Source organism: Cibotium barometz, chromosome 44, assembly GCF_041138505.1.
Source record: "Cibotium barometz isolate CiBa-2024 chromosome 44, ASM4113850v1, whole genome shotgun sequence".
Classification (NCBI taxonomy): domain Eukaryota; kingdom Viridiplantae; phylum Streptophyta; class Polypodiopsida; order Cyatheales; family Cibotiaceae; genus Cibotium; species Cibotium barometz.
The window spans coordinates 1,905,334-2,193,691 of record NC_141089.1 but is presented as its reverse complement, the minus strand read 5'-3'; the positions used below and the strand labels follow the sequence as shown (position 1 = coordinate 2,193,691).

Below are 288,358 nucleotides of genomic sequence, written 5' to 3'. Positions count from 1 at the left end.
TTTCCTCTCTCTAGGCTAAAACAAGGGAAAACAATATTTTCTTGCATTCTGAAATGGGGGATGATTACAGTGATTGAGATTAAAGATTATACATCATTTAGGTATGAGGAGAAATCTTACAATTGGTAGCTTGCACTTAGTAGAGCATGTATATGTGTTCAAATAAATATTTTGATCACCTAAGGCCTTTGGAATCAGCATCCAAAAGTAGCCGGTTTCGCAACCACATAGTGGTGTAGGAGACACAAAACTTGTCCAAATGAGATGCACCTTACACATAAGTCTTAGCAAGGTATCCGGCTATGCAAGTAATGAGCCTCAGCTAACTTGGATTTTACAAAACCGGATTCTTCTAGAAAGTGTTCTCGTGCTTGAGAAGTGGCACCATAGCATCAAAACTTGTCCAAATGAGATGCACCTTACACACAAGCCCCAACAAGGTTCCCCCACAAACTGTGCAAGTATGAGCCTCAGCTGACTTGGATTTTGTAGAAACGGCTTCTCCTAGAAAGTGTTCTCGTGCTTCAGAAGTGGCACCAGAGTTGCAAATGCCAGTTCCATAGCTTTTCCAAGTGATTTGGATAGCTTTTGTTATGGAATCAACCAAAATGCATGATAATTCTTCTTCCTCAATTACTCTATTTCCCAATCAATTCCTATTCAACTTAAGTCTTGGATTTTCATCCACAAGCTACTATTCCCTTAAGCATGCATTAACCCACCATTATTTAAATGCTAAGAGGAAAAATTCTATCCCACAAGCATTGACTACTCCTACCCACACTCGTGAGAGATTCAAGCACACATTCAACTTCCCACATGCAAGAAAACACAAGATTAAGGCAAGTAAACCATCTAATGATTCCCTCATATACCCACAATCCATATTAAAACTCAAGCATGCACAAGACGGAGAGAAGATGTTGGAATAAAATAGCTAGCAAGCTAATCTGATTCACCAATAGATGTAATGATAGCTTGTGACAACACTAAGTTATACATCAACACTAAGTTATACATCAACACATGACTAAGTTAAAGAACACGTCATGTAGCTACCTAACACATAAAAATTAACGAGTACTCAATAGGAAGACAAAATGGTGACAAAAGACAAAGTTCACAAAGTAACACTAAGCTTGGAATAGACACAAAGTGCATACAAGAATGCTAGAGCTCACACACAAGAGAAGGTGTAGAGACCATACTTTTATAGGCTCACACACAAGAGAAGGTGTAGAGACCATACTTTTATAGGCTTTGAGGAGGAGGGTGCCTTTCCCACTTGCCGCTCTCATGCCAACTAGAGGAGGTGCCTTGAATGCTGGTCAATGAGACCATGGGTTACAAGCTAACCATGGGTTAACAAGCTAACCCATGGTTAACACCTTAGCCAATACTCTAAGCATAAATGTATCTAATCCATGGATACACACTAAGTAATGGACGTAGATCAACCTATTCTCAACACTCTCTCTTGATCTACATATGTACTACGCATGGTGTGTAGATCAAGGAATCACAAAGGCACTTAGTACCACAAAGAAAATACTTTAACAAAGAAACTAAAAGGCCCAATCTGAATCAACAAGATTAGCCTCCTCCTCAGATTGGACTTTGACTTTTCCTTTGTCTTTGTCTTTATCTTTGTCGGTGTTGGTGGAGTTTTCTTTCTCTTCATCTCTCTTCTTTTTCCTGCAATCTTTGATCATATGCCCCTTTTTTCTATAGTAGTAGTAGATTCTTGGAGCCTTCTTTTTATCTTTCTCTGTAATCAAAGCTTGTTAGCCCAATAATTGAGGTGCAGTTGAAGATGATGAACTTTCCTCTGTTCTTGTTTCCTCTAAGATTAAAGAAGATACTGCTGAGACAAGTGTGAGGTTAGGTTGATTTGAAATACTGAAACAGATTATTCAAAAAGTTGGAGGCCTACTACATAGAAGCCCAAAAATAGCTTCTTCTTCTCAGATTGTTATTAAAAGACTAAGGTCATATAAAAGGGTAGGAGAAGGGTGTGTGTGTGAATGGACTTATGGTCCACTAGCTCACCTATTTAAAGGCAAAGCTAGATAGCATTATGTAGAGTGTAAAGGCCATCTAATCACTAAGAGTGTTCTTAAACACTCTTAGTGTTTCTAAGCACTAAGACTAATGGTGCATCTAATCACCAATGCAAGTGTCATTTGACACTAAAAAATGTGGTCTTAAGCACTAATAGTGTTGCTAAACACTAATGGTGATCATAATCACCAAAGAAAGCGTTTCTTTAACACTAATAAAACTCATCTCCATCAGAATTTGTGGTTGGGCACACACCCTAAGTGCTAAACCATAAGTTTCATCAACTTAATCTCCTTTTATGCAACATCCTTGGCTTGATTGCACTCTTATAGGCCACTCTCTTTCTACTTAAGCCAAAAACATCACAAATTTTTTGGTTTTCTTCTTCATAAATCAGCCCATTAACACTCTTGTAATCTCCCTTCGATACCCAATGTCAAAGGAAAACACCCAAATTAAGAAGTTCTCATGAGAGGGCTTCCACACTTGGCAAGTTCTTGTCAAGTATAAGATGATGTCCAAAGGTTTTTGGCCATTCATTTTCGGCACTAAGGTTATTGATCGAACTAAGGCTGAAGATATTGAAGATGATGAGAGGGCACAAGCCATCACCATGCTCCATCTTGATGAGGCTCTTATTCATCATGTGGACCAGCTTCCGACTGCAAAAGAGAAATGGGATGAGCTTGACAAGCCATTAGGAATTTTTTGAGGTCATTTTTGGGCCTTGTAAGGAAGTTTGACCAGAATATTCCCTCCAAAAAGGGGCACCGGATAATTGTTTTGCAAACGAACTCCAAATTTGTCAGACCTCACATATTTAGATTCTACTCTTCAAAAGCTATCCATTGATATATAACACAATAGGGTTCGGAGAAGGGACAAGATAGATACCTAGAAGATTCCTTTTTGCTTGGGGAAGATTCACATTACGTGAATCTTCCCCAAGCAAAAAGGAATCTTCTAGGTATCTATAACACGATAGGGTTCGGAGAAGGGACAAGATAGATACCTAGAAGATTCCTTTTTTCCTAGGGAAGATTCACGTTACCTAGAAGATTCCTTTTTGCTTGGGGAAGATTCACGTTACAACGTGAATCTTCCCCAGGCAAAAAGGAATCTTCTAGGTATCTATCTTGTCCCTTCTCCGAACCCTATCGTGTTATATATCAATGGATAGCTTTTGAAGAGTAGAATCTAAATATGTGAGGTCCGACAAATTTGGAGTTCGTTTGCAAAAAATTTATCCGATGCCCGTTTTTGGAGAGAATATTCTGGTCAAACTTCCTTACAAGGCCCAAAAATGACCTCAAAAAATTCCTAATGTCTATGGAGCTCGTTTTGTAAGAATTCCAAGATCTCACTTAAAATTGAATTTTTCAACTTAGAGCTCAAAGAGGGAGGAGCCTTTATCTCTCATTTGAAGAGCCTTATGGCTCAACTTGCATCAGGAATGCGAGAATGGATGAAGGTGATGCAGTGGCTATTCTAGTAAAAGCAGTCAAGAAGGTGTACCCCACCTTAGTCACCACCCTGAGGAACATACCTAATCCCACCCTTGAAGGAGTCATTCAATCTTGTCTTGATGAAGAAAAGAGGCCAAAGGGAGGAACTGAATCTTCAAGTGCAACAACTTCATCGAATATCGAACAAGCTTTGTCACATCAAGTGATCAAAGTAAGGTGTGTCCATTCCAAAAAGGTAGGACATTTGGCAAATAATTGTTGGATCAAATATCCCAACAAGATGAAATATAACAAGTGTAAACAAATGGGACATATCACTTCTAAATGTCCTAACAAAGAGTCAGAGGCTAACTTTGTATCAGCTTCTAACTCCACTGAGCACTTGTTTTAAATCTCAATGTAACAACACCTATATTCCTAACCTTGTACAATTAATGTTATAAACGCAACCTATGTCTAATACCAACTATTCCAATTCTTTCTTGAGGGGGGGTATTAAAAGACTAAGTTCATGTAAAAGGGTAGGAGAAGGGTGTGTGTGTGTGAACGGACTTATGGTCCACTAGCTCACCTATTTAAAGGCAAAGCTAGAAGGCATTATGTAGAGTGTAAAGGCCAAGTTGTATGCATAAGCAATTTAATAAACAAGATTTGTTCTTGTATTTTTGGGTCTCTCTCCCCTCCGCTCATCTTGATCTAGCATAAGCACCACGTTCTCTCAACAATTTTAACTCCTACTCTCCAGAGAGACTGATCGATGAGACAGTTAAGATCAGTCATATGCATGGCAATGGATGTCTATTTAGCTTTTTCTAGCCTATACAGACGCTTTGTGAGAAACAATCTTGCTATGCTACATTGGTCTGCTGACCAAAAATAGCTTTTAGTTGAAGCCAACCTTCATGAGCACAAAATGCTGAGCTAACCTAATGTATTTGATTATCGCCAAGACCACTTATGATGAATGATAAGGCTTTTGCATCACTTTCTTCCCATTTTTGTACTGCCTCCGGATTTCTTGGTTGTGGGTTTTACTTTCAGTCCCACTTTGCAAGAGCTCATAGATCTTTATCTATTAACGCCATTTGCATTTTGATGGCCCACGTGTGATATTTGGTGCCATCAAAACGGTCATTCCAATCAAAGAACTAACCTTGGTGACTTGACATTTTGCCACAAAGTCCCTCTGGGAAAAAATACCCTTTATAGTTGGAGGGTTATTACAAATATGCTGCTTTCACCCTCACCAAGCACCTTCCCCATACAAGTGCATATTTTCACATAAAAATGTGAAAATATGCACTTGTATGGGGAAGGTGCTTGGTGAAGTTGGGTGAAAGCAGCATATTTGTTTTATGTGAAAATATGCACTTGTATGGGTAAGGTGCTTGGTGAAGTTGGGTGATTTAGCAGCATATTTGTAATAACCCTCCAACTATAAAGGGTAGTTTTTCCAGAGAGGGATTTTTTGGTAAAATGTCAGGTCACCACAGTGTCGGTTCTTTGATAGGAATGACCATTTTTATGGCACCAATTATCACATGTGGGCCATCGCAAATGGTCTTAATAGATAAAGATTTATGGGGCCTTGCAGAGGTGGGACTGAAAGGAAACCCACAGCAAGAAATCCAAAGGCAGTCCAAAAATGGGAAGAAAGTGATGAAAAAGCCTTATCATTCATCCATAAGTGGTCTTAGATAATCAAATAAATCAGGTTAGCTCAGCATCTAGTGCTCATGAAGGTTGGCTTCGACTAAAAGCTATTTTTGGTCTAACTAGTGCAGCAAACAAAACTGTTTCTCAGCAAGCGAATCTATAGGTTAGAATAAGCTGAAAAGATATCCATTGCCATGCATATGAATGATCTTAGGTGTCTCATCGATCAGCTCTCTTGAGTAGGAGTTACAATCTGAGAAGAAGAAACTATTTTTGTACCTCTATGGAGTATGCCTCCAACTTTTGAACAATGTGTTTCAGTCATTTCCAATCAACCTAACCTCAGCAACATCTTCTTCAAGAATGGAGGCAAGTACATCATCTTGAACTGCACCTCAACTATTGGGCGAATAGGCTTTGATTACAGATCAAGATAAAAAGAAGGCTCCAAGAATCTGCTACTGTTGTAGAAAAAAGGGGCATATGATCAAAGATTGCAGGAAAAAAAAGAGAGATGAAGAGAAAGAAAACTCCACCAACACTGACAAAGACAAAGACAAATACAAAGGCAAAATCAAAGTCAAATCTAAGGATGAGGCTAATCTTGTTGATTTAGATTGGGTCTTTTAGTTTCTTTGTTAAAGTATTTTCTTTGTGGTACTAAGTGCCTATATGATTCCTTGATCTACACACCCTGCGTGGTATGTATGTAGATCAAGAGAGCATTTTGAGAATAGGTTGATCTACATCCATTACACACACATTAGCATACAAATAATGAAGTTAATACACCTTCAATAATGAGAATAGGTTGATCTACATCCATTACTTTTAGTGTGTATCCATAGAAGATTCATTGCCCACACACACATTAGCATACAAATAATGAAGTTAATACACCTTCAATAATGCTTAAGGAAAGCAAAGACTTCAACAAGAATACGAAAAATGGGAGCTTTCATTACATTAAGGGCTTCAAACATAATATAGTTTGAGCCAAAAGAAGTGGAATGGTGAAGGAGGAGATGGGAGATTAGCTATGGATCTCTAGAGTGCTCTTTGCCACGAAATCTCAATAGGTAACTTACATAAGCTCTCAAATTAACAAGATCTAAGCTTCAAGCTAACCCTCTCTCTTTGCATAAGCTGCTTTTATAGAATTTTTACAAAACTAGCCACACTAGGCTGCCCAGACACTTGATACAATTAGAGGGTTAATTTACAAATTGGAACTCAATTTGAGCCCACAAAAATAGAAAATGTATTACAAAAGGATTTTATGTACATTGGGCTTCCATTGCAGAGATTTAAACTTCAAAAAATAACCCGTCGATGCTCCCATAGCATATTTCCCACTCTTCATCCCATTGACTCTTTGCCAAAACACTCCAATAGCTCCCAACAACCCCTAAAAGGGTTTTCATTGTTGAGGTTTACTTTCTTGTACCTGCAAAGCATAGTTTGTAAGAGACCCTTGTCAAGCTGTTGGTCTTCATGAAGTGCCCTCCCTGAATTGATTTGGTGCATTAGCTTTGACTTGCTATAGACTTTGACATGTTTGTCATGTTTTTCATCCTCTATGAAGCTTTGGTAGATTTATTCGCCAATTATGAATTAGCATGTGTATGTACTTATTGTACAATGTAAGGGTGAACTAGCAAAGAGTGCCTAATGCATAATGTCCAAATGTGGGACGTCCTAGTAAGCATTGCATAGATCAATGCATTTCAAATGATATGTTGTGTGAAATACATCTATGGGTACTTGAGCAATGAGTTGTATCAACTTCTTTAATACTTAATAGCATCAAAGAAGTTGCCCACAATCAGTTAAATGAGAGGATATCACAATTTTCACCTGACAATGGATTGTGCTCTATGTAAATTCACCTGACAATGGATTGTGCTCTATGTAAATTCCTATCTCCATCAATTCATAAATAGACTTTAACTTTGACTCTTATACTTACCTCATCCAACATGCAGCGTGATGACACACACACTTAGTTCAACTCTCTAACTTCAGCACTAACCTAGTAGTTACAACTCGTAAATCACAAAGTCAATTAGACTTGAAGCACTAGGATGTCTGACTCTTGACTCATATGCCCCCAACACTTTTTCATTGGTGGCAAATTGAACTCTTTGGTTTGCATCTTGGAGTACACAAATATAGAAAATTTTATACATTGTTCAGGACACCTACTTGATATAGAGATTTGTCACATTGGACTCCCCTTTTTATATTGAGGTTGTTAGTTGCAATTGGCATTACGATTTTCTCTTTAGTAACTCTTTTTGTTCTTGCCTAAAATTCAATAGATGCCCCAACTAGAAAAGTATTTCATCCACCTCTTGATCCATATGTAGAATTTTGTGTAGCTCAAAAATTGGATTAATAATCTTGAAGAATTGTGAAGGCACTATTTGTAGTGGCTCATCCTCTTTGGCTATATTCTTGTGATTGGTGCATGTAAAACATTTATTGGGTACCCATTGTCGGTTCTTTTTAGATTTTGCTTTGAAGAGGTTTTGGTTTCTTTAGCACAAAATTTATCTAGGTCCCACTTTTGTTCTTGTCTGATTGATAAAGATTGATGAGAAAGAGGGTTTATGCATTTTCTTGAAGTATCTTTTATTGGCCTCCATTCCATCTTAGGCTTTAACTATTGGGGCTTATAAGACCGTATTAGGTATTATGGGAAAAATCCCGCATTATGGGAAATTGAGAGGTTTCATGTATTATGGGAATTTCCCACTTAATGTGGGAAAAGTAATTGTGGAATTTCTTAATATAGAACGGAGGAAGGTCTAAGTGTTGATAAAATCACCATTCGAACCAAAAAAGTGGTATTAGTATTTGTGCATAAACATATTTGAAAGGAGTTTGATAATCATGTAGGAAGGTGGTGTTGATAAACACCATTAATAAGAAAGTGGTATTTGTTTCTTTGCAAGGACCTGCACCAATTGAGTTGTACATTGCACAAAATTTATGAAACAATTGAACAAATAAGATAGAAGCATTATTATATCAAAAAAATGTAGGAGGCACAAAGAAAAATTTCATTCAATAAGTGAAAATAAAAAATAAAGAAGAGTGAGCCAATTGTCAGATGGCCATAAACCATTCAAAATAAAGTGTCCATAATGACCTTCTGCATGTCCATGAGTGATCATACCAATCAATGCAATTGGTAAATTATATCCCGAATCCACACCCTTGGTGGGAAGGACCACCAGTAGTCTGGGAATGGCTGTTTTCTTTTGATCCATCTTGTCATGGATGATGCATACATACTTTTTGGTTGGGTTTCTGAAAATATGCGCCATGCATAGTATAAGCTCCTGCAACTTTGTTGTTGTTGCATGTGAATATCTCTTTCACTAAGGAGCCTTGCTCTTTCTTCTAGACTAGGTTTGGCTTCTAGTTTTGCCTTGAGACCACTACACAAGGTGCACTTGGAGAACTCACTTAGGGACACTTGTGGGTACTCTTTATTTCAAATTCTACTAAACGATGGCTTTGATAGCCTCTTCTCATGTCCCAATTGCTCAAGTGTTGCGTTGATTTTATTTAAAATGTCAACTTGCTTGAATATTGATGGAATCGATAACCTGGTTTCCCTTGAGCCATCTAGCATTGTTCTACTTTTGTGTGGCACAGGCTCGGAGTTCATGTTCACAAATTCATCAAGTAGTGCTCTTGCCTCACTAGCATGTTGTAGGCCTCTCCTCAATACCCCTGTGTTTCCATGCAGATATTGACATACACCGGACTCAAACTTTTCCCTGTAACGGTAAAAGGATGTCTTTGGTATACCATGCATCTCATACCATGCTCTGCAACAAACAATCACCCCATTTAACCTAAATTAATATTTAATTTTTTGAGCTGAATCATGATGCCAAGCTGTAGAAGCACATCATATACATAATTTGTACGAGCCTGAGATTGTCCCCAAAAGTCTTGTCGTATCCTCATTAGTACATCATGAAACTGACAACATTTTTTTGCACAACAATCAATGGATGAAATCCTTTGAACTGATTCACATGACATATATAAGGCAGAAACTGGTTGTGGTCTCTGCTTTGGAATCCTGTTTATGAAAGTGTAGCATCTTTTTGCAGAGGTTTGGGCAACAATAACCTCATTAGTTACATCTCCATCATTATCCTCATTACATACATCAGCATGTTCAACATGCATGCCATTAAGCGGAACATAGCTTTACAATGGGCTCCCATTCAACATTGTCAGTTGTTTAATAGGCCATTTAACTAGGGTGATACTATCCACTTGCAGCATAGTTTGAAATTCATTTGCACTTTCAATAGCCACACCCACACAATCATCACCAAGTTGTTGAAAGTTGACACATTCAAATGGAAACACATATAAGATAGTCCCTTGATTGATAGTTTGCATCATGCTCTCATCCTTTAGAAGAACCATCTCATTCTTCCAAGATTGTCGGATTTGCATATGTCAAGTTTTGGAGATGTTATCGGTATTGCATCTATAATTGGAGGTTCCACAGGCTCTTCTTGATCTGCATCACTGCATCTTTCACTCCCCTCTCCAAATTCCAGCTCCCTTGTGAAAGGCCTTAAAAGCATTTTTGGCCAACGAACATTACTCCATAATGCATTTTTTAGATAAATGGTATCCATTGTAGGGAATGGTAGTTCCACATCCTTCGAGCATTCCTCCACAAGTAATGATACATTTCCTTGACCAATCTTTGTTCCACTACAAGTGGAATTTGGATCAATTCTACACACGCAGCCAATACCAAAACAGAATCATTGTTCAACATCATGTAGACCCTCCCTCCAAATTGGAAATCCATCCTGCACATAATCATGTTGGACTTGTTAAACTAGTAATCAAATCAAATTTTTTTAGATTGGAACCTACATCAGACTCTACCATGAAGTATAGCTCTACCATGTGGCTGAGCTAGAACTAGAGCTAGAACTAGCTCTATCATATGGTAGAGATAGAACCCATTGAAGACTATCTCTACTATGTGGTGGAGTTAGACTTCAAAGCATTCTAGCGATACCATGGTGTCTAGATAGATTATTTTGATATAGCTCTACCACATGGTAGAGCTAGATCAATGAACTCTAGCTCCGTTACATGATATAGTTACATTAATGCATTCTAGCTCCACCACATGATATAGTTACCAGATAGTAGAGCTAGTTCAATGTATTCTAGCTCCACCACATGGTAGAGCTAGACCTCTAGGCATTCTAGGTCTACAACGTGGTTTATGGTACAGCTAGATTGATGCATTCTAACTCCACCACATGGTAGAGCTAAACCTTAAAGTTCTACGATGTGGTCTAGGTAGAATACAGCTCTACCACGTGGTAGAGCTAGATCAAATACTTTGAGGTCTATCTCTACCATGTGGTGGAGCTAGAATGCATCGATCTAACTGTGTACCATGCAAATCAACAAAACCAATTACTCCAAGAAGAGACCTACTGAATCACATGACAAGAACCAACGAGCTAGAATTGCATTTGATCTTGCTCTACCACGTGGTAGAGCTGTATTCTACCTAGACCACATCGTAGAGCTGGAATTATTTGAGGTCTAGCTCTACCATGTGGCAGAGCTAATGCAGATCAATAAAACTAATTACTCCAAGAAGAGACCTACTTCACATGATGAGAACCCAAGGATCTAGAAAAAAGGTCAGACTCCATTAGTCCTAAAAATCTATATAAACTTGACAATGTAGTATCTCATTCAATGCAATAGAAGTGTTTATGTAATCATGGTTTGTGTGTGAATTGATCTTCCCTAGTCCTTGATACCTAACAATCTATGGTAGGAATCAATGTTTCAAATTTAGGGCTTGTTATAGGAATTGCATCTGTAATTGGAGGATCAGAATGATCCCCTTCTTCATCACTGCTATAGCTTTCGTTTGATCAAATTAAGTTGCCATTCATGATAGTAGATTGCAAAATAATTTATGGCCATCAAACAGCACTCCATAATAAGTCTTGGAGAGATGAAGTATCCATTGTAGGAAAAGGTAGGAGTCCGACCACATCTTTCAAACATTCCTCCACTAGTATGGATACATTTCCTTGCCCTATCTTTGTACCAAAATCCCCTTGAATTTATACATATACTTTAACCTATAATAAAAGCTATAATCAAACTTATAGGCTTACAGTTATATTTATTAAATAAGCTATAATATAGTAGCATTAAAATAAGCTTTTATTAACTATAAGTTACTATAATAAGCTATATGGTTATAAATATTAATATAATTTAAGTTACTATAAGTTATATAGTTATAGTTATAGGTTAATGTATATAATTTAAGTCACTATACTAGGTTATTTATAAACTTTAAATTATATTATAACAGGTTTATATATAAATAGGTTTGATTTATATAGCTATAGAAAGTTTATAAATAATATATATAAAGTATAATTATAAACAATAAATAGACTTTAAGTTACTATAGTGAACTTATTAAACCTATAAGCCAATTTATATATCTCTTTAAGTCTATTTATATAATCAAACCTATAGCTAATATAGTTAATCTATTAAACCTATAAGCCTATTTATATATCTTTAAGTTACTATGGTTAACCTATTAAACATATAAGCCTATTTATATATATCTTTAAGCCTATTTATATAAACAAACCTATAAGCCTATTAATTATAAACTTTAAGCCTATATATATATAATTATAAAAGCTATATTTTTATAATCAAACCTTTAAGCCTATCGATTATAACTTTATATTACCTATTTATAAAGGTTTATTTATAAACTATAGGTTATTTATAAACTTAAATTATATGGGTTTATATATAAATAGGTTTGATTTATATAGCTATATAAAGTCTATAAATAAGTAAAGTATAATTGTAAACTATAAACATGCTTTAAGTTACTATAGTTAACCTACATATTTAAATATAGCTTTAATCCTATTTAAATAATCACTTCACGACCCATCGCTTCAGCCCATCGCTCGCCTCTCTCTCCCATCCGGGTGGCTGCGAGCTGGGCCAGCCATGCCCACTGCTCACCTCTCTCTCCCTCGCGATTCTACCCCCGTGCGCACACATGGCAATCTCTCCCTCTCTGCTCCATCTTCCACCGCCATAGCTAGGCTCCTTCATTCAAATTTCAAATTTGAATTTCCCTCCCTCCAGTCAAGGGGCCATTCCCACATGCCACACAAACACTAGGGTCTTTTCACATTACAATTAAAAAAAGACCTAACGAGGCTTGAAAAAGGTAAGTTGAAGAAGTTATAAATATCTATACCAAATAATGATCAAAACTAGTTCTAGATTTACAAGGTGAGATGGGGCCACTTATCAACTTGACCCATGCCCAACACATGACCTCAAAAACATCATATTCGACACAAGCCTCACCTTATTGTTATAATTATTCCTATGCTTTACAAGGGTTATCACAACCCTTTTTTGCAACCCGTGAGTTGGAATAAGTGCCTATAGGCACGGTGAGTTGGAATAAGTGCCTACAAGCATAAATCCCAAAAAAAAAAACTTAACCCTCGCCTTCTTAAACTTATCTAGTTTCAATCGGAGCTCCAGGTTCACTAAATGAATTATAGAAATCTTATATGCCCCCAGATACACTTGTAGTGTAAGCATAATTGTGTTTGCTAGGTCACCCATGACAAACAATCGAGCACCCTTAATGCAACCACATGAGACATGGTAATTTTCCACCCATATATAACACCTCTCGGGGATTACACTGAAGGTATGCTTCAAATATTAAACCCGTAGGAAGGGGTTGGACATGTAGGTAGTCCACACAATTAGAAACCCACATGCAAAACTAACACATATTGCCACATTCATGAACAAATTTGATGGTACAAGAAACAAATTTCAACATTTAGAGTTGTGATAACTTTTAGAAGAAGAGTTGTTTGATAACTCTTAAAAAGAAGAAGTGGGGGGGGAGGGGGTTGGTAAACAAACACTCAATAGTGGACCATGATTTGTATCAAATGAAGACCCTGTAGCATACCCATTCATATAATGAAATTGATCAGAAATAAAAATTGACTAGATTGGATATTGTATTGCCTCAATCGGTACATTCATGTATAATTCTGCTGATAGATGTCTGATAGGTGAGCAAGGTGTAACCGAGAAGTGAAATCTAATTAGATTCCATTACTAAACAAGTATCTATTCTTTCTAGATCAATGGAATATGTTCCTCTTTTTTGACTCAAAAAAGAAAAATAAGAAATGCTCGAGGATGTAATAAAGTAAGAGATTCCGATGCATAATCAAAGGATACGTTTCTGCCCTAGTATGAAGTTTCATTTTTAAACTTTAACAAAATTAAAGTTTCAATTTTAAACTTTCACGCTGCAACCTTATCCCGGTGCAACCCCGGTGCAACCTTATCCCTCTCTCTCTCTCTGCAGGTTCTGTGGGGCGTAGGTTCGTGGTGGGCGGCTGTGGGGTGCACGTTCGTGGGCGGCTGCTGGCTTCAGCTGCTCTCTTCGCAGAGCAGGCAAAGAGCACCCTCTCTCAGGCTTGCTTTTCTTTAAGCGTCCTCTCCTACGCAGCATATACAAGACATTGCCGACCACATCTTCTACAGCACTGCAAACAGAGCAGCCAGCATAAACTTGTCTACGCAGGCCCACTTTGTTGATTTTCTTCCTACGTAGCATATACTCATTGCATATTGCCGGCCACTATTTCTATAGCACTGCAGACAGAGCATCGTTTCTACAACCCACGTAAACTTGGGTATCAGTCTCTCACCTTATCGTTGTTTTGTTCAGCCTTTCCGGAGCTTACCCTAATTTTTTTTAGCTGTTCCTTAAAAACCTAATTTTTAGCTTCTGGAAATCCTAATTTCGAGTGTTTTTTTTCTTTTTCTTTGCACCTCTTGTACTAGCTTTTCACTACCCAATCTTCTCCCTCGTACCAGTTTCAACATCACCATTCAATTTGCTAAGAAGTGCAACCCAAATTTGTATCAGGTTTTTTCTCTTCAACCTTTCCTGATTTTTTGAATTCTTGCATGCTTTTATTTTCTACTCTATGTCAATGTGTATGATCTGAATTTTAATTGACATGTTCAAAACTTTAAATCTAATCATAGATAATGATTTAATATGAGACAAAAATATGTGTACCTTGTTGTATCGTTGAATTTGATAATGGATGCGGTGATGTCCAAGTGCTAGTTGTCAATGATAAGATGGGAAAGTAGGTTTGTATTACATAAGCGACATGGACATCAAGGAAAATTTGAAAAAGACCAAGAGCATTTTAAATTCTTAAAGGGCGAGATAATTTGAATTTAAAATTGGGCGAGATAATTTGAATGCTCTACCACATGCTAGAGCTGGAGAAATGCATTCTAGCTCTACCACATGGTAGAGCTCGAGTTGAAATGACTTAAACTAGTGCAAGATTACTTGAAATGAAAAACCATCCATCTAGTATCGTACCTCTATTCATAGCATAGTTTCTCCTCTCTCTCCTTGCTTGAAATTGTACTTTCCTGCTCTTACACTCTAAGCATGAGATCTATGCAAGAGAGCTCTCATAATAATGCAAGATGTAGCTCCTAATGCAAGACCTAGCTCTATACATGAGAACTCTTTCACTTTTTACATGAGATAACTATCCATGGGAGCTCTTATAATAATGCAAGATATAGCTCTATGTATGAGAGCTCTTAATGCAAGACTTAGCTCTATGCATGAGAGCTCTTTCACTCTTTACATGAGATCTATCCATGGGAGCTCTTATAATAATGCAAGATATAGCTCTACGCATGAGATGTATGTAAGAGAGCTCTCATAATAATGCAAGATCTAACTCTATGCATGTGAGATCTATGTATGAGAGATTTGAATGCAAGACCTAGCTCTATGCATGAGAGCTCTTTCACTCTATACATGAGATTTATCCATGGGAACTCTTTCTTTCACTCTATACATGAGATCTATCCATGGGAACTCTTATAATAATGCAAGATATAGCTCTATGCATGCAAGCTCTATGTATGAGAGATCTTAATGTAAGACCTAGCTCTATGAATGAGCGCTCTAATGCAAGACCAAGCTCTATGCATGGGAGCTCTTTGTATGAGAGCTCTTAATGTAAGACCTAGCTCAGCTCTAGTGCAAGACCAAAATCTCTATAGCTCTCATGCATGATATGAGAGATCTATGCATACGAGAGCTATTAATGCATGAGAGATATTACAATGCAAGAGGGATCTCATGCATGAGACCTCTTAGAATAGAAGAGAGCTCCATGCATAAGATCTCATGTATGATAACTCTATATGCATGAGAGCTCATCGATATGCATAAGAGCTCTCATGAATGAGATATATATGCATGACAGCCCTCTATGCAAAAGAGCTCATCGATATGCATAAGAGCTCATCGATATGCATGAGATATATATGCATGACAGCCCTCTATGCATAGGAGCTCTCACACTTGATAATAGCTGATCTATATCCATGAGAGCTCTCTATGCATGAGATTTGCGATCTATATGCATGGGAGCTCTCACAATGAATCACACACAATGATAGCTCTCACAATGACTCGCACTTGATAATAGCTGATCTATATGCATGAGAGCTCTCTATGCATGAGATTTGCGATCTATATGCATGGGAGCTCTCACAATGAATCACACACAATGATAGCTCTATATTTAATGCGAGTCCCCAAATCGCATCTGAACACAATAAGAAAGATCCGAGTTGGTTGCCACACATTTTTCCATGCATGATTCGAGTTTCATGCCTCTTCGGTGCCGTTTGGGCCACGGTGGAAAATTTCTACCATTTGGCACGCTCGTGCATCTTTTTCGAGAACCCGGATTCGGACAGTTAGAAGTTGAGGATCTGGGATCCCATCAGAGAACGGACCACACGAACTTGTGCTGGGGAAGTCGCTCTATGTTTACATCACTCCGTGCATGGATTTGGGCATCGTAATCAGTTCTCCCAGCGCGTCAAAGTTGGGTCCTGGCAAAGATAGTGCAAATCGCCATAACAGAGTTTCGGATTCGAAATGAGTCCAAATCGCATCTGAACACAACAAGAAAGATCCGGGTTTCTTGCCACACATTTGTCCATGTATGATTCAATTTTCATGCCTCTTCCCGATGTCGTTTGGGCCACGGTGGTTGGAAATTTCTGCCATTTGGCATGCTAGTGCATCTTTTTCGAGAACCCAGATTCGGACAGTTAGAAGTTGAGGATCTGGGACCCCATCAGAGAACGGACCACACAGACTTGTGCTAGGGAAGTTGCTCTATGTCCACATCACTCCGTGCATAGATTTGGGCATCGTAATCAATTCTCCCAATGTGTCAAAGTTGGGTTCTCACGAAGATAGTGCAAAATTGCCCATAATAGAGTTTCGGATCCGAAGTGAGTCTGAATCGCATCTGAACACAACAAGAAAGATCCGGGTTGCTTGCCACACATTTGTCCATGCATGATTCAAATTTGAGGCCTCTTCGGCACCGGTTGGGCCACTGTTGGAAATTTTTGCCATTTGGCATGCTCGTGCATCTTCTTCGAGAACCCGGATTCAGACAGTTAGAAGTTGAGGATCCGGGACCCCATCAGAGAACGGACCACACGACTTGTGTTAGGGAAGTTGCTCTATGTTCACATCACTCCATGCATGGATTTGGGTATCGCAATCAGTTCTCCCAGCACGTCAAAGTTGGGTCCCGGCCCATTGGGTCCCGGCCAAGATAGTGCAAAATCGCCATAATAGAGTTTCGGATCCGAAGTGAGTCTGAATCGCATCTGAACACAACAAGAAAGATCCGGGTTGCTTGCCACACATTTGTCCATGCATGATTCAATTTTCATGCCTCTTCGGTGCCGTTTGGGTCCCTGTTGGAAATTTCTGCCATTTGGCACGCTCGTGCATCTTTTTCGAGAACCCAGATTCGGACAATTAGAAGTTGAGGATCCGGGAACCTGTTGCATGACAAATGAAGATCAATACAAGGATGCAACAAAAAAGACACTTAGGGCTCTTGAAAAGAGTTCCAAGTTGTAGATGAATGTGGGAGTGGGCTTGACAATAATCCCACATGGGAACTTTTGGGAGTCCTAGAATTTTTTGTATAAAAAGTGGCTCATTTGAGAGCTTATGGACACATTGGGCAAACTCATGTTTGAGCTCTCTTGAGATTAGCTCTCCCTCTTCTTCCATAGAGGTGCAAGCTCTTCTCTCTCCCCATCTACATTATTGTAAGTTCTATTGTTGTTAATTCAATGCAATGAGTGATGTTTGTCTCTCTTCTCATGTCTATTCTCTAGTATGCATGTTTCTTTGTTGATAGCTTCAAGGTTTGTGTGCATGCTAGGGAGTAAGAGCTTGAGAATGAAGGATGCTTTGAGCTTGTGTATGCAACAGCTTAGCTTTCTTCTTGTTTGGATGCATGAATGAGTGGGATGATGAGTGAGTGAGTATGGCAAGATTGAGCTTGAGTGTGTGATAAGTCTATGTCAATAGTAGTAGTATTCCTAGCATTCTCTCCATCAAATGGATAAGCTTTTGTGCACCGGTACGGGTTGAATCCCTAGCTCCGAAAGGGATGCAAATCCCATTGGATTGAGCTAAGTGTGGATCATACTACTCTTGCTACAAGTGAGAGAGTTTTTCGTCTCTCCATTGGCACCGCTGCCGGGGAGAAGACTCAAATCCGGTTGAGAGTGTGTGGAAACCACCACTATTCCCTCTTTTGGTTGCAAAACCATTGAGTGATTAGGTTAAGTTTGGGTGTGCGATCCCAGTGTGAGTGCATAAGATTAGGATAAGAAAAAAAAAACCATTGAGCGGTTGAGGTTTCTCCCGCATTGTTTTTTATGTTTTATTGCTTTTATTCCTTTTCAAGTACCGTAATTATCCTTACATTCATTGTTTTTTTTTGCCATTTCATGCTTTCATGCTTTTTGCTAACATGTGATTAGTAAATAAAAAATAAAAAAAAGAAAAGAGGTGCGTTGCTAAACTCTTCCATAGCTTATGCAAGCTCCATAGACTCCCAAGCGTGAGGCCCACTTAAGGAAGAGAGGAGAGAGGGAAAGAGAAGGGAGAAAAGAAAAGAAAAAAAGCATGGAGAGAGTTGCTAAGCGATGGGCATTCAGTCTTTCCTTTTCCACGTAGGCACCGACCTTTGCATTTTAAAAGTGCGTAGTATATTAAGGTTGCTAGGCTTGTGTTCATGGTCTTATATAGTATATAGAGGCCTTTTATAAAAATAAAAAAAAATAAAAACTTTTTTACTCTCCAAAATATGCTTTAGTGTGATGTACGCTTGATTTTTTAACTTAGAAATATTCTGATGTTTTACATACTATAATATAAGGTAGATCAATATTGTTCATTACCAAGTAGCAAAACCACTAGTAATACAACCAAGGGGCGGTGAGGCGCAGCCAAAAAACAAAAAACCTAAAAAAAAACCCCAAAAAAAGAAAAAAAAAGAAAAAAAACGCTGAAGGCGTTGCAGTGGCCGGCTGCAGAAGGAAGCAGTGGTGGCTGCGGGCAGGCAGTGAAGGCGGGCAATGGAAGAAGTAGTCGAAGTGGAGCCTGCGTGGAGCCTGCGTGGAGGAGGTGAGTAGTTGGAGGCGGACTGTGGGAGGTAGAAGGCGGCTGCAAGCAAGGCGAGGAGGTGTAGGCGTTGACGGGGTTGGCTGTCTCTACCCCACCCACAGCAAAGAAGGCGAGGAGGCGGTGAAGACGATGCGGAGAGTGAAGGGGGGCGCAAAGCGCTTGGCTGTGTGAACGTGGCTGAACCAACGTCAGGCTCAAGGCGGTGAAGAAACAGAAGGGCCGTGTAGGAGGCGAAGCTGACGTGGCCAGCGTTGGTGCAGCGTCAGCAAAAAAGAAGGCGAGTTGACTGGCACAGCGGGCTAAAGAGCAGGCGAAAAGGCAGTTGGAGCGGAGGAGCAAACGGCGGCAGCTGTAGCGAGTGTGACGGCTATGACGGCTGCTCTGCAAGAAAAAAAAAGGGTGAAGGAAGGCAGTAAGAAGGCGAGGTGTCTGTGTACAAGATCCCGCCTAGGAGCACGAGCGGGGGTTACAAGTGCGGGGAGTGGCTGCAGTCGGACAAAATCTGGATCGGCAGGCCGCCCACCTCTTGCTCTCTGTGCTCTCCAGATCAAAGCAAAGCAGTGGGGCTGTGGCTGCAGAAGAGCGAAGGAAGAGAGTGAAAGGCGGCTGAAGTGGTGGCCGGCAAGAAGAAGTTGGCAGGGCTGCAGCTAAGGGTCGCGTGGAAAGAGAGCGAAGCAAAGCAGTGGCTGTGGGGTGGCTGCTGCGAAGGTTGCGGAGAAAGGAGTGTGAAGGCGTGAAGAAGGTGCGCAGCCGGCGGTGGAAGCATGGAGGATAAGGTTGCCAGTGAGCGAACCCAAAGCGCACGATCCGGAACTGATAAGGTTAGTGGAATTTTTAATTTTTTTAATTTTTTTTAATATCTTTGTTAATTTCTTTGTTAATTGAAGAAAAAAAAACCATAAAATATTAAATTTCAAAAAAAACATTAAATTAAAAAAGAAAAAAAGAAAAAGAGATAGATTAAAAAAAGAAAAAGAGAAAATAAAATTAAAAAAATATATTAAATTAAAAAAAAAGAAAGAAAAAAAGAAAAAGAAAAAGAAGAAAAAACAATTTTTATTTTTTTATCCATTGTTCATTATTTAAATTTCTGTAAAAATTTTGTATAATTAAAGTAGCTTGCATTTTTATTTTTTTTAGAATTTTTGTAAATTGTGTGCATAATTAGTAATTTTTTCAGCGTAATTTATATTTTTGTAATTAGAAAAAAAAAATTAAAAAAAAGGACAAAAAAAAACAAACAAACAAAGAAAACACATAAAAAAGATAAGAAAACAAAAGAAAAGAAATAGAAATTTAAAAAAACAAAACAAAACAAAACAAAAGAAAATTAAAATTTTTTTAATTAAGTGTTTTTTAGGAGTCTATTTTTTTGCATATTTTGTAATTCTTCATTTTTTTAAATAATTATAACCTGCATTTTTTATTTTTGTAACTTTGTGCATAATTAGTATTTTTTTAGTGTGATTCATAATTTTTGTGTAAATTAAAAGAAAAAAAAAGTAAAAATCATAAAATCATAAAATCAATAAAAAATAAATAAATAAATAAACATTTAAAAAACAAATAATAAAAAAATAGTTTAGATAGTACACCACACATACTCATTTTTAGTTGCCTTTAGTGGTTAGGTAGGGAAAAATATATATATATATATATATTTATCAACAAAAAAAAACCAAAACAAAAACAAAACAAAAACACATAAAAAACCAAAAAAAAATTGACCTTATGCACTTGCGGTCGAGACGTCTTATAGATTCTGCCATAGGGCCTAGGGCACCTTCTAGAGTACCTACGCAAGAAAGTGGGACCCAATCGGTAGGCAATTTGGCAGATATTGCTGAAACCCTTTCTGATTCCCAATCCGATACCCTTTCCTCCAGAACAACTAGTTCATTGTCCATGGACAATCTAGGGCCGACAAATAGTCATCCCGTAGCCCCAAATAGAACACTCACAAGATCCTTTAATCCATTTGAAGCCGACACCATGGGGTTAACACTTAATGTGAGATTCCAATATGTCTACACAAATGCTCAAGGAGCTGAGATCTTTAGGGATCCACAACAACGGTATCTTGTAAAGATCGCAGACATATTCTCAGAACTTGATAGAGCACCTCTAGTCAACGACCAGGGTAACATGTACATGGGTGGAGATGGTGTTCGCTACGAAGTCACCTACCATCCAGAAAATGTAGACAAATTAGGGGAGCTCTCTAAAACCGAGTTTTTAGACTTATCAAAACTTTCCACAGGAAGGGAGTCTAGAGATGATTGGCTCATCGAGCCGGACATGCCTGGACCCTCCAATGCCCAGTCCTCAAAGCCATCCATAGATGATTTACTTCTTGTAGATCTCAATTTGGAAAGGGATAGGAAAGGCAAGTGTAAATGGATCAGGGGGCTGAGAACCAATGGGAGTTTGTACAACAAATTCCAGTGACAAAGGTCTTACAGGATGACCCACTTCAACAAGAGGTCTATAAGGATTCGTTAGTGGGCGAGAAGATCTATGGATGTGTGGAGCCTCATGTAGGGATTTCAACACAGAGAGACTTAAGGGTAATCGAAGTGTATCAGACGAGGCATACATTCCACAACCCTTCCCTGAGCATTTAATTGATCCACTAGAATGGAGTCATGTCCTTGCAACATTATCGACATGTGCTTTACCAAAGCCAATTCAATTTTGTGACTCTGATGGATATGACATTATTCCTATACGAATGGTACAACCATGTAACCTTCGAGATGATTTGTACTATAGGAATGCATCCACAACAGCACTGCATGTAGAGGAAGTCTCTGCTACTCCACGAGCTTTATCGTGTCAAAAGGGTAATGTTTCTACCTTACCCAACCCACAATCAAAATCTGCTCATGAAGCTCCAAAACAAATGATGTGGATAAATGATGAGTACTCAAGTGAGGGCCATGGCTGGCATGTTCCAACTACTCTAGTTGCTGCTCAAAGAAGGCCAGGCAAGAAGGAATTATCAATGTGGCTACCAAAAGATGCGTACAAACTTGTACCATCTAGTCCAGTTGCTAAGCCTCTTAACAAGCACATCATTTTCAAGCCTAAACCTCGGTTACTCGTTGGGTCCCAAAACAGGTTCTTAAAGCACAAGGCTATTATGAGGGTGCAACAGCAATTTGGCTTCCAAAATGCCATGGATTGCTAAAGTTAAAAGAGTGTTTCAGAAAGGTTCCAAGAGCCACCCTTGATTTTCCATATCAGTGGGTGCAAAAGAAATCAACACAAACTCTTCAAGAAAGGAAAGGTGGCTGTGATAGCACCTACAAATCTACTTGTGTTGATCTTCCTAAAACATGTAATGAAACATTGGTTGTCCCGATTTCTCCTTGTTACACAATTCAACCATCAACTGGTGTACCTAAGACAAGTCCAAAGGAGTCTCATTTGAGCATAGATTCTGGTACTTCAATGCCTAAATCCTCTTATCTTGCTCACATTCCTCGACAATTGATAAAATTCCCACCCAAGAAGGACATACCTAAAACCAAAGATAAGGCATTAACACTACAAATGAAGGTCTTTGGTAGATCAATGTTTGAATAGTGTGGTTCCTTATGCCTTTAAAGGATTATGTTCTTTTGGGATAATCTCCTCCACCAGCGCAAGGGTAAGCACAACGACTCCACAATAAGATCGACAAGCCAAGGCACTTTTCTCCCATTGGGTTTTTTCCCCTCGGCTATATTTGGTGATTGGCACCACTAACAAATTTTATTCTTTTGTTTTCTTTCCTTGTTTGTTAATAAAAAATTTTGCAGAGATCTCAGCTTAAAAAAAAGCATCAAACACGCCCCTACAGTCCACCTATCGTGCACACAAATTAGGAAGGGGGGAGACATGCTACGCCTACAAAGACCAAGGAGGAGCAATCTGCACAAAATCAGCAATTAATCAAGGCAAACGAACAACATCAACAGGGCACTACAACAGGTGTAAAGTCAATATTAGGTAATTTGGGAAAAATCTTACATTTTGGGAATCAATTACTCCATATAGTTTTGGACATATCTTAAACATACTAACTCCAAATTTGTCGTAGATCATAGATTTAGATTCTACTCTTCAAGATCTTTCCGATGATATGTCACATGAGGGGGTTTTGACAAACTTTTGGACAAGTTCACCATGCTCCCATTTTTCAAATGGGAATGGGATTTTTTCCAAATTATTTAATATGGTGTTTGTATGAAAATCTTAATCTTTATTTCTTTAAGTGCTTTTATCTTTCGAATATATGGTTTGCATGCTCACACAATATTGGCTGGTTTAAGTTTTTGATTAGTAGTTAAAATATGGTGAGTGAATTCTAGAGTCTTAGAAGACTTAGTAAAAGATATTTCTATCTAAAGACAGTGTAGGATATATACCAAGGGAGTATGCCAAGTACTTATGTCTTCAAGGTATATTAGTTATCCCTAGTAGTAGCTACCTCTTAGATATGAGCTAGGTGCTAGGAGTAATAAAAATTTATGAAAATATACCCTAAAAAATATATATATATATGAAGTGAATTGAGACATGAAGTGTCTACCGCCATGCGAAGTGCTTGGTAGGACTTGGGGATGTCTCAGCACCTTGGGGCCGATGCCTTGGTTTCCATGGGGTGAACACTGATGTCTAGAAGCTTCACAAGAAGACCTTTGCGGAATCTATCGCCTTGATAGATGTTGGTAGGACTCGGGGGTACACTATGGGCCCTCAAGACCGATGCTTTCATCTTCATGGGGTACTCCTTCGGTCATAAAAGAAAGAAAAAGGGTCTATCGCCCTTGAGATACTTAGCGGTCTTTAGATTCTCTTGGCGGAGGTCTCTTGGCCATTGCTTGGGTCTCTTTGGGATAGAACCTTAATCTTTATCACCTTCTACACACATATCACAAAAAAAGAAAAAAAAAAAAAGAAAAAAAGAGAGAGTTCCAATCACCTTTGCTCATATTTAGGAGTAGGTTTGCCACTTAGGAGTAACTTACATACTGGTAGAACATTGAGACTGCGGTCATAACCGGCGGTGTACAAAGCACACTTGCCTTTGCATAGCACTATCTACCACTTAAGTCTCACTTTGACTAGTCTTTACTCACCCATTTTAGTACTCATTACAACTTTAATCAGCCCTGCACTTGTATGCTCACGTGTGTAATTATCATTGCTGGTTTTTCTTTTCTTTTCTTTTCTTTTTCAATAAAGGACTTTACTTGTCTCCATTGTTTTTTTGTTGCAGCTCTTGCTACTACCGCGCTCGAGGACGTGCGCAAAATAGGAAGGGGGGAGTGTTGCATGACAAATGAAGATCAATACAAGGATGCAACAAAAAAGACACTTAGGGCTCTTGAAAAGAGTTCCAAGTTGTAGATGAATGTGGGAGTGGGCTTGACAATAATCCCACATGGGAACTTTTGGGAGTCCGAGAATTTTTTGTATAAAAAGTGGCTCATTTGAGAGCTTATGGACACATTGGGCAAACTCATGTTTGAGCTCTCTTGAGACTAGCTCTCCCTCTTCTTCCATAGAGGTGCAAGCTCTTCTCTCTCCCCATCTACATTATTGTAAGTTCTATTGTTGTTAATTCAATGCAATGAGTGATGTTTGTCTCTCTTCTCATGTCTATTCTCTAGTATGCATGTTTCTTTGTTGATAGCTTCAAGGTTTGTGTGCATGCTAGGGAGTAAGAGCTTGAGAATGAAGGATGCTTTGAGCTTGTGTATACAACAGCTTAGCTTTCTTCTTGTTTGGATGCATGAATGAGTGGGATGATGAGTGAGTGAGTATGGCAAGATTGAGCTTGAGTGTGTGATAAGTCTATGTCAATAGTAGTAGTATTCCTAGCATTCTCTCCATCAAATGGATAAGCTTTTGTGCACCGGTACGGGTTGAATCCCTAGCTCCGAAAGGGATGCAAATCCCATTGGATTGAGCTAAGTGTGGATCATACTACTCTTGCTACAAGTGAGAGAGTTTTCCGTCTCTCTAGAACCCATCAGAGAACGGACCACACAGACTTATGCTAGGGAAGTTGCTCTATGTCCACATCACTCCGTGCACGGATTTAAGTATCGCAATCACTTCTCCCAGGGCGTCAAAGTTGGGTCCCGATGAAGATAGTGCAAAATCACCGTAACAGAGTTTCGGATCTGAAATGAGTCCGAATCGCATCTGAACACATCAAGAAAGATCCGAGTTAGTTGCCACACATTTTTCCATTCATGATTCGATTTTCATGCCTCTTCGGCGTCGTTTGGGTGACGGTTGGAAATTTTCGCCATTTGGCACGCTCGTGCATCTTTTTCGAGAACCCGGATTCGGACAGTTAGAAGTTGAGGATTTGGGATCCCATGAGAGAACAGACCACACGGACTTGTGCTAGGGAAGTTGCTCTATGTCCACATCACTCCGTGTATGGATTTGGGAATCGCAATCAGTTCTCCCAACGCATCAAAATTGGGTCCCGGGCAAAGATAGTACAAAATCACCATAACAGAGTTTCGGATCCGAAATGAGTCCGAATCGCATCTGAACACAACAAGAAAGACCTGGGTTGCTTGCCACATATTTTTCCATACATGACTCGATTTTCATGCCTCTTTGGTGTGGTTTGGGCCGCGATTGGAAATTTTTGCCATTTACAATGCTTGTGCATCTTTTTCGAGAACCCGGATTCGAACAGTTTGAAGTTGAGGATTTGGGATCCCATCAGAGAACGGACCACACTGACTTATACTAGGGAAGTTGCTCTATGTCCACATCACTCCGTGCATGGATTTGGGCATCGCAAATTAGTTCTCCCTACGCGTCAAAGTTGGGTCCCGGTAAAGACAGTGCAAAATTGCCATAATAGAGTTTCGGGTCCAAAATGAGTCCGAATCGCATCTAAACACAACAAGAAAGATCCAGGTTGCTTGTCACACATTTGTCCATGCATGATTCGAATTTCATGCCTCTTTGGCGCCGTTTGGGCCACGGTTGGAAATTTCTGCCATTTGCCATGCTCGTGCATCTATTTTGAGAACCCGGATTCGGACAGTTAGAAGTTGAGGATCCGGGACCCCATCAGAGAGAACGGACCACACGGACTTGTGCTAGGAAGTTGCTCTATGTCCACATCACTCCATGCATGCCTTTGGAGATCGCAATCACTTCTCCCAGCGCATCAAAGTTGGGTCCCGGCGGCGGCGAAGACAGTGCAAAATCACCATAACAGAGTTTCGGATCCGAAATGAGTCCGAATTGCATCTCAACACAACAAGAAAGATCCGGGTTGGTTGCCATACATTTGTCCATGCATGATTCGATTTTCATGCCTCTTCGGTGCCGTTTGGGCCACGGTTGGAAATTTCTACCATTTGGCACGCTCGTGCATCTTTTTCAAGAACCCGGATTCGGACAGTTAGAAGTTGAGGATTTGGGACCCCATGAGAGAACGGACCACACAGACTTGTGCTAGGGAAGTTGCTCTATGTCCACATCACTCTGTACATGGATTTCAGCATCGCAATCAGTTCTCCCAGCGCGTCAAAATTGGGTCTCGGGGCGAAGATAGTGCAAAATCACCATAACAGAGTTTCGGGTCCGAAATGAGTCCGAATCGCATCTGAAGACAACAAGAAAGATTGGGGTTGCTTGCCACAAATTTGTCCATGCATGATTTGATTTTCATGTCTCTTCGGCGTCGTTTGAGCACCTGTTGGAAATTTCTGCCATTTGGCACGCTCATGCATCTTTTTCGAGAACCCGGATTCGGACCAAAGTAATTGGTGGCCACTCTTGCTTAAAACAAGAGTAGAACCCTCAATCCCTCAAGACAAAGGAAAGCTTACAACTCCATGTAAGCTAAATTTTTCTTACTAGCTAGACCTCGAATGCAATTCTATCTCCACCACATGCTATAGCTAGACCTTAAAGCATTCTATCTCTACAGTGTGGTTTAGGTAGAATACAGCTCTACCACAGTTACATTCAACCTTATCTAGTTACATTCGTTGAAGTCTAGCTCTACCACATGGTAGAGCTAGAAGAATGCAATTCTAGCTCCACCACATGGTAGAGCTGGACCTCAAAGCATTCTAGCTCTATGATGTGGTCTAGGTAGAATACAGCTCTACCACGTGGTAGAGCTAGATCAAATGCAATTCTAACTCCTTGGATATTGTCATGTGAAGTAGGTCTCTTCTTGGAGTAATTGGTTTTGTTAATGTGTATGGAACACAGCTAGATCGATGCATTCTTGCTCTACCACATGGTAGAGCTAGACCTCAAAGCTTTCTACCTCTACGACTCTAGCTCCACCACATGGTAGAGCTAGACCTCAAAGCATTCTATCTCTACAATGTGGTTTAGGTAGAATACGGCTCTACCACAGTTACATTGAACCTCAACCGGTTACATTTATTGAAGTCTAGCTCTACCACATGGTAGAGCTAGAAGAATGCATTCTAGCTCCACCACATGGTAGAGCTAGATTTCAAAGCATTCTAGTCAATACATTTATTAATCTTGCTCTGCCACCTAGTAGAGATAATATCCATTGAAAAACTAGCACTAGAATACTTTGAAGTCCAACTAGAATGCATTTATCTAGCTCTACCATGTGGTAGAGCAAGACTAGTAAATGTATTGAGAGCTCCAAGATGGAGTAACTAAGATAGAATGCTTTGAGGTCTAGCACTACCATGTGGTGGAGCTATGTAAGATTCCTCCCCCAACCCCTTTTTGATGTCTAGTATATTCCCCTGTAATCAATTCCTTTTCTAAAATATAAGAGATCTTGTTTGTGGCTGTTTTAACCTAGAGAGAGAAAATATTCTAGAGAGAGAATATTCAAATTATGAATATTTTTGGATAGAAAAATAACTCATCTTATTAAAATAAGTTCCCCTGAAACAAAAATTCAAAAAGAATTTTCCAATGTGCAATTGGAGTTAATTGGAAATAGGTATAAAGAACCTTAGTCTAAAGGGTTTAGATTTTCAAAAAAATTTTTTTGATTATGGTCCAATTAAGGTTCCTATGGGCCAATAGCATCAATCCATGTGTAGGGAGGAGATAAACCCAAATTGTAAAAGAAGATACCCAAAATTGAGTAAATGTTCACATAAGATGAAGAGTTGAAAATGTACAAGGTTTATTAGTAAATAAACACATATGTAAGGAAGGGGAATTCTTTAAAGGAGGTGCATATTTCACATAAGATGAAGAGTTGAAAATGTACAAGATTTATTAGTAAATAAACACATATGTAAGGAAGGGGAATTCTTTAAAGGAGGTGCATATTTCACATAAGATGAAGAGTTGAAAATGTACAAGGTTTATTAGTAAATAAACACATATGTAAGGAAGAGAAGTTCAATAAAGGAGGTGCATATTTCACATAAGATGAAGAGTTGAAAATGTACAAGGTTTATTAGTAAAAAACTATGAGCAATATTAAAATGATTCCATTATGACACATATGTAAGGAAGGGGAGTTTTTTTAAAAGAAGGTGCATATTTCACATAAGATGAAGAGTTGAAAATGTACAAGGTTTATTAATAAAAAACTATGAGCAATATTAAAATGATTCCATTATGACACATATGTAAGGAAGGGGAGTTCTTTAAAGGAGGTGCATATTTCACATGCTTGAATGAGTTTTAAACTCATAAAAATTGAGATATTTTATCTCTCCTCTCTCCTAATTCAAGTCTAGTTCCAAAAAGTTAACTTAACTGACCTAAAAATGGTCAAAAAGTGACCAAACTGACTTGGAAAATTCTAGAATCAATTTGTTTGGTTAGGAGCTCAAATTTTCCTATAAATAGAAGCCTCCCCTTGTTGAAAAAAAACATAGTCTCTTATGCTTTGTTACTCTACTCCACCTAAGCTAAAATATATAGTGTCTTATGCCTTGTTACTCTACTCCTCCTAAGCCAAAATAGATAGTGTCTTATGCTTTGTTACTCTACTCCTCCTAAGCCAAAATAGATAGTGTCTTATGCTTTGTTACTCTACTCCTCCTAAGCCAAAATAGATAGTATCTTATGCTTTGTTATTCTACTCCTCCTAAGCCAAAATAGATAGTGTCTTATGCTTTGTTACTCTACTCCATCTAAGCCAAAATATATAGTGTCTTATGCTATGTTACTCCACCTAAGCCAAGAACTGTGAATTCTTTAATAATTCACTAGTTTTTGACACTTCTCTCTTTCTTCAATCCCCATTGGTGGCTCCATCAACATACTAAACCAATTGATTGGTTGGGGGCCTCTACCGTGAATAAAGAATCAAGCAAATTATAAGGTAAGTATATTGAATTTTGATCTTTCTATAATTACTCAATGATTCTCTCTTCTCAACCCCTCTCAAGCTTGAGAAGTTTAATTGGTATGGTTTTTTTTTAAATGCTATTGAAGTTAATTGGTGAATAGTAGAGAAGAGTTACATAATTTAATAAATGCTATAGAAGTTAATTTCCATTTATATTTAAATTCTAATGGTTTTTATGTAATTTCTCTCTCTCACTCAAGAAATGATCATTCTCATGACCCATTCTCAATCCAAATGAAGCTTTTCATAAAGCCTTTCCTTAATCCAAGATTAAGCTATGCTTGAGGCCAAATTAATGGCTTTTTGCTATGCTTTTAGTTTATGCACATTGATGATTCAATCCATTATGGATTGATGATCCAATTAGAGACCATTCTAATTGTTTTCTTAATGATCCAATTAGAGACCATTATGGATTGATGATCCAATTAGAGACCATTCTAATTATTTCTTTAATAATGAGCTTTATCCCTTAGAAAAAAAATTGAGATTTATCAGTCATAGTAGCGGAGCTATGGCAAAATTTTTATAGAAATTACGCATAAAATAAATTCATTCAAAGCATAAAAAGAGGACTTCCTACCATATTCTAGGAACTATCATCCTAGATTAATTAAAATAATATTATTATGCATGGAGATATGGATGTTTGCATGTAGATGTAGAGGTATGGATGTGAGTGTGAATGTGGAGGTGGATGTATGCATGGAGATGTGGATGTATGCATGTAGATGTAGGTGTATAGATGTAGATGTGGATGTGGAGGTGGATGGATGCATGTAGATGTAGATGAATAGATGTAGATACGAATGGAGATGTGGATGTATACATGTAGATGTAGATGTATAGATGTAGATGTGGAAGTGGAGGTGGATGGATGCATGTAGATGTAGATGTATAGATGTAGATGTGAATGGAGATGTGGATGTATACATGTAGATGTAGATGTATAGATGTAGATGTGAATGGAGATGTGGATGTATACATGTAGATGTAGATGTATAGATGTAGATGTGGAAGTGGAGGTGGAGGTGGATGGATGCATGTAGATGTAGATGTATAGATGTAGATGTAGATACGAATGGAGATGTGGATGTATGCATGTAGATGTAGGTGTATAGATGTAGATGTGGATGTAGAGGTGGATGTATGCATGTAGATGTATGCATGTAGATGTAGATGTATAGATGTGGATGTGAATGTGGAGGTAGATGTATGCATATAGATGTAGATGTATGGAGGTGAATGTGAATGTGGATGTAGATGTATGCATAGAGATGTAGATGTATGCATGTAGATGTGAATGTACGCATATAGATGTAGATGTATGGATGTGAATATACGATATGTGATGTGAGGGAATCTGAAGTGATGAGATAGAAATGATGTGATGGGATGAGTATACATATAAATGGAATATGGAATAAGTAATGTAGATTGATGAGGGATAATGTGGAAAAATGAAAGTTAAAATAGAAATTGTATTGTAAACTGTTTGTAAATGCTGTTTGTAAATGCTGTTTGTAAATGATTGTTTTATGTCAAGAATGCTGGGGGGAGCATTTTGACCGTCTTGTGATTAAAGTCGTGATGGTAAAGTTGCAACTGCTGACGGGGAGTCAATGAAGGACGTCTCGCGTAGCAAGGTCGGCCGAGGTCTTGACCAGCCTCGGTGCGATTAAAATGGTGAGCTTCCGGTACGGTGGATGAGGGGCCAAGGAAGCGGCCTATGCGTGAAGCGCTAGGTTACCTGCGAAGGATCCTAGAGGGTGCTGACCATACGGTGCTCGGGCTCTGGGTCGCCTAGGATACCCACGCGTGCGTGAAGCGCTAGGTTACCTGCGAAGGATCCTAGAGGGTGCTGACCATACGGTGCTCGGGCTCTGGGTCGCCTAGGATACCCACGCGTGCATCGAGGAAGATATTGGAACAGAGTTGGAGTTGTTTTCTGAAATCGAGCATGGATCTGGTTGATTGACCTTGCTGGTCTTCAATGGATGAGTCCATGGCTCCTTATATGGATCTGTTGGTTGATCTTGCTGATCTTCAACGAGAGTCCATCTTGTTAAGTGATTATATTGCCAAGTATTATGGGCTAGGAACTATCGAAACGGCTCCTGAGCGTTCTAGTTGCCAATGATGCCATAGATACTCTGATGAAGGAATGATGGGAAATTAAGAATCAATTGGATAAATTGGAAGATGGTGATCAATGATACTATGGTTTTATTAAAGGATTGTTTTAATCTGGTTGAATCTGGTTGAAAAAGGCAATTTCATATTGGGTGTGTGAGTGGTGTGACTAGTTTTATTTTGCATGAACATCCGGCTAGGGGGCCTTGGAACTCTTTTCCTTGGTACCCGAGACAAAACCTAACCAAATTTTTAATTGGATCCCATCACTACAGTGGTTGGGCGGTTGGCTAACCCATGGGATTGGATGGGGTTAGGCTGGACTGATGGATCCGTAAATCGAGACTCAAACTTTTGTTTTTTTTAGTTATCCTCTACCTTGCGAGATGAGGACATCTCGCACTTTTTTAAGTGGGGTAGAATGTAAAATTTCTCCCCAGTTATTGAAGTATTCAAAAATAAGAATCTCCCTTCTGATCTTATAACTATTCTCTCTCTAATATATAAATTTTGACAGAATCATGAGACGAGGAAACCGTAGCCGTCAGCAGCTAGACCTTGTCTCTGAAGATAACGAACTTGACCCTGATGTTCGCAAGGCTCTTCATAGGACTCAGCCAGGACCCTTCAAAGGAGAAGGGGAGAACCTGGGTGAGGCTGTGGAGAAATGGGTGGAAGCCATGGAAGAGTATTTTGACGTCACAGGTTATAATGAGTTGAGCAAAATGGCTCTTGGCCGGTTGAAAATAGTGGAAACAGCCAGGGTAGCATGGAGGAACCATTGTGACACCAATCGTCTGGACAGAAATACTCAATCCTGGAATGATCTAAAAACCTATCTAAGAAAGAGATTTTGCCCTCCTGGATTTTTAGAAACCAAAATGAACGAATTCCTAGAACTAAAGCAGGAGAGCAAATCCATCGAGGAATATCACCAGGCCTTTGCTCTTCTACTCAAATACTCACCACCTCTAGACGAAGAACAGCTCATGGCCAGGTTCATTCGGGGAATGAACGAACCCTTAGACACATTGGTCAAAAATGCCAAACCAGTGTCCATGGCTGAAGCAGTAAAAATGGCAAAGGATTTTGCCAAGGCCTTTGTAGTAAAGGTCCCGCCAAAGCCTGCACCCTCTAACTTTAAAAGATTCCAAGCCCAGGAAGGTACTTCAAACTTTCCACCCCCAAAGAGGCAGCAAGGACCAATTCAGAATCAAGATGCAGGAAGATTCCAAAGTGAAGGAAGATCCTTCCCCCAGAATACTTTCTCAGGAGGACCATCTATTTTAAGGATGCAGAACAATGAGACCAGAAGTGAGAACCGGTGTTTTGGATGCCAAGGTTTTGGTCATCAGTTAAAAGACTGCCCAACTCCTGCCATGTCAAGGGGACAGGGAAGTCTAGGACCCCGAATTCAGAGACCAATTCCTTCATACCAGTCTAATCAGGGTCCGTCTCGCCCAAGCCAGGATAACCCCAGAAGAACTCCAAATCAACCATCTGGCTCTACCCAGAGTAACCTCAGAACTCCTTTCCAGTATAGGGGCAACCAAAGAGAAATAATTCCACCTCAGACTCAGCAGCCAGAGCAGTCACAATTGCAGAAGAAGTAGAAGAGGAAAGAAGGGCAGATCCTTACTGCAATTGAAAAAAAAAAAAAACCAAGGGCTTAACCGACAATTCTCAAGTCATCCATAATCCAGCAGAATACCAGGGAAAAATCGACCGTCCACTTCCAAGGCGTAACGTTGAATGTGATTGAAGAAGAAAAAGATGATGAAAGAGAGCATACTCCACCTGCGAGATGAGGACATCTCGCGTTTTTTAAGTGGGGTAGAATGTAAGATTCCTCCCCCAACCCCTTTTTGATGTCTAGTATATTCCCCTGTAATCAATTCCTTTTCTAAAATATAAGAGATCTTGTTTGTGGCTGTTTTAACCTAGAGAGAGAAAATATTCTAGAGAGAGAATATTCAGATTATGAATATTTTTGGATAGAAAAATAACTCATCTTATTAAAATAAGTTCCCCTGAAACAAAAATTCAAAAAGAATTTTCCAATGTGCAATTGGAGTTAATTGGAAATAGGTATAAAGAACCTTAGTCTAAAGGGTTTAGATTTTCAAAAAAAAAATTTGATTATGGTCCAATTAAGGTTCCTATGGGCCAATAGCATCAATCCATGTGTAGGGAGGAGATAAACCCAAATTGTAAAAGAAGATACCCAAAATTGAGTAAATGTTCACATAAGATGAAGAGTTGAAAATGTACAAGGTTTATTAGTAAATAAACACATATGTAAGGAAGGGGAATTCTTTAAAGGAGGTGCATATTTCACATAAGATGAAGAGTTGAAAATGTACAAGGTTTATTAGTAAATAAACACATATGTAAGGAAGGGGAATTCTTTAAAGGAGGTGCATATTTCACATAAGATGAAGAGTTGAAAATGTACAAGGTTTATTAGTAAATAAACACATATGTAAGGAAGAGAAGTTCTTTAAAGAAGGTGCATATTTCACATAAGATGAAGAGTTGAAAATGTACAAGGTTTATTAGTAAAAAACTATGAGCAATATTAAAATGATTCCATTATGACACATATGTAAGGAAGGGGAGTTTTTTTAAAAGAAGGTGCATATTTCACATAAGATGAAGAGTTGAAAATGTACAAGGTTTATTAATAAAAAACTATGAGCAATATTAAAATGATTCCATTATGACACATATGTAAGGAAGGGGAGTTCTTTAAAGGAGGTGCATATTTCACATGCTTGAATGAGTTTTAAACTCATAAAAATTGAGATATTTTATCTCTCCTCTCTCCTAATTCAAGTCTAGTTCCAAAAAGTTAACTTAACTGACCTAAAAATGGTCAAAAAGTGACCAAACTGACTTGGAAAATTCTAGAATCAGTTTGTTTGGTTAGGAGCTCAAATTTTCCTATAAATAGAAGCCTCCCCTTGTTGAAAAAAAACATAGTCTCTTATGCTTTGTTACTCTACTCCACCTAAGCTAAAATATATAGTGTCTTATGCCTTGTTACTCTACTCCTCCTAAGCCAAAATAGATAGTGTCTTATGCTTTGTTACTCTACTCCTCCTAAGCCAAAATAGATAGTGTCTTATGCTTTGTTACTCTACTCCTCCTAAGCCAAAATAGATAGTATCTTATGCTTTGTTATTCTACTCCTCCTAAGCCAAAATAGATAGTGTCTTATGCTTTGTTACTCTACTCCATCTAAGCCAAAATATATAGTGTCTTATGCTATGTTACTCCACCTAAGCCAAGAACTGTGAATTCTTTAATAATTCACTAGTTTTTGACACTTCTCTCTTTCTTCAATCCCCATTGGTGGCTCCATCAACATACTAAACCAATTGATTGGTTGGGGGCCTCTACCGTGAATAAAGAATCAAGCAAATTATAAGGTAAGTATATTGAATTTTGATCTTTCTATAATTACTCAATGATTCTCTCTTCTCAACCCCTCTCAAGCTTGAGAAGTTTAATTGGTATGGTTTTTTTTTAAATGCTATTGAAGTTAATTGGTGAATAGTAGAGAAGAGTTACATACTTTAATAAATGCTATAGAAGTTAATTTCCATTTATATTTAAATTCTAATGGTTTTTATGTAATTTCTCTCTCTCACTCAAGAAATGATCATTCTCATGACCCATTCTCAATCCAAATGAAGCTTTTCATAAAGCCTTTCCTTAATCCAAGATTAAGCTATGCTTGAGGCCAAATTAATGGCTTTTTGCTATGCTTTTAGTTTATGCACATTGATGATTCAATCCATTATGGATTGATGATCCAATTAGAGACCATTCTAATTGTTTTCTTAATGATCCAATTAGAGACCATTATGGATTGATGATCCAATTAGAGACCATTCTAATTATTTCTTTAATAATGAGCTTTATCCCTTAGAAAAAAAATTGAGATTTATCAGTCATAGTAGCGGAGCTATGGCAAAATTTTTATAGAAATTACGCATAAAATAAATTCATTCAAAGCATAAAAAGAGGACTTCCTACCATATTCTAGGAACTATCATCCTAGATTAATTAAAAGAATATTATTATGCATGGAGATATGGATGTTTGCATGTAGATGTAGAGGTATGGATGTGAGTGTGAATGTGGAGGTGGATGTATGCATGGAGATGTGGATGTATGCATGTAGATGTAGGTGTATAGATGTAGATGTGGATGTAGAGATGGATGTATACATGTAGATGTAGATGTATAGATGTAGATGTGGATGTGGGGTGGATGGATGCATATAGATGTAGATGAATAGATGTAGATACGAATGGAGATGTGGATGTATACATGTAGATGTAGATGTATAGATGTAGATGTGGAAGTGGAGGTGGATGGATGCATGTAGATGTAGATGTATAGATGTAGATGTGAATGGAGATGTGGATGTATACATGTAGATGTAGATGTATAGATGTAGATGTGGAAGTGGAGGTGGATGGATGCATGTAGATGTAGATGTATAGATGTAGATGTAGATACGAATGGAGATGTGGATGTATGCATGTAGATGTAGGTGTATAGATGTAGATGTGGATGTAGAGGTGGATGTATGCATGTAGATGTATGCATGTAGATGTAGATGTATAGATGTGGATGTGAATGTGGAGGTAGATGTATGCATATAGATGTAGATGTATGGAGGTGAATGTGAATGTGGATGTAGATGTATGCATAGAGATGTAGATGTATGCATGTAGATGTGAATGTACGCATATAGATGTAGATGTATGGATGTGAATATACGATATGTGATGTGAGGGAATCTGAAGTGATGAGATAGAAATGATGTGATGAGATGAGTATACATATAAATGGAATATGGAATAAGTAATGTAGATTGATGAGGGATAATGTGGAAAAATGAAAGTTAAAATAGAAATTGTATTGTAAACTATTTGTAAATGCTGTTTGTAAATGCTGTTTGTAAATGATTGTTTTATGTCAAGAATGCTGGGGGGAGCATTTTGACCGTCTTGTGATTAAAGTCGTGATGGTAAAGTTGCAACTGCTGACGGGGAGTCAATGAAGGACGTCTCGCGTAGCAAGGTCGGCCGAGGTCTTGACCAGCCTCGGTGCGATTAAAATGGTGAGCTTCCGGTACGGTGGATGAGGGGCCAAGGAAGCGGCCTATGCGTGAAGCGCTAGGTTACCTGCGAAGGATCCTAGAGGGTGCTGACCATACGGTGCTCGGGCTCTGGGTCGCCTAGGATACCCACGCGTGCGTCGAGGAAGATATTGGAACAGAGTTGGAGTTGTTTTCTGAAATCGAGCATGGATCTGGTTGATTGACCTTGCTGGTCTTCAATGGATGAGTCCATGGCTCCTTATATGGATCTGTTGGTTGATCTTGCTGATCTTCAACGAGAGTCCATCTTGTTAAGTGATTATATTGCCAAGTATTATGGGCTAGGAACTATCGAAACGGCTCCTGAGCGTTCTAGTTGCCAATGATGCCATAGATACTCTGATGAAGGAATGATGGGAAATTAAGAATCAATTGGATAAATTGGAAGATGGTGATCAATGATACTATGGTTTTATTAAAGGATTGTTTTAATCTGGTTGAATCTGGTTGAAAAAGGCAATTTCATATTGGGTGTGTGAGTGGTGTGACTAGTTTTATTTTGCATGAACATCCGGCTAGGGGGCCTTGGAACTCTTTTCCTTGGTACCCGGGACAAAACCTAACCAAATTTTTAATTGGATCCCATCACTACAGTGGTTGGGCGGTTGGCTAACCCATGGGATTGGATGGGGTTAGGCTGGACTGATGGATCCGTAAATCGAGACTCAAACTTTTGTTTTTTTTAGTTATCCTCTACCTTGCGAGATGAGGACATCTCGCACTTTTTTAAGTGGGGTAGAATGTAAAATTTCTCCCCAGTTATTGAAGTATTCAAAAATAAGAATCTCCCTTCTGATCTTATAACTATTCTCTCTCTAATATATAAATTTTGACAGAATCATGAGACGAGGAAACCGTAGCCGTCAGCAGCTAGACCTTGTCTCTGAAGATAACGAACTTGACCCTGATGTTCGCAAGGCTCTTCATAGGACTCAGCCAGGACCCTTCAAAGGAGAAGGGGAGAACCTGGGTGAGGCTGTGGAGAAATGGGTGGAAGCCATGGAAGAGTATTTTGACGTCACAGGTTATAATGAGTTGAGCAAAATGGCTCTTGGCCGGTTGAAAATAGTGGAAACAGCCAGGGTAGCATGGAGGAACCATTGTGACACCAATCGTCTGGACAGAAATACTCAATCCTGGAATGATCTAAAAACCTATCTAAGAAAGAGATTTTGCCCTCCTGGATTTTTAGAAACCAAAATGAACGAATTCCTAGAACTAAAGCAGGAGAGCAAATCCATCGAGGAATATCACCAGGCCTTTGCTCTTCTACTCAAATACTCACCACCTCTAGACGAAGAACAGCTCATGGCCAGGTTCATTCGGGGAATGAACGAACCCTTAGACACATTGGTCAAAAATGCCAAACCAGTGTCCATGGCTGAAGCAGTAAAAATGGCAAAGGATTTTGCCAAGGCCTTTGTAGTAAAGGTCCCGCCAAAGCCTGCACCCTCTAACTTTAAAAGATTCCAAGCCCAGGAAGGTACTTCAAACTTTCCACCCCCAAAGAGGCAGCAAGGACCAATTCAGAATCAAGATGCAGGAAGATTCCAAAGTGAAGGAAGATCCTTCCCCCAGAATACTTTCTCAGGAGGACCATCTATTTTAAGGATGCAGAACAATGAGACCAGAAGTGAGAACCGGTGTTTTGGATGCCAAGGTTTTGGTCATCAGTTAAAAGACTGCCCAACTCCTGCCATGTCAAGGGGACAGGGAAGTCTAGGACCCCGAATTCAGAGACCAATTCCTTCATACCAGTCTAATCAGGGTCCGTCTCGCCCAAGCCAGGATAACCCCAGAAGAACTCCAAATCAACCATCTGGCTCTACCCAGAGTAACCTCAGAACTCCTTTCCAGAATAGGGGCAACCAAAGAGAAAGAATTCCACCTCAGACTCAGCAGCCAGAGCAGTCACAATTGCAGAAGAAGTAGAAGAGGAAAGAAGGGCAGATCCTTACTGCAATTGAAAAAAAAAAAAAAACCAAGGGCTTAACCGACAATTCTCAAGTCATCCATAATCCAGCAGAATACCAGGGAAAAATCGACCGTCCACTTCCAAGGCGTAACGTTGAATGTGATTGAAGAAGAAAAAGATGATGAAAGAGAGCATACTCCACCTGCGAGATGAGGACATCTCGCGTTTTTTAAGTGGGGTAGAATGTAAGATTCCTCCCCCAACCCCTTTTTGATGTCTAGTATATTCCCCTGTAATCAATTCCTTTTCTAAAATATAAGAGATCTTGTTTGTGGCTGTTTTAACCTAGAGAGAGAAAATATTCTAGAGAGAGAATATTCAGATTATGAATATTTTTGGATAGAAAAATAACTCATCTTATTAAAATAAGTTCCCCTGAAACAAAAATTCAAAAAGAATTTTCCAATGTGCAATTGGAGTTAATTGGAAATAGGTATAAAGAACCTTAGTCTAAAGGGTTTAGATTTTCAAAAAAAAAAATTTGATTATGGTCCAATTAAGGTTCCTATGGGCCAATAGCATCAATCCATGTGTAGGGAGGAGATAAACCCAAATTGTAAAAGAAGATACCCAAAATTGAGTAAATGTTCACATAAGATGAAGAGTTGAAAATGTACAAGGTTTATTAGTAAATAAACACATATGTAAGGAAGGGGAATTCTTTAAAGGAGGTGCATATTTCACATAAGATGAAGAGTTGAAAATGTACAAGGTTTATTAGTAAATAAACACATATGTAAGGAAGGGGAATTCTTTAAAGGAGGTGCATATTTCACATAAGATGAAGAGTTGAAAATGTACAAGGTTTATTAGTAAATAAACACATATGTAAGGAAGAGAAGTTCTTTAAAGAAGGTGCATATTTCACATAAGATGAAGAGTTGAAAATGTACAAGGTTTATTAGTAAAAAACTATGAGCAATATTAAAATGATTCCATTATGACACATATGTAAGGAAGGGGAGTTTTTTTAAAAGAAGGTGCATATTTCACATAAGATGAAGAGTTGAAAATGTACAAGGTTTATTAATAAAAAACTATGAGCAATATTAAAATGATTCCATTATGACACATATGTAAGGAAGGGGAGTTCTTTAAAGGAGGTGCATATTTCACATGCTTGAATGAGTTTTAAACTCATAAAAATTGAGATATTTTATCTCTCCTCTCTCCTAATTCAAGTCTAGTTCCAAAAAGTTAACTTAACTGACCTAAAAATGGTCAAAAAGTGACCAAACTGACTTGGAAAATTCTAGAATCAGTTTGTTTGGTTAGGAGCTCAAATTTTCCTATAAATAGAAGCCTCCCCTTGTTGAAAAAAAACATAGTCTCTTATGCTTTGTTACTCTACTCCACCTAAGCTAAAATATATAGTGTCTTATGCCTTGTTACTCTACTCCTCCTAAGCCAAAATAGATAGTGTCTTATGCTTTGTTACTCTACTCCTCCTAAGCCAAAATAGATAGTGTCTTATGCTTTGTTACTCTACTCCTCCTAAGCCAAAATAGATAGTATCTTATGCTTTGTTATTCTACTCCTCCTAAGCCAAAATAGATAGTGTCTTATGCTTTGTTACTCTACTCCATCTAAGCCAAAATATATAGTGTCTTATGCTATGTTACTCCACCTAAGCCAAGAACTGTGAATTCTTTAATAATTCACTAGTTTTTGACACTTCTCTCTTTCTTCAATCCCCATTGGTGGCTCCATCAACATACTAAACCAATTGATTGGTTGGGGGCCTCTACCGTGAATAAAGAATCAAGCAAATTATAAGGTAAGTATATTGAATTTTGATCTTTCTATAATTACTCAATGATTCTCTCTTCTCAACCCCTCTCAAGCTTGAGAAGTTTAATTGGTATGGTTTTTTTTTAAATGCTATTGAAGTTAATTGGTGAATAGTAGAGAAGAGTTACATACTTTAATAAATGCTATAGAAGTTAATTTCCATTTATATTTAAATTCTAATGGTTTTTATGTAATTTCTCTCTCTCACTCAAGAAATGATCATTCTCATGACCCATTCTCAATCCAAATGAAGCTTTTCATAAAGCCTTTCCTTAATCCAAGATTAAGCTATGCTTGAGGCCAAATTAATGGCTTTTTGCTATGCTTTTAGTTTATGCACATTGATGATTCAATCCATTATGGATTGATGATCCAATTAGAGACCATTCTAATTGTTTTCTTAATGATCCAATTAGAGACCATTCTAATTATTTCTTTAATAATGAGCTTTATCCCTTAGAAAAAAAATTGAGATTTATCAGTCATAGTAGCGGAGCTATGGCAAAATTTTTATAGAAATTACGCATAAAATAAATTCATTCAAAGCATAAAAAGAGGACTTCCTACCATATTCTAGGAACTATCATCCTAGATTAATTAAAAGAATATTATTATGCATGGAGATATGGATGTTTGCATGTAGATGTAGAGGTATGGATGTGAGTGTGAATGTGGAGGTGGATGTATGCATGGAGATGTGGATGTATGCATGTAGATGTAGGTGTATAGATGTAGATGTGGATGTAGAGATGGATGTATACATGTAGATGTAGATGTATAGATGTAGATGTGGATGTGGAGGTGGATGGATGCATGTAGATGTAGATGAATAGATGTAGATACGAATGGAGATGTGGATGTATACATGTAGATGTAGATGTATAGATGTAGATGTGGAAGTGGAGGTGGATGGATGCATGTAGATGTAGATGTATAGATGTAGATGTGAATGGAGATGTGGATGTATACATGTAGATGTAGATGTATAGATGTAGATGTGGAAGTGGAGGTGGATGGATGCATGTAGATGTAGATGTATAGATGTAGATGTAGATACGAATGGAGATGTGGATGTATGCATGTAGATGTAGGTGTATAGATGTAGATGTGGATGTAGAGGTGGATGTATGCATGTAGATGTATGCATGTAGATGTAGATGTATAGATGTGGATGTGAATGTGGAGGTAGATGTATGCATATAGATGTAGATGTATGGAGGTGAATGTGAATGTGGATGTAGATGTATGCATAGAGATGTAGATGTATGCATGTAGATGTGAATGTACGCATATAGATGTAGATGTATGGATGTGAATATACGATATGTGATGTGAGGGAATCTGAAGTGATGAGATAGAAATGATGTGATGGGATGAGTATACATATAAATGGAATATGGAATAAGTAATGTAGATTGATGAGGGATAATGTGGAAAAATGAAAGTTAAAATAGAAATTGTATTGTAAACTGTTTGTAAATGCTGTTTGTAAATGCTGTTTGTAAATGATTGTTTTATGTCAAGAATGCTGGGGGGAGCATTTTGACCGTCTTGTGATTAAAGTCGTGATGGTAAAGTTGCAACTGCTGACGGGGAGTCAATGAAGGACGTCTCGCGTAGCAAGGTCGGCCGAGGTCTTGACCAGCCTCGGTGCGATTAAAATGGTGAGCTTCCGGTACGGTGGATGAGGGGCCAAGGAAGCGGCCTATGCGTGAAGCGCTAGGTTACCTGCGAAGGATCCTAGAGGGTGCTGACCATACGGTGCTCGGGCTCTGGGTCGCCTAGGATACCCACGCGTGCGTCGAGGAAGATATTGGAACAGAGTTGGAGTTGTTTTCTGAAATCGAGCATGGATCTGGTTGATTGACCTTGCTGGTCTTCAATGGATGAGTCCATGGCTCCTTATATGGATCTGTTGGTTGATCTTGCTGATCTTCAACGAGAGTCCATCTTGTTAAGTGATTATATTGCCAAGTATTATGGGCTAGGGACTATCGAAACGGCTCCTGAGCGTTCTAGTTGCCAATGATGCCATAGATACTCTGATGAAGGAATGATGGGAAATTAAGAATCAATTGGATAAATTGGAAGATGGTGATCAATGATACTATGGTTTTATTAAAGGATTGTTTTAATCTGGTTGAATCTGGTTGAAAAAGGCAATTTCATATTGGGTGTGTGAGTGGTGTGACTAGTTTTATTTTGCATGAACATCCGGCTAGGGGGCCTTGGAACTCTTTTCCTTGGTACCCGGGACAAAACCTAACCAAATTTTTAATTGGATCCCATCACTACAGTGGTTGGGCGGTTGGCTAACCCATGGGATTGGATGGGGTTAGGCTGGACTGATGGATCCGTAAATCGAGACTCAAACTTTTGTTTTTTTTACGATAGAAAAAAAAATTCCCGGACAGTAACTGTTCTATGGATAGGAATCAACGGCTGTGCCTCTTGAATGGGAAAAAAAGCGTTGATCCCAATGATCCAAGTGCAAGTTTCTTCCTTGAACTGACTAAGTATCTTATAGATGTAATTGGATCATCTCGATCAGAAATGAACTTGACTACGTTAGAGTAAAAAGTTATCCTGGTGGAATCGCCCGTGCTTCCGGTTACGAAAGTTTTTCCGGGTTCGGTTTTGGAACAACCGACGGATTAGTCTCTTATCCGGATATCCATGGGCGAGGCCCCGAATGTGGGACCCCTGTCTCGCGCGAGAAGCACTACTTCCGCTGCCAGTACCCCGAATCCGTTGCTCGGTGGGAACAGGGATCTTACAAGCTAGAATTGCATTTGAGGTCTAGCTCTACCATGTGGTGGAGCTAGAATCGTAGAGGTAGAAAGCTTTGAGTTCTAGCTCTACCACAGTTACATTTCTTCTAGCCGGTTACATTTATTGAAGTCTAGCTCTACCACATGGTAGAGCTAGAAGAATGCATTCTAGCTCCACCACATGGTAGAGCTGGACATCAAAGCATTCTAGCTCTACGATGTAGTCTAGATAGAATACAGCTCTACCACATGGTAGAGCTAGACCTCAAATGCAATTCTAGCTCCACCACATGGTAGAGCTAGACCTCAAAGCCTTCTAGCTCTACGATCTGGTCTAGGTAGAATATAGCTCTACCACAGTCGGTTACATTCATTAAAGTCTAGCTCTACTACACATGGTAGAGCTAGAAGAATGCATTCTAGCTCCACCACATGGTGGAGCTGGACCTCAAAGCATTCTAGCTCTACGATGTGGTCTAGGTAGAATACAACTCTACCATGTGGTAGAGCTAGATCAAATGCAATTCTAGCTCCTTGGTTCTTGTCATGTGAAGTAGGTCTCTTCTTGGAGTAATTGGTTTTGTTGATGTGTATGGAACACAGCTAGATTGATGCATTCTTGCTCTACCACATGGTAGAGCTAGACCTCAAATGCAATTCTAGCTCCACCACATGGTAGAGCTAGACTTTAAAGCATTCTATCTCTATAATGTGGTAGAATACAGCTCTACCACAGTTACATTGAACCTCAACCGATTACATTCGTTGAAGTATAGCTCTACCACATGGTAGAGCTAGAAGAATGCATTCTAGCTCCACCACATGGTGTGGACCTCAAAGCATTCTAGCTCTACGATGTGGTCTAGGTAGAATACAGCTCTACTAGTGGTAGATCTAGATCAAATGCAATTCTAGCTCCTTGGTTCTTGTAATGTGAAGTAGGTCTTTTCTTGGAGTAATTGGTTTTGTTGATGTGTATGGAACACTGCTAGATGGATGCATTATTGCTTTGCCACATGGTAGAGCTAGACCTCAAAGCTTTAGACCTCAAATGCAATACTAGCTCCACCACATGGTAGAGCTAGACCTCAAATGCAATTCTACCTCCACCACATGGTAGAGTTAGACCTCAAAGCATTCTATCTCTACAATGTGGTTTAGGTAGAATACAGCTCTACCACATGGTACAGCTAGACCTCAAATGCAATTCTAGCTCCACCACATGGTAGAGCTGGACCTCAAAGCATTCTCGCTCTACGATGTGGCCTAGGTAGAATACAGCTCTACCTCGTGGTAGAGCTAGATCAAATGCAATTCTAGCTCCTTCGATCTTGTCATGTGAAGTAGGTCTCTTCTTGGAGTAATTGGTTTTGTGAAGTATCTCCTTCAAGAAATGGAAAAAGATGGTCGTGCTCAAGACCTGATACAAGTGTATAAAAAAAGAAAGGCTCGAATTGTTGTAGATCCAAAGCCACAAGTTGCGACGGCCATATCTGCTATAGCTAATGAAGAGGCCCAATCATTATATGTCAAACAACCATACTATGATGTCTTGCAGCACTTGAAGAGTCAGTGGATCTTCAATAATTCTCCGTCAAGGCCAGCATCTGGAGTAACAGAGGGCTCATCATCTCGTGTAGACTGGGATGTATGTCCATACCTTGCTCTCTTATAATTATATGTCCAGCATCTGGAGTAACAGAGGGCTCATCATCTCGTGTAGACTAGGATGTATGTCCATACCTTGCTCTCTTATAATTATATGTTTTGAAAAAAATACTTGATATTGTTATTTTTTTTTTCTTTAATTTCTTTGCAAAAATTTTTGCGAATGGCTAGAATTACGGTGGGAGCATCCTTCATTTCAAAGCAGTCTCACATGGTTATTTACTCTGATGAAGTTTTCAAAGGTTGGCTTGAAATCATGGAGAAGCAAAACAAGAAACCAACTACCACAGTTTTCAGATATCTTACTGGGCTAGATGGTCTGGAAAAATTGTTCTTTCAAAGGGTACTAAGGATGTAGATGTAATTGACATGCCAGAGCGTATCAAGTAGCTCAAGCAAGATAAAATTATTCAAGATGCATTGCTTGTAGAGTTCAACACTCTGAAGAAGGACAAACAATGTCAAGAAGATTGGTCAGAATTGACTATCACCTATAGCATCAATGAGGTTGTATACTCAGTTCTTTTGAAGTTATGTGATGTGTATATAAAGTCAAAGCTACAGGTTGGATCAAAGAAGATTGATTTTCCAGTAGAAGCAAGGTAATATGTGGAATGGAATATTAGCCTTAGCAAAGAAAGTTCAACCTTGTCCTTGGATCTTCCTTGGTGTATTTATGCTGAGTCTTCCATTCGACGAGAGTTACTACTTGAAGCGCCACCTCAACAATCCAATTTCCATTGGGTTATGTGTTCTTGATAACATTGAAGATTTGGGAAGAAATATGAATTGGGATGTGAAATCATTTTGCAATCTTTTGAACAGCATTATGATCATTACAGCAGCTAGTAGATCTTTGCCATCCCAATATGTGTTGCTTACCTTTCTAAATATTACAAATTTTATTCACTTGCAAAATGCTTTAAAAAATTTGAGTGGCATAGCAGAGGAACAGTATAATGGGGCATTGCATTTTTGATGTGACAATCGATGCATTGGTGCAATAGAGTTCTTCACATCCTTAGTGTTTTTCAGCAAGGGAGATGCCTTTCAAGGACTAGCACATGTTCCTGATCTAGGTACACAAGCAACAATATTGGATACTAGACTTCTTGATATAGATAATGAAGATGTTAAAACTATCCCAAAAATTGAGTTTCTAAGAATCAAGAAGAATCTTTTGATCAAACAATGTATTGAAAAGTATTACAGAGAAGGCTGCAAGCTTGTTGATCTTTTCAGTAATGGCTATATCGTCGGGCTAGGGCTAGCACTAAATAAGGAAGTGATTTGCCTAGTGGAGAGTATTGAAGATCAAAGAAAGATGGGAACAAGGCTTCTTGACTTTGCAAAGTCAAGAAATGAGCAACCAGTTCCGCCTATTACTAACAATCCAAGGAATACCACGGAAAGATCGAGACATGTTGAAGTTCGTTCAGCTCGAGATTTTTTGGATTTTGAAGACAGTATGTAACTTCTTAATGGGCTTTCCTTGTATCTTCAATACTTTGATTTGGTGATGTTTTGACTTGTTATATCCTTGGTTCATTTTTTAGTAGTATTTAGTTCTTTTGATTTTATACAATGCTTTAATTATTTTTGTAGCTATCTCCAAATTGGGCTTTGGAATCTAGAATCACCAAGTTATGGATCCTAACATGTTCATTGACAAATTCACTTTTTACATAACCAATTGGTGAATTTGGAAAGCCTACTTAGTGGTCGCACAATGGCCAGCTGGTGAATCTGAAAATCTTGCTTTTCAATCTAAGATGATAGAGCTAGAGATCCTCTCATTTACTTCAATCCTACCCTGTGGTAGATCTAGATTTCAATAGGTCTACATTTTGGTGGAGCTAGCTACCTCTTCAAAGTGGTGGACTAAGAATCCATTAAAGTCTACCTACCTCTTCAAAGTGGTGGAGCTAGGCCAATGCACCCCCCCAAAGACAATTTTTGTTGAGCATCCATTTAAGTCAAGCTCTACCATATGGTAGAGCTAGGCCAATGCATTTCTAGCTCCACCACATGGTAGAGCTAGTTCAAATGCAATTCTAGCTCCTTGGTTCTTGTCACGTGCGATGAGCTAGAACCCATTGAAGTCTAGACCTAGAACCTATGGTGGCTCCATCCATAAAGAAGCTATCTTGATCCCCAACTCAACCACGTGGTAAAGCAAGACTTATAAATTCATGCTCTACCATATGGAAAATCTAAAACATCTAAAATTTTAGCTTTACCATATAGTTGAGTGGTTGTGTGTTTCTCACCTCCACCTACCCTTGGAGCTCAAGGGTGGATCTCAAGGCCTATTTCCAACAACAAGATCTCCCTTGCAAACTGGCTCTACCAAACGATAGAGCTAGAATAATGGGTGTATTTGGAAATCCATTTTAAACCCTCCAATTCTAGAGTGAGCAAGTAGAATTGATAATTGGTAGCCAAACATGATTTCTTTTTAGATTACACCAATAAACATGTGTTAAGAGTGAGTGTTACAATTGTAGATTCTTTTAGTTTGAAAGATTGTTGAGTCAATGTTACTTTTTTTTCTTTTAGATCCCGAAATTGAGATAGTAGCACCAAGTGAAGTAGCTACGGAATGCCACAATCAAACTGTGGATGAGAGCTTCTCCCACACATTCAATGATGTCCATCCAGAAGGTTTAAAGATAAATGCTGACAATGAAATTGGGGTACCTAAATCTCCAACAAATGAAGCAATAGGTGAGAGTTTCCAGCCCGAAGAAGAAGTACCAAGAAGTACCGACACTGCTATCTCCAAGAAAGCAGTGTTGACAATTGTGTTGGACCTGAATGGTCTACTATTGAAACGTTGTCAACAACAACCATCTTCAATACATGAAACTATTCAAATGGATTCAAAATGATATATTGTACTAAGGCCCCAGGATGTATCCAATTCTTGGAGATAGTGCAAAATCACTATAACAGAGTTTCGGGTCCAAAATGAGTCCGAATCGCATCTGAACACAACAAGAAAGATCGAGGTTGCTTGCAACACATTTGTCCATGCATGATTCAATTTTCATGCCTCTTCGGCGTCGTTTGAGCACCTGTTGGAAATTTCTGCCATTTGGCACGCTCATGCATCTTTTTCAAGAACCCGAATTCGGACCAAAGTAATTGGTGGCCACTCTTGCTTAAAACAAGAGTAGAACCCTCAATCCCTCAAGACAAAGGAAAGCTTACAACTCCATGTAAGCTAAATTTTTCTTACTAGCTAGACCTCAAATGCAATTCTAGCTCCACCACATGGTATAGCTAGACCTCAAAGCATTCTATCTCTACAGTGTGGTTTAGGTAGAATACAGCTCTACCACAGTTACATTCAACCTCATCCAGTTACATTCGTTGAAGTCTAGCTCTACCACATGGTAGAGCTAGAAGAATGCAATTCTAGCTCCACCACATGGTAGAGCTGGACCTCAAAGCATTCTAGCTCTACGATGTGGTCTAGGTAGAATACAGCTCTACCACGTGAGCTCTACCACATGGTAGAGCTAGATCAAATGCAATTCTAGCTCCTTGGATATTGTCATGTGAAGTAGGTCTCTTCTTAGAGTAATTGGTTTGGTTGATGTGTATGGAACATAGCTAGATCGATGCATTCTTGCTCTACCACATGGTAGAGCTAGGCCTCAAAGCTTTCTACCTCTACGACTCTAGCTCCACCACATGGTAGAGCTAGACCTGAAATGCAATTCTAGCTCCACCACATGGTAGAGCTAGACCTCAAAGCATTCTATCTCTACAATGTGGTTTAGGTAGAATACAGCTAGAAGAATGCATTCTAGCTCCACCACATGGTAGAGCTAGAAGAATTCATTCTAGCTCCACCACATGGTAGAGCTAGATTTCAAAGCATTCTGGTCAATACATTTATTAATCTTGCTCTGCCATCTGGTAGAGATAATATCCATTGAGAAACCAGCACTAGAATACTTTGAAGTCTAACTAGAATGCATTTATCTAGCTCTACCATGTGGTAGAGCAAGACTAATAACTGTATTGAGAGCTCCAAGATGGAGTAACTAAGATAGAATGCTTTGAGGTTTAGCTCTACCATGTGGTGGAGCTAGAATTGCATTTGAGGTCTAGCTCTACCATGTGGTGGAGCTAGAATCGTAGAGGTAAAAAGCTTTGAGTTCTAGCTCTACCACAGTTACATTCATTCCAGCCGGTTACATTTATTGAAGTCTAGCTCTACCACATGGTAGAGCTAATTTGTAGTTGTTAAGGTCAAAGATTGTAGATATTGTGTTGATGCGGTTGGTTCCACCTTGGACTTTCCTTTGTCTCATGATAGGGACTTGCACTTGTGGTAGGCTTCTTTGGGATTATTTTGATTGAAGTAGAACTTGCTAAGTTGCATTATATGTGTTGTATAATGGTTTCTACATGTATAATTTGCTAATATACATGAATATTTTTTATATTACGAATAAATATATTACGTATATTATGATCGAAACATATACTTTTATATTTAGTTGAAAATTATCTCTTTTAGTGTAATTTTTTGATCAAAACATTCTTGACCTACTTTACTACTATTTCCACTATTTTCACTGTAGGTCCTCCCAGCCTAGCTAGCTACATAGGTAATCATTGAAAATTTAAGAAATATAAAAAAAGAAAAATTTTCAAAAACATTAAGTCTTTGTGTGTTTAATCTCCGAAACCGCTCCCTATCGCCAATTGCGTTAGACGAGTAGGTTCATAAAGTATTTTTTATACATACCAAGAAAGAATATTCATCGTGCACAAGATTTGCAAACACATCCTCCTTTGTTGTAGGTGTAGAAGAAGAATCTGCAAAACAATCACACTTGACTCCTTCTTCTTCACTTTAGCCAACCACTTTGGACACTCAGCAAGATAATGAAGACAATAATGGCACTTACCCTTCTTCTTTGTCTTCTACAAGTCTAAACTTTGTTTGTGTGATGACTGCCCAAAATTAACTTTATGTTGATAGCCACCACTAACTTTTCCCTTGCCTAAATTTTGTACAACAAGAGCCTAACCACTACCCTCCACATGCATAGACTTGTTCGTTCAGACTGCTCCTCTCTTGGAGTAACAATCCCACAATTTATTCAAACCTAAGAGGTACTTTATTTGCTCGCATAGACAATGTAAGCGACATGTGGAAATTCAATTACAAAGGTGGTAATGATGTGGGTGTTTTGGAAATGAGCTCCTCATCTGGAATCACCTCATCAATGTTTTGGAGATGATCTACAGTTCTCTCTCCCTCACCCATATCCAGCAAGCTACTGCTTCAAATATGCAATTCTAGCTTCAATATTAGATTGATACATAGTTTTCAAGACTTCCCATACATGCTTGGATTTCTTACAAGACCTAATGTGTGGTTTAATTGAGTGCTCAATGGTTAACGTAATTACTGACATAGTTTGTGCATCATTAGTATCTCACCTTTTCTATTTTGGAGTAGGTGTTGATGATCCTACAGGTGCTACAATAGGTTGTACTTGTGCACTTGCCCTTCTGCATGGGAAGGTGTAGTGGAAGCAACCTTCATAGGATGTATCTCATCCCTAAAACGTAATCCCACAATCCTTTTCCAAACAAGTATGTTCTTCACCACATGAAACTCCACAAAAGCACTCCAAAGATATCCTTGTTTGATTGAGCCAGCTCAAATATGCACACTATGCGAATCACACAACAAAAGATTTGTAATTGTAAGATAACACCCTGTACCCTTATCAAGTACAGAGGGAGTATCCCTATTGATAGTTTACCACCCTGTGATCTCCCTCGGCGGTCCTTGGCCGCTCAAGACATGAGGATGTACAAAATGACCCCCAATTGTAGGATTCTACCTAAGAGAGTCTCTCGTTAATAGACAAAGAAAAGCACCCAACTGATCGGGTCCACTCGGCCACCCGCTTTCCTTAGATAAAGATACGTGATGCTTGTTATCTAACAACTACCACATGGTGGAACGGATGCATGGGTACAACACAAAGTTCCGGCCCTTAATGATAGTGTAACACCTTTAAAAAAAGTGTACTTTTATCGCACATCAGATAACAACAACAAAAAAAGTACTTAGAATTTAGCTTGAAAAATTACAACATCATCCCTCTGAAAAGATGCAGGGGGGAAGAGAGCTTGAGCTCTTGCAAGCACACACACACACTCACAAAACCCTAATAGAGAACACACAAGGTGAGAGGCTGAAAATCTTCTTCTTCTCTTCACTCAACACTCAACACACCATATACAAGAATAAGAGTACACACAATATGAAAGGTACTCAACCAATACATACACGGGTTCTCTATAATGTGAACCCGACTAAATGAGCTGGCGCTATAACTATGCCAGTCTCTAGAATGGCTGTCACACAGCCTATCATCCCACTGGCTACATATCACCCAAGATCTCACCAACCATGCCAGTGGCGTAAGTGTGGGGCCTATCCCCCTCAGTGGCCACCGCCTCACTAGACGAGCTCGATATCTCAACACTCCCCCTCGAGCTCAACTCCAACTCATGTACACCAAGCGAAGCCCTAAATCTGCGGAGCTTCTCTGTACCCAATGCTTTGGTGAAGATGTCAGCTACCTGATCCTCTATGCTGACATAAACAAGGTCAAGGTCTCCTACCAAGACCTTCTCTTTGATGAAGTGGTAGTGGACCTCTATATGCTTCGTACGAGCATGAAAGACTAGGTTCCTGGCCAACTGTATACTGTTAATGTTGTCACAAAAAATGACAACTTGTCTATCCACTGATAGACCCAAATCTACAAGTAGCTTTCTCAACCAAGCTACCTCACATGCTGCCATAGTAGCTCCTCTGTACTCGGCCTCTGTACTCGATAGAGCAACCGTAGGCTGCTTCTTGCTGCTCCAAGTCACAGCAGCACTCCCCAAAGAAAACATGAAGCCACTGGTAGATCTTCTATCTGAGATACTACCAGCCCAATCAGCATCTGTGTACCCATGTACACATATCTCTGTCCCAGTCTCATAGAATAGTCCACAATGCAAAGTAGACCTCACATACCTCAGTATGCGTCTCACTGCATCCAAATGCGGTTTCCATGGAACCTGCATAAACTGACTCACCAACCCAACAGCATAGCTCAAATCTGGTCTGGTGATCGTCATGTAGATCAAACTTCCTACTATGCATCTGTACATAGTAGGATCCTCCAAGATCTCTCCTGAATCTGCACTCAACTTGCCATTCTGATCCAATGGCACAGAAATAGGCTTACATCCTGTCATACCATACTTGGACAACATGTCCAAGCCATACTGTCTCTGCAGTAATCCAATACCATGTGGTGACCTAATCACCTCAATGCCCAAGAAATATCTGAGCTCCCCCAGATCCTTCATCTCAAACTTCTATCTAAGCAAGATCTTTACATCAAAGATCTCTGCATCATGGTCCCCCGTAATGATCAAGTCATCCACATAGATGACAACAAGCACAACTCCTCTATCACCATGTCTCACATACAGCGAGAAATTTGCATTGGCTACATGAAAGCCAATAGTGACAAGATATTCAGAAATCTTGTCAGACCATGCTCTTGGTGTTTGCTTTAAGCCATAAAAGGCTTTCTTCAACCTGCAAACATGCTCGGGGTGACCCACATCCTCATATCCGGGTGGCTGCAACATATACACCTCTTCTTGCAAATCCCCATGCAAGAATGCATTCTTTACATCCATCTGATATAAAGACCATTGCTTTGACACAGCCACTGCTATCACAACTCTCACCGTTGCCATCTTGGCAACTGGGCTGAAAGTTTCCTCATAATCAATCCCATATGTCTGCGCATATCCTTTGGCTACCAATCTAGCCTTGTACCTGTTTATGCTCCCATCACTGTTATGTTTGACTTTGTACACCCACTTGCATCCAATGGCTTTCTTGCCTTTAGGCAATTGCACTAAATCCCAAGTTTCATTTCCATATAGTGCATCCATCTCCTCATCCATAGCTTTCTCCCAATTCACATTTCCAACAGCCTCATCAATGCATGTGGGCTCTACAACCTGCACAACCTTTGCCATATATGCATAGTGATGTGCCACATAACCATCATAGGTAAATCTCTGCACAGGATTTTTCACTCTACCAGATCTTCGCAGCTTTTCATTCATGGCTTCCATAGCCTTCTTTACACCAGGTGTTCTCATAGCTGGGATCCCAAGCTCCTCATCAAGGCTCATATCTGAGCCACTAGACTCTCCATCAACATGAGAATGCCCTGTAAAAATGTCAGGCATACCAAGGGGCTCAACCACTTTCTCTTTTCCTTTACGTGATGTACTAATCACATTTGCAGGACTGGTATTATGACGCAGCCTGCCACTCCATGGTCTATCAACAGACCCACTATAGATGAGGACTCTCTTGGTCCACTCAAAGACTGTGATTGCTGACCTGCATTCTGTGCAACCACACTTCCACTCACATCAGCCCCAATAGCTTCTTTTTCAGCAGCATACCAGCTGCTCATCTCATCAAAGACAACATCCCTGCTTACCCTCAACTCACGTGTAGCAGGGTTATAACACCTATATCCCTTTTGCTCAAGGGAATATCCAATAAACACACATTTTTCTGCTTTTGGATCCAGCTTAGTTCTCAGCTTATCTGGCACATGCACATATGCAATGCATCCAAAGACTTTCAGATGAGACAAATCTGGTTTTCTGCCAGTAAACCTCTCCTCTGGAGTTACATCATGTATGGCTGCAGTTGGAGTCCTGTTCATGATGTATAGAAACAGCCTCGGCCCAATAGCAATGCGGCATATTCTTCTCTTCCATCAATGCTCGCGCAATCTCAGCAATGTGCCTGTTTTTTTGCTCAGCAACTCCATTTTACTGTGGAGTATATATGCATGTAAACTGTCTCCGAATACCATTCTTCTTCAAAAATTCAGAGAACTCATTGGAGAAGTACTCTCCCCCTCCATCTGACCTTAGGCACTTTATATATTTTCCTGTTTGCTTTTCAACCAAGAACCTGAAATTCTGAAAGTGAGTGAACACCTCACTCTTCTCTTTCATGAAATATACCCACACTTTTCTCGTGTGGTCATCAATGAAAGTCACATAATACCTACAGCCTCCCATAGATATGGTCTTCGTAGGACCCCATACATCTGAATGCACAATATCTAGTGCATTTTTGCTCACATATCTATTACGTGGAAACACATGCTTTGTTTGCTTCCCAAATTGGCATGCTTCACATATTTTCTACATACCTTCCACTTTAAATTTTGGCAGCCCTGTCACTATTCCTTTTGCCTGCATAGACTTCAATCGCTGCACATTCACATGTCCGATTCTTTTATGCCATATGTTTGTGTCTGCAACAATTCCTGAACCATTTGCAAACATCGCAGCACTCATTTCAGGCATATCTACATTCAATGTAAACATTCTGTCCACTCTGTTGCCTTTTGCAACCAACCTGCACTTGTCTTTGAAATCTTCAACATAACACCCATCAGGGTTAAACCGAACCTGCAAACCCTGCTCAATCATCTGGCTAACTGAAACCACATTCTTTGTTATGTTTGGTACATGAAGTACATCTGCAAGGTACTTCACTTTACCATCCTGCATAGACAATGGCACATCTCCAACATGGGCAATTGGATGAGCAGTGTCATCCCCTGTTTCCACAAAACCTGGTCTTTCCGAGTTTTTCATCTCCTTGAACCACTCCCCATGACTTGTCATGTGGTTCGAAGCGCCTGAATCCACATACCATACATTTTCTTTTTGTACTGCATCAACATTTTCAGACATGGCATTCACGACATGCTGCATAACAAACAACCTTTCATTATCCTCATTATTTCTGCTTGAGGATGCATAGTTGTTTTGCTGCACTTTCCCATTTTGCATGTCAGCCTGCTTCTTATAGCATTTTGCCTGCACATGTCCAAGCTTACCACAATAATAGCATTCACGTGCATCATTATATTGCCTTTGCCAATTTCCACGGCCTCTTTGACTTCCCCTGCCTCTGAATTTGCCTCTTCCACCTGCGTGTTGTTGTTGTTGTTGTTGATTCTGGGACTATTGTTGTTGCTGCTGCTGCTGACCATAATTTTGATTACCTGTTCGACCACCTCCTTGACCACGTCCACGGCCTCCTCTACCTCGTCCCCTTCCTGAACTCGGGTAGAAGGCCTGTTGCTCTGAACTGTTTTTGCTTTGTGAAGACTGTTAGTCTTCACCCAAGCTCTTCTCTTCGATAATCAGCATAGACACCAAATTTGTAAAGTTGGGAATGTTTTCCCGAGTTTGAATAGACGTCTTGAACGCCTTGTATTGTGGCCCGAGACCACGTAGACAAACTTCCACTTTATCATCATCATCTACTGACACACCAATAGATGCAAGGGATTCCACAATACCCTTTATCTTCAGCGCATAGTCATTCATAGACATGCTCTTTTTCTCCACAGTATGAAGTTCATTCTTCAACTGTATCTTACGTGCCTTGGTATTTGTTTCATAGAGCTTTACCAAGGTGTCCCACGCCTCCTTGGGGGACTTGGCATCCTAAATGTGCCCAATCATGGTGTCCTGTATACTAATGGAGAGCCAATACATGACTTTCCTCGCTCCTTGGTTCTAGTCTTTAAACTCTTTCACATCTACAGCAGTCGGATTTATATCCGGTATCTCCGGTGCCTCTTCATGCTCACCTTTTATGTAGTCCCAATAGCCTTTTCCCATCAAGAAATTCGTCAACCTGAACCTCCAAGCATGGAAGTTATTCTTATCCAGCTTCTCAGCCACAATCTGAGTTATGCCATCATTAGATATCTTGCCAAACACACAATTTTACCAGAAATTGCACTCTGGTTTTACTGCACACACTGCTGGATTTTCTGCATAGCGGTACTGTAGTACTCTCAAATGTCACAACCAGTGACTTCAATGTGCATTTATACACCCAATGGCAATTGTAGACCTCTTTGCAGCACCCATAGTGTCTGCACAGTCAATCTGTCTTCCTGCAGTTCTTTAAACAGAGTTCTGCAAAGAATCGATGACTTACCTGCAGTGCTCGAAATCGCCTGCTTTCTGAAAAACGGAGGTCCAGACGCGCCCGAAACGCGTTTTCGGCCCAAAAATTTCAGTCCGATATAGGACTGAGTCTGATAGGACTGTATAGTTTCCCTATAGCTTTACTCCCGCGAAGAAAGCTCCTCAATCAGAGATCGTTTGCCGGTGCCTCCCGTAGAGCTCCCGACAAGGGTGTAGTCACTAACACAAATAGGGAAGAGTAGTTGAAGCTCTTACCCTCGTACCGCTTCCTGTGGTTCTCTTGCTTGCAGCTCAGCCCTTAGCATGAACCAGGCTCTGATACCATGAAAAGATGCAGGGGGGAAGAGAGCTTGAGCTCTTGTAAGCACACACACACACTCACAAAACCCTAATAGAGAACACACAAGTTGAGAGGCTGAAAATCTTCTTCTTCTCTTCACTCAACACTCAACACACCATATACAAGAATAAGAGTACACACAATATGAAAGGTACTCAACCAATACATACACAGGTTCTCTATAGTGTGAACCCGTAGTGTGAACCCGACTAAATGAGCTGGCGCTATAACTATGCCAGTCTCTAGAATGGCTGTCACACAGCTTGTCATCCCACTGGCCGCATATCACCCAAGATCTCACCAACCATGCCAGTGGCGTAAGTGTGGGGCCTATCCCCCAGGCGGGTCATCAGTGGCCACCGCCTCACTAGACGAGCTCGATATCTCAACACCCTCAAACTACTCAAGCTAAGTTACCCTCAGCACACCGAGCTCTACGATCCAGACACAATGTAGTCGTAGCCTTGGAATCCTACTAGCCATGTGCCAGTGTCCTCTTACCTCAGTCACAAATGCTAGTAGGTTCTTGAACTCTTACATTTACTCTACTTGAAAGGACTCCACCTTGTTTGGAGTTGAACTCTTACATTTACTCTACTTGAAAGGACTCCACCCTGTTTGGAGTTGGGCCAAACTCTTAAGTAGTTACCCCAACCCAGTAAGTCCCTGGACATAAAGAGGGCAAGTATTATCCCGAGTTACCCCAACGAGCTACCCAGCACTAGTTAATTATGAAAAATAAAAACCATCACCAGTACCATCTTGAAGGATTTGACCATTCACACATACATGCAATCACACAACGGTCTCTAAATAAATTGCAAACGATTCATTTTTAACCAAATTTCATGCATGCATTGCAGAGGTTGAAGTTTTTGGTCCTTAATTAAAAATTATGTGAGGTAAAATGACTGAGTTTGATTTCGGCACTTACGTGACGCGGGTGGAGCCATAGTAAAAGCGGCTACATAAAGAGGGATGGCCATCCCATTGCTACATAAAGTGGCTACATAAAGAGGGATGGCCATCCCATTGCTGGAAGCCAAGGTAGAAGTGTTGGTAACTACTACGAGGACCGTTGGCACCTCTTCTCACGACGGACATCCTCCTCAATTTCCATTATGCATGGACGGCATCCTCTTGCGAGCTCCACCTCTCGACATCATTGGACTACCCGAATTCAAACCTTGCTACGCGATGAGGTGGCAAAGGAGGCCTAGGTCTCACCAAGTATGTAGGTGGATCACTTTCAATTCTCGCTGAGTTGTGGGAGCGAGAATGATCTTTCTACGCCGTTGGAATAATCCCAAGAGACCACATCACTCTATCTCACATGAGAGGGAGAGATTTAGAAGGATTAAGTGGTGATGGCCGGTGACAAAGATAGATAGAGAGGTAGAGATAGAGATAGATTGAGAGAGAGAGAGATAGATAGATAGATAGAGAGAGAGAGAGAGAGAGAGAGGGGGGGGGGGTTGAGAGAGAGTTAGAGATAGAGACAAATTGAGATAGATAGAGAGGGGATAGAGAGAGATAAAGTTAGAGAGAGGTTGAGAGAGAGTTAGAGATAGAGAGGGGATAGAGAGAGATAAAGTTAAAGAGAGGTTGAGAGAGAGTCAGAGATTGAGAGGGATAGAGAAGGGATAGAGAGAGATATATAGAGATAGAGAGGGAGAGAGATAGAGATAGAGAGTGTCTGTGTATATAAACAGCCCAACGGGAGGAATGGTATAAGAGAGGGAATGGTATGAGGGAATGAGAGAAAGTATATGTGTGTGTATTATGTAGCTCGCACAGGGAGTGAGTGAGAGAGGGTGTAAGTGTGTGTGTGTGTTATGCAGCCTAGAGGGAGGGAGAACAGGTATTGTGTACCAAAGGGGAGGGGGTGTTTAAATAGGGGAAGAAGGGGGTTGAGAGAGAGTGTGTGTGTGTATGGGTGTTTAAATAGGGGGAAGGAGGGGGTTGAGAGAGAGTGTGTGTGTCTGTGTGTATGGGTGTGTGAGTGAGTGTGTGAGTGAGTGTGTGGGGGGGGGGTGTGTGAGTGAGTGTGTGTGTGTGGGGGGGGCAACCCACCAACCAAGGAAGGTGGGGAGGCTTCAAAAGAGGGAAAGAAGGCCCGTAGGCTACAGGCAAGAGGGAGGGTGAGAGAGAGAGAGAGAGAAAAAATAAAGCCTCATGGGCTACTCATCCATGCGAGGAGGAAATATTAAGGGGAGGTGGATGGATAAGGGGGGGCTGCCACTTGGGCCGGTGCCTTCCCACCTGCATGAAGGGAGAGGGGGCCTACCCTTTTGCTTTTTTTTTTAAAACTTCCCCCCCTCAAATTAGAGGGGGGTTCATGCAAAGGCCTTTTGGGCCAAGGGTTATAAGGTGTACTTTCTTTTCTAGGCTACTGTTAGGGCTTTCTTATGTAATTCTTAGACCTTAGTCAAAGGGCTTGGTGGTTAGTTACGTGTGGATGTACCTTTTGGGATCTAAACCGAGTGGTTATTCCTGGACAGTTGCATCTAGGGAATGGTGATGATTCTGATCGCTAATGAATGAAAGAGAAGTTCTGCTATGTCTTTGCTCAGCGTTTATCATGTCTTTCTTGATGTTTGTGCAATCATTATGCTATCATGATAAATCAGAGTCTGTGCTCTGAATGGTGTTGAGTGAGTATTATTTGTTAATGTCTTGTACAGAACCTTCTAGAGGCCATGTATACACTGGCGATCCTGCTAGTTTGAATGCCCTGCGTTCTGGGAGGATATGACATATTCAGAGGACCGATAGCCTTGGATGTCTGAAGATAATTCGGGGAATTCAAGACGATATTATACAAGGTTAAGGGCCAGAGATGCTGATGCTGCTTTAACAAGCAGGAATGATGACGAAGAAGGTGATGATTATGATTCAGATTATGAAGTTCCTCCATGGACAAGTGGACCTTTGGAAACTGTTTTGGAAGAAGATGTAGAGGAGGAAACATTGGATCAAGAAGCAGAGGATATTGATGATGAGGAAGAAGTACATGATCAGTTTGTGGATGCTGTTCCAGGAAAAGGGATTCCGACAGGTTCGGTACAATCTGAATCTGATTCGGGCATTCCAATTTTAAATAGTGATTCAAATGTTAATGCAGAAGCAGGAAGTGTTGGGGATGCTCAAAATCAACCAGTATTCTCAAGCACTTTCAGGACATTTCTTGGAGGAACCTTGTTGAACAGAGCTATCAGAGGGCATAGTAGGGAATCACAATGGATTGCACGATTGAAGCATTGAGCAACAAAATTGAAGAGCACAAGGATGGCAATTACACAGTTGAGATCTTTGAAGGTGATGCCGTTGGCAACAAAATCCGGTTCAGAGCAGTCTTGGACTGTCACTACAGAAAATGTGGGAGATACTCTTGTATTTTTTAGGAAGTTTTGTCTGCACAGCAAGTTGAAAAGATTAGGGAATATCAAAATAGAGCCTATGTGGAAGAGCAGTTGCAAAAGGCTAATGATCAAGTTAGACTAATGTTTGCAGAAAAAGCTCAAGAAGTGGAAATGTTGCAGAATCAAAGCTCTGTGAAGGCTGACATGGCTGAGTTGAAAGTTTCTTCAGCTAAGGAGATCTCCGAACAGACTAGTCAGTTGGTTAAGAATAGATTGTCTCTGAAGTTGTTTGAAGAATGGACAACATCTTTGAAAGCTAGTGTAGAGTCAGAGATGCAAAGATTTCTTGAAAGACAGGTAGAGCTTGAAACAGAGAATAGGATGCTTTTAAATAGATTGGAACCCTTAGAACAGATGAAGGAGCAAATATTAAGTGAGCATGAAGAACTATCTATAGTAGGAGGTGTTCTGGTCTCTGTTGGGGAGAATCAAATCAAAAATGATTCAGCAAGGATCAGTGATATGGAAAGAGATCAGAGAAAGAATTGGGCAGTTTGTTTTCAAGCCATACTAGAACCTCAAAGGAGTTGTGAACACAATGGAGGAAGAGGTGAATTTGAAGCGCATTGCTCAATTGGAAGCTGAGGTGGTACAGCTTGTAGCTAAAAAGTACAAATTTCAGAGCAAGGTAGATGAAACAGAGGATATGCTGGAATATAAGTCGCCGAGTGGTTTTGCTTTGAAAGGCACAATCAGGCTAGAGGAGTCCCATATGATGGGGATAGAAAGTCCTAGTTGTAATCCTTTTAAGCTTGTTAAGTTGAAATCGTCTACAGGGAAGCTGAAGAAGATTAGAGCCCTTTTTCAGACATAGGAAGAAGGAGCAGGTGCTGTTGAAGGACAAACATCTGGAGCTATTCAGAAAAAGAGCTCTGATAAGCACGTGAGCTTACTGATGGGTATGGATAAAGCTTTACCAAATGATGAGGACCCTAAGGCGGTGATCAACATTGCAAAGGAGGTTCAAGTGGACATGGAAGCTTAGCAGGAGCAGGTCTTAGAGATTCAGACTGACCAACTGGATCAGGCATAGTGATGCTCGGAATGTTTACCACAGTGTTACTTTTATCATAATTGGATTTCATGCATAGAAGTATGCATAAAAGATTATTATTTTAATATAAAAGTGTTACTTTTATCATATTTGGATTTCATGCATAGAGGTATGCATAAAAGATTATTATTTTAATATAAAAGTGTTACTTTTATCATATTTGGATTTCATGCATAGAGGTATGCATAAAAGATTATTATTTTAATATAAAAGTGTTGCTTTTATCATATTTGGATTTCATGCATAAAAGATTATTATTTTAATATAAAAGTGTTGCTTTTATCATATTTGGAATTCATGCATAGAGGTATGCATAAAAGATTATTATTTTAATATAAAAGTGTTACTTTTATCATATTTGAAATTTATGCATAGAGGTATGCATAAAAGATTATTATTTTAATGTGAAAGTGTTACTTTTATCATATTTGATTTTCATGCATAGAGGTATGCATAAAAGATTATTATTTTATTATAAAAGTGTTACTTTTATCATATTTGATTTTCATGCATAGAGGTATGCATAAAAGATGATTATTTTATTGAAAAAGTGTTACTTTTATCATATTTGAATTTCATGCATAGAGGTATGCATAAAAGATTATTATTTTATTGTAAAAGTGTTACAGTTTTTATCATAATTGAATTTCATGCATAGAGGTATGCATAAAAGATGATTATTTCATTGTAAAAGTGTTACTTTTATCATAATTGGATTTCATGCATAGAGGTATGCATAAAAGATTATTATTTTAATGTAAAAGTGTTACTTTTATCATAATTGGATTTCATGCATAGAGGTATGCATAAAAGATTATTATTTTAATGTAAAAGTGTTACTTTTATCATAATTGGATTTCATGCATAGAGGTATGCATAAAAGATTATTATTTTAATGTAAAAGTGTGATTTTCATCATAAATAGATTTTATGCATAAATTAGATGCATAAGAGAAATTCTTTTATTCTAAAAGTGTAATTCCTACTAAATTGGATTTATGCATGGAAAGATGATATTTAAAATGAATTATGCATAGGAAGATGCATAAAAGATTGATTTTTATTTCGAAAGTATTAGTCTCCTTAAATGGAATTTATCCATAAATAGATGCGTAAAGAAATCTTATATCAAATATAAGAATTCTCTTGTATTTTATAAATAGATATGGGAAGTGATAGGATGGGAAGTTATAAATAGATATGGGAAGTGATAGGATGTGATAAGATGCATATGAGATGTGATAGGATGTGATAAGATGTGTATGAGATGTGATAGGATGTGATAAGAGGTGTATGAGATGTGATAAGATGCATATGAGATGAGTTAAGATGTGATAAGATGAGTTAAGATGTGATAAGATGCATATGGAAAGTGATAGGATGTGATAAGAGGTGTATGAGATGTGATAAGATGTGATAAGATGCGTATGGGAAGTGATAAGATGTGATAAGAGGTGTATGAGATGTGATAGGATGTGATAAGATGTATATGAGATGTGATAGGATATGATAAGAGGTGTATGAGATGTGATAGGATGTGCTAAGATGAGTTAAGATGTGATAAGATGTGTATGCGATAAAAAGTGTATCTGATGGGATAAGATGTATATGGGTTGTGATAGGGAGAGAATGGATGTGATGTGAAAGTATGAATGTAGATATGGATGTGAATGTGAATGTGGATGTGTATGTATGGATGTATGGATGTGGATGTGGATGTATGTATGTATGTGGATGTGGATGTGGATGTATGGATGTATGGATGTGGATGTGGATGTATGTATGTATGTGGATGTGGATGTACGAATGAGGATGTGAAAATGGATGTATGGATGTAGATGTGGATGTATGTATGTATGTGGATGTGGATGTGGATGTATGGATGTATGGATGTGGATGTGGATGTATGTATGTATGTGGATGTGGATGTATGAATGAGGATGTGAAAATGGATGTATGCATGTAGATATGGATGTATGGATGTGAATGTGGATGTGGATGTATGGATGTGGATATGGATGTGTATGTATGAATGTCGATATGGGATTGGATGTATGATGTGGATATACGAACATGGATATGTATGTAGAATAATGAATGTGAATGTGTATGTGAAATAATGTGTCGTCGATATGAGTGAATGGATGAGAATGAGTACACATATGAATGGAATGTGGACTAAGGAGGGATAATGTGGAAAGACGAGAGTTCGATATAGAAACTGTATTTTGTGACTATTTGTAAATGACTGTTTTATGTCAAGAATGCTGGGGAAGCATTTTGACCATCTTATGGATTAAGGTCATGGAGACCTAACTGATAAAGTTGCAACTGCTGATGGAGATTCAATGGAGGACGTCTCGCGTAGCAAGGTCGAGGTCTTGACCAGCCTCAATTCGATTTAAACGGTGAGCTTCCGGTACGGTGGATGAGGGACCAAGGAAGCAGCCTATGAGTGAAGCGCTAGGTCACCTGCGAAGGATCCTAGAGGGTGCTGACCATATGGTGCTCGGGCTCTGGGTTGCTGAAGATACCCACACGTGTGTCGTGGAAGATATTGAAGAAGGAATAAGAGTTGTTTTCTGAAACCGGGCATGGATCTGGTTGATTGACCTTGCTGGTCCTCAACGGATGAGTCCATGGCTCTCTTATATGGACCTGTTGAGATTGATCTTGCTGATCTTGAACAAGGATTCCATCTTGATTTTTATATGTGAAAATATTGCCGAGTACTATGAGCTAGGAACTATTGAAAAGGCCCCTGAGTGAACAAGTGGTGAGCGTTCTGGTTGCCAATAATGCCATAAGTACACCGATGAATGAATAATTGAAAATATGGATTCAACCAGAGAATTCGAGGATTGTCATCAGTGACATAATGGTTTCATTAAAGGATTGTCTTAAAGTTAGTTGGTGTTGAGAAAAAGGCAATTTCATATTGGTAAGTGGTGTGACTAGTTTTATTAAAGGATTGTTTTAAAGTTAGTTGGTGCTGAGAAAAAGGCAATTTCATATTGGGTGTGTAAGTGGTGTGACTAGTTTTATTAAAGGATTGTTTTAAAGTTAGTTGGTGCTGAGAAAAAGGCAATTTCATATTGGGTGTGTAAGTGGTGTGACTAGTTTTATGTTGCATGAACTTTCAGCTAGGGGGCCTGGAAACTCTTTTCCCTGGTACCCGGGACAAAACCTAACCAAATTCCTAATTGGATCCCATCACTATAGTGGTTGGCTAACCCATGGGAGTGGATGGGGTTAGGCTGGACTGATGGATCCGTAAATCGAGACTCAAATTCTGTTATTATGATAGATGAAGTAAATCCCAGATAGTATTTGTTCTATGGATAGGTATCAACGGCTGTGCCTCTTGATGGGGAAAAAAGCGTTGATCCCAATGATCCAAGTGCAAGTTTCTTCCTTGATCTGATCGAGTACCTTTATAGGTGCAGTCGGATCAGTTTGATCTACGTTAGAGTAAAAAGTTATCCTGGTGGAATCGCCCGTGCTTTCCAGATAAAGGAAGTTTTTTCGGGTTTGGTTTTGGAAAAACCGACAAATTAGTCTCTTGTCTAGATATCCGTGGATGAGGCCCTGTGTGTGGGACCTTGCCCTGCGCAAGAAGTGCTACTTCCGCTGCTAGTACCCCGAATCCATTGCGCAGTGGGGACAGGGATCTCACAAGGTCTCCCCTAAAAATTATATTCCTTAAGTTCCTCTCACGATTAATAAGGATATTCTCAGGTTTAATTTCTAAGTTCCTCCCCTGAGATGGCATAGCAATTTTTTGATCGTCTAATTTATGGTCGGGGCTAGGTACATAGGCTTTAAGAATACTTACATGAAATACATTATTGATTTTGAGATGAAGGGGTAATAAGAGCTCATAAGCCTAATCACTGACCTTTCGGGTGATGAAATATGGTATGTAGTATCAAGGACTTAGATTTTTATATTTCCTTAGAGATAGATAACTCCTTTTGGGTCTCACTCTTAGAAAGACCATGTCCCCTTCCTTGAATGTTTGATCCAACCTCTTTGCATCAAGATAATGCTTTTGCTAGTCTTGAGCAACTTCAATCTCCTTGCGTATAGACCTCATTTGTTTCTCCATCTCCTCTAACATATCTTTAGAAGCTTTGACTGTGATTGTTGGGTTGGACCAACGTAGGGGGGTAATGCACTCTTGCCCCATACAAAGCTTTGAAGGGAGACATATTGATACTTCTTTGGTAGGATGAGTTGTAAGAAAATTTTACCAAGGGGAGATAGTGCATCCACCACTTAAGTTCTCGGTTGCAATATTCCTTAAGGATATCCTTGATCACTTGATTGACATGCTTGGTCTGGCAGTTGGTCTCTAGATGATAAGCTATGCTAAAGTTAAGTTGTATCCCTATCCATTGGAAGAGAGCTATCCAAAACTTTGAAGTAAACTTTGTATCCCTATCATTAACAATCCTCTTTGGAAGGCCGTGCAACCTAAATGTTTCCTTGATGAAGATCTTAGCTATATCTGATGGTGAAAAGGTTTTCTTCACTAGGATAAGATGGGCCAGTTTGGTTACTCTATCCACCACTATAATGATTGAATCATACCCACCTTGCACAGATGGTAGACTAGTAACAAAGTCCATGTTGATACACTCCCATTTCATCTAGGAAATATCAAGAGGATGTAATTTCCCTAGAAGTTTGACTCTTTCCACCTTGATCTATTGATAGGCTAGGCACCAAGTCACATATTTTAGAACATCCCATTTTAGCCTTGGCTAGAAGAAACTTTTCCAAACGGAGTCAAGCATCTTGACATATCTGAGGTGACCAGCTACTACAGGATATTCATGAACTTCCTAAAAGATCTTATGCCTAAACTCCTTGTTGTTGGGTACGCATAGCCCTAATTTATAAAAGAGTCATCATCCATCATCCAATGTGTAGTCCTTGATTATCCTCTTATCTTTCTCTGATTGCATGCTTTGGGACATGATTTCTAGGATCCGTCTAAAATACTCGTCCCTAAGTAAGTTACCTTTTAGCTTTTCTAATAAGGGATTCCCCAGCATATAGAGATAGATGCTAGAAAATATTTCCTGCTATGGGCATCAGGTACACCACATTATCCTTCCCCTTTAAGTATTTGACTTCAAAGTCATATTCAGCCAAAGTTTTCATCCAACGCCTTTGCTTCATGTTGAGGTCTCGTTGGGTCAGAATCCACTTTAGACTTTTATGATCTATACTAAGCAGGAATTTCCTCCCTAGTAAATAAGTACTATCTCCATAATTTTAGAGCATGAATGACTGCTAAAAGTTCCAAATCATGGATTGCATAGTTCCTCTTACAATCCTTGAGCTTTGTGCAAGTATATGCCATTGGTCTTCCCTTCTTCTTAAGGACTCCACCGATTGCTAAGCCACTAGCATCAGTGATTACTTCGAAATATGAATCAAAGTCTAGCAGTTTTAATATGGGGGAAGTAATTAGAGCATGCTTTAGTAATTCAAATCTTTGCTCTTAGTCCTTTTCCCATATTATCTTTGCATTCTTCTTCTTCAGCTTAGTAAGGCAAGCGACAATCTTTGTAAGCTTGGATTTGAAGACCCTATACCAACCAATGATTCCAAGGAGTCCCCTAACTTCGCATTTTTGGGTTGTGGTCACTCTACTATATCCTTAAGCTTTGCAAGGTCCATTGAGATTCCTTCCCTAGGTGTATTAAATTTTTCTAGAAAATAAAGTACACTAACTCTTGTTAGAAAAGAGTTGGTGTTTCTTCAGTATTTCTAGCACTTCTCTCATGTGCTTCTCAAGTTCTTCTTCATCCTTTGAGTAGACAAAAATATCATCAAAGAAGACCAGAACATGTCTGTCTAGTTGATCCTTGGAGATATCCTGCATCATATGATTGAACGTGGTTGTGTGGTAATACCCCTGCCCTCTCCGCGCGGCCTCCTCCGGGGCACTGGCAGCGGAAACAACAGCCTCTCGTGCAAGGCAAGGCTTCCCACTCAGGACCTCGCCCACGAATGTCTGGACAAGAGACTAACTTAGCGGCTCCTCCGAAACCGAGACTGGAAGAACTTCCCTCGCCCAGAAGGCACGGGCAATTCATCCAAGAAAACCATCTAACGAAAAATGTATCTAACGAGTCAAGGCCCTAACTAGCTTTTCTATTCTGATGACCAAACCAGTAGGTCACATGGTCAGATAAAGGAAGGGACTTGCACTTGGTTCATACGAATCATCGCTTTTTTCCCCTAAGTGAGGCACATCCACTGATTCTTCCCCACAGAACAAGGGTCTTCCTGGGACTTATTCTAACTAACGTAACTTGAACGTATCAAACTGTATCGTAGGAATCCATCGATCCAACTGGCTCATGGGTTAGCCAACCGCCTAACCATTGTATTGGTGGGACCCCTTTATATAAAAATTTGGTTGTGTTTTGTCCCGGGTACCAGGGAAAAGAGTTCCCAAGCCCCCTACCAGCACTCATGCAAAATAAAATTCAAACACACCACTTATGCACCCAATATGAAATTTCCTTTTACAAATTCAGCTGTCTTTAAAGTAGACTTGAAATGAAATCATAGTGTTTTGATCATAATCCTCCAAAATATCCAGTCCATTGTTTTACAATCAAAATATCGTCCAGATTTCAAGTTCTAGTTCACATACATAATTCCTTATCAGTCCATCCATATCTTCCTCGACATACGCATGGGTGTCCTAGCAACTGCGAGCCTGTGCATCGCCTAGTCAGAACCCTCTAGGATTGTCCTTAGGTGTCCTAGCACTTCACTCAGGGATCGCTTCGTCTGTCCTCACCCATCGTACCAGGAAGCGCACCATTTTAACCATATCAAGGAGGCTGTACGGTAGGCTTTGCGACGGAGCGACCTCCTTTGACGACTCCCCATGCCAGCTATTGCAACATAGCTCTCCTTAGTTTAAACCACAAGCCAAATGCTTCTTATAGCATTCTGGCATAAGACAGTCTTTTTCAAAAAACAGAGTTTCTATGCAAGTAAGAATTTCCCGTTGAGTTTCATTCCACAAGAATCTTTTTCTCAAAATCTAGACTTTCTTAATGAAAATCACGAATCTCGTATTAGGTAATCCACGCATCAATTTCAATGAATTTCTAACTTATTTCTCCTCAATTTCGGGTCTTAATAAGAAAACTATCCATTCTTCATATACTGAAGAATTGGGAATGGTCACAAGGGTTTACTTAATTTCTAATTCAAAAGATGGGCAAGTATCTTACTGGCCCACCATTCTCACGTGGTCATGGTTGATAAAAAACAGGAGCAAGAGGGAACACACACAAGAGGAGCAAACCCTAATCCATATCCATCAACCATAAAGAAGGAGAGAAGCCATAGTCACCATCTCTCTCACACACACAAAGGAGAACACAACATAGTGTTATGTCCACACTACAAAGTAAACCTAATGTAATGTCCACACCACACATGACCAGCTGGACGCGGTCATAAACACACCACACGATATCTATCTACCATACTGTCACTCTGTCTCAGCACCCATGTGCTATCCTCCATCTGTATACGAGCTTGACATTTCAACACTCCCCCTCAAGCTCGACATGTCCATCTCTAGGACTCCCAATCTAGTACGGAAATACTCGAACTTATCCTTACCAAGTGCTTTGCTAAAGATATCTGCAACCTGCTCATCTGTCTGCACATATGTCAAATCAACATGCCCATCTAGCACCTTCTCTCTGATGAAATGATAGTGGACCTCAATATGTTTGGTCCTGGCATGATAAACTGGGTTGCTAGCAAGCTGAATACTACTCATGTTGTCACAATGAATGACAACTCTCATATCATTCTGTAACCTGACATCATCTAGCAACTTCTTCAACCACATAGCCTCACATGCAGCTATGGCTGCTCCACGATACTCTGCCTCTATGGTAGATAAAGCAACTGTAGGTTGCTTTTTACTGCTCCAACTCACAGCTCCACTACCAAGGTTGAAAACATAGCCACTGGTAGATCTCCTGTCATATGCACTACCGGCCCAATCTCCATCTGTATATCCATAGACATGCATGTCTTTTCCTGCCTCATAGAAAAGACCATAATGCACGGTAGTTTTGACGTATCTCAGAATACGTCTCACAGCATCCAAGTGAGGTTTACGAGGACTCTGCATAAACTGACTCACCAAACCAACTGCATAACTGAGATCTGGCCTCGTAATGGTCATGTAGATAAGGCTACCAACCATTTGCCTGTACATGGTGATATCATCAAGCTCATCACCCAAATCAGCCCTAAGCTTCATGTTTTGCTCTAATGGTGTCAACATTGGTTTGCATGCTGTCATACCATACTTTGCCAGCATGTCAAGTGCATATTGCCTTTGCACCAACCATATACCCTTGCTTGTTCTAATCACCTCAATGCCAAGAAAGAACCTCAAATCACCAAGGTCTTTCATATCAAACTCTTTGCATAAAGAGGCCTTAACCTCATCAATGCCTTTCCCACAATCACTTGTGATAATCAGATCATCAACATAAATGACTATCATCACGATACCATCACGTGTCTTTTTCACATAAAGTGAAGAGTCTGCATTTCCAACCACAAATCCAATACTGACAAGATATCTGCTGATCTTGTCACTCCAACAAGCACGAGGTGCTTGCTTCAAACCATAGAGTGCTTTCTTTAACCTGCAAACGAAAGTAGGATATTTTGGATGTACATATCCTTCTGGCTGTTCCATGTACACCTCTTCTTGTAGATCACCATTCAAGAAAGCATTTTTTACATCCATCTGATGTAAAGCCCAACCTTTTTGTGCTGCTAGTGCAATGATAGACCTCACTGTAGCCATCTTAGCCACTGGGCTGAAAGTTTCATCATAATCAAGACCATAAGTTTGTGCATATCCTTTAGCGACCAGCCTTGCCTTATGTCTCTCTAGGCTGCCATCTGACTTGCACTTTACCTTATACACCCATTTGCAACCAATTGCATTCTTTCCTTGCGGTAACTCAGCCAATTCCCATGTATCATTTTTGTCCAAAGCATCCATCTCTTCATCCATGGCTTTCTGCCATACATGCTCTCCAATAGCCTCTGTATAGCATGTAGGTTCCACATGCTTTACCATAGATGTCATGTATGCATGTTCAATGGCGACATAAATATGTCCTCTTTCTTCCTCCACTTCCTCGACTATTGTGGTGGCTCTAGCTATTGTAGTCTGAGGTGGAACTCTCTCTTTGGTTTTCCCAATTCTGGGAGGGAGTTCTGAGACTACTGTGCATTGAGGCTGGAGGTTGAGCTGCCGCTCTTTTGGGGTTGCCCTGATTTTGGCGAGGGGGCCTAATTGGAGTGATATGAAGAGTCAATCTCTCAATTCTGGGACCTTGGCTTCCTTGGCCCATTGACATAGAAGGAGTTGGGCAATCCTTGAGCTGGTGCCCAAAACCTTGACAACTGAAACACCTGTTTTCACTTCGAAGCTCTTCCTTCTGCATTCTGGAAAGAGTCGGAGTTCCAGAAAAAGAGCTTCGGGGAAAAGGTCTTCCTTCCATTCTGAAGCTTAAAGTTTCTTGGTTCTGATTAGGACCTTGGTGTCTTTTTGGAGGCGGAAGGTTGGAAGTACTTCCTAGTGTTTGAAACTACAAGGGAGCTGGCTTTGGTGACGGGACCTTAACAACAAAAGGCTTTGGCAAAGTCCTTTACCATCCTTACTACTTTAGCCATGGAAACTAGCTTGGCATTCTTTACCAGGGTATCCAAAGGTTCGTTCATTCTCTGAATGAACCTAGCCATCATCTATTCTTCATCGAGCACAGTAGGGCTAGTATTTGAGGAGGAGAGCATACTCTTCAATAGTTCTACTCCCCTAGGTTAACTCTAGGAATTCATTCATCTCGGTTTCCAAGAAGCCGGGAGGACATAATCTCTTCCTTAGGAATGTCTTGAGATAATTCCATGTCTGGGTGTTCCGATCTAGATGGTTTGTCTCACAGTGGTTTCTCCATACTGCTCTGGCTGTTTCTACATTGAAGTATTCTTCCATTGCTTCAATCCACTTTTCCACAGCCTCGCCCAAGTTTTCCCCTTTACCCTTGAAGGGACCTGGCTGAGATTTGTGAAGGGCTTTGTGAACATCGGGGTCAAGATCTTCCTCATTTGTGAGAGGATCTGGCTGTTTGCCACGGTTCGCACGTTTCATGATTCTGCCAAAATGATACATCATTAAATTTCTATTTGATTTCTTCATCGAGATCCTAAGACTTAAGAGATTCAAAAATATTTACTTTAAACAAGATAATCGATCCAATAGTTCTACTCCCCTAGGTTAACTCTAGGAATTTGTTCATCTTGGTTTCCAAGAAGCCGGGAGGACATAATCTCTTCCTTAGGAATGTCTTGAGATAATTCCATGTCTGGGTGTTTTGATCTAGATGGTTTGTCTCACAGTGGTTTCTCCATACTGCTCTGGCTGTTTCTACATCTTCCATTGCTTCAATCCACTTTTCCACAGCCTCGCCCAAGTTTTCCCCTTTACCCTTGAAGGGACCTGGCTGAGATCTGTGAAGGGCTTTGCGAACATCGGGGTCAAGATCTTCCTCATTTGTGAGAGGATCTGGCTGTTTGCCATGGTTCGCAGGTTTCATGATTCTGCCAAAATGATACATCATTAAATTTCTATTTGATTTCTTCATCGAGATCCTAAGACTTAAGAGATTCAAATATATTTACTTTAAATAAGATAATCGATCTTGTTAGGGATCTACGACATACGTCCGAGGAGCATATCTTATTTTTTTAAACTCGTTATCTGATAGTCAAATCACTTAGATAACTAGAAATTTTTCACAAAATATTCTTTATTTAGATAAAGTTTGCAATATATACATAGAACAACATGGCTCCAAAAAATCAAAGCCTCCGTGGTATACACATGAGATGGCAATACTGGGCTACAAACATGCTGCGATACAATTATTCCCTTATTAGCTAAAGGTGCTACAATCTTACTTCTTGGGATAAAACAGCTAAGAAGTCTATAAATATGACAAGAAAGCCTGAAATCTCAAGGTGTGGGGTGATATAGGATAACACTGCAAACCACCTTTAGCCTCAATAGGACCATGGCTAAAGAGATGTTCTTCCTCAGCATCAGGCGCTAGTTGCAAGAGGCATGGACATATTTCCTTGCATACCACTTATGCTGATGTCTCTCAGCTGGGTCTAGACAATATATCTCCTCGAGAAGATTTGTGAGTCTTGCTCTGCTCGTTCGAGTTATAGCGGAGGAGAGGAACGTCCATCTATAAAATCTAATTCATCGATTCAAAGTCTTCATTAATAAATCTTAATTTGAATGAGAATACAACATGAAAATGCATCTTTCCAAGTTTTTACTATAAATTTCTAATACAATTCGTTTTTCCTTCTTAAGCCTTCAACAATGCTCTGATACCAGCTATGTGGTAATACCCCTGCCCTCTCCACGCGACCTCCTCCGGGGCACTGTGGTAGCGAAAATAACAGTCTCTCGTGCAAGAAGGCAGGGCTTCCCACTTGGGGCCTCGCCCACAAATGTTCGAATAAGAGACTAATTTGATGGGTCCTCCGAAACCGAGACTAGAAGAACTTCCCTCGCTCGGAAGGCACGCGCGATTCCTCCAGGGAAATCATCTAGCGGAAAATTTATGTAACGAGTGAAGGCCCCAACTAGCTTTTCTATTTTGACCAAACCAGTAGGTCACATGGTCAGATCAAGGAAGGGACTTGCACTTGGTTCATAGAAATCACCGCTTTTTTCCCCTTAAGCAAGGCACAGTCACACTGTTGATTCTTCCCCACAGAACAAGGGTCTTCCTGGGACTTATTCTAACTAACATAACTTGAAAGTATCTAGCTGTACCGCAAGAACCGACCGATCCAGCCCATGGGTTAGCCAACCGCCCAACCGCCCACTGTATTGGTGGGATCCCTTTATATAAAAATTTGGTTGTGTTTTGTCCCAGGTACCACAAGGAAAAGAGTTCCTAGGCCCCCTAGCCAGCACTCATGCAAAATACAATTCAGACACACCACTTACGCACCTAATATGAAATTTCCTTTTACAGATTCAGCTGTCTTTGAAATGAAATCATAGTGTTTTGATCATGGTCCTCCAAAATATCCAGTCCATTGTTTTACAATCAAAATATCATCTAGACTCTCCAGTGAAGACCAGCTAGTCAACCAACAAGATCCAATTTCAAGTTCTAGTTCACATAGATAATTCCTTATCACTCCATCCATATCTTCCTCGACATATGCATGGGTGTCCTAGCAACCGCCCCTGACATATGCATGGGTGTCCTAGCAACCGCCCCTGACATATGCATGGGTGTCCTAGCAACCACCCTCGCGAGCCTGTGTAAGATTCCTCCCTCTAGCTTTTGAGGTGTAAAGGTATAAGAACCTCCCCTTCTGTTCTTGTAAGTATTCCCCTCTCTGAAATAGGAGAAAGATCTTGTTTTACCCTGTTTTGGCCTAGAGAGAGAAAATGTCTAGAGAGCGATAATCCAAAATTAAGATATCTTTGGATATAAAAATCCTCCTAGTGTCTAAAATGGTTTCCCCTGAAACAGAAGTTCAAAATGAACTTTCCAATGTGCATTAGGAATCAATTAAAAATGATATAAGGGACCTTAGCCTAAGGGTCTAGATTTTAAAAAAATGGATTATGGTCCAATTAAGGTTCTTATGGACCAATAGGATTAATCCAAATGTTAGGATGAGATGAATCCAAAGAATAAAAGAAAATACTCAAAAATGAGTAAATGCTCACATAAGGATGAGATTTGACTGAGTACAAGGTTTATTTTAAAAATTAAGATATATTATTAAAAAATGAGATTTTTTAAAGAAATGATGAAATTTTGATACCGTGGTAAGGAGGGGGAGACTCTTCAAGTAGGTGCCTAATTCACACATGTCGATGAGTTTTTAATTAAAAAAAATTGTGATATTTTTATCTCTCCTCTCTCCTGGATCAAACCAAATCAAAAAGGGAACCAAATTGGTCCAAATTCAGCCAAGCTGAAGCTGGAAAATTCTAGAACTTAGTTGGACTTAGTTAATGGCCTCCCTCACCTATAGATAGACCCTCATTCTTCTGTATTCTCATCTGTGAACTATACCATGCACTATTACATAAAAATACTCATATTTTCTATTATCCCTTAAAAATCCTCTACTTTTGGAGATATTGGAGCTTCTCTCTCTCTTCAACGATCCTTGGAGCTTTCTTCTCAACATACTAAACCAATTGATTGCTTGGGGGCTTCCTTCTAAGATAAAGAAGCAAGCCAAATCAAGAGGTAAGAAGTAATTTCATGGTTTTCATTAATATTCTCAAAAGATTTCACTTCTCAACCCCTCTCAAGCTTGAGAAGTTTCAAATTAATTATTTTCAATGCAAATCAAGCTTTCTATAAGAATTCTAATGATTAATCACAAAAAAGTTAATCTTTATTCTTAATTAGGATGCTTTTTAAGTATATCTATCTCTCCCCAAAAGAATAGTCATTCCTATGACTAATTCTTAAGCAAATGAATGCTTCTCATTGATAAATTCTTAATTCAAAATCAATCTCTAAGCTTGTTAAGCTAGAGATTAAGAAAATGGCTTTTTATGCTTTTATGCAAATAAAATTATGGTAAACTTATGATTTAATTCCATAAATTGGATTTAAGTCTAAGGATAGTTATTCTATCATAATTGTATTACAAAGTCTTATTCTTTCTAGAAATATTAAAAATTATCAGTAATAGCAACGAAGCTATGGCAAAAATTTTAGAAATTAATACATAACTCATTTTTATGCATAATGTGAAAATGGGACTTCCTACCATATTCTAGGATTGGGCATCCTATGCTAAAAGAATGATTTTCATCAAATTCATGGAAAACTAATTTTTTAGTATTTATGCATAAATAATTAAATTAAAAAAAGAGAAATTTTTGGTATTTTTATTTTTATGCAAAAAGAGGAATTCCCATGATGATGGAGATCCATGTAATTAAATGGAAAAAAGAGAAATTTTGGTATATTAAAATAATGAATATTTAATTTAAAGAGGAATTTTAGATAAATTTATTTTATAAATGAGAAAATTTAAATGATAAAAGAGAAATTCCTATGACATTTGGAATTCAATCATTTGGTAAAAGTGAAATTCTTGGCATATTTGAATTAATTGATATTTTTATTTGAATTTAAAGAGGAATTTTAGATAAATTTATTTTATGTATAAGAAAATTTAAATGATAAAAGAGGAATTCCCATGACATTTGGAATTCAATCATTTAAAGGGTAAAAGTGGAATTCTTGATATATTTGAAATAATGGATATTTTTATTAAAAAAATAGAAATTTTAGATAAATTTATTTTATGATAAAAGAGGAATTCCCATGACATTTGGAATTCAATCAATTAAATGCAAAAAGAGGAATTCCCATGGTATTTGAGATCCAAGAAATTAAATAGAAAAAGAGGAATTTTTAGCATAATTCAAATTGAGTATTTATCAAAAGTGGAATGTTGAGCATTATTGGGAAATATGGGTAGAATTCATTTTTGTAAATCCATGAATCTTTTCCTCAAACGAAGAATATTGAATATATTTCACTTGAGAAATTTGAGAAAGAATATGAAAATATCCATCGAGAGAAAGTACCTTTAACTAGGCCAAGCAATTGGCAAAAATTTAGAAAAAGTTCCATCGGTATCGAAAGTAGAAAATGTTACTAAATGTGAATAGATGTGAATACAATGTGAATAGATGTTACTAAATGTGAATAGATGTGAATACAATGTAAATAAGATGAGAATACGATGTGATAAGATGTGAATGCAATGTGATACGATGTGAGTGAATGTGATAAGATGTGAATGTGATGTAAATGGATGTGGATGTGGATGTGGATGTGGATGTGGATGTGGATGTGATGTAAATGGATATGGATGTGAATGTGAAGAGATGTGGATGGGATGAGATGTGATGTAAATGGATGTGGATGTGGATGTGGATGTGGATGTGATGAGATGTGGATGGGATGTGATGTGATGTAAATGGATGTGGATGTGGATTTGAAGAGATGTGGATGAGATGTGATGTGAAACGGATGTGATGTGAATCGGGATAGATGTGAATGGATGCGATGCAATGTGAATGGATGTGATGTGATGTGATATGGATATGGATAGATGTGAATGGATGAGATGTGATGTGAATGGATGTGGTGATGTGAATCCGGATAGATGTGAATGGATGTGAATGTGATGTGATGTAAATAGATTTGAATGGATGAGATGTGATGTGAATGGATGGATATGAATGTGATGTGATGTAAATAGATTTGAATGGATGAGATGTGATGTGAATGGATGTGATGTGATGTGAAATGGATGTGATGTGAATCATAATAAAAGTGAGTGAATGAGATGTGATGTGAATCGGGATAGATGTGAATGGATGAGATGTGATGTGAATGGATGTGATGTGATGTGATGTGAATCAGGATAGATGTGAATGGATGAGATGCAATGTGAATGGATATGATGTGATGTGATATGGATATGGGTAGATGTGAATGGATAAGATGTGATGAGGATAAATGTAATATGATGTGACTAGATGAGAATGGATGAAGGATAGATGTAATATGATGTGACTAGATGAGAATGGATGAAGGACGATGGGAATGCATATGATTGGATGTGGATTAAGCAATGTGAATTGATGTAGAAGAATGTGGAATAACGAGAAATGATGTGGAACAATGTGAAAAGATGAGAGTTTGTTAGAAACTGTATTTATGACCTATTTTTAAATGACTATTTTATGTCAAGAATGTTGGGGAAGCATTTTGACCATCTTGTGAATAAGGTCGTGGAGACCTAAGTGATAAAGTTGATGGAGAGTCAATGGAGGACGTCTCGCGTAGCAAGGTCAACCGAGGTCTTAACCAGCCTCAGTTCGATTTAAATGGTGAGCTTTCGGTACGGTGGATGAAGGACCAAGGAAGCAACCTATGAGTGAAGCGCTAGGTGACCTGCGCGAAGGATCCTAGAGGGTGCTTAGCTTGGGTTTTGGGTCGTCACCGAAGATACCCACGCGTGTGTCGAGGAAGAAAATGGAACAAGGAGTTAGAGTTGTTTTCTGAACCCGGGCATGGATCTTGTTGATTGACCTTGCTAGTCCTCAATGGATGAGTCCATGGCTCTTTTATATGGATCTGTTGATTGATCTTGCTGATCTTCAACGGAGAGTCCATCTGGATTTTTATAAGTGAGTATATTTCCGGGTACTATGAGCTAGAAACTACTGAAAAGTCCCCTGAGTGGACAGATGGTCAGCGTTCTAGTTGCCAATGATGCCATAGGTACACCGATGAAGGAATGATTGGAAATTAGAATTCAACCTGGATATTTTGGAGGATTATGATCACGGATACTATGGTTTCATTAAAAGATTGTTTTAAGGACAACTGAATCTGTGAAACATGCAATTTCATATTAGGTGTGTAAGTGGTGTGACTATCTTGAAGTTTGCTTGAAGCGCCGACTAGGGGACCTGGGAACTCTTTTCCCTAGTACCCAGAACAAAACATAACCAAATTCTTAAATGGATCCTATCTCTAGAGTGGTTGGGCAGTTGGCTAACCCATGGGACTGGATGGGGCTAGCTGGACTGATGGATCCCTAAAATGAGACTCAATTCTATTATGTTACGATAGATAAAGTAAATCTCGGATAGTCCTTGTTCTATGGATAAGAATCAACGGGTGTGCCTCTTGACGAGGAAAAAAGCGTTGGTCTCTATGATCCAAGTGCAAGTCTTATCCTTGATCTGACCATGTGACTTACTAGTTCGGTCGGATCTGTTTGGTTAGTTAAGGCTCTTGACGACGTTAGAATAAAAATATCCTCGAGGAATCGCCCGTGCTTTCTGGGCGAGGGAAGTTTTTTCAGGTACAGTTTTAGAAGAACTGAGGGGTTGGTCTCTTGTCCGAATATCCATGGGCGAGGCCCCGAGTGAGAGGCTCTGCCCTACGCAAGAAGTGCTACTTTTGCTGCTACTAGCACCCCCGAATTCGTTGCACGGAGGGGATAGGGATCTTTCAGCTAGTATCAGAGCGAATTGGCTAAAGTGGATCAACCGAGAAGCAAGAAATGTCAAGAATTTATGAAGTACCAGTAAAAGATTATAATTATGTGATTAAATTCATACAAATTGATATTCAAAATAAAAAATCACAAATTGGTAATTGGGTCTTTAGATGGAAGTACCGCAATGGTATGGAATCCTTGACTTGCTTAAGGCCTAGATATGATGGTATTTACCTTATAACTCCAAGGACCATGATTACCCATATATACCGTGAGTATATCTACAGCTCTTTAATGATAATACATACCGTGAGTATATCTACAGCTCTTTAATGATAATATATACGAGTAAATCTAAGACCTTGAAATTGTAAACAAAAAAGCTATCCAGATGATGAATTCGAATGCTAGTTGATATGATTTTAGAATTCTGGTTGAGAATTGATGAGTTGATTTGGATTCTGATTGAAAGATGATGATTCCTGAATTATGGTTAAAAGAAGATAATTTGAACAAAGCCACAATGAGGATGAATGGGACAAATCCCAGTGATGATGATATTGGTAACTAGAATGACGAGTATGACTTTAGCAAATCACTATGAAATTACTGGATTGTGCTTAGAGATTGCTATTGTTAATAGGAATGATTAGATGGAATTTTCGGTTTGATGGACCATTACTATGTTAAGAATATGAATGAATTATTCTCTGATAATGAGTTCTATATGTTCTTCTATTAGAAGGGATCTTTATCCCATGATTTTGTGGAGGGCTGACCAATCTAAAGAACCCCAAAATCAGTTGGACCTAAAGTTGGATTTAAATTATAAATAAAGAGACTTAACAAGAATTTTCTTATTGATAGGATCATGGATCGAGGTCGTCGTGGTAGGAATGTTAACCCCCAACTCGATGAGGAAGAGCTCGACTTGGATGTTCAAAAAACTCTTCATAGATCGCAGCCTGGACCTTTCAAGGGTGAATGGGAAAACTTGGGCGAGGCTATGAAGAACTGGATTAAAGCAATGGAAGAGTACTTCGATGTCACCGGGTACAATGAGAAGAGTAAAATGGCCCTTGCAAGGCTGAAGATCGTAGAAACAGCTAAAGTGGTATGGAGAAACCACTCTGAGACAACAAACCATATTGAACGAAACACCCAGACATGGAATGATCTCAAAATTTACCTAAGAGATTATGTCCTCCCAGCTTTATGGAAACCAAGATGAATAAATTCTTAGAGTTAACCCAGGGGAGCAGAACTATTGAAGTGTATCACCAAGCGTTTGCTCTTCTCCTCAAACCACCACCGTTGGATGAAGAACAACTGATGGCCAGGTTCATTCGAGGACTAAACAAACCTTTGAATATCCTAGTGAAGAATGCCAAGCTAGTTTCCATGGCCGAAGCAGTGCAGATGGTGAAGGATTTCACCAAGGCCTTTGATGTCAAGGTCCCACCGAAGCTAGCACCATCATCTTTCAAAAGATTTCTAGCTCCAGAAGGTTATTCCAACCTTCCACCGCCTAAGAGACAACAAGGTCAAGCTCAGAATATGGAAAGTTCCAGAATGGAAGAAAGATCTTTTTCCCGAAACTCAATCCCCTAATTTAACTTCAGAAGTTCCACCCTTGAACAAGGAAGTGAAATACTATAACTGTCAAGGATTCGGACATCGCAGTATGGATTGCCCAACTCCTTTTGGATCAAGGTTTTCACGGCGAGACGGGGAAATCAAGGACCAAGATTCTAGACTCCATCTCCTTCCTTCCAGAGTAATTAGGTTCCTTTCCATCAAAATCAAGGAAATCCCAGAGGCAGACCCTCTAACCAACCCCTCAGTTTCAATCCAAAGTAATGCAAGTCCTCCACCTCAGTTTTAATCCAAAGTAATGCAAGTCCTCCACCTCAGAATAGGGGAAGTCAAAGAGAGATGTTCCCAAATTGTCCATCCACTTCCAAGGCAGTAACACTGGAAGTGATTAAAGAAGAAGAAGATGAAAAAGATTATACTCCACCTGCGAGATGAGGACATCTCACGTTTTTTAAGTGGGATAAGATGTAAGATTCCTCCCTCCAGCTTTTGAGGTGTAAAGGTGTAAGAACCTCCCCTTCTGTTCTTGTAATTATTCCCCTCTCTGAAATAGGAGAAAGATCTTGTTTTACCCTGTTTTAGCCTAGAAAGAGAAAATATCTAGAGAGAGGTAATCTAAAATCGAGATATATTTGGATATAAAAATCCTTAGTATCTAAAATGGTTTCCTTTGAAATAGAAGTTAAAAATGAACTTTCCAATGTGCATTAGGAATCAATTAAAAATGATATAAGGGACCTTAGCCTAAGCGTCTAGATTTTCAGAAATTTTTGGATTATGGTCCAATTAAGGCTCCTATGGACCAATAGGATTAATCCAAGTGTTGGGATGAGATAAATCCAAAGAATAAAAGAAAATACCCAAAAAAGAGTAAATGCTCACATAAGATGAAGAGTTGACTGAGTACAAGGTTTATTAGTTAAAAATTAAGAGATATTACTAAAAAATGAGATATTTTAGAGAAATGATGAAGTTTTGACAACTTGGTAAGGAGGGGGAGACTCTTGAGGTAGGCGCCTAATTCACACATGTGGATGAGTTTTTAATTCAAAAAAATTGTGATATTTTTATCTCTCCTCTCTCTCTTGGATCAAACCAAATCAAAAAGGGAGCCAAACTAGTCCAAATCTTATCCAAATTCAGCCAAACTCAAGCTCGAAAATTCTAGAACTTAGTTGGACTCAGTTAGTGGCCTCCCTCACCTATAAATAGACCCTCATTCTTTTGTATTATTATTTGTGAACTATACCATGCCATTATTACATTAAAATACTCATATTTTCTATTATCCCTTAAAAATCCTATACTTTTGGAGAAATTGGAGCTTCTCTCTCTCTTCAACAATCCTTGGAGCTTTCTTCTCAACATACTAAACCAATTGATTGGTTGGGGGATTCCTTCTACTAAGATAAAGAAGCAATCCAAATCAAGAGGTAAGAAGTAATTTCATGGTTTTCATTAATGTTCTCAAAAGATTTCACTTCTCAATCCCTCTCAAGCTTGAGAAGTTTCAAATTAATTATTTTCAATGCAAATCAAGCTTTCTATAAGAATTCTAATGATTAATCATAAAAAAGTTAATCTTTATGATTAATTAGGATGCTTTTTAAGTATATCTCTCTCTCCCCAAAGGAATAGTCATTCCTATGGCTAATTCTTAAGCAAATGAATGCTTCTCATAAATTCTTAATTCAAAATCAATCTCTAAGCTTGTTAAGCTAGAGGTTAAGAAAATGGCTTTTTATGTTTTTATGCAAATAAAATTATGGTAAACTTATGATTTAATTCCATAAATTGGATTTAAGTCTAAGGATAGTTATTCTATCATAATTGTATTACAAAGTCTTATTCTTTCTAGAAATATTGAAAATTATCAGTAATAGCAGCGGAGCTATGGCAAAATTTTTAGAAATTAATACATAACTCATTTTTATGCATAATGTGAAAAGAGGAATTCCTACCATATTCTAGGATTGGACATCTTATGCTAAAAGAATGATTTTTATCAAATTCATGGAAAACTAATTTTTAGTTTTTATGCATAAATAATTAAATTAAGAAAAGAGTAATTTTTGGTATTTTTATTTTTATGAAAAAAGAGAAATTTCCATGATAATGGAGATCCATGTAATTAAATAAAAAAAGGAAAAATTTTGGTATATTAAAATAATGAATATTTAACTTAAAGAGATATTCTAGATAAATTTATTTTATGTATGAGAAAATTAAAATGATAAAAGAGGAATTCCTATGACATTTTGAATTCAATAATTTAAATGGTAAAAGTGGAATTCTTGGCATATTTGAATTAATTGATATTTTTATTTTAATTTATAGAGAAATTTTAGATAAATTTATTTTATGTATAAGAAAATTTAAATGATAAAAGAAAAATTTCCATGACATTTGGAATTCAATCATTTAAATGGTAAAAGTGGAATTCTTGACATATTTGAAATAATGGATATTTTTATTAAAGAAAAGAGAAATTTTAGATAAATTTATTTTATGATAAAAGAGGAATTCCCATGACATTTGGAATTCAATCAATTAAATGCAACAAGAGGAATTCCCATTATATTTGAGATCCAAGAAATTAAATAGAAAAAGAGAAATTTGTAGCATAATTCAAATTATGAGTATTATCAAAAGTGGAATTTTGAACATTATTAGGAAATATGGGTAGAATTGATTTTTGTAAATCCCATGAATCTTTTACTCAAAAGAAGAATATTGAATATAGTTCACTTGAGAAATTTGAGAAAGAATATGAAAATATCCATCGAGAAAAAGTACCTTTAACTAGGCTAAGCAATTGGCAGAAATTTAGAAAAAGTCCCATCGGTATCGAAAGTAGAAAATGTTACTGAATGTGAATAGATGTGAATATTATGTGAATAAGATGAGAATACGATGTGAGAAGATGTGAATGCAATGCGATAGGATTTTAGTGGATATGATAAGATGTGATAAGATGTAAGTGGATGTGATAAGATGTGAATGTGATGTAAATGGATGTGATAAGATGTGAATGTGATAAGATGTAAGTAGATGTGATAAGATGTGAATGTGATGTAAATGGATGTGGATGTGGATGTGGATGTGAAGAGATGTGGATGGGATGAGATGTGATGTAAATGGATGTGGATGTGATGAGATGTGATGTAAATGGATGTGGATGTATATGTAAAAAGATGTGGATGAGTTGTGATGTGAATGGATGTGATGTGATGTGAAATGGATGTGATGTGAATCAGGATAGATGTGAATGGATGAGATGCAATGTGAATGGATGTGATGTGATGTGATATGGATATGGATAGATGTGAATAGATGAGATGTGATGTGAATGGATGAGATGTGATGTGAATGGATGTGATGTGATGTGATGTGAATCGGGATAGATGTGAATGGATGTGAATGTGATGTGATGTGAATCGGAATAGATGTGAATGGATGTGAATGTGATGCGATGTAAATAGATGTGAATGGATGTGATGTGATGTGAAATGGATGTGATGTGATGTGAATCGGGATAGATGTGAATAAATGAGATGTGTTGTGATGTGAATCGGGATAGATGTGAATGGATGAGATGTGATGTGATGTGATGCGAATCGGGATAGATGTGAATGGATGAGATGCAATGTGAATGGATGTGATGTGATGTGATATGGATATGGGTAGATGTGAATGGATGAGATGTGGTGAGGATAGATATAATGATGTTACAATTTTGTGGTGCTCATGCTAGATCAAAGATGTGGAGGAGAGAGACTCACAAAATACAAGAAAATATCTTGCTTATTAAGTTGCTCAAAATACAACTAGGCTTCTTGCTCCATACAAAAATGCCTTCTAGCTCCACCTTTAAATAGGTGAGCTAGTGGACCATAAGTCCATTCACACACACATCCTTCTTTTACAAGGTTAGGAATATAGATGTGGTTACATTGAGATTTAAAACAATTTCTCAGTGGAGTTAGATACAAAGTGAGCCTCTGACTCTTTGTTAGGACATTTAGAAGTGATATGTCCCGTTTGTTTACACTTGTTACATTTCATTTTGTTGGGATATTTGATCCAACAATTATTTGCCAAATGACCCACCTTTTTGCAATGGACACATCTTACTTTGATCACTTGATGTGACAAAGCTTGTTCGATATTCGATGAAGTTGTTGCATTTGTTGGAATATGTGATCAATGTCATGGCCTAAGGTTAAGGCACACAATGAAATGTAAAAGGACCATGTAATATGAAGAGAATCTAGGTGAATGAAGGGTAAACCCCCACTTGGAATAGGCGAGTTTCAGAAGATGCTCTGGAGGCTATATTCTAGGGAGCCATGTGGGGGGAGATGGCCTTGGATGCCCTTGATGATATGTAAGCAATGATGTCACTCAACCTTGTACACTTTGGCTATAAAATGATGGCCCTCCTAATGAGAAAAACACGAATTTCTATGCTATGTGAAGCTCCTCATCATGCTGCCATTGTGTTCCCTAAATCCTTGATTAAGTGCTAGTTAATTACCTTTTTGCTCATGTGACCACCATGGTTTATCTTGAACCACCATAGCTCATTTATCATCCCTTGCTCACATTAAGCTTGCATTATCACTCATTATGCTTTTCCCAACATGGTATCAGAGCCTTGGTTATCCTTAGGCATAGTAATTAACCACATTAATTATATTTCTCATTTTTTCAAGCTTTCCATTAAAGCTCCAACTCACCCCCTGCTGGTTTTTTGCTTCATACGAGCTCTATAGTTGATCAAATCACAAGCTTTTTGATTCAAAAGAAAGCTAGCAGCCGGCTCCATCGACACCTAGCTCCATGTGAGCTCCCACGCTATCTACGCGGCGCAATCAACTCTGCAACAGCACGCTGCCTTCTAGCAAAATTCATCAAATTCGCGTTGTACGGTGAATGGTTTGCTAATTTCTCTTGTGAGCATAATATTGATGCTATGAAGCCCCCACGTGTTGATTTTCATGAGCAATGGTCCACTGTAGCTGCTGTTTGAACTAATTTATCAGTAGCAGTACATGCTGTGTTGCAGAGAAGATTTCCAGAGATTGAAGAAACATCTTGACATGTTTGAGTGCTGAGTTTAAAGCCAATACCTTGGTTTTCACTTGGTTTAAAGCATTTTATGTTTCTCATTTGGGAAGAGCTTCATTCAATTGCTCAAAGCTCACTCTGTTTTTTGGGGCAGTTTTCCCTCTTTGAATTAATCACCTCCACTAATCATCATGTACCTAATAGTAATTATCTATTGTGATGACATTTTAATATGCATATTGACTTGAATACCTCTTTGCAATCATGCCTTCGGATGCGAAATCATCTAATGAAGCTTATATCAAGAAATCATTGATTAGAAAACCTAGGATGAAAATCAAGTCTAGGCCCAGTTATTATTATTATGCAAAGGCTTATGGGTTTGGGGAATTCTTGAGTAATAACATGCATCTATATGGTGATGGGGGATTCTAGCTTTTAATACTTTGCATTGTTCAATTTCAATCATGGAGTCAACATTTTCATCGTCCTCTTTCATCAAGAAATTCGACAGTCATGACTTCCCCACTTGGCAAGTCAAAATGAGGTTCTTACTAATGAAAGAAGGAGTTTGGGGCATAGTCAATGGTACTATACCTAAACCTGCCACACGAGAAGGAAAAGTCTCTTGGCAAACCAAGGATGAGAAAGCATTAGCTCTCATTGCCCTTGGAGTTGAAGATAGTTATATACATTACATTGGTAATGGAACATCTTCACAAATTGCTTGGAATTCATTGGATAAATCCTTTGGTGCTCAAGGCCTCCACAGCAAAATCAATCTCAAAGTAGACTTTTACAGTCTAGAGTTCAATGTTGATGAGACACTTGCGTCTCACATCAACATCATGAAGAGCTTGATGGCCCAGCTCGAAGCCATCAATGAACCAGTCAAGGAGAGTGATGCCATAGCCATCCTCCTAAAGTCAATGCCATCCGAGTATGATACACTCATGCCGACCTTAAAGTACATGCAGGATCCCACTTTGGAGGGGATAGAGAGTGTTCTCTTGGAAGAAGAGAAGAAGTTGAAAGCTAGGGCCATTGATCTTGTCTCAACCCAGGCATACCTTGGTCAAAAGCAAGCCGGCAAACCACTCCAATGTACACATTGTGGAAGGACAGGCCATCTTCTCAAGAATTGCTACTACAAAGACAAGCCAAAGCAAAATGTGGAAAGCCAGGTCACCTCGCCGACAAATGCTACACCAACCAGGCAAATATGGCAAGCACTTCGAATGATTTCGAAGAAGCAATTCAAGCATGTAACAATGTTACTACCTCTTTTGATGAAGCGGTAGATGCAAATTGGGCTTTCTAAAGCCAACAATGTTTATGCCCTCTCTTACCCAAATGTTTATGTATGGACACCTCTAACCATCGATGATGTAGGTTATGTGTTATTTTTATGATGCTCACAATATCTCTGAGTAGGCCATGTAGCCCTCAAGGGGGGATTGATGGGGAGTTGGGTCTCCATGACCAACAAATGATGATGATGCCCATGGATATGAGGATGATGATGCTATGATGATGATGGGGTATGGGAGAGGAATGTTTTCATGTAGGAATGTTTTCATGTCATGCTATTTTCTTTTCGCAATGTAGAAGCCATGCTCCCTATGAGCTATGCTAACTTCTTTTATGTACTGTAGAGCTATACTCCTTATGAGTTAAGCTTCTTTTCTTTCATGTAATGTTTGGATCTAGGGAGGGCAATATACCATGCCATGATCAAGAGAGGGTGTTGGAATATGTGATCAATGTCATGGCCTAAGGTTAAGGCACACAATGAAATGTAAAAGGACCATGTAATATGAAGAGAATCTAGGTGAATGAAGGGTAAACCGCCACTTGGAATAGGTGAGTTTCAAAAGATGCTCTGGAGGCTATATTCTAGGGAGCCATGTGGAGGGAGATGGCCTTGGTGGATGCCCTTGATGATATGTAAGCAATGATGTCACTCAACCTTGTACACTTTGGCTTTAAAATGATGGTCCTCCTAATGAGAAAAACACGAATTTCTATGCTATGTGAAGCTCCTCATCATGCTACCATTGTGTTTCCTTAATCCTTGATTAAGTGCTAGTGAATTACCTTTTTGCTCATGTGACCACCATGGTTTATCTTGAACCACCATAGCTCATTTATCATCCCTTGCTCACATTAAGTTTGCATTATCACTCATTATACTTTTCCCAACAGCATTTGAAGATTTAGCTCCTCCCTTTGGCCTTTTTTCTTCATCAACAAGACAAGATTGAATGACTCCTTCAAGGGTGGGATTAGGTATGTTCTTCAGGGTGGTAACTAAGGTGGGGTACACTTTCTTGACTACTTTTAGCAAAACAGCCACCCACTGCATCATCTTCATCCATTCTTGCATTCACTGATGCAAATTGAGCCATAAGGCCCTTCAAGTGAGAGATGAAAGCTCCAATGCCATCTCCCTCTTTGAGTTCCAAGCTGAAAATTTCAATTTTAAGTGAGATCTTGGAATTCTTACCACGAGCTCCATAGAGCTTATCAAGCTCATCCCATTTCTCCTTTGCAGTCGGAAGCTGGTCCACATGGTGAATAAGAGCCTCATCAAGATGAAGCATGATGATGGCTTGTGCCCTCTCATTATCTTCAATATCTTCAGCCTTAGTTCGATCAATAACCTTAGTGCCGGAGATGAATGGCCAAAAAACCTTTGGACATCATCTTGTACTTGACAAGAACTTGCCAAGTGTGGAAGCCCTCTCCTAAGAACAACTTAATTTGGGTATTGTCCTTGGACATTGGGTATTGAAGGAGGTTACTAGAGAGTAATAGGCTGATTTATGAAGAAGAAAAAACCAAAAAAATTTGATATTTTGGCTTAAGTAGAAAGAGAAAGGCTTATGAGAGTGCAACAACCCTTAATCGAGCCAAGGATGTTGCATAAAAAGGAGATTAAGATGGTAAATTTTATGGTTTAGCACTTAGGGTTTGTGCCCAATCACTAATTTTGATGGAGGTTTAAGAGCACATTTCTAGCGTCTAATGACACTTGCATTGGTGATTAGATTCACCACACATTAGCGTTTAAGAACACTCTTAGTGTTTAGAGACACTTTGGAATGACTCCCCTTTGTTGGATTAGAAGTCTCATTAGTGTTAATCAACACTATTAGTGCTTAGCACACTTTGAGAAGCTTTGTGCACTTGAAGATGTTGATGAAGCTTGATGCGATGAGGCTTATGAATACCTCATGGTTTATGCCCACCACTTCAAGGATTTGGAAAAAGACCCTCACAAGAGCATTTAAGAGATTAGTACTCCTTTAATGATAAGCATGAAGACTAATTAGTGTGTGTTTAAAACACTTTTATAAAGCTTTCCATGGCTGAAAACCAGACAGCTACTTGGTGTTTTGACTCTAGCGCTCGATTCAGGCCGCCATTAGGGCTGAGTTTTGAGCTGTAGGACCTGGAGGCATAGGGCTTCAAAAACCCTAAGGTTTTGGGGCATATGATTCCACGCACAAGGAGAATGGTTGTATGGAATCAGCGAGGCAACCAGGCGGTTTGAACCAGTCGCAATGGTGTGACTCTAGGGAGCAAAACCCACTAATTAGTGGTACGAATCAGTCGGCCATGAAGTCCTTAACACTTTCTCTGTTGAAGGATCGCAACGATTCGGCTTCCACAGGATGCTAGAGCTCCTCCATTGGAAGGGGGTTCTTCTCCACAAAAAATGAAAAGTGGATAACCTAGTCTACACCAACCAAAAAGTGACCTAACCAACCAAAGCTCTGATACCATGTTACAATTTTGTGGTGCTCATGCTAGATCAAAGATGTGGAGGAGAGAGACTCACAAAATACAAGAAAATATCTTGCTTATTAAGTTGCTCAAAATACAACTAGGCTTCTTGCTCCATATAAAAATGCCTTCTAGCTCCACCTTTAAATAGGTGAGCTAGTGGACCATAAGTCCATTCACACACACACCCTTCTCCTCCCCTTTTACAAAACCTTAGTCTCTTAATAATTGAGATGTAATATGATGTGACTAGATGAGAATGCATGAAGGACGATGGGAATACATATGATTGGGATGTGTATTAAGCAATGTGAATTGATGTAGAAGAATGTGGAATAACGAGAAATGATGTGGAACAATGTGGAAAGATGAGAGTTCGTTAGAAACTGTATTTATGACCTGTTTTTAAATGACTATTTTATGTCAAGAATGCTGGGGAAGCATTTTGACAATCTTGTGAATGAGGTCATGGAGACCTAAGTGATAAAGTTCCAATAGCTGACAGAGAATCAATGGATGACGTCTCACATAGCAAGGTCGACCGAGGTCTTGACCAGCCTCAGTTCAATTTAAATGGTGAGTATGGTGGTGAGGGACCAAGGAAGTGGCCTATGAGTGAAGTGCTAGGTGACCTCTAGAGGGTGCTGAACCATACGGTGCTCAGGCTTTGGGTCGCCGAAGATACCCACACGTGCGTCAAGGAAGAAAATGGAACAAGGAGTTAGAGTTATTTTCTGAACCCGGGCATGGATCTAGTTGATTGACCTTGCTGGTCATCAATGGATGAGTCCATGGCTCTTTTATATGGATCTGTTGGTTGATCTTGCTGATCTTCAACGGAGAGTCCATCTGGATTTTTATAAGTGAATATATTTTCGGGTACTATGAGCTAGGAACTATTGAAAAGGCCCCTGAGTGAACAGGTGGTGAGTGTTCTGGTTGCCCAATGATGCCATAGGTACACCGATGAAGGAATGATTGGAAATTAGAATTCAAACTGGATATTTTGGAGGATTGCAATCAGTGATACTATGGTTTCATTAAAAGATTGTTTTAAAGACAGCTGAATCTATGAAACAGGTAATTTCATATTGGGTGTGTAAGTGGTGTGACTATCTTGAAGTTTGCTTGAAGCGCCGGTGGGGGGGCCTGGGAGCTCTTTTCCCTAGTACCCAGAACAAAACATAACCAAATCCCTAAATGGATCCTATCACTACAGTGGTTGGGGCAGTTGGCTAACCCATGGGACTCGATAGGGTTAGGCTGGACTGATGGATCCCTAAAATAAGACTCAATTCTGCTATGTTATGATAGATAAAGTAAATCCCAAATAGTCCTTGTTCTATGGAAAAGAATCAACGGATGTGCCTCTTGACGAGGAAAAAAGCGTTGGTCTCTATGATCCAAGTGCAAGTCTCTTCCTTGATCTGACCATGTGACTTACTGGTTTGATCGCATCAGTTTGGTTAGTTAAGGCTCTTGACTACGTTAGAATAAAAATATCCTAGAGGAATAACCCGTGCTTTCTAGGCGAGGGAAGTTTTTTCGGGTTCATTTTATAGAAAGAAGATGGTTTCATCTGCTTAAGAAGGATCCTCCTCTCATCATCCCCATCCTAGGAAAGACGTGCTTAAACATTGAATACTTCACGGGAAGACTTCCTTGCAATTCTAGCAAAAAAATCAAAAAAAATTCTTATTCATGAAAGATTTTTACAAGATTGATCACTTCCTCTTCAGGAAGGCAGATAATCCTTTCACAAAGCAAGGGGGCGTTTCATACACATTTATACTATAAATATTCCTAGTGTTAGAGACACCTGAAAACCCGAAGTGAAGACAACCTGGGTAGTAAATCCTATGCTTTGGGATAAATTCTAAGTTGCGATTATAGTAGTATTTTGACACATGCACTTCCTGCCCTTCTACTACCATCTTTTCATCAAAGACTAGTGTGCCATAAAATACAAAGTGACACACAACCCTAAGGTTCTCTAATATTTGGAGGAATCAGAGGTTTGAGTCTAAGTTGTGGTAAATATCATTAACAAATATATACTTGCGGTAGTGGATGTTGCTATACCATCAGTAGGTAGCACCACGTGAGCAATAAAATGCCGCAAAGTGGTTAGTCCATGCTTTGCAAAGTCGAGGGGTTTTATGGCTAGGTGATCGAAGCTAATTCCAAGCACTAATTCTCCATCTGCAGAGACATAACACATAAGCTTTTGTGAGCAAGTAGGCAATGCATCACTGTGATACCACCTGTAAGATACAACCCCATGCCCTTATCAAGTACCGAGGGAGTATCCTAATTGGTCGTTTACCCTAACTTCTCCCTCGGGGGAGGTTCGTCTTATCCTTGGTCCCTTAGGACGTGAGGATGTACAAAACTACCCCTAATCATAGGATTCTACCTAACTGAGTATCTCGTGTGTAGATAAAGGAAAGAACCCGCTTGATCAAGTCCACCCGGCCACCTGCTTTCCTTAGAGAAAGGTACGTGATGCTTGTTATCTAACAACTACCACATGGTGGCACAGATGCATGGGTACAGCACAAAGTTCCTTACCCCTTTTTTATTAGCACAGTTTTGGACCTTAATGATAGTATAACACCTTTAAAAAAACTTACTTTTATCGATAACAACAACAAAAAAAGTACTTAGAATTCATCTTGAAAATTTACAAAATGATCCCTCAACTACTCAAGCTAAGTTACCCTTGGTGCGCCAAGTTCTACGATCTACAACAATTGCAGCCTCGGAATCCTACTAGTTAGTTGCTAGTGTCCTCTCACCTCACTCACAGATGCTAGTAGGTTCTTGAACTCTTACATATACTCCGCTAGAAAAGACCCTGCCCTGCTCGGAGTTGGGACCAAACTTCTAAGGAACCTGGTCCTCAAATCTAAAGACGAGGATTAACCCTAGATACCCAATGTGTTACTACCTAGTGTTGGTTACCATGAGGCGTGCCCCAATGCAGCATTGGTTAATTATGAAAAACAAAAACCATTACCAGTATTATCTTGAAGGATTTGACCATCCATGCATACATGCAATCATACATTTGTTTGTAAATAAATTGAAAATGATTCTTTTTTATCCTTATTTCATACATGCATACAAACGTCGAAGTTTTTGGGCCTTAATTAAAAATTATGTGAGGGAAAATGACTAAGTTTGATTTTGGCACTTTGTTATGGCTCAACCTAACCCCCCTTGAAACACATCCAACAAGAGGATCTTTTCAATGGCCGAGCTCGTAACCCTTGAGGTCTCTAAGCTCTATAACTCCTTGAGAAGCAATTCTACCATGCCTCCCGTGAGTGTTGTCACATTGCCGTATTGTACTATGGGTACTAGCCCCTCTTCTCACCTTACTTCACTCAGACATGCTCACTAGCATGCATTAGGGAGAGAGATTAGCAAGAGCAAGACTCAATTGCACAATGGGAGAGAATCATGTATTATGAGAGAAATTCACTTATGTACATGGCCATAAGTGTTCACACTCACTTAAACTATGGCCGACCGGGTACTTTAGCCTCATAATAGGCCTAAGGTCATTATAATGACTACTCTCATAATATATCCATGAAGTACATTACTTTAAGATTTTTTTTTGAAAATCTAGACCCTTAGGCTAAGGTCCTTTATACTTCTTTTCAATTAATTCCAAATGCACATTGGCCAATAGGAACCTTAATTGGATCAGAATCCAATTTTTTTTGAAAATCTAGACCCTTAGGCTAAGGTCCTTTATACTTCTTTTCAATTAATTCCAAATGCACATTGGAAAGTTCTTTTTGAATTTTTGTTTCAGGGGAAACCATTTTAGACACTAGGAGGATTTTTATATCCAAAAAAATCTCAATTTTGGATTATCTCTCTCTAGACATTTTCTCTCTCTAGGCTAAAACAAGGTAAAACAGAATCTTTCTTTTATTTCAAAGAGGGGAATAATTACAAGATCAAGAAGGGGAGGTTCTTACACCTGTACACCTCAAAAGCTTGGAGGGAGGAATCTTACACTATGCATTCCCAATGATTAGGGTACTAAGGATCAAATTCTGAATGAAGCCCATGATAGCCTTATAGTAGGACATCTAGGTTTCATCAAGACCTACATGTCTATAAAGAAAAGTTTCTTTTGGCCTGGACTAAAAAAGGATGTACTTAGTCATGTACGTCAATGCCTGATATGTCATAAAGTCAAAGCTGAGAGAGTATTACTAGACTACCTTTAGTGCAATCAGTTTTACAACTCCATCTTCGTGGTAGTTGTTGATAGACCAACCAAAGTTGCCCATCTGATTCCAGTAAAAGAAACCTACACTACTGCAGTGGATGTGGCCAGAGTGTTCCTCAAGGAAATCTTCAGATTGAATGGCCTACCGAGGAGAATAGTAAGTGATCGAGATCCCAAATTCATGTCAAGATTCTGGACTACATTCTTCGAAGCAGTAGGAACTTTCTTGGATCTCAGTACACCTTACCACCCCGAGAGACCGATGGTGAATCAGAAAGGGTGGACCAAGTAATTGAAGATATACTTCGGTCATGCTAGCAGGGAACCCAAGAAGTGGCTAAGAGCTATCTGCACCTAGTCGAGTTCTCCTACAATGCTTCTTATCACCGAAGTATGGGGATGAGCCCTTTCAAAGCTTTGTATGGACAAGACTGCCTAACACCATTAACTTGGTCCGACCCATTGATTAGGGTGGTCGAGATGTCCAGACAGATGCTTGACGACATGGAGCAGTAGACAGACGCAATCAATCCGTAAGGATATAAAAGCTACCCAGGATAGACAAAAGCAGTATGTAGATAAGAAGAGGTCAGACAGAAAATACGAAGAATCAGATATGGTCTTCTTTCGAGTACGCTCCAAATCTCTTGGGAAGTACAAGAAGTTATCCCCCAGATACTGTGGGTCATATCTGATTACAAAGTGCCTCCTCATCTCAAAGTACATAATGTATTTCATGTCAGCCTACTTAAGAAGTATGTATCGAGCCTGAATCATGTGTTTAATTGAACTCTTAACTTCTTAAACCCAAGGGCTGATGGAACTCCAACCTAAAGAAATCCTTGATGTTCGAGAGAAGGTTCTTAGGAACAAAATTCTAAGAGAATTATTAGTCAAATGGAAGTTCTATCCTTTTAAAGACGCCACGACTGATGTCGGATTACCCCCAATTTGCGAGATGAGGACATCTTGCATTTTTCAAGTGGGAGAGAGGATGTAAGATTCCTCCCTAGCCCCTCAAGATGTCCAGTTTCTTTCCCTATAATCAATCCCCTTTTCAGAATAATAAAAAATCTTGTTTCTATCTATTTTGACCTAGAGAGAGGTAATTCAATTTTTAGATATCTTTGGATGGAAACATATCCTTAATTATTAAAATAAATTCCTCCGAAAAAACAGAAGTTTAAAAAGAAATTCCTAAGGTGCATTAGAAATAAATTATGTAAGAAAGCATTATGGGCCCAAGGCCATGGACAACTAGTTAGGTGTGAACTCTTGGGTGGAGTATAAATACCAATGTAAATGGGATTATGGCTCATTCATGATAATGTTATCTATTCCAAGAATCAATGGTGAGCTTCTCCCGTGAGATGCTAAGTGGTGACTCCTTCATGAGCCACTCCCTTGGTGAGGGACTAACCCACCCCAGTTACTTTCTTTCATTGGTATCAGAGCCTAGCTTTTGATCCATGATTTTTAATTTTTCTTTTCTTCTTCTCATTTCGTGAAATTTCTGTTTCATTTGATTCATGGGGGAAGGGGATATGGCTAAGGTAGAGTTTGTGGTTCAAATCTGAGCACATGGACCTATTTTTTTTGAATGAGTGGACCAAATTGGGAAAAATTTCTAATCTTGATTAGCAGTTGTTAATCAAAAACGTTTTTTGTTTGGGAGCTTTCTTGCAAACCCTAGCCATGGAATCTCAACATGAGCAAAGGGCATTGAGTCTCTCATGTATCTAGCAATGTTTTATGAAGTATTTCACCTATTTTCCATGAGCAATGGGGCTCCCAATGTGGCTGAAAATCACTACCAAAGCTGCCCACGTCTTCACCAAAGTGACCCTAATCTTCATCTCCTTCAACAAGTTCAAGCATTAAGGCTTCCCGGGTGACATTGGTGAGTTGCTCCATCACTTCCTTACAATTTTGAAGCATTCTTTCAAGCTATGGAGTGAATTAGGGTTTTATTACACATAAAACCCTAATTTTCAGAAATTGGACTTTAATCATGGCCATTCGTGCTGCTCTTTATGCATTATAAATGCTTGAATGCTACACATAGCCATTCAATGCTATGCCTTGCATATTGGCATAAGTGAGCATAGCTTTTGGCACATTTGGGGGATTGAATAAAATGTTTTGAGTTGGAAGCCCACTTTTTGGTGACACCGTTTTCCATTGCCGGTTGCACGTTTTTGGTCATAACTCTCTCATACGAACTCCGTTTTTGGAGTTCTAGTACTCAAAACGACCGGCTCGTCGTCCTCTTCGAGAGGAGCTATAGGTCTTGAGGTGCAGGATTCAGCAAGTACTCTCTGTTTTCACTTTTGTACTGGATTTTCTAGTCCCGAGCAGGAACTCGCGCCCAGAACACGACCTGAGATCACCACTCCGTGACACTTGGATGTTGTTGATGTGGAAATGTATTGACATTGCCATGAGTGGATGTGATGAAGGAAGCACTATGAACCATGTATTATGATATGAATGAGCATGAGTCATGCTATAAATCAATTGTAAGTCAACTCTACTCATTCATTTGAGCTTATAACTCACGATTTTATTCCTAGAATCTAGAATGAAGTAAGGGTACCTTGGCATTTGGAGGAGAGGCCAAGGGGAGAATGTCTTGAATCTTCCTTGCCGTTAGTGCCGGGTAACGCGGTAAGGAAGAGGATTAGGTACTTGGTGGTAAAGAAATGGCCTCAACCTTCACCTTGGTGAAGGGGTGAGAAGTGCTTGGCCGGGAGATCGGCAAGCATCGACGCGCTTCATCGACCACTTCATTCGACTTGAGCAAACAAGCAAATCCTCTACATCGACTTCTTATGCAAAAGGACAAAATTGATGCCATAAGGTCACATGCTCAGATGGAAAAATGATTGAGGATTGATTTGCTTACAGTGGTCAAATGCATAAGGATTTTAATACTTGATTGAGATGCTTTGATTTGATTGAGATTTGGTGCAAAAAGAGGGGAGACCATGGCAAAATTTTTGCAAAATTTGCCTACTTGCAGCCAGGACAAATCCTTGAATTTCTAGGGTTTTTCAAAAGCTTTTCAAATCTGTCCTGAAAGCCCTTCAATCTACCCGAAAACCTCTTTCAAACAAGCTAAAGATCACTCAAATCGGAGTAGTATTGAGCGGTCAAAGTCAAGAGTTGACTTTCAGCTAGAACAGTTGACTGGTCAAAGGTTGTTGACTTTTTCAAATCTATTTTTGGGGATCCTTACTCATCTCGTCAAGAGCTTTGCATCGATATAAAGATCACCCAAATCGGATAAGAATTGAGCGGTTAACATCAAGAGTTGACTTTCAGTCGGTACAGTTGACTGGTCAAAGGCTGTTGACTTTTTCAGATCTGTTTTTGGGGATTCTTATTCGTCTCGTCGAGAGCTTCGCGTTGATATAAAGATCACCCAAATCGGATACCATTTGAATAGAGAAAAAAAAATCAAGTAAGTGGTCTTTGCAAGGAGGGATCAATTACGCGCATGGAAATGACTAGAGGAGGTCAAAACAAGGGAGCCCGGAATGAAAATGATCAAAGACAACCGGAAGCAATGATGGCAATGAGTTCATCAACGAGGAATGAAGAAAGTTCAACCATAAAAGCACCATCTCCAGATGAATCTCAGCCAGTGGAAATGCCTCAATCTTTGGGAACTACTCCGCTAACAGTGGACATGATGTTAATGGCTATGGAGAGTATGTTTCAAAGGATTGAAAATAACCAAACAAATCGGCAACAACAATTTGGTGAACATCTCATGGAACGGTTCGACAAGCGACACCACTACCTGGATGACGTGATGCAAAGAGGGTTAAAAGACTTGGAGAAAGCCATTAGTGAATTGGCTCCTCTCAAGCTCAATCAAGAAGCCGATATGAATGGAATGGATGGTGTACATTATAATGCCAAACATGATGGAAAGCCTTCTATGCCAGAAGAGAACAAAGTAAGACAAATGATGCCACCTCAAATGATGCCACATTCTTCTTACATGGACAAGGGCAAGAGACCTATGGGTGATGCTTCTTATGAGAGATCAAATGCCAGTATTCCAAGAACTTCATCCTTTATGCAAGATGCAAGAAGAGGGTATGAATAGAAGGGATTTAAAGATACAGGTGATTGGCAATTGGAAGATGAGCAAATGCATAGACACTTGGGTGAAGGAAGAGGATTTGATGATCCAAGAGCACGGCAGAGGGGTTCAAGAATGCATGGTAATTTTGACAATGCTGTGAAGGACAAAATCATATTTAATAAGTTCAAAGGAGAATCAAATTCTATCGAAGACTTTGAAGAGTGGGCAAACAAGATGGATCTCTACTTCGAAATCAGCCCAAGGAGCGAGATTGCCAAAGTCTACTTCGCCTCACTTCATCTTGAAGGTTTTGCTCACACTTGGTGGAGGAGGAAGCAATCTCATGGTTATGTCATCACTACTTGGGAAGAATTCAAGAATGACATGGCAGAAGAGTTTACTTCTCGCATGCAAAGGGACAATCACATTGTGGAATGGGACAAGCTAGAGCAAATCACTACCGTGAAGGAATATTCTCACAAGTTTCTAAAGCTTCTATTATACTTGGACGACTTTGATGAGCATTATCTTGTTGTCAAGTATATAAGGGGCTTGAAAGCTCCTATTGGTGGTGATGTCAAGTCTCATGAACCCGCCACTTTGAAGAAGGCAATGATGCTTGCAGAAATTCATGAAGAGAAGTACTTGACAAAGTGGGCTAGCAAAGGGAATATCAAAGGGGAAGTGATCACAAGGACTGACATGGGTTCTCATGCAAACACAAGACCTAATCTTCCAAGATTTCCTACCGTGTATGGTAGAGGGTCTAATAGACTTCCATTTAAACCACCATTTATGTCCAGCAAAGCTACATACAATGAGTCCAAGCCAGCAAATGGGGGTTCAAAAAGCAAGGTTATCAAGGAGGACCGTTTGCATGAAATGAGGCTCAAAGGTCTATGTTTCAAATGTGGAGAAAAATGGAACAAGGATCACTTCAAAGTATGCAAATCCAAGGATATTTCCATAAGCTACATTATCACTGAGGATAATGCTAATCATGAGGAGGAGGAATTCCTTGAATGCAATGATGCCTTAGGATGGGGAGATCCTCATGAGGGTGGAGGTTCTCATGATGATGGTTTTGATGAAAAAAATCCCGAGTTTCCTTTTGATCCGGGTGGGAAACTAAAGTTTGCTCATGACAAAATGGATGATGGGATGCCTCTATGCGTGTGGAATGAAAACAATAGTGCACATACTACCTTGTGTACAATCTCTCATGATGCTTATGCGGGAAGTAAGGGTGCCAACACATTGAGATTGAAGATCAAGGTGAATGGGAGAACAGCATATGCACTCATTGATACTGGAAGCACGCATAGTTTTGTCAATAAAAGGTCTTTGAACACTCTCAAAATGCAACCAACTTCTTTACCAAACAAGCACATGGTGCAAGTGGCCAATGGTGATTCAATGGGTTGCAATATGAAGTGTCAAAGTACAGAATTGGAGTTGTCCAAGAACTACTCTTGCAAAGTTGATCTTTTGGTGATTGAGTTGGGACCAATTGACATAGTACTTGGATGTGATTGGCTGTCCACTTTGAACTCTTTTACCATGAACTTACAGAAAAGTTTCATGAGTTTTGTGCATCATGGAGGGGTTATTACATTGAATGGAATGCAAGGGTCCAAGCTCTTCATGATCAATGCTACTCAAATGAAGAAAGAGTTCAAGAAAGAGGGCTATGTTTATGTACTACAGCTTTGCAAAGAGGAAGATAATAGCAAAAAGGATTGCATCGAAAATGTGGACATGGTTAAGCTACTCAAGGATTATGAAGATGTGTTTACCATGCCAAAATCAATGCCGCCAAAGAGGAGTGTTGATCATGCTATTGAAATGCCAAACCAATCAACAAGCCTCCCTATCGTTTGTCAAAGGTTGAAAAGGAAGAGGTGGCAAAGCAAGTCAAAGAACTCATTGACATGGGATGGGTTGAACCAAGTCAATCTCCTTTTGCTTCTCCGGTGCTACTTGTGAAGAAAAAGGATGGTACTTTCCGCATGTGCATTGATTACCGTGATTTGAATAAGATCACCATCAAAAATCGATTTCCAATACCAAGGGTGGATGATCTTTTGGATGAGTTGAAGGGTGCCACATGCTTTTCAAAGATTGATTTGCGTTCCGGATACCATCAAATAAGGATGAAAAGTGGTGATGAGTTCAAAACAGCATTTCGTACAGAAAGGGGTCTTTACCAATTCATGGTTATGCCGTTTGGATTATGCAATGCACCGGCAACTTTTCAAGCATTGATGAACAAAGTGCTTCAACCTTTCCTCTACAAGTTTGTATTGGTCTTTTTCGACGGCATACTTATCTATAGCAAAGATGAGGAAGTGCATTTGAAGCACGTGAAAGAGGTTTTGGAGGTCTTGAGGCAAAACAAGTATGTTAAGGAGACAAAATGTACCTTCATGGCACATGAGGTGGAATATTTGGGTCACATTGTGAGCAAGGATGGCATTTGTGTGGATCCAAAGAAAGTGGAATGTATTAGGAATTGGCCGGTTCCTTCAAACACTACTCAATTGAGGGGATTTTTGGGGTTATCTTCATTCTATAGGCGCTTTATTGCCCACTATGCAGAAATTGCAGCCCCAATGACAGATAAATTGAAGAAGGAAACCTTCTTTTGGGATGCCATTGCCAACAAAAGCTTTGAAGATATGAAGAAGATGCTCACATCAGCACCTATTTTGGTATGTCCAGACTTCACCAAACCTTTCACAATAAGGGCGGATGCAAGTGGAAGAGGGATTGGTGTGGTACTTTACCAAGACCATGGAGTCATTGCTTATGAAAGTAGAAAGCTGAATGACAAAGAAAGAGAACTCCATGTGTATGAGCAAGAGATGATTGCTATACTCCATGCTATCAAGAAATGGCACCATTACTTATATGGGAGTCATTTTTATGTGAGAAGTGATCATAGGGTGTTGAAGTATTTCCTCACACAACCCAATTTGTCTCCTAAGCAAAGAAGGTGGGTAGCAACACTACAAAACTATGATTTTGAAATCACATACACAAAGGGCAAAGAAAATGTGGTTGCCGATTCCTTGTCTCGTATGTGGGCCTGCTCATTGTATGCTATTTTTGAGGTGCATAAAGATTGGATCATGGAGATACAAGAAGAGTACTTGTTTGATGAAGAAACCTCACAAATAGTGCAGAAATTACAGCAAGGTGTATGTGAAGAGTTACCCCATTATGAGCTGAAAAATGGTCTCCTCTACTACAAAGGAAAAGTCTACTTGGTTCCTACTTCATCATTTATCAAGAAGATCATGGAAGAGATGCATTGTACTCCTATGGCTGGTCATCTGGGTGTCTACAAAACCTTTGATGCAATAAGGAAAAGTTTCTTTTGGAAGGGGATGTGGAAGAGCATTCATGCTTATGTAAGTGGGTGTCGGTCATGTTAATTGAACAAGGATCCTACACATAAACCGGGAGGTTTGCTTCAGCCATTGCCCATTCCCGAAGGCAAATGGAGTCATATATCAATGGATTTCATTACTAACCTTCCGCGCACAAAGAAAGGATGGGACAGCTTGTATGTTGTGGTGGATAGATTGACCAAAGTGGCCCATTTCATTCCTTCCAAGGTCACATATTCAGCCCAAAATGTTGCCAAGCAATTTGTTGATGGGGTTTTCAAGTTGCATGGTATGCCGTCACAAATTGTGAGTGATCGCGATGTCAAATTCATGAGCACTTTTTGGAGAACATTGTTTGAATATATGGGAACCAAGCTTACTCCAAGCACCGCCTATCATCCCGAAACCGATGGTCAAACAGAAAGAGTAAACAAATGGGTGGAAACATATCTACGCCACTATTGTCATGATACTCAAAGCACATGGGATGATTGGTTACCTTTGGCTGAGTTTGCTTACAACTCAACATATCATGTGAGCATTGGCATGTCACCCTTTGAGGCTTTATATGGTTACAAGGTCAATTTGCCTATGTTGGTGGGTACATATGAGACTTCTAACCATAATGCCAAGGAGGAAGCTGAAAGGATGCAAGCTTTGTTGCAACAGTGCAAAAGTAATTTGAAGGTTGCACAAGAGAAAATGAGACAATATGCCAATGTTCATCGAAGACCATTGGAATTCAAAGTGGAAGATTGGGTTCTTTTGAGAATACCAAAGTCAAGATATGCGTCTTTGAAGGGAAGCACCAACACCAAGCTAGCTCATCGCTATTATGGTCCTTATCAAGTGATACGAAGAGTTGGGGAGGTTGCATATCAACTCTTACTTCCATCTACAACAAAGATTCATGATGTGTTTCATGTCTCTCACTTGAAAGGATATGTGGGTATGATCGATCAAATGGTTGATGAGTTACCTCCAATGAATGAAGAGGGAATGATTGAATACATTCCAGAAGCTATCTTGGGTACAAGGAAAAAGGTACTTCGCACTCGTACCTTGGTGGAGTATCTTGTTCAATGGAAAGGTTTACCTAAGGAAGAAGCTTCATGGCAACCTATTTCAGCATTGGAGGGATATGAAGCATTGATAGAGCAATATGGGTTGGTGTAAATTCAGCCACATGGAACATTCTTCTCCGAATTTGGGGTATTCATTTGAGGTTTCGAGGACGAAACCATTGGGGAAGGGATGGTTTGTAAGAAAGCATTATGGGCCCAAGGCCATGGACAACTAGTAAGTAGGTGTGAACTCTTGGGTGGAGTATAAATACCAATGTAAATGGGATTATGGCTCATTCATGATAATGTTATCTATTCCAAGAATCAATGGTGAGCTTCTCCCGTGAGATGCTAAGTGGTGACTCCTTCATGAGCCACTCCCTTGGTGAGGGACTAACCCACCCCAGTTACTTTCTTTCAAATTATAATCTACTCTCAAAAGACCTTAGCGGCCCAAGGGTCCAGATTTTCTGAAAAATCTGGATTAAGGTTCTGAAATGGACCAATAAGATTAATCCAAATGTAGGGAGGAGATAAATTAAAGAATAAAAGAAAAACAACCCAAAAATGAGTAAAGGCTCACATAAGACGATAAGTGGACTAAAGACCAAAGAAAACATAAAAAAAATTGAATTTTGACACCTCAGGGTGGGGATCTCCCCTCATGAAGGAGGTGCCTTTTTTCTCATCATTACCCCCAATTTTAAATCAATTAAATGATAGCACATTCTGAAAGTTTTTTTGAACTTCTGTTTTGGGGAAACTTATTTTAATAAGAAGAGATATTTTTCTATCTAAAAATATCCAAAATCTGAATAATCTCTCTCTAGAATATTTTCTCTCTCTAAGCCAAAATAGGTAGAAATAAGATCTTTCTTTTCTGAAGAGGGATTTGATTATAGGGGAAGATACTAGACATCCTGAGAGATTGGGGAGGAATCTTACATTCTACCCCACTTAAAAAATGCGAGATGTCCTCATCTCGCAAAACTAGAGGAGAACTCTTTTCCTTAAGATCCAATTGATTCTGGGTTCATTATAGTATGAGAACCCAATAGAATCCCGAGATAAAAATCTCTTATATAAAACTCATCATTAGATAACAATTCACTCAGATCATAACATTCAATTCCTTATCACAATAATGGTCCATTAGATCAAAATTTCTATCTAAACAGTTCTTCATGGAAATTTTCAATTTTACAGATTTTTAATTTGACACCCCATTAACTTGATCCACTGGGCCAAGTGTTAATAGCAGCAATCTGCCAGCATAATCCACTAATCTCATAGTGATTTGTTAAAGTCATTAACATCATTCCAGCTACGAACATTATCACAGGGACTCGTCCCATTCATCCTCATTGTGGTTTTGCTTAGTTATTACAATTCAACCAAAATTCAGAAATCTTCATTTTTCAATCAGAATTTAAAATCATATCAACCACAATCAAATTCATCGTCTCGATAGTATTAATGCTTATAATTTCAAGTCTTAGATTTACTCGTATATACTGCCAGTAAAGAGCTATAGCTATACCCTCGGTATATACGGGTAGTCACAGTCCTTGGAGCTATAAGGTAAATACCATCATGTCTAGGCCTCAAGCAAGTCAGGGATTCCATAAAATTGCAGTACTTCCATCTGAAGACCCAATTACCAATTTACGAATTTCAGTTTGAATATATCAATTTATATGAATTTTATCACATAATTACAACCTTTTTCTGCTTCTTCATAAATTTTTGACATTCTTGGTTGATCCTCGTTAGCCCATTTGCTCTGATACTAGCTGTAAGATCCCTAACCCCATCACGCAACGAATTCAGGGCTACTAGTAGCGGAAGTAGCACTTCTTGCGTGGGGTAGGGTCACACACTCGGGGCCTCGCACAACACGGATAACCGGACAAGAGACTAATCCATCGGTTCTTCCAAAATCGAACCCCGAAAAAACTTCCCTTGCCTGGAAAGCACAGGCAATTCCTCCAGGATAACTTTTCTCTAACGTAGTCAAAAGCCTTAACTAACAGAACTGATTTGACCAAACCCGTAAGTCCTATAATCAGATCAAGGAAAAGATTGCACTTGAATCATAGAGACTAATGCTTTTTTTCTCATTGAGAGACACAGCCGTTGATTCTTTTCCATAGAAGAATTTTTATCTAGGATTTACCTCATCTATCGTACTATATAGAAATTGAGTCTCGTTTTGCGGATCCATTAGTCCAGCCTAACCTCATCCACCAGTCCCATGGGTTAGCCAACCGCCCTTACTATTGTAATGATAGGATCCAATTAGGAATTTGGTTAGGTTTTGTCCCGGGTACCAGGGAAAAGAGTTCCCAGGCCCCCTAGCCAGATATTCATGCAAACATAAAACTAGTCACACTACTTACACACCTAATATGAACTTACCTTCACAGATTCAACAATCTTTAAAACAATCATTTAATGAATCTATAGTGTTACTGATCATAATCCTCTAATTATCAAGTTGAATCCTAATTTCCAATTCCTTTCTTCATAGGTGTACCTATGACATCATTGGCAACCAGAACGCTCACCACCTGTTTACTCAGGGGCCTTTTCAATAGTTCCTAGCTCATAGTACCCGACAATATAATCACATAAAAATATCCAGATGGAATCTCTGTTGAAGATCAGCAAGATCAACCAACATATCGATATAAAAGAGCCATGGTGTGAGACCCCACTGCCCCCTCTGTGCACCGGATTCTCGGATGGTAACAGCGTGGAACTAACTTCCTCTTGCACAGGGTAGGGTTTCTCACTCGAGGCCTTGCCCTCGAATGTCCGGGCACGAGACTAAGCTGGTGGTCATTCCGAAAACCAAAATCGGGAAAATTTCCCATGCGCAGAAAGTGGGGACGATTCCACCATTTTTATTTTCTTAACAAATTTTTCTAACGAGGTCAAGATACTGATGAACTAACCTTCATCTGAATAAACCAGATAGAAGGAAAATTGGAGACTTAATTTTAAGGAATCAACGCTTTTTTCCTGATTGAATCAGGCATAGCCATTGATTTATTCTTTAGAGAAGTCTTCAGGATTCTAATTAACTACTCGAGTTCTAAGCGTATTCCTATTAATTAATTTTATTATTCAAACTCTACTGATTCCAGCCTATCCGGCCCATGGGTTAGCCACCGCCCAACCACTGGAATAGTAGAAGTAGACAAGTACTCACCCACCCATAATTGAATGCCTTTCTCTTAACTTTTGCGTTAGAATACAGATACGCACACACTCCTCTTTAAACTTAACTTATAAAACAATCCATTGACAACAACAATTACTGGTTACACATGTCATAACTCAAAATTTTCATTGAGTCCTTGTTTCTCACAAAACAGTATCACTCTGGACTTTCCATTGAGACCAGTGGGTCAACAACAACGAGAAAAATCAATAATGATGAAAGTAACACTTTTATAATAAAAAAAATTCTTTTATGCATCCTTTTATGCATAAAAATCAATAATGATGAAAGTAACACTTTTATAATAAAAAATTTTCTTTTATGCATCCTTTTATGCATAAAAATCAATAATGGTGAAAGTAACACTTTTATAAAAAAAAATTTATTTATGCATCCTTTTATGTATAAAAATCAATAATGATGAAAGTAACACTTTTATAATTAAAGCAATTTCTTTTATGCATCCTTTTATGCATAAAAATCAATAATGATGAAAGTAACACTTTTATAATTAAAAAAATTTCTTTTATGCATCCTTTCATGCATGAAAATCAATAATGATGAAAGTAACACTTTTATAATAAAAATTTTCTTTTATGTATAAAAATCATTAATGATGAAAGTAACACTTTTATAATAAAAATAATTTCTTTTATACATCCTTTTATGCATAAAAATCAATAATGATGAAAGTAACACTTTTATAATAAAAAATTTCTTTTATGCATAAAAATCATTAATGATGAAAGTAACAATTTCATAATAAAATAAATTTCTTTTATGCATCTTTTTATGCATAAAAATCAATAATGATGAAAGTAACACTTTTATAATAAAAATTTTCTTTTATGCATAAAAATCAATAATGATGAAAGTAACATTAATTTTAAAAAATTCTTTTACGCATAAAAATCAATAATGATGAAGTAACACTTTTATAATAAAAATTTTCTTCTATGCATAAAAATCAATAATGATGAAAGTAACATTAATTAAAAAAGTTCTTTTATGCATCCTTTTATGCATAAAAATCAATAATGATGAAAGTAACACTTTTATAAAAAAAAATCTTTTATGCATAAAAATCAATAATGATGAAAGTAACACTTTTATAATAAAAAAATTTCTTTTATGCATAAAAATCAATAATGATAAAAGTAACACTTTTATATTAAAAAATTTTCTTTTATGCATAGAACTTAATTCCATTGAAAATCACTCTTTTATAATAATAAAAAATTATCAATATGCATCTTTTTATGCATAGAACTTAATTCTATTGAAAATCACTCTTTTATAAAAATATAATCAATATGCATCTTTCTATGCATGAAAATGACACTTTTAGAATATAGAAACGATAGGGATTACTCTTTTAGAATAATAAAAGATAAAACTTATTTCACCAATTTTTTGAAAAAATTTGCCATAACCTCCTTTGTATGGCTGACCATTTTTCAAATTTTCCTACTTTATTTTACTTAAAAATTAACCTCAATTGGTTTTAAGCAATCTAACTAAACAATTTTCACTCTTAAATGAGAAATAATATGAAAGTTTAATTTCAACTATTAGTTCACTTAACTAGGATAAAGAAGGGCTGATTTTAAGAATGAGAGAGGGGGAAAGCTTTTCTACAAGGCATAGCATCCATTTATCACTTCAAACAACACAAAAATTCGAAAAGCATAAAAACAATAAAGAAAAAGAGTTCCCAGGCCCCCTAGCCAGTGCTTTAAGCAAACTTCAAGATAGTCACACCACTTACACACCCAATATGAAATTGCGTGTTTCATAGATTTAGCTGTCTTTAAAACAATCTTTTAATGAAACCATAGTATAACTGATCATAATCCTCCAAAATATCTAGCTTCTTGAATTCTTATTTCCATTCATTCCTTCATCGGTGTACCTATGGCGTCATTGTTGTGGCACTAGAACGCTCACCACCTGCTCACTCAGGGGCCTTTGCGATAGTTCGTAGCTCATAGTACCCGAAAATATTATCAAGTATTACATTCATTTCTTCCCCAGTGTACCTATGGCATCATCATTGGCAAACCAGAATGCTCACCACCTGCTCACTCAGGGGCCTTTCGATAGTTCCTAGCTCATAGTACGTGGAAATATATTCACTTAAGAAAATCCAGATGGACTCATCCGTTGAGGACCAGCAAGGACAATCAACCAGATCCATGCCCGAGTTCAGAAAACAACTTTAACTCCTTGTTCCATTTTCTTCCCCGATGCATGTGTGGGTATCTTCGACGACCCAAAGCCTGAGCAGCGTATGGTCACGCACCCTCTAGGCTCCTTCGTAGGTCACCTAGCACTTCAATCATAGGCCGCTTTCTTGGTCCCTCATCCACGGTACTGGAAGCTCACCATTTAAATCAAACCGAGGCTGACCTTGCTACGCAAGACATCCTCCATTGACTCTCCATCAGCTGTTGCAACTTTATCACTTAGGTCTCCACGACCTCAGTCCACAAGATAGTCAAAATACTTCCCTAGCATTCTTGACATAAAACAGTCATTTAAAAATAGGTTTCATAAATATAGTTTCTAACGGACTCTCATCTTTCCACATCATTTCTCGTTATTCCACATTCTTCTAGATCAATTCACATTGCTTATTCCACATCCAGTCATATGTATTCCCATTGTCCTTCATATTACATCTCATCACATCTATCCACGTCTATCCTGATCACATCATGTCACATCCATCACATCATATTACATCTCATCACATCTCATCACATCTATCCACGTCTATCCTGATCACATCATGTCACATCCATCCACATCACATCTCATCCATTCACATCTATCCAGGTCCACATCATATTACATCACATCTATCCATGTCACAACATATCCACATCACATATCATCCATTCATACCACATGACATCCATCTACATTCATTCAGATTCACATCACACCCACATATCATCACATCACATTCACATCTATTTACATCACTTCATATCTACCCAAGTCCACATCACATCATGTCTCATCTATCCACGTCATATCTCATCCATTCATATCTAACCAGATCCACATCACATCACATCATATCCATTGACATTACATTCACATCTCACCACACCCACTCACATCTCACCACACCCACTCACATCGCATCACATCCATTCACATCCATCACACCCATTCACATCCATCACACCCATTCATATCTCACCACACCCACTCACATCGCATCACATCCATTCACATCCATCACACCCATTCACATCCCACATTCATTCACATCTCGTCACATCCATCCTCATCTTATCACATCTCGTCTCCACATCTCCTCGCATTCACATCCACATCCACATCCATTTACATCACATCACATCACATCTCATCCACATCTCATCGTATCACATTCACATCTTATCACATCACATTCACATCTTATCATATCACATTTGCATCTCCTCTTATCACATTCACATCTCATCTAATCACATCACATCTATTTACATCCCATCACATTCATTTACATTCATTGAGATCCACATCACATCCATTTACATCCCATCACATTCATTTACATTCATTCAGATCCACATCACATCTTATCACATTCATTTATATTCATTTAGATCCACATCACATCTTATCACATCCACTTTTAGTACCGTTTTCTACTTTCGATACTGATAGGACTTTTCTAAGTTTCTGCCAATTGCTTGGCCTAGATAAAGGTACTTTTTCTCGATCCCATTGAATCTGCGTATCAGAGTGTTGTTGAAGGTTTAAAAAGGAAAAATAAACCTTATCAGAATTAAAAACTCAGAAAGAGCATTTACGTATTGTATTTACATTCCTTAAGCTTCATTAATGAGAACTAATTCTAAACTTTTGTTTACTCATTGGATCTTCAATCCTCCCAGGGATTCTAGATTTCCTTTTCTGAATAAGAATTATCCAAGTTTTTTTGGTGGATATTTTCACATTCTTTCTCAAATTTCTCAATTAATATATATTCATTATTTTTTCTTTTTGAATAAAAGATTCATGGGTTTACAAAAATCAATTCTACACGTATTTCTCAATAAAAATAATAATACTCAAAATTTCACTTTTGATAAATACTCATAATTTGAATTATGCCTAAAATTCCTCTTTTAACATTTAATTGTTTGGATCTTGAATATCATGGAAATTTCTCTTTTTGCATAAAAATAAATTTACCAAAAATTCATCTTTTTTCATTTAATTACTTGATTCTCAAATATCATGGGAATTCCTCTTTTTGCATAAAAATAAATTTACCAAAAATTTTTCTTTTTTTATTTAATTACTTGATTCTCAAATATCATGGGAATTCTTTTTTTAAAGTTAATTATTTATGCAAAAATACTAAAATTTTATTTTCCATGAATATGATGAAAATCATTCTTTTAGCATAGGATGTCCAATCCTAGAATATGGTAGGAAGTCCTCTTTTAGCATAATGCATAAAATAAGATATGTGTTAATTTCTAAAAATTTTACCATAGCTTTGAGATAATTTTTATTTTTTCTAGAAAAGAATAAGACTTTGTAATACAATTATGATAGAATAAGACTTTGTAATACAATTATGATAGAAGAACTATCCTTAAGCTTAAATCCAAATTATGGAATTAAATCATAAATTTACCATAATTTTATTAACATAAAAGCATAAAAATACTATTTTCTTAACCTCTAGCTTAACAAGCTTAGAGTTTGGTTTTGAATTAAAAATTTATCAATGAGAAGCATTCTTTTTCTAAAGAATTATCCATAGGAATGACTGTTCTTTTGGGAGAGAGAGATATACATAAAAAGCATTCAAAATAAGCATTAAGATTAACTTTTTTGTGAGATTAATCATTAAAGTTCTTAGAGAAAGCTTGATTTGCATTAAAAACAACTAATTAGAAACTTCTCAAACTTGAGGGGTTGAGAAGTGAAATCATTAAATCAAAAATCAGGGAAACCTATGCAAGTGGAATTAGCCAGTGGGAAGATTCTTTTCACTCAGACTGACCTTATTCAGTTTAGCCTAGATGGGAACGTAACAAAGTGCCAGTTCAGAGTCCTACCCCTAGGAATATATAATGGAATCCTTGGAATGGATTGGCTTCAAAAGAATCAGGCTGACATTCATTGTCACAAAGGAACCATCTCTTTCCTAGACCTTCATGGGAATAAAGTTCAAGGAATTAGAATTTCCGGATCCCCAATGCTGCAATTAGTCAAGGCTTCCAAATTATTAAAAAGGGCTCAAAAAAGGCAAGCTGTGTATGTCGTTAAAATGAATTCGACATAAAATGCAAGGCTAAAGAACCAGAGTGGTTAAGTGAGTATGCAGATGTATTTCCTGAAGAGTTGACTGAGATGCCTTTGTCTCATGAAGTAGATAAAGTGCTAAACCATAAAAATTACTATTTTACTCTCCTATTTATGCAACATTCTTGACTTGATTAGGGTTGTTGCACTCTCATAAGCCTTTCTCTTTCTCATTAAGCCTAAATATCATAAATTTCTGGTTTTTTCTTCTTCATAAATCAGCCCATTACTCTCTAATATTCTCTTTCAATAACCAATGTCAAAGGACAACACTCAAATCAAGAAGTTCTCAAGAGAGGGCTTCCACACTTGGCAAGTCCTTGTTGTCAAATACAAGATGATGTCCAAAGGTTTTCGGCCATTCATCTCCGGTACTAAGGTCATTGATCGAACAAAGGCTGAAGATATTGAAGATGATGAGAGGGCACAAGCCATCATCATGCTTCATCTTGAGATGAGGCTCTCATTCACCATGTGGACCAGCTTCCGACTGCAAAGGAGAAACGGGATGAGCTTGATAAGCTCTATGGAGCTCGTGTGGTAAGAATTCCAAGATCTCACTCAAAATTGAATTTTTTAGCTTGGAACTCAAAGAGGGAGAAGGCATTGGAGCCTTCATCTCTGACTTGAAGGGCCTTATGGCTCAACTTGCATCAGTGAATGCAAGAATGGATGAAGATGATGCAGTGGCTGTTTTGCTCAAAGCAGTCAAAAAGGTGTATCCCACTTTAGTCACCACCCTGAAGAATATATCTAATCCCACCCTCGAAGGAGTCATTCAATCTTGTCTTGATGAAGAAAAGAGGCCAAAGGGAGGAGCTGAATCTTCAAATGCAACCACTTCATCAACTATGGAACAAGCATCAAGTGGTCAAAGTAAGATGTGCCCATTGCAAAAAGGTGGGTCATTTGGCAAATAATTGTTGGATCAAATATCCCAACAAAATGAAATGTAACAAGTGTAAACAAACGGGACATACCACTTCTAAATGTCCTAACAAAGAGTCAGAGGTAAACTTTGTATCAGCCTCTACCTCTATTGAGGAATTGTTTTAGATCTCAATGTAATCACACCTATATTCCAAACCTTGTACGCCTAATGTTATAAAGGCATCCTATGTCCAATACCACCTATTCCATTCTTTCATAGTTGGTATTGAGGGGGTGTATTAAGAGACTAAGGTTATGTAGAAGGGGAAGAGAAGGGTGTGAGTGTGAATGGACTTAAGGTCCACTAGCTCATCTATTTAAAGGTGGAGCTAAGCATTTTGTATTGAGCAAGGCCTAGTTGTATTCATAAACAACTAAATAAGCAAGATATTGTTCTTGTATTTTGTGAGTTCTTTTCCTCCACACACTTGATCTAGCATGAGCACCACATTTTCTCAACAGCCTATTCCTAGGATTGATGAACTTTTGGATCGGTTAAGTGATACCCAAATGTTTACAAAGATAGATCTCAAATCCGGGTACTACTAGATCAGAATCAAGGAGCAGGACATCCCAAAGATAGCATTCAATACTCGCTATGGGCATTATGAGTTCATAGTCATGCTGTTTGGATTGACTAATGCCCTGGTGACATTCAATCATCTTATGCAGGATATTCTCAGAGAATACTTGGATGATTTTGTTCTTGTCTTCTTTGATGATATCTTAGTATACTCAAAGAATGCTCCAAATCATGAAGATCATGTGTGCAAGGTCCTAGAAATCCTAAGGAAACACCAACTCTTTGCAAAGAAGAGCAAGTGTTCCTTTTCTGTTGACCAGGTGGAATACTTGGGATTCATAGTGTCAAAGAATAGTATTTCTCCTGACCCCTCAAAGATCCAAGCAGTAGTTGAATGGCCAGAACAAACCCAAGTCAGTAAAGGAAGTCACAAGATTCCTAGGGTGGTTAACCGAATGGTATAAGATCTTTATACCTGGGTATGCTCTGATAGTATCCCCTTTAACTAACCTTCTCAAGAAAAGTACACTTTTTCAGTGGACTGCAATGTGTCAGAGTGCCTTTGACAAGCTGAAGACAGCCTTAGTAACAAATCCTGTCCTTAAATTGCCAAATTTTACCAAACCCTTTGAGGTAGTTACTGATGCGAGTGGATTTGCCTTAGGCCGTGCTCTAATGCAGGAAGGTCATGTAGTGGCCTATGAATCCAGAAAACTTAGAACACATGAGAGGAATTATGCCATCCATGACTTGGAGTTACTCTCAATAGTTTATGCTCTGAAGTTGTAGAGACATTATCTTTTGAGACAAAGATTCACCTTGATGACAGATCATCAAAGTCTGAAGTAGATCTTCGCCCAAAGGGATCTCAACATGCATCAAAGGAGATGGATGCAGACCCTGCAGGAGTTTGATTTTGAAATAAAGTATCGGTCGAGGAAAGAAAATGTGGTTGCAGATGCGCTCAGCAGAAAAGCCTCCTTGCTTGCAATTACAGTGGTGTCAAATCCATTGATCATCAATGAAGCAAAGGAGAAAATCATGCAGGATAAATTCTTTACACCTATTGCTACCCTTCTGATACAAGAAAGCAAGACTCCTCAGGAAATGAGTCGAGTTCTTGGTTACAAACTGGATGAAGGATGCATGTATTTTAATAATTGGCTATGTATCCCCAATGATGCAAAATAGATGGCCAGATGGAAAGGGTGAATTAAGTAATTGAAGATATCCTTCGGTCATGCTGCAGGAGGGAACCCAAGAAGTGGTGAAGTCATTTGCATCTGGTCGAATTTGCTTACAATGCTTCTTATCATCGGAGCATTGGGATGAGTCCTTTTAAAGCTTTGTATGGACAAGATTGCCTTACATCGTTGACTTGGTCTGATCCCTTGATCAGAGTCAAAATGTCCAGATAAATGCTTGATGACATGAACTAGCAGATGCAATCAATCCGTAGATATAAAGGCAGCCCAAGATAGGCAAAAGCAGTATGCAGATAAAATGAGATCAGAGAGAGAGTTTGAAGAATCAGATATGGTCTTCATTCGAGTACGACCAAAAAAAAGTTCCTTATCCTTAGGGAAGTACAAGAAGCTCTCTCCCACATATTGTGGACTTATGCTATCATAAAGAAAGTGGGCGATCTAGCCTACAAACTTCTTCTACCTCCCCATCTCAAGGTACATGATGTATTCCATGTCAGCTTGCTTAAGAAATATGTACCTAGCTCGAGTCACGTGCTTGATGAGGATGAGCAATTGATCTCTCCAACTCAAGGCCAGATGGTACTCCAACCTGAGGAAATCCTTGACGTTCGGGAGAAGATTCTCAGGAGCAGAGTCTTGAGAGAATTCTTAGTAAAGTGGAAGTTCTTCCCTCTAGAGGATGCCACCTGGGAGAAAGAAGAAGAGTTGGCAAAGGATTACCCCCACTTTGCGAGATGATGAGGACATCTCATGTTTTTTAAGTGGTGGGTGAGGATGTAAGATTCCTCCTCAGCTCGAATATTGAATAAGCCTCTACTTCAATCCCTTGTAATCATTCTATGTTTTTGAATACAAGAAAATATCATTTTTCCTTGTTTTGCCTAGTGAGATAAAAATTTCTAGAGAGTGGTAAATCAAAATTGGGATATTTTTAGATAAATAAATTCTACAAATATCAAAAAAACGTTTCACTAAAATAGAGAATCAAAATAGATTTTCCAAAGTGCAATTGGAATTAATTAAAATTGATTTAGAAGACCTTAGCCTAAGGGTCCAGACTTTTGATTTTTTTTAATTATGGTCCAATTAAGGTTCTTATGGACCAATAAGATTAATCCAAGTGTTGGGACAAGATAAATCCAAAGAATAAAAGAAAATACCCAAAAATGAGTAAATGCCCACATAAGATGAAGAGTTGACGAAGTACTAGGCTTATTAGGTAAAAATTATGAAGTATTGATAAAAAAATGAGATATTTTGGAGTAATCGATGTATGGGGTCCTGCACAAAACCCATCCATTAAAGGCAGCTTATATTATGTGACATTCATTGATGATTTCAGCAGAATGACTTGGATTTACTTTCTCAAAGAGAAAAGTGAAGTGTTGGGAAAGTTTATGGACTTCAAAGCTTTTGCAGAGAAGCAATATGGCTCTTGGATAAAATGTTTGAGGGCAGATGGAGGTGGTGAATACACCTCACATGCTTTTGAGCATTTCTTGAGAAAGCATGGCATAAGAAGGTAGTTAACTTGCAGGTACACACCTCAGCGAAATGGTGTTGCTAAGAGGAAGAATAGAGTCATTTGTGAAGTGGCCAGGGCGATGCTCAATGAAAAGAGCATGCCAGATTATTATTGGGTAGAAGCGTGTGCCACTGCAGTGTATATACTGAATAAGACACCCACATCAGCCATACATGGAAGTACACTAGAGATGCCGCTTACAGGTTTTAGGCCAGACATTGGACACCTCCAAGTGTTTGGTTTCATAGCTTATGTACATGTGCCTGACGAGAGAAGGAGGAAGTTGGATCCTAAGGTAGAAAAGTGTGTGTTTGCTGGATATGCACAGGATCGCAAGGCATATAAATGTTACAATCCACAAACTAGGCAAGTGGTTATCTCACGAGATGTGGTGTTTGATGAACTTGCTAGTTCGTACATAGCAAAGGATGAGGGTGTCATTGATTCTCTTAATGCTGATGTGCATGTGAACTTGCCACAAGCAAGTTCTATCTCTATGTCTGGGCCAGCAGAGTCTCAGAGTAGCACTATACATCCATGGTCAGGATGCTTGAGGCATGAGAGTGTGAGCACTGGGAGTAGTACTGTGGATAAAGGGAAAAAGAAAGTTGAAGGAATTGGAATTATAGGTTATGAGTCGTCAAGTTCAGAGAGTTTGGATGAGGAACTTGGCATACCCGTTTTACGCACACCTGGTGCAAGGCAGGATAGATATGTGCCTCCACATGCTAGAGTGATAGGTGTTCAGAGTGATCCGCATGTATTGTGGAGATCCCAAATGGTCACATATCCAGTTGTTGACAGGTTGACATATCGTGATTTTGCTATGCATTATGCATATATGACCTCTTTGGTGAAGCATGTGAAACCTACATGCTATACAAAAGCTATTGGAAAGCATGTATGGGAGAAGGCAATGGACATTGAGATGGACGCTTTGGTTCATAATGAAACATGGGATTTGGTTGCATTACCACAAAACAAAAATGTCATTAGTTGCAAATACATTTACAAAGTGAAATGCAAGTTAGATGGTTCCATTGAACGCCATAAAGTGAGATTGGTAGCTAAGGGTTATGCACAAACCCAAGGCTTGGACTATGATGAAACATTTAGTCCAGTTGCAAAGATGGGAACAGTGAGAGCAGTCATTGCTATGGCTACAGCAAATGGTTGGGAAATGCATCAAATGGATGTGAAAAATGCATTTCTAAATGGTGATCTACAAGAAGAAGTTTATATAGCACAGCCAGAAGGATATGTACACCCGAGGTATCCCACTCATGTATGCAGATTAAAGAAAGCATTATATGGTTTGAAGCAAGCACCTCGTGCTTGGAGTGATAAGATGAGCCGATATCTTATCTCCCTTGGATTTCAGGTTTCTATAGCAGATTCTTCACTCTATGTGAAGAAAACAGATCATGGGATTGTCTTACTTGTCATCTATGTGGATAACTTGATTGTCACAAGAGATCATGCTACAGATGTTATGCATGTCAAGAAGACATTGAGTGGGCAGTTTGACATGAAAGACTTAGGTTAATTGAAATATTTTCTTGGAATTGAAGTGATCAAAGACCATGTAGGTACATGGTTAGTGCAATGCCTGGATATGTTGGCAAAATATGGGATGACAGGGTGTAAGACAATGAGTACACCTTTGGAGCAGAATGTGAAGTTGCGGGCTGATTTTGATGAAGAGTTGGATGATCCATCTATGTACAGAAAGATGGTTGGTAGTCTCATTCACATGACTATCACACGCCCGGATCTGAGTTATGCTGTGGGACTAGTAAGCCAATTTATGCAGAGCCCCAAAAAACCTCATTTGGATGCAGTGAGACGCATTATGCGATATGTAAAGACCACTGCACATTATGGTCTTCTTTATGAGCATAGTAAAGGCTTGGATATACATGGCTACACAGATGCAGATTGGGCAAGTAGCTCGTGTGACAGGAGGTCTACTAGTGGTTATGCCTTTACACTTGGAAGTGCCGTGGTGAGTTGGAGTAGCAAGAAGCAACCTACTGTTGCTTTATCTAGTACAGAGGCTAAATACAGGTGTGTAGCCATTGCTACATGTGAAGTGGTATGGTTAAAAAGTCTCTTGGCTAATTTGGGTGAGCCTATTGATGATGGCAATGTTGTCATTCATTGTGACAACATGAGCAACATACGGTTGGCCAAGAATCCAGTTTTTCATGAGCGGACCAAACACATAGAGGTCCATTATCACTTTGTCAGAGAGAAAGTGCTGGATGGTATAGTGGATCTATAGTATGTGAAGACTGAAGAGCAGGTGGCTGACATCTTTACAAAGCCACTTAGTAGGGAGAAGTTTGAGTACTTCCGTACTATGTTGGGAGTACATGGGATGAGCTTGAGGGGGAGTGTTGAGATCTTTGATAGCCCAAGCTCATCTACATCTTCATCTATGACAGTACATCATGAGCTTGAGAGAGGGGCTGTTGAGATTCAAGCTCGATGTCAGTGTGTGCCAGCTGTGCTATGTGCTGGCATGTTAGGTAGCAGCATGTGTGAGACATAAATGACCGCGTCCAGCTGGTCATAGTGTGTGGACACTAGCTAGGGTTAGCTGGGTGGACACAACACATAGTGTGTGTTGTGTATTATGAATTAAGGCTTTATGCATTATGTGTGAGAAGGGAGATGGCTTCCCTCTATGGTTAGGATTTGCAATATACATTAGGGTTTGCTCCTTGATAAAACACAGAAGAAGGAGGGAGCACACACAAGAGAAGCAAACCCTAATCCATATCCATCAATCATAAAGAAGGAGAGAAGCCATAGTCATCATCTCTCTCACTCACACAAAAGAGAACACAACATAGTGTTATGTCCACACTACAAAGTAAACCTAATGTACTGTCCACACCACACATGACCAGCTGGACGCGGTCATAAACACACCACACGATATCCATCTACCATACTGTCACTCTGTCAGCACCCATGTGCTATCCTCCAGCTGTATACGAGCTTGACATTTCAACACTCCCCCTCAAGCTCAACATGTCCATCTCTAGGACTCCCAATCTAGTACGGAAATACTCGAACTTATCCTTACCAAGTGCTTTGGTAAAGATATCTGCAACCTGCTCATTTGTCTGTACATATGTCAAATCAACATGCCCATCTAGCACTTTCTCTCTGATGAAATGATAGTGGACCTCAATATGTTTGGTCCTGGCATGATAAACTGGGTTGCTAGCAAGCTGAATACTACTCATGTTGTCACAATGAATGATAACTCTCATATCACTCTGTAACCTGACATCATCTAGCAACTTCTTCAACCACATGCCTCACATGCAGCTATGGCTGCTCCACGATACTCGGCCTCTATGGTAGATAAAGAAACTGTAGCTTGCTTTTTACTGCTCCAACTCACAGCTCCACTACCAAGGCTGAAAACATAGCCACTGGTAGACCTCTTGTCATATGCACTACCGGCCCAATCTGCATCTGTATATCCATAGACATGCATGTCTTTTCCTGCCTCATAGAAAAGACCATAATGCACGGTAGTTTTGACGTATCTCAGAATACATCTCACAGCATCCAAGTGAGGTTTATGAGGACTCTGCATAAACTGACTTACCAAACCAACTGCATAGCTGAGATTTGGCCTCGTAATGGTCATGTAGATAAGGCTACCATCCATTTTTCTGTACATGGTGATATCATCAAGCTCATCACCCAAATCAGCCCTAAGTTTCATATTTTGCTCTAATGGTGTCAACATTGGTTTGCATGCTGTCATACCATACTTTGCCAGCATGTCAAGTGCATATTGCCTTTGCACCAACCATATACCCTTGCTTGTTCTTATCACTTCAATGCCAAGAAAGAACCTTAAATCACCAAGGTCTTTCATATCAAACTGTTTGCATAAAGAGGCCTTAACCTCATCAATGCCTTTCCCACAATCACCTGTGATAATCAAATCATCAACATAAATGACTATCATCACGATACCATCATGTGTCTTCTTCACATAAAGTGAAGAGTCTGCATTTCCAACCACAAATCCAATACTGACAAGATATCTGATGATCTTGTCACTCCAAGCATGAGGTGCTTGCTTCAAACCATATATTGTTTTCTTTAACCTGCAAACAAAAGTAGGATATTCTGGATGTACATATCCTTCTGGCTGTTCCATGTACACCTCTTCTTGTAGTTCACCATTCAAGAAAGCATTTTTTACATCCATTTGATGTAAAGCCCAACCTTTTTGTGCTGCTAGTGCAATGATAGACCTCACAGTAGCCATCTTAGCCATTGGGCTGAAAGTTCCATCATAATCAAGACCATAAGTTTGTGCATATCCTTTAGTGACCAGCCTTGCTTTATGTCTCTCTAGGCTGCCATCTGACTTGCACTTTACCTTATACACCCATTTGCAACCAATTGCATTCTTTCCTTGCGGTAACTCAACCAATTCCCATGTATCATTTTTGTCCAAAGCATCCATCTCTTCATCCATGGCTTTCTCCCATACATGCTCTCCAATAGCCTCTCTATAGCATGTAGGTTCCACATGCTTCACCATAGATGTCATGTATGCATAGTGCATAGCAAAAACTCGATATGTCAATCTTTCAACTGGATATCTGACTCTCTGGGATCTCCGCAATGCATGCGGGTCACTCTGTACACCTGTAACTCTAGCATGTGGTGGCACATATCTGTCCTGCTTAGCACCAGGTGTGCGTAAAACAGGTATGCCAAGCTCCTCATCCAAACTCTCTGAACTAGATGACTCATAACCTGTGATTCCAATTCCTTCGACCTTCTTCTTTCCTTTATCCATAGCACTACTCCCAGTGCTCACACTCTCATGCCTCAAACGTCCTGACCATGGATGTACACTGCTACTCTGAGCTTCTGCTTGCTGGCCCAGACATAGTAGTAGAACTAGAACTTGCTTGTGGCAAGTTCACAAGCACATCTGCCTCAACAAGTGACTCAATGACTCCCTCATCTCTTGCTTTGTACCAACTAGCAAGCTCATCAAACACCACATCTCGTGAGATGACCACTTGCCTAGTTTGAGGGTTATAACATTTGTATGCCTTTTGATCCTGTGCATATCCAACAAATACACATTTCTCTGCCTTAGGATCCAACTTCCTTCTTCTTTCGTCAAGCACATGTACATAAGCTACGCATCCAAAGACTTTGAGATGTCAAATGTCTGGCCTGTAACCTGTAAGCCGCATCTCTGGCGTGCCTCCATGAATAGCTGCTGTAGGTGTTTTGTTCAGAATATACACTACAATAGCACATGCTTCTGCCCAATAGTAATCTGGCATGCTCTTTTCATTGAGCATTGCCCTTGCCACTTCAGATATGACTCTATTCTTTCTCTTAGCCGCCACACCATTCTGCTGAGGTGTATACCTGCAAGTCAACTGTCTTCTTATTCCATGCTTCCTCAAGAAATGCTCAAAAGATTTTGAGGTGTATTCACCACCTCCATCTGTTCTCAAACATTTAATCCAACAGCCATATTGCTTTTCTGCAAGAGCTTTGAAATCCATGAACTTTTCCAACACTTCACTCTTCTCTCTCAGAAAGTATATCCATGTCATCCTGCTGAAATCATCTATAAATGTCACATAGTATAGACTGCCTTTGATAGATGGGTTTTGTGCAGGACCCCATACATCACTGTGTACTATCTCAAGTGGCCTATTACTCATATTTCCTTCTCTAGGAAACCTCAACCTTGCCTGCTTTCCAAACTGACAGGCTTCACAAACATGCATATGTCCATCATATTTGAATCTAGGCAATCCACTGACAATGCCTCTTGTTTGCATGTTCTTTAATCTCTGTATATTGACATGTCCAATCCTTTTGTGCCACATATCAATGTCCTGCACAATCCCATTGCTCTTTGAAAACATGGCTAAGCTCAATTCTGGTATGCCTGCATCTAGTTTGAATAACCTTCCTTCCTTTTTACCTTTGGCAATCAATCTGCAGCCATGCTTAAAGTCTTCTACAAAACACCCATTCTCATTGAATCTTACTTGTAGTCCCTGCTCAACCATTTGGCCTACTGATGCCAAATTCTTTGTAATGGATGGTACATATAGCACTTCTGACATATTCTTCACATTTCCATCATGCATCCTCAAAAAGGGCACACTGCCAACATGTGTTATAAGATGCTGAGTATCATCTCATGTGGCCACATAACCATTTGTACCCAATGCTGAGTATCATCTCCTGTGGCCACATAACCATTTGTACCCAATGGTTGCATCTTCTCAAACCACTCACCATGACATGTCATGTGGTTTGAGGCACCTGAATCCATATACCATGACTCATCTCTAGCATTCTGAGAATCCATTGTCCCCATAATGTGCTTCATTACAAAAAGATGATTTGAACTCCCATCATTGTTACTAGTAGATGCATAATTTCCATGTTGTGGTCTTCCATTCCAGACATCATTTTGCTTTTTGTAACAATCTTTTGCCATATGTCCAAGTTTGCCACAATAGTGACATTCAATCCCATTCAAATTTTGTTGAGGACCTTGCCATCGTTCTCTACCACGAGCACCTGTTCCAACTCTCCCCCTATGGGATTGAAATCCACGACCTCCACGTGGTCCAAATGATGACTGTGAATTCTGAAAATTCTGATTTGATTGTGGTTGAGTAGACCTGTCATTCCAACCACATCCTCCACGGCCTCAAGGGGTAAATCTCCCCCTGCCTCGAGAGCCTCTAGATGAGTAAAAAGCCTGATTCCTTGCATGCTCATCATTACTGGATGAGGATGCACCACTTGTAAGATTCATACCACCAAGTCCAAGCTTTAATTCTTCCACAATGAGCAATGACACAAGCTCATTAAAGTCTGGCATTCCTCCCAACCTTACTGAGATGGAAGTATCAAAAGATTTGTACTCCCGACCTAAACCACGCAATGTGAGAGCAACCAAATCATCATCATCCATTGGGGCATGAATTGATGATAGTGAGTCTGCATAACCCTTGATTTCCTGAACATACTCATGTATACTCCTATTCCTTCGTGCTACACTGTGAATCTGTTGCTTTAGTTGTATCTTCCTTACACCAGTGTCTGTCTCATACATTCGGCACAATATATCCCATGCTTCTTTCGGTGTATCTGCATCTTGGATGTGAATAAGCAAGGCATCTGTTACACATATTGAAAAGTAATGCAACACTTTCGAAGACCGCTCTACCCATTGCTTGTGAGCCACCAACTGAGCATTATTTGGTTGAGGAGGTAGAAATGGCTCCGGGTCTTCATCCGACACGAGACTCCATAAACCTTTGCCTTTCAAAAAACTCTTCATTCAAAACTTCCACACTTGAAAGTTATTTCTGTCAAGCTTCTCTCCAACAATTTGTACCGGACCATCTCCCATGTTTGCTTACAGATTGTACTCGAAACAATGTACTAAATGTACCCTGTAACGTCACACTTGCAAATGCTATCCAAGACTTCAATCCTTTGTAAAATGCTTCAAATATGTTTTTTGCATACACATTTACCTCCAAACACTCTCCAATGCATGTATCTCAACCATCCAAGGCATTACACTTCAAAAAAGTTTAGTTGAAATTTTCTGGTTTTTTCTCACTAGAGAACCAGTAAAAAAACCAGTTAAAGAATGATCCTTAATCCTTCAAAAAGTTGTTGAAATCCAAGTTTGAGGTATTCTTTAGCTTCCCAATACTTTGCTCCAAGTGCTCCTAAGAGGAAATGACCAAATTCTTCAAGTTGAGATAAAAAATGTGACTCTCTGTTTTGCTTATTTCTGCATATGTCAGTGACCACCTCTCACTAAAAAGCTCATAGATTCTTCAAATCTCATCCAAATTAAAAACTTTTTGAATCAAAAGTTTAGCAACTCATAGCTCCTTTCTTGTACCAAAGGAATTAGTCAAATTCGATATAGACAAGGATTAATGCCTTGATTAGTAATGCTCTGTTTCTGGACAGAACTTCTGCAAACCTGTAAATCTCTGATAAATGACTTCAATGAGCTCCAAATACATCACATGAGCTGCCCCAAATGTAATACAACTCTCAATCACACTTTTGCTAAGCACTCCAAGCTTTAAAGCATCAAGTTTGATGTTCAAATGAGTGAATTAGACCAAAAACTTTTCAAACTGTCCAAGAACCTGCTCCAGAATGCGCCGCCTGCTCCAGAGGGCTCTAGGGATGGGGCATTTGCACATTCACTTCACCAGCACCTTAGCAATGACCTAAGCTAACATGTGCTTGAAGGGTTTGACTCAATTTTTCCTCTAGCATTCGCAATCGGGGGGTATGTTCTCTATTTGGCAGAAGTTCACAAAACCAGAATTTTTCCTTCACACATCACTTGAAATGCATAAATTTTTGCATGAATGATTTGCTCCTGAGTTGCTAGTACATGTGCCCTTCCAAATACATGAGACCACTTCTTTGCTTGCATTTCCCCAAATACATGTGCCAAAATACATTCATCACAAGCTTTCCATAAAAGCTTCAAAACAAAAATTTTCTGCTTGCTTTATGCACTTCAATCTTCACTAAACCTGCACTTTGGCACCTGCAATCCACTCAAGGGAGTTTTGCTACTCTTACCCGTTAGGCCAAGCTTCATATCTGTAACCGAGGTGAGCTCCACAGCTTCCTTTTGCTCCATAGCTTCAATGGAAATCTTCACTTCTTCTTCCCTCTTCTCTCACTCACTCTCACAACACAACTAATGAGCTCTAGGCTCTAATACCATGATAAAAAGCAGAAGGAGGAGGGAGCACACACAAGAGAAGCAAACCCTAATCCATATCCATCAATCAAAAGAAGGAGAGAAGCCATAGTCATCATCTCTCTCACTCACACAAAAGAGAACACAACATAGTGTTATGTCCACACTACAAAGTAAACCTAATGTACTGTCCACACCACACATGACCAGCTGGACACGGTCATAAACACACCACACGATATCCATCTACCATACTGTCACTCTGTCAGCACCCATGTGCTATCCTCCAGCTGTATACGAGCTTGACATTTCAACACTCCTGTGTGTGTGTCTCCTCTCCCTCTACCTGTTTTTCATCAAGGTAAGGGTTAGAGATCTTAGATTGGTGGGCCTTCAAATAGTTTTCCATCTCCTTATGTACATAAAATGCCCAATCTTCTTCCTTCTCCTCATGTATTTTGGCTATTCTGTTGAGACCTAGTGTAAGATTCCTCCCCAGCCTCTCAGGATGTCTAGTATCTTCCTCTGTAGTCAATCCCCTCTCCAGAAATATCAAAGATCTTGTTTCTACCTGTTTTGGCCTAGAGAGAGAAAATATTCTAGAGAGAGATTATTCAGATTTTGAATATAAAAATTTCTCATCTTATTAAAATAAGTTCCCCTGAAATATAAATTCAAAAAGATTTCCAGAAGGTGCATTAGAAATCAAGTATAATCTGTTCAAGAGGCCTTACCCTAGGGGTCCAGATTTTTGAAAAATTTTAAATTAAGGTTTTGAGGGGCCAATCAGCTTCATCCAAATGTGTAGAGGAGATAAATGGAAGAATAAAAGGAAAATCTCCCAAAAATGAGTAAATACTCACTTAAGATGAAGAGTTGACTATGTACAAGGGTTATTAGTATTACTAAAAAAATGAGATATTTTGGGTATAATGATTCCATTTTGACACATGTGTAAGGAAGGGGAGTCCCTTCAAGGAGGCACCTACTTCACATGCTTGAATGAGTTTTAAACTCAAAAATAATGTGATATTTTTATCTCTCCTCTCTCTTGGATTAAAAAGGAACCAAACTAGGTCCAAATCTAGTCCAAATTCAACCAAACTGAATCTGGAAAATTCTAGAAATCAGTTAGTCTTGGTTAGAGCCTCCCTCTCCTATAAATAGAACCTGAGCCCTTTGTTAAAAAAAAAGAGAATTATACTATGCTAGAATTATGCTGAAATAATAGTAATTTTTATTATTCTCTAAAATTCTCTCCAAATTGAAGAAATTGGAGCTTCCCTCCTTCTTCAATCTCCATTGGTGGCTCCATCAGCATACCAAACCAATTGATTGGTTGGGGGCCTCTACCGTGATCAAAGTATCAAGTAATTTGTAAGGTAAAGTGTGAATTTTGATCTTTTTCCATAATTTCTCAATGTTTCTCTCTTCTCAACCACTCTCAAGCTTGAGAAGCTTAATTGGAATGGCTTTTTAAAGCTATTGAAGTTAATTGATGAATGGTAGTAAGGAAATGCATAAATTTCCATCTATGCTTAATGTTATGGTTTTTTATGATTTTTGTCTTCTCTAAAATGAATATGATGTTATGCCTCATTGAAAAAAGGCATTCCCCTCTCTTCTTTAGTAAATCCAACCATTATTTATCCTAGATGAATGATTAATGGATAAAATCAAGTTTTTCATAATGTTTATCTTTGGTTGATAAAAGTAGAAAATGTTTACATTAGAATGATTTAAATACTCTTGGTGAACTTCTAATTAATTTTAGAGAGTTAAAAATTGAAAAATGGTCAGCCATACAAAGGAGCAAAATTTTTTAAAAATTTGTGAAATAAATTTCATCTTTTATTAATCAAAAAGAGTAATCCCCATCATTAGAGTATTCTAAAAGTGTCATTTTCATTCATGCATAGAAAGATGCATATTGATTATTTTTATAAAAGAATGAATTTCAATAGAATTAAATTCTATGTATAGATAGATACATATTGATAAATTTTTACTATGAAAGTGTTACTTTCTTCATTATGGATTTTTATGCATAAAAGTAAATTTTTTTTTGAAAGAGTTACTTTCATCATATTGAATTTTATGCATAAATATATGCATAAAAGATAATTTTTTTATATTAAAAGTGTGATTTTTATCATAAATGATTTTTATGTATAAAAGAATATCTTTTATATTAAAAGAGTGAATTGTATGCAAAAATATATGCATAAAAGATAAATTTTTTAATATTAAATGTGTGATTTTCATCATCATAAATGATTTTTATGCAGAAATGGATGCATAAAAGAGATTCTTTTATATTAAAAGAGTGATTTTCATCATCACAAATGAATTGTATGCATAAATATATGCATAAAAGATATTTTTTTTATATATTAAATGTATGAATGTGGATGTGGAAATGGATGTATAGATGTAGATGTGGATATGGATGTGGATGTGGATATGGATGTATGAATGTGGATGTGGATGTATATATGTGTATGAAAGAATGTGGATGTGGATATGGATGTATGAATGGGAAATGGATGTATGGATGTGGATATGGATGTGTATGTATGGATATGGATGTGGATGTGGATATGGATGTGGATGTGGATATGGATGTATGAATGTGGATGTGAAAATGGATGTATGGATGTGGATGTGGATGTGGATGTGGGATGTGGAATAATGAATGCGAATGTGTATGTGAAATGATGTGATGTCGATATGAGTGAATGGATGAGATGTGATGACATGTGAATAAATGATATGTGATATGAATGAATCTGATGTGATGAGATGGAAAATAATGTGATTGAATGAGAATGAGTACATATGAATGGAATGTGGAATAAGTAATGTGAACTGATGAGGGGTAATGTGGAAAGACGAGAGTTCATTATAGAAACTGTAATTGTGACCTGTTTGTAAATGACTGTTTTATGTCAAGAATACTGGGGAAGCATTTTGACCGTCTTGTGATTACCTAACTGATAAAGTTGCAACAGCTGACGGAGAGTCAACGAAGGACGTCTCGCATAGCAAGGTCGACCGAGGTCTTGACTAGCGAAATGGTGATCTTCCGGTACGGTGGATGAGAGACCAAGGAAGTAGCCTATGAGTGAAGCACTAGGTGACCTGCGAAGGATCCTAGAGGGTGCTGACCATACGGTGCTCGGGCTCTGGGTCACCAAAGATATCCACACGTGCATCGTGGAAGATATTGGAACAAGGAGTTGTTTCCTGAAACCAAGCATGGATCTAGTTGATTGACATTGCTGGTCCTCAACGAATGAGTCCATGATTCTTTTATATGGATCTGTTGGTTGATCTTGCTGATCTTCAACAGAGATTCCATATTGATTTTTAGAAGTGATTATATTGTCGGGTACTATGAGCTAGGGACTATCGAAAAGGCCCCTGAGTGAGCAGGTGGTGAGCGTTCTGGTTGCCAATGATGCCATGGATACTCCGATGAAGGAATGATTGGAAATTAAGATTCAACCTGATACTTTAAAAGATTATGATCGGTGACACTATGGTTTCATTAAATGATTGCTTTAAAGATAGTTGAATTTTGAAAAAGGCAATTTCATATTGGGTGTGTAAGTGGTGTGACTGGCGTTAAATTTGCTTGAAATTCTGGCTAGGGGGCTGGGACAACACCTAACCAAACTCTTAATTGGATCCCATCATTACAGTGGTTGGGTGATTGGCTAACCCATGGGACTGGATGGGGTTAGGCTGGACTGATGCCTTAATTGAGGACCGTGAGTTTTGCCCTTATGTGTGGAGTTGTATGCCAAGGATAAAGATGCTTTTTTTTCCAAGGATTATGCTGAAGCCCACATGCAGCTGTCTGAGCTTGGGTTTTCTCCAAGTCCTTGATGTTCTTGCCAAGGTTGGAAATAGCAGTTTTCTCTGTCTTTAAGGTGTCTTTCTGATTGGAATACACGAATGTCTCTTTCACCCTTACATTGGAAATTTTGTCCACTTTGTCAGCAGACAAGTCTTTTATGTCACTACTCATTCTCTTTTCTTTCTCCAAAGTGAACTCCAAACATCCCCAACATCATATGTTTCATGGATATGCAATTTGGATCAGAATGTTTAGAATGTTCAAGGTTGTGTCTTCAGCAACTTCTAGTAGTAGGATAAATGCCCTTTCATCAACCTTTCCATGCATACATGTAACTATCTGCACATTTGTTCATCGTACATAGATTCAAACTGTCTCCATAGATGTATTTCACTGGTTTCTTCATGCATGCATTCAAACTGTCTATAAGTTTGTCAATCTTGGACTGATTCAGACCATTCTTGCTAAACATTCATTAAGATTTGCTTGCAAAAGATTCACAATTGTTTAGCTTGTTTGCTAGATATCTAACATGATCGGTCAATTCCTGCAACTGCCTTGAATGTAGAAAGATTCACAATTGTTTAGCTTGTTTGCTAGATATCTAACATGATCTGTCAATTCCTGCAACTCTAATGTATATCAATAGAATCCCTTGGTTTAAATGATAACACATTGTCTTGCCAATAATCTCAGTTCAATTTTGAGAGGGATTGCTATACTTATGAACTTTCTTGCAAAGATCAACTTGCTGAACACTTTTTTTTCTTGCATAGAAACAAGAAAATCAAGAATAGAGTGAATTTTACGATAAAGATCATTTACTGATTTAAACTTTTTCTCCAATCTTGCTCTAAACACTTAAGTTCTTCACTCTACACTATTTCTTGATAATCTTTATGGATTTTCCTCATAATCTTTGCTGATTCAAGGAACTCTACACAGCTACATAACATAAACTTCAAGAAATTGCACAGACTTCAATGAATTCCATAACCCAATGTCTCATGATCATAGAAATTCCTCTCAAATAAAACATGGGAGAGCTAGCCATAACCTAATGTCTCATGAGACAGTGTGAGATACAACAACCACAACTCCCACAAGAGTGCAAGCGGAAGGAGTGAACTCGTTTTTCCAAACCACATGCATAGATGCTTTCACTACTATGTTTCACATTGGGAATAACCCCTTGGAAGGGAAGTTTTTTATCATGCCTGTAGTTCTTCTTGGACGAGGATGGATGGGCATAATTTGATTGGGACTCAAGAACTACTACCTTATGAGTAGCCTTGGGATATCGGTAATCATTCTGATGTGACCAACGAGGAGCCCATGTAGTACTTCTTGGACGAGGGGATGAAGAGCATTAGCTTTGATATGTTGAGGCCATAGACTCTCATGTGGACTTTTGCCACCAATATGTGCGTTTCATTATGCTAGTGCATCTCACGCATTACACTTTCACACCTGTGCGTTTCACGCCAGTGCGTCTCACGCGTTACACTTTCACGCCAGTGCTTCTCACATGTTACACTTTCGTACTACCTGTGCGTTTCATGCCAGTGCATCTCACACGTAACACTTTCACACCAGTGCATCTCATGCGAGTGCATCTCACACGTAACACTTTCACACCAGTGCGTCTCACGCATAACATTTTCATGCCAGTGCATCCCACACGAATAACAATTCACGCAAGTGCATTTCATGCCTGTGCATTTCACGGACAAATTCTTGCACCTTCACGGCCTCACCTTTCATATCCTACACATCCATGATCTCCTTGGTGCGCTGCTTCTGCTCGCTCCCGAACGGTTCCGGAGTAATGTTGGGGCCTAAAGCTGAAGCCAAGATATCCATACCCGAGAAAGTAGAGAGGTAAGTTTACTCGTTTGTTTTGAGAGATCAGGAGGACTTGTGAGGTTTTAATGCAAAGATGGCAGGTAACCTATGCTCACCCAACACATTTTTGTAGTCCTTTCTTGAGTTCATAAAGAAAGGAAGTTGCTGAAATGAGACCCTTTGAAGATCATTTGCTGTCTGGATGTATACTCACTTAGTTTTAGAGGTTTTTTGTTTCATTTCCTTTTCAGTTTTCCATGACTCAGTACATCCATGGTACCATGCATAAAATATCTATACCTAGAATATGATAGGAATTCCTCTTTTTGCTTTATTAAAATTATGCATAAAAATAAGATTTATCTTTTTTCTGGAAAATTTTACCATAGCTTCGCTGCAATTATTGAGAATGTTCAATTTTCTATTTTAAAATGAATACTTATAGTAATGGGAATATGATAGGAACTCTTCTATTGTCAGCCTCTCTCTCTCTCTCTCTCTCTCTCTCTCTCTCTCTCTCACACACACACACACACACACACACACACACACTTTTAAATAGATTTACACACATATATATAATTTTAATTAATTGAATTTGGATCTAGTTGAAATAGGAGAGAGGAGAGATAAAAATATCTCATTATTTTTTAGTTTAAAACTCCTCCACACATGTGAAATCGGCATCTCCTTCATGAGGGGAGATCCCCACACCGAGGTGTCAAAAATGCATCATTTCTTCTAAACATCTCTTCTTTTTTAACTAATAAAACCAATGCAAAATATTGTAGTGAGAGCTCCGATGATGCATGTGGTTTGCAACGTGTTCACTCCTTCCACCTAAACTTTTATGGGAGTCGATGATGCTAGGGCTAGCCATAACCCAATGTCTCATGATCATAGAAATTGCTCTCAAATAAAACATGGGAGAGCTAGCCATAACCTAATGTCTCATGAGACAATGAGAGATACAACAAGCATCATCGACTCTGTCTCACCATTAGTCATGTCCAGACAAGCCTCCTGCTCATCATCACCCACTTAAGGGGTTTATAAAGATAGCCCCAAAAGCTAGGCTTAGCTTTTGTGTTATATATATATATGTATATATATTAATATATATATATATATATATATATATATTCTAGGTTCTTTTTAAAAAAAACACCTTTGAAACCTTGGAGGAGGGGTTTTAAAAATTAAACTCCAAAAAAAAAAACGAAAGCTCTAAAAAAACGTGGGCTTTCCTTGTTTTTTTTCTTTCCTCCTTGATTAACCGACGACGTGCTGTCTGCAGACGTCATCTGCTGCCGTCGTCGGATGTGCCGACGGCACCTGTGTGTGTCACACGTGCTGCTGTCGGCCAGTGCTGCCTGCGCCAGCCTGCGTGGGCCTGGGCATCATGGGGCAACGTGGCCCTGGGCCTGGCCTGACGCCTACGTGGGCCTGGCTTGGGCACCGGCCCAGGCACCAGCCCGCCTGGCCTAGGCAGGCCTTAGGCGCCTTCAGTTGACGGTAGCCCATCGCCAGCAACACCCGCGAGTGCCTCCTTCTCATAAAAGTGCTCTCTCTCACTCATTCAACGAAAAGCAACATGCTTTTTTTAAAGCCAAGGTATCCATACCCGAGAAAGTAGAGAGGGTAGTGGTCAATAGAGCGATGGAGTTCTGCAAAGCTTGCATCTGGGCTGCAATTTGTGCCTAATGTTCCGTCGAAGAAGCTTTGAGAGCTACTTTAAACTTTTGGAAATCTGATTTTGACACAAAATTGTCAAAAAGATCGGCATCGGTACCTTCCGTAGTAGCCGGCAAGCCTTCGCATTCCACAAGGGGCTCCAACTCTGATTCTTGGGTCAACATCGTGAAGAGGATACTTGGAGAGAAAATTCGATCTTTGCACAATGAAAGTGCAAGGGAACTTGAGATCTTGAGAGCTTGAAAACTTGAGGGTCAGAACTTGTTTTATCCTCACTAAGTGACGTACTAGAACTTGTTTCATCTTCTGAACTTCTTTTTTATCGTCAGTTTTTCATTATGTTTGCCCATGTGACAAGATTAAATTTTCTTTTGGGCTTTTGTATCCTGTGTCGCACATATAGGTTTTGTGGTTTGTGTGGTGGCTTTTGATGTGGATTCTTTTGCATCATGTGTAGCTTTTGGCTCTTTTGGGTTTATGTCCTCCACAGGCTCCTTTTCCCTATCCTTTAATTCAACCTTGGTTTCAATAGTTTGCTGTCTCTTGTTTTTCTTAGGTTTAAAAGCTTTTGTTTTCTCTTTTGGTTTTTACTTTAAAGCATGTTCTTCTACCCATGTTAAGGTATTGTCTTTTGCGTTCTTTTTTATTATTTCTCGTGCCCTTAGCTTATAAGCATGTAAGCATATTCAAGGGTACCATGGACAATTGCCCGTTTTGTACACTTAAGATGTTGAGAGTTGTATTTTATGAGAAAAGTTGCATTGAAGCAACTCGTCTTGGACAATCTTAGAACATGTGATCAATGCCAAATTGTTTTCACACATGGGTTATAAAGTGTCAGTGACTATGGGCATTGAAGCATTCCAAATAGAAATACTAAAGTATTTGATTAAATGCCTCTTGAGTGGTTTCTACCCTTTGGACTGTTTATGTTTGGTGCACGGGAGATGGAGGTTTTGAGTCAATTGTTGATGAATTAGGACACTTTTTAGTATCATGATCAAAGGATTTATAATATATGTAGTATAGAAAAACAGGTGCCTTGTATGCACAATGGGGATTGGGATGGTCATAATGATTGCACTGAACACAAGGCATTTCACTCCTCACTTGTAGAGGCATTAAGGATGGTTGGTTTTGAAGGAGCTCATCTTCTCTTAGAGATGTTGATTGAAAGCTTTTAAGCAAGGATGCATAAAATTCAGGGAATGACAATTCTGAGATCAATCTTTCTTTTTCCATTGCTTCACTTGGTTTAGATGAGGGACACCTCGTAGCATGATCATCTTCCAGCATGTTGTCATCTAAACGTAGTACTGCTTCACTTGGTTTAGATGAGGGAAACCTCGTAGCATGATCATCTTCCAGCATGTTGTCATCTAAACATAGTACTGCTTCTTTACAACATTGATCGAATGTTTCTGGGTTGGATACAATGATCAAGCTGTGTAAGCTGTTTTTCGTTAAGCCCATCATGAAACATCTCTTCAATTGAAAATCGTTTAATTTTTCCCATGACTCACATCATGCATCCAAGAGTTTTATCCATAGGATAAAGTCTCTAATAGATTCATTTGGTTTACGCTCAATTGGATAGAGTTCTTTTGTTGCACTCCACCTATCACCTTGTCTTGAAAAGCCATGGATAAAGGCTATTTTCAAGGTTTTGAAGTTGGTCTTGATTGCCGGTACAATGTGATAAACCATCAACTAGCCTTTCCCTCTAAACATAGGTCCAACGCATGTACCTTGGTGGGACAGTTGGGATTTTCAAAGGCTTCACATCTCTGTTCAAACATTTGTATGAATTAAACAAGATCCGTTGTTCTGTCGTAGATTGTGGAAATTTGTACGGTCGTATTTCTGTACGAGTCACTGAGGTCGTATGTGAGTGCTCTTGATGTGGTAGGACTCAATCAGTCCCCTTGGGCAACCCTCCTTTCCTAGACTAGTCAGTATATCTAAGGTGTCATCATCCAAAGGTTGAAAAGGGTTGGTACCTATAAGATTGGTGGGAATGTTAGGTAAGGGACCAAAGCCCGGTGGGATCAGTGGGGACAGGGACTGTAAAACTCGATGACACGCTTGTTATAGGCATGGCCAATGGTATTGGGAGGTGCATTTGGGGCATAGATCTCAATGGCTTAAAGATGTCAGCCATTGGGTTCAATCCCTGGTAATCCCTCTATCGTTGCCATGTTTGATTTTGCCTATTTGCTCCTTTAATGAGCAAGCACACGTTTTTTTTCCTTCTTTTTTCTTCTCTTTTTTTGGCTTTTTATATTTTCTCACAACCCATTATAGCCTCAAGAAGCATGGCGTACTCTTTGTTGGGTCAAACGAGTGTCCGTGTGCGCTAATTAGCTTAGGCGCTCTACGCACGTGAATGACCTCTGAGATATTTTTTCCAAAAAAAGTACATGCTAGTAACTTCCCAAATGGAAGAGGAGGTCCTAAAACCTATTTTCCATCACTGTCTCAAGACGATAAAAACTTTCAAGAAGTGTTTCCCTGTTTCGCAACACGTTTTTTAGGGTGTTCCAAAAAGAATTTTGAAAAACTTTGTATGAGAGAGTTGTAGTATTTTTGGAGTATTACAACTTTGTCTCCCTGAGTCGTTCGTGATTTTGTCATTTAGATCTTTGAAAAGTAGCCCGAGTATGGTTCGAAGTCGTTTTCGCACTTTTTTGTGATTTTTCATACTTTTTTGGTTAAATTTTTACCTCGATTTTCGGGTTGAATTTTGAGGCTGCATGGTCGAAGGCCAAAATGATCGATTTTGACTTCGAATGGCCACAATCAAAGTTGAAGAGCTCGATGTCAGCTTTCCAATGAGCCCTAGAGCGCCTTCATTGAATTTACAGTTTATGAGCTTTTATTATTATTATTATTATTATTTTTGGGCGTGAACCTTCTTTCATGCCGTGAAACCGGACTTCACGAGAAAATTAAATTTGATTTTTTTTGCGTGAACCTTAGGGTTTCACGCCATGAAACCGGACTTCATGGAAAAATTAAATTTGATTTGATTTTCTTTTTGGCATGAACGAAGCTTCTTTGACACCGTGAAACCGGAATTCATGGGAAAATTAATTAATTTTTTTTGGGCATGAATCTTCTTTCACGCCGTGAAACCGGACATCACAGGAAAATTAGTTTTTTTTTTTGGAGTCTAGTGGGGAATACGAATTTCCTTGTTTGGGAGGAATAATTTTTAAATTTAAAATTAAGAAGATATGGGCATTTTCCCAAAAAGATAAGTAGGAATCACAAAAGTCAACCTTTTTATGACACCCTTTACACCCTTCAGAAATGACCCCCAAAAAGGACAATTTGACAACTCATGAGCATCTACTCATTTAATGCTTATTTAGCCTTAATGAGTTATGTAAAAAAGTGATTAAGAATTAATCAAAGATTAATTCTTTTCCTAATCGTTTCCTCTTTTACACTAATCAAGGACTCTAATTAACCACTAATCCCTAATTAATTCACACAATTGAACACATCATTGGATAGAGCAAGGGAATGCTAATCTATGTACATCAATAATGTGTAAATTAATCTAAAATAGGAGATTAATTAGATTCTTAATTTTGGTCTCCTCTTTTAAGGTAAAATTAAGCAAAGAGAGTCAAATTCCTCCAGTTGATGTAATTAGGTGTTTTGATGCATCTAGATGCTCTCAAAATTAAGCAAAGAGAGTCCAATTCCTCGCTCTTGCTTATAAGTTCCCCATTCATTTTCTAGTGCATTGCACTCTACATGATGGGTTGTACAGCTACTTCAAAAAATAACTTGTTTACCTTAGCTATACATTGTATGTATCTGAGAGCCACCAAATACTAACTTCTAATATGTTGCTTAGAACAAAATTTTGAGGACACAAACAACTTCAAAAGGCAAATAAAACTATACGACACTTGCTCAAAAATCTCCTCGATTGTCGAGCATGTATTCATAGCTTATGGAATAAAAAAACTACCTGAACAGTGTGTGCACACAGATTCACAAAAATGCATAAGAGCCATGCTCTGATACCACTATTGGATCGGCACACGTACACACCTAAGAAATCAAATAGATCAACATGCATAGAGTAGAAGAGATAGAGAAGAAGACATGGAAGCTTGAACACGAAGAATTGTGTCGAACTGAGATATCTCAATAGTCCCAACATGTGATCTATATAAGAGTACAAAACCCTAAAAAAATAAGAGTACAAAACCCAAAAAAATAAGAGTACAACATGTGATCTATATAAGAGTACAAAACCCTAAAAAAATAAGGTGTCCTTTCACACCAGATATATAGGGGGGAAACCCAATGGGAGACAAGTGCCCCTGCTGGTAAGCCCCGTATTCATACTAGAACTGCCAAATAATAACATAAACTTTGATGGTTAATTTATGTTTGTGCCCTTCGTATACGTGCAAAAGTCCCAAAACCGGGTGAACCACCATCAAAAATCAATTATGATCTGATCCTCGACATCAATGTGGGAATTATTGAAATTATAGAAAGTGACTACAAACTATACAAATTGCATTATGTAGCATATATAGAATGTAACTACTTGTAGCATCTATGGAATACTCAATGTATCATTTATATATTCAGTTGATTTCTATAGCCTTTATAGAAACATAACCAACTATGGTCCAAGTAATTACTTGTAGCATTCATGTGAAAACAATAAAAATTATGATAAGTAATTACATTAAATTTAATACAAGCCTTCCATTAAAAATTGATACAAATAGTGCAAGGTTAACCAAAGCATCCATGTGGTAATAATCTATGTATATATAAAGGAGAATATAGGGTAAAAAATAAAGTTGGATAAAAGATGAAAGTGCTTGGGAGATCAAAAAGAAAAAAAATCTACCACACTATTATACATCCACCTTTTAATGCACAGCAGACTCTTGAGTCCCTCTCTTTCTATTATGAAATATAAAGTCATCATCGTCGTCTCTTTCTCTCAAATCATTCACACACACACACACACACACACAATGGGCTAAAACAAAGTAAGTATTGCATTTTCACATTATAGGTGTGCAAGTTTATAGAAGTTTTTTGGGAGATATCTACATCAATAAAGGCTCGCGCGCGCTCTCTCTCTCTCTCTCTCATATGTGTGTGTGTGTGTTCATGTGCATGTTTTAGGTGAAAAATGTACCGAAGTAATGAAGTCTTCCTCCTACATAGGCATACACCTATCAATATTACAAAGCAATAGACACGGTACATAGCATGTTGCTTATCCTCTAACAATTTCTCTGTGCATATTGATGTAGTGGCCATGTTTTTCGGGTGATAGAATTACTCTTTAAGTGTGTGCATTTGTGTGTGTGTGTGTGCTAGTGGGATAGAGAGAGCAAGGATTGAATATATTGTGTGATTAAGAGAGAGAGAGAGAGAGATCATGAAGAACATGTAAGGCTGAGTGTAGAAAGAATTGTGTACAAGGGGGAGAGAGAGAGAGAGAGATGAATAGATGAAGAACTCCAAAGGGGAGGTAGAGAGAGAGAGAGAGAGAGAGAGAGAGAGAGAGAGAGAGAGAGAGAGAGAGAGAGAGAGAGAGAGAGAGAGCATAGAAAAATAATGGAAGGAGGTGGTACAGACAAATATGCAACACACACACACACACACATAGAGAGAGAGAGAGAGAGAGAAGGGAGGGAGGGAGGGAGGGAGGGAGGCTAGGGCACCTGCACTACACAAAAAACTGCTTGAAAAATATTGTCCAAAGTGAGAGAGAGAGAGAGAAGCAAAAATAGGAAGGACTCCCAAACGCACACATATAAAGTTTTTTTTCTTTCTCTCTCCTCTCTCAAATGCACACACGAACATATGCATATATAGAAACACACACACACACACACACATACACAAATATTGTCTCTCTTTTTTCTCTTTCACATACACAAATACACAAACTCTTTTTTTCTCTTTCACATACACAAATACACAAACTCTTTTCTCACTCTCCCTCTGTCAAACACACACGCCCCCATGACCAAGAGAGGTATAAAGGCCTCAACACCAAAGACCAATGTAGATGAACAAACACGGAAGAGGGAGGTTTGGAAGGATGCATGGGTTGTTCAGCTCATTCACATTTTGGGCTCAATGCACTATGAGTTTGGAAAAACTCCAAAGCAAGGGGTTGATCTATAGTTTAAAGTTGCCACTCAACTTGTAGGGCTATTCCCAAAGTGTGACAGAGACTCTGAAAGTTGCAGAAAGAGATGGGGTCATGTGTATGCAGACTACAAGAAGGACAAGGCCCATAATTTGATCTTTGGAAATGATCGTAAGGTAACATGTCAATGGTTTGATATCATTGATGAATGAGTACATGCACAATCGGCTAAACGTGGTTAGCTACACCCATGCTTCAGTTGTGGGTGGTAACACCGATGGCCTAATTGGGAAAGTAGACGAAGATAGGGTACACTGTCCTTTATCAAAACAGAAGCGCCAAAGAGCAATGTCCCCAATCTACGACCATGAAAAGATCGGAAGATTGAGGATTCCCTTGTCGTCATGGCCAGCACGGCCAAAGTCATGACAGATCAACACAAAGACTCTCTTGCGGATCGCAAGGTAGTAGAAGCCGAAAAGTTGCAAATGCTTGGCTAGCTTACTTCAGCTGTGACTGGCCTTTTGCTCCTCGATTGCAACGGTCTAACACTAACTATCGAAAGGCAATTAGCATGTATGTGTGGGTTTACACCGTCTAGCTACCAGATCAAACTTACAAGTAATAGCAGATTTGTATAGGGTTTCCACGTCTTCATGCCAGAAGATCATTCTGGAGTTCTGTGATGCAATCTCCACACTAGGTCTTCATGACCTGTACATTGAACGGCCTTCTTTAAATAGGATGCGTATCATGGCTGAAGGATTTCAGGCAATACATGGCATTCCGTTTGTCATTGGTGCAGTGGATGGTAGCCATGTTCCAATTATTGCCCCTCATGTGCACCATGAGGACTACTTTGATTGGAAGGGGTTTCATTCTATAATTTTGCAGATGACCATTGCTTCTAACTGCTTGGTTTGGGATTATGACATTGGTTGGGCAGGTTCTATGCATGATTGGAATGTATTCCAAAGAAGTGATCTAGGACAGAGGTATGAATCAAACAGCTTAGGCAATTATTGTTTACTTAATGATTGTCCTTACCCTGCAAGGTTTTGGATGCTTCCTCCATTTAAAAGAAGTAAAGATGGATTATCCCCTGAGCGGTATTGTAGAATGTGCTAAAGATGGTTAGCACTGTTTGGTCCTTCATAACATGTGCATTGTGCATGGAGATTCATTTGATGAGGGTTGGGTTGGAGAGGCACAAGCAGAGGTGGAGAGAGCAAACAATGATGCATTGGCTTTGGATCCAATAATTCAGATTGGGCTGCAAGTGGGGGGTCTTGCTAAGGTTACAGCTTTGGTGCAGACCGAGACCTCATCGGTTGTGCAGAGAGCACAATCATCAGAAACAGCACCGTCTGATTCATCCTAGGTTGGGGGCGCACAAAGGAGAGACAATCTTGCTAGAGTTATGTTTAAAGAGAGAGAGATGACAAATGTGAGAATTGTATTTGATGATCATGACTCGGCTGATGAGTGACAATAGTGAGTAGGAGATGCAATAGTGCTTGGATGTTATGACTTTGGACACAATGTTGGTATTTTGTTTATCTCTAAGACATCATATTTTGTAAGCTATCTAAAATACCTCCCAAACATTAGGCGGATTATTTTATTAGCATGTTTATTTGGTTTTTAAATCTCATATGACTACTGATTCTCATTCTTTTTTGTAGATGGGAGGAGGGGAAGGGTAAGATAAATCTAGTTCATCCCCTCCGCTCCTCTCGAACAGAGCAAGGTGTAGCCACAATAACTGTGGTGGTGGGGTTCGAGTCCCCAACTCTCTAGGCATGCATTGACTCAGGCTCTTTACATGTTGCATGTATACGCAGGTTAACAGACTGGTAGAGATGCACGTTGCGTAAAGGGCGGACGCCTATGCATAGGCAATCACTTTTTTAATAAACGCAAGCATGGGCAGTTGGTGTATAATGAGATAACGCCCATTCAAGAGTGCACAAGGCACTTTTGGAGTGCCCACATGTGACACCCTTGGCGGTCTGTAAATACCCTAAAAGACAGAAAGTTCTTTTTTATCCCAAGCGAATGCGGGTAAGCAGGCTTTTTCATGATTAGCGTGCTCTGCTCGCTGTGTGTGTGTGTGTGTATGTGTACGGAAGGCTGCTATTGTTTTCCTGTTGTAAAACCGCAGAGAAGGCATGGAAGATTTGCAAAGGTCCATTGATGAAGAGTATGCCAGGCTCAAGGAACGAATACCTTCTCCTGATTTCACCGATGAGTTCGAAAGGCAGACTTATACATTTACCATGGCGCCCGCTCTCGCGATGGCTGTAAAAGGCAACGCACCACCCACAGTGTTTGGGGAATTCCTTCATGCAGTTCATAGAGTGATGCCTGAATTGTCGGGGGTGCCTGACGAAGGGAAGTGGTTGGAAATCTTCAAACAGTGTGTTGCTGGGAAGCAGGCGGCTGTTGTCGATGTGAAGAAGCAGCAGCAGCAGGAGGACCAGCTGTGTCAAGAATTCGAAGGAGAGTACCAAGATCCTGCCGGCAGTATTCTTTCATATTTTCTTGACTACATAGATCAATGCTACACAAGTTGGTCCGAGAACAGCAAGACTTGGTATGCCCCCTGCACGGCCATTGTGCAGTCAAGTGGTTGGGGGAAATCGAGAGCAGTCCGAGAGATTGCTTTGGCTCCTAACCAAGTAATGGTTTTTTACTTTAGCTTGATGGACCCTAAACACGCCGGGTACCCCAAGTCTGACCCAGATATTCTCCGGCACTTCAGGAACACCAGAAAGGTTGAGCATGCATATGCACTTTTCCGTGCATGTTTTGATTGGTTGTCTGAGCAGGGCACTTTCCCGAGCAAGGAGGATCTGTTCAGAGATCATCAGATGAAGCATTATCATCGTATACTTCCAAAGATTCGGACTCAACCAGAATGCAGCAAGAAATGTATGATAGACGCATGTAAGGAAGCAATGGCTAGACACGCCACATCTCTCAGAAGCAACGGTGTTTGCTTTTTGTTTGTCTTGGATGAAGCTCGAACCCTTCTGCAGCCTCCTGAAGCTGACATGGGAGGGGAGTTCCAAGGAGAACTTCCATTTATCCTTTTCAGGAGAGCATCCGCAGATTTGCCAACAACGGGGCGATCATTTGTGCTTTTTATTGACACCACATCAAGGGTGTCAAATTTCACGCCTGCATCCAGGTATGATCCTAGTCTCAGAGTTCTTTCGGGTTGTGTGTAACGTACCTATACCAAGAATTTCCATATTTGATCGTCCAGGTATGATCCCAGTCTCAAAGTTGTTCGAGGTCTGAGGAATCTCTTCGCACCGTTTTCAAGACTTCCAACATTTGATCTCATCTCTGCATCCACGTCCTCCATAAGCTTAGACACCATCGCTTCCCCACAAATTTGGTTCAGACAGGGCAGGCCACTTTGGGCTGCCAAAAATTTTTCCGAAGAAGAGTGGGTGAGAGAGATTCTGCACTTGGCGCAGACCAAGCTTCTTGGGGGTGTTCTGATAAATTCAGAAGAAGGTCATAACCTATTACGGTCCCCGCACATGTCATTGGTGCTTTTGGGCCGTCGCATAGGAGTGGACGTCTGTCCTCAATCTTCAGCTGCGCGGGATCTTGTGGCTTCGCACATGAGTGCATGCTTGCATGTTTCGGCATCGAGGGAATATGTGCTCTGCACTTCTCTGCCTGAGCCTGCCTTAAATGAAGCAGCTGCAATTGCTTTAAGGAGAAACAGAGAGTTGATGCAGCAGCAACTACGTCAATTGAATTCGTTGTTGCTGAATGGCATTGCATCTGCTGGGGAAAGGGGAGAGCTGGTTGCAAGGTTTTTGCTGATCCATGCCATGGATAGTCTGCAACAAGGAGATTCTCCTACCAAACCTGTGTTCTTGGAAAATTTGTTGAAGGCTTTTGTACCTAATTTTAAGGAATTCCCACCTGAATTAGAGTATTTGAACAAAGCAAAAGTCTTCTTCAATGCATTCCATCGCTTCTTTGGGAAGCCTTCAGTTCGAGATGCAAGAAGATTTGTAAAGAAAGGTGCTGCAATGATTTGTGCTCCGATGCAAGAGGCATTCGATCTGTACATTCTATATGTAACGCCTGATGATAAAGGAGAGTATAATGTTGACAATGATAATTGTATTGGATGCCTGGGAGTGCAAGTCAAAAATTGGAAGAATGTCCGTGGGATTTCTGCAACTGTGGATCACATGCGTGCTTATCAGAGGAAAATAGCTGTAGCAGGTGCAGATGAGGTCCTGCCGGCTGTGTTGATGGTGCTACATCTGGGAGTAGATAGTACAACACAAAACAAAGAAGATGAAAAAAGGAAAAGAGAAAAAGGAAAGAAAGCACATGATGAAGGTGGGGGTGAAAGCAAATCTCCAATGATGAAGGAGGTTTTTGTTTTAGAGGGCCTCGACATGGTTTCCGTCCCGGAGGATTTACATGAGATCATACAAGCCCTACTTTGTCAATCGCCGGATCCCATTACCATCATGCATGCAGAAAAGGAAGCAGAAAAAAGGAATCCAGCATATAGGCAAATGGTGACAGACAAAGACACAGTGAGAGAAACAAAAGCACTGCAAAGCATATTATCTGCTGTTTATCCAGAGGTCAAGGTTGACAAGCCAGGGCCATCTTCAAAGGTTGAGATTAGAGCATATGGCATTGTGTTGGACAACCCTCCCGGGATTACCCCTCCTGTGCCGTTGTATGGCAGGGATGGGGGCTTAATGAATCCCCCCTCCCCTCCGACCAAAAGGGTGAGTGGAAGGAACTCCCCTTTGACCAAAAGGGTGAGTGGAAGGAAGCGCCGCCAGGGTGAGTGACAAGCCAGGGCCATCTTCAAAGGTTAAGATTAGAGGATGTGGCATTGTGTTGGGCAAGAGCGGAAAGAAGCGCCGCCACTACATTTTTGGAATGTTGTCAGATGAATGTTGGCATTTTACAATATGCTAATGTATCTGTATGAAATTTACAGTTGTGACATATGTTTTTGGTTTACGCTTGTATATTGATATGTCTTTGCATCTCATTTGGGGGGTGAGAGAGGGACTATCAAGTTTGTAACTTTGTGAATCTGACATACAGGACCCAGAAATGTGCAGAGCATGGGAAAGTAGAGCTTATTAAGCATAGAGCATATTTTGCGAAGTTTGTCAAAGCTGTGCATGCATCAACTATTCTCCATGGTTGGTTAGCTGCTTTTGATCTGGCCATTGATAAGAGTTGTGGAGTGTAGATGGAGATGCCACTCACCTGTAGGGTACAGTTGGGCAGACATGCTCGAAAAGTGAATTGCTACAGAAAAAACTTATATGGTTTTTGCGTGTCTGATCCTTCAATTTGATGCTATGTATTCACTGATTCAAATTCCTCAATCAAGTCAACTAATGTCTTGAATGGATTCCTAAGTTTCTGAGAATTGCATGAAATCAGGTATCTTACTTGCATTGATGAGGAGTGCTCCCCGGTCGTAAGGAAAGTGGAAATGGGTGCAACATAATATAGTGGAGTTCAAGCCATTAGACCTACCCAAGGAGCTCATAATAGAATGGTAGTGGTAAAATGATGAGCTCATGCTAGTAGGCCTACCCTAAGGAGTTCATGATAGAACATTTTTTTGGGAATCATTCCTAGTTATACTCTACATAGTGTATTCCCACATCAGTTTGCCTGAGATAATAAAAAAAGTTTTCTTTGTCTTGCATCCTCAATTTATGCTATATTTGGTATCAAAGTGTGAGCTTTTTCTATTTTCATTGGATGCTACCTAATTATCCTTAGGTACTCAGATGAAGAGAGAGAGAGAGAGAGAGAGAGAGAGAGAGAGAGAGAAAATGAAGAGGCCAAAAATCAAGATTTGAACTTGAGTAGACTAGTCTTCTTTTTTGTGAGCTTTGGACGTCTCTGTGACTTTTGAATACGGACTTAAAGGTTTTTTTGGGGTTTCTTGTATGAAGGCTTGCTATGAAGATTTTGAGAGTCATATAGATAAAGCATTGCAAGAAGAGAATATGACATTTTTCTAAGAAATTCCAAGGTATCTATGCCTTGGACCAAGAAAAAGAGCATGTATATGCATCCTTGACAAACGAGATTTTGATCACACTAGATTTTTTTTTTCTTTGCATCATTCAACCACATTGAAGGAGGGAAGCAACCAGCCAAAGAGAACATTGCTTGAGAACAAATTGTAGAGAGTAAAGAGAAGACATTGTAAATGTAGAAAAATGAAGGCTAAAGACTTTTTCTAGCCGTACTAACAATTGACTGCATAATGATAAGGGTCGTTGCAAAGAAAATTGGCTGCTGTCCTAAGCTTTCCTGGGAAATGTGGTAAACTAGGTGTCTTCATGCAGCTTATCAGATGAAACGAATGGTGGAAGTTACACACTTACACACTTACACAGTTACACAAGTCAACAACTCCTCTTCTACAAACAAAACATGTGGAGTGGCACTAGTAAAAGCATGTATACACCTAGATGAATCCAAGAACATGCTTGAATTCACCTTATAAGAAAGTGCAAGTTATAAACTCATGGTAGTCATCCACAAGACTATATAACTATTAGCAGCTCCATTATGCATAGTATGGACTAGAGACTATGACATCCTCAATATCATCATCAACGCTGCCCAATAGTGGGTGTAGAACTTGGTATCAATATATGCTCCCATACACACACACCCCTCGTGTGCACGTGCACATACACACACACACACACACAAGAGCATACATTCATGTGAAGGTATGTGTGTTGAGTTTCTATCAGAGCTTTGGAGATGCAGGGAAACTCAGAGGCTCTGGATATGCTCATTGTTTCTTGAAAAGAGCATAGGAAAGTGATTGCTTCATTATGAAACCAGGCATATGTTCATTAGCCTACCATCACAGCGGTTGCAACTATGAGAAGGCAATGAATAGATCACACTTCGTTAATTACCCACAAAAGTAGCTAGGATCAACTCCAAGGTGAGGGATGGAGCAAGCAGCTACTAACGATTGAAATGAAACTAGAAAAAAACCGCAGAGAAGGCATGGAAGATTTGCAAAGGTTCATTGATGAAGAGTATGCCAGGCTCAAGGAACGAATACCTTCTCCTGATTTCACCGATGCCAGAGAAAGGCATGCTTATACATTGGCCATGGCAGCCGCTCTCACGCAGGCTGTACAAAGCAACACACCACCCACATTGTTTGGGGAATTCGTTGATGCAATGACTCTTGTATGTTGAAGATATATGGCTTATGGTTATGCACTTGTGTATTGGGGACATTCTAGTAGTATGGGATGCTAGAATATGTCATGTATGCAAGCTACATATAGGTGGTGTTCTTGCAGCATGGGCTGCTAGAATACATCTCATGTGAGGGAACATCGTCCCAAGAGATATTTGTCAACCACACAGATAGATTCAGTTTCTATCATGAGTGAAGACTTTTAGTTGCGAACATCTGATTAGGTGTGGAGAGCATTTGGTTCATGCCTTCAAGGAGCTTTGGGAGGAAAAGTTCTTCATTAACACAAAGTAAGGCGAGGAGATGGGTCACATAGTATCAAAGGATGGGATCATAATGGATCCAACAAAGGTAGATGCCATAAAAAATTGGCTAGAGTTGAAAGCCGTTCATAATGTGCGGAGTTTTCCAAGATATGCTCTTATTACCGGCATTTTGTCCGAAGATTTGTTGGATCTTACACAAAGAAAAAAGTGGTTTTTCCATGGGGACATACACAACAGAAAGCCTTCAAGATCTTGAAAGAGAATCTAACTATAAGACCAATTTTAGTGATATCAGACCTTAAGAAGCCCTTTGAGGTTTATTGTGATGCTTCGGGAGACTACATTGGAGCAACTTTACAACAAAAAGGACGTGTTATAGAATATGAGAGCAGGCACATGTTATAGAATATGAGAGCAGGCAACTCCTTTCCCCAAAAAGGAGTGCTTTCATCTAAGGAGCTTTTGATTGTCCATACATCAGGCAAGTAGACCACAACACCCGAGATTCATGCTATCTCACAGGCCTATTATCAAGATTTAGAATTTATGCGAGAAGCTTATGTTGGTGATGAGGACTTTGGTGAGATTTATTCTCAATTGTAGCATAGTCACATTATGGATCATTATGCTCTTCAGGATGAATTTTTGATGATGGATTGACGACTTTGTGTCACCGAGGACTTACGACAAAAAGTCATGCAGGAGTCAGTGGCAGGACATAGGGGTATTATTGCTACTATAGAGCTCGTGGTGGAGAGGTACTTCTATTGGACTTCATTATGAAAGGATGTGCATGTTAGTATACTCAATGCCCACCTTTCAACCTTGTCCTACTTTGGTTTTGTGTTGCACACTTGTAAAGCCCCCATTATGAGGAGAAGCCTATCGTGCATGTGACTATGGGGGGAATTGTAGAGCGGTTCTCTCTACCGTGCAATATAGTCCTCATAGAGTACTACCGATCAACAAATGTATTGAGAAACACAATGTCAATCCGAGGACTTGACCCGATTAGTGCATGAAGGCTTATCCCTTGCGGGAGAGCTCACATACACGAACCACCACTTGACGATTCAACCATTCAATCACCTCAATCAATCTCTCAATCCCTTAAACCCACTACACTAATCAAGAGAACAAGCAATGCATGGCAATCTCTTAATCCCATTCAAACATTGATTAAATCTTAGCTTTTCCTAATGTCAGTAAACCCATAAGCGTGCATCTACTAATCCACAAGCTTAAGCAAGCATAGAATGTAACATTCACAAACCCACAAGCTCATAGAGAGAGTCTATCCATGAATAACTCATTGCCAATGAAGTGGGCAAGAGCTTACATCAATGGAGACTACACACACACACACTACAAGCATGCATCATACACAAGAGAAAGAAAGAAGCATTCAACTAATCATAGATTAATCTACTTCAATGATGCTAAAACAGATTAAGAGAATGAAGTGGAGCTATACTCATTGGAGCTTGATGCTCATTAGAGTACAATAGAGAGAGAGTTAGAGAGTTGCCATAGCTTGAGAGCTCAAGAGTTTCACTCAATAGCTTATGAGAATGGCCAAAAACGTCCACTTTCTTTAGCTAACATCTCTTTTATAGAGATGTCACTAACCCTAACCCTAGGCCTCTTTCACACATGGGCGGACAACCCTATAAGTGAGCCTTGCTTAATACACTTAGAACTCTTCCAAAAGACCGAACTCGGCCTATGAGACAAATCGGTGTACCTGTATGGGGTATCCTCTGTCATCCCAAATGTGCGTTTGTCTTGATGCATTGCTGATGTGCGCGATTGCTTCTCTTTGCTCTTTGTAGGCATTGCATGTCTCCCCCCTTCCTAATTTGTGTGCACGGTAGGTGGACTATTGGGGCGTGTTTGTATGCTCTTGTTTAACTGAGATCTCTGCAAAATGTCTTATTAACAAACAAGAAAAGAAAAGAATAAAATTTGTTATTAGTGCCAATCACCGAATATAGCCGAGGGGAAAAACCCAATGGGAGAAAAGTGCCCTGGCTTGTTGATCTTATTGTGGTGTTGATGAGCTTACCCTTGCACTGGCGGTGGATCCGTGTCCACTTATGCTGGAAAGATGGTATCAATCACTTCAGGATGCAAGGACAACCCTGTACAAGAGCCGACCTCTGGAGAAGGTGGTAGAGGAAGGAGTGCTTCCTCGCTAAAATATGGCATTGGTTCTATGGGAAGGTTAAGCAGACAATTTCGATTTTGGAATTGCTCAATATCGGTGCTCATAGTGATCCAAAATTGATATGTTGAGGCTAGGGGAAGAAGGGCTTGCAAGATAGGTGGTTGCAAGTCATTTATGCATGTATCCCTCCATTGTTGTGCTTGAACCTCCTCAGGTAATCTACGTTGATTTGGTCCTCGGTCTGGTACTCTCACATCAAGAAGGTTATGGCGTTGGGGTGTAATTTCCACAATTTGTTTCATTAAGCTCGTGCCGTATCATCAAAAGTAAGAGCGGCATAGCCAGCAAATGTGTGAAGCTTCTCCTAATACGAGTCGTGTACACTCTTGACAATGTGGAAATGGATGATGCTGTTGATAGAATAAAGTGACAAAGTGATGCCCAGAGCAATTTTCACCTAAGGGAGCATAAAAGTACCTAGAATGAGTTTGAACTGTAAGGTCAACAGAGAAGCCTTGCGACGCTCCTTGGCTTTTGCAACTCTAGCTTTAGCTTCTTCTTGAGCCTGACGTTTAAGTAGGTCATGTGCTTCTTTCCGTGTGTGGGCACAGCATGCATTTGTTGAAACATGGCTTCAGTTAATGGTTCATTGTATTTCTTGAGACGACTTCCATTAATGAAGTTAGGCATTTGCTCACCTTCTAGTGTCTCTAAATGCACTACACCACTTGGAGTAAGCTCATTAATCACAAACGGTCGTAGGCCACGTTTCTTGAGCTTTCTCTTATGCTTCTTAAGTGTGTACAAGAGCACAAGGTCGCCTTTTTTGAATCGGCCAGTTGTTACATTTCGATCATACCATTGCTTTTGTCTCCTCTTCTCAGCATATATCCCCATTACCCGCCAATAAGCGGGTCTCATCAAGCTTTTCTAATTCATCAATGCGTTGAGAAAGCTCATGACTAGTCCAGTCCAATTGTTTAGCAACTCGTAGAGTAGGTACAAGAAATTCAATGGGAAGAATTGCATCTAGCCCAAAAGTAAGATCAAATGGGGTTGTGCCCACAGATGTTTTATAGGCTGTTCTATATGCCCAAAGAACTGAGTGCAACTTTTGCTCCCAATCAGTCCTATGTCCCTCAACAATCTTTATGACTGCTGTGCAGAGAATCTTGTTTTAGTACTCTCAGCTTCTTGACCATTGGTCTGGGGATGATAGGGTGCAGAACGCTTGTGAATTACCATAAATTCTTGAAGTAAAAACTCTATGACCTCATTCACAAAGTGCACACCTTGATCACTAACGATTTCAATAGGTAAGCCATAGCGTGTAAACACGTACTCATACAAGAACTTGGCTGTGGTTTTGGTAGTATTTTTGACTGTAGCCTTTTCTTCTACCCATTTGGTCAAATAGTCAGTTGCGATTATAAATATTCGGCATGCGTGTGACGAGCTGGAGGTTTAATGGGACCGACAAAATCAATACCCCATTTGGCAAATGCACGTGTGCTTAACATAGGCCACAATTGCATATTGTCCTTTGTGATGGGAGGTTTGGTCCTTTGACAATCGTCACAACGTTTCACATATTCTTCGGCATCCATTTCTAAGGTTGGCCACCAAAGCCCAGACCACCTAATCAACTTAGTTGTGGTATTGCCCGAAAAGTGTCCACCCCCAACACCTGCATGTGCATGAGTCAAGATTTTCAAAAGTAGTCAGCTTCACATACACACATGCGCAAGTTGCCATCCTTGCCCCTCTTGTAGAGTTGGCCCTCTATCAGCATATAGTTGGTCGCTTCAACTTCAATAGCATGATTTCGATATTTAGGAATTGTTCGATCAGTATGACCATGCTGAAGATAGTCCACAATATACTTACTCCAACTTGGTGTAGTTGAAATTTGGAATAATGTGACATTATGAATCGGTTGTTGAATATGACATGAAGCACAGTTACGAATAAATTTTTCAGCATCCGCATGCATGGTAGGCCACCATTGCCCATCCTGAGTTATACGTCGCACACAAGTAGTAGCTGATGCATGGATTCCACCAATATCCTCATGTCCCCATTCCAAGATCTCCTCATATTGGTCAGGGTTAGGTATAAGCCGCAACACTCCATCATTACCCTGACGATATAATCTCCCTGAGATTAACTTGAATGGTCGCCATAGGTCCACATTAGGACTCGCTAGTTGTATCTGCCCACTTGTCAAAATTTCTAAGATGGGTTGAAAAGATGCAGGGGGGAAGAGAGCTTGAGCTCTTGCAAGCACACACACACACTCACAAAACCCTAATAGGTGAGAGACTGAAAATCTTCTTCTTCTTTCTCAACACTCAACACCCCATATACAAGATAAGAGTACACTAATATGAAATGTACTCAACCAATACATACAACACGGGTTCTCTATAGTGTGAACCCGACTAAATGAACTGGCGTTATAACTATGCCAGAATGGCTATCATACAGCCTGTCATCCCACTGGCCGCATATCACCCATGATCTCACCAACCATGCTAGTGGTGTAAGTGTAGGGCCTATCCCCCAGGCGGGTCATCAGTGTCCACCGCCTCACTAGACAAGCTCGATATCTCAACACTCCCCCTCGAGCTCAACTCCATCTCATGTACACCAAGCGAAGCCCTGAATCTGCGAAGCTTCTCTGTACCCAATGCTTTGGTGAAGATGTCAGCAGCTACCTGATCCTCTGTGCTGACATAAACAAGGTCAAGGTCTCCTACCAAGACCTTCTCTCTAACGAAGTGGTAGTGGATATCTATATGCTTCGTGCGAGCATGAAAAACTGGGTTCCTGGCCAACTGTATACTGCTAATGTTGTCACAGAAAATGACAACTTGTCTATCCACTGATAGACCCAAATCTGCAAGTAGCTTTCTCAACCAAGCTACCTCACATGCTACCATAGCAGCTCTGTACTCGGCCTCTGTACTCGATAGAGCAACCGTAGGCTGCTTCTTGTGCTGCTCCAAGTCACAGAAAACACGAATCCACTGGTAGATCTTCTATCTGAGATACTACCAGCCCAATCAGCATCTGTGTATCCATGTACACATATCTCTATCCCAGTCTCATAGAATAGTCCACAATGCAAGGTAGACCTCACATACCTCAGTATGCGTCTCAATGCATCCAAATGCGGTTTCCGTGGAACCTGCATAAACTGACTCACCAACCCAACAGCATAGCTCAAATCGGTCTCGTGAGATCGTCATGTAGATCAAGCTTCCTACTATGCGTCTATACATAGTAGGATCCTCCAAGATCTCTCCTGAATCTGCACTCAACTTGCCATTCTGATCCAATGGCACGGAAATAGGCTTACAGCCTGTCATACCATACTTGGACAACATGTCCCATACTGTCTCTGCAGTAATCCAATACCATGTGGTGACCTAATCACCTCAATGCCCAAGAAATATTTGAGCTCCCCCAGATCCTTCATCTCAAACTTCTGTCTAAGCAAGACCTTTACATCAAAGATCTCTGCATCATGGTCCCCCGTAATGATCAAGTCATCTACATAGATGACAACAAGCACAACCCCTCTATCACCATGTCTCACATACAGCGAGAAATCTGCATTGGCTACATGAAAGCCAATAGTGACAAGATATTCAAAAATCTTGTCAGACCATGCTCTTGGTGCTTGCTTTAAGCCATACAAGGCTTTCTTCAACCTGCAAACATGCTCGGGGTGACCCACATCCTCATAACCAGGTGGCTGCAACATATACACCTCTTCTTGTAAATCCCCATGCAAGAATGCATTCTTTACATCCATTTGATGTAAAGACCATTGCTTTGACGCAGCCACTACTATCACAACTCTCACTGTTGCCATCTTGGCAACTGGGCTGAAAGTTTCCTCATAATCAATGCCATATGTCTGCGCATATCCTTTGGCTACCAATCTAGCCTTGTACCTGTTTATGCTTCCATCACTGTTATGTTTAACTTTGTACACCCACTTGCATCCAATGGCTTTCTTGCCTTCAGGCAATTGCACTAAATCCCAAGTTTCATTTCCATATAGTGCATCCATCTCCTCATCTCCATAGCTTTCTCCCAACACACATTTCCAACAGCCTCATCAATGCATGTGAGCTCAACAACCTGCACAACCTTTGCCATATATGCATAGTGATGTGCCACATAACCATCATAGGTAAATCTCTACACAGGATTTTTCACTCTCCCAGATCTTCACATCTTTTCATTCATGGCTTCCATAGCCTTCTTTACACCAGGTGTTCTCATAGTAGCTGGGATCCCAAGCTCCTCATCAAGGCTCATATTTTCTGAAAGTGTGAGTGAACACCTCACTTTTCTCTTTCATGAAATATACCCATCAATGAAAGTCACATAATACCTGTAGCCTCCCATAGATATGGTCTTCGTAGGACCCCATACATCTGAATGCACAACATCTAGTGCATTTCTGCTCACACCTGTTACGTGGAAACACATGCTTTGTTTGCTTCCCAAATTGACATGCTTCACATATTTTCTGCATACCTTCCACTTTAAATTTTGGCAGCCCTGTCACAATTCCTTTTGTCTGCATAGACTTCAATCTCTTCACATTCACATGTCCAATTCTTTTATGCCATATGTCTGTGTCTGCAACAATTCCTGAACCATTTGCAAACATTACAGCACTCATTTCAGGCATGTCTACATTCAATGTAAACAATCTGCCCACTCTGTTGCCTTTTAACCTGCACTTGTCTTTGCAATCTTCAACATAACAACCATCAGGGAACCTGCAAACCCTGCTCAATCATCTGGCCAACTAAAACTAGATTCTTTGTTATGTTTGGAACGTGAAGCACATCTGCAAGGTACTTCATTTTGCCATCCTGCATAGACAATGGCACATCTCCAACATGGGCAATTGGATGAGCAGTGTCATCCCCTGTTTCCACAAAACCTGGTCTTTTCGGGTTTTTCATCTCCTTGAACCACTCCCCATGACTTGTCATGTGGTTTGAAGCACCTGAATCCACATACCATACATCATCTTTTTGTGCTGCATCAACATTTTCAGACATGGCATTCACGACATGCTGCATAACAAACAACCTTTCATTATCCTCATTATTCTTGCTTGAGGATGCATAGTTGTTTTGCTACACTTTTCCATTTTGCATGTCAGCCTGCTTCTTCTTATAGCATTCTGCCTGCACATGTCCAGGCTTACCACAATAATAGCATTCACGTGCATCATTATATTGACTTTGCCAATTTCCACGGCCCTTTTGACTCCCCCTGCCTTTGAATTTGCCTCTTCCACCTGCGTGTTGTTGTTGTTGTTGATTCTGGGACTGTTGTTGTTGCTGCTGCTGGCCATAATTTTGATTACCTATTCGGCCACCTCCTTGACCACGTCCACGACCTCCTCTACCTCGTCCTCTTCCTGAACTCGTGTAGAAGGCCTGTTGCTCTGAACTGTTTTTGCTTTGTGAAGGCTGTTGGTCTTCACCCAAGCTCTTCTCTTTGATAATCAGCATAGACACCAAATCTGTAAAGTTGGGAATGTTTTCCTGAGTTTGAATAGACGTCTTGAACGCCTTGTATTGTGGCCCAAGACCACGTAGACAGACCTTCTCCTTATCATCATCATCTACTGACACACCAATAGATGCAAGGGATTTCACAATACCCTTTATCTTCAATGCATAGTCATTCACAGACATGCTGTTTTTCAGTATGAAGTTCATTCTTCAACTGTATCTTGCGTGCCTTGGTATTTGTTTCATAAAGCTTTACCAAGGTGTCCCACGCCTCCTTGGGAGACTTGGCATCCTGAATGTGCCCAATCATGGTGTCCTGTATACTAATGGAAAGCCAATACATAACTTTCCTGGCTCCTTGGTTCCAGTCTTTAAACTCTTTCACATCTGCAGCAGTCGGATCTCTGGTGCCTCTTTATGCTCACCTTCTATGTAGTCCCAATAGCCTTTTCCCATCAGGAAATTTGTCAACCTGAACCTCCAAGCATGGAAGTTATTCTTATCAAGCTTCTCAGCCACAATCTGGGTTATCCCATCATTTGACATCTTGCCAAACACACAATTTTACTAGAAACAGCACTCTGGTTTTTCTGCACAAACTGCTGATTTTTCTGTAGCGGTACTGTAGTACTCTCAAATGTCACAACCAGTGACTTCAATGTGCATACATACACCCAATGGCAACTGTAGACCTCTTTGCAGCACCCACAGTGTCTGCACAATCAATCTGTCTTCCTGCAGTTCTTAAAATAGAGTTCTGCAGAGAATTGATGACTTACTCGGCAGTGCTTGAAATCGTTTTCTTTCTGAAAAATGGAGGTGCAGATGCGCCCGAAACGCGTTTTTGGCCCAGAAAATTCTATCCGATAGGACACAATTTGTTCGATAGGACAGTATAGTTGCCCTATAGCTTTACTCCCGCGAAGAAAGCTCCTCAATCAGAGATCGTTGCCGGTGCCTCCCGTAGAGCTCCCGACAAGGGTGTAGTCACCAACACAAATAGGGAGGAAGAGTAGTTGAAGCTCTTACCCTCATACCACTTCCTATGGTTCTCTTGCTTGTAGCTCAGCCCTTAGCACGAACCAGGCTCTGATACCATGAAAAGATGCAGGGGGGAAGAGAGGTTGAGCTCTTGCAAGCACACACACACACTCACAAAACCCTAATAGAGAACACACTAGTAGGTGAGACGCTGAAAATCTTCTTCTTCTTTACTCAACACTCAACACCCCATATACAAGATAAGAGTACACTGATATGAAAGGTACTTAACCAATACATACACGGGTTCTCTATAGTGGGAACCCGACTAAATGAGCTGGTGCTATAACTATGCCAGTCTCTAGAATGGCTGTCATACATCTTGTCATCCCACTGGCCGCATATCACCCACGATCTCACCAACCATGCCAGTGGTGTAAGTGTAGGGCCTATCCCCCAGGCGGGTCATCAGTGTCCACCGCCTCACTAGACGAGCTCGATATCTCAATAGTTCAGACCATTTAGGAGCTGTCTCTACTACAAGGAAAAGTCTTGAATCTAACATATCATCATCCACACCCACCACAGGAGCTTCGCCAGAGGTGATTCGAGACAAATGATCTGCCCTAAGATGAGTTGTTCCTTTTCGGACTGCCACTTCAAAATCAAACTCACGAAGGATGACAAACCACCTCACAATCCTTCCAGTTGCACAAGGCTTATTCACCAAATATAGTAGTGCTTGATGGTCCACAAAAAATATAAATTTGTTTGCCAAAAGGTAATGGCGAAACTTTTTCACTGCATATATCATGGACAAACCTTCTCTTTCTGTTGTGGTATAATTCTTCTTAGCATTGTTCAACCGTTGACTAGAATATGAGATTGGGAAATCCTTATTATGTTCTCCCGATTGAGCCAAAATACATCTAATTGCAAAGTTTGAAGCATCAATATCGACATGAAAGATTTGGTTCCAATTTGGTGCCCGTAAGATGGGTGCAGACACTAATGCTTGCTTCAACTTTTCAAAGGATTCCTCACACTCGTCAGTCTCATTCTTGCAATGCGAGTACATTCCTATGTGGTGTGGGTATAATTCCAAGCACAGGCCTGGCACCACTTCTTTGTGGGTTGGTTTGTGACTAGAGGAGAAAAGGTATTACATTCTTCGATTTTATGGTTACCGCCACATGCTCCACAAAGATGAGGACCTGTAGGTAGTACACTCCTCATTCGCTCTACTACTGCTGTTGTTGTGGCTGCATGGGTGGGCGATAGGTTTGTCCCAATCTCCTTAGTACTAGGTTAGCTATTTGGTCTGGATTTACTAGTGCACTAGACCCTGAACTTTGGTTATCACCCCACTGATCTCTAGGTTGCACCTCAAGGCCAGTACCATCTTGGAATTTGAAGTTATTTGTGAAATCCATAGCATCATGGCAACACTCATTGAAATTTGTATGCTTCTTTGCATAGATATGTGTGTGTAGTGTTGAATTTTTGAGTCCTTTTAAGAAGAGAGAAATTAGTCGACTCTGGGTGGTGGGCTTCTCATCTTCTGGGCAATGATTAATGTACTGCTTCATCCTATTTACACAGTCTCTAACACTCTCAGTCTCGCCTTGCTTGAAAGAGTAGATGTTTGCTACTGTGTCATGCTGAATCCCCATCAAGGAAAAAGCAGCAATGAATCTCTCTTCCACCAAAACTCGTAATAAAGAAGATTTGTCTGAAGCCTTTAGTGCCTGAAACCAAGCAAGGACCTTTCCCTCAAGAGCCCAAACCCTTCAATTTGTGTATGCTTGTCAGTCACTTGCTCAGCTCGAACTGCTTGCCTAAATGCTGCTACATGGTCATATGGATCTCCTGACCCTTTGTACTTCTTTACCAGTTTTTGAAGAGTTGATGGCCTTACTCGTCTTGAATACTCCTACGGCCTCTCACTCTCAGTGGTTCCTCTCTTTGGTAAGGTGGTCCATATGCATCCCGAATTGGTGTGGGTCCCCTATTACCTGCCTCACCAACCCTCTCCAAAGATCCTGTTACTCGCATTTCAGGAGGTGCATTTATGGGAGGCCGAGTTGGCTCCCCTACCCTCCGATTGTCATAGTGAGAGAAATGTTGTTGTGGTGTGATCTGTGGTCGTACTTTTGGTGTAGGATAATATCTTGGTGCTAGAGTTGGGCTACTTTACAGTGGTCCACTTTGATGTTGATGGTCCCTCTCTAGTGAACTCTCGTAGGGGAGGAGCAACAATTTCTCTAAGAAAGGCTGTCTCTCCTGGTTTAGCTGTATTAGTAGAGAACACTTCCACGAATAATGGTTGTCCTCTCCACGTGAGCTCACGAATCTCCTTCCAATCTAAGGTTCTGTATTCATTGGCCCATTTATCAATGATTTGGTTCTTCTATCCTGCAAGCTTCTCGACTACCACCACAAGTGCTAGAGGAAGATCTAGCTCTGGCAATCTAGTTGTGGCATAATATCCTTCTATTATAGACCTCTTGAAGTGGGTCATCCTGAAAGACCTTTGTCACTGGAATTTGTCGTACAAACTCCCATTGGTTCTCAGCCCCCTGATCCATTTTGCTCTTGCCTTTCCTGTCCCTTTCCAAATTTAGATCTACAAAAAGTAAATCATCTATGGATGGCTTTGGGAATTGGATGGTCCAGGCATGTCCGGCTCAATGAGCCAATCATCTCTAGACTCCCTTGCTCCGGAAGGCTTCGATAAGTCTAGGAACTCACTCTTAGAGAGTCCTCCTAATTTGTCTACATTCTCTGGATGATAGGTGACTTTGTAGCGAACACCATCTCCGCCCATGTACATGTTACCTTGGTCATTGACTAGAGGTACTCTATCAAGCTCTGAGAAAAAGTCTGCAATCTTAACGAGATACCGTTGTTGTGGATCCCTAAAGATCTCAGCTCCTTGAGCATTCGTGTAGACATATTGAAGTCTCACATTGAGTGGTAACCCCATGATGTCGGCTTCAAATGGATTAAAAGATCTTGTGGGTGTCCTGTTTGGGGCTAAGGGATGACTATCTGACGGCCCTAGATTGTCCATAGACAATGAGCTAGTTGTCCTAGAAAGGGTATCAGATTGGGATTCGGAAAAGGTTTCAGCAATATCTACCAAATTTCCTACCGATTGGGTCCCACTTTCCTGCGTAGGCACTCTAGAAGGTCCCTAGACCCTATGGCAGTGTCTATATGACGTCTCGACCGCAAGTGGCATAAGGTCAAATTTTAAGGTTGTTTTTTTAATTTTTTTTTTTCAAAAAATCCAAAAATTTTTAAGTTGGCTCAAACTTTGCCAGAACCCATTTTGAACCCCCTCGAACACATTAGGCCAAAAAAATAGCGTATGTTTTAGGATAAAAAATTGCCTAAAATTTACCAGTTTCCCATACTGAACTCACTATGGGAAAATGGTTCCTAGACCAAAATTTCGACGATGGGTATTTTCTAACTCCTCTCGAAAAGTTAGATAACCTCCCAATTTTTTGCGCAGAAAATGAAAAATTTTCCAGACTCTTTTTTTCACCCCCTTTTGCGGTGGTGGTCTTTTTATGGTGCGGTGTGTGGGTCTCTTCGCGCAGTGCGCTGTTCACACACAACCGTCTTCTTTTATTATTATTATTTTTTTCTTTTTTGAAGTGCGTGTGCAGTGAACTAAATGCGTGTGCAGCTGTGAGATTTGTAGCAAATTCGAAATGTTCAATCTTCATGTGTGTGTACAGATTTCAGTTTCTCTACAGGTGCAGGTTTAACAGAGAACTAAAATGCACAAAATTAAAGATGCAGAAAACAAAACTAAGCTAAGAATAGAAAATAAAACATACACGCAGAAAATTGAAACTGTAAAAATTATCCTCAAACAGAATGACAGAAATGCAAAAACAGGCCTCTCTCTTTCGCACACATATTGAAATTGGCAGGTTTAGCGCCTACCTGCAATCCTTCTTGTGTGTTGAATCCTTGTCCTGACCTCAAGTGAGAAGCATAGCTAGCCAATCGCACTCAAATTGCAAGACAAAAAAAGAGAATTTAACAACAGATCAGTCTTAGATAAGTACCAAAATTAGTCCCAAAGCCTGCTCTCCTATCCAACAGTTTTGCAACCGATTGGAGCTTAACGAGGAGTGGTAGTGTGTGTATGGTGCTCAACTAATGTAGGCACTCGCTCCCCGGCAGCGGCGGCGCCATTGTAGAGTGGTTCTCTCTACCGTGCAATATAGTGCTCATAGAGTACTACCGATCAACAATGTATTGAGAAACACAATGTCAATCCGAGGACTCGACCCGATTAGTGCATGAAGGCTTATCCCTTGCGGGAGAGCTCACATACACGAACCACCACTTGACGATTCAACCATTCAATCACCTCAATCAATCTCTCAATCCCTTAAACCCACTACACTAATCAAGAGAACAAGCAATGCATGGCAATCTCTTAATCCCATTCAAACATTGATTAAATCTTAGCTTTCCCTAATGCCAGCAAACCCATAAGCGTGCATCTACTAATCCACAAGCTTCAGCAAGCATAGAATGTAACATTCACAAACCCACAAGCTCATAGAGAGAGTCTATCCATGAATAACTCATTGTCAATGAAGTGGGCAAGAGCTTACATCAATGGAGACTACACACACACACACACTACAAGCATGCAGCATACACAAGAGAAAGAAAGAAGCATTCAACTAATCATAGATTAATCTACTTCAATGATGCTAAAACAGATTAAGAGAATGAAGTGGAGCTATACTCATTGGAGCTTGAGGCTCATTAGAGTACAATAGAGAGAGAGAGAGTTGCCATAACTTGAGAGCTCAAGAGCTTCACTCAATAGCTTATGAGAATGGCCAAAAACATCCACTTTCTTTAGCTAACATCTCTTTTATAGAGATGTCACTAACCCTAACCCTAGGCCTGTTTCACACATGGGCGGACAACCCCATAAGTGAGCCTTGCTTAATACACTTAGAACTCTCATTTAGAACACACATTGGCCTAAAAAGATTTACATTGTACTTCGGCAATTGTACTTCGGCACAAAAATATGGAAAAATTATGTGCGTCTTTATGTTCCCATGGCTACAATCCCGCTCTCTTCCATTAATTGCTTCTGGCCTCCTTCCATAATCCGTGTTCCCGTGAGTGAATAGGAATCATAGCTTAGATGTTAGAAGGGGTCATTCTTGTGACCCATTTATGGTTAGGAGATGATTAGGGGTAGGAGCATTAGCTGGGGTCCGGGGTTCTGGCTGGGGGTTCTAGGGGGGAAGCCTGGAGGAATTTTTTGAGAATATTCCTTGAGATACTATGTCATATGTACATGTCTTTCTTTAGTGGATAGTGGTGGTTAGCCGCGGTTTGAATACAAGGGCGGTGCATTGTGTCAATGTAGTGTAGCTTCCCATGCCTTGAACGTGTCCACCCACCACCTATGCAACATTATAAAGAGACATGGCCACCGCAAGCTAAGTATGCCATTGCCTATTCTAGATGGGACTTGGGAAAGTATGACTATGGATTTTATCTTCAACTTGCCTAAGTCTGGATTTGGAAATGATGGTATCCAGATGATTGTTAATTGATTCAGTAAGCAAGCACACTTCATTCCAGTAAGGAACACCATCAAAGTGAAGCATATGGCACATTTATTTATAAATTATGGCCCAATTGTTCAAACATCGCGAGATGCCTTGTACTATCATCGGAGATCAATATCCACATACTACTAGCCTTTTTTGGAGAGTTTTGTTTGATAACATGGGGAGTAAGTTGGATTTTTCCTCATCTTATCATCCGCAGATGGATGGTCATTTGAGATAGTGAACTCTACAGTACTATGTGTCTAATCAGAAGTCGGTTTGAAAAAAGTACCCTCCTTTGGAGTTTGCATATAACAACAAAGCACATAGCAATATAGGGAAGGCTCCATTAGAGCTTATTTATGGGCTTATTTATGGCAGAGTAGTCGTGCCACCTACTCTAAGGATCAGATCTTTTGCAATTGATGAGTTTGTTAGAGACTTGGATACAACTTATTCTCAGGTCAAGGTGGCCATCGAAAGGTCTCAGGAGAAACATGAAAAAAAAGTTTGCTGATAAGAAAGAAGGCGGGTGGATTATAAGAAAGGGGATTGGGTTCCTCTTCGGTTCGGGCAAGCATGTCTATGAAAGATGAAGGGAACCTTCAATATTATGGCCCATTCAGGATTATGGAGCTGATTAATGATGTGGCTTTCCGAGTAGAACTTCCATCGCAGTGGATTCATAATGCTTTTTATGTACGTCTCCTTTCGACCATTTAAAGGCCTAGTACCATCAGAACTAGTTGTAGAAGATCCACCAAAAATGGGTGGGTTTTATAGCCTGAATAGATTATCTTCCACAAGGAAAGAAAGGGTCCAAGAGGACCTATGACAAGATAACATCTTGTCAAGTTTAAGAATTATTCAGTAGTGGATGCTAAGTGGGTTGATTAGGACATCTTCCAAGAGTATCAAGAGATCTTACAGGCTTATTTAGAGGCCTTTCAGTTGAGGTCAACTAATAAATAGTAGGGGAGAAGGTCTTTTTGGTTTAGACACTCCCAATGTAGTAAGATTGTTCGACTGATTTATGACATGTCTTGATTACTTTGGTAATTTTTGACTTTGCACTAGGTTGTGCTAAGAGGAGTTTATACACAGGAACACAGGAAGTACAAAAGGATTCATACACCGAAGTTTTGCATGTGTTGGATCATGTATGGATATTATGCACCTATGAAGTGCATTAGAAGTGGGTTGAAAAACCCTAGGGCAACTGACAAGGAATTTCATGGTCTAGGAATTGAACAAAAAAGAAATTGAAATATCAGACCTTCGTTCGCTGACGCGATTGTGACCTGCATAGATTTGTTCGCAACATAGTGATCACTGTGGCTACATGCATGAGAGAGATAGTGCATCAAATTTATCCACTTTATTTCCACAAACTTTATCTGAAAAGGCATATGTGTTAAAACCCTAAGATCTCTCTAGATAATTGTTATGCATAAACATGCATAAATTAGGCATAAACTCAACCACCCAACCACCCCCGAGCCCAAGGGATGCACACATGAATAACAAATGAAATACATCATACCTCTACCTTGATGTCCCATACCATCAAGATTCTCCTTGTTAGTGCTCTGCCATGGATCTAGGGGGTGGAGGTACCCCCCTCATGAGCATGAGATAATGCTTCAGACAACACTCCCAAATCTACCTCTCTTTCCCTTTATGTTAAGGAGTAATAGTCCTTTTCTGAGTGTTGCATTCACATTATGGAACCAAGGCATGCCAAGCAGCAACACATCACACCCATCAAGTTCCATGATATTAAAATCTTCTTGTCCCACATATTCTTGGATATGTAGATGCAATTTGACAATAAGAGGAGTGGCTGGTGCCAATAATCCAAGGGCAACCATCATATCAGAAACCAAGCCAAGTGAAGGGGTTAATTCTTTGAGTTGTCTTTAGATCCACCATCCACTTGCTTCCTCTTGAGGAGTGGCTAGTGCCAATAATCCAAGGGCAACCATCATATCAAAAACCAAGCCAAGTGAAGGGGTTAATTCTTTGAGTTGTCTTTAGATCCACCATCCACTTGCTTCCTCTTGTTACTCTTCGGATTTGTGGGACAATCATAAAAATGATACCATGTCTCTCCACACTCAAAGCACTTGCAATTGTTAAGATACTCTTTCTTCTTCCTCTTGTTACTCTTTGGATTTGTGGGACAATCATAAAAATGATACCGTGTCTCTCCACACTCAAAGCACTTGCAATCGTTAAGATACTCTTTCTTCTTCTCAGGAATCATCTGTGAATAAGAAGGGGAGGAGGTAGTATTTTCTTTATTGAATTGCGGTTTGAAAGGCTTTTGGTCATCCGTGTTCTTCGAGTAGTGTAAGGGTTCATGCACCAAATCGTAGCCGGAATGAACATGATCCATCATGTTAAAAGCTCTATGTTTCAAAGAGTACTTGAGAAGTGGAGGAGGTTGTCCACAACAATACTTTTCAAGTGGTCAACACAAGAGGAATTGGCTTGAAGAAAGAAATTGGAAGAAAAGCATCCCGAAAATGTTGATCCAAATCTTCTCTCCCCTTCAAGTTGTTCCATTTAGCCAATAACTCAGCTTCATAGGCTAGTGTCAACCAAACATGACAGAAAAAGCACTTAAAATCAGCCCACGTATGTGATGCAAGTTGTTGGTTTTGAGTGGAAGGCCACCATTGTAGTGCATTATCTTTAACAAATCCAGCCACCCTTGTGAGCTTTGATGATTCCGTATAGTTCCCTCCCTTCTTAAAGGCAGTGTCAAATTGTTGCAAAAATTGCAATGCCTTCTTGCAATCTCTAGAGCCCCACTAAGGGTCTCAAACTTCACAGAGCTACCTCTTTATCCTAAAAGGGTTTAGGAGCTTTTATATATGGAGAAGTGTAAGACATCATAGGAGTGTTGGGTGGGTAAGTCATACTCGGATACGTAGGAGGCATATATGGCACAAAAGGAGTCCTGTAAGTACCCATCACATCGGTGGATAAGGAGTTCCATAGGGTCATAGTTTTTTTTAGATGTGTCTGCATGATGTTGATGTGGAGTTTGCGGATGTCGGAGTATGGAAATGTATGTTATGTTTTTTCAGATGGTGTGCAGCACTGAAACTTGGGCATTTTTCACAATTTTGACCATTTTGAAAAAACTCATGCTTGTCGATTGATGTGACTGTGCAGTGCATAACTGCTATAGTTTGTTGGACTTTGCACACAAGCAAACTCTTCCCTTCACCCTCCCCAAGCTTGAAAGGTAAAGGTCCAACTTCTTTCACCCTCTAGAGTAGCCTCTAAAGCTCACATAGGCTGAACCTGCAAAAACGAACCTACACGATACAAAAATCTATTTTTTCTTCTTTTCATCAATTTCTCCCTCTCTTATATATATATATATATATATGTGTGTGTGTGTGTGTGTATGACATGTGTGCTCATGCTTGATGCCAGGGCCCACCAAAATGTTTCAGCCTCCTCGAAACGTTTCATGTCGAAATATGGGGTTTTGGTATGAAACATTTCACCTCGTGAAAGAAAAAACACAAGATCGAAATGTCAATATCTGAAAATAAAGGGGTAAATAATATATTTACTTATGAAAAAAAGGAAGTTTCATATGCGTGCTTCAGTTTGGGCAAAACGGCAACACATGAAAAGTTTTAGGTGTTTCAAGAGTTTCACGTTTCAAGGCCATCAAAACATGTTTCATGGGTGACGTTGGGGCCCAAAACCTCCCCCCACCCCTCTTTGAAGCATACAAAAAACTTTGTAGATTGTTTTAAATTGTTTTTGCTGTAGAGCTCATTTATCATTTTACTTCAATTTTGATAGGACAATTAAGTGTGCAATGTGCATTCAAATTGATTATGGGTGAAAGCATGATAAGGTGGTACACTTTCTACCAGTTGCATTGGTTGCTACCACACTTGAAGACAACCAATATTAGTGGATTTAATATCATCAAAGATGTATTTAGAAAATTATATGTAAACCATTGTCTAGGACATAGGTTTTCAACCCACCTTATCATGCTTTCACCCTTATGTCACACAAGCGTAGTTAGTGGTTAAGACTCAAACCTCAGACCTAAAGGCCATGTGCACAAATTACAATTTACGATGTTTGCCTCCTCCTCACCTAATGAAGTTTTTTCAAAACCACCGTGTTTATAGATGGGTTGAACTAAGCGACCAAAGTAACAGTATGTTGTTCGAGTGAAGGCCCTTGAGAAAGGGCAATTCACTTGCAAATGCAAATATTTCACTCATTAGTGGGATGGAGGCTTATTACGCATTAGGGAACACATGTTGGGCTTGGCTGGCCATGGTATTGGACCTTACCCCAATGTATTAGAAGAGCTCAAAGACATTTGCGAGAAATTGCATGCAGATAGTTGTAGCACTATTCATGGGGGCTGAGAGGCATTTGTGGATGCATTGGTTAGTGATATAGGTGGGATGTATCTCAAATGCAAGGGGGTGTAGGATCCTCATCAATGGGCACACAAGGAAGCACACAAGTCAGCACAGCGGTAATGCAAATGTTGGGACATCATGCAAGAAGAGGAAGATGTCTAAAGGAAAGGGGGATTTGGCAAATGCATGGAATGTGCAAGCATGAAAATGAGCAACCATTGCAGTGCACAAATTCTTTTATGCGGAGGACATTCCCCATTGGAAAGTGAGGAGTCCTTACTTTTAGAAGATGGTGAAGGTAATTGGACATGTTGGTCCTTCATATGTGCCTCCTGTGTGGGACAAATGGAAGAAATATGGGTGCACTACTAAGTTAGTGGATGAGGTCAAATGCAACAGTCATGAGATCATGGGTGTGCGGGACAAATGGAAGAAATATGGGTGCACCATTATCTCCGATGGATAGTCACTATGCATAGGCCTATCCTCAACTTTTTGGCATGCTCCATTCATGGCATGGTGTTCTTGAAATGTTTGGACACATCTTGGGAGTACAAGTCTGGGGAGTTTATTTTCCAACATTTAATGCAGATTATCATCGATGTTGGCCCAACGAATGTTGTGCAGGTATGTATGGATAATGCATTGAATTGCATTTGAGCTGGGGAATTGGTTAAGCAGGAGTGGCCGACCATATTCTATATGCCATTCTTTGGACCTCTTGTTTGAGGAAATTGGAAAACTTCCTTGGGTTGAAAAAGTGTTAAGCCAAACAACACAGCATGTTACATTTGTTACAAGGAAGTCTAGAGTGTTGGCCACAACTCAGGACTTAGTGAATCCTACTGTGCAACTCGGTTTGCATGCTTATTCATTATGCTAGTTACTCTCTTATTTATTATGCTGGTTACTCTCTTGGATGAGAGACATATGCATGGTGTGCACAAGATCATGTATATATACCTAGATGAATCCAAGAACATGCCCAAAATCTCCTTATAGGAGAGTGCAAGTTATAAAATCATGGTAGTCATCTCCACAAGATGATATAATCATCAGCTCCATCATGCATAGTATAGACTAGATACTATAACATCCCCACTAATGTCATCAATGCCCAATATGCCCAATAGTAGGGGGTGTAGAACTTGATATCAATATATGCTCCCACACACACACCCAACACACGCGCGCGCACACACACACACACACACACACATAGAGAAGAGCATACATTCATACAAAGGTTTGTGTGTTGAGTTTTTGTCAGAGCTCCGGAGATGCAGGGTGTGTGCAAGATTATGATTTGATGTCAAAATGAAGGCCTCAAAGACTCCTCAGGCAATTGAGGTGAATGACATTATGTTCTTAGCATCTTTCTGACAAGAGGCTAGAACCATTGTCAAGATATGCACTCCCATTTTTAAGATTTCCTGCTTGGTTTGACAGGGAAGGAGCCACCATGGGCCTCATGTATGAGCTTACAGATCGTATGGCAGAGCAAGTGTAAAACATGTTGAAATTTGAGCATAATGATGAGCTATGGTGGATCATACACTAGAATCAACATGATTAACAAAGTGATTAAGAAATGATTAAGACGTAATTAAGGAATAATTAACAAATAGATTAATGTAGGCATGGATACTCAAAAACCAGCAAATTCTCATTAGGGCTATGCCTCAAATTCTCATTAGGGCTATGCCTCAATTTATAGAGTTTACATCAAGCATCAAATCCCATTGATTTCTCCATGATTCACTCCCTGAATATCTCCACCTCTTGCCTGATTCTCTCCACCTCTTCTCTTTTCCCTGATTATCTCCTAGAATATCTCCACACTCCTAAATTCCCTCATGCTACCCATTATTCTCTCCCAGTAGATTCTTCTAACCTTTTCACAGGTTCTTTCACAATTACATCTCCTCTTTTACAGCCTCTATCCAAGAGCTTGTTCCCACACACACCCTATTCACTTGTATATTTCAACACCTCCCCTCAAGTGAATACTCCTAGTACACCTAGACCCTATACCAAGTTTGCCTCCCCTTACTTGGTAGTCCGCGACCAGTGTCTACTCCTCCCCTCAAGTTATCTCAGCACACCTGGACCCTGTATCAAGTTTCTTTCTTACTTGACAGTCCGTGACCAGTGCCTCAAGTCCCTAAACTCCATAGTCCTTGACACTCTCTCTCTCTCTATGTGTCCAAGGCTACTATAAGTGCCCACGACCTTGACTAAAGTGCTCACACATACATCTACCACTTGGCCTACATCATCGGTGGCTCAGAGGTGGTTTTACTTTATTGGGGCAGGTTACATTGGGTTGTGGGATCTCTCTCTCTCTCTCTCTCTCAGAGATTTTCACATGGCTCCTCACTCTTTGGAGCCTCACATCTTCTCTTGTCTTCAGTCTTCTTCTCGTGGCAGCTTCTCTCCACGCGTCCGTCTCTTCTTCCAATCTTCTCGGGGCAGCTTCTCTTCTTGTGACAACTTCTCTTCTCATGTCCATGTCTTCCTTCAGGTCTTCTTCTCGGTGTGGATCCTCTTCTTGGGAAGAGATATTCTTCTTCTTTCATGGCTGGGGCCATGAGCTCGTCCGTCAGGTTATTTTGCTCCATGTGAGCAACATGTTTCAATGCTTTGCTGACAGTTCCTTTGGGCTTTTTATGTTCATCTTTTATCATTATGTAATGCAAACCCAAATTTATGTGGGAGGTCTTACCTCTTGCCTTAATCTGGACAAGGGCAGTGTCTGTTCCCATTTTTACACTGATGCAATGTGCCCAATACATAATGCGTATAGCATTCATTCTCATGCACATTCCAAATGCAACTCTGGCTGTGAATAATCTTGAATTTGAGTGAGATTTATAGGCATTAACCAAGGGTTGAATGCAAAATGATGATTTTCACAATTTTATCAGCACAATTTTCCCAGAAATTACATTAAATTAAGGGTAACCAATTTGTACGGGATGGTTGGAGTATCAAACCAACTCCGATTTGCAATCTGAAGCTTTAGGGATCTGTATCAGATACCTAATGGTTAATTTGAACCCTCAATTGCACCAAAATATAGTGATTAGCACTGATTAATCACTGATTAGCAAATTAATGCTCTGGTTTGTGTGCAGAAAACAGAGTATGCGGGGAGCTCAGATCTGGTGCCTTCCACTTCAAATGAGCTCAAATGCTTTCAAATGCATCAATAGCAATGAGTCCAGTAGAGGATTAAGCCAAGAAACACAAGATTTGACCAAATAATGAAAGCTTAATCTCTGTTTTAGTCACCTGCAGATTTGATGAAGAGCTTGGATCTCACTGTAGACTTGATGAAATTGATTTCTGTCTTCACCAGCTTGTAGAGCATGCTTGATTACCCTTTGTGCTAAGAGGAATTAGAAACATTTGAACTGTGCTTGAAGAAATCTCAATTCTCCTCCAGAAAAAACGCGCCGGCTAATTCGCTGATTTCTGCTTCATTTCTGCGCGGTTTGCCACGCCGTTTGCTGAGCTTGAAGCTAGGGATGTTAGCTAGCTTGTGTATAAATCTTGTGCCCTAATTTTGAGTGTGCTAGATGCTAGAGACCCTCCACTGGCTGGGGGTGAAGGGGAAGAGTGAAAACTCACTAAAAATTGATTTTTTTGCTAATTACCTACTAATCCGGATTAATTCACTAATGGGCTCATAAATCTGGTTGATTCTAGGCATGGCTTTGATACCATGTTGAAATTTGAGCATAATGATGAGCTATGGTGGATCATACACTAGAATCAACATGATTAACAAAGTGATTAAGAAATGATTAAGACGTAATTAAGGAATAATTAACAAATAGATTAATGTAGGCATGGATACTCAAAAACCAGAAAATTCTCATTAGGGCTATGCCTCAATTTATAGAGTTTACATCAAGCATCAAATCCCATTGATTTCTCCATGATTCACTCCCTGAATATCTCCACCTCTTGCCTGATTCTCTCCACCTCTTCTCTTTTCCCTGATTATCTCCCAGAATATCTCCACACTCCTAAATTCCCTCATGCTACCCATTATTCTCTCCCAGTAGATTCTTCTAACCTTTTCACAGGTTCTTTCACAATTACATCTCCTCTTTTACAGCCTCTATCCAAGAGCTTGTTCCCACACACACCCTATTCACTTGTATATTTCAACAAAACATGCAAGGCGTTGAGGCCAACACATAGTGCACACTACAAAAGTGATAGGTTTTGGCATTTGCTCACTCTAGGTTCCCATTTGTCATCATACATGTAATCTAAAGTTTGGACTCTGGAGTTTGGATATATATCACTCTAGTTTCTCTTATCATTATGTTTTAACTTTGAAATTTGAAATTTCAAGTTAACTAAGGTTTTGTACATTGAAAATGTCTTATGTATCATGTTTTCCACTTATATTTAGGGTCACGTATGGAATCCGACATATGGAATTTCTAGGGAGTCTGAACTGTACTTTTTCCATACTTTCATACCCCTAGGATTAAGTGTCATAGGGTCTTAAAGACCCTTGTCAAGTGACATCAATGGATGGCATTGATCAAAACTACGATGCCTTCTTTGGACCATCAGGGATAAAGTAAACTAGGGGTGAAAAATATAGAATATAATGTATTGAAACCACATGGGTTTGTTGCTTGAAGATTTAGTGTAGTGGTGGTAAAATGTTTCCAATTGTGACCCAAAGTCTCGAGTTCAAATCATCTTTTGCACATAACATCTTGCTTCAAAATTTTATAAGTCCTAAACCCAAATTCACCCTCATCCCATGATGTAAACTATGAAGTAAACTAGGATTTATTGAGTAAACTAGGAAGTAAACTATGATTGCCATAGTAAACTATGCACGTTTAGTAATCTAGGAAGTAAACTATGATTACTTAGTAACCTAGCTTACTCGGCCTAGTTTACTTTATCCGATAGCCCAAAAAAGACGACGTAATTTTTGATCAATGCCATCCATTGATGTCACTTAGTCCTGAGGCTTTCATACCCGTATGTGTTGGTCGTATGGAAAAGCTATGCATAAGGTCCTGATGGCATAGGCATGCCACCCATGTTTTGCATCCATAGTCCACCACCATTAGGAGGCATCATCATGCCACCGGTTTGTTGCATATTCATCCCACCTTGTGGTTGCATAATCATTCCTCCACCAGAAGACATCATCATATAGTTTGAAAGAGGAGGGAAAGATGGAGAAACTTGGTTCTAGAACATCGGAAGAGTGGTAGTGATGGTAGAAGCAACACAAGGTGGTTCATATAGCATAATTGAAGAGGTAGGACCCAATGAAGCAGGAAGTGGATCTTCTATAGAAGTTGTCTTCATCACGGGTTCAATACTCTTGAGATGGATTGATAAGAGTTGCTTCAAATAGTCAAGCTCTTCTTGGCTAATATGCTACACCATTGAGTCATCTTCTAAACAATCTTACATCTTATGAAAAAAAAATACTAGCATAGAGCATCTCTCTCTCAGGGCTAGTCATGCCCTTTGCTACTATTGGAGCACTAGTAGCAGGAGGAACCGAAGTTAAAGAAGAAGGTTTGATGAAAAAAATTACTAACACATGTAGAGCATCTCTCTCGCACGGCTAGTCATGCCCTCTACCATAAGAGCACTAGTAGTAGCAAGAGGAACCAAAGTTAAAGAAGGATTCTCCGATGAAGTCATAGCTATAGCAAATCTGAAAATTGGACTTCTTCACACAAGAGTGCACTCATGGGATTTTTCTTCCTTCCCAAAAGAAAGAAAACTTGGCTATGATACCACTACAACCAACTTGTACTAGTGAAGAAGCGGTAAAAGGAGATGCACTCTTTAAAGAAGCCTTCAAAATAGTACAAATCTGACCTTTAGCAATAGGGAAAAAAAGGGGGAAGGGAAGGGAGCAAGATTGCTCCTGCACAAAGATATTTGGTGGCCTCGAATTGCCATTGTTGGTTCCCCCATAGGTATTTCTTTATTCAATTACAGCACAAGATGTACAACATGATTATTTTAGGGTTATCTTCCCCAAGTCACAACATGCAATCCAAACTCTAAGCACGCTGAAAATCAGCCTTTAGAGTCTCGAAATGTGAGATCTCCTTCTAGGGTCAGAGAGAAGGTAGCAATCCTTAAAAATAGGTAAGAAAAAGCAAAAAAAAAAAGTTTTTTTTTTAAATTTAGAGAGAGAAAATCAACCACGATTCTAAAGAGAGTGTGCATAGCCATCAATCGCTTCTACCCACCCAACTTCAAATACTTTGTGGCAGTGCCATGTAGCATGTGCACAATGGTGGTAATGTGTGGTTCATGCGTATAAGAACATAGGCTGATTACAAAGAGAGTGAGAGAAACAATTGTATTAATGTCTACTAAAGGCTAAATTGCCCTATGAGACAGAACTTGTATATACAATACGTCCATGTCCTCTAACATCATGAAAAATAACATAGAAATATATACCTAGATGAATCCGAGAACATGCCCAAATTCACCTTATAAGAAAGTACAAGTTATAAACTCATGGTAGTCATCCACAAGACTATATATCCATCATCAGCTCCATCATGTATAGTATGGAATAGATGGTGTGCAAAAAAACATAGCAATAACAAACATCATCATATCTCCAAATTGAAACTAGAACTGCTATTTCTAGGATCAATGTAGAAACTATCTGCCTAGTATGCTATTAAAATGTAAGCATGATAGATGCAGCCTATCTCCATTCTAGATCTATGGGGGAATGTAGGATGAAATACATCGGGCAAGGTTTTTAAGGAAAGCTCCTATATCCTCCAAATCAATGTGAGCACATCTTGAGGCTTCCTCCACAACTCTCTCATATCATTTTAGGATCTCATCAATGTGGGTCTTATTTGGTCGTAGTAATTGATGACTTGTAAGTTGTGGACCCTGGGGGCTGCTCCGTTCTTGAGACAAGAAGAGTTCTCTACTGACCCAATGGATGAGCTTTTGGGAGTGGCAGAGAGAAAGAGGCTCCCTCTGAGAGTCTGAAAAAGCTCATGAACCTAGTTTGAGCTGGAAGAGTCAGGGCCTCTAAAAGCTTTTCTTTGTTTCTACGTAGCTCTATGAGGAATAAATCCAAGCATCTCTACTGAGGATATTCAATCACTCTACTGACTGAACTAAAACCCTCTTTAAATAAATGGTGATATCTCCCCTAATCTTGTAGTATATTGGGCGTCTATAGACAGTGCTCCTCGAACTCTGTCTTTATGGCATAGTTTGCATTATCTTGGCTCTCTAGGTATCTATATTGTACATCCAACCTCAATCTCGAGAGCATGTGAGGAGACTCTGAGGAGCTGACAATCTGCATGGCATATGACTTGTACACCTCCATAAAACCAACTCTCTCAATGATTAAACCATCCTCTGAGAGCCAAAGGAAATGATCTTGGTAGCATTGCATCTTGGCAAGCAGAGGCCTCGCCGATGTGATCCATGTATCTCAGATATACATTTGTAGTCGATCATAGCTGGATTTCTCTCCACATGTGAGAGCATAAAGTACGGGTAGTCCTTATCATGATAAAAAAGGGGCGAACCTATCCATGTCAAGTCCATGCTTTCAAAATTAATGAGGTATTGTTGCATACCAAGAGCGATGGTGGCCATGTGTAGTAGTGATCATTTGTGTGATGACTTAAGGGCTAGGCATATGAGAAGTTCTCTCTTCTCATTATAGTATGATCCTCACAACTACCATGCTACAATTTTCTCACATGGCCCTCTCCACTATGGAGGTGGTGCAGAAAGTAGAAGTGGTGGAGTGACACTCTCACGGGTGTGGTAGAGATGGCTGATGTGGTACATGATAAAGTGACCCTGCATCTCTACATGTGTCCCAAATATGAGGGTCAGTGATGGGTGCGGGTGGTCAGTGCTTTATAATCTTCTTCCTTTTGAGCTAATGCTCAAGAACAATTAGTACATCTCCCAGTATTTGCCAATATGATATACCCACTCTACGATGAAAAGATGCAGGGGGGAAGAGAGCTTGAGCTCTTGCAAGCACACACACACTCACAAAACCCTAATAGAGAACACATTAGGTGAGAGACTGAAAATCTTCTTCTTCTTCACTCAACACTCAACACACCATATACAAGATAAGAGTACACACAATATGAAAGGTACTCAACCAAATACATACAAGGGTTCTCTATAGTGTGAACCCAATTAAATGAGCTAATGCTATAACTATGCCAGTCTCTAGAATGGTTGTCACATAGCCTGTCATCCCACTGGCTGCATATCACCCATGATCTCACTAACCATGCCAGTGGTGTAAGTGTGGGGCCTATCCCCGAGGCGAGTCATCAGTGTCCACCGCCTCACTAGACGAGCTCGATATCTCAACACTCCCCCTCAAGCTCAACTCCATCTCATGTACACCAAGCAAAGCCTTGAATCTGTGGAGCTTCTCTGTACCCAATGCTTTGGTGAAGATGTGAGCTACCTAATCCTTTGTGCTGACATAAACAAGGTCAAGGTCAAGGTCAAGGTCTCGTGCCAAGACCTTCTCTGTACCCAATGCTTTGGTGAAGATGTGAGCTACCTGATCCTTTGTGCTGACATAAACAAGGTCAAGGTCTCGTGCCAAGACCTTCTCTCTGACAAAATGGTAGTGGACCTCTATATGCTTTGTGAGAGCATGAAAAACTGGGTTCATGGCCAACTGTATACTACTAATGTTGTCACAAAAAATGACAACTTGTCTATCCACTGATAGACCCAAATCTGCAAGTAGCTTTCTCAACCAAGCTACCTCACATGCTAGCATAGCAGCTCCTCTGTACTCGACCTCTGTGTACTGGGGATAGAGCAACCGTAGGCTGCTTCTTGTTGCTCCAAGTCACAATAGCACTCCCCAAAGAAAACATGAAGCCACTAGTAGATCTTCTATCTTAGATACTACCATCCCAATCAGCATCTGTGTACCCATGTACACATATCTGTGTACCCATGTACACATATCTCTGTCCCAGTTTCATAAAACAATCCACAATGCAAGGTAGACCTCACATACTTTAGTATGCATCTCAATGCATCCAAATGCGATTTCTGTGGAACCTACATAAACTGACTCACCAACCCAACAACATAGCTCAAATCTGGTCTAGTGATCGTCATGTAGATCAAACTTTCTACTATGTGCCTATACATAATAGGATCCTCCAAAATCTCTCCCTCATCTGCACTCAACTTGCCATTTTGATCCAATGGTATGGAAATAGGCTTACAGCCTATCATACCATACTTGGACATGTCCAAGCCATACTGTCTCTGTAGTAATCCAATACCATGTGCTGACCTAATCACCTCAATGCCTAAGCTTCCCCAGATCCTTCATCTTGAACTTCTGTCTAAGCAAGATCTTTACATCAAAGATCTCTAGATCATGGTCCCCCATTGTGCTTGTTGTCATCTACATAGATGACAACAAGCACAACCCCTCTATCACCGCTGTGTCTCACATATAGCCAGAAATCTGCATTGGCTACATGAAAGCCAATAGTGACAAGATATTCAAAAATCTTGTCAGACCATGCTCTTGGTGCTTGTTTTAAGCCATACAAGGCTTTCTTCAACCTGCAAACATGCTTGGGGTGACACATCCTTGGGGTGACTCACATCTTCATAACCAAGTGGCTGTAACATATACACCTCTTCCTGCAAATCTCCATGTAAGAATGCATTCTTTACATCCATCTGATGTAAAGACCATTGCTTTGACACAGCCACTGCTATCACAACTCTCACTATTGCCATCTTGGCAACTGGGCTGAAAGTTTCCTCATAATCAATGCCATATGTCTGCGCATACCCTTTGGCTACCAATCTAGCCTTATACCTGTTTATGCTTCCATCACTGTTATGTTTTACTTTGTACACCCACTTGCATCCAATGGCTTTCTTGTCTTCAAGCAATTGCACTAAATCCCAAGTCTCATTTCCATATAGTGCATCCATCTCCTCATCCATATAGTGCATCCATCTCCTCATTTCCATATAGTGCATCCATCTCCTCATCCATAGCTTTCTCCCAACACACATTTCCAACAGCCTCATCAATGCATGTGGGCTCTACAACCTGCACAACCTTTGCCATATATGCATAGTGATGTGCCACATAACCATCATAGGTAAACCTTTGCACATGGTTTTTCACTCTCCCAGATCTTCCTAGTTTTTCATTCATGACTTCCATAGCCTTCTTTACACCAGGTGTTCTCATAGCTAGGTACCCAAACTCCTCATCAAGGCTCATCTCTGAGCCACTAGACTCTCCATCAACATGAGAATGCCCTGCAGCAGCAGAAATGTCAGGCATACCAAGGGGCTCAACCACTTTCTCTTTTCCTTTACATGATGTACTAATCACATTTGCAGGACTGGTATTATGATGTTGCCTGCCACTCCATGGTCTATCAACAGACCCAGTAGATGAGGACTCTCTTGGTCCACTCAAAGACTGTGATTGCTGACCTACATTCTGTGCAATCACACTTCCACTCACATCAGCCCCAATAGCTTCTTTTTCAGTAGCATACCAACTGCTCATCTCATCAAAGACAACATCCCTGCTTACCCTCAACTCACATGTAGCAAGCTTATAACACCTGTATCCCTTTTGCTCAAGGGAATATCCAATAAACACACATTTTTTAGCTTTTGGATCCAGCTTAGTTCTCAGCTCATTTGGCACATGCACATATGCAATGCATCCAAAGACTTTTAGATGAGACAAATCAGGTTTTCTGCTAGTAAACCTCTCCCTTAGAATTACATCATGTATGGCTACAGTTGGAGTCCTGTTCATGATGTATACTATTGTAGAAACAGTCTCAGCCCAATAGCTTTGTGGCATATTCTTCTCTTTCATCAATGCTCGTGCAATCTCAGCAATGTGCCTGTTTTTCAGCTCAGCAACTCCATTTTGCTGTGGAGTGTATCTGCATGTAAACTGTCTCCGACTCACCATTCTTCTTCAAAAAATCAGAGAACTCATTGAAGAAGTACTCTCCCCCTCCATCTGATCTTAGGCACTTTACATATTTCCCTATTTGCTTTTCAACCAAAACTCTGAAATTCTGAAAGTGAGTGAACACCTCACTCTTCTCCTTCATGAAATATACCCACACTTTTCTTGTGTGGTCACATCAATGAATGTCACATAATACCTGCAGCCTCCCATAGACGGTCTTCATAGGACCCCATACATCTGAATGCACAACATCTAGTGCATTTCTACTCACATATCTGTTACATGGAAAAACATGCTTTGTTTGCTTTTCCAATTGGCATGCTTCACATATTCTCTGCATACCTTCCACTTTAAACTTTGGCAGCCCTGTCACAATTCCTTTAGTCTGCATAGACTTCATTCTTTGCAGATTCACATGTCCAATTCTTTTATGCCAAATATCTGTGTCTGCAAAAATTCCTGAACCATTTGCAAACATCGCAACACTCATTTTAGGCATGTCTACATTCAACGTAAACATTCTGCCCACTCTGTTGCCTTTTGCAAAAATTCCTGAACCATTTGCAAACATCGCAACACTCATTTTAGGCATGTCTACATTCAACGTAAACATTCTTCCCACTCTGTTGCCTTTTGCAACCAACCTGCACTTGTCTTTAAAGTCTTCAAAATAACAACCATCAAGGTTAAACCGAACTTGCAAACCCTGCTCAATCATCTAGCCAACTGAAACCAGATTCTTTACTATGTTTAGAACGTCAAGTACATCTGCAAGGTACTTCACTTTGCCATCCTGCATAGACAATGGCACATCTCCAACATGGGCAATTGAATGAGTAGTGTCATCCCCTGTTTCCACAAAACCTGGTCTTTCAAGGTTTTTCATCTCCTTAAACCACTCCCCACATGACTTGTCATATGGTTCGAAGCACCTGAATTGTAAGATTCCTCCCCCAACCCCCCTTTTTGATGTCTAGTATCTTCCCCCGTAATCAATCCCTCTTCAGAAATATAAAGACCTTGTTTCTAACTGTTTTAACCTAGAGAGAGAAAATATTCTAGAGAGAGAATATTCAGATTATGAATATTTTTGGATAGAAAAATAACTCATCTTATTAAAATAAGTTCCCTTGAAACAGAAATTCAAAAAGAAATTTCCAATGTGCAATTGGAATTAATTGGAAATAGGTATAAAGAACCTTAGTCTAAGGGCCTAGATTTTCAGAAATCTTTAGACTATGGTCCAATTAAGGTTTCTATGGGCCAATAGCATCAATCCATGTGTAGGGAGGAGATAAATCCAAATTGAAAAAGAAGATACCCAAAAATGAGTAAATGCTCACATAAGATGAAGAGTTGAAAATGTACAAGGTTTATTAGTAAATAAACACATATGTAAGGAAGAGGAGTTCTTTAAAGGAGGTGCATATTTCACATAAGATGAAGAGTTGAAAATGTACAAGGTTTATTAGTAAATAAACACATATGTAAGGAAGGGGAGTTCTTTAAAGGAGGTGCATATTTCACATAAGATGAAGAGTTGAAAATGTACAAGGCTTATTAGTAAAAAAACTATGACACATATGTAAGGAAGAGGAGTTCTTTAAAGGAGGTGCATATTTCACATAAGATGAAGAGTTGAAAATGTACAAGGTTTATTAGTAAAAAACTATGAGCAATACAATTTTGACACATATGTAAGGAAGGGGAATTCTTTAAAGGAGGTGCATATTTCACATGCTTGAATGAGTTTTAAACTCATAAAAATTGAGATATTTCATCTCTCCTCTCTCCTCATTCAAGTCTAGTTCCAGAAAGTTAGCTTAACTGACCTAAAAATGGTCAAAAAGTGACCAAACTGACTTAGAAAATTCTAGAATCAGTTTGTTTGGTTAGGAGCTCAAATTTTCCTATAAATAGAAGCCTCCCCTTGTTGAAAAAAACATAGTCTCTTATGCTTTGTTACTATACTCCACCTAAGCCAAAATACATAGTCTCTTATGCTTTGTTACTCTACTCCACCTAAGCCAAAATACATAGTCTCTTATGCTTTGTTACTCTACTCCACCTAAGCCAAAATACATAGTCTCTTATGCTTTGTTACTCTACTCCACCTAAGCCAAAATACATAGTCTCTTATGCTTTGTTACTCTACTCCACCTAAGCCAAAATATATAGTCTCTTATGCTTTGTTACTCTACTCCACCTAAGCCAAATTAGATAGAGTCTTATGCTTTGTTACTCTACTCCACCTAAGCTAAAATATATAGTGTCTTATGCCTTGTTACTCTACTCTACCTAAGCCAAGAATTGTGAATTCTTTAATAATTCACTAGTTTTTGATACCTCTCTCTTTCTTCAATCTCCATTGGTGGCTCCATCAACATACTAAACCAATTGATTGGTTGGGGGCCTCTACCGTGAATAAAGAATCAAGCAAATCATAAGGTAAGTATATTGAATTTCGATCTTTTCTATGATTTCTCAATGATTCTCTCTTCTCAACCCCTCTCAAGCTTGAGAAGTTTAATTGGTATGGTTTTTTTTAAATGCTAATGAAGTTAATCGGTGAATAGTAGTGAAGAGGTACATAATTCAATAAATGCTATAGAAGTTAATTTCCATTTATATTTAAATTCTAATGGTTTTTATAATTTCTCTCTCTCACTCAAGAAATGGTCATACTCATGACCCATTCTCAATCCAAATGAAGCTTTTCATAAAGCTTTTCCTTAATCCAAGATTAAGCTATTCTTGAGGCCAAATTAATGGCTTTTTGCTATGCTTTTAGTTTATGCACATTGATGATTCAATCCATTATGGATTGATGACCCAATTAGAGACCATTCTAATTGTTTTCTTAATGATCCAATTAGAGACCATTATGGATTGATGATCCAATTAGAGACCATTCTAATTGTTTTCTTAATGATCCAATTAGAGACCATTATGGATTGATGATCCAATTAGAGACCATTCTAATTATTTCTTTAATAATGAGCTTTATCCCTTAGAAAAAAATTGAGATTTATCAGTCATAGTAGCGGAGCTATGGCAAAATTTTTATAGAAATTACGCATAAAATAAATTCATTCAAAGCATAAAAAGAGGACTTTCTACCATATTCTAGGAACTATCATCCTAGATTAATTAAAAGAATTTTATCATGCATGGAGATGTGGATGTTTGCACGTAGATGTAGATGTATAGATGTAGATGTGGATATGGAGGTGGATGGATGCATGTAGATGTAGATGTATAGATGTAGATGTGAATGGAGATGTGGATGTATGCATGTAGATGTAGATGTATAGATGTGGATGTGGATGTATACATGTAGATGTAGATGTATAGATACGGATGTGGATGTGGAGGTGGATGTATACATGTAGATGTAGATGTATAAATGTAGATGTGGATGTGGAGGTAGATGGATGCATGTAGATGTAGATGTATAGATGTAGATGGGAATGGAGATATGGACGTATGCATGTAGATGTAGATGTATAGATGTAGATGTGGATGTGGAGGTGGATGGATGCATGTAGATGTAGATGTATAGATGTAGATGTGAATGGAGATGTGGATGTATACATGTAGATGTAGATGTATAGATATAGATGTGGAAGTGGAGGTGGATGGATGCATGTAGATGTAGATGTATAGATGTAGATGTAGATACGAATGGAGATGTGGATGTATGCATGTAGATGTAGGTGTATAGATGTAGATGTGGATGTAGAGGTGGATGTATGCATGTAGATGTAGATGTATAGATGTGGATGTGAATGTGGAGGTAGATGTATGCATATAGATGTAGATGTATGGAGGTGAATGTGAATGTGGATGTAGATGTATGCATAGAGATGTAGATGTATGTATGTAGATGTGAATGTACGCATATAGATGTAGATGTATGGATGTGAATATGCGATATGTGATGTGAGGGAATCTGAAGTGATGAGATAGAAATGATGTGATGGGATGAGTATACATATAAATGGAATATGGAATAAGTAATGTAGATTGATGAGGGATAATGTGGAAAAATGAAAGTTAAAATAGAAATTGTATTGTAAACTGTTTGTAAATGCTGTTTGTAAATGATTGTTTTATGTCAAGAATGCTGGGGGGAGCATTTTGACCGTCTTGTGATTAAAGTCGTGATGGTAAAGTTGCAACTGCTGACGGGGAGTCAATGAAGGACGTCTCGCGTAGCAAGGTCGGCCGAGGTCTTGACCAGCCTCGGTGCGATTAAAATGGTGAGCTTCCGGTACGGTGGATGAGGGGCCAAGGAAGCGGCCTATGCGTGAAGCGCTAGGTTACCTGCGAAGGATCCTAGAGGGTGCTGACCATACGGTGCTCGGGCTCTGGGTCGCCTAGGATACCCACGCGTGCGTCGAGGAAGATATTGGAACAGAGTTGGAGTTGTTTTCTGAATCGGGCATGGATCTGGTTGATTGACCTTGCTGGTCTTCAATGGATGAGTCCATGGCCCCTTATATGGATCTGTTGGTTGATCTTGCTGATCTTCAACGAGAGTCCATCTTGATAAGTGATTATATTGCCAAGTATTAAAGGCTAGGAACTATCGAAACGGCCCCTGAGCGTTCTAGTTGCCAATGATGCCATATATACTCTGATGAAGGAATGATGGAAAATTATTAAAGGCTAGGAACTATCGAAACGGCCCCTGAGCGTTCTAGTTGCCAATGATGCCATATATACTCTGATGAAGGAATGATGGAAAATTAAGAATCAATGGGATAAATTGGAAGATGGTGATCAATGATACTATGGTTTTATTAAAGGATTGTTTTAAACTGGTTGAATCTGGTTGGGAAAAAGGCAATTTCATATTGGGTGTGTGAGTGGTGTGACTAGTTTTATTTTGCATGAACATCCGGCTAGGGGGCCTTGGAACTCTTTTCCTTGGTACCCGGGACAAAACCTAACCAAAATTTTTAATTGGATCCCATCACTACAGTGGTTGGGCGGTTGGCTAACCCATGGGATTGGATGGGGTTAGGCTGGACTGATGGATCCGTAAACCGAGACTCAAACTTTTGTTTTTACGATAGAAAAAAAAAATAAATAAATCCCGGACAGTAACTGTTCTATGGATAGGAATCAACGGCTGTGCCTCTTGAATGGGGAAAAAAGCGTTGATCCCAATGATCCAAGTGCAAGTTTCTTCCTTGAACTGACTAAGTATCTTATAGATGTAATCGGATCATCTCGATCAGAAATGATCTTGACTACGTTAGAGTAAAAAGTTATCCTGGTGGAATCGCCCGTGCTTTCCGGTAAAGGAAGTTTTTCCGGGTTCGGTTTTGGAACAACCGACGGATTAGTCTCTTATCCGGATATCCGTGGGCGAGGCCCCGAGTGTGGGACCCCTGTCCCACGCGAGAAGCGCTACTTCCGCTGCCAGTACCCCGAATCCGTTGCTCGGTGGGAACAGGGATCTTACAGTTGGTATCAGAGCATTTGGTTAATAAAGATCAACTGAGAAGACAAATATGTCAAAAATTTATTAAGAAACACAAAAAGGTTATAATTGTGTGATATAATTCATACAATTTGATATTCAAACTGAAATTCATAATTTGGTAATTGGTTCTCCAGATAGAAGTACCGCGATTATATAGAATCCCTGACTTGCTTGAGGCGTAGACATGATATTATTTACCTTATAATTCCAAGGGCCGTGACTACGCGTATATACCGAGAGTATACTGCAGCTCTTTACTGACAGTATATACGAGTAAATCTAAGACTTGAAATTATAAGCGTTAATGCTATCTAGATGATGATTTCGAATGTGATTGATATGATTTTTAATTCTGTTTGAGAATGAATGAATTGATTTGGATTCTGATTGAAAATGCTGATTGAAAAATGTTGATTTTTAAAATTAGTTGAAATATAATGAAACCACAATGAGGGGGAATGGGACGAGTCCTTGTGATGATATTCATAACTAGAATGATGACAACGAATTCAGCAAATCACTATGAGATTAGTGGGTTGTGCTGTCAGATTGCTACTGTTAATACTTGACCGGTAGATCAAATTAAAGGATGTCAAATTGAGAACTTGCTTCACTGAAATTTCCGTGGAGGAATGTTCCGAAGGAAACTTTTTGGTCTAATGGACCTTATCATGTTAAAGATATGAATGATATGATCTGAATGAATTGTTATTTAATGATGAGTTCTATATAAGGGATAATTATCCCAGTGTTCTGTTGGGTTGACCAGAATATAAGGAACCCCAGAATAAAATTGGATCTTAAGAATAAGAGCTGTCCTCTACCTTGCGAGATGAGGACATCTCGCACTTTTTAAGTGGGGTAGGATGTAAGATTCCTCCCCAGCCTTCGAGGTATATAGGAGTAAGAATCTCCCTTTCGGATCTTATAATTATTCCCTCTCTAAAATAAAAGAAAGTTCTGTTTAAAAAAGGAATACCCTTTTCCTAAAATACTTCTCAGGAGTCACGCCTAATTTAAGGATTTAGAACAATGAGTTTAGAAGTGAGAATCGGTGTTTTGGATACCAAGGTTTTGGTTTTCATTCGAGTATGGCCCAAAAGAAGTTCTTTATCTCTTGGGGAGTATAAGAAGTTATCCCCCAGATATTGTGATCCTTATATCTGAATTCAATGAAAGTAGGTGACTTAGCCTACAAGTTTCTTTTATCTCCTCATCTCAAAATTCTTAATGCCTTCTATAGAGAAATGTGTCAAACGTAAATCATGGAAAGACGGTAAAACTTCAGTGGCAAGTTACCGTTGGCTTCTAGGTTACGCTAGCTCCTTCCTTTATATAAGTCGTAACTTTTACTTGTCGCTCACAGTAATCTTACTCCCATCAATCTCCTTTCTTTCTTAATCATCCTTCATGGCTTGGCAACAGGAATTAGTTTTATCCCTGATGATTTCTCACCTTCAAGACGCAAGAGAGTCTGTGAAGAAAGACTTTATAGAACAGTATGAGCGCTCACTTTTTCCTCACCTAGGAACTTCTGTAGCGCAGACCAAATGGCGGACCTATCAAAACATAACTAGGGTAACACCCTGGTGTCAGCAACACTTTCGTAACAATGTCCGCTTGGCCATGGTTATTGAAGCTTTGGGTTTGGGTCCCCGATACTACTGTGTCATGAGATCAAGGCATCTTGGGTTTTCTGAGCGGGTCTTTTTACTGGCATGTTTTCTTCCTCATGAGAAGATATGCCTTTACCCCGTTTTTGGCTTGCCTCTCAGAGGTCCTTTTGTTAGATCACCTCATACCACTGAGATACGTGCGGCAATAACCAGCAGAATCATTCCCATAGATGAGTTACCCTAAACTTGTGCAGCTTGTGAGGACTGCTTTTGTGACCATATGATGGATGGGCTTATGGAAGTGTAAAGAGTTCTTCTATCTTTACTGTATAAGTCCCGTGAATAAGTAAAGTTTAAATCTTGTTCTTATTTTGAATCTTGCTCTCTTTAAGACTTTTCTTGGTGGTTAATCTTGATTAAAAATTTTCTCTAAGTCTCATATTCGTGCATCTTGCGAAATTATCCCAAGTTGCGAGATGAGGACATCTCGCGTTTTTTAAGTGGGGTAGAATGTAAGATTCCTCCCCCAACCCCCCTTTTTGATGTCTAGTATCTTCCCCCGTAATCAATCCCTCTTCAGAAATATAAAGACCTTGTTTCTAACTGTTTTAACCTAGAGAGAGAAAATATTCTAGAGAGAGAATATTCAGATTATGAATATTTTTGGATAGAAAAATAACTCATCTTATTAAAATAAGTTCCCTTGAAACAGAAATTCAAAAAGAAATTTCCAATGTGCAATTGGAATTAATTGGAAATAGGTATAAAGAACCTTAGTCTAAGGGCCTAGATTTTCAGAAATCTTTAGACTATGGTCCAATTAAGGTTTCTATGGGCCAATAGCATCAATCCATGTGTAGGGAGGAGATAAATCCAAATTGAAAAAGAAGATACCCAAAAATGAGTAAATGCTCACATAAGATGAAGAGTTGAAAATGTACAAGGTTTATTAGTAAATAAACACATATGTAAGGAAGAGGAGTTCTTTAAAGGAGGTGCATATTTCACATAAGATGAAGAGTTGAAAATGTACAAGGTTTATTAGTAAATAAACACATATGTAAGGAAGGGGAGTTCTTTAAAGGAGGTGCATATTTCACATAAGATGAAGAGTTGAAAATGTACAAGGCTTATTAGTAAAAAAACTATGACACATATGTAAGGAAGAGGAGTTCTTTAAAGGAGGTGCATATTTCACATAAGATGAAGAGTTGAAAATGTACAAGGTTTATTAGTAAAAAACTATGAGCAATACAATTTTGACACATATGTAAGGAAGGGGAATTCTTTAAAGGAGGTGCATATTTCACATGCTTGAATGAGTTTTAAACTCATAAAAATTGAGATATTTCATCTCTCCTCTCTCCTCATTCAAGTCTAGTTCCAGAAAGTTAGCTTAACTGACCTAAAAATGGTCAAAAAGTGACCAAACTGACTTAGAAAATTCTAGAATCAGTTTGTTTGGTTAGGAGCTCAAATTTTCCTATAAATAGAAGCCTCCCCTTGTTGAAAAAAACATAGTCTCTTATGCTTTGTTACTATACTCCACCTAAGCCAAAATACATAGTCTCTTATGCTTTGTTACTCTACTCCACCTAAGCCAAAATACATAGTCTCTTATGCTTTGTTACTCTACTCCACCTAAGCCAAAATACATAGTCTCTTATGCTTTGTTACTCTACTCCACCTAAGCCAAAATACATAGTCTCTTATGCTTTGTTACTCTACTCCACCTAAGCCAAAATACATAGTCTCTTATGCTTTGTTACTCTACTCCACCTAAGCCAAATTAGATAGAGTCTTATGCTTTGTTACTCTACTCCACCTAAGCTAAAATATATAGTGTCTTATGCCTTGTTACTCTACTCTACCTAAGCCAAGAATTGTGAATTCTTTAATAATTCACTAGTTTTTGATACCTCTCTCTTTCTTCAATCTCCATTGGTGGCTCCATCAACATACTAAACCAATTGATTGGTTGGGGGCCTCTACCGTGAATAAAGAATCAAGCAAATCATAAGGTAAGTATATTGAATTTCGATCTTTTCTATGATTTCTCAATGATTCTCTCTTCTCAACCCCTCTCAAGCTTGAGAAGTTTAATTGGTATGGTTTTTTTTAAATGCTAATGAAGTTAATCGGTGAATAGTAGTGAAGAGGTACATAATTCAATAAATGCTATAGAAGTTAATTTCCATTTATATTTAAATTCTAATGGTTTTTATAATTTCTCTCTCTCACTCAAGAAATGGTCATACTCATGACCCATTCTCAATCCAAATGAAGCTTTTCATAAAGCTTTTCCTTAATCCAAGATTAAGCTATTCTTGAGGCCAAATTAATGGCTTTTTGCTATGCTTTTAGTTTATGCACATTGATGATTCAATCCATTATGGATTGATGACCCAATTAGAGACCATTCTAATTGTTTTCTTAATGATCCAATTAGAGACCATTATGGATTGATGATCCAATTAGAGACCATTCTAATTGTTTTCTTAATGATCCAATTAGAGACCATTATGGATTGATGATCCAATTAGAGACCATTCTAATTATTTCTTTAATAATGAGCTTTATCCCTTAGAAAAAAATTGAGATTTATCAGTCATAGTAGCGGAGCTATGGCAAAATTTTTATAGAAATTACGCATAAAATAAATTCATTCAAAGCATAAAAAGAGGACTTTCTACCATATTCTAGGAACTATCATCCTAGATTAATTAAAAGAATTTTATCATGCATGGAGATGTGGATGTTTGCACGTAGATGTAGATGTATAGATGTAGATGTGGATATGGAGGTGGATGGATGCATGTAGATGTAGATGTATAGATGTAGATGTGAATGGAGATGTGGATGTATGCATGTAGATGTAGATGTATAGATGTGGATGTGGATGTATACATGTAGATGTAGATGTATAGATACGGATGTGGATGTGGAGGTGGATGTATACATGTAGATGTAGATGTATAAATGTAGATGTGGATGTGGAGGTAGATGGATGCATGTAGATGTAGATGTATAGATGTAGATGGGAATGGAGATATGGACGTATGCATGTAGATGTAGATGTATAGATGTAGATGTGGATGTGGAGGTGGATGGATGCATGTAGATGTAGATGTATAGATGTAGATGTGAATGGAGATGTGGATGTATACATGTAGATGTAGATGTATAGATATAGATGTGGAAGTGGAGGTGGATGGATGCATGTAGATGTAGATGTATAGATGTAGATGTAGATACGAATGGAGATGTGGATGTATGCATGTAGATGTAGGTGTATAGATGTAGATGTGGATGTAGAGGTGGATGTATGCATGTAGATGTAGATGTATAGATGTGGATGTGAATGTGGAGGTAGATGTATGCATATAGATGTAGATGTATGGAGGTGAATGTGAATGTGGATGTAGATGTATGCATAGAGATGTAGATGTATGTATGTAGATGTGAATGTACGCATATAGATGTAGATGTATGGATGTGAATATGCGATATGTGATGTGAGGGAATCTGAAGTGATGAGATAGAAATGATGTGATGGGATGAGTATACATATAAATGGAATATGGAATAAGTAATGTAGATTGATGAGGGATAATGTGGAAAAATGAAAGTTAAAATAGAAATTGTATTGTAAACTGTTTGTAAATGCTGTTTGTAAATGATTGTTTTATGTCAAGAATGCTGGGGGGAGCATTTTGACCGTCTTGTGATTAAAGTCGTGATGGTAAAGTTGCAACTGCTGACGGGGAGTCAATGAAGGACGTCTCGCGTAGCAAGGTCGGCCGAGGTCTTGACCAGCCTCGGTGCGATTAAAATGGTGAGCTTCCGGTACGGTGGATGAGGGGCCAAGGAAGCGGCCTATGCGTGAAGCGCTAGGTTACCTGCGAAGGATCCTAGAGGGTGCTGACCATACGGTGCTCGGGCTCTGGGTCGCCTAGGATACCCACGCGTGCGTCGAGGAAGATATTGGAACAGAGTTGGAGTTGTTTTCTGAATCGGGCATGGATCTGGTTGATTGACCTTGCTGGTCTTCAATGGATGAGTCCATGGCCCCTTATATGGATCTGTTGGTTGATCTTGCTGATCTTCAACGAGAGTCCATCTTGATAAGTGATTATATTGCCAAGTATTAAAGGCTAGGAACTATCGAAACGGCCCCTGAGCGTTCTAGTTGCCAATGATGCCATATATACTCTGATGAAGGAATGATGGAAAATTATTAAAGGCTAGGAACTATCGAAACGGCCCCTGAGCGTTCTAGTTGCCAATGATGCCATATATACTCTGATGAAGGAATGATGGAAAATTAAGAATCAATGGGATAAATTGGAAGATGGTGATCAATGATACTATGGTTTTATTAAAGGATTGTTTTAAACTGGTTGAATCTGGTTGGGAAAAAGGCAATTTCATATTGGGTGTGTGAGTGGTGTGACTAGTTTTATTTTGCATGAACATCCGGCTAGGGGGCCTTGGAACTCTTTTCCTTGGTACCCGGGACAAAACCTAACCAAAATTTTTAATTGGATCCCATCACTACAGTGGTTGGGCGGTTGGCTAACCCATGGGATTGGATGGGGTTAGGCTGGACTGATGGATCCGTAAACCGAGACTCAAACTTTTGTTTTTACGATAGAAAAAAAAAATAAATAAATCCCGGACAGTAACTGTTCTATGGATAGGAATCAACGGCTGTGCCTCTTGAATGGGGAAAAAAGCGTTGATCCCAATGATCCAAGTGCAAGTTTCTTCCTTGAACTGACTAAGTATCTTATAGATGTAATCGGATCATCTCGATCAGAAATGATCTTGACTACGTTAGAGTAAAAAGTTATCCTGGTGGAATCGCCCGTGCTTTCCGGTAAAGGAAGTTTTTCCGGGTTCGGTTTTGGAACAACCGACGGATTAGTCTCTTATCCGGATATCCGTGGGCGAGGCCCCGAGTGTGGGACCCCTGTCCCACGCGAGAAGCGCTACTTCCGCTGCCAGTACCCCGAATCCGTTGCTCGGTGGGAACAGGGATCTTACATGAATCCACATACCATACATCATCTTTTTGTGTTGCTTCAACATTTTCAGACATGGCATTCACGACATGCTGCATAACAAACAACCTTTCATTATCCTCGTTGTTTCTGCTTGAGGATGCATAGTTGTTCTACTGCACTTTTCCATTTTGCATGTTAGTCTGCTTCTTATAACATTCTGCTTGCACATGTCTAGGCTTACCACAATAAAAGCATTCACGTGTATCATTATATTGTCTTTGCCAATTTCCACATTATCTTTGACTCCCCCTACCTCAGAATTTGCCTCTTCCACCTATGTGTTATTGATGTTGTTGTTGTGTATTCTGGGACTGTTGTTTTTGTTGCTGGTGGTGGCCATAATTCTGATTACCTGTTTGGCCACCTCCTTAACCACGTCCACGGCCTCCTTAACCACGTCCACGGCCTCCTCTACCTCGTCCTCTTCTTGAACTTGTGTAGAAGGCCTATTGCTCTGAACTGTTTTTGTTTTGTGAAGACTGTTGGTCTTCACCCAAGCTCTTCTCTTCTCTATAATCAGCATAGACACCAAATCTGTAAAGTTGGGAATGTTTTCCCAAGTCTGAATAGATGTCTTGAACGCCTTGTATTGTGGTCCGAGACCATGTAGACAACAGACTTCCACCTTATCATTATCATCTACTGACACACCAATAGATGCAAGGGATTCCACAATACCCTTTATCTTCAATGCATAGTCATTCACAGACATGCTCTTTTTCTCCACAGTATGAAGTTCATTCTTTAACTGTATCTTACGTGCCTTGGTATTTGTTTCATAGAGTTTTACCAAGGTGTCCCACGCCTCCTTGGGGGACTTGGCATCCTGAATGTCCCCAATCATGGTGTCCTGTATACTAATGGAGAGCCAATAAATAACTTTCATGGCTCCTTGGTTTCAGTCTTTAAACTCTTTCACATCTACAGAAGCAGTCGGCGGATTTATGTCCAGTATCTCCGGTGCCACTTCATGCTCACCTCCTATGTAGTCCCAATAGCCCTTTCCCATTAGGCAGGAAATTTGTCAACGTGAATATCCAAGCATGGCATTTATTCGTATCAAGCTTCTCAACCACAATTTGGGTTATGCCATCATCTGACATCTTGCCAGACACACAAATTTACCAGAAACAGCAGTCTGGTTTGTCCTGCACAAACTGTTGTATTTTTTGCAGCGGTACTGTAGTACTCTCAAATGTCACAACCAGTGACGTCAATATGCATACATACACCCAATGGCAAACGATTGACCTCTTTGTAGCACACACAGTGTCTGCACAGCCAATATGTCTTCCTGCAGTTCTTAAAGCAGAGTTCTACAGAGAATCAATGACTTACCCCCACAGTGCTCGAAATCGCCTGCTTTCTGAAAAACGAAGGTCCAGACACACCCGAAATGCGTTTTTGCCCTAAAAAACTTTGTTCGATAGGACGGTAAAGTTGCCCTATAGCTTTACTCCCGTGAAGAAAGCTCCTCAATCAGAGATCGTTTGCCGGTGCCTCCCGTAGAGCTCCTGACAAGGGTGTAGTCACCAACACAAATAGGGAAGAGTAGTTGAAGCTCCTATCCTCGTCGTACTGCTTCCTGTGGTTCTCTTGCTTGCAGCTCAGCCCTTAGCATGAACCAGGCTTTGATACCATGAAAAGATGCAGGGGGGAAGAGAGCTTGAGCTCTTGCAAGCACACACACAGCCACAAAACCCTAATAGAGAACACACAAGGTGAGACCCTTGAATTATTCCTGATAGACTTTTTTCATGAGTGCATACATGATCTTGACTGCCATGTGTGATATCCCATACCACTAAACTTAACAATTTCATCTTGGGCTAGGGTGAATAGGGGGTCTTACCAATGTTGACTTCTATGTGGTGGTACAACTGTGGCAGTGTCTAACCTTTACAATAGTTGGACTCAATGAGACTTATGAATAAATCTACACCACCTTGGCTTAATGTGAAAAGATGCAGAGGAGAAGAGAGCTTGAGCTCTTGCAAAGCGCACACACACTCACAAAACCCTAAAAGAGAACACACAAGGTGAGAGGCTAAAAATCTTCTTCTTCACACAACACTCAACACACCATATACAAAGATAAGAGCACACACTATATGAAAAGGTACTCAACCAAATACATACTAGGGTTCTCTATAGTGTGAACCCAACTAAATGAGTTGGCGCTATAACTATGCTAGTCTCTAGAATGGCAACACAGCCTATCATCCCACTGGCCGCATATCACCCACGATCTCACCAACCATGCCAGTGGTGTAAGTGTGGGGCCTATCCCCCAAGCGGGTCATCCATCGCCTCACTAGACGAGCTTGATATCTCAACACTCCCCCTCGAGCTCAACTCCAATCATCTCATGTACACCAAGCAAAGCCCTGAATCCACGGAGCTTCTCCATACCCAATGCTTTGGTGAAGATGTCAGCTACCTGATCCTGTGTGTTGACATAAACAAGGTCAAGGTCTCCTGCCAAAACCTTCTCTTTGACAAAATGGTAGTGGAACTCTATATGCTTCGTGCGAGCATGAAAAACTCGGGTCCTAGAGCCAACTGTATACTGCTAATGTTATCACAGAAAATGACAACTTGTCTATCCACTGATAGACCCAAATCTGCAAGTAGCTTTCTGAACTAGGCTACCTCACATGCTGCCATAGAAGCACCTCTGTACTCAGTACTAGATAGAGCAACCGTAGGCTGCTTCTTGCTGCTCCAAGTCACAGCACTCCCCAAAGATAACATGAAGCCACTAGTAGATCTCCTATCTGAGATACTACCAGCCCAATCAACATCATCTGTGTACCCATATACACATATCTCTGTCCCAGTTTCATAAAATAGTCCACAATGCAAAGTAGACCTCACATACATCAGTATGCATCTCAATGCATCCAAATGCATCTCAATGTCCAAGCCATACTGTCTCTGCAGTAATCCAATATACCATGTGGTGACCTAATCACCTCAATGCCCAAGAAATATCTGAGCTCCCCTAGATCCTTCATCTCAAGCTTCTGTCTTAGCAAGATCTTTACATCAAAGATCTCTGCATCATGGTCCCCCGTAATGATCAAGTCATCTACATAGATGACAACAAGAACAACCCCTCTATCACTGTGTTACAGTGAGAAATCTGCATTGCCTACATAAAAGCCAATAGTGACAAGATATTTAGAAATCTTGTCAGACCATGCTCTTGGTGCATGTTTTAAGCCATATGTTAGGCAAAATTCTGTAAAGGTGTTCTGAGTCCGTGTACATATGGGATGCGTGGTGTGCAATAAAACTTTGCCCTGAAATGCCTGGCAAGTGTACAGACGGAATGGCTTTGGAGTGATTTAGTGAATGCATTTTTCTTTGGAGCAGCTGCTGGAGACTTGAAGTTTTTATTGTATGAGTTTTTTTAGTTGTCAAGAAGGTGTCTGGGATGTGTGTAAATAAGAGGTGGATGAGCATGAGGATGTCAATGATGGATTTGATGAACCTCTGGTGGAAATGGATGTAGATATGCTGGTTTATGTAGAGAGAGCTCAATGCAGACTGTAAATACTGAACTTACAAGGGACGCCAGCAAATTTTAGATTGCTTTTATGCTTGAGTTTGAGAATCTTTCAGGTTTGGAATGGCCGTCTTGGTAATGATGATGCTGATGAGACGAGGCAGTGGACGAGGCAGTGGGTGGCTTTGGTTTTGGAAAGGGTGTGGGTGCAGTGTGATAACCCGAAGCACAGGGTGAAGGAAAGGCTATTAGAAGTGGTGGCCATTATTTTGAAGTGATAAAAAAAAATTAAAATTATATTGCACATGGCCAATTTGTAGGAGGCCACCTGGAAATCTTTATGGGCCGCCACCTCAACCTCTAGAAGGTGTGAGAGAAGCAGCAGCTTTGAAGAGAAAAAGAGGACGCTGTGTGCACAGGAAAAAAAAAAAGACACGACTGTAGTGGCTGGCGTCAAGAGTGCAGGTTGGGCTGGACTGCCGACCGTGGGGGGAAGTCGCTAGGAGGTGCTCTTGCTGGGAGGTCACCAATAAAGCAAAGGTGGGTGGCTCTGCAAGAGAGAAGGGCTATCTATACAAGCTGTGGAGGGAGCCGCAGTGGTTAGTGACCAGAGGGACAGTCGCTAGGAGGTGCTCTTGCTGGGAATTCTGCAGACACGGACGGAGAGGTAGCTGGGAGAGGGGCGCTAGCTACTGCAGAGAAAGAGAGATGAATGATGATCGTGGCCTTACGGCTGGCATGTCGTGTAGTTGCCACAGCTACTCCAGGGCTTAGAGGAGGATTATTTTCATCGGGTAGACGTCTCTGAAGAGGATGAGTTGTCTCTTGCTAGTGTTGCTGCCACTGGTGCGAAGGAGAGAGGTGGTTGTCCCTATGAATATGGGCGGATACTAACAAGTGTTTGAAGGGATATATATATATATATATATATTCAGGTGGTGAATCCAAGCTTAGAAGTGGATCTAAAAAGAGAAAACCGGGAGCAACAGCAGAGAGTTGGTTTAGGAGACTGGTGACGGCTGGTACCCAAAGGAAGAGTGCAAAGGAGAGAGTTGGGAGGTTTTTGTTAAAAGGCTTTGGATGCAAGGAGCCCCTTGGTATTGTGTGGCTTGGGTGGTTGTTGGGTTTGTGACAAAGTCAGAAGGGTGACTGGTTCTTTGCTTGAGGACTGGCAGTGTGCTGGTGGTGTAAGAGAGGTGGCCTTCGTGCAGTGCAGAGAGTGAAGGGCTGCCGCCTTTGATAGAGATTCTCTTGGGAGGGTACAGAGCAGACTGGTGGTTGCTGAAGCCAGTATTGGATTTGTACGAAAGTGGCTGCTGCTGCTGCTGGCTTTTACTGGGAGGTGATCATTTTGTTTTGAGGCCTCTGGTGTGAGGACTAAGAGAAGCTTGGGCAATGTGTGTGTGAGTTTTTTGTTGTGAGTGTGTGATATAAAGGAGAGTGTGAGGATGAGTGATTGAAGCTTGTCATTTGATAAAAATATGGTGATGGATCACCCCTTGTAAATGGATAATAGGGTTTGGGTTGATGAGATTTGAGTGGCTTAGCCTTGCTAACAGAGAAAAGGTTTTTTATAATGAAATATGTGAGCTATTGAAACTGCCTTTTCTTTGGGTATCTCTGGTGGTAGAGAGAGGGAGAGAGAGATTATCTTTCCAGCTAGAGAAGCTGGTGGTGCCCCTTGTGCTTGTGAGTGTTCTGAAGGTGGTGAGTCGGCGAGCTATAGTGGCCTTCTTGTGTTCTTGAGCTGCCTCACATCTTTCTGGTGCCCCCACTGAGGAGTTGCTCTTCTTGGTATAGTTTGACTGAGGATTACTCTGTTATTTCCTTCAGTTATCAGGGTGTGTGCCCTAGGGTTGAGAGTTTCAGAGAAGGTGCTTTCTTGGGATCGGAGGTGAAGTTTGGGGGTGAAAAATGATGTCTTTTCCAGAGTTTTATGGTAGCCCTAATGAGGATGTGGCAGACTTCTTGGAAAGGATGGAGGTTGCATGCATAAGCAACCATATTAATGAGTCGGTACAGGTGTTGCGGCTTCTGAGCATCTGTTTGAAAGGGGATGCAAGGACCTAGTACAGGACTTATGAGGAGTCATTAAGGGTTGCTATTCCACATCTTGATGTGACTGAGAATGGATTAAAGACAGCACTTAGCAACAGGTTCAAGAAGGTGGAAGACCCCGACAAGGTTTGGCATGAGGTGCAAGCTTTGACACAAGGTGAGTTTGAATCATTAAATGATTATATGAAGAAATTTTCTTTGTTATGGGGGAAGACCAGGTGCCGCCTGACATGATGAAGAAAAACAAGTTTGTAGCCGAGCTTAAGAGGAGTATTCGCTGGAAAGTGGAATTGAAGAAGCCCAGGTCTTATGAGGATGTAGTGGAAATTGCTAAGTCAAAAGACTGGAAGCTGCAGCAGTCAGCAGATGAATCAGCTGGGGATGATTCCAGTTGTAGCACAGCCAGAGATTCGTAGAGTGGAGGCTACACCCATGAGTGAAGTGATCGAGAGGATAAAGCCCACTGAAGCCCAAGCTATGCAGATGGTGCCTCAAGCTAGTCAAGGAGTACCTATGGTTCCTGCAGGCTCTGATGAGGGATTGCGGCAGGATATGAAACAAATGGTTGATCTTATGAAGAATTTGAGCTTAAATTTAATGGGAAGTACAGGTGGTGGACGTGGTAGAGGCCATGGCAACAATCATGAGGGGGGAGATGGACAAGCAGGGTATGGACGTGGTCGTGGTAGGGGCCGTCGTTTCGTCCCTACATGCTGGAACTGTGGCAAGCTTGGTCATCTGAGTACAGATTGTGATAAGCCTCAGCGTATGGGTGGTGATATGTACCCACTACCTTCACAGTTACCTGATAGGTCAAATGATTATGGTATTGATATCAGGGATCAAGCAGGCCCCAGTGGAATCACAGCTGAGGAGAAGGGGAAGGCAAAGGTCATGAATGTTGTTACTCTGGAGAATGTTCAGGTAAGAGAAGAAGGGGATGTGATGCCCGCACAACAGATAAAAGAGAAGGAAAAGGGGTGGCTGGACCCAGCCGCCGTAAGAAGGGGAAGTAGCAGGAAGGAGAAGATGTGAAAGCCAAAAGGAAACGAAAGCCTCGTAGAAGGTTCCAGGTGTCAGACTTCCCACTGGGGGGGATGGGCACACTAGCTATGACTTGAAATCTGATTTGGTGAACCGGAAGGCAAACATCACCTTTGGGCAGTTGGTGGAGATGGTGCCAAAATTGAGAAGGCAATGGAAGAGACTTGTGAATCCAATAAAAAAGGAGTCAGAGAAGAGGTCAGTCAAAGTACTATCTTTGGAAGAGCTTCCAGATATTTGCCCTATTGTGGAGGTGTGGAGTAAGGGTAGGAACCTTGGTGAGGCCTATATAGATGGAGGAGCTCAAATCTGTGTGATTACCCAATCATGTGTGGAGCAGTCAGGCTTGAGGGTGTCTGGGGTTTCTGGTTTCCGAATCAGGATGGCTAATCATCAAAAGGTAAAATGTCTGGGTATGATAAAGGAATCGAAAATTGAAGCTTTTAATGTCAAAGCTACTGTAGATTTTCATGTGATGCCTGCGGGTCTTGGTGCTTTTCCAGACGACCCTGGTTGCGAGTGGTGGGTGCAGTACAGGATTGGAGGTATGGAACCATTTCTTTGCATAATAAGCAGGGTAATAAAAAATCTTTTGAGATGCATAGTAGATCTTTAAATGATGTGTGGGAGAGGCCACAGGATTCAAGTGAGGAGGAAACTACTACCACTACTCCTGAATCAGAGATGGATTCATCGACTACTGCTTCTAGTGGAGAAGAGGCAGATGTGGCTTTCCTAATATCAGAGCAAGAAGGTAATGAAGATAAAGAAGTGCATGAAGTGGGTGCTGAGGGAGAAGATACTATGGGGTCATATGAAGTGATCGAGGAATTACTGTAGCCAAAGATAGAAGTGAAGAAGCAGGAGCTGATTGAAGGAATGCTGAGTCCGGATCTCTCGAGTGGAGAAAAGGTTAGATATGTTAATATGCTGTCTCATTTTCTAGAATTGTTCATCACTTCTTATAGAGAGATTCGAGGATTTAAAGGGCCAGACTTGAGGATTGAATTGAAGGAGGGTGTAAAAACAGTTAGGCAAAAGCTTCGCAGGATGGGACGAGAACAAATGCAGGCCCTGAGAGAGGAAGTTGATAAGCTGTTGAGTGCAGGTTTCATTACACCAGTGGATACAGCTGAGTGGGTAAGTCCTACGGTGGTGAGTCCAAAGAAAGATGGCACGTGGCGTATATGTGTAGATTTCAAGCCTTTGAATGCTGCTACAAAGAAGGATTCTTACCCCCTACCTTTTTTGGATGAGATCTTGGATACTGTAGCCGGTTATGAAAGGTATAGTGTTTGTGATGGGTATTCAGGTTATTTCCAGTTAAAGATTGCAGAAGAAGATCAGCGCAAGACAACTTTCATTACACCGTGGGGGTGTTTCTGCTATAAAGTTCTTCCTTTTGGGTTGATGAATGGACCAGTCTACTACCAAAGAAGAGCAAATTGGGTATTATCTCCTTTTTTGAACAAGTTTGTGAAGGATTTTATTGATGATTTTTGTATATACAGCTCCAGGCAAGAGCATTGTGATAAGCTGGCTACAGTTTTTCAGCGTTATGATGAGTGTGGTGGTCATTAAATCCAAAAAACTATTTTTTAGCTCAACCGAGGGTGAAGCTTTTGGGTCATGTCATATCAGAGAATGGTATTGATCCAGATCCTGATAAAGTCAAGTCTCTTCTTCTTCTTCCTACACCAAAGAATACAAGGCAGCTGGCTACTTTTGTGCAAAAGGTGAAGTATATGGCTCGCTTTATCTCTCTATCTTCTGTTACCATATTATAGTAGTGATGTGTGTGAACACACTTAGGACCGCCGGGGCACTTTTTCCCTCACTAGGAGGTTTTTTCCCCCGTGCATTGTATATACGCCCATTATCTTCTAGGGCTTGTTATCTTTCATTTTTGGCACTCATAATACACTACTGTGTTGTGCTCAAGCTTCCTCATCTTCTTGAAGTTGTGTGTGCATTCCTGCAACCCTAATTCCAACAATTGGTATCAGAGCAGGCTTCCTCCTCCCGGGCGACATCACCGGCACCTGCCGCTTCATCTCCTCCGATTGCGACGAGGTTTCACGAGCGTCTGCAGGTTAGTATATGCCGTGGGCAAGCCCGTAGGGCTTGGTCGTTTCAGAATTTTGATCTGGGGTCATTTCGCCCTCCGTTTTTGCATTCCAAGTACTGCGCAGGCAAAATCGTCCTTCTGTGCAGATTTTCTGTCAAGATTAAAATCTGCAGGACAGGTGCCCATTCGTCTGTTTTGGGCTGTGCTACATAGCACAGGTCGATTTTATACAGGTTTACCTCTTACAGACAGCATTTACATCTAGTAGTACAGTCATTGGCCATGGCTGACAACAATGATGTATTCCGCATGTTGGCTGCTGAGGATAAGTTGGATGGCACCAACTATCCATTGTGGGCATATATGATGCGACATGTATTGGTAGCAAAGGGGTTATGGAACATTGTGCAGGGTATTGATGCACGTCCTATTGTGGCTGGGAATGCTGCAAACACATCAGAAACAGGTACTGTTGATGATGGTGCAGGCACAAGTGCTGTAGCAGCTGTTCGAGAACCACCACTTTCAGCAGAGCAGATTCGTTGGGATGGTAGAGATGCGCAGGCTCATGCCTTGATTGCGCTGTCTGTCAAACGTACCATTATCCCACATATTCGCTCCTGCAGGACTTCTAAGGATGCTTGGGATGTACTTGCCACATTGTATCAGGCAAGAAATGAGGCTCGTGTTGCTTATCTCCGAAAACAGTTGGAGAGTGAGCATATGAACGAAGGTGATTCTATGGATAGCTTTTTGACAAAGATCAAGGATTTCAAAGAGCAGCTCATTTCTGCAGATGAAATCCTGTCAGACAGTTCACTTGTGCAGACTGTTTTGAATGGTCTACCAGATTCTTATCAGGGTTTTGCTTCCACTCTTCGCTTGATGATGAAAGGCAATCCCAATGCCTTATCATTTGAGGAGTTAGTTTCTGTTTTGCTGCAAGAAGACCAGTCAAGGCAAAACAGGAATATTATGCGTGTCGCAGATCAAGCTTTCGTTGCTAGTCAGAGAAGCGGGAAAGGTAAAGCTGGCTTTTCTTCTAGTAAGCAGAAATCTGCAAATGCTGCGCAACCAAAGAAGGAAGACAAAGATGAGAAGAAGGGTGACAAACAGAAGACATTTTGCAAGTACTGTAAGGGAAATGATCATGTCATCAAAGCGTGTCCTAAGCTGGCTGCGAAAGAGGCTAAGAAGAAAGAGGCTGGTATGGCTGTTGCAGATGCCTCTCCTTCTAACAATGAATCTGCTAATGTTGTGCTAGATACAGAATGGGCATTCAATGCGCAGTGCAGTTATGACCCATCTTTGCATGACACATGTATGTCTGCAGTAGATTCAGATGTATGGTACTTTGACAGTGGTGCCACTAAGCATATCACCTCGCAGCGCAGTTTATTCACTTTCCTTGAGTCTGCTCCCACAGGGAATACTGTCACTTGTGCCAATAACTCCTCTTATCCTGTTGAAGGAGTTGGACAGATTGTGCTGAATGTTGCAAATGGCAACACCTTTACACTTTTTGATGCATTGTATGTGCCAGGGATCAAAAAGAATCTGCTGTCAGTCTTCGCATTTGCCAAAACAGGTTTGGTTATAAAATTTGTGGATGACAGATGTACTGTTCATGATCTCTCTTGTGGTGACATCATTGTAGCATCTGGTTCACTATGTCGAGGGCTGTATAAGCTCAATATGGATGGAAAATGTGTAGAGGATTCAGCATGTGCTATTATGGATACGCAGGCTATTTCAAATGCAAAACTGTGGCATGCACGTTTTGGTCATCTGAATTTTGCAAGTTTGCTGCGCCTGCAGAAATCTGAAATGGTGTCTTCTTTGCCTAAGCTTGAGGCACCTGTCAAGCATATTTGTGAGGGCTGCATATTGGGTAAAATGCAGCGTGCTTCCTTTCCCAAAGATGGATCAGTGAGAGCTGAACGCAGATTGCAGCTTGTTCACAGTGATGTTTGTGGTCCCATGCAAACTCCATCATTTGGAAACTACCTTTACTTCGTGACTTTCATTGATGATTTTACCAGGCATGCATGGGTATATCCTTTGAAGGCAAAGTCCGAGGTGTTTTTGTGCTTCAAACAGTTTTTGGTTATGGCTGAAAATGTGTCAGAAAGTAAGATGGGCACCCTCCGTTCAGATCGAGGGGGGGAGTATATGTCTTCAGAATTTAATGCATTTCTGGCTGAGCGTGGGATAAAACACCAATGTACAGTGCCGTATACACCACAGCAAAATGGTGTGGCTGAGAGAAAAAACAGGTCTCTCATGGAAATGGCAAGATGTATGGTTAAGAGTCAAAGTCTACCACATGGTTTTTGGCTTGAGGCTGTCATGTGTGCCACTTATGTACTAAACAGGTGTCCCACCAAAGCATTACAGGTTGTCACTCCATATGAGGCTTGGCATGGCCGCAAGCCATCTGTTGGCCATTTACGTGTTTTTGGTTGCCTGGCATATGCATTAGTGCCTGTGCAACATCGCAGAAAATTGGATGACAAAGCTGTCAAATGTATTTTTGTTGGATATAGTGCTGAGAGCAAAGGCTATCGTTTGTATCATCCACAGACAAAGCGCATTTTGGTTAGCCGTGATGTTGTATTTGTGGAAGATGCAGTTCAGCCCTTGGTTTCATGTACTAAGGAGACAGATATCAGCTCACGTGATGTCTATGATACATTGTTGCCTCTTTTCAGTGGTGCACAGTCAAGTGCAATACCTCATGAGGCAGTTTTTCAGCCTATGCAGGTTTTAAATGATGGCACAGATCAGCCTATATCTGATGCAGATGTGCATGATGCACTTGAGGATGAGAGACAAGAGATTGAGGGCTCTAGGAATATGCCTAGATGGCTGGTGCAGACTTTGCGTGACAGCAAGTTGGATGCCCCTTTGTCTAGTCGCACTCGTTCTGGCTCTCATGGTGCCTCTTATGCATCAGATTGTTATGCATTGGCTGTTTCTAGTATGTGCGATGAAAGTGAGCCTGTTTCATTTGATGAGGCACAAAGTTCAGAAAATTGGATGGCTGCTATGCAAGCAGAATACGATGCTATTATGAAGAATGGTACATGGTCTTTATGTGACTTGCCCCCTGGCAAGAAGGCCATTGGCACTAAGTGGGTATACAAATTGAAGCGTAAGCCTGATGGCACAGTGGATCGCCATAAGGCTAGGCTTGTTGCAAAAGGTTATGCTCAAGAGAAGGGCATTGATTTTGATGAGACTTTTGCTCCCACATGTCGTATGACCACTGTTCGTAGCATCTGTGCATTAGCAGCTCATAATGGTTGGAATGTACATCAGCTGGACATAAAGACTGCGTTCTTAAATGGAGATTTGCATGAGGAGGTGTATGTATCGCAGCCTCGTGGTTTTGTTCAAAGAGGGCAGGAAAACAAAGTGTGCAGGTTAAAAAAGGCTTTATATGGTTTAAAGCAAGCTCCACGAGCTTGGTATGAAAAAATACATGCATATTTGACTGCACATGGGTTTCAGAATAGTCCAACAGAAAGCACTTTGTATGTTAAACGTGTGGATGGTGTACATCTAATCATTGCTCTCTATGTCGATGACATGCTGCTCACAGGACCAAATGAGACTCATATTGCTGATTTTAAGGCTGATTTGAATGCCTCTTTTGAGATGTCAGATTTGGGGCATTTGCATCATTATTTGGGGATACAATTTAAGCAGTGTGATGGAGGTATTGCTTTGTGTCAGACAAAGTATATTGAAACATTGTTGCGGAGATTTGGCCTTGAAGACTGCAAGCCTATTTCTACTCCAATGGAGACAGGTTTGAAGTTGAGTCTTCATGATGCTGGAGATCACTTTGATGTCACACTCTATCAGACAGCTGTTGGTTGCCTCATTTATGTATGCATTACGAGGCCAGACATTCAGTTTGCAGTCTCACAGGTGAGCAGATTTATGCATAGCCCAGGCATTAAGCATTGGCAGGCAGTGAAGCGTATCTTTCGCTATTTGAGTGGTACTCGGCATCTTGGGTTGTTTTATCCCAAGGGGGGATCATTGCCGCCAGATTTACATGCTTTTTCAGATTCTGACTGGGCTGGTTGTTATGACACACGCGTGTCCACGAGTGGTTTTTGCTTCATGCTTGGAAGCTCATGCATATCATGGTTGAGCAAGAAGCAGCCTACTGTGGCCACTTCTAGTTGTGAAGCTGAGTACAGGGCAGCTTTCACAGCTACGGTTGAGTGTGTGTGGCTCAGATGCCTTATGGCTGATTTGGGTGTTGGGCAGCCATCTGCCACCACCATCTTCACTGACAGTCAGAGCGCATTGGCAGTTGCGCGGAACCCAGTGTTCCATGCTCGTACGAAGCACATTGAGGTGCACTACCATTATGTCAGGGAGAGACTCTCTGCAGGAGAGATCAGTTTGGCTTATGTGCCAACACAGGATAACCTTGCAGACCTTTTCACAAAGGCTCTGCCTCGTGAGAAGTTCGAAGCTTTTCGCAAAGCTTTGGGCTTACTCCCTTTTGTGGATTCGTCCACATAGCTAGACACTTCCCTATACATGAGTGCTAGCTCTTGTTCACCGCATCACTCCAGGGGGGATTTGTTACCATATTATAGTAGTGATGTGTGTGAACACACTTAGGACCGCCGGGGCACTTTTTCCCTCACTAGGAGGTTTTTTCCCCCGTGCATTGTATATACGCCCATTATCTTCTAGGGCTTGTTATCTTTCATTTTTGGCACTCATAATACACTACTGTGTTGTGCTCAAGCTTCCTCATCTTCTTGAAGTTGTGTGTGCATTCCTGCAACCCTAATTCCAACATCTTCACAGTTGTTATATCCTTTGTAGCAAGCAGCACAGCATGATCCTTTGCATTGGACGGAGGAGTGTGAGGTTGTTTTCCAGAAAGTGAAAGAGGTGTTGGGTGCTATTCCTACAATGCAGGCACCTAATTGGGAACATGTATTTTATGTAAATCTTTCAGTAGGTGAAGATGTTATTGGAGCTATGCTGTTACAGAAGGGGAAAGAATCACATTATATGCAGCCAGTCTACTGTGCTAGTAGAGTAAAACTTGCCAGAGAAAGATTGCTATCAGAGGTGGAACTTGTTATGGTTAGTGTACTATATGCATGTAGGCGGTTCTGCCATTATTTGTTGCCTCGCCCCTTTGTGTTTTTGACGAGCTACACTTTTTTGCCTCAGTTGATAAATGGCACAAATTTATCTAAAGCTATGATGAAGTGGGTGATTGAGTTGCAGGAGTTTACTTTCTCATTCTTGGTGGAGGAGAGTACCAGGGCTACTGTAGCTGATCTACTAACATATAAGGAGAGTCCTCTTCTTATAAAGGAGGAGACCATCAAGAAGACAGTTGAGGATGCGGCTGAATTGGTGAATGTACACTTATTATATTTTGATGGTTCTTATAGGAAAAGCCATGATGCAGTCTCAGGGGGTTTGGTGCTTTATGATCCACAGGGTTGCCTTGTTTTTAAAAAGGGTGTTAAGGTGGATGCACATAGCAACAATGAAGCAGAGTATCTGACTCTGGAAGTTGGATTGCAAATATGCTTGAAGCATGGTGTACACAGAATTCGCATTCGAGGAGATGCATTGCTTGTGGTAAAACAGGTATTGGGAGTTTGGAAGTCAAAGAATATGTTACTCAAGGAAATGTGTTTCAAGATTAAGGGTCTATTGAAGGAATTTGAAGCTTGGAGTCTAAAGCATGTGAATCGAGGCCATAATGAGGAGGCTCATGAAGCAGCCCAGGGAATGATTGTTGAAGTTTTTGTTCTTAAAGCTCATGCATCTTTTTATTGTGGTAGGGAGAATACATGTGGAAGAGTTTTTGTTAACCGGGATGATCCCCAATGGTATTGATAGATCAAAAAAATATGGTTTCATCAAGAAAGCTACTAGGTTTGTGATGGTTGGTGATGCTTTGTATTTGAAGGGAACTGATTTGATAATGCGACGGGTACCTTGGAAAGAAGAAATCTACAAAATTCTTAAGGAAAACCATGAAGGAGCATGTGGTGGACATTTTGCATCAAAGATTACCTTGCATAAGGTATTGCAAGAAGGTTATGTGTGGCCAAGTGTACATAAGGATGTTAATCATTGGTGCAGGTCATGCAAACAATGCCAAGCTCATAGTAAACGGATATTAAAGCTTGAAATGAGGAAGACAATTCTTGCTTATGATGTTTTTGAAAAATGGAGAATTGATGCTGTGGGACCACTACCTTGTAAGATCCCTGTTCCCACCGAGCAACGGATTCGGGGTATTGGCAGCGGAAGTAGCGCTTCTCGCGCGAGACAGGGGTCCCACACTCGGGGCCTCGCCCACGGATATCCGGATAAGAGACTAATCCGTCGGTTGTTCCAAAACCGAACCCGGAAAAACTTCCTTTACCGGAAAGCACGGGCGATTCCACCAGGATAACTTTTTACTCTAACGTAGTCAAGATCATTTCTGATCGAGATGATCCGATTACATCTATAAGATACTTAGTCAGTTCAAGGAAGAAACTTGCACTTGGATCATTGGGATCAGCGCTTTTTTCCCCATTCAAGAGGCACAGCCGTTGATTCCTATCCATAGAACAGTTACTGTCCGGGATTTATTTATTTATTTTTTCTATCGTAAAAACAAAAGTTTGAGTCTCGGTTTACGGATCCATCAGTCCAACCTAACCCCATCCAATCCCATGGGTTAGCCAACCGCCCAACCACTGTAGTGATGGGATCCAATTAAGAATTTGGTTAGGTTTTGTCCCGGGTACCAAGGAAAAGAGTTCCAAGGCCCCCTAGCCGGATGTTCATGCAAAATAAAACTAGTCACACCACTCACACACCCAATATGAAATTGCCTTTTTCAACCAGATTCAACCAGTTTAAAACAATCCTTTAATAAAACCATAGTATCATTGATCACCATCTTCCAATTTATCCAATTGATTCTTAATTTCCCATCATTCCTTCATCAGAGTATCTATGGCATCATTGGCAACTAGAACGCTCAGGAGCCGTTTCGATAGTTCCTAGCCCATAATACTTGGCAATATAATCACTTAACAAGATGGACTCTCGTTGAAGATCAGCAAGATCAACCAACAGATCCATATAAGGAGCCATGGACTCATCCATTGAAGACCAGCAAGGTCAATCAACCAGATCCATGCTCGATTTCAGAAAACAACTCCAACTCTGTTCCAATATCTTCCTCGACGCACGCGTGGGTATCCTAGGCAACCCAGAGCCCGAGCACCGTATGGTCAGCACCCTCTAGGATCCTTCGCAGGTAACCTAGCGCTTCACGCATAGGCCGCTTCCTTGGCCCCTCATCCACCGTACCGGAAGCTCACCATTTTAATCGCACCGAGGCTGGTCAAGACCTCGGCCGACCTTGCTACGCGAGACGTCCTTCATTGACTCCCCGTCAGCAGTTGCAACTTTACCATCACGACTTTAATCACAAGACGGTCAAAATGCTCCCCCCAGCATTCTTGACATAAAACAATCATTTACAAACAGCATTTACAAACAGTATTTACAAACAGTTTACAACACAATTTCTATTTTAACTTTCATTTTTCCACATTATCCCTCATCAATCTACATTACTTATTCCATATTCCATTTATATGTATACTCATCCCATCACATCATTTCTATCTCATCACTTCAGATTCCCTCACATCACATATCGTATATTCACATCCATACATCCACATCTATATGCGTACATTCACATCTACATGCATACATCTACATCTCTATGCATACATCCACATCCACATTCACATTCACCTCCATACATCTACATCTACATGCATACATCCACATCTCCATTCACATCTACATCTATACATCTACATCTACATGCATCCATCCACCTCCACATCCACATCTACATCTATACATCTAGATCTACATGCATACATCCATATCTCCATTCCCATCTACATCTATACATCTACATCTACACGCATCCATCTACCTCCACATCCACATCTACATCTATACATCTACATCTACATGTATACATCCACATCTCCATTCCCATCTACATCTATACATCTACATCTACATGCATCCATCTACCTCCACATCCACATCTACATCTATACATCTACATCTACATGTATACATCCACCTCCACATCCACATCCGTATCTATACATCTACATCTACATGTATACATCCACATCCACATCTATACATCTACATCTACATGCATACATCCACATCTCCATTCACATCTACATCTATACATCTACATCTACATGCATCCATCCACCTCCACATCCACATCTACATCTATACATCTACATCTACATGCAAACATCCACATCTCCATGCATAATAAAATTCTTTTAATTAATCTAGGATGATAGTTCCTAGAATATGGTAGGAAGTCCTCTTTTTATGCTTTGAATGAATTTATTTTATGCGTAATTTCTATAAAAATTTTGCCATAGCTCCGCTACTATAACTGATAAATCTCAATTTTTTTTTCTAAGGGATAAAGCTTATCATTAAGGATATAATTAGAATGGTCTCTAATTGGATCATCAATCCATAATGGTCTCTAATTGAATCATTAAGAAAACAATTAGAATGGTCTCTAATTGGATCATCAATCCATAATGGATTGAATCATCAATGTGCATAAACTAAAAGCATAGCAAAAAGCCATTAATTTGGCCTCAAGCATAGCTTAATCTTGGATTAAGGAAAAGCTTTATGAAAAGCTTCATTTGGATTGAGAATGGGTCATGAGTATGACCATTTCTTGAGAGAGAGAGAGAGAAATTACATAAAAACCATTTGAATTTAAACATAAATGGAAATTAACTTCTATAGCATTTATTAAATTATGTAACTCTTTCCTACTATTCACCAATTAACTTCAATAGCATTTAAAAAACCGTACCAATTAAGCTTCTCAAGCTTGAGAGGGGTTGAGAAGAGAGAATCATTTAGAAATTATAGAAAGATCAAAATTCAATATACTTACCTTATGATTTGCTTGATTCTTTATTCACGGTAGAGGCCCCCAACCAATCAATTGGTTTAGTATGTTGATGGAGCCACCAATGGGGATTGAAGAAAGAGAGAAGTATCAAAAACTAGTGAATTATTAAAGAATTCACAACTCTTGGCTTAGGTAGAGTAGAGTAACAATGCATAAGATACTCTATATTTTGGCTTAGGTGGAGTAGAGTAACAAGCATAAGACTCTATCTAATTTGGCTTAGGTGGAGTAGAGTAACAAAGCATAAGACTCTATCTAATTTGGCTTAGGTGGAGTAGAGTGACAAAGCATAAGACACTATATATTTTGGCTTAGGTGGAGTAGAGTGACAAAGCATAAGACACTATATTTTTTTCAACAAGGGAAGGCTTCTATTTATAGGAAAATTTGAGCTCCTAACCAAACAAACTGATTCTAGAATTTTCCAAGTCAGTTTGGTTGAATTTGGACTAGATTTGGACTTAGTTTGGTTACTTTTTGATTCGGTTTGGTTCCATTTTGATTTGGTTTGGTTCAAGAGAGATGAGAGATAAAAATATCACATTATTTTTGAGTTTAAAACTCATTCAAGCATGTGAAATATGTACCTCCTTTAAAGAATTCCCCTTCCTTACATATGTGTCAATATTTTATTGCTCATAGTTTTTTACTAATAAACCTTGTACATTTTCAACTCTTCATCTTATGTGAAATATGCACCTCCTTTAAAGAACTCCTCTTCCTTACATATGTGTCATAGTTTTTTTTACTAATAAACCTTGTACATTTTCAACTCTTCATCTTATGTGAAATATACACCTCCTTTAAAGAACTCCCCTTCCTTACATATGTGTTTATTTACTAATAAACCTTGTACATTTTCAACTCTTCATCTTATGTGAAATATGCACCTCCTTTAAAGAACTCCCCTTCCTTACATATGTGTTTATTTACTAATAAACCTTGTACATTTTCAACTCTTCATCTTATGTGAAATATGCACCTCCTTTAAAGAACTCTCCTTCCTTACATATGAGTCATGATGGAATCATTTTAATATTGCTCATAGTTTTTTACTAATAAACCTTGTACATTTTCAACTCTTCACCTCATGTGAGCATTTACTCATTTTTGGGTATTTTCTTTTTACAGTTTGGATTTATCTCCTCCCTACACATGGATTGATGCTATTGGCCCATAGGAACCTTAATTGGACCATAATCTAAAAATTTCTGAAAATCTAGACCCTTAGACTAAGGTTCTTTATACTTATTTCCAATTAATTCCAATTGCACATTGGAAAATTCTTTTTGAATTTCTATTTCAGGGGAACTTATTTTAATAAGATGAGTTAATTTTCTATCCAAAAATATTCATAATCTGAATATTCTCTCTCTAGCATATTTTTCTCTCTCTATGCTAAAACAGTTAGAACAAGGCCTTTATATTTCTGAAGAGGGATTGATTACAGGGGAAGATACTAGACATCAAAAAGGGGTTGGGGGAGGAATCTTACATTCTACCCCACTTAAAAAATGCGAGATGTCCTCATCTCGCAAACTGGGATAATTTTACAAGATGCACGAATATGAGATTTAGAGAAAAATTTTAATCAAGATTAACCACCAAGAAAAGTCTTAAAGAGAGCAAGATTCAAAATAAGAACAAGATTTAAACTTTATTCATTCACGGAACTTATACAGTAAAGATAGAAGAACTCTTTACACTTCCATAAGCCCGTCCATCATATGGTCACAAAAGCAGTCCTCACAAGCTGCACAAGTATAGGGTAACTCATCTATGGGAATGATTCTGCTGGTTATTGCCGCACCTATCTCAGTGGTATGAGGTGATCTAACAAAAGGACCTCTGAGAGGCAAGCCAAAAACGGGATAAAGGCATATCTTCTCATGAGGAAGAAAACACGCCAGTAAGAAGACCCGCTCAGAAAACCCAAGATGCCTTGATCTCATGACGCAGTAGTATCGGGGACCCAAACCCAAAGCTTCAATAACCATGGCCAAGCGGACATTGTTACGAAAGTGTTGCTGACCCCAGGGTGTTACCCTAGTTATGTTTTGATAGGTCCGCCATTTGGTATGCACTACAGAAGTTCCTAGGTGAGGAAAAAGTGAGCGCTCGTACTGTTCTATAAAGTCTTTCTTCACAGACTCTCTTGCGTCTTGAAGGTGAGAAATCATCAGGGATAAAACTAATTCCTGTTGCCAGGCCGCCATGAAGGAGATTAAGAAAGAAAGGAGATTGATGGGAGTAAGATTACTGTGAGCGGCAAGTAAAAGTTACGACTTATATAAAGGAAGGAGCTAGCGTAACCTAGAAGCCAACGGTAACTTGCCACTGAAGTTTTACCGTCTTTCCATGATTTGGGTTTGGCACATTTTTCTATAAAAGGCATTAAGAATTTTGAGATGAGGAGATAAAAGAAACTTGTAGGCTCTGTCACCTACTTTCTTTGAATTCAGATATAAGGATCATAATATCTGGGGGATAACTTCTTATACTCCCCAAGAGATAAAGAACTTCTTTTGGGCCGTACTCGAATGAAAACCAAAACCTTGGTATCCAAAACACCGATTCTCACTTCTAAACTCATTGTTCTAAATCCTTAAAACAGGTGGGACTCCTGAGAGTATTCTAGGGAAAGGGTCTTCCTTTTTTTTAAACAGAAACTTTCTTTTATTTTAGAGAGGGAATAATTATAAGATCAGAAAGGGAGATTCTTACTCCTGTATACCTCGAAGGCTGGGGAGGAATCTTACATTCTACCCCACTTAAAAAGTGCGAGATGTCCTCATCTCGCAAGGTAGAGGATAACTCTTTTTCTTAAGATCCAATTTTTATTCTGGGGTTGCTTATATTCTGGTCAACCCAACAGAACACTGGGATAAATATCCCTTATATAGAACTCACCATTAAATAACAATTCATTTAACATGATAATGGTCCATTAGACCGAAAAATTTCCTTCGGAACATTCCTCCACGGAAACTTCAGTCAAGCAAGTTCTCAATTTGACATCCCTTAACCTGATCTACCGGTCAAGTATTAATAGCAGCAATCTGACAGCACAACCCACTAATCTCATAGTGATTTGCTGAATTCATTATCATCATTCTAGTTATGAATATCATCACAGGGACTCGTCCCATTCCCCCTCATTGTGGTTTCATTATATTTCAACTAATTTTTAAAAATCAACATTTTTCAATCAGCATTTTCAATCAGAATCCAAATCAATTCATTCATTCTCAAACAGAATTAAAAATCATATCAATCACATTCGAAATCATCATCTAGATAGCATTAACGCTTATAATTTCAAGTCTTAGATTTGCTCGTATATACTGTCAGTAAAGAGCTGCAGTATACTCTCAGTATATACGGGTAGTCACGGCCCTTGGAATTATAAGGTAAATACTATCATGTCTAGGCCTCAAGCAAGTCAGGGATTCTATATAATTGCGGTACTTCCATCTGAAGACCCAATTACCAAATTACGAATTCCAGTTTGAATATCAAATTGTATGAATTATCTCACACAATTATAACCTTTTTGTGTTTCTTGATAAATTTTTGATATATTTGTCTTCTCAGTTGATCTTTATTAACCAAATGCTCTGATACCAACTGTAAGATCCCTGTTCCCACCGAGCAACGGATTCGGGGTACTGGCAGCGGAAGTAGCGCTTCTCGCGCGAGACAGGGGTCCCACACTCGGGGCCTCGCCCACGGATATCCGGATAAGAGACTAATCCGTCGGTTGTTCCAAAACCGAACCCGGAAAAACTTCCTTTACCGGAAAGCACGGGCGATTCCACCAGGATAACTTTTTACTCTAACGTAGTCAAGATCATTTCTGATCGAGATGATCCGATTACATCTATAAGATACTTAGTCAGTTCAAGGAAGAAACTTGCACTTGGATCATTGGGATCAGCGCTTTTTTCCCCATTCAAGAGGCACAGCCGTTGATTCCTATCCATAGAACAGTTACTGTCCGGGATTTATTTATTTATTTTTTCTATCGTAAAAACAAAAGTTTGAGTCTCGGTTTACGGATCCATCAGTCCAACCTAACCCCATCCAATCCCATGGGTTAGCCAACCGCCCAACCACTGTAGTGATGGGATCCAATTAAGAATTTGGTTAGGTTTTGTCCCGGGTACCAAGGAAAAGAGTTCCAAGGCCCCCTAGCCGGATGTTCATGCAAAATAAAACTAGTCACACCACTCACACACCCAATATGAAATTGCCTTTTTCAACCAGATTCAACCAGTTTAAAACAATCCTTTAATAAAACCATAGTATCATTGATCACCATCTTCCAATTTATCCAATTGATTCTTAATTTCCCATCATTCCTTCATCAGAGTATCTATGGCATCATTGGCAACTAGAACGCTCAGGAGCCGTTTCGATAGTTCCTAGCCCATAATACTTGGCAATATAATCACTTAACAAGATGGACTCTCGTTGAAGATCAGCAAGATCAACCAACAGATCCATATAAGGAGCCATGGACTCATCCATTGAAGACCAGCAAGGTCAATCAACCAGATCCATGCTCGATTTCAGAAAACAACTCCAACTCTGTTCCAATATCTTCCTCGACGCACGCGTGGGTATCCTAGGCAACCCAGAGCCCGAGCACCGTATGGTCAGCACCCTCTAGGATCCTTCGCAGGTAACCTAGCGCTTCACGCATAGGCCGCTTCCTTGGCCCCTCATCCACCGTACCGGAAGCTCACCATTTTAATCGCACCGAGGCTGGTCAAGACCTCGGCCGACCTTGCTACGCGAGACGTCCTTCATTGACTCCCCGTCAGCAGTTGCAACTTTACCATCACGACTTTAATCACAAGACGGTCAAAATGCTCCCCCCAGCATTCTTGACCTAAAACAATCATTTACAAACAGCATTTACAAACAGTATTTACAAACAGTTTACAACACAATTTCTATTTTAACTTTCATTTTTCCACATTATCCCTCATCAATCTACATTACTTATTCCATATTCCATTTATATGTATACTCATCCCATCACATCATTTCTATCTCATCACTTCAGATTCCCTCACATCACATATCGTATATTCACATCCATACATCCACATCTATATGCGTACATTCACATCTACATGCATACATCTACATCTCTATGCATACATCCACATCCACATTCACATTCACCTCCATACATCCACATCTACATGCATACATCTACATCTCTATGCATACATCCACATTCACATTCACCTCCATACATCTACATCTACATGCATACATCCACATCTCCACTCACATCTACATCTATACATCTACATCTACATGCATCCATCCACCTCCACATCCACATCTACATCTATACATCTAGATCTACATGTTTTTTTAGTTGTCAAGAAGGTGTCTGGGATGTGTGTAAATAAGAGGTGGATGAGCATGAGGATGTCAATGATGGATTTGATGAGCCTCTGGTGGAAATGGATGTAGATATGCTGGTTTATGTAGAGAGAGCTCAATGCATACTGTAAATACTGAACTTACAAGGGACGCCAGCAAATTTTAGATTGCTTTTATGCTTGAGTTTGAGAATCTTTCAGGTTTGGAATGGCCGTCTTGGTAATGATGATGCTGATGATGAGGCAGTGGGCGGATCTGGTTTTGGAAAGGGTGTGGGTGCAGTGTGATAACCCAAAGCACAGGGTGAAGGAAAGGCTATTAGAAGTGGTGGCCATTATTTTGAAGTGATAAAAGAAAATAAAATTATATTGCACATGGCCAATTTGTAGGAGGCCACCTGGAAATCTTTATGGGCCGCCACCTCAACCTCTAGAAGGTGTGAGAGAAGCAGCAGCTTCGAAGAGAAAAAGAGGACGCCGTGTGCAGGGGGCAAAAAAAAAAGACACGACTGTAGTGGTTGGCGTCAAGAGTGCAGGTTGGGCTGGACTGCCGACCATGGGGGGAAGTCGCTAGGAGGTGCTCTTGCTGGGAGGTCACCAATAAAGCAAAGGTGGGCGGCTCTGCAAGAGAGACGGGCTGTCTGTACAAGTCGGAGGGAGCCACAGTGGTTAGTGACCAGAGGGACAGTCGCTAGGAGGTGCTCTTGCTGGGAATTTTGCAGACACGGACGGAGAGGTAGCTGGGAGAGGGGCGTTGGCTGCTACAGAGAAAGAGAGATGAATGATCATCGTGGCCTTACGAGCGGCTGGCATGTCGTGTAGTTGCCACAGCTACTCCAGGGCTTAGAGGAGGATTATTTTGATCAGGTAGACGTCTCTGAAGAGGATGAGTTGTCTCTTGCTAGTGTTGCTGCCACTGGGGCGAAGGAGAGAGGTGGTTGTCCCTATGAATATGGGTGGATACTAACAAGTGTTTGAAGGGATATATATATATATATATATATATTCAGGTGGTGAATCCAAGCTTAGAAGTGGATCTAAAAAGAGAAAACCGGGAGCAACAGCAGAGAGTTGGTTTAGGAGACTGGTGACGGATGGTACCCAAAGGAAGAGTGCAAAGGAGAGAGTTGGGAGGTTTTTGTTAAAAGGCTTTGGATGCAAGGAGCCCCTTGGTATTGTGTGGCTTGGGCTGGTTGTTGGGTTTGTGACAAAGTTAGAAGGGTGATTGGTTCTTTGCTTGAGGACTGGCAGTGTGCTGGTGGTGTAAGAGAGGTGGCCTTCGTGCAGTGCAGAGAGTGAAGGGCTGCCGCCTTTGATAGAGATTTTCTTGGGAGGGTACAGAGCAGACTGGTGGTTGCTGAAGCCAGTATTGGATTTGTACGAAAGTGGCTGCTGCTGGCTTTTACTGGGAGGTGATCATTTTGTTTTGAGGCCTCTGGTGTGAGGACTAAGAGAAGCTTGGGCAGTGTGTGTGTGAGTTTTTTGTTGTGAGTGTGTGATATAAAGGAGAGTGTGAGGATGAGTGATTGAAGCTTGTCATTTGATAAAAATATGGTGATGGATCACCCCTTGTAAATGGATAATAGGGTTTGGGTTGATGAGATTTGAGTGGCTTAGCCTTGCTAACAGAGAAAAGGTTTTTTATAATGAAATATGTGAGCTGTTGAAACTGCCTTTTCTTTGGGTATCTCTGGTGGTAGAGAGAGGGAGAGAGAGATTATCTTTCCAGCTAGAGAAGCTGGAAAGGTGGTGCCCCTTGTGCTTGTGAGTGTTCTGAAGGTGGTGAGTCGGCGAGCTATAGTGGCCTTCTTGTGTTCTTGAGCTACCTCACACCATACAAGGCTTTCTTTAGCCTGCAAACATGCTCGGGGTGACTCACATCCTCATAACAGCAACATATACACCTCTTCCTGCAAATCCCCATGCAAGAATGCATTCTCTACATTCATCTGCTGATGTAAAGACTACCATTTCTTTGACGCAGCCATATTGCTATCACAACTCTCACTGTTGCCATCTTGGCAACTGGGCTAAAAGTTTCCTCATAATCAATGCCATATGTCTACACATATCCTTTGGCTACCAATCTAGACTTGTACCTGCTTATGCTTCCATGACTGTTATGTTTTACTTTATACACCCACTTGCACCCAATGGCTTTCTTGCCTTCACGCAATCGCAAGTCTCATTTCCATATAGTGCATCCATCTCCTCATCCATAGATTTCTCCCAACACACATTTCCAGCAGCCCCATTAATGCATGTGGGCTCTACAAAAACTTGCACAACTTTTGCCATGTATGCATAGTGATGTGCCACATAACCATCATAGGTAAACCTCTACACAAGGTTCTTCACTCTCCCAGATCTTCGTAGCTTTTCATTCATGGCTTCCATAGCCTTCTTTACACCACATGTTCTCATAGCTAGTATCCCAAGCTCCTCATCAAGGCTCATCTCTGAGCCACTAGACTCTCCATCAACATGAGAATGCCATGTTCTTCACTCTCCCAGATCTTCGTAGCTTTTCATTCATGGCTTCCATAGCCTTCTTTACACCACATGTTCTCATAGCTAGTATCCCAAGCTCCTCATCAAGGCTCATCTCTGAGCCACTAGACTCTCCATCAACATGAGAATGCCCTGCAAAAATGTCAGGCATACTAAGGGGCTCAACCACTTTCTCTTTGCCTTTATGTGATGTACTAACCACATTTGCAAGACTGGTATTATGACGTAGCCTGCCACTCCATGGTCTATCAAACTGAACCACTAGATGAGGACTTTCCTGGTCCACGCAAAGACTGTGATTGCTGACTTGCATTCTGTGCAACCACATTTCCACTCACATCAGCCCCAAAGCTTCTTTTTCAGTAGCATACCAGCTGCTCATCTCATAAAAAAAAACATCCCTGCTTACCCTCAACTCACATGTAGTAGGGTTATAACACCTGTATCCCTTTTGCTCAAGGGAATATCCAATAAACACACATTTTTCAGCTTTTGGATCTAGCTTAGTTCTCAGCTCATCTGGCACATGCACATATGCAATGCATCCAAAGACTTTCAAATGAGACAAATCAGGTTTTTTGCCAGTAAACTTTTCCTCTAGAGTTACATCATGTATGGCTGCAGTTACATCATGTATGGCTGCAGCTGGAGTCCTGTTCATGATGTAACATGAGAATGCCTTGCAGAAATGTCAGGCATACTAAGGGGCTCAACCACTTTTTCTTTGCCTTTATGTGATGTACTAATCACATTTGCAGGACTGGTATTATGATGTAGCCTACCACTCCATGGTCTATCAACAACTGAACCACTAGATGATGAGGACTCTCTTGGTCCACTCAAAGACTGTGATTGCTGACTTGCATTCTATGCAACCACATTTCCACTCACATCAGCCCTAACAGCTTCTTTTTTGGCAGCATATCATCTCATCAAAAACAACATCCTTGCTTACCCTCAACTCACGTATAGCAAGGTTATAACACCTGTATCTCTTTTGCTCAAGGGAATATCCAATAAACACACATTTTTTAACTTTTGGATCTAGCTTAGTTCTCAGCTCATTTGACACATGCACATATGCAATGCATCCAAAGACTTTCAGATGAGACAAATCAGGTTTTCTGCCCCACAGTAAACTTCTCCTCTAGAGTTACATCATGTATGGCTGCAATATGGCTGCAGTTACATCATGTATGGCTGCAGATTGTGTCTGCATGTAAACTGTCTTCGAATACCATTCTTCTTCAAAAATTTAGAGAACTCATTGGAGAAGTATTGTTCATGTCCTGTTCATGATGTAAACTGCTCTATAGATACAGCCTTAGCCGAATAGCTATGCGGCATATTCTTCTCTCCCATCAATGCTCGCACAATCTCAGCAATGTGCTTGTCTTTCCACTGAGCAACTCCATTTTGCTGCGGACTGTGTCTGCATGTAAACTGTCTTTGAATACCATTCTTCTTCAAAAATTCAGAGAACTCATTGAAGAAGTACTCTCCCCCTCCATCTGACCTTAGGCACTTTACATATTTCCTTGTTTGCTTTTCAACCTCACCCTTCTCCTTCATGAAGTATACCCATACTTTCCTTGTGTGGTCATCAATAAATGTCACATAACACCTGCAGCCTCCCATAGACATGGTCCTCGTAGGACCCCATACGTCTGAATGCACAACATCTAGTGTATTTCTGCTCACCATTCTATAATGTGGAAATACATGCTTTGTTTGCTTTCTAAATTGGCATGCTTCACATATTTTCTGCATACCTTCAACTTTAAACTTTGGCAGCCTTGTCTCACAATTCCTTTAGTCTCCATAGACTTCATTATCTGCATATTCACATGTCCAATTCTTTTATGCCAAATATCTGTGTCTGCAACAATTCTTGAACCATTTGCAAACATCGCAGCACTCACTTCAGGCATGTTTACATTCAATGTAAACATTCTGCCCACTTTGTTGTCTTTTTGCAACTAACCTCCTGCACTTGTCTTTAAAGTCTTTAACATAACAACCATCAGGGTTAAACGGAACCTGCAAACCCTGCTCAATCATCTAGCCCACTGAAACAAGATTCTTTGTTATGTTTGGAACATGAAGTACATCTGCAAGGTACTTCACTTTGCCATCCTGCATAGACAATGGCACATCTCCAACATGGGCAATTGGATGAGCAGTGTCATCCCCTGTTTCCACAAAACCTAGTCTTTCAAGGTTTTTCATCTCCTTGAACCACTCCCCATGACTTGTCATGTGGTTCGAAGCACCTGAATCAACGTACCATACATCATCTTTATGTACTGCTTTAACATTTTCAGACATGGCATTAACGACATGCTGCATAACAAACAACCTTTCATTATCCTCATTGTTTCTGCTTGAGGATGCATAGTTGTTTTGCTGCAATTTCCCAATTTGCATGTCAGCTTGCTTCTTATAACAATCTACCTCCACATGTCCAGGCTTACCACAATAAAAGCATCCATGTGTATCATTATACTGCCTTTGCCAATTTCGAGACGACCTCTTTGATCTCCTTGCCTCTGAATTTGCCTCTTCCACTTGCGTGTTGTTGTTATTGTTGTTGTGAATTCTAGGACTGTTATTGTTGTTGTTGCTATTGGCCATAATTCTGATTATCTGTTCGGCCACCTCCTTGGCCACGGGTCCACGGCCTCCTCTACCTTGTTCTCTTCTTGAACTTGTGTAGAAGGCCTGTTGCTCTGAATTGTTTTTGTTTTGTGAAGATTGTTGGTATTCACCCAAGCTCTTCTCTTCTATAATCAACATAGACACCAAATCCGTGAAATTGGGAATGTTTTTCCGAGTCTGAATAGACGTCTTGAACGCCTTGTATTGTGGCCCGAGACCACGTAGACAAACTTCCACCTTATCATCATCATCTACTGAAACACCAATAGATGCAAGGGATTCCACAATACCCTTGATCTTCAATGCATAGTCATTCACATAGACATACTCTTTTTCTCCATAGTATGAAGTTCATTCTTCAACTGTATCTTTCGCGCCTTGGTATTCGTTTCATAGAGTTTTACCAAAGTGTCCCACGCCTCCTTGGGAGACTTGGCATCCTCTATGTGCCCAATCATGGTGTCCTGTATACTGATAGAGAGCCAATACATAACTTTTCTAGCTCCTTGGTTTCAGTCGGATTGATCTCCGGTATCTCCGGTGCCTCTTCATGCTCACCTTCTATTATGTAGTTCTTGTAACCCTTTCCCATAAGGAAATTTGTCAACCTGAACCTCCAAGCATGGAAGTTGTTCTTATCAAGCTTCTCATCAACAATCTGGTTTATACCATCATTTTCTTGACCAAGAAAGAGTTTATAGCAATGATCTATGCTAATCAATATGATCAGTGAATCAATTTGGATGAAGTTTAATCTCTTGTCTCACGAAACATAGAACAGAGACACATTTACAGAAAGTAGGATACAAACAATTTACAAGCTTTTACAGAAAGTAGGATACAAACAATTTACAAGCTTTTAGCAGAATTTACAAGCTTTTACAGAAAGTAGGATACAAACAATTTACAAGCTTTTAGCAACAAATTTTAGTGTGAGATGGGAATTGAGCCCATTCCACTCTTATAAGCCCGGTGTGCACCATACACCACAAGCTTTATATCCTACAAACTAATGTCAGTAACGTTATTGGGAAGGAAAGCTAAATTGAGAATGTTGAAATAACCCACCATTTCCATGCCAGCAAGTGTTTTAATACGTGCAATGCCCTATATGGAGTTATTTTAGTTACTATGAAGAGTCCTAGTCCTTTGTATTTAAGCGTCTTTTTATGATTTTTTTGTGTTGTAAAAACAGCACTCTGGTTTGTCCTGCACAAACTACTGTATTTTCTATAGCGGTACTGTATTACACTCAAATGTCACAACCAGTGACCTCAATGTGTATACATACACCCAATGGCAACTGTTGACCTCCTTGCAGCACACACAATGTCTGCACAACCAATCTATCTTCCTGCAGTTCTTAAAACAGAGTTCTGTAGAGAATCGATGACTTACCCGCCGCCGCAGTGCTTGAAATCACCTGCTTTTCGAAAAATGGAAGTCCTTGAAAAGATGCAGGGGAGAAGAGAGCTTGAGCTCTTGTAAGCACACACACACTCACAAAACCCTAAAAGAGAACACACAAGGTGAGAGGCTGAAAATCTTCTTCTTTTTCACTCAACACTCAACACACCATATATAAAGATAAGAGTACTCTTAATATGAAAGGTACTCAACCAAATACATACAAAGATAAGAGTACTCTAAATATGAAAGGTACTCAACCAAATACATACAAAGATAAGAGTACTCTAAATATGAAAGGTACTCAACCAAATACATACTCGGGTTCTCTATAGTGTGAACCCAACTAAAATGAGGTGGCGCTATAACTATGCCAGTCTCTAGAATGGCTCTCACACACAGTCTCACCGGATATCACCCATGATCTCACCAACCATGCCAGTGGTGTAAGTGTGCGGCCTATCCCCCAAGTAGGTCACAGTGTCCACCATCTCACTAGATGAGCTCGATATCTCAACACTCCCCCCCTTGAGCTCAACTCCATCTCATGTACACCAAGCGAAGCCCTTTATCTGTGGAGCTTCTTTGTACCCAATTCCTTGGTGAAGATGTCAGCTACGTGATCTTGTGTGCTGACATAAACAAGGTCAAGGTCTCCTGCCAAAACCTTCTCTCTGACAAAATGGTAGTGGACCTCTATATACTTTGTGCGAGCATGAAAAACTGGGGTATTGGCCAACTGTATACTTCTAATATTGTCCACAAAAAATGACAACTTGTCTATCCACCATTGATAGACCCAAATCTGCACAAGTAGCTTTCTCAACCAAGCTACCTCACATGCTACCTAGCAACACCTCTGTACTCGGCCTCTGTACTCGATAGAGCAACTGTAGGCTGCTTCTGGCTGCTCCAAGTCACAGTAGCACTCCCCAAAGAAAACATGAAGCCACTAGTAGATCTCCTATCTGAGATACTACCAGCCCAATCAGCATCTATGTACACATGTACACATATCTTTGTCCCAGTTTCATAAAATAGTCCACAATGCAAAGTAGACCTCACATACCTCAGTATGCATCTCAATGCATCCAAATGCGGCTTCCGAGGAACCTGCATAAACTGACTCACCAACCCAATAGCATAGCTCAAATTTGTCCTGCTGGTGATCATCATGTAGATCAAGCTTCCTACTATGTGCCTATACATAGTAGGATCCTCCAAAATCTCTCCTGAATCTGCACTCAGCTTGCCATTCTGATCCAATGGCACTGAGATAGGCTTACAGCTTGTCATACCATACTTGGACAACATGTCCAAGCCATACTGTCTCTGCAGTAATCCAATTCCATGTGGTGACCTAATCACCTCAATGCCCAAGAAACATCTGAGCTCCCTCCCCAGATCCTTCATCTCAAACTTCTGTCTTAGCAAGATCTTTACATCAAAGATCTCTACATCATGGTCCCCCTAATGATCATGTCATCTACATAGATGACAACAAGCACAACCCCTCTATCACTGTGTCTCACATACAGCGTCTCACATACAGCGAGAAATCTGCATTGGCTACATGAAAGCCAATAGTGATAAGATATTCAAAAATCTTGTTAGACCATGCTCTTGGTGCTTGTTTTAAGCCATACAAGGCTTTCTTCAACCTGCAAACATGCTCGGGGTGACTCACATCCTCATAACCAGGTGGCTGCAACATATACACCTCTTCCTGCAAATCCCCATGTAAGAATGCATTCTTTACATCCATCTGCTGATGTAAAGACCATTGCTTTGATGCAGCCACTCCTATCACAACGCTCACTATTTCCATCTTGGCAACTAGGTTGAAAGTTTCCTCATAATCAATGCCATATGTCTGCGCATATCCTTTGGCTACTAATCTAGCCTATGCTTCCATCACCGTTATGTTTTACTTTGTACACCCACTTGCATCCAATGGCTTTCTTGCCTTCAGGCGATTGCACTAAATCCCAAGTCTCATTTCCATATAGTGCATCCATCTCCTCATCCATAGCTTTCTCCCAACATGCATTTCCAATAGCCTCATCAATGCATGCACAACTTTTGCCATGTATGCATAGTGATGTGCCACATAGCCATCATAGGTAAACCTCTGCATAGGGTTCTTCACTCTTCCAGTTCTTCTCGCAGCTTTGCATTCATGGTTTCCATCATAGCCTTCTTTACACCAAGTGTTCTCATAGCTGGTATCCCAAGCTCCTCATCAAGACTCATCTCTGAGCTACTAGACTCTCCACCATCAACATGAGAATGCCCTGCAAAAATGTCAGGCATACTAAGGGGCTCAACCACTTTCTCTTTGCCTTTATATGATGTATTAATCACATTTGCAGGACTGGTATTATGATGCAGCAGCCTGCCACTCCATGGTCTATCAACTGGACCACTAGATGAGGACTCTCCTGGTCCACTCAAAGACTATGATTGTTGACTTGCATTCTGTGCAACCACATTTCCACTCACATCAGCCCCAATAGATTCTTAGCAGCATACAAGCTGCTCATCTCATCAAATACAATATCCCTGCTTACCCTCAACTCACGTTAGCAGGGTTATAACACCTGTATCCCTTTTCCTCAAGGGAATACCAATAAACACACATTTTTCAGCTTTTGGATCCAGCTTAGTTCTCAGCTAATCTGGCACATGCACATATGCAATGCATCCAAAGACTTTCAGATGAGACAAATCAGGTTTTCTGTCGGTAAACTTCTCCTCTAGAGTTACATCATGTATGGCTGCAGCAGTTGGAGTCCTGTTCATGATGTAAACTGCTGTAGCCTCAGCCCAATAGCTATGTGGCATATTCTTCTCTTCCATCAATGCTCACACAATCTCAGCAATGTGCCTGTTTTTTTGCTCAGCAACTCCATTTTGCTGCAGAGTGTATCTGCAAAAACTGTCTCTGAATACCATTCTTCTTAAAAAATTCAGAGAACTCATTGGAGAAGTACTCTCCCCCTCCATCTGACCTTATGCACTTTACATATTTCCCTATTTGCTTTTCAACCATAACTCTGAAATTCTGAAAATGAGTGAACACCTCACCCTTCTCCTTCATGAAGTATACCCACGCTCTCCTTGTGTGGTCATCATAAATGTCACATAATACCTACAGCCTCCCATAGACATGGTCTTCGTAGGACCCCATAGACATGGTCCTCGTAGGACCCCATACGTCTGAATGCACAACATCTAGTGCATTTCTGCTCACATTTCTGTAACGTGGGAATACATGCTTTGTTTGCTTTCCAAATTGGCATGCTTCACATATTTTCTGCATACCTTCAACTTTAAACTTTGGCAGCTTTGTCACAATTCCTTTATTCTGCATAGACTTCATTATCTGCACATTCACATGTCCAATTCTTTTATGCCAAATGTTTGTGTCTGTAACAATTCCTGAACCATTTGCAAAAACATCGCAGCACTCACTTCAGGCATGTTTACATTCAATGTAAACATTCTGCCCACTCTGTTGCCTTTTGCAACCAACCTGCACTTGTCTTTAAAGTCTTCAATATAACAACCATCAGGGTTAAACTGAACCTACAACCAACCTGCACTTGTCTTTAAAGTCTTCAACATAACAACCATCTGAACCTGCAAACCCTGCTCAATCATCTGGCCAACTGAAACCAGATTCTTTGTTATGTTTGGAACATGAAGTACATCTACAAGGTACTTCACTTTGCCATCCTGCATAGACATCCTGCATAGACAATGGCACATCTCCAACATGGGCAATTATCTATATCCACATCCATACATCCACATCCACATCCACATTCATACATACACATCCATATCCACATCCATATCCACATCCATATATCCACATCCACATTCATACATACACTATCCACATCCATACATCCGCATCCACATTCATACATACACATCCATATCCACATCCATACATACACATCCACATTCATACATACACATACACATCCATATCCACATTCCACATTCATACATCCACATGTCCATTTCCACATCCATTCATCCATTTACATTTATTTGATTCATATCACTTCCATCCATCCATTTCCATCTGTCTGATTCCTATCATATCTCATTACTTCTATTTATAGAATGTAAGAGAATTCTAATTTTTTTGATATAAAGATTCTTTACGCATCTAATTAGGCATGAAGATAAATTTAGTAGGAATAACACTTTTATAAAAATCCTTTTGTGCATTTATTTATGCATAAATTCAATTTTAAGGAAAATAACACTTTAGAATTAAAAATAAACCTTTTATGCATTTTACTATGCATAAATTCCATTTTAATGAGAATAACACTTTCAAAATAAAAATAATTTTTTTATGCATCTATCTATGCATAAATTCAATTTCAATGAAAATAATACTCTCAAAATAAAAATAAATTTCTTTATGCATCTTCCTATGCATAAAATAAAAATTGATGAGAATAACTCTTTTGATATAAAAATAAATTTCTTTATGCATCTTTCTATGCATAAAATGAAAATTGATGAGAATAACTCTTTTGATATAAAAATAAATTTCTTTATGCATCTTTCTATGCATAAATCCAATTTAGTAGGAATTACACTTTTAGAAGAAAAGAATTTCTCTTATGTATCTTCCCTTGCATAAAAACTAAATCCAATGAAAAATAACTCTTTTAAAATAACAACTTTCTTTTATGCATAAAATCCATTTATGATGAAAATCACACTTTTAATATATAAAAAAATATCTTTTATGCATACAATTCATTTGTGATGATGAAAATCACTCTTTTAATATAAAATAATTTCTTTTATGCATCCATTTCTGCATAAAAATCATTTATGATAAAAATCACACTTTTAATATTAAAAAAAATTATCTTTTATGCATACAATTCATTTGTGATAAAAATCACTCTTTTAATATAAAAGAATTTCTTTTATACATCCATTTATGCATAAAAATAATTAATGAAAATCACACTTTTAATATAAAAAAATATCTTTTATGCATATATTTATGCATAGAATTCAATATGATGAAAGTAACTCTTTCAAAATAAAAAATAATACTTTTATGCATCTATTTATGCATAAAAATCCATAATGAAGAAAGTAACACTTTCATAATAAAAATTTATCGATATGTATCTTTCTATACATAGAATTTAATTCTATTGAAATTCATTCTTTTATAAAAATAATCAATATGCATCTTTCTATGCATGAATGAAAATGACACTTTTAGAATACTCTAATGATGGGGATTACTCTTTTTGATTAATAAAAGATGAAATTTATTTCACAAATTTTTAGAAAATTTCACCATAACCTCCTTTGTATGGCTGACTATTTTTCAATTTTTAACTCTCTAAAATTAATTAGAAGTTCACCAAGAGTATTTAAATCATTCTAATTTAAACATTTTCTACTTATCAAAGAGAAACATTATGAAAAACTTGATTTTATCCATTAATCATTCATATAGGGTTTATAAAGGTTGGATTTACTAAAGAAGAGAGGGGAATGCCTTTTTTCAATGAGACATAACATCATATTCATTTTAGAGAAGACAAAAATTATAAAAAACAATAAAATTAAGCAGAGATGGAAATTTATGCATTTCCTTACTACCATTCATCAATTAACTTCAATAGCTTTAAAAAGCCATTCCAATTAAGCTTCTCAAGCGCTTGAGTGGTTGAGAAGAGAGAAACATTGAGAAACTATGGAAAAAGATCAAAATTGACACTTTACCTTACAAATTGCTTGATTCTTTGATCACGGTAGAGGCCCCCAACCAATCAATTGGTTTGGTATGCTGATGGAACCACCAATGGAGATTGAAGAAAGAGGGAAGCTCCAATTTCTTCAGTTTGGAGAGAATTTTAGAGAATAGTAAAAATTACCATTATTTCAGCATAATTCTGGCATAGTATAATCCTGGCATAGTATATTTCAGCATAATTCTGGCATAGTATAATTCTCCTATTTTTTTACAAAGGGCTCAGGTTCTATTTATAGGAGAGGGAGGCTCTAACCAAGACTAACTGATTTCTAGAATTTTCTAGATTGAGTTTGGTTGAATTTGGACAAGATTTGGACCTAGTTTGGTTCCTTTTTGATTCGGTTTGGTTCCTTTTTGATCCAAGAGAGAGGAGAGATAAAAATATCACATTATTTTTGAGTTTAAAACTCATTCAAGCATGTGAAGTAGGCGCCTCCTTGAAGGGACTTCCCTTCCTTACACATGTGTCAAAATGGAATCATTATACCCAAAATATCTCATTTTTTTAGTAATACTCATAGTTTTTTACTAATAACCCTTGTACATAGTCAACTCTTCATCTTAAGTGAGTATTTACTCATTTTTGGGAGATTTTCCTTTTATTCTTCCATTTATCTCCTCTACACATTTGGATGAAGCTGATTGGCCCCTCAAAACCTTAATTTAAAATTTTTCTTAAAATTTTTCAAAAATTTGGACCCCTAGGTTAAGGCCTCTTGAACAGATTATGCTTGATTTCTAATGCACCTTCTGGAAATCTTTCTGAATTTTTGTTTTAGGGAAACTTATTTTAATAAAATCAAAAATTTTTATATCCAAAAATATTTAAAATCTGAATAACCTCTCTTTAGAATATTTTCTCTCTCTAGGCCAAAATAGGCAGAAACAAGATCTTTGATATTTATGAAGAGGGGATTGACTGCAGAGAAAGATGGTGGACATCCTGAGAGGCTAGGGAGGAATCTTACACTAGGTCTCAACAATAGAATAGCCAAAATACATGAGGAGAAGGAAGAAGATTGGGCATTTTATGTACATAAGGAGATGGAAAACTATAAAATTTGAAGGCCCACGAAGTACTCAAACTTCTCCCTGCTAAGTGGCTTTGTAAAGATGTCAGCCACCTGCTCTTCAGTCTTCACATACTATAGATCCACTATACCATCCAGCACTTTCTCTTTGACAAAGTGATAATGGACCTCTATGTGCTATATGCTGCTCATGTTGTCACAATGAATGACAACCTTGCCACCATCAATAGGCTCACCCAAATTAGCCAAGAGACTCTTTAACCATACTCCTTCACATGTAGCAATGGTTGCACCCCTGTATTCAGTCTCTGTACTAGATAAAGCAACAGTAGGTTGCTTCTGCTACTCCAACTCACCACGGCACTTCCAAGTGTAAAGGCATAACCACTAGTAGACCTCTTGTCATACGAGCTACTGCCCAATCTGCATCTGTGTAGCCATGTATATCCAAGCCTTTACCACGCTCATAAAGAAGACCATAATGTGCAGTGGTCGTTACATATCGCATAATGCATCTCACTGCATCCAAATGAGGTTTTTTGAGGCTCTGCATAAATTGGCTTAGTAGCCCCATAGCATAACTGGGATCCGAGCATGTGATAGTCATGTAAATGAGACTACCAACCATCTTTCTGTACATAGATGGATCATCCAACTCTTCATCAAAATCAGCCCGCAACTTCACATTCTGCTCCAAAGGTGTACTCATTGGCTTACACCCTGTCATCCCATATTTTGCCAACATATCCAGTGCATATTGGCGTTGCACTTACCAAGTACCAGCATAGTCTTTGATCACTTCAATTCCAATAAAATATCTCAATTCACCCGTCTTTCATGTCAAACTGCCCACTCAATGCCTTCTTGACATGCATAACATCTGTAGTATGATCTCCTGTGATAATCAAGTCATCCACATAGATGACAAGTAAGACAATCCCATGATCTATTTTCTTCACATAGAGTGAAGAATCTGCTGTAGAAACCTGAAATCCAAGGGAGATAAGATATCAACTCATCTTATCACTCCAAGCACGAGATGCTTGCTTCAAACCATATAAAGCTTTCTTCAATCTGCATACATGAGTGGGATACTTTGGGTGTACATACCCTTTTGGCTATGCCATATAAACCTCTTCTTGTAGATCACCATTTAGAAATGCATTTTTCACATCCATTTGATGCATTTCCCAACCATTTGCTGTAGCCATAGCAATGACTGCTCTCACTATTCCCATCTTTGCAACTGGACTAAATGTTTCATCATAGTCCAAGCCTTGGGTTTGTGCATAACCCTTAGCTACCAATCTCGCTTTATGGCGTTCAATGGAACCATCTGACTTGCATTTCACTTTGTAAATCCATTTGCAACCAATGACATTTTTGTTTTGTGGTAATGCAACCAAATCCCATGTTTCATTAATGAACCAAAGCGTCCATCTCAACATCCATTGCCTAGGAACCATCTCTTTCCTAGACCTTCGCGGGAATAAAGTTCAAGGATTTAGAATTTTCGGATCCCCAGTGCTACAATTAGTCAAGGCTTCCAAATTATTAAAAGGGCTCAGAAAAAGGCAAGCTGTGTATGTTGTTAAAATGAATCCGGTAGACATAAAATGCAAGGCTAAAGAACCAGAGTGGTTAAGTGAGTATGCAGATGTATTTCCTGAAGAGCTGACTGAGATGCCTCTGTCTCGTGAAGTAGATCATGAGATCAAATTAGCTCCCGATGCTCATACAAAATGCCAGTCCCTTGAAGCAATAGAACTTAAGGAACAGTTAAGACAACTGCTAGAGTAGGAATTCGTTAGACCCAATGTCTCAACTTGGGGTACACCCATTCTCTTTCAAAAGAAGAAAGATAGAATGTTAAGACTCTGTAGTATTGACTACAGAGGACTGAATCAATTAACAATTAAGAATAAGTATCCTCCTATTCCTAGGATTGATGAACTTTTGGATCGGTTAAGTGGTACCCAAATGTTTACAAAGATAGATCTCAAATCCGGGTACTACCAGATCAGAATCAAGGAGTAAGACTTCCCAAAGACAGCATTCAATACTCGCTATGGGCATTATGCTATTTGGATTGACTAATGCCCCGGTGACATTCAATCATCTTATGCAAGATATTCTCAGAGAATACTTGGATGATTTTTTTCTTGTCTTCTTTGATGATATGTTAGTATACTCAAAGAATGTTGCAGATCATGAAGATCATGTGTGCAAGGTCCTAGAAATCCTAAGGAAACACCAACTCTTTGTTGCAAAGAAGAGCAAGTGTTCCTTTTCTATTGACCAAGTGGAATACTTGGGATTCATAGTGTCAAAGAATAGTATTTCTCCTGACCCCTCAAAGATCCAAGCAGTAGTTGAATGGCCAGAACCCAAGTCAGTAAAGGAAGTCAGAAGATTCCTAGAGTTAACCGGATGGTATAGGATCTTTATACCTAGGTATGCTCTGATAGCATCCCCTTTAACTAACCTTCTCAAGAAAAGTACACTATCTTGAGCTATTCTTAGCTCTTCGGGCATTTCTCAATGGAGAACTAATAAAGGCGGGGCTACCACAATTTGCAAATATGGATAGACCCGACACACTTCAAGATGAAGGGGAACATTGGGATCTACAACCCAACCTAGATGAAGATTCGGTCATTGAAATACCTGTTAACAAGTTGGGACAATACTTTGAAGGTGATGAATCTAATGCGACCCTCCCCATTACTACCAAGGGATTAACTTTAAAGGGAATCCTTGATGGTGGTGCTGGCGTGAGCATTGTGACTAAAAACTGTTGGGAATCTATGGGAAGACCTCACCTCGAAGTCACAAACATAGTGGTTAAGATGGCAAACGGAACCATAGCTAAACCTATTGGAATGTTAAGGGACCTTAAGATCAAGGTTCTGGGATACAAGGTAAGACATACCTTCATTGTAATGGATTTGTCCAAGCATCCTATGTCATATCAAATGATCTTAGGACGTCCTTTCATGAGGGAAGCACAAATGGTGCATGATTGGTCGAAAAACCATGTCTACCTACAATTCCAGGACTCTGTCATTCGAGTTGATCTTGAGAATGGTCGTGCACATCCTTTAGGAAGCAAGGTTATCATTGATAATCGATCAGATACCACTATTCACTCCGCCCCATTAAGGTATTTCTATACATGCAAAAAAGAGACTGATGATGGGAAAGATTCTTCTTATATGGATGTCCTACCGGGTATGACTAAGTCGGATAACGTGGATTGGGTACACCTACCAGCAACCATAGACACATGGGGAAATAGAGGCACAAGTTGGGTAACACCTGAGGGGCAAGATATGCCACCGTTAGTGCCAATAAACATGATAGGTGTTATGCACTTGACTCCTGATGGCAAGAAAGTGGCAAACTCAATTGACAATAGCGAAGACTCTGACCAATGTAACTCTGAGTATGAATCTCAAGAACAAACTGACTCTGAGCCTGATGAGGGGATGAATCAAATATTCACCCAAATGTGGAGGTAAGGTGCTCAAGGCCTAGGACAGTGACCTCCTACAGTTCATCCGAGAGTGAGGGGGACACAAGTGAAGATCGACCAAGTGAGTTTGAATCTGATAGAAACAAAAATCAAAAACTTGGTAAGAAGAAAACGAGACATAAGCGCCAACGCTATCGAGCTAATGTGCGAACCATAATAAACAAGGAGAGATCCATCGCAGAATGGCTTAGTTATGTAGGAGCTATTGACGCTCATCGGAAGTTAGCGGATAATTGGGGACAATACCTCCAAAGTGTCATGTGGTGTATTCCGCAACCTTATGACGTCACCCAATTAGAAATCGAAGAGAAGTCGAAACTAAGTCGTACTGCAAGAAGGCAGCAAAACCAAGAGTTAGCTTAGCAACAAAAAGAGGCGGAATTAAAAGAAAAAAGCCTGGCACACAACAAGAACCAGTAGACTTACACCCCGCACCTGAGCATTTCAAATCATTCACCACAGGGGAACGTAAAGTGGTCTACACAAAAGCCCAACGCGAACGCCTACCAATGGGAGTAGCGGTGTCTACGATGGCCCTGCGGTAGTTAAGGAGATAGACTTAGCAGATCCGGGTGAAGAATCTAAACCAGTTTTTATTGCTCAAGACCTCACCCAGTCCGGGTGAAGAATCTAAACCAGTTTTTATTGCTCAAGACCTCACCTAGTCAGAGGAAGCTTCACTTAAGAAGCTTCTTAAAGAATTCAAGGACATATTTGCTTGGACATATCATGATATGAAGGGTGTTCCACCCTCGGTGGTGCAACACACGATTCCAATGATTAGCACTGCTAAACCAGTCCAACAATGTCCCTACCCAATGAATCCTAAGTACACAAAGATTGTACAAGAGGAAATTGAAAAGCTTGTAAAATGTGGATTCATATACCCTATTGAGCACTCAATTCTCCGTCATCGTACCAAAGAAGAATGGGAAACTCAGAGTGTGCATTGATCTCAAAAAGGTTAATGCAGCCACCAGAAGGGATCATTACCCCTTGCCATATTCTGAACATGTGCTTGAAAGAGTGGCAGGCAAAGAGGCATATAGCTTTTTAGATGGGTACTCGGGTTACAATCAGATCACAATTGTAGTCGAGGACCAAGCTAAAACAGCATTTATCACGGAGTTTGGAGTGTTTGCCTTTCGTGTCATCGCCTTTGGCTTGACCAATGCACCTGCAACATTCCAACGATTGATAAACACGGCCTTTAAGGAATATCTAAGGGACTTTTGTGAAGCTTTATTAGATGATCTTTGTGTTCATTCCTCTTGGAATGAGCACTTGTGTGTTTACGAAAAATATTTGAAAGGTGTAGATTCAATTCTGGGTTAAACACGGAGTTATCTTAGGGCATATAGTGTCCAAAAATGGGATTTCCACTGATGAGAGTAAAATCAAGGTCATTTTGGAATTACCCCCACCCACCAACTATAAGGGAGTCCAACGCTTCATGGGCCACGTTGGTTATTATCGAAGATTTATTCTATTCTTCGTCGAGATAGCTCGACCATTGTATAAGCTTCTCATCGAGTTTATTTGGACCGAAGAATGTGACCGTGCCTATGAGCTATTAAAGAAGGCCTTGGCGAGTGCTCCAATCTTGAGAATGCCTAACTGGGATTTACTCTTCCATGTGCATATTGATGCATCACTTTGCTATTGGTGGGTGTGTGTTAACTCAACCTGGAGAACACAAGCTAGACTACCCCATTAGCTTTGCCAGTCGCCAGTTGAACGATGCTGAGATGAACTACACCACTACAGAGCGAGAAGGGTTGGCAATGATATAGGCAGTAATAAGGAAATTTCATTATTACCTCCTTGCCACCAAGTTTGTTTTCTATGTGGATCATCAAGCATTGTTGTATTTGGTAAACAAACCATGCTCCACAGGAAGAATCACACGATGGCTATTGATTCTTCTTGAGTTTGATTTCACTATTGTTGTGAGACCTGGCAAAAAACATGTTAAGGCTGATCATTTTAAGGCTGATCATTTGTCTCGCATACCTAATGGTGAGGCTCCTACAGGGGTTGATGATGACTTACCTGACACTTCCCTGTTCATGGTGGAGACAATGCCTGAATGGAGTGAGAAGATTGTTAACTTTTTGGTTAATGGATTTCCATCCAAGGAGCTTCGTAAAGATCTAGCTCGAAAGCTGATCAAAGAATGCAAACCCTATTGCCTGATAGCCGGGACTCTTTATAAAAGAGGAAAGGATGACGTTCTTAGGCGTTGTGCCCGAGAGGATGAGTATCTATACATTTTGCAAAAGGCACATATGGGTGTAGCCGGTGGTCACTTCTCAGGAGACTTAACTGCGCAAAAGATCTTACAATCAGGGTATTGGTGGCCCACTATGTTCCAAGATGCATCACTCTTTGTGAAGGGTTGCGACGATGAATTCCAACAACGATACAAGAAACCCCAGTGGAAAGATCAGATGCCCCTATATCCGATCAAAGTAAACCAACCATTTGAAAAGTGGGGTTTAGACTTTGTAGGTCCAATTAGCCCAGCGGCCCGCAACACACAATCTCGCTATATTATTGTGGCCACTGACTATATGACAAAATGGGCTGAAGCGAAAGCGATACGTAAGGCATATGCAAGGATAATAGCCAAATTCCTCTTTGAAAATATAATCACACGCTTCAGTTGTCCTTTTGAACTTGTGAGCGATAATGGTACACATTTTATAAATGAAGTGATTAAGGAGCTCACAACAAATTTCATGATATCCCATCATAAATCTACTCCTTACTATCCGCAACAAGCGAATAGCCAAGCCGAGAGTACCAACAAGACTTTAATCTCTGTTTTGACAAAGACAATTGAAGCTCATCGCACAGATTGGGATCTAAAGCTTACAACAGCTTTATGGGCCTATCGTACTGCGTACAAAGTGGCTATTAATTGCACACCATTCAAAATGGTATATGGCCAAAAAGCGGTCATGCCGTGGGATTCAAAATGGTATATGGCCAAAAAGCGGTCATGCCGTGGGAATTCGTCATTCCTAGTCTTCGTGTTGCTACTCAAGAGGGTTGGGATGGTAATCCATTAGTAGAGCATCTATATATCCTTGAGCGACTAAACGAAGAAAGACAATTGGATGTATACAATGCCCTTGTGGAGAAGGATAGAAGGAAAAAATGGTTTGATCGCCACCTAAAGGACAAGGACATCAAGGTTGGGGATAAAGTCCTGATGTATGGAATGCGAAACGAAAAGAAGAAGCTCAAATATGCTGGTAAGGGACCGTATAGAGTATGTGAAATTACCCCGCAAGGTACCATCCGAGTGGAGACTCTCGACGGAGTTGAAACCATTGGATTCCTTAATGGGAGTAAATTCAAAAGGTACTATGACCCCCTGAACCAAGAGGAGTTACATGCAATCCATCAAAAGAAGGCAGCTAAAGAACAAGCTGAGCTTAAAAAGATACAAGCAAGAATTGAAGCCAAAGAACGTCAACAGCGTGCTAGGCACCAACGAGAAGCCAACTTGGGGATTACACAAGTATTTTTCGAGGAGGCAGATGAGGATTCACTGGAATTTGACCCACCTCTAAGATACCCAATTGAGTTACAGAGTCCTTATTATGGGGAGGTGTTGTATATGCATTATTGGATACAGGAGCTCAACACAATTTGCTATCATATGGCATGTGGTGTCAACTTGGAAAACCACCTTTATCCAAGAGTGCTATCCAAGTTAAAGGAATCAACAAGAAGAAAACCCCTGTCTCAGGAATTCTGCACACTCCGGTTGCCTATGACAAGGGGACCGTAATTCAAAGCTTTTTGGTTATGCCTGCGGGTACCATGGAAGGGACTGTAAACTTAGGGCACAAATGGATAATGGCCACCAAGTGCAATATTGATTGGGCAACCAGACGAGTCACAACGTAAGAACCAACACTAGGTTTGACAGCTCAAAATCCCGCACCTAAGCCATCCACTCAAATGTTAGATAATGAAAAATCACAAAGTCCCAGTGGCAAAACCATCTTTGATTGTTTGCCACCCCTCTAACGCTTCAATGCCAAGAGTGGAAACATGCAAGGTGGTCTCTAATGCTCCGCTTACTGTGCCAAAAAATACATACAAATGGGTCCCAAAATCTTTGTTAACAGCTACTTCCCCTACTCAATCTCGTTCAGACAAGAAGCCTCATAGGAAGAAAGCAGCTACCCACCCAATAAAGGGCAATGTAACATCACGATGGATCCCTAAAAAATTATTAGTAGCCCAAGGGTACTACGAGGGGAACGACCAGATTTGGGTTCCTAAACATAAGCTGAATCCCTCTACATCACCTGTAAAACCTTACAAACCAATTGTTGCCACCCCAACAACAATTCAAGATCGTGGTAAGGGAAAGGTAACAGAGTGCTCCGCACCACTTCTTCTCGAGTAAGTTTGGATTCCCAAACGATATCGATCATTACCACCTAGCTCAAGAAGGGGGGAGCCACATGAAGCTTCTAGCTCCTCATGCTAGTCACACACTGATATAAAAGTTTCTACATTCTCTCCACCTACTCTTGTCAACACCCAACAAAAGACCGATGAGTCTACGTCTCCCCTTGTAATAGTATCGTTGGAAACCATTTCCTCCATTCGTCAATGGGAGCGTACACTAACATCTCTGCAAGTGGATGTGGCCACAAGGGTCATAAAAAGCTATCTGCCCACATCACAACCTATGACCCGCTGGACAAATTGGTTCCAAGAGGCTGCAACATCATTGCAAAAAATATGATCTACCCAAGGAAAGGGGAGCATGTACTCACGCTCGACATTCTAATGCTTCCTCCTTAACCTTCTCCCCTGACCATGTAATTGCCAAATTCAAGAGGATGTATATATATAGCTTCATACATAGAAAAGAAAAGAAAAGAAAAGCAAAAAATAGTAAAAAAAAGCAAGAGCATGTTAAGAGCAGAAATATCCATATATACAATCAAGAACTAGATTGACCTATCATAAACCTACTGATGCTATATCTGTGTTTGCAGATATGGCAGATGCACGATCATCATACACTTCATCCACTCCCACCTTTGGTGAGAGGTATCATCTGTACCTTTCTCAGATATTTCACATGTGCTATCCTGTAATTGAAATTGAATGGGATCATATAGATGTACTAGCCAGAGAGAAAAATGTTGAGGAATTAGAATGGCTAATTCGCCTATTGACCATGACTGACCCCTACTTCGTAGAGGACATATCCTCGATAGCCCAATGCTTTCCTTTTCCACAAGATGACTATCCTCGCATAATTACATTATTGATGAGTTTATGTGGATGGGAAAATGAAAAGGAAATATCTGACAATGATGAATGGACGGATGAAACTCATGGCACTACTGAGGTTGACTTTATTTATTTGTATGCAGATAGAGGCTTAGCCTTAGGGCTAGAGCCAGGACTCTACAACATCCTCTTACTGTATCCTCAGTAGTAGTGTGGTGACTGGTAGGTAGGTTAGTGTTTTCAAGTTTTTTCTAGTTTGGATTCCTTAAACGAGTCTTTAATTTTTCACACTCTGGCTGTTTCTACTATCTTCAGCCTTGCAAGAGCCATTTTGCTCTTCTCACTGATGTGCCTCTCAAGGTATAGTGCTTGTTAGTTGGTTGTACAGGTGGAAAAGTTTGAGGTGGGTTCGCTTTCAAGTCCTGAGATAGCCGCAACGCTCATACATAGATATCTCATCAAATTGCAGGCATTTTTCTCATCGAATCAAGGAGATCTCCAAAATACAGGTGTAATTCTTCCATACCCACTCTCTTTCATTTTTACTGTTCAATTAATTGCATGAACTATAATGCATGACCACATGAAAATTGTCAATGCACTACTTAGTTTTTGAAGTTACTTGACGTGCTAGTGTAAATCATTAATGAGCTTAACTTTATTGGATATATTCCTAGGTAGCATGACGTCTTTAGTTAACCTTGGAATACAATTGTCTTAGGTCTAGGGTCAAACCATCTTAATGTTTGACACCTGGTCATGTGTGTGTTGACCTCTAGGACATAGCTTTTACCCCTTTGTAGAAAGGATGCAAGACAAATTATAGTTCAAGAGCGATGATCAAAAGAAATATATATATTTTTAAAAAAAAACCTACAATAAATGGAAATACAAGTCTATGATGTGCTTTAATGTTGGCCTATCGCTTTATTGATACTCCAAACCGATGCCTTGGTTAGTAGGGGGTAGCCTTGCCTAAGGTGAACTAATAGATTCCTCGATAATGCCTTGTGTTAAACATGGTACCAGGATCGATGTTAGTTTTGCCTTAGAAAGGTCGCCATTGTGTGTAAAAATTATCACGTACATAAAAAAATAAAGACAAAAGGCTTCTGTAACTCTGGTGTTTCTTGTGTCCCTAGGCTCGCGGTATTAACTTGTTCTTAGAGAAGACACAGTGTGGTCATCTGTTTATTTATTAAGCTTGGTTATTTTCCTTGACTTAGGCCAGTTATAAACCTTGATTAACCTTTGACACCTTGCTAAATCTTGATTTACTTTCAATAATTTTAAACTCCTGTTAATTTGCTACACTAGCTCATTCATGTGACCCCTTAAACTAAGTCTCATAGCAACATCCATTGTGGTCTAACATGCTTGAATATATACACTTTATATCTTTTGAATTCCAGCATACTTTCACTCTACTTCCGTGTTTTGCAGATGGTCTACCACAACAACCCTATCGAGCTTACCATACCATAACTTCCGAGGACAGAATCTACATCAGGAAGGGAGGCATGACGGACATTGAGACGTACTATGTTTTACGTCATTAATTTAAATATTCTGAGTCATGGGCCGGGCTTGTCGGCCTCATATGTTAAGGATAAAGGGATTGGGTGATCGTCGGCGGGTGATCGTCGATGAGAGGCGCACCTTGAATATCATCAGGGTTAGGGTAAGGATCGACCGGCCATGTATGGACGCCCATGTGTGAACGGCCAAGTCACCTATAAGAGCCAAATGTAACCCTAAAACTCTCATTCTCATGTGTTGAATACAAGAGTGCTCTTGCCTTATCTCCTTGGTTTCCTTATCTCCTTGGTTTCCTTCTCCTACGTGTGTGTGTGTGTGTGTGAGAGAGAGAGAGAGAGTGAGAGAGCGATCAAGCACAATTGTAAGATCCCTGTTCCCACCGAGCAACGGATTCGGGGTACTGGCAGCGGAAGTAGCGCTTCTCGCGCGGGACAGGGGTTCCACACTCGGGGCCTCGCCCACGGATATCCGGATAAGAGACTAATCCGTCGGTTGTTCCAAAACCGAACCCGGAAAAACTTCCTTTACCGGAAAGCACGGGCAATTCCACCAGGATAACTTTTTACTCTAACGTAGTCAAGATCATTTCTGATCGAGATGATCCGATTACATCTATAAGATACTTAGTCAGTTCAAGGAAGAAACTTGCACTTAGATCATTGGGATCAACGCTTTTTTCCCCATTCAAGAGGCACAGCCGTTGATTCCTATCCATAGAACAGTTTCTGTCCGGGATTTTTTTTTTCTATCGTAAAAACAAAAGTTTGAGTCTCGATTTACGGATCCATCAGTCCAGCCTAACCCCATCCAGTCCCATGGGTTAGCCAACCGCCCAACCACTGTAGTGATGGGATCCAATTTTTAATTTGGTTAGGTTTTGTCCCGGGTACCAAGGAAAAGAGTTCCAAGGCCCCCTAGCCAGATGTTCATGCAAAATAAAACTAGTCACACCACTCACACACCCAATATGAAATTGCCTTTTTCAACCAGATTCAACCAGTTTAAAACAATCCTTTAATAAAACCATAGTATCATTGATCACCATCTTCCAATTTATCCAATTGATTCTTAATTTCCCATCATTCCTTCATCAGAGTATCTATGGCATCATTGGCAACTAGAACGCTCAGGAGCCGTTTCGATAGTTCCTAGCCCATAATACTTGGCAATATAATCACTTAACAAGATGGACTCTCGTTGAAGATCAGCAAGATCAACCAACAGATCCATATAAGGAGCCATGGACTCATCCATTGAAGACCAGCAAGGTCAATCAACCAGATCCATGCTCGATTTCAGAAAACAACTCCAACTCTGTTCCAATATCTTCCTCGACGCACGCGCGGGTATCCTAGGCAACCAAGAGCCCGAGCACCGTATGGTCAGCACCCTCTAGGATCCTTCGCAGGTAACTTAGCGCTTCACGCATAGGCCGCTTCCTTGGCCCCTCATCCACCGTACCGGAAGCTCACCATTTTAATCGCACCGAGGCTGGTCAAGACCTCGGCCGACCTTGCTACGCGAGACGTCCTTCATTGACTCCCCGTCAGCAGTTGCAACTTTACCATCACGACTTTAATCACAAAACGGTCAAAATGCTCCCCCCAGCATTCTTGACATAAAACAATCATTTACAAACAGCATTTACAAACAGTATTTACAAACAGTTTACAACACAATTTCTATTTTAACTTTCATTTTTCCACATTATCCCTCATCAATCTACATTACTTATTCCATATTCCATTTATATGTATACTCACCCCATCACATCATTTCCATCTCATCACTTCAGATTCCCTCACATCACAATCGTATATTCACATCCATACATCCACAACTATATGCGTACATTCACATCTACATGCATACATCTACATCCCTATGCATACATCCACATCCACATTCACATTCACCTCCATACATCTACATCTACATGCATACATCCACTCCACATTCACATCCACATCTATACATCTACATCTACATGCATACATCCACCTCTACATCCACATCTACGTCTATATACCTACATCTACATGCATACATCCACATCTCCATTCACCTCTACATCCACATCCACATCTCCATTCACCTCTATATCTATACATCTACATCTACATGTATACATCCACATCTCCATTCCCATCTCCATTCCCATCTACATCTATACATCTACATCTACATGTATACATCCACATCTCTATTCACATCTACATCTATACGTCTACATCTACATGTATACATCCACATCTCCATTCTCACCTACATCTATACATCTACATCTACATGCATCCACCCACCTCCACATCCACATCTACATCTATACATCTACATCTACATGCATACATCCACCTCCACATTCACACTCACATCCATACCTCTACATCTACATGCAAACATCCATATCTCCATGCATAATAATATTCTTTTAATTAATCTAGGATGATAGTTCCTAGGATATGGTAGGAAGTCCTCTTTTTAGGCTTTGAATGAAATTATTTTATGCGTAATTTCTATAAAAATTTTGCCATAGTTCCGCTACTATGACTGATAAATCTCAATTTTTTTCTAAGGGATAAGGCTTATCATTAAAGAAATAATTAGAATGGTCTCTAATTGGATCATCAATCCGTAATGGTCTCTAATTGGATCATTAATAAAATAATTAGAATGGTCTCTAATTGGATCATCAATCCATAATGGTCTCTAATTGGATCATTAAGAAAATAATTAGAATGGTCTCTAATTGGATCATCAATCCCTAATGGATTGAATCATCAACATACATAAACTAAAAGCATAGAAAAAAGCCATTAATTTGGTCTCAAGCATAGCTTAATCTTGGATTAAGGAAAAGCTTTATGAAAAGCTTCATTTGGATTGAGAATGGGTCATGAGTATGACCATTTCTTGAGTGAGAGAGAGAAATTACATAAAAACCATTAGAATTTAAATATAAATGAAAATTAACTTCTATAGCATTTATTAAATTATGTAACTCTTCACTACTATTCACCAATTAACTTCAATAGCATTTAAAAAACCATACCAATTAAACTTCTCAAGCTTGAGAGTGGTTGAGAAGAGAGAATCATTGAGTAATTATAGAAAAGATCAAAATTCAATATACTTACCTTATAATTTGCTTGATTCTTTATTCACGGTAGAGGCCCCCAACCAATCAATTGGTTTAGTATGTTGATGGAGCCACCAATGGGGATTGAAGAATGAGAGAAGTATCAAAAACTAGTGAATTATTAAAGAATTCACAGTTCTTGGCTTAGGTAGAGTAGAGTAACAATGCATAAGACACTCTATATTTTGGCTTAGGTGGAGTAGAGTAACAAGGCATAAGACACTATCTAATTTGGCTTAGGTGGAGTAGAGTAACAAAGCATAAGACACTATCTAATTAGGCTTAGGTGGAGTAGAGTAACAAAGCATAAGACTCTATCTAATTAGGCTTAGGTGGAGTAGAGTAACAAAGCATAAGACACTATATATTTTGGCTTAGGTGGAGTAGAGTAACAAAGCATAAGACTCTATCTAATTTGGCAAAGCATAAGACTCTATCTAATTTGGCTTAGGTGGAGTAGAGTAACAAAGCATAAGACTCTATCTAATTTGGCTTAGGTGGAGTAGAGTAACAAGCATAAGACTCTATCTAATTTGGCAAAGCATAAGACCCTATCTAATTTGGCTTAGGTGGAGTAGAGTAACAAAGCATAAGACTCTATCTAATTTGGCAAAGCATAAGACTCTATCTAATTTGGCTTAGGTGGAGTAGAGTAACAAAGCATAAGACTCTATGTCTTTTTCAGCAAGGGAAGGCTTCTATTTATAGGAAAATTTGAGCTCCTAACCAAACAAACCGATTCTAGAATTTTCCAATTCAGTTTGGTCACTTTTTGACCATTTTTAGGTCAGTTAAGCTAACTTTTTGGAACTAGACTTGAATGAGGAGAGAGGAGAGATAAAATATCTCAATTTTTATGAGTTTAAAACTCATTCAAGCATGTGAAATATGCACCTCCTTTAAAGAATTCCCCTTCCTTACATATGTGTCATAATGGAGTCATTTTAATATTGTTCATAGTTTTTTACTAATAAACCTTGTACATTTTCAACTCTTCATCTTATGTGAGCATTTAAGGGACTCCCCTTCCTTACATATGTGTCATAATAAAATCATTTAAGGGAAATATGCACCTCCTTTAAAGAACTCCCCTTCCTTACATATGTGTCATAATGGAATCATTTTAATATTGCTCATAGTTTTTTACTAATAAACCTTGTACATTTTCAACTCTTCATCTTATGTGAAATATGCACCTTCTTTAAAGAATCCCCCCTTCCTTACATAGGTTTCATAATGGAATCATTTTAATATTGCTCATAGTTTTTTACTAATAAACCTTGTACATTTTCAACTCTTCATCTTATGTGAGCATTTAAGGGACTCCCCTTCCTTACATATGTGTCATAATAAAATCATTTAAGGGAAATATGCACCTCCTTTAAAGAACTCCCCTTCCTTACATATGTGTCATAATAAAATCATTATACCCAAAATATCTCATATTTTTAATATTGCTCATAGTTTTTTACTAATAAACCTTGTACATTTTCAACTCTTCACCTCATGTGAGCATTTACTCATTTTTGGGTATTTTCTTTTTACAATTTGGATTTATCTCCTCCCTACACATGGATTGATGCTATTGGCCCATAGAAACCTTAATTGGACCATAGTCTAAAGATTTATGAAAATCTAGACCCTTAGGCTAAGGTTCTTTATACCTATTTCCAATTAATTCCAATTGCACATTGGAAAATTCTTTTTAAATTTCTGTTTCAGGGGAACTCATCTGAATTATAAGAGATATTTTTCTATCCAAAAATATTCAAAATCTGAATATTCTCTCTCTAGAATATTTTCTCTCTCTAAGTTAAAACAGTCACAAACAAGATCTCTTATATTTCAGAAAAGTAATTGATTACAGGGGAATATACTAGACATCAAAAAGGGGTTGGGGGAGGAATCTTACATTCTACCCCACTTAAAAAACGCGAGATGTCCTCATCTCGCAGGTGGAGTATGCCCTCTTTCATCATCTTTTTCTTCTTCAATCACATTCAACGTTACGCCTTGGAAGTGGACGGTCGATTTTTCCCTGGTATTCTGCTGGATTATGGATGACTTGAGAATTGTCGGTTAAGCCCTTGGTTTTTTTTTTTTTTTCAATTGCAGTAAGGATCTGCCCTTCTTTCCTCTTCTACTTCTTCTGCAATTGTGACTTCTCTGGCTGCTGCAGTCTGAGGTGGAATTCTTTCTCTTTGGTTGCCCCTATTCTGGAAAGGAGTTCTGAGGTTACTCTGGGTAGAGCCAGATGGTTGATTTGGAGTTCTTCTGGGGTTATCCTGGCTTGGGCGAGACGGACCCTGATTAGACTGGTATGAAGGAATTGGTCTCTGAATTCGGGGTCCTAGACTTCCCTGTCCCCTTGACATGGCAGGAGTTGGGCAGTCTTTTAACTGATGACCAAAACCTTGGCATCCAAAACACCGGTTCTCACTTCTGGTCTCATTGTTCTGCATCCTTAAAATAGATGGTCCTCCTGAGAAAGTATTCTGGGGAAAGGATCTTCCTTCACTTTGGAATCTTCCTGCATCTTGATTCTGAATTGGTCCTTGCTGCTTCTTTGGGGGTGGAAAGTTTGAAGTACCTTCCTGGGCTTGGAATCTTTTAAAGTTAGAGGGTGCAGGCTTTGGCGGGACCTTTACTACAAAGGCCTTGGCAAAATCCTTTGCCATTTTTACTGCTTCAGCCATGGACACTGGTTTGGCATTTTTGACCAATGTGTCTAAGGGTTCGTTCATTCCCCGAATGAACCTGGCCATGAGCTGTTCTTCGTCTAGAGGTGGTGAGTATTTGAGTAGAAGAGCAAAGGCCTGGTGATATTCTTCAATGGTTTTGTCCTCCTGCTTTAGTTCTAAAAATTCGTTCATTTTGGTTTCCAAAAATCCAGGGGGACAAAATCTCTTTCTCAAATAGGTTTTTAGGTCATTCCAAGATTGAGTATTTCTATTCAGACGGTTGGTGTCACAGTGGTTCCTCCATGCTACCCTGGCTGTTTCCACTATTTTCAACCGGCCAAGAGCCATTTTGCTCAGCTCATTATAACCAGTGACGTCAAAATACTCTTCCATGGCTTCCACCCATTTCTCCACAGTCTCACCCAGGTTCTCCCCTTCTCCTTTGAAGGGTCCTGGTGGCTGAGTCCTATGAAGAGCCTTGCGAACATCAGGGTCAAGTTCGTTATCTTCAAGGATAGGGTCTGGCTGCTGCTGACGGCTACGGTTTCCTCGTCTCATGATTCTGTCAAAATTTATATATTAGAGAGAGAATAGTTATAAGATCAGAAGGGAGATTCTTATTTTTGAATACTTCAATAACTAGGGAGAAATTTTACATTCTACCCCACTGAAAAAAGTGCGAGATGTCCTCATCTCGCAAGGTAGAGGATAACTCTTTTTCTTAAGATCCAATTTTTATTCTGGGGTTGCTTATATTCTGGTCAACCCAACAAAACACTGGGATAAATATCCCTTATATAGAATTCATCATTAAATAACAATTCATTTAACATGATAATGGTCCATTAGACCGAAAAATTTCCTTCGGAACATTCCTCCACGGAAACCAGTCAAGCAAGTTCTCAATTTGACATCCCTTAACTTGATCTACCGGTCAAGTATTAATAGCAGCAATCTGACAGCACAACCCACTAATCTCATAGTGATTTGCTGAATTCATTATCATCATTCTAGTTATGAATATCATCACAGGGACTCGTCCCATTCCCCCTCATTGTGGTTTCATTATACTTCAACTAATTTTTAAAAATCAACATTTTTCAATCAGCATTTTCAATCAGAATCCAAATCAATTCATTCATTCTCAAACAGAATTAAAAATCATATCAATCACATTCGAAATCATCATCTAGATAGCATTAACGCTTATAATTTCAAGTCTTAGATTTACTCGTATATACTGTCAGTAAAGAGCTGCAGTATACTCTCGGTATATACGGGTAGTCCTCACGGCCCTTGGAATTATAAGGTAAATACTATCATGTCTAGGCCTCAAGCAAGTCAGGGTTTCTATATAATTGCGGTACTTCCATCTGAAGACCCAACTACCAAATTACGAATTTCAGTTTGAATATCAAATTATATGAATTATCTCACACAATTATAACCTTTTTGTGTTTCTTGATAAATTTTTGACATATTTGTCTTCTCAGTTGATCTTTATTAACCAAATGCTCTGATACCAACTGTAAGATCCCTGTTCCCACCGAGCAACGGATTCGGGGTACTGGCAGCGGAAGTAGCGCTTCTCGCGCGGGACAGGGGTCCCACACTCGGGGCCTCGCCCACGGATATCCGGATAAGAGACTAATCCGTCGGTTGTTCCAAAACCGAACCCGGAAAAACTTCCTTTACCGGAAAGCACGGGCAATTCCACCAGGATAACTTTTTACTCTAACGTAGTCAAGATCATTTCTGATCGAGATGATCCGATTACATCTATAAGATACTTAGTCAGTTCAAGGAAGAAACTTGCACTTAGATCATTGGGATCAACGCTTTTTTCCCCATTCAAGAGGCACAGCCGTTGATTCCTATCCATAGAACAGTTTCTGTCCGGGATTTATTTTTTTTTTCTATCGTAAAAACAAAAGTTTGAGTCTCGATTTACGGATCCATTAGTCCAGCCTAACCCCATCCAGTCCCATGGGTTAGCCAACCGCCCAACCACTGTAGTGATGGGATCCAATTTTTAATTTGGTTAGGTTTTGTCCCGGGTACCAAGGAAAAGAGTTCCAAGGCCCCCTAGCCAGATGTTCATGCAAAATAAAACTAGTCACACCACTCACACACCCAATATGAAATTGCCTTTTTCAACCAGATTCAACCAGTTTAAAACAATCCTTTAATAAAACCATAGTATCATTGATCACCATCTTCCAATTTATCCAATTGATTCTTAATTTCCCATCATTCCTTCGTCAGAGTATCTATGGCATCATTGGCAACTAGAACGCTCAGGAGCCGTTTCGATAGTTCCTAGCCTATAATACTTGGCAATATAATCACTTAACAAGATGGACTCTCGTTGAAGATCAGCAAGATCAACCAACAGATCCATATAAGGAGCCATGGACTCATCCATTGAAGACCAGCAAGGTCAATCAACCAGATCCATGCTCGATTTCAGAAAACAACTCCAACTCTGTTCCAATATCTTCCTCGACGCACGCGTGGGTATCCTAGGCAACCCAGAGCCCGAGCACCGTATGGTCAGCACCCTCTAGGATCCTTCGCAGGTAACCTAGCGCTTCACGCATAGGCCGCTTCCTTGGCCCCTCATCCACCGTACCGGAAGCTCACCATTTTAATCGCACCGAGGCTGGTCAAGACCTCGGCCGACCTTGCTACGCGAGACGTCCTTCATTGACTCCCCGTCAGCAGTTGCAACTTTACCATCACGACTTTAATCACAAGACGGTCAAAATGCTCCCCCCAGCATTCTTGACATAAAACAATCATTTACAAACAACATTTACAAACAGTATTTACAAACAGTTTACAACACAATTTCTATTTTAACTTTCATTTTTCCACATTATCCCTCATCAATCTACATTACTTATTCCATATTCCATTTATATGTATACTCACCCCATCACATCATTTCCATCTCATCACTTCAGATTCCCTCACATCACAATCGTATATTCACATCCATACATCCACAACTATATGCGTACATTCACATCTACATGTATACATCTACATCCCTATGCATACATCCACATCCACATTCACATTCACCTCCATACATCTACATCTACATGCATACATCCACTCCACATTCACATCCACATCTATACATCTACATCTACATGCATACATCCACCTCTACATCCACATCTACGTCTATATACCTACATCTACATGCATACATCCACATCTCCATTCACCTCTACATCTATACATCTACATCTACATGTATACATCCACATCTCCATTCCCATCTACATCTATACATCTACATCTACATGTATACATCCACATCTCTATTCACATCTACATCTATACGTCTACATCTACATGTATACATCCACATCTCCATTCTCACCTACATCTATACATCTACATCTACATGCATCCACCCACCTCCACATCCACATCTACATCTATACATCTACATCTACATGCATACATCCACCTCCACATTCACACTCACATCCATACCTCTACATCTACATGCAAACATCTATATCTCCATGCATAATAATATTCTTTTAATTAATCTAGGATGATAGTTCCTAGGATATGGTAGGAAGTCCTCTTTTTAGGCTTTGAATGAAATTATTTTATGCGTAATTTCTATAAAAATTTTGCCATAGTTCCGCTACTATGACTGATAAATCTCAATTTTTTTCTAAGGGATAAGGCTTATCATTAAAGAAATAATTAGAATGGTCTCTAATTGGATCATCAATCCGTAATGGTCTCTAATTGGATCATTAATAAAATAATTAGAATGGTCTCTAATTGGATCATCAATCCATAATGGTCTCTAATTGGATCATTAAGAAAATAATTAGAATGGTCTCTAATTGGATCATCAATCCCTAATGGATTGAATCATCAACATACATAAATTAAAAGCATAGAAAAAAGCCATTAATTTGGTCTCAAGCATAGCTTAATCTTGGATTAAGAAAAAGCTTTATGAAAAGCTTCATTTGGATTGAGAATGGGTCATGAGTATGACCATTTCTTGAGTGAGAGAGAAATTACATAAAAACCATTAGAATTTAAATATAAATGGAAATTAACTTCTATAGCATTTATTAAATTATGTAACTCTTCACTACTATTCACCAATTAACTTCAATAGCATTTAAAAAACCATACCAATTAAACTTCTCAAGCTTGAGAGGGGTTGAGAAGAGAGAATCATTGAGTAATTATAGAAAAGATCAAAATTCAATATACTTAACTTATAATTTGCTTGATTCTTTATTCACGGTAGAGGCCCCCAACCAATCAATTGGTTTAGTACGTTGATGGAGCCACCAATGGGGATTGAAGAATGAGAGAAGTATCAAAAACTAGTGAATTATTAAAGAATTCACAGTTCTTGGCTTAGGTAGAGTAGAGTAACAATGCATAAGACACTCTATATTTTGGCTTAGGTGGAGTAGAGTAACAAGGCATAAGACACTATCTAATTTGGCTTAGGTGGAGTAGAGTAACAAAGCATAAGACACTATCTAATTAGGCTTAGGTGGAGTAGAGTAACAAAGCATAAGACACTATCTAATTAGGCTTAGGTGGAGTAGAGTAACAAAGCATAAGACTCTATCTAATTAGGCTTAGGTGGAGTAGAGTAACAAAGCATAAGACACTATATATTTTGGCTTAGGTGGAGTAGAGTAACAAAGCATAAGACTCTATCTAATTTGGCAAAGCATAAGACTCTATCTAATTTGGCTTAGGTGGAGTAGAGTAACAAAGCATAAGACTCTATCTAATTTGGCAAAGCATAAGACTCTATCTAATTTGGCTTAGGTGGAGTAGAGTAACAAGCATAAGACTCTATCTAATTTGGCAAAGCATAAGACTCTATCTAATTTGGCTTAGGTGGAGTAGAGTAACAAAGCATAAGACTCTATCTAATTTGGCAAAGCATAAGACTCTATCTAATTTGGCTTAGGTGGAGTAGAGTAACAAAGCATAAGACTCTATGTCTTTTTCAACAAGGAAAGGCTTCTATTTATAGGAAAATTTGAGCTCCTAACCAAACAAACTGATTCTAAAATTTTCCAAATCAGTTTGGTCACTTTTTGACCATTTTTAGGTCAGTTAAGCTAACTTTTTGGAACTAGACTTGAATGAGGAGAGAGGAGAGATAAAATATCTCAATTTTTATGAGTTTAAAACTCATTCAAGCATGTGAAATATGCACCTCCTTTAAAGAATTCCCCTTCCTTACATATGTGTCATAATGGAGTCATTTTAATATTGTTCATAGTTTTTTACTAATAAACCTTGTACATTTTCAACTCTTCATCTTATGTGAGCATTTAAGGGACTCCCCTTCCTTACATATGTGTCATAATAAAATCATTTAAGGGAAATATGCACCTCCTTTAAAGAACTCCCCTTCCTTACATATGTGTCATAATGGAATCATTTTAATATTGCTCATAGTTTTTTACTAATAAACCTTGTACATTTTCAACTCTTCATCTTATGTGAAATATGCACCTTCTTTAAAGAATTCCCCCTTCCTTACATAGGTGTCATAATGGAATCATTTTAATATTGCTCATAGTTTTTTACTAATAAACCTTGTACATTTTCAACTCTTCATCTTATGTGAGCATTTAAGGGACTCCCCTTCCTTACATATGTGTCATAATAAAATCATTTAAGGGAAATATGCACCTCCTTTAAAGAACTCCCCTTCCTTACATATGTGTCATAATAAAATCATTATACCCAAAATATCTCATATTTTTAATATTGCTCATAGTTTTTTACTAATAAACCTTGTACATTTTCAACTCTTCACCTCATGTGAGCATTTACTCATTTTTGGGTATTTTCTTTTTACAATTTGGATTTATCTCCTCCCTACACATGGATTGATGCTATTGGCCCATAGAAACCTTAATTGGACCATAGTCTAAAGATTTATGAAAATCTAGACCCTTAGGCTAAGGTTCTTTATACCTATTTCCAATTAATTCCAATTGCACATTGGAAAATTCTTTTTAAATTTCTGTTTCAGGGGAACTCATCTGAATTATAAGAGATATTTTTCTATCCAGAAATATTCAAAATCTGAATATTCTCTCTCTAGAATATTTTCTCTCTCTAGGTTAAAACAGTCACAAACAAGATCTCTTATATTTCAGAAAAGTAATTGATTACAGGGGAATATACTAGACATCAAAAAGGGGTTGGGGGAGGAATCTTACAACAATGTAGCGGCACGGCGACGGCGAGGCGGTAGAGCGGCGAGACGGCGGCTCCTCCTTCACTGCTGCGACGTGGGAATCCTTCACGATGGTGGTTACAGCGGTGAGTGACACACCCTTGCATTCTGTTTGAGCTTGCTTTCCTGGTTGTATGCTTGCAGCCATTCGTGGCTCGCATACGGTGCCCAGCTATACGACTTGTGCGGTGGCAAAAGCGCACAGGGCTCAACCACTTTCTCTTTTCCTTTACGTGATGTACTAATCACATTTGCAGGACTGTATTATGACGCAGCCTACCACTCCATGGTCTATCAACAGACCCACTAGATGAGGACTCTTTTGGTCCACTCCATGGTCTACCAACAGACCCACTAGATGAGGACTCTCTTGGTCCACTTAAAGACTGTGATTGCTGACCTGCATTCTGTGCAACCACACTTCCACTCACATCAGCCCCAACAGCTTCTTTTTCAGCAGTATACCAGTTGCTCATCTCATCAAAGACAATATCCCTGCTTACCCTCAACTCACATGTAGCAGGGTTCTAACACCTGTATCCCTACTACACGGGGTAAGCAGGGATGTTGTCTTTGATGAGATGAGCAGCTGGTATGCTGCTGAAAAACAAGCTATTGGGGCTGATGTGAGTGAAAGTGTGGTTGCACAGAATGCAGGTCAGCAATCACAGTCTTTGAGTGGACCAAGAGAGTCCTCATCTAGTGGGTCTGTTGATAGACCATGGAGTGGCAGGCTACGTCATAATACCAGTCCTGCAAATGTGATTAGTACATCACATAAAGAAAAGGAGAAAGTGGTTGAGCCCCTTTGTATGCCTGACATTTCTGCAGGGCATTCTGGAGAGTCTAGTGGCTCAGATATGAGCCTTGATGAGGAGCTTGGGATCCCAGCTATGAGAACACCTGGTGTAAAGAAGGCTATGGAAGCCATGAATGAAAAGCTGCGAAGATCTGGGAGAGTGAAAAATCTTGTGCAGAGATTTACCTATGATGGTTATGTGGCACATCACTATGCATATATGGCAAAGGTTGTGCAGGTTGTTGATGAGCCCACATGCATTGATGAGGTTGTTGGAAATGTGTGTTGGGAGAAAGCTATGGATGAGGAGATGGATGCACTAAATGGAAATGAAACTTGAGATTTAGTGCAATTGCTTGAAGGCAAGAAAGCCATTGGATGCAAGTGGGTGTACAAAGTTAAACATAATAGTGATGGAAGCATAAACAGGTACAAGGCTAGATTGGTAGCCAAAGGATATGCGCAGACATATGGCATTGGTTATGAGGAAACTTTCAGTCCAGTTGCCCAGATGGAAATAGTGAGAGTTGTGATAGCAGTGGCTGTGTCAAAGCAATGGTCTTTATATCAGATGGATGTAAAGAATGCATTCTTGCATGGGGATTTGCAAGAAGAGGTGTATATGTTGCAGCCACCTGGTTATGAGGATGTGAGTCACCCCGAGCATGTTTGCAGGTTGAAGAAAGCCTTGTATGGCTTAAAACAAGCACCAAGAGCATGGTCTGACAAGATTTCTGAATATCTTGTCAGCCAATGCAGATTTCTCGTTGTATGTGAGACATGGTGATAGAGGGGTTGTGCTTGTTGTTGTCATCTATGTAGATGACTTGATCATTACGGGGGACCATGATGCAGAGATCTTTGATGTAAAGATCTTGCTTAGATAGAAGATCGAGATAAAGGATCTGGGGGAGCTCAGATATTTCTTAGGCATTGAGGTGATTAGGTCACCACATGGTATTGGATTACTGCAGAGACAGTATAGCTTGGACATGTTGTCCAAGTATGGTATGATAGGCTGTAAGACTATTTGCATGTCATTGGATCAAAATGGCAAGTTGAGTCCAGATTCGGGAGAGATCTCGGAGGATCCTACTATGTATAAGCGCATAGTAGGAAGCTTGATCTACATGACGATCACCAAACCAAATTTGAGCTATGCTGTTGGATTGGTGAGTCAGTTTATGTAGGTTCCACAGAAACCACATTTGGATGCATTAAGACGCATACTGAGGTATGTGAGGTCTACTTTGCGTTGTGGACTATGCTATGAGACTGGGACAGAGATATGTGTACATGGGTACACAGATGCTGATTGGGCTGGTAGTAGTATCTCAGGTAGAAGATCTACTAGTGGCTTCATGTTTTCTTTGGGGAGTGCTGCTGTGACTTGGAGCAGCAAGAAGCAGCCTACGGTTGCTCTATCCAGTACAGAGGCCGAGTACAGAGGAGCTGCTATGGCAGCATGTGAGGTAGCTTGGTTGAGAAAGCTACTTGCAGATTTGGGTCTATCAGTGGATAGACAAGTTGTCGTTTTTTGTGACAACATTAGCAGTATACAGTTGGCCCCCAAGAACCTAGTTTTTCATGCTCGCACGAAGCATATAGAGGTCCACTACCAGAGAAGGTCTTGGTAGGAGAACTTGACCTTGTTAAAGTCAGCACAGAGGATCACGTAGCTGACATCTTCACCAAAGCATCTCCCCCTCGAGCTCAACTCCATCTCATGTACACCAAAGTGAAGCCCTGAATCTGCGGAGCTTAGGAAGTCCTCTTTGCATATTATGAATGAAAATTTTTTATGTGTAAATTTTCTAGAAAATTTACCATAGCTCCACTCTATATTACTGATAATTCTCAATTTAATTGAAAGAATGAAGTTTAATATTATTGATATGATTAGAATGACCACTAATTGGATCATTATCCAATTATGGATTGATTCATAATTTCTCTATAAATAAATATCATAAAAGCACTAAAAAGCCATTATTTTGGCCTCTAATTAGACAAGCATAGAAATTACTTTTGGATTAGAGAAATGCTTCATGAGAAGCTTCATTTGGATTGAGAATAGGTCATAGGAATGACATTTATTTGGGGGGAGAGAGAGAGAAATGCTTAGAAACCATTAAAATTAAGCATAAATGGAAATTTATGTGTTTCTTTATTAATATTCGTATATTAATATTCATAAAGAACTTCAATAGTAATCAAAAGCCATTAAAATTGAAGCTTCTCAAGCTTGAGAGGGGTTGAGAAGAGAAGCACTTGGAGTTTTAATAAGAAAAGACAATAATCCACACTTTACCTTCTAATTTGCTTAATTCTTTGATCACTGTAGAGGCCCCCAACCAATCATTGGTATGTTGTAGGAGTCACCAAGAAAGATTGAAAAGAGAGAGAAGCTCCCATCTCTTCAATTTTGTAGAGATTTTTAGAGGATAATAGAAATAAATCTTAGTTTAGAGTAATACCGATGTATAGTTTAATTCACAGATAATATTACAAAGGAATGAGGGTCTATTTATAGGAGAGGGAGGCCACTAACTAAGTCCAACTGAGTTCTATAATTTTCTAGCTTCAGTTTGGACCAGTTTTGGACCAATTTGGCTCCCTTTTTGATTTGGTTTGATCTAGGAGAGAGGAGAGATAAAAATAACCTATTATTTTTGAGTTTTAAACTCATCCAAGCATGTGAAGTAGGCACCTCCTTGAAGGTCTCCTTTTTCCTTACACGTGTCAAAAATGAATGATTACTCCAAAATATCTCTTTTTTTTATCAATACTTCATAATTTTTAACTAATAAGCCTAGTACTTGGTCAACTCTTCATCTTATGTGGGCATTTACTCATTTTTGGGTATTTTCTTTTATTCTTTGGATTTATCTTGTCCCAACACTTGGATTAATCTTATTGGTCCATAGGAACCTTAATTGGACCATAATATAAAAAAATCGAAAGTCTGGACCCTTAGGCTATCTTCTCAATCAATTTTAATTAATTCCAATTTCACTTTGGAAAATCTATTTTGATTCTCTGTTTTAGGGAAACATTTTTTTGATATTTGTAGAATTTATTTATCCAAAAATATCCCAATTTTGATTTACCACTCTCTAGAAATTTTTATCTCACTAGGCAAAACAAGGAAAAATGATATTTTCTTGTATTCAAAAACATAGAATGATTACAAGGGATTGAAGTAGAGCCTTATTCAATATTTAGGCTGAGGAGGAATCTTACATCCTCACCCACTTAAAAAACGTGAGATGTTCTCATCTCACAAAGTGGGGGTAATCCTTTGCCAACTCTTCTTCTTTCTCCCAGGTGGCATCCTCTAGAGGGAAGAACTTCCACTTTACTAAGAATTCTCTCAGGACTCTTCTCCTGAGAATCTTCTCCCGAACGTCAAGGATTTCCTCAGGTTGGTTGAGTCGGAGAGATCAATTGCTCATCCTCATCAAGCACGTGACTCAAGCTAGGTATATATTTCTTAAGCAAGCTGACATGGAATACATCATGTACCTTGAGATGGGGAGGTAGAAAAAGTTTGTAGGCTAGATCGATCACTTTCTTTATGATAGCATAAGCCCACAATATCTGGGAGAGAGCTTCGTGTACTTCCCTAAGGATAACTTTTTTTTGGTCGTACTCGAATGAAGACCATATCTGATTCTTCAAACTCTCTCTCTCATCTCATTTTATCTGCATAGTGCTTTTGCCTGTCTTGGGCTGCCTTTATATCTTTACAGATTGATTGCATCTGCTGGTTCATGTCATCAAGCATTTGTCTGGACATTTTGACTCTGATCAAGGGATCAAACCAAGTCAACGGTGTAAGGCAATCTTGTCCATACAAAGCTTTGAAAGGACTCATCCCAGTGCTCCAATGATAAGAAGCATTGTAAGCAAATTCTACCAGATGCAAATGACTTAACCACTTCTTGGGTTCCCTGCTGCCTGCAGCATGACCGATGGATATCTTCAATTACTTGATTTACCCTTTCCATCTGGCCATCTATTTTGGGGTGATAGGTTGTGCTGAGAACCAAGAAAGTTCCTACTACTTCAAAGAACGTAGACAGAATTTCGATGTGAATTTGGGATCTCGGTCACTTACTATCCTCCTGGGTAAACCATGCAATCTAAAGATCTCCTTAAGGAAAACTCTGGCAACATCCACTGCAAAGTATGTTTCTTTCACTGGAATCAGATGGGCAACTTTGGTTAGCCTGTCCAACTACCACAAAAATGGAGTTGTAACTTGATTACACTGAAGGTAATCCAGTGACAAAGTCCAAACTGATGCATTCCCACTTCATCCTGTGGAATGTCTAGAGGCTGTAGTTTCCTTGGCATCTTCACTCTCTCTGCCTTCACTCTTTGGCACATTAAGCATTTCCTTACATGATCAAGTACATCCTTTTTGAGTCCTGATGCAATTGATGCAGTATCCCTCTCTTTGAAAATGTAGTTTTGATTTTGAAGCATTGACCGTGTAACTACATTCGCGGGTACGACAGGTATGGTTCCTCGTGCCTGGTTGGTGACCTCAACCAAATTCGATGGCGTAATCTTGGGTGCATTAGGATTATGTGGACATTGAGCAATCAAATGATCTATGCCACAACGATTACATGTAAGTACCGGCATTCCTAATGTGCTCCCTTGATTTAGTTGCATCTGAGTAGCAATCTTCTGTAGTAGCAGCCTATTAGGGCACTCTGCTACACGATGCGGTCCACCACACTCGTAGCATTGAAGAGGTGGTCTCCTCGCCAAGGTATTAAGTTTTTGCCCTCTTGTGGGGCGAGAGCAGCCGCTTGATATACAGGCTTGACTTGCCCGAAATGATCCTCCATGGGGAGTCATTTCAAATGTATCAATCCCGTATGGAGCAGTGGGTTCTATCTCCTCTTCATAATCCCCACACACACTATGTGACTCACAACCCATCTGGTTTATTGGGGTAATTCTTGGATGTGGAGGTTGTGGTCCTAGCACTGGCGGTGGTAACGGCACAGACTGGACTACATTCAAATTCCTTAGAACTATGTGCTGTGAGGACGGTTGCTCGACAGGTTGTGCAGGCATTAGCGCGGGTACTTGACCAGGCTAGTGGTGCCTGATTTGCCAACATTCGCTTAAGTACTAGGCAATCTTTAGATTGATGGCCATACTTACCACATGCATTGCAATTCCCATTGAATTTGACTCTGAATGTGGGACATTCACTCGTGCTATGTGGTCCTAAGCAAACCGAACACCATTGTTGCTCTCTACTTGGGTACATATGGCTATTTTGAGGAGCTCGATTACCCCTAAAGTATTCTTGGAGAGCCTTAGTAAGGTCGGTCTCATAGACATTTCGGATATCTTGGGCTCCTTGGCAATAGGTTTTACCGTCATTGGCTCGTGCCCAGATACTTGACTAACGGATTTTGTCTCCGAAGACACCTTTTTACCTGTAATCATCAAGTTGTCTTCTAACTGGATTGCATTGGCAGTGACTGCTTCCCACGTTGTAAGACCTCTAATGACTAGGCCATTGTATATGTCCTCGTGGTGCAATCCTCGAATGAATCTATCGAGCAGTTGGTTATTATTGAAGCGCTCATCGGGAGTGCAGCGAGAATTTAGATGCTTCAATCGACTTATAAAGTGTCTCACTAACTCCCCTTCCTTGCGTTCAGCTTTTTGGAGTTGAGATGCTACTCCCCAAAGCACACCCTCACGTATGTATTCTTTCAAGAACAATCTCTTGAGAGTGGGGTAGTGAGTGCGCTCTTCAACCCTTAAGGTTTGATACCAATCTTCGGCCTTCCCACTCAAGGTTAAGCCTAAGGATTTACACTTATGCAGCTCATTGTGCTCTTCCAAGGAATCACACACGTGTTCAAAGACTTCAATGTGCTTCCTAACATCCTCGTTACCACTGAAGTTTTGAGTGAGCTTAGCCACTTGTACTGCCTTGCTTCTAGGTTCTCTCTCAACAGGCATGCCCCACATGTTTTCCGCAATAGATCGTCCGATCGTCTGAGCAAATGCGAGATCACCTAGGTGAGCAGGCATATCTGGTGGAGGCACTTCTGGAATAGCCTGGCTGATAGGAGTTGGCGTTGGTCTGGGTATGTTGGCAAATGACGTAGGATATGATATGTGACTAGGCCTAGCTCCTCTTGGATAAGGGTTGTGATAAGGCGGTCATGGAGCATACGCCATTGGCATACTAAGAGGCGTAGGAGCTACATGAGCATGAGTAGCGATAGGTACATATGGTCGATAGGCACTGGCATGCACTGTTGTATGTACTGTTCCACTAGGTAGCGGCGTCATACTAACTACAGCGGTAACAGGTGCACTTTCCGTTATGCTCATCATTGGGGTAGGCATTGTGGATTCCTTAATGGAGAGTTGAGCCAAGGTTGGAAAGCTAAAGTTACTACTCGTGGGCTCAACCTGCATTGAGACTCCAGGCGAAACAACATATGAAGGGTCTATGGGACTCACCGAGGGAGTCTCCAATTGTGATAGGGTTGGTTGTTTGGCCTTGCCTGTATCCAAAAATCTCATAGGGCCAGTGGAACCTATGTTCACTCCCCTATTTTGCCTCTCAATTTGGATAATTCTATGAATAACCTCACATATCATTTGTTGTTGCTCCTCTAGATTAGTGGCGCTAGATGAAGATCGTAGGACTTCTAACCAACCTACATGGTATGTGTAGCCCGTGTATAGGTCAGTTAGAGTCTCTGTGTGTAGAGATCATATTCCCAATTTTCATTGAGAAATATCCCATCCAGACTTGGTGTGCCAAACGGTTCTCTTGAAGTGGATGCAATGTCACTTCTTATGGATTGGCTTCTAGGGACCTCTACTTTAGGAGGCGCGTCGGGGAAGGTGGTAGCTCAGTAGGGTCCTCATTAAACGAAGTGGGTAGAATATCCACATGGACACTCTTTGGGAGGGTAGGGTCTACATGAGATGTGAATGGCGAATCCACTACGCCTCCTTCTTCATTTACTTTGCTTGTCGCATGTTCAGAGCGTGTAGCTCTACTAAAGGTCTCTATTAGACGACTAAACAAGCTAGATCTGGGTTGTGGGGCCCAAACTGGCATGTTTTGGCTTGTCTCCTCAGGGTTCTTGGTAGGGTGCCCTTCCATGGCTTCTGAGTCAGAGGACGAGTCACTAGCCGCTATTCGTGGATCTTGGGTTGCACTTCCTTGGGTTCCAGCGGAAGGCCAAGATGCTAACGTGGAGGGATGGTGTGAGCCTGCATAAATAGAAATGCTTTCTAGTGGCTCAGACTCTAGCACCCGACTAGAGCGTAGCTGCATGTGATGTGGATACCCTACGGGCATTGGTAACTACCCTTGAAGTCCACACAAGTGGTTTCTTAGGTGTTTCACACCCCGTTTTTACTTGTTTTTGTATTGTTTTTAACCTGTTTCTAACCCCATCACTTATGGTCGAACCTGAACTAGGGCGTGTGATAGCTCGAAACGAGCGTATCGTTTAAAGGGTCCTAGCGTGCTTTACAGCACCTTGTTCGCCTATCCAGAGCTCCTGTGGTCCTCAAAACAATCTGTTTCCTTGTGGGGGAAAGGGTGAAGGCCTATTTGCTTGTGGAGGAAAGGGTGAAGGCTTTATCCCACATGCTCACTTCACTCCTTGGGCAGTGGGCTACATATAGGGCTCAACTTCCCATAAGCTCTCACTTGAAAGAAAGCTATGGAGGCTCACTCTCCTGTAAGACCGAGACCAAGGCCCTCTCCACACGTTTGCTTTTTTTCTTTAAAAATAAAATTTAATTTTTTATTTATTTATTTTTTAAAATTAACTTTTTCTTTATTTCTTTATTTCTCTTTTTTTTGGGGATAAGTTTTCTAGGGTTTCTTTCTAGGGTTCAGCCTTGGCCGCGGCGCAGTTTGCACACAGCGTAGGCCTGGGGATTCAGAAATCCCCCCCTCACACGCAGAAAACCAGAGAACAGACCGTACGACGCGGAGCGAAAAAAATAACAAACGTAACAGATTTGCAAAAGATAAATTACAGAAACAGATTGCAAAACAGATTGCAAAACACGGAAACAGATTGCAAAAATAAATTACAGAAATAGATTGCAAAACACGAAAACACCTCAACAACAAACACACAGTCGCCTTTCCTACAGTGTAAATTTCACTTCACACAGCAGCCCGAGCTGCAAACTGGAGCTTGGTGTAGGACAGCTCCCGGTAGCGGCGCCAAAAATGTACGCTTTTGCCGCACAGGTCGTAGCTAGCGAACACCGTATATGCGAGCCATGAATGGTTGCAAGCATACAACCAGGAAAGCAAGCTCAAACAGAATGCAAGGGTGTGTCACTCACCGCTCTAACCACCGTCGTGAAGGATTCCTGTGTCGCAGCAGTGAAGGAGGAGTCGCCGTCTCGCCGCTCTACCATCTCACCGCCGTCGTGCCACTACACAATGCTCGATCGCTCTCTCACTCTCTCTCTCTCTCTCTCTCTCACGCAGGAGAAGGAAACCAAGGAGATAAGGCAAGAGCACTCTTGTATTCAACACATGAGAATGAGAGTTTTAGGGTTACATTTGGCTCTTATAAGTGACTTGGCCGTTCACACATGGGCATCCATACATGGCCGGCCAATCCTAACCCTTACCCTGCTGATATTCAAGGTGCGCCTCTCATCGGCGATCACCCAATCCATTTATCCTTAACATATGGTGCCGACAAGCCCGGCCCATGACTCAGAATATTTAAATTAATGACGTAAAACATAGTACGTCTCAATGTCCATCATAGGTTAACAAGCCCCTTGGTATGCCTGACATTTCTATAGGGCATTCTCATGTTGATGGAGAGTCTAGTGGCTCAGATATGAGCCTTGATGAGGAGCTTGGGATCCCAGCTATGAGAACACCTGCTGGTGTAAAGAAGGCTATGGAAGCCATGAATGAAAAGCTGCAAAGATCTGGGAGAGTGAAAAATCTTGTGCAGAGATTTACCTATGATGGTTATGTGGCACATCACTATGCATATATGGCAAAGGTTGTGCAGGTTGTTGAGCCCACATGCATTGATGAGGCTGTTGGAAATGTGTGTTGGGAGAAAGCTATGGATGAGGAGATGGATGCACTATATGGAAATGAAACTTGAGATTTAGTGCAATTGCCTGCAGGCAAGAAAGCCATTGGATACAAGTGGGTGTACAAAGTTAAACATAATAGTGATGGAAGCATAAACAGGTACAAGGATAGATTGGTAGCCAAAGGATATGCGTAGACATATGGCATTGATTATGAGGAAACTTTCAGCCCAGTTGCCAAGATGGCAACAGTGAGAGTTGTGATAGCAGTGGCTGTGTCAAAGCAATGGTCTTTACATCAGATTGATGTAAAGAATGCATTCTTGCATGGGGATTTGCAAGAAAAGGTGTCTATGTTGCAGCCACATGGTTATGAGGATGTGAGTCACCCCGAGCATGTTTGCAGGTTGAAGAGAGCCTTGTATGGCTTAAAACAAGCACCAAGAGCATGGTCTGACAACATTTCTGAATATCTTGTCACTATTGGCTTTCATGTAGCCAATGCAGATTTCTCGCTGTATGTGAGACATGGTAATAGAGGGGTTGTGCTTGTTGTCATCTATGTAGATGACTTGATCATTACGGGGGACCATGATGCAGAGATCTTTGATGTAAAGATCTTGCTTAGACAGAAGATCGAGATGAAGGATCTGGGGGAGCTCAGATATTTCTTGGGCATTGAGGTGATTAGGTCACCACATGGTATTGGATTACTACAGAGACAGTATGGCTTGGACATGTCCAAGTATGGTATGACAGGTTGTAAGCATATTTCCGTGCCATTGGATCAGAATGGCAAGTTGAGTGCAGATTCACGAGAGATCTTGGAGGATCCTACTATGTATAAGTGCATAGTAGGAAGCTTGATCTACATGACGATCACCAGACCAGATTTGAGCTATGTTGTTGGGTTGGTGAGTCAGTTTATGCAGGTTCCATGGAAACCACATTTGGATGCATTAAGACGCATACTGAGGTATGTGAGGTCTACTTTGCGTTGTGGACTATTCTATGAGACTGGGACAGAGATATGTGTACATGGGTACACAAATGCTGATTGGGTTGGTAGTATCTCAGATAGAAGATCTACTAGTGGCTTCATGTTTTCTTTGGGGAGTGCTGCTGTGACTTGGAGCAGCAAGAAGCAGCCTACGGTTGCTCTATCCAGTATAGAGGCGGCCGAGTACAGAGGAGCTGCTATGGCAGCATGTGTGTAGCTTGGTTGAGAAAGCTACTTGCAGATTTGGGTCTATCAGTTGGATAGACAAGTTGTCATTTTCTGTGACAACATTAGCAGTATCCAGTCCAGGAACCCAGTTTTTCATGCTCGCACGAAGCATATAGAGGTCCACTACCACTTCATCAGCAGAGAGAAGGTCTTGGTAGGAGAACTTGACCTTGTTTATGTCAGCACAGAGGATCACATAGCTGACATCTTCACCAAAGCATTGGGTACAGAGAAGCTCCGCAGATTCAGGGCTTGTACATGAGATGGAGTTGAGCTCGAGGGGGAGTGTTGAGATATCGAGCTGGTCTAGTGAGGCAGTGGACATTGATGATCCGCCTGGGGGATAGTCCCCACACTTACACCACTGGCATGGTTGGTGAGATCTTGGGTGATATGCGGCCAGTGGATGACAGGCTGTGTGACAGCCATTCTAGAAACTGGCATAGTTATAGTGCCAGCTCATTTTAGTTGGGTTCACACTATAGAGAACCCGTGTATGTATTGGTTGAGTACCTTTCATATTATGTGTACTCTTATGGTGTGTTGAGTGTTGAGTGAAGAAGAAGAAGATTTTCAGCCTCTCACCTTGTGTGTTCTCTATTAGGGTTTTGTGAGTGTGTGTGTGTGCTTGCAAGAGCTCAAGCTCTCTTCCCCCTTGCATCTTTTCATGGTATCTGAGCCTGATTTATGCTAAGGGCTGAGCTGCAAGCAAGAGAACCACAGGAAGCGGTAAGAGGGTAAGAGCTTCAACTACTCTTCCCTATTTGTGTTGGTGACTACATCCTTGTCGGGAGCTCTACGGGAGGCACTGGCAAACGATCTCTCATTAAGGAGCTTTCTTCGCGGGAGTAAGGCTACAGGGCAACTATTCTGTCCTATCGGACTTAATTTTTTGGGCCGAAAATACGTTTCGGGCGCGTGTGGACCTCCGTTTTTCAGAAAGCAGGCGATTTCGAGCACTGCGAGTAAGTCATCGATTCTGTGTAAAACTCTATTTTAAGAATTGCAGGAAGACAGATTGACTGTGCAGACACTGTGGGTGCTGCAAAGAGGTCAACAGTTGCCATTGGGTGTATGTATGCACATTGAGGTCACTCGTTGTGACATTTGAGAGTACTACAGTACCGCTGCAGAAATATAGCAGTTTGTGCAAGACAAACCAGAGTGCTGTTAACTTCCATGCTTGGAGGTTCAGGTTGATGAATTCCCTGATGGGAAAGGGGTATTGGGACTACATAGAAGGTGAGCATGAAGAGGCACCGGAGATACCGAACATAAATCCACTGTTGCAGATGTGAAAGAGTTTAAAGACTGGAACCAAGAAGCCAAGAAAGTTATGTATTGGCTCTCCATTAGTATACAGGACACCATGATTGGGCACATTCAGGATGCCAAGTCCCCCAAGGAGGCATGGGACACCTTGGTAAAGCTTTATGAAACAAATACCAAGGCACGTAAGATACAGTTGAAGAATGAACTTCATACTGTGGAGAAAAAGAGCATGTCTGTGAATGACTATGCATTGAAGATAAAGGGTATTGTGGAATCCCTTGCATCTATTGGTGTGTCAGTAGATGATGATGATAAGGTGGAGGTCTGTCTATGTGGTCTCGAGCCTCAATACAGGGCATTCAAGACGTCTATTTAGACTTGGGAAAACATTCCCAACTTTACAGATTTGGTGTCTATGCTGATTATAGAAGAGAAGCGCTTGGATGAAGGCCAACAGTCTTCACAAAACAAAAACAGTTCAGAGCAACAGGCATTCTACACAAGTTCAAGAAGAGGACGAGGTAGAGGAGGCCGTGGACGCGGTCAAGGAGGTGGCCGACTAGGTAATCAGAATTATGGCCAACAGCAGCAGCAACAACAAGGCAAATTCAGAGCCAGGGGGAGTCAAAGAGGCTGTGAAAATTGGCAAAGGCAATATAATGATACACGTGAATGCTATTATTGTGGTAAGCCTAGACATGTGCAAGCAGAATGTTATAAGAAGCAAGCTAACATGCAAAATGGGAAAGTGCAGCAAAATAACTATGCATCCTTGAGCAGAAATAATGAGGATAATGAAAGGTTGTTTGTTATGCAGCATGTTGTGAATGCCATGTCTGAAAATGTTGATGCAGCACAAAAAGATGATGTATGGTATGTGGATTCACGTGCTTCAAACCACATGACAAGTCATGGAGAGTGGTTCAAGGAGATGAAAAACCCGGAAAGACCAGGTTTTGTGGAAACAGGGGATGACACTGCTCATCCAATTTCCCATGGTGGAGATGTGCCATTATCTATGCAGGATGGCAAAGTGAAGTACCTTGCAGATGTACTTCACATTCCGAACATAACAAAGAATCTGGTTTCAGTTGGCTAGATGATTGAGCAGGGTTTGTAGGTTCGGTTTAACCCTGATGATTGTTATATTGAAGACTTTAAAGACAAGTGCAGGTTGGTTGCAAAAGGCAATAGAGTGGGCAAAATGTTTACGTTGAATGTAGACATGCCTGAAATGAGTGCTGCAATGTTTGCAAATGGTTTAGGAATTGTTGTAGACACAGACATTTGGCATAAAAGAATTGGACATGTGAATGTGCAGCAGCAAATGAAGTCTATGCAGACTAAAGGAATTGTGACAGGGCTGCCAAAGGTTAAAGTGGAAGGTATGCAGACTAAAGGAATTGTGACAGGGCTGCCAAAGTTTAAAGTGGAAGGTATGCAGACTAAAGGGATTGTGATAGGGCTGCCAAAGTTTAAAGTGGAAGCTATGCAGAGAATATGTGAAGAATGCCAATTTGGAAAGCAAACAAAGCATGTATTTCCACGTAATAGATATGTGAGCAGAAATGCACTAGATGTTGTGCATTCAGATGTATGGGGTCCTATGAAGACCATGTCTATGGGAGGCTGCAGATATTATGTGACATTTATTGATGACCACACAAGGAAAGTGTGGGTATATTTCATGAAGGAGAAGAGTGAGGTGTTCACTCACTTTCAGAATTTCAGAGTTTTGGTTGAAAAGCAAATAGGGAAATATGTAAAGTGAGTAAGGTCAGATGGAGGGGGAGAGTACTTCTCCAATGAGTTCTCTGAATTTTTGAAGAAGAATGGTATTCGGAGACAGTTTACATGCAGATACACTCTGCAGCAAAATGGAGTTGCTGAGCACAAAAACAGGCACATTGCTGAGATTGCATGAGCATTGATAGAAGAGAAGAATATGCCGCATAACTATTGGGCTGAGGCTGTTTCTACAGCAGTGTACATCATGAACAGGACTCCAACTTCAGCCATACATGATGTTGTTGAGATATCGAGCTCGTCTAGTGAGGCGGTGGACACTGATGACCCGCTTGGGGGATAGGCCCCACACTTACACCACTGGCATGGTTGGTGATATCTTGGGTGATATGCGGCCAGTGGATGACAGGCTGTGCGACAGCCATTCTAGAGACTGGCATAGTTATAGCGCCAGCTCATTTTAGTTGGGTTCACACTATAGAGAACTCGTGTATGTATTGGTTGAGTACCTTTCATATTATGTGTAGTCTTATCTTGTATATGGTGTGTTGAGTGTTGAGTGAAGAAGAAGAATATTTTCAGCCTCTCACCTTGTGTGTTCTCTATTAGGGTTTTGTGAGTGTGTGTGTGTGCTTGCAATAGCTAAATCTCTCTTCCCCCTTGCATCTTTTCATGGTATCAGAGCCTGATTCATGTTAAGGGGGCTGAGCTGCAAGCAAGAGAACCACAGGAAGCGGTACGAGGGTAAGAGCTTCAACTACTCTTCCCTATTTGTGTTGGTGACTACACCCTGTCGGGAGCTCTACGGGAGGCACTGGCAAACGATCTCTGATTGAGGAGCCTCGGGCAATATTTTCTGGGCCGAAAACGCATTTCAGGCACGTCTGGACCTCCGTTTTTCAGAAAGCGGGCGATTTCGAGCACTGCGGGTAAGTCATCGATTCTCTGCAGAACTCTATTTTAAGAATTGCAGGAAGACAGATTGACTGTGCAGACACAGTGGGTGCTGCAATAGTTGCCATTGGGTGTATGTATGCATATTGAAGTCACTGGTTGTGACATTTGAGAGTACTACAGTACTGCTGCAGAAAATACACCAGTTTGTGTAGGACAAACCAGAGTGCTATTTCTGGTAAAATTGTGTGTTTACCAAGATGTCAAATGATGGGATAACCCAGATTGTGGCTGAGAAACTTGATAAGAATAACTTCCATGCTTGGAGGTTTAGGTTGACGAATTTCCTAATGGGAAAGTGCTATTGGGACTACATAGAAGGTGAGCATGAAGAGACACCGAAGATACCGGATATAAATCCCGACTGTTGCAGATGTGAAAGAGTTTAAAGACTAGAACCAAGGAGCTAGGAAGGTTATGTATTGGCTATCCATTAGTATACATGACACCATGATTGGGCACATTCAAGATGCCAAGTCCCCCAAGGAGGCATGGGACACCTTGGTTAAACTCTATGAAACAAATACCAAGGCACACAAGATACAGTTGAAGAATGAACTTCATACTGTGGAGAAAAAGAGCATGTCTATGAATGACTATGCATATTGAGGATAAAGGGTATTGTGGAATCCCTTGCATCTAGTAGATGATGATGATAAGATGGAAGTTTGTCTACGTGGTCTCGGGCCACAATACAAGGCATTCAAGACGTCTATTCCGACTCGGGAAAACATTCCCAACTTTACAGATTTGGTGTCTATGCTGGTTATAGAAGAGAAGAGCTTGGGTGAAGACCAACAGTCTTCACAAAACAAAAACAGTTCAGAGCAATAGGCCTTCTACACAAGTTCAAGAAGAGGATGAGGTAGAGGAGGCCGTGGATGCGGTCAAGGAGGTGGCCGAATAGGTAATCAAAATTATGGCCAGCAGCAGTAACAACAACAATCCCAGAATACACAACAACAACAACAACAACAACACGCAAGTGGAAGAGGCAAATTCAGAGGCATGGGAGTCAAAGAGGCCGTGGAAATTGGCAAAGGTAATATAATGATGCACGTGAATGCTATTATTGTGGTAAGCCTAGACATGTGCAGGCAGAATGTTATAAGAAGCAGGCTGACATGCAAAATGGGAAAGTGCAGCAACACAACTATGCATCCTCAAGCAGAAATAATGAGGATAATGAAAGGTTGTTTGTTATGCAGCATGTCATGAATGCCATGTCTGAAAATGTTGATGCAGCACAAAAAGATGATGTATGGTATGTGGATTCAGGTACTTCAAACCACATGACAAGTCATGGAGAGTGGTTCAAGGAGATGAAAAACCCGAAAAGACCAGGTTTTGTGGAAACAGGGGATGACACTACTCATCCAATTGCCCATGGTGGAGATGTGCCATTGTCTATGCAGGACGGCAAAGTGAAGTACCTTGTAGATGTACTTCATGTTCCGAACATAACAAAGAATCTGGTTTCAGTTGGCTAGATGATTAAGTAGGGTTTGTAGGTTCGTGATGGTTGTTATATTGAAGACTTTAAAGACAAGTGCAGGTTGGTTGCAAAAGGCAATAGAGTGGGCAGAATGTTTACGTTGAATGTAGACATGCCTGAAATGAGTGCTGCAATGTTTGCAAATGGTTTAGGAATTGTTGTTGCAGACACAGATATTTGGCATAAAAGAATTGGACATGTGAATGTGCAGCAACGAATGAAGTCTATGTAGACTAAAGGAATTGTGACAGGGCTGCCAAAGTTTAAAGTGGAAGGTATGTAGAGAATATGTGAAGCATGCCAATTTGGAAAGAATGACTATGCATTGAAGATAAAGGGTATTGTGGAGTCCCTTGCATCTATTGGTGTGTCAGTAGATGATGATAATAAGGTGAAAGTTTGTCTACATGGTCTCGGGCCACAATACAAGGCGTTCAAGACGTCTATTCAGACTCGAGAAAACATTCCCAACTTTACAAATTTGGTGTCTATGCTGATTATAGAAGAGAAGAGCTTGGGTGAAGACCAACAGTATTCACAAAACAAAAACAGTTCAAAGCAACAGGCCTTCTACACAAGTTCAAGAAGAGGATGAGGTAGAGCAGCAGGCCGTGGACGCGGTCAAGGACGTGGCCGAACAGGTAATGAGAATTATGGCTAGCAGCAGCAACAACAACAACAGTCCCAGAATACACAACAACAACAACAACACGGAGGTGGAAGAGGCAAATTCAGAGGCAGGGGGAGTCAAAGAGGCTGTGGAAATTGGCAAAGGCAATATAATGATGCACGTGAATGCCATTATTGTGGTAAGCCTGGACATGTGCAAGCAGAATGTTATAAGAAGCAGGCTGACATGCAAAATGGGAAAGTGCAACAAAACAACTATGCATCCTCAAGCAGAAATAATGAGGATAATGAAAGGTGGTTTGTTATGCAGCATGTCATGAATGCCATGTCTGAAAATGTTGATGCAGCACAAAAAGATGATGTATGGTATGTGGATCCAGGTGCTTTGAACTACATGACAAGTCATGGGGAGTTGTTCAAGGAGATGAAAAACCCGAAAAGACCAGGTTTTATGGAAACAGGGGATGACACTACTCATCCGATTGCCCATGTTGGAGATGAGCCATTATCTATGCGCAGGATGGCAAAGTGAAGTACCTTGCAGATGTACTTCATGTTTCGAACATAACAAAGAATCTGGTTTCAGTTGGCCACATGATTGAGCAGGGTTTACAGGTTTGGTTTAACCCTGATGGTTGTTATGTTGAAGACTTTAAAGACAAGTGCAGGTTGGTTGCAAAAGGCAACAGAGTGGGCAGAATGTTTATGTTGAATGTAGACATGCTTGAAGTGAGTGCTGCGATGTTTGCAAATGGTTCAGGGATTGTTGCAGACACAGACATTTGGCATAAAAGAATCGGACATGTGAATATGTAGAGAATGAAGTCTGTGTAGACTAAAGGAATTGTGACAGGGCTGCCAAAGTTTAAAGTGGAAGGTATGCAGAGAATATGTGAAGCATGCCATTGTGGAAAACAAACCATTAGGAACTCAATGGAGTCTTTTTGGGCCCTTTAATTTGCCATTGCCTAATGGAGGTGATTAAGAAATAGACAAATAGGGAGATTACATGTGGACTGAAACCAATGGTTTGTAAGAGGCAAGGTAGTGGTCAAACTAAGAATAATAGGCTAAATAGGCTCTTTTTTAATTTTTAAAATCAACTAAAACTCAAAAAATTTATACGTATATGAATTGTTTCCCTATTTTTTATAGAAAAGGATAGCTACAGCCTGCAGCCATCGTTAAGTAAGGTCTCTAAAGTGATAGAGGCCCAAAAACGAGTTCCCATCATTATCTTGCATTCAATGCACATTCCCCTTCACTTTCCACTATCCCTCTCTCCCACGTTCCCTCCAAAACGCTCTCTCTTCCCCCTTTCTCATAACAGGGCGTTTTTCACTCTCTAGACTACTTCTTTTAGCTATCTACCTCTTGATTTACCTCTCTCTTCACTCAGAAACCTAGATCTATAGCTATGGAAGCTTGATCTACAACCTCCTCTCAGAAGCTATGAAAGTTTGATCCTCACTTACATTTCCTTACTTCATCCTTCTACCTTGTCCAACCTCCTTTTACAGAGTGTAATAGCAGAGCTGAGCTATGGAAGCTTGATCTGCAACCTCCTCTCAGAAGCTATGGAAGTTTGATCCTCACTTACATTTCCTTACTTCATCCTTCTACCTTGTCCAACCTCCTTTTACAGCGTGTAACAGCAGAGCCAAGCTATGGAAGCTTGAGATGCAAATGCTTTGGCTCTCATAATCTTACTCATTGTCTCCTCTCACCCCCTCTAATATCCTCTTTCAAAGTGCAGTAATAGCACAGCCAAGCCCTTGGAACTTGCTCTACAACTCCTTCTCTTTTGTACATCTCCCTAGTCTAAGTTTTTTTCTCACCATTCTATTTTCCTTTGCCATCAAGGTTTATAATCTCCCTAACATATACATCTGATGTCTTCTTCTAGAGCATGAAGGCCTCCGATCAGTATTCAATCTCTCTCTTGTAGCAGTGGTCAAGATGAGGATAGGCACTGGAACATCAAACAGTACGAGAAGTGGAATTGGATTACGATGCAGCCTAGTACAAGAGGAACCCACAAGGTGTCAAAGCGATACATTGATATACAAAGTCACCATTGGAAAGGGCGGATATTGGAGCTCAAACAAGATCATGATGGAAAAAAGCTAACCAAGGTCCAACAAGGCAACAGACCTGACACTAGCAGACCATGACCAACGTCAACGATTTCCTACAAATTGTAAGTCATTTCACCACTTTATATTCTTGTTTTTAAATCAATTATGTGCTAATAATGGTATACTGAGCACTGCTTTGATTGTTCTTGGGTTTCTCTACGTAGACATTTTTCCCTCAAACTATAGTGAGTGGGAGCCTATGGAGGCAATTTCAGGAACCTTTGAAGCATACCATGTGGAGCTTGGTAGTTTAATCTTTGGAGGGTGTCCAGCTGCACAACTTCTTGCATGAAACATCTTCTTCTATGAGGATACATATGTGGTTCCCACGATAGCAAATGGTACTGGAAAATTAGTTCCAGAACCTACACCAACTCTCACATCTATTGAATGGCCAATTCCAGACAATGCTTCTCAGTGGCCATGGCTTGTTTGCAGATCGAAAGCAAGGTGCAAAATGCTATGAAGTGCACATATGGATCTCACAAAGCAACCATAACCTGCTTCATACCTCTACACCTCTTTGTGTACTTGTTCCGTACAAGTGACACACATCGCACCCCAACTTTATGGATTGCAAAGGGGGAGAGAGCTCTGACTTGTTTCTTATCACTTGCATGGGATAAAAAAGTTGTTCAACACAATGGAGACACCATCAGATGCGGAGTAATAGTTGAGAAGGTTGTGATGCGCTGCCATATTGCCAAGAAACAGTTGTCTATTGCGTTTCCTTACAAGCGATGGAAGCTAACAAATGGAGAATGGGAGGCGTTAGACTCCGACACAACCTCTACAGAACAGGGTGTGCTACATATATCCATGCAAGGTGGGGATGTAGAAGATGTTGCTGTGAATGATGACTGGTCCCTTGCCAACTTACATGACGACTTAGTTCTTGAGTGGTGATTTTGCTTTGATAATCAATGGTAGAGTAGTGCGCAAAAGGCAGGAACGATCTTTTCTTTGTAGAGAAATTACTTTCCCTGGCTGTGTAGCTATCAAATAACCACTGGATATGTAATCTTGGATTGAAGTAAATACAATTTTAATTTTTTTGCCTCACTCTCTTATTAAGGTTTTTCAATTGTCTAGTGCAAGTTTTATTTTTTTGTGATAGTGTAATGTTGGTCACACAAGCATCTGTGGCTTGAGCCACTAGTAAATTAGAAATGACCTTGTGATGGAAGGATACGTTCTTGCTTTCGCATACCATTTTTTTAAATTTTTTGGTACTTAAAAATTTTTAAAGTTTTTAAAAATTTTATAACAAGGTCGCCCATTTATAAACGATACTTTACTCATTTTCAAATTGACAATTATCATTCTCTCCTAACACTTGCTCTCAATTTCGCACACCTTTCTGTATCACACACTCTCTATTTCTTGCAATCACTCATAGTCATGGCACCTCTACTTGACACACTTATTGCACAGCTAGGAAAGCTTGAGCTACTTCATAGGGTTGACGAGATCGTCCCTATGTTTGAGGGAGCAATTGATGTGCGTGCAACAATGCATCTACACACGCGGATGCTTTTACAGATGTCATTCAGTGTATGGATCAACACATCAGCACGTACTCCATCATGTTTGAGGGTGATGATGGCCTATGGGTTCCGGTTGACCTCATCAAGTACATATTCAAGGAAGACAAGAATTTTAGATTCCGCCTAACTATCAAGGTTTTTAAAATCCCTCACAGAAAAGGACTACAGGAATGAGGAGGAAGACTTACTCTTGGATCTACAAATGGGAAACATTGGCACTTCTTTCCTGAGCTGGGACATGGTTTTGGTCCTTATGTTACAAGAGAGTGTGGCGAAAGAAAGTGGCAAGGAAAAAGAAAAGGGCAAAGCAAAGCTAATGAGGCCCATGCTGAGGAAGAGAATGTTACAGAACAATGGGAGGCCTCAATGGCATTGGCAAGAGAATGTCCCCGGTAGGGCAATGAAGTACTTGAGGAGGTCCCAGACCTTGTTGTCATGTCTTTGCATCCAATCATTATTGATGGGAAAGAATTTTTGTTTCTGGATGACATTGCCAAGACACTCGGGTTTTGCGAGGATGAGGCACTGTCTATTGATGCTGTGAATGCTGGGGGTCAAGACAAAGGGAAAGTGAAAATCTCTTTTGAAGATGACAACCTCACAAAAGCGCTTGCATACGATATTGGTAGCAGTTCCTTGGAAGATGTAGTGGCCAAAGCGCTCGTTGAAATAAAGCAAGATGTGCAATTCTATGAGAGTGTAGCTGCCTTTGAACCACACATGGCGATGCTCAAGACCAAGGAAGCATAAACTTGACAAATGAGCAACTGCAAGTGACGATGCAGCTGAGGTATGTCCTAACTTCTTAGTTGTAAAGCAAATTATTTTTAGTTGTATCATTTCACGCTTCCTAACTTCTATATTGACATGTTGACAGACTGCTTTTGAAGTGGACAAGTTTGCTATGCGCGTAGGAGGAACGTGGCCAAAGTTAGAGGGTCGAGATGCATCTCTTTGGCACTACATACCTGCCCTCAGAGCCGACATAGTGCGGGTTTTTCATTTAAACTATTCAAAGATCGCCTATGCCGAGCTCCTAAAATGTAAAGCACTTAGTGCAGTCTTGTCGGAGGACCGCTTAGCCTCAAACATAAATAAATTTATTTTGGTAGCTAGGGAAGCTGCCTTGTATTGCTTTACGGGCAAGCATCCCGGCTCAGTTTTAAGCCATTGGCCCTTTCTCAGGCTCAAGGAATCAATGAGCCGAGTGAAATATTCCAAAGCTTAGGCCAAAAACCAGCCTCTAGAACTCTCTCTCCTGAGCTCTTCCAAGAGCTTATTAAAAAGATGTAATGCAAACTTCTCTTCCAAGTTTAATAAAAAAATTTTGTTGTGCATTGTAAGTTGTGATTTTTCCTGGCATACTTGTGATTTTTTCCTCGCAATTTCAAGATTTTGTTCATGTGTTCATAGAAAATATTGTTTAGGATTCATTTTAAATGTGATCGTGATTAAAAAAAGTATTTGAGATTGGGTTAGAGCGGTACGAAAAAATGTTGTATTTATAGATGTATACACACTTACATATATATACATATATATATGTGTATGTGTGTGTGTGTGTGTGTACCTACATATATATATAAGATTTTGGGGCTATTAAAAGATATATATATATATATATAAGATATATATATATATATATATATATATAAGATATATAGGATATATATATATATATAAGATATACGATATTATAAGATTTTGGGGCTATTATAAGATATATATATATATATACATATATATATAATATCTTATATAAATATATAAGATTTTGGGGCTATTAGGGCACCTAAAGGGCCTTATGAGCCTCACAAGATGAAAAAAATCAAAAATAAAAAATAAAAAAATGCCATGTGCGCTACGACGCAGAAATCGATATTTTTAACGCCCCGTAGAGCGCACATGGCATTTTTTTATTTTTATTTTTTTGATTTTTTTGGTCTTGAGGCTCATAAGGCCCTCAATAAGGGTCTCTAGGTGACTTTATAGACTCTACCTTTTTTGTATATATAAATATTTATATATATGTGTGTGTTTGTGTGTATATATATATATGTGTGTGTGTGTGTATATATATATATATGTGTATATGTATATATATATATATGTGTGTATATATATATACGTGTGTGTGTGTGTGTTTGTGTGTGTTTTTTCCTGTGTGTATAGTGCTTTTATAATTTTTTAATGAAATGTTCATTGGCACTGAGCATACAAAAAAAATAACGTAGGCGTAGGGCTAGGGACATATCTAAAGGCTTCAAAGTGACTCTCTTGGCATGTACCATAGCCCAGCACCGAGTCTTCAAAAACAGAAACTACAATATCTTCACAGCAGCTTCTTGAAGAGCTTCAAGAGCTGTGCTCTGTATGCGATCAACCCTGTCAGTAAATTTTTCCATTCTTTCTCTCACCAGTCGAGAGAATGGTGCCTTGGGGATGAGAAGATCTGTGCTTTTTTGATATTTCCTAATGTCTCGTAGCGCGACTGTCCCTGGCCTCCATTTTCCCTTCTTCTTTGTAACCGGTGGAGGCGGTGGTGGTCTTTGATTCTCCCACGGTGGTCGTTCAGACTTGAACTTCTTTTTCTTTTGTGCATACTCTTCCTCTTCTAGTTGGTCTCGAAACTTGCCCTCCATTCTTTTGCCACACGTCTTGACTGGACGTCTGGATGTTGTGGCTGCTTGTGGCTATGCTTGGCTTGCCCTCCTTGCGTCCTCTTTGGACTGCTGTCTCTTTTGCATTTCTGTCTCCCAAGCCGCCCTCACAAGAGCAAACTCTTTGTCAATGGTATCTTTCGTGATGCCATAGGACAAGAGCTCGACCTCCCTGTTCTGTAAGATAACCTCTAGCTGTTCTAGGGTGTCGGCCTCAATAACAATCTCTGGTGGTTGCCCTTGACCTTCCTCTGCTTCTTTTTGATGCCGCTCTTCTTTCGCTTCTCTACTAGGCTCTGCTTCTTCCGCTTCCTTCCTGCATTGCGCTTCTTTGGCCTCCTTCCTGCGCTCTTCTTCTCTCATCTCCTTTACCTCTTGCTCTGTTACTATAGGTAGATTTGTCCTTTTTGCTGTAGCAGGTAGTGGGCCGAGTTGATCGAAAAACTACAAGTCTTGCTCCTGTTCTTCTGGCATGGCCTAGGTATGTACATGTGCGAGAGATAGAGGGAGGGCAAGAGAGAGTAGAGCACAAAGAAGAAATTGAAATGTGGTGGTTATAAATGAAAAATGACTTAAATATGTCTATAAATATAATTTTTTAAAACTTTTAGAAAATTTAAAAACACAAAAAGATTATAATCAAAGAGTTTAAGCCCATGAGGAACCACACCGACGCTTGCTTGCTACCCATTGCCGTAGTCTCTCCCTAGCATTTGATCTGTTGTATCCTTCAGTTCTTCTTGCATTAACAGTTTTCATTATTTGTCGCCTAAGAGACAAATTACCGCGAGATTGCTACCTTTTTTTGCCAACCAGAACGCGATAGAACCAGTTGAACATTTCATGGAGCGCATTACTCTTGCCACCACCAAAGTGCTAAAGAGCCATATCTATCGAGAAAGTATGGCCCATGTGCATACAATATATGCTGCATAGAAAATTACAAAAAGTCAACAAACAGTATGAAGAAAATACTACAAGGACACAAGAAATATAACATTACCATGTAGTGAGTAATGTGTGTTTCTCCCCATGCCTCGACCATTTCTTTTGTAAATCTACAAGTGGCTTGTTTAAGTGCCTCAATACCATGGTCATCTAGGTGAGATCGCTCTAGAAGATCGACCATTTTATTACACACCTCCCATACACGTGCACGTTTTAGGCCAAGCCTGGCATCATTTCCTTGATATGTTGTAACATCACATATCTTCTTCCAAATTTCAAAGTTAGTGTGGCTATGAGAACCCAAGTGGTTTGATAGCAAGTGTCTTGCCTTTGATCCACCCATGCAAATTTTATTAGGATTGTCTTGTGTAGGGTTTGATTTTCTGTCCTTTGTCAAGACCACTGCTCCAGCATGTAATCCAATAGAGGAAAGTACACCCTCTAGTGCACGTATTGACTCTTCTCGTCGATCTTCGGGCTCCATTTTCCAGACATAGTTTATGTGGAGCATCAATAGCTTATCCAAAATCCTGAGTCTTGCATGTAATGTGCACACATGCACTTGACATAATGGAATGTCTAAGATTGGGTTCCAAGCATTGTCCTCCTTAGTAGGTGGCTTGCTTTGATCACAATTTAATATGCCATTATGCCATACCTTTGATCCTTTCCTCTGTTCAACATCAAAAACAATTGCTTTTTTTGCACCCACCTGTTTTTTACTTTTGCCTTTGCTAGGTTGTTTCCCTTTTACTCTTGAGTCTACTGCTGTCTTGGAATGACAATAGTAAACACATGAGAATATAGTATTCGCACCTGTTTTACAACCCAACATACACTTTAAGGTTTTTAGATCACCACCCAAGTGCCATTCAATGTTAATTTAGCAGCCTATCCCGGGAACATCAAGCTTTTGACCATTGACCTGACAAGAGACGACATGTTGAATGCCAGACCGTTCAAAATACCACCTCAAGGTATCATGGTTCTCTTTTGGGAGGACCCATGCTGCTTGCCACCGGATGTTCTTCTCTGATTGAATGCCGTAGTAGTCTTGCTTATGCCCTTGACCCCTATTGTTGCTGTCTTCAGTTGCATCCAACTCTTGGGTCTCTAAAGGCTTTCCTCTAAGTGCTCGGCTCATCAAGGTTAAACTAACACGCTCCAGTCTTTGACCTTTAACCACTTGACATTCATCTAGCTTCAAGACAAACACGGCATTTCCACCTGTCTCTTCAAGTGTGAGGCCATAGTACTGAATCATTGCTTTTTGTAGCACTTCCATGTCAATGTAGACATTGTTATATGCATTGTATTCAAAGGGTTTGATTGTTGGCATTGTCATAATATCCTCCACCCACTTGTACCCACCATTAAACATGGATGCAATATCACCATTAGCACACTTCTTTGCCATCTGTAAGCTATAAAGTGTTGGAAGAAGCAAGGATTGCGTAACTCCCTTTGCTCGTAGCCCTAAATTGATTGACCTGTACATTGCTCTGTAACCTTTCTGGCTAATACCTGCTGAGTCACATATATCAAGCATCTCTTTGGGTGTGACAATTTCTTTGATTTCCTTCAAGAAATGTTGATGAAGGGTCTCCTGCAGCTTATCATTACCAGAACCTATTATCATTTCCATGATATCCTTCTCCTGAAGGACATGCTAAAGAAGGGAGACATTAACATTGTCCTCAGCGTTGTTACATCCTAGTATGGCTGTTGCACATGCCCTACAATCGCAATAGTCACCCATGAGAGATGCTTTATTCATTAATTGCTTCTCAAAGTTGCTATAATTCCTACAAAAATTTTTACCTGGTTGTTTGTTTACGCCTCTTGCATGCGCCTGCTGTCTTAGAAAGTAACCCAACAGCTTTATGTTTTCTTTGCCTTGCGTGATATCCAATGGGAAGGTGAGTGAAATGGTGAACACGATGCCGAATGTAAGATCCCGGTCTCCACCATGCAACGGATTCGGGGTACTAGCAGAGCGAAAGTAGCACATCGTGCGCGGGGCAGGGGTCTCACACTCGGGGCCTCGCCCACGGATATCCGGACAAGAGACTAATCCGTCGGTTTATCCAAAACCGAAACTGAAAAAACTTCCTTTACCCGGAAAGCACGAGCGATTCCACCAGGATAACTTTACTCTAACGTAGTCAAGATCATTACTGATCAAACTGATCCGACTGCGTCTCTAACGGTACTTGGTCAGATCAAGGAAGAAACTTGCACTTGGATCATTGGGATCAATGCTTTTTTCCCCATCAAGAGGCACAGCCATTGATTCCTATCTATAGAACAATTACTATTCGGGATTTACTTCATCTATTGTAATAATAAAAATTAAATCTCGATTTACGGATCCATCCGTCCAGCCTAACCCCATCCATTCCCATGGGTTAGCCAACCTCCCAACCACTGTAGTGATGGGATCCAATTAGGAATTTGGTTAGGTTTTGTCCCAGGTACTAGGGAAAAGAGTTCCTAGGCCCCCTAGCCGGAAGTTCATGCAAACATAAAACTAGTCACACCACTTACACACCCCAATATGAAATTGCCTTTTTCTCAGCATCAACTAACTTCATCAACTAACTTTCAAACAATCCTTTAATGAAACCATTATGTCACTGATGACAATCCTCAAAGTCTCTGGTTGAATCCTTATTCCCGTCATTCATTCATCGGTGTACTTATGGCATCATTGGCAACCAGAACGCTCACCACCTGTTCACTCAGGGGCCTTTTCCATAGTTCCTAGCTCATAGTAACCGGAAATATATTCATATAACAGAATGGAATCTCCATGGAAGATCAGCAAGATCAACCCCCCACAGATCCATATAAAAGAGCCATGGACTCATCCGTTGAGGACCAGCAAGGTCAATCAACCAGATCCATGCCCGGCTTCAGAAAACAACTCTTACTCCTTGTTCCAATATCTTCCTCGATGCACCTGTGGGTATCTTTGGTGACCTAGAGCCCGAGCACCGTATGGTCAGCACCCTCTAGGATCCTTCGCAGGTAACCTAGCGCTTCACTCATAGGCCGCTTCCTTGATCCCTCATCCACCGTACTACCGGAAGCTCAACATTCAAATCAAACCGAGGCTGGTCAAGACCTCGATCGACCTTGCTATGCGAGACGTCCTCCATTGACTCTCCGTCAGCCATTGCAACTTTATCAGTTCGGTCTTCATGACCTTAATCCTCAAGACGGTCAAAATGCTTCCCCAGCATTCTTGACATAAAACAGTCATTTACAAACAGTCACAAAATACAGTTTCTATGACGAACTCTCGTCTTTCCACATTATCCACTCTCGGACCACATTACTTATTCCACATTCCATTCATTCCCATCCATTCACTCATATAGACTACACATTATTTCACATACACCTTCACATTCATTATTCTACATACATATCCATGTTCGTACGTCTGCATCATACTCTCGATTTCACATTCATACATACGCATCTACATGCATACATCCACATCCACATTCATACATCCATACTTCCATTTCCACTTCCACACATCTACATTCACATTCATACATCCACATTCACATGCATACATCCATTTTCACATCCTCATTCATACATCCACATTCACATTCATACATCCACATCCGTATCTACATCCATACATCCACATGCACATCTTCATTCATACATCCATTTTCACATCCTCATTCATACATCCACACTTTCATTTCCACATCCACACATCCATATTCACATTCATACATCCATATCTACATTCATACATCCATATCTACATCCATTCACGCCCTAACACATCCCATATACATCTTATCACATCTCATACACCTCTTATCACATCCTATCACTCCCCATACGCTTCTTATCACATCTTATCACATCTCATACACCTCTTATCACATCTTATCACATTTCATATCTTTTTATAAAATACAAAAGAATTCTTATATTTGATATAAGATTTCTCTACACATTTATTTATGCATAAATTCCATTTAAGCAGACTAACATTTTTGAAATAAAAATCAATCTTTTATGCATCTTCCTATGCATAAATTCATTTTAAATGAAAATGACACTTTTGAATTAAAATTCCATCTCTTATGCATTTTCCTATGCATAAACTCAATTTAGATGAGAATTAACACTTTTGACTTAAAAATCCATCTTTTATGCATCTTCCTATGCATAAATTCAATTTGGATGAGAATAACACTTTTGAATTGAAATTCCATTCTTTTATGCATCTTCCTATGCATAAATTCAATTTAGATGAGAATGACACTTTGAATTTAAAAATCAATATTTTATGCATCTTCTGAATGTGAATATGAATGTGAATATGGATGTGTGGATGTGGAAATGAAAGTGTGGATGTATGAATGAGGATGTGAAAATGGATGTATGAATGAAGATGTGGATGTGGATGTATGGATGTAGATACGGATGTGGATGTATGAATGTGAATGTGGATGTATGAATGAGGATGTGAAAATGGATGTATGCATGTGAATGTGGATGTATGAATGTGAATGTGGATGTGTGGAAGTGGAAATGGAAGTATGGATGCATGAATGTGGATGTGGATGTATGCATGTAGATGCGTATGTATGAATGTGAAATCGAAAGTATGATGCGGACGTACGAACATGGATATGTATGTAGAATAATGAAAAAGGTGTATGTGAAATAATGTGTAGTCTATATGAGTGAATGGATGGGAATGAGTACACATTGAATGGAATGTGGAATAAGTAATGTGGTCCGAGAGTGGATAATGTGGAAAGACGAGAGTTCGTCATAGAAACTGTATTTTGTGACTGTTTGTAAATGACTGTTTTATGTCAAGAATGCTGGGGAAGCATTTTGACCGTCTTGAGGATTAAGGTCATGAAGACCGAACTGATAAAGTTGCAATGGCTGACGGAGAGTCAATGGAGGACGTCTCGCATAGCAAGGTCGATCGAGGTCTTGACCAGCCTCGGTTTGATTTAAATGGTGAGCTTCCGGTACGGTGGATGAGGGATCAAGGAAGCGGCCTATGAGTGAAGCGCTAGGTTACCTGCGAAGGATCCTAGAGGGTGCTGACCATACGGTGCTCGGGCTCTAGGTCGCCAAAGATACCCACACGTGCATCGAGGAAGATATTGGAACAAGGAGTAAGAGTTGTTTTCTGAAGTCGGGCATGGATCTGGTTGATTGACCTTGCTGGTCCTCAACGGATGAGTCCATGGCTCTTTTATATGGATCTGTGGGTTGATCTTGCTGATCTTCCATGGAGATTCCATTCTGTTATATGAATATATTTCCGGTTACTATGAGCTAGGAACTATGGAAAAGGCCCCTGAGTGAACAGGTGGTGAGCGTTCTAGTTGCCAATGATGCCATAAGTACACCGATGAATGGATGACGGGAATAAGGATTCAACCAGAGACTTTGAGGATTGTCATCAGTGACATAATGGTTTCATTAAAGGATTGTTTGAAAGTTAATTGATGAAGTTAGTTGATGCTGAGAAAAAGGCAATTTCATATTGGGTGTGTAAGTGGTGTGACTAGTTTTATGTTTGCATGAACTTCCGGCTAGGGGGCCTAGGAACTCTTTTCCATGGTACCTGGGACAAAACCTAACCAAATTCCTAATTGGATCCCATCACTACAGTGGTTGGGAGGTTGGCTAACCCATGGGAATGGATGGGGTTAGGCTGGACGAATGGATCCGTAAATCGAGATTTAATTTTTATTATTACGATAGATGAAGTAAATCCCGAATAGTAATTGTTCTATGGATAGGAATCAATGGCTGTGCCTCTTGATGGGAAAAAAAGCATTGATCCCAATGATCCAAGTGCAAGTTTCTTCCTTGATCTGACCAAGTACCGTTAGAGACGCAGTCGGATCAGTTTGATCAGTAATGATCTTAACTACGTTAGAGTAAAGTTATCTTGGTGGAATCGCTCGTGCTTTCCGGGTAAAGGAAGTTTTTTCAGTTTCGGTTTTGGATAAACCGACGGATTAGTCTCTTATCCGGATATCCGTGGGCGAGGCCCCGAGTGTGAGACCCCTGCCCCGCGCACGATGTGCTACTTTCGCTCTGCTAGTACCCCGAATCCGTTGGTGCGTGGTGGAGACCGGGATCTTACATTCGGCATCGTGTTCACCATTTCACTCACCTTCCCATTGGATATCACGCAAGGCAAAGAAAACATAAAGTTGTTGGGTTACTTTCTAAGACAGCAGGCGCATGCAAGAGGCGTAAACAAACAACCAGGTAAAAATTTTTGTAGGAATTATAGCAACTTTGAGAAGCAATTAATGAATAAAGCATCTCTCATGGGTGACTCTTGCGATTGTAGGGCATGTGCAACAGCCATACTAGGATGTAACAACGCTGAGGACAATGTTAATGTCTCCCTTCTTCAGCATGTCCTTCAGGAGAAGGATATCATGGAAATGATAATAGGTTCTGGTAATGATAAGCTGCAGGAGACCCTTCATCAACATTTCTTGAAGGAAATCAAAGAAATTGTCACACCCAAAGAGATGCTTGATATATGTGACTCAGCAGGTATTAGCCAGAAAGGTTACAGAGCAATGTACAGGTCAATCAATTTAGGGCTACGAGCAAAGGGAGTTACGCAATCCTTGCTTCTTCCAACACTTTATAGCTTACAGATGGCAAAGAAGTGTGCTAATGGTGATATTGCATCCATGTTTAATGGTGGGTACAAGTGGGTGGAGGATATTATGACAATGCCAACAATCAAACCCTTTGAATACAATCCATGTTTAATGGTGGGTACAAGTGAGTGGAGGATATTATGACAATGCCAACAATCAAACCCTTTGAATACAATGCATATAACAATGTCTACATTGACATGGAAGTGCTACAAAAAGCAATGATTCAGTACTATGGCCTCACACTTGAAGAGACAGGTGGAAATGCCGTGTTTGTCTTGAAGCTAGATGAATGTCAAGTGGTTAAAGGTCAAAGACTGGAGCGTGTTAGTTTAACCTTGATGAGCCGAGCACTTAGAGGAAAGCCTTTAGAGACCCAAGAGTTGGATGCAACTGAAGACAGCAACAATAGGGGTCAAGGGCATAAGCAAGACTACTACGGCATTCAATCAGAGAAGAACATCTGGTGGCAAGCAGCATGGGTCCTCCCAAAAGAGAACCATGATACCTTGAGGTGGTATTTTGAACGGTCTGGCATTCAACATGTCGTCTCTTGTCAGGTCAATGGTCAAAAGCTTGATGTTCCCGGGATAGGCTGCTAAATTAACATTGAATGGCACTTGGGTGGTGATCTAAAAACCTTAAAGTGTATGTTGGGTTGTAAAACAGGTGCGAATACTATATTCTCATGTGTTTACTATTGTCATTCCAAGACAGTAGTAGACTCAAGAGTAAAAGGGAAACAACCTAGCAAAGGCAAAAGTAAAAAACAGGTGGGTGCAAAAAAAGCAATTGTTTTTGATGTTGAACAGAGGAAAGGATCAAAGGTATGGCATAATGGCATATTAAGTTGTGACCAAAGCAAGCCACCTAAGGAGGACAATGCTTGGAACCCAATCTTAGACATTCCATTATGTCAAGTGCATGTGTGCACATTACATGCAAGACTCAGGATTTTGGATAAGCTATTGATGCTCCACATAAACTATGTCTGGAAAATGGAGCCCGAAGATCGACGAGAAGAGTCAATACGTGCACTAGAGGGTGTACTTTCCTCTATTGGATTACATGCTGGAGCAGTGGTCTTGACAAAGGATAGAAAATCAAACCCTACACAAGACAATCCTAATAAAATTTGCATGGGTGGATCAAAGGCAAGACACTTGCTATCAAACCACTTGGGTTCTCATAGCCACACTAACTTTGAAATTTGGAAGAAGATATGTGATGTTACAACATATCAAGGAAATGATGCCAGGCTTGGCCTAAAACGTGCATGTGTATGGGAGGTGTGTAATAAAATGGTCGATCTTCTAGAGCGACCTCACCTAGATGACCATGGTATTGAGGCACTTAAACAAGCCACTTGTAGATTTACAAAAGAAATGGTCGAGGCATGGGGAGAAACACACATTACTCACTACATGGTAATGTTATATTTCTTGTGTCCTTGTAGTATGTTCTTCATACTGTTTGTTGACTTTTTGTAATTTTCTATGCAGCATATATTGTATGCACATTGTCCATACTTTCTCGATAGATATGGCTCTTTAGCACTTTGGTGGTGGCAAAGTCAAGAGTAATGCGCTCCATGAAATGTTCAACTGGTTCTATCGCGTTCTGGTTGGCAAGAAAAGGCAGAAATCTCCCGGTAATTTGTCTCTTAGGCGACAAATAATGAAAACTGTTAATGCAAGAAGAACTGAAGGATACAACAGATCAAATGCTAGGGAGAGACTACGGCAAGCGTCGGTGTGGTTCCTCATGGGCTTAAACTCTCTCATTATAATCTTTTTGTGTTTTTAAATTTTCTAAAAGGTTTGAAAAATTATATTTATCGACATATTTAAGTCATTTTTCATTTATAACCACCACATTTCAATTTCTTCTTTGTGCTCTACTCTCTTTTGCCCTCCCTCTATCTCTCGCACATGTACATACCTAGGCCATGCCAGAAGAACAGGAGCAAGACTTGTAGTTTTTCGATCAACTCGGCCCACTACCTGCTTACAGCAAAAAGGACAAATCTACCTATAGTAACAGAGCAAGAGGTAAAGGAGATGAGAGAAGAAGAGCGCAGAAAGGAGGCCAAAGAAGCACAATGCAGGAAGGAAGCGGAAGAAGAAGAGCCTAGTAGAGAAGCGAAAGAAGAGCGGCATCAAAAAGAAGCCGAGGAAGGTCAAGGGCAACCACCAGAGATTGTTATTGAGGCCGACACCCTAGAACAGCTAGAGGTTATCTTACAGAACAGGGAGGTCGAGCTCCTGTCCTATGGCATCACGAAAGATACCATTGACAAAGAGTTTGCTCTTGTGAGGGCGGCTTGGGAGACATAAATGCAAAAGAGACAGCAGTCCAAAGAGGACGCAAGGAGGGCAAGCCAAGCATAGCCACAAGCAGCCACAACATCCAGACGTCCAGTCAAGACGTGTGGCAAAAGAATGGAGGGCAAGTTTCGAGACCAACTAGAAGAGGAAGAGCATGCACAAAAGAAAAAGAAGTTCAAGTGTGAACGACCACCGTGGGAGAATCAAAGACCACCACCGCCTCCACTGGTTACAAAGAAGAAGGGAAAATGGAGGCCAGGGACAGTCGCGCTACGAGAGATTAGGAAATATCAAAAAAGCACAGATCTTCTCATCCCCAAGGCATCATTCTCTCGACTGGTGAGAGAAAGAATGGAAAAATTTACTGACAGGGTTGACCGCATACAGAGCACAGCTCTTGAAGCTCTTCAAGAAGCTGCTGTGAAGATATTGTAGTTTCTGTTTTTGAAGACTCGGTGCTGGGCTATGGTACATGCCAAGAGAGTCACTTTGAAGCCTTTAGATATGTCCCTAGCCCTACGCCTACGTTATTTTTTTTGTATGCTCAGTGCCAATGAACATTTCATTAAAAATTTATAAAAGCACTATACACACAGGAAAAAACACACACAAACACACACACACACACACGTATATATATATATACACACATATATATATATATATACACACACACATATATATATATATACACACAAATACACACACATATATAAATATTTATATATACAAAAAAGGTAGAGTCTATAAAGTCACCTAGAGACCCTTATTGAGGGCCTTATGAGCCTCAAGACCAAAAAAATCAAAAAAATAAAAATAAAAAAATGCCATGTGCGCTACGGCGCGTTAAAAATACCGATTTCCGCGTCGTAGCGCACATTGCATTTTTTTATTTTTTATTTTTTATTTTTTTCATCTTGTGAGGCTCATAAGGCCCTTCAGGTGCCCTAATAGCCCCAAAATCTTATATATTTATATAAGATATTATATATATATGTATATATATATATATATATCTTATAATAGCCCCAAAATCTTATAATATCGTATATCTTATATATATATATATATCCTATATATCTTTTATATATATATATATATATATCTTATATATATATATATATCTTTTAATAGCCCCAAAATCTTATATATATATATGTAGGTACACACACACACACATACATATATATATGTATATATATGTGAGTGTGTATACATCTATAAATACAACATTTTTTCGTACCGCTCTAACCCAATCTCAAATACTTTTTTTAATCACGATCACATTTAAAATGAATCCTAAACAATATTTTCTATGAACACATGAACAAAATCTTGAAATTGCGAGGAAAAAATCACAAGTATGCCAGGAAAAATCACAACTTACAATGCACAACAAAATTTTTTTATTAAACTTGGAAGAGAAGTTTGCATTACATCTTTTTAATAAGCTCTTGGAAGAGCTCAGGAGAGAGAGTTCTAGAGGCTGGTTTCTGGCCTAAGCTTTGGAATATTTCACTCGGCTCATTGATTCCTTGAGCCTGAGAAAGGGCACAATGGCTTAAAACTGAGCCGGGATGCTTGCCCGTAAAGCAATACAAGGCAGCTTCCCTAGCTACCAAAATAAATTTATTTATGTTTGAGGCTAAGCGGTTCTCCGACAAGACTGCACTAAGTGCTTTACATTTTAGGAGCTCGGCATAGGCGATCTTTGAATAGTTTAAATGAAAAACCCGCACTATGTCGGCTCTGAGGGCAGGTATGTAGTGCCAAAGAGATGCATCTCGACCCTCTGACTTTGGCCGCGTTCCTCCTACGCGCATAGCAAACTTGTCGGCTCCGAGGGCAGGTATGTAGTGCCAAAGAGATGCATCTCGACCCTCTGACTTTGGCCGCGTTCCTCCTACGCGCATAGCAAACTTGTCCACTTCAAAAGCAGTCTGTCAACATGTCAATATAGAAGTTAGGAAGCATGAAATGATACAACTAAAAATAATTTGCTTTACAACTAAGAAGTTAGGACCGACATACCTCAGCTGCATCGTCACTTGCAGTTGCTCATTTGTCAAGTTTATGCTTCCTTGGTCTTGAGCATCGCGATGTGTGGTTCAAAGGCAGCTACACTCTCATAGAATTGCACATCTTGCTTTATTTCAACAAGCGCTTTGGCCACTACATCTTCCAAGGAACTGCTACCAATATCGTATGCAAGCGCTTTTGTGAGGTTGTCATCTTCAAAAGAGATTTTCACTTTCCCTTTGTCTTGACCCCCAGCATTCACAGCAATAATAGACAGTGCCTCATCCTCGCAAAACCCGAGTGTCTTGGCAATGTCATCCAGAAACAAAAATTCTTTCCCATCAATAATGATTGGATGCAAAGACACGACAACAAGGTCTGGGACCTCCTCAAGTACTTCATCGCCCTCTAGAACTAGGTCCGGAACCTCCTCTCGGGGACATTCTCTTGTAGAGCCACCAATGCCATTGAGGCCTCCCATTGTTCTGTAACATTCTCTTCCTCAGCATGGGCCTCTTGGACCTGCTCCATTAGCTTTGCTTTGCCCTTTTCTTTTTCCTTGCCACTTTCTTTCACCACACTCTCTTGTAACATAAGGACCAAAACCATGTCCCAGCTCAGGAAAGAAGTGCCAATGTTGCCCATTTGTAGATCCAAGAGTAAGTCTTCCTCCTCATTCCTGTAGTCCTTTTCTGTGAGGGATTTTAAAAACCTTGATAGTTAGGCGGAATCTAAAATTCTTGTCTTTCCTGATTGATGAGGTCAACCGGAACCCATAGGCCCTCATCACCCTCAAACATGATGGAGTACGTGCTGATGTGTTGATCCATATACTGAATGACATCTGTAAAAGCATCCGCATGTAGATGCATTGTTGCACGCACATCAATTGCTCCCTCAAACATAGGGACGATCTCGTCAACCCTATGAAGTAGCTCAAGATTTCCTAGCTGTGCAATAAGTGTGTCAAGTAGAGGTGCCATGACTATGAGTGATTGCAAGAAATAGAGAGTGTGTGATACAGAAAGGTGTGCGAAATTGAGAGCAAGTGTTAGGAGAGAATGATAATTGTCAATTTGAAAATGAGTAAAGTATCGTTTATAAATGGGCGACCTTGTTATAAAATTTTTAAAAACTTTAAAAATTTTTAAGTGCCAAAAAATTTAAAAAAAATGGTATGCGAAAGCAAGAACGTATCCTTCCATCAAGGTCATTTCTAATTTACTAGTGGCTCAAGCCACTAGTGGCTCAAGCCACAGATGCTTGTGTGACCAACATTACACTATCACAAAAAAATAAAACTTGCACAAGAAAATTGAAAAACCTTAATAAGACAGTGAGGCAAAAAAATTAAAATTGTATTTACTTCAATCCAAGATTACATATCCAGTGGTTATTTGATAGCTACACAGCCAGGGAAAGTGATTTCTCTACAAAGAAAAGATCGTTCCTGCCTTTTGCGCACTACTCTACCATTGATTATCAAAGCAAAATCACCACTCAATCAGTGAGAATCGAAGAACTAAGTAAACATGTAAGTTGGCAAGGGACCAGTCATCATTCACAGCAACATCTTCTACATCCCCACCTTGCATAGATATATGTAGCACACCCTATTCTGTAGAGGTTGTGTCGGAGTCTAACGCCTCCCATTCTCCATTTGTTAGCTTCCATCGCTTGTAAGGAAATGCAATAGACAACTGTTTCTTGGCAATATGGCAGCGCATCACAACCTTCTCAACTATTACTCCGCATCTGCATGGTGTCTCCATTGTGTTGAACAACTTTTTTATCCCATGCAGGTGATAAGAAACACGTCAGAGCTCTCTCCCCCTTTGCAATCCATAAAGTTGGGGTGCGATGTGTGTCACTTGTACGGAACAAGTACACAAAGAGGTGTAGAGGTATGAAGCAGGTTATGGTTGCTTTGTGAGATCCATATGTGCACTTCATAGCATTTTGCACCTTGCTTTCGATCTGTAAACAAGCCATGGCCACTGAAGCATTGTCTGGAATTGGCCATTCAATAGATGTGAGAGTTGGTGTAGGTTCTGGAACTAATTTTCCAGTACCATTTGCTATCGTGGGAACCACATATGTATCCTCATAGAAGAAGATGTTTCATGCAAGAAGTTGTGCAGCTGGACACCCTCCAAAGATTAAACTACCAAGCTCCACATGGTATGCTTCAAAGGTTCCTGAAATTGCCTCCATAGGCTCCCACTCACTATATGAGGGAAAAATGTCTACGTAGAGGATCCCAAGAACAATGAAAGCAGTGCTCAGTATACCATTATTAGCACATAATTGATTTAAAAACAAGAATATAAAGTGGTGAAATGACTTACAATTTGTAGGAAATCGTTGACGTTGGTCATGGTCTGCTAGTGTCAGGTCTATTGCCTTGTTGGACCTTGGCTAGCTTTTTTCCATCACGATCTTGTTTGAGCTCCAATATCCGCCCTTTCCAATGGTGACTTTGTATATCAATGTATCGCTTTGACACCTTGTGGGTTCCTCTTGTACTAGGCTGCATCGTAATCCAATTCCACTTCTCGTACTGTTTGATGTTCCAGTGCCCATCCTCATCTTGACCACTGCTACAAGAGAGAGATTGAATACTGATCGGAGGCCTTCGTGCTCTAGAAGAAGACATCAGATGTATATGTTAGGGAGATTATAAACCTTGATGGCAAAGGAAAATAGAATGGTGAGAAAAAAACTTAGACTAGGGAGATGTACAAAAGAGAAGGAGTTGTAGAGCAAGTTCCAAGGGCTTGGCTGTGCTATTACTGCACTTTGAAAGAGGATATTAGAGGGGGTGAGAGGAGACAATGAGTAAGATTATGAGAGCCAAAGCATTTGCATCTCAAGCTTCCATAGCTTGGCTCTGCTGTTACAACTCTGTAAAAGGAGGTTGGACAAGGTAGAAGGATGAAGTAAAGAAATGTAAGTGAGGATCAAACTTCCATAGCTTCTGAGAGGAGGTTGCAGATCAAGCTTCCATAGCTAAGCTCTGCTATTACACTCTGTAAAAGGAGGTTGGACAAGGTAGAAGGATGAAGTAAGGAAATGTAAGTGAGGATCAAACTTCCATAGCTTCTGAGAGGAGGTTGCAGATCAAGCTTCCATAGCTATAGATCTAGGTTTCTGAGTGAAAAGAGAGGTAAATCAAGAGGTAGATAGCTAAAAGAAGTAGTCTAGAGAGTGAAAAACGCCCTGCTATGAGAAAGGGGGAAGAGAGAGCATTTTGGAGGGAACATGGGAGAGAGGGATAGTGGAAAGTGAAGGGGAATGTGCATTGAATGCAAGATAATGATGGGAACTCGTTTTTGGGCCTCTATCACTTTAGAGACCTTACTTAACGATGGCTGCAGGCTGCAGCTATCCTTTTCTATAAAAAATAGGGAAACAATTCATATACGTATAAATTTTTTGAGTTTTAGTTGATTTTAAAAATTAAAAAAGAGCCTATTTAGCCTATTATTCTTAGTTTGACCACTACCTTGCCTCTTACAAACCATTGGTTTCAGTCCACATGTAATCTCCCTATTTGTCTATTTCTTAATCACCTCCATTAGGCAATGGCAAATGAAAGGGCCCAAAAAGACTCCATTGAGTTCCTAATGGTTTGTTTTCCACAATGGCATGCTTTACATATTCTCTGCATACCTTCCACTTTAAACTTTGGCAGCCTTGTCACAATTCCATTAGGCAATGGCAAATTAAAGGGCCCAAAAAGACTCCATTGAGTTCCTAATGGTTTGTTTTCCACAATGGCATGCTTCACATATTCTCTGCATACCTTCCACTTTAAACTTTGGCAGCCCTGTCACAATTCCTTTAGTCTACACAGACTTCATTCTCTACATATTCACATGTCCGATTCTTTTATGCCAAATGTCTGTGTCTGCAACAATCCCTGAACCATTTGCAAACATCGCAGCACTCACTTCAAGCATGTCTACATTCAACATAAACATTCTGCCCACTCTGTTGCCTTTTGCAACCAACCTGCACTTGTCTTTAAAGTCTTCAACATAACAACCATCAGGGTTAAACCAAACCTGTAAACCCTGCTCAATCATGTGGCCAACTGAAACCAGATTCTTTGTTATGTTCGAAACATGAAGTACATCTGCAAGGTCACTTTGCCATCCTGCGCATAGATAATGGCTCATCTCCAACATGGGCAATTGGATGAGTAGTGTCATCCCCTGTTTCCATAAAACCTGGTCTTTTCAGGTTTTTCATCTCCTTGAACAACTCCCCATGACTTGTCATGTAGTTCAAAGCACCTGAATCCACATACCATACATCATCTTTTTGTGCTGCATCAACATTTTCAGACATGGCATTCACGACATGCTGCATAACAAATCACCTTTCATTATCCTCATTATTTCTGCTTGAGGATGCATAGTTGTTTTGTTGCACTTTCCCATTTTGCATGTCAGCCTGCTTCTTATAACATTCTACTTGCACATGTCCAGGCTTACCACAATAATGGCATTCACGTGCATCATTATATTGCCTTTGCCAATTTCCACAGCCTCTTTGACTCCCCCTGCCTCTGCGAATTTGCCTCTTCCACCTCCGTGTTGTTGTTGTTGTTGTTGTGTATTCTGGGACTGTTGTTGTTGTTGCTGCTGCTAGCTATAATTCTCATTACCTGTTCAGCCACCTCCTTGACCGCGTCCACGGCCTGCTGCTCTACCTCATCCTCTTCTTGAACTTGTGTAGAAGGCCTGTTGCTTTGAACTGTTTTTGTTTTGTGAATACTGTTGGTCTTCACCCAAGCTCTTCTCTTCTATAATGAGCATAGACACCAAATTTGTAAAGTTGGGAATGTTTTCTCGAGTCTGAATAGACATCTTAAACGCCTTGTATTGTGGCCCGAGACCATGTAGACAAACTTTCACCTTATTATCATCATCTACTGACACACCAATAGATGCAAGGGATTCCACAATACCCTTTATCTTCAATGCATAGTCATTCTTTCCAAATTGGCATGCTTCACATATTCTCTGCATACCTTCCACTTTAAACTTTGGCAGCCTTGTCACAATTCCTTTAGTCTACATAGACTTCATTCGCTGCTGCACATTCACATGTCCAATTCTTTTATGCCAAATATCTATGTCTGCAACAACAATTCCTAAACCATTTGCAAACATTGCAGCACTCATTTCAGGCATGTCTACATTCAACGTAAACATTCTGCCCACTCTATTGCCTTCAATATAACAACCATCAGAACCTACAAACCCTACTCAATCATCTAGCCAACTGAAACCAGATTCTTTGTTATGTTCGGAACATGAAGTACATCTACAAGGTACTTCACTTTGCCATCCTCCATAGACAATGGCACATCTCCACCATGGGCAATTGGATGAGTAGTGTCATCCCCTGTTTCCACAAAACCTGGTCTTTTCGGGTTTTTCATCTCCTTGAACCACTCTCCATGACTTGTCATGTGGTTCGAAGTACCTGAATCCACTTACCATACATCATCTTTTTGTGCTGCATCAACATTTTCAGACATGGCATTCACGACATGCTGCATAACAAACAACCTTTCATTATCCTCATTATTTCTGCTTGAGGATGCATAGTTGTGTTGCTGCACTTTCCCATTTTGCATGTCAACCTGCTTCTTATAACATTCTGCCTGCACATGTCTAGGCTTACCACAATAATAGCATTCACGTGCATCATTATATTACCTTTGCCAATTTCCACGGCCTCTTTGACTCCCATGCCTCTGAATTTGCCTCTTCCACCTGCATGTTGTTGTTGTTGTTGTTGTTGTGTATTCTGGGATTGTTGTTGTTACTGCTGCTGCTGGCCATAATTTTGATTACCTGTTCGGCCACCTCCTTGACCGCATCCACGGCCTCCTCTACCTCGTCCTCTTCTTGAACTTGTGTAGAAGGCTTATTGCTTTGAACTGTTTTTGTTTTGTGAAGACTGTTGGTCTTCACCCAAGCTCTTCTCTTCTATAATCAGCATAGACACCAAATCTGTAAAGTTGGGAATGTTTTCCCGAGTCTGAATAGACGTCTTGAATGCCTTGTATTGTACCACATAGACAAACTTCCATCTTATCATCATCATCTACTGACACACCAATAGATGCAAGGGATTCCACAATACCCTTTATCTTCAATATGCATAGTCATTCATAGACATGCTATTTTTCTCCACAGTATGAAGTTCATTCTTCAACTCTATCTTGCGTGCCTTTGTGAGATCCCTGTCCCCACCGCGCAACGGATTCAGGGTACTAGCAGCGGAAGTAGCACTTCTCACGCGGAACAAGGGTCCCACACTCGGGGCCTCGCCCCCACGGATATCCGGACAAGAGACTAATCCGTCGGTTTGTCCAAAACCGAAACCGGAAAAACTTCCTTTACCCGGAAAGCACAGGCGATTCCACCAGGATAACTCTTTACTCTAACGTAGTCAAGATCATTACTGATCAAACTGATCTGACTGCACCTTTAACGGTACTTGGTCAATTCAAGGAAGAACTTGCACTTGGATCATTGGGATCAACGCTTTTTTCCCCATCAAGAGGCACAGCCGTTGATTCCTATCCATAGAACAATTTCTATCCGGGATTTACTTCATCTATCATAATAATAGAAATTAAATCTCGATTTACGGATCCATCAGTCCAGCCTAACCCCATCCGATCCCATGGGTTAGCCAACCGCCCAACCACTGTAGTGATGGGATCCAATTTGAAATTTGGTTAGGTTTTGTCCCGGGTACCAAGGAAAAGAGTTCCAAGGCCCCCTAGCCGGAAGTTCATGCAAACATAAAACTAGTCATACCACTTACACACCCAATATGAAAATTACCTTTTTCTTAGCATCAGCTAACTTTAAAACAATCCTTTAATGAAACCATAGTACCACTGATCATCCATTCTCCAATTTATCCAGTTGATTCATAATTTCCCATCATTCCTTCATCAGAGTATCTATGGCATCATTGGCAACTAGAACGCTCACCACCTGTCCACACAGGGGCCTTTTCAATAGTTCCTAGCCCATAATACTCGGCAATATAATCACTTATAAAAATCAAGATGGACTCTCGTTGAAGATCAGCAAGATCAACCAACAGATCCATATAAAGAGCCATGGACTCATCCATTGAAGACCAGCAAGGTCAATCAACCAGATCCATGCCCGTTTTCACAAAAAAACTCTTACTCCTTGTTCCAATATCTTCCTCGACGCACGCGTGGGTATCCTAGGCGACCCAGAGCCCGAGCACCGTATGGTCAGCACCCTCTAGGATCCTTCGCAGGTGACCTAGCGCTTCACTCATAGGCCGCTTCCTTGGTCCCTCATCCACCGTACCGGAAGCTCACCATTTTAATCGAACCGAGGCTGGTCAAGACCTCGGCCGACCTTGCTACGCGAGACGTCCTCCATTGACTCTCCGTCTCAGCAGTTGCAACTTTAACCACGACCTTAATCACAAGACGGTCAAAATTCTTCCCCAGCATTCTTGACATAAAACAGCCATTTACAAACAGCATTTACAATAGTTTACAAATTCAGTTTCTATATTAACTCTCATTTTTCCACATTATCCCTCATTAATCCACATTACTTATTCCACATTCCATTTATATATATACTCATCCAATCACATCATTTTCCATCTCTTCACTTCAGATTCCTTCACATCACATATCATATATTCACATCCATATCCTCATCCATACATCCACATCCACATCCACATTCACATCCATACATCCACATCTACATGCTTACCTCCATTTTCACATCCTCATTTATACATCCACATCCCGTATCCACATTCATACATACACATCCATATCCACATCCATACATCCACACCCACATGCATACATCCACTATCACGTCCTCATTCATACATCCACATCCACATACATACATACATCCACATCCACATTCCCATTCACATCTATACATCCACATCTACATCCACATACATACATCCATCCACATCCACATTCCACATTCACATCTATACATTCACATCTACATCCACATTCACATACATCCACATCCACATTCCCATTCACATCTATACATCCACATCTACATCCACATCTACATCCACATACATACATACGTCCACATCCACATTCCACATTCACATCTATACACATCTTATCA

The 288,358-nt window shown here is 40.0% G+C and overlaps 1 protein-coding gene across 1 annotated transcript; it reads left to right on the top strand.

The window, feature by feature from the left end:
• Positions 1-138,128: 138,128 nt before the first annotated feature.
• Positions 138,129-141,168, top strand: LOC147612859 (uncharacterized). The gene is made up of 2 exons (XM_086782138.1): positions 138,129-139,359; positions 139,438-141,168. Exons 1-2 carry the CDS (start codon positions 138,338-138,340, stop codon positions 141,011-141,013), a joined length of 2,598 nt encoding a protein of 865 aa, XP_086638264.1. The 5' UTR covers positions 138,129-138,337; the 3' UTR covers positions 141,014-141,168.
• The last annotated feature ends 147,190 nt before the right edge of the window (positions 141,169-288,358 follow it).

What these genes read in the sequence shown, in the direction of transcription:
- LOC147612859 (XM_086782138.1), top strand. Translation starts at nt 138,338, where the DNA reads ATGGAAGATTTGCAAAGGTCCATTGATGAAGAGTATGCCAGGCTCAAG. An exon ending in AATTTCACGCCTGCATCCAG is followed by an intron (nt 139,360 to 139,437) that starts GTATGATCCTAG and finishes TTGATCGTCCAG; the next exon opens with GTATGATCCCAGTCTCAAAG.